Raw genomic sequence first — 231847 nt, forward strand, 5'->3', positions numbered from 1 at the left:
CAGGTAGGATGCATGCAAGAGAGTGGTCCTGTGATAGGACTGTAGCAGGGAGGGGGTCCCTTCCAGGTCTAGTATACCATACTTTTACTCCTCTCCCCATGGGGGTTACTGAAGGGTCTATATATAGTGCTACTGGAGGTGCATGCCCTGGCCATAATCATAAAACAAAACTCCCTGGTAAGATGCTCCTACCTTCTGGCTGTTCAGGATATACTACTGTGACCTTTGGGGGCCACTCTGCTGCTCTTCCAGGAATACACAGGAGGCCAGTTTCCAGGCCTTGTCCCCAAGGTGCCAGGAGAGCCAGCCATCGTTGGTCCATGTGTTGAAAGGTCCAAGGCCACGTCCACTCAATGGAGTCTCTGGAGTTCAGTGCAGTTGGTGCTGGCAGCAAGATGTTATTCTGGTGGCCAAACCTCGGCTTCAGTGATTCTTCCTTGGTTTGTAATTGCAGTTGTACAGGGGAGGCAGCCATATGTGCTAACATGTCTACGGGGCTCAGGGCTCCCTTTTGGGGTCTCTCATTCAAATGCCATAGCACAGTCCATAAGTGGACTGACCATCCCCACAGACTATTGGTATCTGACTTTAGTCTGGATTTTAACAAGCCATTGTGCCTCTCTGTCATGCCTGCTGCGGTAGGATTGTACGGCACATGAAACTTCCACTTGATTCCAAGCTGTCACACCCATTCTTGCAGTATATGTCCAGTAAAATGGGTGCCCTGATCCCTCTCAATTACCTGTGGTTGGCCATAGGCGGCAAAGAGATGCTCCAGGCCTCTTTTGGTCATCTGCTGGTCTGCACAATGGGTAGGAAAAGCAACCACAAGTCCAGTGGCTGTGTCCACACGTCATCGCATACTGATATCCTTCTGACACAGGTAGAGGCCCAGTATAGTCTATCTGCCACCTGATGAGGGGTATAGGCCCTGTAGCTATTGTCCCATGTTCAGTATAGTCTATCTGCCACCTGATGAGGGGTATAGGCCCTGTAGCTATTGTCCCATGTTGCTGTGGAACTCACTGTAAGTCCCTTTTGGAGCACATGACACACTCCTGCCGGGCTCTACTAACTTCTTCGAAGGTCAAAGGCAAGCCCCACCGTCGGGCTACAGCCCACATTGTCTTTTGCCCCGCATGCAACAAATGCTGATGTAACCATTGGGCTACATCAGAGGCAGGCTTTCCTTCTAAACCAATGTATCTGGGCCAATTTATCTGCCTCATAATTTCCTTGGGATGACAGTGCAAATGACCTGTCACATGGTATACTGTAACTGTTTTAGTCTGACCACAGGCCCATAAGTCTTGCCACAATTCTTGCCCCCAAAGGGGTCGGTGACCAACCAGCCAGTTGGTATGGTACAAGCTTGGTATCCACAGGGTCAAGCCCGGATACACAGCCCAGCTGTCAGTGCAGACAACTATAGGGGAGGGCTCCTGGCTGATCACAAGCCACACAGCCCGCAGCTCTGCCCATTGGCTGCTCTTCCCCTCACCATCTTCCATCCATATTATCTCAGTCTTAGGATGGAAAGCTATGGCCCTCCATTTTGGGGGCTGCCCATGGCTGGAGCCATCTGTGTACCATGCATTCTTTGGGTATAGGGGCTCTTCCCTCCCAATAGGGACTCTCTGCTACTAATGGTTCAAAAGCAAGTTCTTTCTGCTTTTCACTAGTATATGTCACCAGCCCCAACAAGCGTTGGAGTTCTTCACTCAAGGGGCTACTAGAGAGGGCACTACACTGCTGCAGGTAAGCACCCCACTTGACTAGTGTGGGCGTTTGTGCCACACCACTCCTTGGCTTTTGGGTCCAGTCTCATACCCACCCCAAGATGGGATAGGTCATTATTACCTTTATCGGGGCCATTCCAGTGATGGGCTCTGTAGCCAGCAAGGCGTGATACACAGCAGCCAGTTGTTTTTCTATCAAAGTGTATTGTACTTCTGCCCCTTTCCAGAGTTGTGACCAGAATCCAATGGGTTGGCAAGTTCATTCAGGCTGCTGCCAGAGACCCCAGCCATAACCGTCTTCAGTCACATGAACGTCAGCTCACAGGGCCTTGATGGGTCTATCACACTCAAGTTCTGCACGGCCTTGACTGCCCGTTTTGCTGTAGTAAAGGCAGATGCACATGTCTCATCCCAGTCCCACATGATGCCCTTTCGTACCACCCAGTATAAGGGCTTCAGAATTTGCACCAAGTGTGGGATAAACACTCTCCAGTAGCCTAGAAGACCCAGAAACTCCTGCAGCAATGCTACAGTTGTGGGGGTAGGAAAGGCCTGGACTTTATCTATAACTGCTTCTGGTATCACTTTGGTCTTATGCAACCATACGACCCCCAAGAATCTGACAGACAAACCAGGTCCCTGAACCTTGGTGCTGTTCACAGCCCATCCTTTCTCCTGTAGATGTTGCAGCAGTCTAGGTGCTGCACCTTCTAGATCTGAAAGAGAATCAGGCATGATCATATCATCAATATAATGGTACAGCCGCACCGTTGGCGGTTTCTCCCATGTAGCCAAGTCCTGGGTACAAGTCCATGACAGATGGTGGGGCTGTGGAGGGATCCCTGTGGAAGGACAGTGAACATCCACCGCCAGCCTTCCCACGTGAAGGCACACTGTTCCTGACTTTCCTGCTCAATGTCAATGGAAAAGAAGGCATTAGCAAGATCTACCACATAATGGTATGTTCCTAGTTCATGGCTGAGGGTATCCATCAGGCCTGCAATAGAGGGGACAGCAGCATGCATAGGGGGTATGACTTTATTCAGTTCTCTGTAATCCACAGTCATACGCCAGGAGCCATCCGACTTTTTCACTGGCTACACTGGGGAATTGAAAGGACTATGGGTGGGCTTTATAATACCCACCTTTTCCAGCTCCTGGAGTTTCTCCAATCTCTTTATGTCCTCCAGGCAGTTTGTATTGTTTGGTATTAGTCACCCGCCGAGGCACAGGCAAAGCTATGGGCGGGTGCCTAGCATGGCCCCTCAGAACTGCCTTCACCACACATATTCTGTCTGAACTCACCTGCAGTGGTCTGCAACCATAGGCCCTGCAGGATATCAATCCCCAAAATATACTCAGGGATAGGAGAGATATACACACTATACTCCTTTGGGGGTAGATGCCCTATTCCCAAAGGGATTTGGGCTTGTTTCACTCTGATAGCCTTACCCCCGTATCCATCTATGATAGTGGGGGTCCTGGGGAACCGCTCAGGGTTACCATGAATCAGTGAACATTCAGCCCATGTCCACCAGAGCCAGGACACGTTGTATGTTCACTGGGGACCAATGGATAGCTATTTCAACATGTGGCCTCTGGTCCCCCCTGGTCCCTCAGGACAGGTACTTTGACCTTTCCCTCAGTCAAACCGTGTTCCCCAATCACCTTCCTCTGTGGGCTCAAGTGAGGTTGGCTCACTCTCCAGCAGGAAGTCTTGTAAACACGCAGGCTGGACTCGTGGCTCTGTCTCTGACCTCTGCCTCTTTGGTCTTAATGGCTGGAACTGCTGCTCTGGTTTCAGTTGTTGCCATAGCTCCAGTAAGATCCTATATGACTTCCCAGCTAATTTCCTTCCATCTGCTCCTGCCTGTATTAAATCAAACCACATCTGGGTCCTCATAACCTTCATGGGGCCCTTTTAAATTCTTCTTGTGAGTCAGCAGACTTTATTTCTTTCTGTATTCTTATTGCTTCTGTACATGAAACCTTGCTTATGGGCTGCTCCAAGTGAGGGGAAAGAATTGCCACTAGAGACCCAAAGAGGGATGTGGGAACCTTTGGAAGCACAGTATGTCTCATCCCAGTACTGAAAGACTCCTCATCTGGGCCATGATTCTCTGGACTATAGATGGCATTTTTATGCCTAGTTCTCCTAACACATGTTGGAGCTCAGCATACATCTGCCATCTAGCAGGAGAGGATGGCAGATCACCCGGATTGGGCCACACAGCACAAAGTGCAGCCATAAGCCAGTCGAGGAGGGGGTGACTCCCTGGGGTCTGATGTGCATTTTGTAATCGCTGCCTCAAGGCAGGCTGCACTGTCAGGGAAGACAGCTTTCCCATCTCTGATCCCAAGAGAACAATTCCATCCACCCCTAAGTCCCACAGTCGCAGGAGCCAAGCTTAATATTGACTCTGAGGGCTTCTGCCTGAAACTGAACCGGGAGCCCAAATCCACCAGCCCAGCCTGAGTACAGGGGCGGACCATAGAGTGCCCCACGGCCTGGGGAGGGGGCTGCTCCTCTCCTGGGGGAACTTTCAGGGGCTGGGTCTTTATTTTCTTTACAACTACTGGGAGTGCTTTCAATAGAGGAGGGGTCAGTGCCCCTGGCACCACCCCTTCATCCTTCCCCAGCTCCTTTATTTTCGGGGTTGATGGCACCTTTCTTTTCACTCCCCCGAGTGCTATAACCTCCGCCTCTTCCTGTGCTTCCCTCAGGAGTATGCCCTTTACCTCTATGGCCTTTTCCTCCTTCAGAGCACCTGGCAGTCCTGCTGTTTCATTCTGTAAGGAATTTTTTACCTTCTTCACTGGACTTCACAGCTCACATTCTCACACTGCCACTTCTTGTGGTTTTTGCAGGGGTCCATCCATCTCCTTCATGGCCTTTATCTCTTCAATGGCACCTCATTGCCGGCATTCTTGTGCTGCCTCCTCTCATATTAATGCCATTTCATTCTTCAATGAATCCACAGCAGTTCACAGTTCACATCTGGTGCCACCATTTCCTCTGTCTCTTTCAGGAGCATGTTCTCATCTGTAGACTTTTTTTTTATATTAAGGTATTACTGATATACAGTCTTATGAATGTTTCACATGAAAAACAATGTGGTTACTACATTCACCCATATTATCAAGTCCCCACCCATACCCCATTGCAGTCACAGTCCATCAGTGTATTAAGATGCCACAGATTCACTATTTGCTTTATCTGTGCTACACTGTCTTCCCCATGACCCCTCACACCATGTGTACTAAACATAATACCCCCCAAACCCTTTCTCCCTTCCTCCCCACCCACCCTCCCCTTTGGTAACCGCTAGTCCTTCTTGGAGTCTGTGAGTCTACTGCTGTTTTGTTCCTTCAGTTTTGCTTCATTGTTATACTCCACAAATAAGGGAAATCATTTGGTACTTGTCTTTCTCCACTGGCTTATTTCACTGAGCATAATATACTCCAGCTCCATCCATGTTGTTGCAATTGGTAGGATTTGTCTTCTCTGTGTTGTACAGCCCTCCCCATGCTCCCCCTACATTATGTCTGCTAATCGTAATTCCCCTTTTTCTCCCTTGTCCCTCCCTTCCCACCCATCCTCCCCAGTCCCTTTCCCTTTGGTAACTGTTAGTCCATTCTTGGGTTCTGTGACTCTGCTGCTGTTTTGTTCCTTCAGTTTTTTTCTTTGTTCTTATACTCCACAGATGAGTGAAATCATTTGATACTTGTCTTTTTCCTCCTGGCTTACTTCACTGAGCATAATACCCTCTAGCTCCATCCATGTTGTTGCAAATGGTAGGGTTTGTTTTCTTCTTATGGCTGAATAATATTCCATTGTGTATATGTACCACATCTTCTTTATCCATTCATCTACTGATGGACACTTAGGTTGCTTCCATATCTTGGCTATTGTAAATAGTGCTGCAATAAACATAGGGGTGCATATGTCTTTTTCAAATGGCTGCTGCATTCTTAGGGTAAATTCCTAGGAGTGGAATTCCTGGGTCAAATGGTACTTCTATTTTTAGTTTTTTGAGGAACCTCCATATTGCTTTCCACAATGGTTGAACTAGCTTACATTCCCACCAGCAATGTAGGAGAGTGCCCCTTTCTCCACATTCTCTCCAGCATTTGTTGTTCCTAGTCTTTTCTATGCTGGCCACCCTAACTGGTGTGAGGTGATATCTCATTGTGGTTTTGATTTGCATTTCCCTGATAATTAGTGAGGTGGGGCATCTTTTCATGTGCCTGTTGGCCATATGAATTTCTTCTTTGGAGAAGTGTCTCTTCATATCCTTTGCCCTTTTAATCAGGCAATTTGGTTTTTGGGTGTTGACATGTGTGAGTTCTTTATATATTTTGGATGTTAACCCCTTGTTGGATACATCATTTACAAATATATTCTCCCATACTGTAGGATGCCTTTTTGTTCTGTTGATGGTGTCCTTTGCCATACAGAAGCTTTTTAGCTTGATGTAGTCCTATGTGTTCATTTTTGCTTTTGTTTCCCTTGCTTGAGGAGATGCATTCAGGAAAAAGTTGCTCCTGTTTATATTCAGGAGATTTTTTGCCTATGTTGTCTTCTAAGAGTTTTATGGTTTCATGACTTACATTCAGGTCTTTGATCCATTTCGAGTTTACTTTTGTGTATGGGGTTAAACAATAAGCCAGTTTCATTCTCTTGCATGTAGCTGTCCAGTTTTGCCAACTCCTGTTGTTGAAAAGGCTGTCTTTTCCCCATTATATGTCCATAGCTCCTTTATTGTACATTAATTGGCCTTATGTGGTTGGGTTTATATGAGGGCTCTCTAGTCTGTTCCATTGGTCTATTGTGCTGTTCTTGTGCCAGTACCAAATTGTCTTGATTACTGTGCCTTTGTACTAGAGCTTGAAGTCAGGGGCATAATTCCCCCAGCTTTATTCTTCCTTCTCTGGATTGCTTTGGCTATTCGGGGTCTTTTGTGGTTCCATATGAATTTTAGAACTATTTGCTCTAGTTCATTGAAGAATGCTGTAGGTATTTTGATAGGAATTGCATTGAATCTGTAGATTGTTTTAGGCAGGATGGCCATTTTAACAATATTAATTCTTCCTATCCATGAGCACAGGATGTGTTTCCATTTATTGGTACCTTATTTTTTCTCTCATGTGTCTTGTAGTTTTCAGGGTGTAGGTCTTTCATTTCCTTGGTCAGGTTTATTCCTAGGTATTTTATTCTTTTTGATGCAATTGTGAATGCAATTGGTTTTCTGATTTCTCTTCCTGCTAGTTCGTTATTGTATAGGAATGTCACAGATTTCTGTGTATTTATTTTGTATCCTGCCTGCAGCTTTGTTGAATTCAGGTATTAGATCTTGTAGTTTTGGAGTGGATTCTTTAGGTTTTTTTAATGTACAATATCATGTCATCTGCAAACCAGAACAGTTTAACTTCTTTCTTACTGATCTGGATGCCCTTTGTTTCTTTGTGTTGTCTAATTGCTGTGGTGAGGACCTCCAGAACTACGTTGAATAAAAGTGGAGAGTGAGCAGCCCTGTCGTTCCCAATCTTAAAGGAAACGCTTTCAGCTTCTTGCTGTTATTTATGTTTGTTGTGAGTTTGTCACATATGGCCTTTATTATGTTGAGGTACTTGCCCTGTATACCTACTTTGTTGAAAGTTTTTATCATGAATATATGTTCAATTTTGTCAAATGCTTTTTTGGCATCTATGGAGATGATCACGTGGTTTTTGTCCTTTTTGATGTGGTGGATGATGTTGATGGATTTTCTAATATTGTACTGTCCTTGCATCCCTGGAATAAATCCTACTTGATCATGGTAGATGATCTTTTTAATATATTTTTGAATTTGGTTTGCTAATACTTTGTTGAATATTTTTGCATCTATGTTCATTTGTAGTGTTTTTTAATACTGTGAGAAGCAGCCAACCCACAGTCTCCACTGCCTCACAGGCTCTGTTTCTCAAAATATTTACTTACTATATCAAGGGCTACCTCTAATGTCTCAGGTATCACCTCCACCTGCCTCCAGTCCTGTGGTGGCTCCCAGCCCTCTAGGAGGCAAGCCACCTCAGACCACATACCCACTGGGGGACAATCTGCTGTCTCCCATTCATAGAGGCAGCCCGCCGAAGCACCCCTCCCTTAACGGCAGCCCTTTTCCTTCATCAACAATGATCCCTGCCAACTATTGCCAATTATCTTGCCAATGGGTTTCAACCCTGAGCAAGTTCACGATAGATTCAATGTGACCAAAGAAATGAGAGAACGTTCTTGGGGCCAAAGAGTTTATTACCCAGCTTGTTTCCTGGTGGTAGGTGGAGCACTAGTTACATCTGCATTCAACAGTCTTCAAGTCTATAATCATCTGATGTCTCTGCCCCTGCCCAGGGCACTGGGCCAAGCTGTTTATATAGTGACTCAGTCAATAATAGCTTATTGCCTATGGGTGTGAATGCAGTAGCCTAGCAGCAGGCCAATTACATCATGAAGTGGTTTAGGATCAGTGAGGATCCTGGCCATAGGAACCCCAACTTTCCCCACAGTGACTGAGAGCCCTTTCCCCTAGAAGGGTAGTTTTCCCTTTACAATGTGTTAAGTCATTTATGGGGTGATGTGTTGGCACTGCAGGAACAGCCCATTACCCCACAACCTTTCACCCAACAGCTTTACCACGCACTCAAGACAAAAGACCCTGCTCCACCACCGTTCCATTGTGGTAACTCCTTTTCTGGCACCCACTGCACAAGACTCCTGTACCGTCTAACAAATGGTGATATTATGCTTATGTTTGGTATCTGGAAAGTATCTGAAGTTGTTGGCACTTAATTTAAAGGGCTTTAAAGGCCTGGTTAGTCACTTGTTAACAGAACTATAATTTCATTAGCACCAGCTTCCAATTCTGTACTTTAATGGTTCTCAACCTTGGCTGCTCACTGGCAACATCTGAGGCCATCCCGATGGTACCAGAGACCAGTGACATCAGTTTCAAGGATGAAGGCCGGGTATCAGTAGTTTGCAAAATGCCACTAGTGATTGCCATGTGTAGGCCAAGATGAGAACTACTGCTCTCAATAATCCTAATAACATTTTTTACTGTTTCAAATTCAGAAAGGTAGATAGTTTGGGCAAGTCAATAAGCTGACTTTAAGTCCAACAGGGAGGGCTCTTACCAAGTGGTGGGTCAGGTTGGGGAGTTGTGGGGAAGTTGGGGTTCCTATGGCCAGGATCCCACTGAACTTAAACCACCTGATGATGTAACTGGCCTGTTGCTAGGCTACCGCTTCCACACCTTTAGGCAGTAAGCTATTATTGTGCTCTATAGAGAGCTCGGCCCAGTGCTTTGGGCGCAGGCAGACGCTAGTGCTCGACCTACCTCTGGAGAACAAGCCGGGTAATAAACCCTTTCACCCCAAAGAACGTTTTGCTGTCAATTTCTTTGGTCACATTGAATCCATAGCAAACTTGCCTGGGGCTGAAACCCATTGGCAAGACAGGAGTCAAAGACCCTCTTGTCTTGATGATTAATGTCCCAAGGCTGAGTGGTCATAGGTTGAAGCACACACCAGAAGCAGAAAGAAGGTAGTGTTAGTATGAAGTTATCATGACAATGACACTCACAACAATGGGTGAGGGTACCCCCCGCTGTGTCAGCAATAAGGATACAGAGTCCAAGGGAGAACATAAACACTGGAGTCTATCTGTTGAGCCTGAATAGGCAGCAGCCAAAATAAAAGTGCGCCTGGATACCTCTTCCCTATACTCTGACACCAGGGTGAACTCTGGGGATAGTGGATGCAAGCATCATCAGTCAGCTGTATTAGGTCAAGTCCCTATCCTATGCAGTCCTACTGCAGGAGTGACCCTGGTCAAAGAATGTCAAAAGGGCACCACGGGGTGCACAGGTGTGGAGTGGCAAAGAGGAGAAAAACGTCGCAGGTGCTCCAGCAACCAGGTGTGGGTGCGTTAAGTACTGGTACAGACAAATCAGTGTCACAGGAGATTCTCCCAGACAGGCCAAGGTACATAGAGGTAGAGAAGCCCTGAGTGTAGTATTACCAAACCCTGCCAGCAGGGGACGCAGAAATCTCGAACATGTTCAAAGGCAAGTTGCTGGGGACCTTATATACATGCTGACAATTGCTCGACGCCTCCATCCGTCAGTCATTCAAAAAAACTCAGCTCTTCAGTTCCCCCACCGCTAAGAAGGAGGCCCAGTAAGTCACTGGACCTTGGGCACTGGACAAAAATATATGCCTTGCTACATAAACGAAAACCCTGCGTGCATGGACGCAGCTCACCAGCCCTGGTTCTTGTTTTGTATGAAAGGGTGGCAGCTGTTCTCTTGGGGAATATCTTGGCCCCACTTCCCCACTGGAAGCAAAGCTGCTGACAATAAAGCCTCATCAGTTAGAGGCTACCCTAAATGCCTGAGCCTACTTTACTGATGGTTCAGCTCAGTGGTAGCTACAATTTCCAAATTCAACGTCTCACTCCCAATATACGTTAAAAAGCAAAGATTTTAAAGGGAAGGTCTTAAAAAACATACACTTTACAAGGGATCATCTGCAAGTTTAAGAATTAAATCCAAGTTTTCTGCATCCTCAGAATGCACGGTCTCAAATAATTCTTTTCATCAGTCTCTTTTCCAGATGCATTTATATGAACTCATTATTCAGCTATTCAACAATTACTGAGTACCTATTAGGTGCTTGGGGTGAAACGTCCATAGGTTTCATGACCATGACAGAAGCCTTGCCCTCCAGAAGCAGAGCTTCTACATGAGGTTGCAGACATGGTAACAGGCCATTATAGCAAAATGTGCTAAGATTCTAAGCATATGTATGTACGTCTATAAACTTTTATTTTAAAAAATAATTCTAAGAGTTGGGGTCACTGTGAGACAGGAGATTACATTTGATAATGGAAATAATTTATTCCACACATGCTACTGCTACTGTTCTCAACTCTGAATGCCAAGAATGCTACCTTTTTAAAATTCTGGTTCAAACTGTTACATGTTTCATGCTAACTGGATAAAGAAATAATGGAATTGGCACAGCAGAGCTACGGTTACCCCTAATGTTTTGCAAAGAATACTTCATATTTCAAAGCTCAAAACCTTTTCTGTGAAATACAAATCCAAGAAATTCTTCCCTCTCTCAACTATAGTCACTTGTTTTGCCATAAATAAACCCTTTGGAAAACAGCCATGAGTTGCATTATCCCGTATGGCAGAAAACATTCCTGGATCATCTTAATGGCTCTAAATGATTCACTAATTTTGACCATCCAATGATGAATCTATTGGTTGGTTTCCCTCAAGACCTTCCCACCAAACACAATACCTTCAGCTCAGTACATATACTGTGATCACAAGTTCATCCCATATTCAGATATTTCAATTACAGTGCTTATGCTGCCATTTCTGTCAGAATAATTATAGCAGGTATAAATAGTATTGTATAATCTAAAACCAACTAAAAATGAAAGTAGACACCAAGATGCCAAAATCTTTCGTGCTTAAAGGCAAATGTATTCAGTTCCTTTCCATGCAGCACATAAGGTATCTATGCTTCTTTCTTTTCCAAATCAAGTTTTGGACAACCTTTGAGGATCTGCTCATCCTCTAAGGTGAGCCATATTGCACCATGTTCTGGTAACATCTTGTATGGGGGAAAGGAACATTCTTGCTGTCCTACAATTAGTCAGGTGGGGAGTACGGTGAGAGAAAAAACTAACGTGGGCTGTCTCTTCCACTGCCATCAAGCTCACAGTGGGGCCCTATCAACTTGTACCAACAGATGCCTATAGAAGCTGGGAGGAAGGCACAGGAGAACTGGAGGAAAGACTCGGTGTCCTATGATGGAGTAAAGAGGCTGCTGGTTGGAAAAACCAGGAATAATGGAAGTGCAGTCATTCTCCTTAGGATGCCATGCCAAGCAGAAAGCCTCCGAAAAACCCACCAGTCACTAGAACATTCTTCTTCACAAATGACACAACCTAGGAACAGAAGATAGCACAATGGATTATTTTGGTAAGGATATTATTATTAGGAATCATCTCTATTACCTATGCGATCTTAACAATGCTAATCCCCTAGTTGCTTGGTACTGTATACTTTACCCACAGGGCAGTGAAAGCCACGAGTCAGCTTACTTGTGAAAATGACAAATGAGGAGAATAAGACTATGAGGAGTCAAACAGGAAGCAGGATACAAATCAGGAGGTGAGACAATGGGTCTTTGGCAACGTGGTGGCAGGGTTGCTAGTGTGTAGTGATCAAATCTAAGAGATGTTTTTGAGATGGGACTTGTGACTAGATGACTGGCCATTTGCAGGATGAGGAGGAGAAATTAATGGCAACTCCTTGGATTGGTTTTAGTAATGTCCTTTAGAGAGCTAAAAAATCTGCCTGAGAGTTCACTCAGAGACAGGCAAGGACAGAGTTCACTGGGGCAGTTACAGGAAAAGGGGCAACTCTCATGGTTTTGCTCCTTCCACTCTCTCTGGTGGTAATGAAGGCTGCTCACTCAGAAGTCTCCCCAAATCTCTCCATCCATTCATCCTGTTTGTCCATCTATCCCCTTTCCCCCTTCTGAGACCTCCTCTCAAGAAGACGCTATGAATTCTCATTCTCACACTTCACCACATCAGAGGATGGTTTAAAATAAGGATATCTTAATCTCCTAAAGCTTCCCACCTCCAGCAGAAGTTCCCCTCATCTGAGGCTCGCAGCGTACACTTGGCATCCTTTGGCTCTCATGTCTGTGCTCTATCATAAGTGGGTCATGGGTCAGGCTCCCTTTCTCCCAAGTACAACCACCACCTTACAAAGTGTTTACTGGGACAACACATGCAGTATCCTAGCCTAATAATTTCTTGAAATAAACCGACTTCACCTCTCAACCATTTAAGCCACTCACACCCTGACTTCCCCCTGACCCTGTCTACTCTCCTGGCCTACCTCCTGGGACCCTCTAGTGTCCTCATTCTGACTGTGCCTATGTCTCCCTGCATCACTTACACTCCTCCCCACTTTTCCCTCTCGGTAAAGGACCACATTTCAGTACTAGAGGCATTGTCTTTTAACATCTCATCATCAGGGGGAATGAAAAAAATCATATAACTTCCTGAAACAATTGTTTTCATTCATTGTCTTTATTTTCTTAACTTGCTACAATCTGCTCTTTAACTCCACCACCCCACTAAAACTGTTCTCTACTGAAATCATCAATGACTCCTTTGTTGTTAAATACCAAACTTACCATCTATTTCTCTGCTTCCCAAATAAGACAATAGGCTCTGAGATGGCGAGCTGGCCACTATCTCTGGGGCCGGTGACAGTGACAGGCCACAAGTGGGAATACAAAAATATTTATGGAATGAACCAATTCCAAATCTTTTGCTTGGTTTAAAACAAGTTGCCTCTGTGAGTCAACACTTGGTTCTAATCAAATATTATTAGTATCACATACTTTTTATTATATATATTTCCTATATCATTAAAAAAGTTTTCAACCATTATTTATTGCTTTTGTAAACTGTCGTAAATAATGAAAAGTTTTGGTGAAATGAAAATAGTGTAACTTTCATTACCCTGAGCTTGAGGAGGAAAAGGGTGGAAGGGAGAGGACTATCTATGCCCCTAGGTCTGACAGATGCCACTTTCCACTCTGGGTAAAGGACCAGTTTAGACTGAGTTGCCACCATCCATGTCATGTTTAACCTAAGTTGTCCTAATATCACCTATTCTATTTGACTATATGACTTTTTCCTGTCACTGCTACTAAAGTGTGAATGCCTCAAGCACAAGGTCCATTTCAATTTATCTTGAAATCCCTCCTCTGCACTCATGCTGTCTCTGTTCTATGTGAATCCTGAACACCATGGCTCCAGGCTACAAATGGAGCAAGGCACCTTCTTGACACCTTTCTCACCAGTTCAGTACACTCATTTCTTTGGGGTATTTGACATATTTCTAACGGTAATAAAGAAGTAGCACAATACGTCCTTATAAAGTGGAAGGGTTTCTCCTGTCCCCAAATCCAGCTGACCACCTGTTTTTAAATAAAGTTTCACTAGCACAGCCACACCTATGGCTATTTTTGCACTATAAGGTATAGTTCAGTAGTTGTGACAGAGACCACATGGCCTACAAGGCTGATAATACTGACTATCTTGCCTGTTACAAAAAAATTTTGCCTACCTCTGGGTTAGACATTCCTTCTAGTTATGTATAGAACAAGTAAAGTATGGACATTTAAGAGATGTGTGTGTACAGAGACAAAATATGACTCAAAATCATACTGGCTGTATTATGATCTACGTCCTTATTATCCTCCCCACTTGTTGTGCTGCCCTTGTCCCTATAAGAGCTAATTCAAGGGATGATCAACCCCCACATATGCCTATGTATCACTCTGCACTCTCACCTACTGATAAAGGTCACCAAACACTTCAACTACCCAGATTTTAAACAATGCCTCTAAGGTGAAGACATTCCATCCAAGGCTGACATACCGGTACGTCTACCCCAGTTTTGTACACACAGAACTGTCTGTACCTCTCACACACTGCATGCGAACAAACAGGCCTCACCTCCTCTGCTTTGCTTTTGACCTCCGTGGGTATCTGGCTGCTCTTCCGGATCTTAAGCTGTTCCTTGGCTTTCTTCATGTCCTTCTCTACTCGCTGCCAGTCCACCTTGATGTACCCAGTATGGTTTGCAAGCTGTAGTTTCAACGATAGCAAGAAATAAAGCAACACAAGCTTGTTATTTGTTTTTGTCAGGATAAATCACTGAAGTACATTATCAAAAACTCTTCTGACTTTCCATGTTTGGAGACATTGCCATCCAGCTTAGTGTATGACAGTGACATTCACTCCATATCTACTCAGCATCTCCCCTACATGTCTGGCACCAGAAATCAGTAGACCAGCCTTCAATGACTGCTGACAACTTGTTTACTTTATAGTCTTACCCCCTCTACGAAGTTTTAAATTAGCTTACAAAATAAAGTGATAAAATGAAAATCAGAATTGGAAGTCAAGATGTAAGGTGAAGAAACAGATCTTACAGCCAACATAAATCTGAGTTTTTTGACAATGTGAACAGAGCAAGGCTGTCAGGTTGTAAGGCTGTTTCTCAGAAAGGAGTCTTCTAGGACATGACCACACAGAGACTTCTTGGGAGCAACTTCATATAAGGGATGTGCTTCTCCCAGTTGGCTGTAAGGTCCGTTTCTGTTTCTTCACCTTACAGTGTGAACAGGATAAAACGGATTCAAATATGTAGTTTCGGATGGACTAGTGTTATCCAAGGAATGAAGAGACTGATTATACAGCCCATCAATCAATCCTCCACCAACATCACCAAACAGTTTGATAAAGCATATCTACCTAGATATCTCAAAATATTTAAAAGTGACATTCTTTTCCCCTCTGGTAGCCTCCTACATTGTTGTTCTTCCTCTACTCTCTATTTTCGTTAATGGCACCACGAACTAAACAGTCACCCAAACCAGGCTGGAGAAAATATTTGCAATATATATTAATAATCAAGACAGTAATATTCATAGAAAGTGAAATTCTTCTAGAGATCAGTGAGAAAAGAAATCCACCTAAAAAATGGGTAAAGGCAACTCACAGAAGTGGCCAAATAAAAGGAAAAAGTTCAACTTCACAAGTAATGAAGGAAATTACAATTAAAATTAATGACCTACTATAACTTTTTTGTCAGATTGGAAACAATTAAGATTGAAAATATCCAGTGATGGTAAGGATGAGAGGAAACAGACACTTTTATCCACTCTTACTGAGTGTTAACTGGTTGCCTTTTAACCGAGCGACTTGGAATTATTTACCAACACTGAAACTGCGCATGACCCAAATGTCCTCCGCATGTGGCTGGATAAACAAATTGGGCCATGTTCACACAACAGGATATTATTGAGCACTAAAAAGAACAAATTTACTTACAGTAGCAACGTAGCTGATTCTCAAAAATTACATACTAAGCGAAGATTCAAAGCTTCACACCCCTTTACTCCACCCTATCTTTCCCACAGAATAGAATACACTGAATAGTTACTTGAGGGCTCTGCCAAGACAAAAAGCAGCTGATTGAAAAAGCCCAGAACTGGACATTTCCCATTTTTCCTCCAGTATTGTTTGACCTACATTTGAGGCAGGACTCAAATACCTCTGAGAGAATTCAACACACATAATATAAAAAGTCTCAGAAAAACAGAAATAGACAGGAAGCTTCAACTTGGTGAAAAGACTGTCACTTTTTGTAGACATGTTTGTCTATACAGTCAAAGAATTCAACAAAAAACCCCAAAAACTCTTAAATCTAAAATGTGAGTTTATCAAGATTGCAGAATACAAGATCAACACAAAAAATCAACTGTATTTCTATATGCTAGCAATTTAAACAACTGGAAATGGAAATAAGTTTTTTTGTTTACAATAGCTACAAAATAGTTAAATGCTAGGCATAAATCTAGACAAAAATCACACAGGATCTGTATGCTGAAAACTACAAAATACTGAAGAAAGAACTCAAAGACCAACCAAATAAATGGAGGCTCAGGCTATGTACATGGAATGGAAGACTCAAAGTAGAAATGATGTGCAATTCTCTCCAAACTAAGCTAGAGTTATTGCCATTCCAGTCCCAGCAGGGCAGTTTATAGATATAAATAAGCTGGTTCTAAAATGTGTATGGAAAGGCAAAGGAAACAGAAGAGCCAGTGATTTAAAAAAATAACAGAACTGGAGGAATCCTACTACCTGATTTTAAGACTTACTACAATCATTGAGTCCAATTGGGGGACAGCCTTAGGGCTTGGGTGAGTGCCCACGGAAAGCCACAAGCTCAGCTAAAGCTATAAGGTACCTAGGAATGAAACTGAACCACAAATGTACAAGATTTATATGGGGAAAAGAAGTAGAAATCTATGCAAAGAAATTAGGGGAGACCTAGATAGATAGAAAGAACATGTTCACAGACAGGTGACTTGCTATCACAAATGGTATTAATTCTTCCCAAATTTATCTGTATGGTTCCCATGCAATTCTAATCATAAATGAATTTTTGAAAGTAATTGACAAACTTGTCCTAAAATTTACATGGACAAGCATAAGTACAAAAGCAATCACAACACTCCTGAAGAGCACACTTACCAAGTATTAAGGCTTAGTAAAGGTAGAAAGTTGACCAGTAGAACAGAATAGAAAAACTAGAATCCAATCCACACACACATGAATTTTGATATATGATAAAGGCAGTGTTATAAACACTGGGAAAAGGAAGACTTCCTCACTAAATGCTGCTGGAACAATTACCAACATGCAGGAAAGGACAATGGATCCTATGTCAAACCATAACCCCTGATCTCCAAACATCATGCCTAACCCCCACCTTCATCCCTCCCTGCACTCCTTGAAAATCTGACCCACGCAATGCCAGAATCCTATTTTGAGGGTCTCTCCTGGAGACACTTCCAATACCAATTGCTTCTGTCAGTCAGGGCCCCAAAAAGAAACAAACGGTACCCTCAGATAAGACATTTTATAATGCATATAAATATCGAATCACTATGTTGTATACCTGAAACTAATATTTTTATGTTAATTATACTTCAATTTAAAAAGTTTGAGGTGAAAAAAAAGATATTTCAAAGCAACTGTCAAGACTCACTGCAGGGTGTAGGGCAGGGGACACTGTACCTCTGCCTGAAGGAGTAAGAGGAAGGAGACAGAAATGTGGGGGGACCCCAACTTGCAGGGACTCAGACCTCCAAGAGACAGAGAGAGGCCCAGCCATCCCAGACCCACCCCAGCCCTCTGCTCATCCAGCTCGTCACCTCCTGCCTGCAATTACGGGAGACTCCCCAGCCACAAGCACCCACCTTAACCCTCCCCAAATTCCCAACCCATGGAAACTGTGAGAGAGAAAAAAAATAATGGTTACTTTCGAGCATTAAGTATTGAGGGAATCTGTTGTGCAGCAATACTATATTCAACCCAGCCCCAGCCAGCCAGTCACCAGCCTTCTTCCACACATTTAATTTTCAGCCAACCCATCTGGGAGACTCACTCCAATTACAGTTCTAATGTAGAACTTATCTTGCTAAAATGAGAACTGCCAACTGTGAGAGGAGACAAATGGCTATGAATTCAGGGACCAGGGCTCCACAAGAGCAGTAGTTCTCAGCTCCGCTGCACATTAAAATCACCTTGAGAATCAACTACACTCCAATGTGTAAACATGCCTACCACCTATGAGATAAGAAAAGGGGGTCAGGCCCCAAGCATCAAGTGTTTTTTTAAAATGCCCAGGTGATTCCAATGTGGAGTCAAGTCTGCAAACCAAGGCTACATTGCAGCCTCAGAGAACCAGTGACTCTGAAATAAAAGCCAGGCCAAACAGACAGCAGAAGACATCTGACTGTACTATCATCAAGCCCTCATTTATTACTGACCACTCTGGGATCGATGTCCTCTATGTAAAAGCTGCCTATATTAGTGTACAAAAATAAATCACAGCACAGGGCACTTGTATTACACTTTGTATTTTTGAATCACATCTGCTTAATATTTCAACTGTCTTAAAAACCCTGAAAGGAGCTTTAATAAGGCATATGTACTTGTGTACCCATGATACAAATAACAAAATAAAATGTGACTAGTAACTGACAAAGTTGGATTCAAATGGTCACTAGCAATTTCAAATACTACATGAAAGCAAATTCCAGTGGAATATAGCCAGGATCTAACAGCTCCTCACACCACATTCCTAATAGGCAAATGGAATTTCCAAACATTTAGGAGTATTTCACATACAGACCTGAAGGAGAAAGAATCCACCTCCCACAGCTGTTGCAGCCAACTTTCCAACCTTCTGGAATATGAAACCTGTGCACCTACAAAAATCAAACCGACATCAGATAGATTGACAAGCTGTCAGATACACATGAACACGCACTTCTAACAGTGTTTAAATCCTCCTTACCTTGGGATGATCAGTTCCTTCCTACTCCATACATAAAGCCAGTCCCCAAGGGGAACATGACATAAGGCAACAGCAGAGGCTCTGAACTCCGGAAGGCCCTGACTCAAATTCTGCCTCTACCATTTACTAATTTTGTGGTCTTGAGAAAATCCCTTAAAACTCCTGGACTGTGTTTTTAAAAGATGACTCTGGCTACATTGTAGACACAGACTAAAGGAGGAAAGGATAAAGGCAGAGGCTCTAGTTTGGAGCAGTCTGGAAGAGAAATGCTGATGGGCCAAAATAAGGTAGTAGGATAGAGATGATGATGAGGGAGCAGCCCTGAGAACTGTGAAGCAAGTAAATAAAATAGGCCTAAGTTTGAGGACACGGTGGTTACAAGGGATAAGGGACAGCAGGAATCTGACCAGAACAACTAGGCAGTGTGGTTGTATTTTTTTACAATACGGAAACAAGGAAGAGCAACAGACGAAAAGGAAGGGAAGGGGATGGAAGGAGATAAAACTATTTTGAATATGTTGAATGTGAAATGTTCATGTGATATCTGACTGGCTACATCTAGTGGCCAATTTAATTAGTTATTTGATTTGTGTCTTTATTATTGTCTATCTCCCTTCCCAAACCCTGTTCCACAGGGCAGAGATTCATTTTCTTCATTGCTATATGGAAATACGCTGTAATTATTAACAATTGTTGAAAATGTCCTTCCCTTTGCTCTGTTCCCCTTCACAGCGAAACTACTTATGGTTTGTCTAGTCGTCTATTTGTCTCCTCTGCCCATTCTCTCAAAGCCACTCTAAGCAGGCTTTTGGTCCCATGACTTAAAGGAAACAAGTGTTTTCAACAAAGTTACCAATGATCTTGACGTTACCACATGCTAATGTTCATTTCTTAGCCTTCATCTCAGTTGTCCTATCAGCAGCTCTGACAGTCAATTGCTCTCCTGGAAATAACTTTTGAAATACCATTCTCTCTTGGTTTTCTTCATATCTCACTAGCCATTCCACTCAGACTCTCTTGCTGACTCCTCATCTTCCTAACCTCTAAATACTGGACTGCTCCAAGGCTCAGTTACCTTTTCTCTACATATACTTCATAGATGTTTTCATCTGGTTCTATGGGTTTAAATGACATCTTCTCTGCCCTAATTTTCTACCTCTCACCCCTTGATACATTTCAGCTCAGTAGAAGAAAGAACTACATATATAACAATTGTGGAGGACATCACAAGGTTTTTAAATGTTTGTGAACAAAAGTTAGGTATATCTCAGAAGGGACTAAAGTGGAAGGGTAGGAGGACTAGTAAATAAACAATAAGGACTTAATTCTTAAATCTGATCATAAGCTGAAGTAAATTGCCTGTACTTTATATACACTGGCCCTAAGTCCCTTATATGAAGTTATTAACTGACATTTTTCAGCTAAGATTGTTTAATCAGTAATATATGCAACCAACTGTGTCATTACCTAGCCATTTTTTCTCCCATCTTTTTTTCAAAAACCAAAAGTCACGGATAAGGGTGTTTTTCTCCTCCAAAGAAATTTGGGGGGAAAATGAAGTATATTTAAACTCTAGTAATTTTTCCCTCAGTCTGTCTTTAAAATTAGGTGCAATTTTCTTTGGTCATCTTGAATTCAGGTTCATTCATGCTGCCTAAGTTGATCCCAAAAAGATCAAGGTCAGATACCTGAGGTGCACTGGTTGGTAAGTTGGTGCCAGGTCTTCCCTGGCCCCCAGGATTGGCTCCCTGGGTCTGTCTCCCCAAAATGTTGGTGATGACATCCAACCGGTGCTTGGAAGGTTCTGAGGATTACAGTGAAACTGACCACTCAGAACAGATAGGCCCAGACTGAGGTGGTGCCTTCTGCCTCTGCCCTGATCATCAGAACCTTCAAGGAGCCACCAAGAGACAAGGAGAAGCAGAAAAACATTAAGCACAGCGGAAGTATCACTTTTGATGAAAAATTGTAAATATTGCCCAACAGATGAGGCACTGATCTTTAGCAAGAGAACATTCTGGAACCATTAAAGAGATCCTGGGGACTGCCCAGTCTGTAGGCTGCAATGTTGATGGCTGTCACTCTCATGGCATCATAGATGACATCAACAGTGGTGCAGTGGAATGCCCACCTAGTTAAGCACTACAAAGGAAAATTTTTCAATAAAGGACCACTTGATAACCAAAAAAAAGTTATTACGACTATATCCCATATGTTCAAGAATCTAGAGGAAAGACTGTACATAATAAGTAGACAAGGAACATATTTTAAAGTATCAAATCAAATGTCTAGAGATGAAAATAACAATGTCTGAGATGAAAACTACACATGATGGAACTAACAACAAAAGTTAGATACTATTGAAGAAAACAGTAGTGAACGTCATGACTAATAATAAAAACTATCAAAAATGAGATTGGAAAAAAGAGTGAAAAGCATGAAAATAAGGTCGTAATACTGAACTATAGTTATGCATTGGGGAAAACTGGAGGAATGGTAGACAGGGTCTCCAGATACTTTTCTAACAAATACTTGTGAATCTAGTTATTTAAAAATATAAAGTTAAAAAAAAATAAACAGTATCAATGAACTATGGGAAAACTTCAAGTGGTATTATATGTGTGACTGAAATTGCTGAAGGAAAAAAAATATATGAAGAAATAATGAGAAAAATATTCCAAATTTGATGAAAACCATAAATCCACACATCTAAAAAGTTCAATGAACTCAAAGCATAAGAAACATGGAAAAAAACCCCTACACCTAGGCACAACATATTCAAACTGCATAAAAGAAATGATAAAGAGAAAAATCTTAAAAGCAGCCTGAAAAGGGGAAAAGGGACATTAGATACAGAGGTATAAAATTGAAATAGCACATTTCTCATAGAAAATAACATGAAAAAAGATAATGGAATAACATTTTAAAGTACTGGGAAGAAAATACCCTGTCAAGCTATAATTCTATACCCAGTGAAAATATCTTTCAAAAACAAAAAAGAAATAAAGACCTTTCTCAGATACACAAATGCTGAAAAATAAATCACCAGCAGACTACCAGCAAAAAAAAAGTTAAAAGAGAAGTCTTTCAGGCATTAGCGAATGATACCAGATGGAAATCTGGATCCACACAAAGGCATGAAGAGCACAAGAAATAAACTGTAAGGGTAAATATGGAAGGTCTCATTCTTATTTAAAAATATAAGAATTCAGTATTTAATGGGAAAATAAGAATATACTATGAATTTCTAACACATGTAAAAGTAAACTATATGACAATGAAAACAAATTGCCCACATCACCAGTCATTAGGGAAATGCAAATCAAAACCACGGTGACATCACTTCACACCAAGATGGCTATAGTAATTAAAAAAAGAAAATATGTGCGTTTGTGAGATGCAGAGAAACTGGAACCCTTGTACATTGCTTATGGAAAAGTAAAATGGTTCAGCTGCTGTGGAAAACAGTTAAGTGATTCCTAAAAAGTTAAACATAGAATTACCATATGACCCAGGATTTCCCCTCCTAAAAAAACAACAGGTACTTAAATACTTGTATACAAATGTTCATAGCAGCACTATTCACAATAGTCAAAAAGTGACAACAATCCAAATGTTCACCAATGGATAAATGAATAAACAAATTGTGTGTATATACACACTCAAACACTACTAAAAGGAATGAAGTCCTGATACATACTACAAAGTGGATGCTCAAAAGCATTATGCTAAGTGAAAGAAGCCAGACACACAAGGTCAAGTATTACATGATTCAATGTAAAATATTGAGAACAGGTATATCCCTAGTGACAGAAAGCAGATGACTGGTGGGTGCCAGGGGCCCAGGAAAGGGGGAAATGGGGAGTGATTGCTCATGAGTATGGGGTTTTATTTTGAGATGATAAAAATATTTTGAACCTAAATAGAGGTGGTGGTCGCACAACACTATGAAGGTACTAAATGCCACTGATTATATACTTAAAATGGTTGCTTTTATGTTATGTGAATTTCACCTCAAATATATATATATATGCATAATGTATGTATTTATATTATACATACATATATCTATGTATACATACACACACACACACATATATTTGATCCAAACGAAACAAAGAACAGATAGAATACCAAGATGGTAAATTTGCACCCAGTAATAGCAAAAATAAAGTTAAATGTGAATAGTCTAAGCACCCTAATTTAAAGGAAGAGATAGTCAAATTGGATTAAAAAAACAAAGACCCACCTAAATGCTGCCTACAAAAAGGTCACTTTAAACACAAAGACTCCACTTTCCTAAACTCTGCCCCATGTACCTCTTCCCTTGGTTGATTTTAATCTGTATCCTTTTGCTGAAAAAAATAGTAACCATGAGTATACCAGCTCTCAGTGAGCTTCGCGAATCCTAGGGAATTATCAAACATGAGGGTGATCCTGGGGACCCCTGAACTCTACAAACTAGTATGTGACTTTGGCAAAGACGGTGGTACACAAGATCAATACACAAAAATCAATTGTTTCTGTATATAAGCAATGAACAATGAGAAACTGAAATTTAAAACTAGCATTTACAATAGCATCAAAAATATGAAATGCTTAGGGATAAATGTGATGTAAGACATACAAGATCTACAAAGCATTGCTGAGAGAAATTAAAAGAAACCTCAACAATGGAGAGACAAACCATGTTTATATATCACTGCAATCCCAGTCAAAATCTCATCAGGCTTTTTGTAGAAACTGGCAACAAGTTGATATTCTAAACTTCATCTGAAAATACTAAGCACCTAGAAAACTCAAATCAAAATCAACTTCAACAAAGAGAAAACAAAGTTGTAATAAAATTTACACTACCTGATTTCATAAATTCTTATAAAGTTACAATAACCAGAAGAGTGTGATATTGGCACCAAGATAGACAAATCAACATGGATCATGGACCTAGATGCAAAATCTAAACCTATACATCATCTACAAGAAAATCTTGGTGACACTGAGTTAGGCAAATACTCTTAGATATGACACCAAAAGGTACAGCTATAAAAGAGAGAGTTGATAAATTACACTTCAAGATTAAGAACTTCTGCTCTTTTGAAGATACTGCCAAGATACTAAAAAGCTAGAAAGTAGAAGAATGTATTTTCAAATCACACATCTAACACCTGTAACCAGAGTATATAAAGAACTCTCACAACTCAGTAATGAGAGAAAAACCAATATCCCAATAAAAATATGGAGAAATGATTTGAACAAATACCTTCTCAAAGATATATGGATAGCAAAAGTAAGCCCATGAAAAGATGCTAACACCATTAGTCATTAGGAAAATGTAAATTAAAACCATAATGAGATATCAGTTCATACCCACCAGGATGGTTGCAATCAAAAAGACATCATGCCAAGTGTGAGGACATGGAGAAACTGGAGCCCTCATACCTTGCTGGTGAGATGTAAAATAGTACAGATGCTTTAGAAAACCGTTTGACAGGTTCTCAAGAAATTAAAGCATACACCTACCTGACCAACCAATACTATTCCTAGGTATTGCCCAAAATAAATGAGAGTGTCTATTTATTCGAAGACTTGTACACAAATGCCCACAGCAGTTTTAGCCCCAAAGTGGAAACAAACCAATATCCATCGAAGGTGAATGGGTAAACGAACTGTCTCATCCATATACTACTGAGCAATAAAAAGGAACAAACTAGTGATACAAAAAACTGCACAGATGAACCTTGAAATTAGTATGCTAAGTGAAAGAAAAGTCAGACAGAAAATAATACACACAAAAACGAATTCCATTTATGTATAATTTTAGAAGACACAAAGTAATCTCTAGCGATAGAAAGCAGATCAGTGGTTGGGATTATAAAGAAGTACAAAGAAACTTTTAGGGTGATGGAAATGTCATCTTGATTGTGGTGATGGTTTATGGGTATGCATGTCAACACTTACCAAATTGTATACTTCAAATAAGTACAGTTTATGACATGCCAATTTATTTATTAAACTGTTAAAAAAATTAGAAATAAAGAAAATAGCCAAAAAGTTCCTGAAGAATATGGCAGTCTCTCTCTCATTCACACACACACTCACACACATACCCTGACATACAGCAGAGGCAGTGCAGCAGGTGGAGAAAGGATAGCTTTTGCAATAAACTGAGCTGGGACAACTGGGTATTTCACATGGAAAAAAAAAATTTACCACACAATAAACACAGAAAACAATTCTGGTTGAATTTATAAATCTCAGCATGAAGATAAAACAATAAAGTTCTAGCACATGGGGTAGGCAAATATTACTTAAGTATGACATAAAAATTACTACCATTAAGGTAAAGATTGATAAAATTGACTATATTAAAAACAAGATCAGTTCAACAAAAGATACCAGAAGGCAAATAAAAAGAGAATTACAGAATGCAGAATAAGTGAAAGTAACTGCAATACATACAACCAAGGACTCATATTCGCAATATATAAAGAGCTCTTATAAAAAGAATAACTAAATAGAAAAATTACAAAACATCAGAATGGACTTCATCAAAGAGGAGATCCAAATGGTGAACATATGTAAAAATTGCTATATTTCACAACTACTCAGGGAAATGTAAATCAAAACCACCTATCACTATCTATTAGACTCGCAAAAATTTAACAGTCTGGCAAAATCAAGTGCTGGCAAGAATGCAGATAAGGAACACTCATTCATCATTGTTGGGAGGGTAAACTGTTAAGACCACTTTTGGAAAGCAGTTTGACATTATCTCCTGACGTTGAAGATAGTTAATACCATGATCTGGCAATTCAACTCCTAAGTATAGACCCTACAGAAATGTGTGTTCATACACAACAGGAAATTTGTACAAGAGTATTCATATCAGCATTGTTTAAATTAGCCAAAAATTGAAACTCAAATGTTTCAGCTTAGATGAATATACTGTAGCATATTCATACAACTGGATTCTAAATACAAATGAAAATGAAGAAAGTACAACTATACACAATGTGGTTAAATATACAAAACAGGCTGAGCAAAATATGAAAGACCTAAAAGAATACACATGACTGTATTTATTTAAAGTTCAAAACTAGGTAAACTACAGTATATTAGTTAGTGACAGAACTGGTACTGTAACTACAAAGAAAAGCAAGGAAATAATTCTGTAACCATCAGGACCTTTATCTGGAGTTTTTGAGGTGCAAGCTACATTTTTTTAACTTAGGTGGCTGTTACAGAGGGGTTTCCTCTATATGTAGTCATTCAAATGTGCATATATTATATGCACTATTCTGTATTTACATTGTATTGTACAATAAAATTTTTCAAATGCAAGAGGTAGGGCTTATGAGATTAATGGATTAGCTATTCACTTACTAAATTTGCTAATAAAACTTCCTGAATTTATTACAAATGAAGCCATAAGCTGTGTCACATTAAGGAAGTTATCATCTAACACAGCTAATAAGTGGCTAGCTCCTTATTCTACCACTTTCTAGCTTTAAGACCCTAGGCAACTGAACCTTTCTGAGCCTTAGTTTCTACAAAATGAGGATAGATAATAACAGTACCAATTTCAGAGTTGTTGTGAGAAGGAAATGAGTTATGTGTATAAATACTTCAAACAGTACTTAGCATGCAGTAAATACAATATGTAGTAAGTGATTAACTTCACAAAAGTCAAGGTGTTTTCATTGGTTAAAGGAGATGGTTCTACAACCATGCAATAAAAAGACCCTGGACATCTTTCCCGTCCTTACCATCCAGTGACACCTCCAATTAACAGCTGCGTTGCCACACTGTACTTTTCGGCTGAGGGCCCAGATTCCTGCCCAAACAGCTTGCGCCACCACGGTTGCCTTTTAGTAAATTCTGCAAGGTCCAGTGACTCAAAATTTCCCTCAAAGTTGCCTATAAGAATTAAGATACTGAGTAAGAAAATAGTTGCTTTGATAATAAATCACCACCATTTCTAATTAGATGAAGAGATTTTTATGAAATCAGAGACAATTGTAGTAAAAATGTCCAATCATTCTATTTTAAATAGTAAATTAACTCTGAAATTCTGACTAGAAATTGAGTGAAATTTCATTCATTGGTGAATGAATAAAAGTGAAAATCAGACTAAAATCAACAAATAATATCTCTATTAGAGAAAAAATCTAGACAATTTAGAATTAGTACTCTAGTTCTTCCTCTCAAATTTAAAAACAACCAAAATGACCTAGTAAAAGATCCTACTAATACTTAATAATGCATCCAAAATAAAATGGACTTTCTTCATTTGCCTCTCCTTTTCAGGAGTAACTCAAAGTATTCAGTAGCCCACAAATTCACAATTCTCACTATATGTGGGTCTTTGGTGATAATAAAGATAAGAGGTAACGTTTAATTGGGCTCTTACTATTTACCATGTACTAGGCAATTAACATGTATATCCAATTAAATCCACAGAATAAGGTACTGTTTATTAACTCCATTTTGTAATTAAGAAATGGAGGCCCAGAGGTTACATGATTTGACCAAGAACAGAAAAAGAGTTAACAAAATGTCTAATCCCTTTCTCTGTAGGGAGATAACATAGGGATAAATTTAGTGAAAAACATACAAGACCTCAACACTGCAGAGAGAAACTGAAGATGACCTAAATTAATGGGAATACATACTATATATTTTGCAAGAGAATATTTTAAAATGTTCATTCTCTCCATATTGACGTATAGACTCAATGCAATCTCAATCAAAAAGTAGGTTTTTACTGAGAAATCGACAAGTTGGTTCTAAAATTTATATGGAGGTGCAAAGGACCTAGAGTAGCGTTCCAGTTACTATGGCTATACAACAACTTACCCGAAAACTTCATGGAGCAATACAATCATTTATTATACTCTCAGACTCTGTGGATCAGGAATTCAGACAGGGTACAGCATTAGAGTTCATCTATGTTACATGATGTCTGAAGCTTCAGCTGAAAGGCTCCCAGGCAGGGGTCTGGAATCATTTACTATAGCCACACATACGTAGGCTAGTCTGGGCTTCCTTACAGAATGGTGGCTAGGTTCAAGGGTGCCTGTCCCAAGGGAAGGAGTGAGAAACTGAGGGAAGGAGGGAGCTCAAGGGCTAGGCAGAGGCTGTATTACCATTTAAGACTTAGCCTGAGAAGCCAGGCAGTGTTACTTCCACGGCATTCTTTGGAGCAGTCACACACTCCCACTGAGATTCAAGAAGAAAGACAGACTCCGTCATTCAGTGAGAGGAATGTCAAAGTCACACTGAAAAAAGAGCATGTGGAATGGGAGACATTGTGGCAATCATTCAGGAAAATACAATGGGCCACAAGTGGCCAAAACAACACTGGGGGAAAAAAATATAAAGTTCAAAGAATTTCAAGACTTCTTATAAAGCCACAGTACAATATGGGCAACTAATTTCAAGACTTATAGAGCTATCACATTTCCCACACTGTAGAACTGACCTAAGGATACACAAATATATCAATGGAAGAGAATACAGTCCAGAAGTAGATCTATGCATTCAGCCATTTGATTTTCAATAACATGGCAACAAGGAAATTCAATGAGGAAACTAAATCTGTTCAACAAATTGTGTTAGAACTATTAGGCATCTGTACTTAAGAAAAATAACCTTAATTCCTACCTTACACCATACACAAAATACAACTCAACATGGATCATAGATTCCAATTTAGCATAACAAAAATATGAATGTCTGAGGAATTGGGCCTTCTATGGCCTCGCAAATAGTTAAATGAAAGTGCTTTTTCTAATGTAACAAGAGAACATTGCTGCTGTGTCAAAGAACTTCTCTCCCTAAAAATAATCACTGAAAACAAGAATGAGTTTTAATATAATTTTACCAAGTCTGTTAGCTCAATAGGGGGGCTCCAGTCTAAAAGGGGATCAAATTAGACACCTTTAGTTCACCCAACTTTAACATTTGGCAATGATAAGTATTATGTAGACAAAAAAGTGTGTCTCATGGGCCCAGGAAATCAATGACAGTATCATGTGATCATCAGTATGATTAAGACTGAAATTCATGAGGTCAATCTCAAAATTTCTCACAGCCATTACCTAGGTGAGAATATCTGATTAACCTGTACATTTTAAGTGAATAAGGGCACTCTGCTCTGCAGGAAAATAATTACTTGGTGCATTCCAACCCTTTACCATCACCAGCATACAGCGATATGCGGGTTAATGTTTAACTGGCTGTGGGGGGTGGTATTTGTAGTGGCTATCAATTTCCACAATATACTCACTAATCCTGAGCGTGACATCACTGAATTGTGACATCACTGAACTCACAGCGGAGAAGAGATGCACAGTAGCGCACCGTATTGTTATTTCTGCAACACAGACATAATAGACCTAAGTAATCTAAAGAGCACAAATAACAGTAAAGCATGGCAAATAGTAAGTGATGGGTTGAATGTTTTCACTGCCTTTGTTTTTAACCTAATTTATGTAATTTCAAATTTATGTAGTTGTATTTTCAACGACGGCTGTTTATGGGATCTTGTGGGCCAGCACTGAACTGAATATATTCTGAAGCTCTCAAATTAGTAGGGTAAGAGGTAGTCGTGCTCCACTGCACATTACATTATGGGGAATCTTCCTTTGACTACTCTAACTAAATAAAAGACTATTTCAAAGTACGGTCACATGTGAACTACTCTTTCAAAACCATCAACAGCACAAGAGGCGCCTGGCACACAGAACGAACCCTCGTCAGGTGCTTGAGACTAACGTCCAAAGGAACAGAGCCAGAAGCGCCACAGGGCTTCCGAGAACAAGGACGGAAGGTCTCCGGGCTCGGGCTGATGGGGGCGGTGCCGGAAGGCTGCGTGAGCCCGACCGGAGGCAACATCCCGGAGCAGCTGGGCCCCAGCCTGGCACCTGACCTTGGCTGAACCCTGGGCGCCACTGAGTTGCTTGGGCTCCCTGGAGAGCTGGTCCGGGACTGGCAGGCGAGGAGCCTTACCCCTCTGGGAACTCGGGAAGGCGGCTCCCCGCGGCGGCGGCGGCGGCGCGCACTCCCGTCCTTACCTTGACTGGACGCAGCCATTTCGGCGAGCTCGTCTCGCGATGACACCCGCAGGGCCGCGGCGCAGTAGGACCCTGAGTGGCGCGCTGTTGTCGCCACAAGCTGGCTTCCGGCACGTGGGGCAGATGTTTCCATTCCCAGGCCGCAGCGGAAGAGGGCGGGCTGGGCTAGCGGCGGTCGCTCCCCTCCCCCGCGCGCAGCTGCGTCACAAGGCCCGGAAGGCGTTGTCCCAAGCCCCGCGGCTCCGCCCCGCAGACGCGCCGAGATGCGCGTGCGCAGAAAGCTGTCCGGTCCACCGAGATGCGCGTGAGCAAAAAGCCTGCCCCGGCGGATCTGTTCTGCTGCCCTGGATAGCAGGTGCGCTCGCTGATCACCTAGGAGAGACTTCTAGGACTCTGCGGTGGTACGGCACTTTCCTAGTAATGATTATTTTACCCATTACTTTGCTAAAAATAAAGTAAGCTTGTGTTTTCGTTCATGTAAACATCCAACAGATACTTACCAGTGCCTGCCATGTGCCCAAAGATGTTCTACTGGAGTTGTTAGGCAGAAAGACGGACATGGGCGGGAAGGAAAGACGGTGGGGCTCACCAAGAACTCCAGGGAGTTAATCGGATGAAGCCCGAGAGCCACAGATAACTCAGAGTTAATTAAATGAAGCCACAAGGGCAGAGAGTAACCTGAAGAGCACAGACAGGCACTCCCCACATGACAAAAATTCCCCAGTTAAAAAGTGTCCGAGTGTTAGGAAGGAAAGGACTCGGCTTGGTGTCGCAGGGATGTCAGATATAGTGAGATAAGAGACCAAAGTCAGGAAAGCAAAGTAAGTTTTAATACACACACTCTGCATAGCGTGACAGGGAGGGCGTGCCTAAGGTGAGACAGGCAGGTGTGGTTGCTCATTCTGAGGCTTCTTTTATGTGGTTTTTGGCAGGGCAGAGGTCCTTGATTGACAGCCGTCAGCTCTTTAGGCTGGTTTTGATTGGTGAAGTGGGGAAGGGGCTGTGCTGTGCCTGTGCCTCTGATGTTTCTTATCTGGTGGCACCTCCACAACCACACAAGTGTAGACACACACCCCTCGGTGCGAGCACCACTTCTCCCCATCATTTCTAAGGGCGGCCCTCCCAAAGGTTGCATCCATTATTACAGATTTCAGGTTCAGAGGAATTCTACGCCAGGTATAAGTCCGGGAAGAGGAAATCCGGGTGTAAAATACCTCTAAAACTGAAATCAGTCAAAGGGAGAAATAAAGTTTAAAATCCGTCTATTGCTTACAAACTGCAGTCTGGGCCCGTCTCTCTTTCCTGCTCCAGCAGAAGCAAAACCGGCCCTCCCCTCAGCTCTCAGGTACAGATAAGCCCTCGGTTGCCCAGGTAATTACCCACCGATATGGAGATGAACTTCTCCACCCCTGAGGAATGAGACAAATGTACTAAAGCCATACTTCTCTCCACCCTTGAGCGCCAGCTGATATGCAGATGTACTAAAGCCAGGCGAGATATTCTGGAAATATTACAATTTTACCCACAGGGCCCCCCCAGAGATGACTCAGGGAGTTGATCAGATGAAGCCAAAGGGTCCAAGAGTGACTCAGTAAATGGCCAGTCACACCATTTAACTGCTCCACACCTCACTTGCTTCTTCTGTACTCTCCTGGCAGTCGTTATCATGTGGGTTAAATCAGATAACATGTAGAGCATCTGGCAGAGAATTTATCACCCTGTATTATAACTATCTGTCTACCTTTCTGTCTCCTCCCCACTGAACTATGAGTCCCAGAAGGCAGGAACTGGATTTCACTTCTCTGAGGCATGGAACTACAGCATAGTGTTTAGGAGCATGACTTCTGGAGCCAAATTAAGTGGGTTTGGATGCTGCCAGTTACAAGCTGCGTGCCCATGGCCAAGGTGCCTCACCTTTTTGTGCTTCAGTTTCATCACCTGTAAAATGAAAACAAGAATAGAAGCTGCATTAAAAAGTACTTAGAAGAGTTCCTGGCATATAGTACATGTTAGCTTTTATTTTTGCATCCTAATACCTGGCAGAGAGAAGGTCTCAGCAAATGTTTACTTTGAGGCTACATTTTGATGTAAAGAGATCCTATACCTGGGCCAATGTAAGCAACTTAAGAAGCATCTAGTAACAGCAATGCTGGGTGGTTATGAGAGCTATGTAGGAAAACAAAGCTGGGAGGGCTATCAGCAGTGCCAGTGGGGGTAGAGAGCTTACTCTGTAAATATGGTGGTCCATATTTGAGTTCATCGGGAAGGAAAGATTTGAGCCAAGACTTGAAGGAGATGTGGGAGTGGAAACACGTGGACATCTGGGGGAAAAGGTGTTTTAGGGAGAGGAAATAGCAAATGCTAAGGTCTAGGTGCAGTAATGTGCTTAATATTTTAAGGAAGAGCAAGAAGGTGTTACTAGAGTGAAATGAGAAAACAGAGGTAGAGGGACAGGACATGCAGATCATGGGAGATGCTCTTGGCCATGGCAAAAACATAGGATTTTACTTGGAGTGAGGTCAGAAGGCAATGAAGTGTTCTGAGCAAAGGAGTGACAGGATCAGCTTTATAGTGTGAAATAAAAATGAAATTTTTATGGCCCCACAGGAAAAGACAGCTATGCCAGTCAGGACAACTCATGCTATGCTGTGAAGATGCCATGCAGCCATTCCTGTCAGAGTCAGCAAGATTGCAGCAGCCCCCACCAATGATTAAGAAGGAAAAAAAACAGTCCTAAATGATCAAAGAAAACAAAGAACAGGAGTCAAGATTCTGTTGTCCTTGATGGAATTCTTTAGGAAAATGAGTTAGATGTCTCTGACACCAAATGTGATTGTCACTCTTCCAACACCAAATGCAATGGTGTATTTCTTCCCTACATATATGTATAACAGTAACATTATACACAGCACTAATAGTAGTGTAACTGAGACAGGGACTGTGGGTGTAGTCAGAGTAGGATGAGGGCCTCTGGAAGAAGACCCCTACCAAAACTCCATATTAAACAATTAAGCAGACAGTTACATTAATTCTCTAAAATAAAATATCAAACTAAGAATATAAGCATTCTTCAGCAAAGATTAGTTAAAACTAAAAAGCCAGGAGTAACTTAGCCTGGAATGTTTGAACATCTCCCAGATAAGAAAATACCTCAGCAGAGCCCATGTCTTGTTTGTGTCAATTAAACGAGGCTATTGTAAAATTTACTTTAGCGGCTAAAAGGCCCAGTTTATCTTTAACTTTACCCAGTTGCTGCTTTTCCTCCTCTAGCCCTAATCAAGTCATATATAACCTGGGCAATTAATATAACAGGCAGGCCCAGCCATAAACAACATAGTGAAGGACAGGAAGGATTCCGTCTTAAAGATAAGAAGTTTATAAGTAAAATTCTTAATTTACTATTTAACAAACAGACAGTAACTCAGCTCACCCTGAAAGCAAGACAAGCAGCCTTGATTGATATGCTCCCAAACCAAGAAACTGCTATTCTAAGAAAGAATCAAAGCAGTATATTTCTTATGTTAACTCTGGAAAATAGTCTGGAAACTTGATAAGAAACTTAGTGTCTCCTTAAAAATAAACATTTAGAGACCATTTGGTGGGTCTGCATCCCTAGCTCTTTTGTCTCTCAAATGCCTATAAATGCCCTAGACAACGCACCACCCCGGGCTCTCCTGTCCCCTCCTGGTGTGAGCCGGAAGCTCTGTCCTCTCACTGTATCTCTCAAAAAAAGCCTCTCCCTGGCTCTTCTACCTTGACTGTTTGCTAAGTTAATTCTTCGACTCCGCAAACAAGAACCCCGGCATCATAACTTCATTCAGGTACCCAGACCCTATTCCGGTGTGTATAAATATGTGGGAGGGGGTCTTCCCACACATACTTATACCAAACAATTCTTGAACACAGCAGGGTGTTGGAGAATGCAGCTCAATTCTGATGCTATCTGCCCAGAGACAGCACCAGATTCCCAGGTTAAGGGCCCGTGCTACAAGACCACCCTCCACCCCCAACTCCAGACTCCAGTAACAAATCCCAGGCAGTTCCCTGTGCTTCTGACCTACCGGCTACAGATTGGAGGTTCCCACAACCTCTCCCTTAGGTTCCATTAATTTGCTAGAGCAGCTCACAGAACTCAGAACACTTACATTTACCAGTTTAATAAGGGATACCATAAAGGATACAAGTTAACAGCCAGATGAAGAGAGACACAGGGGGAGGTCCCAAATAAAGGAGCTTCTATTCTATCCTGGTGGAGCTTGGGGCCTGGCTCAGGGGCACATGGAGGGGCACGTGGAGGCGTTTCTCTCTGACCAAGAAGCAGGAAGCAGGACCCAAGAGAGCGGAGCAGGCTGAGTACAGTGCAGAAAGAGGGCGAGCTCTTCTCCTGGGTTTTGTGAGGCCTTCATTGCCTAGTCATGATTGACTAAACTATTGGCCATTGGCTGATCCAACCTCCAGCCACCCCCCCACCCCCCCACCCCCACCCCACCCCACCCGTCCCACCGCGTGGGGTCCAAAAGTCTCTCATTAACATGACAAAACACCCATTTCACCTTTAAGGCTCTGCAGTGTTTTCAGAAACTGTGAAGACCAAATATACCTGGGAAATACATATTTGGTCATATAGGTGACCAAATATTTATTTCTTATAAGTCATTATATCACAATGAGTATCAGTCCTAACCCTTGCCTCTTTTTGCACACAGATAGCCCCAGAATGTGCACAGTTTGAACTTTTAGGACACTAAACCAAATGTATCCTTGACACACTGCTTTGATGTATTAATTAATGTAACTTTTCCCTGCACATATCCCCTTCTGTAAACTGCATATAAACCATCTTCACACAAAAAGGAATGGAACAGTCTAATCAGAACTCTTTCTCTGATTAACTGTTTTTTTGGGCCATAGTACTCAGTTATGAATAAACTCTATCATATTCTAGCCATGTTGATTTCAGTCGACAATACTTCTAAAATGTTACTGGGTAGTGGCTGTGTGAGAAGCATTGATGCTATTAGAATACAGATTACTCTTGCTTACTATTCAGGTGGATTCCAGAATCTTCAACATCCAGTACTTCTCTTGCTGCTCCTACCAAGGAAGAGGGTTGCAGTAGGCTAGGGATGTGAATGCAAATTTAAAAGTTCCTCTTCACCATGACCTCCCTCCCCCTCTCGTCCTTGCCTTGAAGTTTCTGATTAAAGCAGTATCTTGTGTGCCTACTGCTCTCAGAGGTGAATGGGTTAAGCTTTAGTTCAGCCTCCCTTTTCCTATTCAGTTCTTCCTGTGGCTGCTTCCCACTGCCAAAAAGGAAGCAATCTTCCCTGTTACTGCTTAGTTAGTGCTAATGTGCTGACACATCCAGCAGGTAAAGTTACCTAAAATTCTCTGCAAAAATGTTGGGACTTTTCATTAAATCATAGAAAATTTACAGGTTTTCTCTTGGGAGCCAAAGATATTTTAAAGAAGAATCGGTATTTTGCTTCTCCAGTTGAACATTTTCTAGCAATAAAAGCCATGCAAATAGAGTTCTACACCTGCTTCTTTCTGTGCCTTTTGCCACTCAGCTTTAGTGCCACCAGAAGATACTACCTGGGCACAGTGGAACTGTACTGGGACTATATGCAAAGTGAACTGCTCAGTGAGCTGCACCTGGATACGAGGTAAAGGCATGTTCTATAAGGTTCAATCAGGATTATGGGGATGTGACTCTGGTTGGAGGAAGGTGCAGACATCAGGTTAGGATGGCTGTGATGCTAGTTAAGCCCTGAAAAAGCATTTCCAGGTAAGGCATACGTGCATCTGTGCTATTAGTACAAATGCTAATTGCCAATCTTTTTCCTAGATCTGACCTATTCACTGATATTTCATTCTGTTTTGTCCATTGCTTCTCTTTGTCACCTGCTGCTACTCTGGAAACTAGAGGGTAGAGTAGAGGGAGGATGAAGAGGCAAGGAGCATAGCAGAGAGAACAAAACTTCCCTCAGCCTATCCCCAAGCACAGCAGTAAGATCCCATTGGTATTACACACAAGCATAATCTCTAGTTCTCTTGTTTCTGCATGTGGTGTGTTTAAATCTTTGCCCACTTTTGCTGTAAAGACAGTATTAGCCATGAGTTCAGAAGCTTTTCATTTTTGGGGGTGGGGAGTCCTAGTGTATTTTGGAATAGTAGTGTTAAATATTCTTCTCAATATTATCTGTGGTTGATTTGTTCAGATTTCTCTGCCTTTTCTTCAGACAAATTTGGTTATCTATATTTTACTGGAAAGCAATCTATTATCCCTATATTTGATAACATATTGATATCAAGTAACATAATAGCCTTGTGATATTAATTGTTCTATGACTGTATTTTATCTCCTTTCTCATTCTTATATTGCATATGTTCTCTTTCCCTCCCTTAAAAATAATGTTTCCAGGAAGTTTCTCAAATTTATTATTGGTCTTATCAGGAATCATCTTTTGGTTCTATCAATTTCTGCTTTTACTTTCATTAATTCATTCCCTCTTCCTAATTTCCTTTGGTTCATTTTGTTCATCTATTTTTGCTTGTTGAGTTGAATGCTGAAATCATTTATTTAAAATTTTTTTCTTTCCTTTAAATGTATATTATAAAGATTTAAGCCCAATATATATGTAAGGGCAATATAAATATTAAATGTGGTCACGTCATACATGTTACAGCCTTTTTTCTTCTGTTTGGATCCCCACCCTTCTTCTCCATTAGTCCCCTTCTTCCCTGTCCCCAACCAGATGACCCTAGTATAATAGTATATATTCATGCATACACATATTTACATATATTTACAAATAAGGATTTTTTTTACAAAAATGGGATATTACCAAACTTTTTTCATTTGCTAACACCTAGTAAATTCTGTCCAAGTCAATTGGCATACCTTCAATTCGTACTTTTTAGTGGTTACATAAAATTTCATATTATTCCAGTTTTTTGGCCATTGTATCCAATACCATTATACATTGGTACTTTTATTCCTATGACACAGATTCTCAAGAGGGATATTGCTGAAATGAAGGAACTATTTCCTTTTTAGTTTTAATTTCCAAAATGGCCAAAACTCTTCTAACATTTCTACCATCAGTATATGAGAGTGCCCTTCTCCCTGCATTTGCATCAGCAATAAGTTTTATTTTTAGTTTAAAATTTTTTGCCATTCTGGTAGGTATAAAGTGTTATTGCATCATTACTTTAATTGCATTCCTTTTATTTCCTATTAGGTTCAGCATCTTTTCAAATGCTTGCTGGCTATTGCATTTATATTTTGAGATTTGACTATCGTATGTTTTGCCCATTTTTCTTTGGGCTTTTTCATTTAAAAATATTATGACACCTTTTATACTGCAAGTGATAACCTTTATTGTACTACATTAATATGCTAATGTATATTTCAGTTTCCCCCAAGACCTATTGTTTGTCTATTGACTTTATTTATAACTTTCATCAAAAGAGTTTTTAATTTTTATAGTAAAATATACCCATCTTTTTTTCATATCTTCAAAGTTACCAGTGTTGGTTAAAAATGTTTTCTGCATGAAAACTGAAGGAACAAAACAGCAGTAGACTCAGAGACTTCAAGAAGGGACTAGGGGTTACCAAAGGGGAGGGGTCGGGTAGGATGGGTGGGGAGGGAGCAAGGGAGAAGGGGATTGAGGGGCATTATAATTCGCAATCACAATACAGGTAGGTGACAGGAAGGCAGTACAGTGTGGAGAAGACAAGTAGTAACTCTAGAGCATCTCACTACACTGACGGGCAGTGACTGCAGTGGGGTTGGGGGAGACTTGATAATATGGGTGAATGTTGAAACCACAATGCTGGTCATGTGAAACCTTCATAAGATTATATATCAATGACACCTTAATTAAAAGAAATGTTTTCTGCATGACGATGGGTTGTGGAATTCCTTGGTTCTTGTCTTCTCGAAGGAAAGAATTCAGTTGAGTCATGGCACCAAATATGTTAGGGGCTGAGTTTGTTCTCCTCTGTCATTGTTGCCACTGAAACAAAGAATTGAAAGGCAGAGACACACAGCATAGCCAAGAGAAAGTTTTATTTAAATACATTAGGGTTTAGGAGTATTCTCCCAGATTTTCTTTCAAGATCTTTACTGTTTTGCTTTTTACATTTGTGGCTTTAATTCCTCAGATAATTATTTTTGTAGATGGTATATGGGATCTGTCTAGTTTTATTTCCATCCTTATCAATAGCATATTGTGTTGGCACCATTTATCAAACCATATGTCTATTGCCACTGGTTTTAATAAACATATTCATCATATAAAAAATCTCATATATATTAGTATCTATTTCTGGATTCACTATGCTATTTCACTGATCTCCTTTGTCTTGCTATGCCAATATCGTTTTGATTTGGGTCTATTTTGACTGTGGGTCTATAAGATCTTCTGATATTTGATGAGTGAAATCAATACTCGCTGCTCCTTTCATAACTTCCTTGGCATTTTGTGGGCATTTTATTTTTCCATGTTAAAGTGTTAAAATATTTTTTTCAATTAAAAAGAGCCAAGCCCTGTTATGATTTTAATTAGAATTGCAGTTATTTCATACATTAATTTTATTAATATAATAAATATACGTAATTTATTATTAAATTTATTCCTATGCATTTTATAAATATGTTGCTATTGTTGATAAAATGTTTTCTCCTATTTCCATTTTTTGATGTTTAGTACCAGAATAGAGAAAAGCTATTGGTTTGTGCATATTCATCTTGAATCAAATAAAAAATGAGCAAAATGAGACAGATTTTAGCTCTTTTCCAGAGTTCATAGCTAATTATTTCTTTCTTTATCCCTTTCTTTTCCATCCCCCTTATCCCTCCCTTCCCTCCCATCCTCCCCAGTCCCTTTCCCTTTGGTTACTGTTAGTCCATTCTTGGGGTCTGTGTTTCTGCTGCTGTTTTGTTCCTTCAGTTTTTTCTTTGTTCTTATACTCCACAGATGAGTGAAATCATTTGGTATTTCTCTTTCTCCACCTGGCTTATTTCACTGAGTGTAATACCCTCTAGCTCCATCCATGTTGTTGCAACATTTGCTATTTGTTTTTGATAAATGGTCTTTGTTACTTCTGTTCCCATTTGCCATAAAATTTTTATTAGAAATGACTTTTTAGCATCTAGCAATCATCTGAGTTTTCTTCTTTACTATCTTGGACAAATATAGATTATATTAGTATATTTCCTCACATTTATACCCTTACGTTCTTGGAGTACTATCTACTGTTCTTATGATTTGATTATTGCTGGCTTCTGCATGCTAATATTTCTTTAAACACTGTGTACCTTTATGTGGAGTTGATCTATAGCTTTATTCTTGACTTATTAGATTTACATATTAAAATTTTATTGGCTTTATCAAATGAATTGGTGAGTGCTCCATGTTTTTCCATTGCCTAGAATAGCTCAAATAAATAACATTAGAATGATCTATTGTTTAAAAGTTATATTAAAAAATAAAAGATAAGTCTTACTTCTGAATCCATGTGGTCCAAGAGACATTTGTAATATCTTTAATCATCACTTTAGGCCCTTCTACGATAATTAGTCAAATCAATCTTCAACTTCTTTTTGAGTCAGTTTTAATAATTGTATCTTTCCAGGAAATCACTTCCTTTATTTTTTCAATGTTGTTTCCACAGGGTTGTATATAGCACTCTCTCATGACTCTTTTACTCAACATTATCTGTACTTATGTGTCCTTTCTCATTCTGAAGTTCCTGTATCTTTGTTATTTATCTTTCATCCATGAACAAGTTTGCCAGGGATGTGTCTATTTTGTTGTTGGTGGGGGTCTTCAAAGAGTGTGCTTTTGGGTTTCTTAGTTATTTTTAAAGATTTAATTTATGTTCAGATTTTATCTTTATTGATGGTCTTGTTTCCTTTGGCTTACTGTGCTGTTATTTTTCAACTATCTTAGGGAAAGTAATATAGCTTTTTCTCTTTCTTTTGTCCTTTGGCACTTAAAGCTATATTTTTTCTCAGAAAACAACTTTCCTATATCCCATAGGTTATTGTATGATAGATTTTCTTCTTCTTATTGTCAGTATAGTTTATAATATTCTCTTTGATTTCATTTAGAAGCATGATTTTTAATTGCATTTTTTATTTATGTAGGTTAGGTTATTTTTTAATATTTGGATCAACTTTGAATATCCTACTAGTTTCCTGTTGCTGTGTAACAAATCACCTCAAATTTAGCAGCTTGCAACAACACCCACTTATGATTTCACAATTTCAGTGGGTTAGCAATCCAGATGGGCTCCACTGGTTACTCTGATCAGGATTATACAAGGTCAAAACCAACTGTTGACAGCGCTGTGCTCCTTACTGGAGACTCTGGTGAAGAATCCACTTCCAGGCTCATTTGGAATTCAGTTTCTTCTCTCAGATAACATGTAGTGCCCTCCTTCTTCAAGCTAGCAAGAGTACATCAAGTCTCTCTCCTGCTTTGAATCTGACTTCAATTTCCACGTCCATCTGACCTTCTTTTCTTAAGAACCTTTATGAGTACATTGGGCCCACCCAGATATTTCAGGATAATCTCCGAGCTCAAATTCAGGTAATTAGCAACCTTGATTCCATCTTCAAAATTTCTTTTGAACATAACATATTCATGGGCAAAGGTCATCATGAGGGACAAAATTTTGCCTAGTGCAGGTATAACTTACATACAATGAAACAGATTTTAAATGTGCAATTTGATAAATTGACAAATGCATACAAGTTACATAAGCATCACCCTAATCTACGTATACAAGATTTACCTCAACTCTGCAGCAACTTTTCACGGAGTTGTGCTACCCTTACCTGGCTGCAGGCAACAACCTCCATTCTGGAGTTACAGATGCATTTTTGACTTTTCAAGACTTTTGTATCAGTACGATTATACAATATGCACTCTTCAGTGTCTGGATTTTGATTATTTAGCATCATGATTTGGAAATTCATCCAGGTTGTTGCATGAACTAGTTCTATCCTTTCTCTTACTGATTACTGTTCCATTATAGGAATACCAACCTTTGTATATCCATTCACTGCCACTTGGACCTTCGGATTGTTCTCAGTTTAAGAGCTAATACACCTGTACAAGGTTTTGTGTGTGGACATTTGTTTTGATTTATCATAATTAAATATCTAGGATTGAAATTGCTGGATCATATGGTTAAGTGCATGTTTATAAAAAACTGACAATAGATTTCAAGAATGGTTGACAATTTTATACTCCCTTCAACAATGCATGAGAGTGCCAGTTGCAACACATCCTGGACAACATGTGATGTTGCCAGTATTTAATTTATCATTTTAATGACTATGTGATGCTATCTTGCTGTATGTTTAATTTGCATTTCTTTGATGACTAAAGATGCTGAGCATCTTTGCTTGTGTAATTGGCCACTCCTGTATCTTTGATGAAATGTCTTCAAATTTTTGGTCCACTTTTTAAAATTAAGGTATTATTGATATACAATCTTATGATGGTTTCATATGGGCAATATTGTGGTTAGAGCATTCACACATACGATCAAGTCCCCCCCACCCCACCTCATTGCAGTCGCTGTCCATCAGCACAGTAAAATGCTATACAGCTACTGCTTGTCTTCTCCATGCTATACTGCCTTCCCTGAGACCCCCATACATTATGTGTGCTAATTATAATGTCCCTAATCCCCTTCTCCCTCCCTCCCCTCCCTTCTCCTCCCCAAACCCTTCCCCTTAGTAACTGCTAGGTCCTTCTTGGAGTCTGTGAGTCTACTGCTGTTTTGTTCCTTTGGTTTTTGCTTTGTTGTTATACTCCACAAATGAGGGAAATCATTTTGTACTTGTCCTTCTCCACCTGGCTTGTTTCACTGAGCATAATACCCTCTAGCTCCATCCATGTTGTTGCAAATGGTATGATTTGTTTCTTTCTTATGGCTGAATAGTATTCCATTGTGTATATGTACCACATCTTCTCTATCCATTCATCTACTGATGGACACTTAGGTTGCTTCCATTTCTTGGCTATTGTAAATAGTGCTGTGATAAACATAGGGGTGCATCTGTCTTTTTGAGTCTGAGAAGTTGTATTCTTTGGGTAAATTCCAAGGAGTGGGATTCCCAGGTCAAATATTTTTAGTTTTTTTGGGAACCTCCATATTGCTTTCCGTGATGGTTGAACTAGCTTGCATTCCCACCAGTAGTGTAGGAGGGTTCCCCTTTCTCTGCATCCTCACCAGCATTTGTTGTTCTTAGTCTTTTCCATACTGACCATCCTAACTGGTATGAGGTGATACCTCATTGTGGTTTTTATTTGCATTTCCCTGATAGTTAGTGATGTGGAGCATCTTTTCATGTGCCTGTTGGCCATCTGAATTTCTTCTTCGGAGAAGTGTCTGTTCATACCCTCCACCCATTTTTTAATAGGGTTATTTGATTTTTTGCTTGTTGAGGCATGTGAGTTCTTTATATATTTTGGATGTTAACCCCTTGTCAGATATGTTATTTATGAATATGTTCTTCCATACTGTAGGATGCCTTTTTGTTCTGCTGATGGTGTTCTTTGCTGTACAGAAGCTTTTTGGTTTGATGTAGTCCCATGTGTTCATTTTTGCTTTTGTTTCCCTTGCTTGAGGAGATGCATTCAGGAAAAAGTTGCTTATGTTTATATGCAAGAGATTTTTGCCTATGTTGTCTTCTAAGAGTTTTATGGTTTCATGACATACATTCAGGTCTTCGTTCCATTTCAAGTTCACTTTTGTGTATGCAGTTAGACAATAATCCAGTTTCATTCTCTTGCATGTAGCTGTCCAGTTTTGCCAACACCAGCTGTTGAACAGGCTGTCATTTCCCCACTGTATATCCATGGCTCCTTTATCATATATTAATTGACCATATATGTGTGGGTTTATATTTGGGCTCTCTAGTCTGTTCCATTGGTCTATGGGTCTGTTCTTGATTACTGTGGCTTTGTAGTAGAGCTTGAAGTTGGGGAGCATAATCCCCCCAGCTTTATTCTTCTTTCTCAGGATTGCTTTTATTATTCAGGGTCTTTTGTGGTTCCATGTGAATTTTGGAACTGTTTGTTCTAGTTCGTTGAAGAATGTTGTTGGTATTTTGATAGGGATTGCATTGAATCTGTAGATTGCTTTAGGCAGGATGTCCATTTTGACAATATTAATTCTTCCTATCCATGAGCACAGGATATATTTCCATTTATTGGTATCTTCTTTAATTTCTCTCATGAGTGTCTTGTAGTCTTTCACCTCCTTGGTTAGGTTTATGGCTAGGTATTATACTCTTTTTGATGCAGTTGTAAATGGAGTTGTTTTCCTGATTTTTCTTTCTGCTGGTCTGTTATTAGTATATAGGAATGCCACAGATTTCTATGTATTAATTTTGTATCATACAACTTTGCTGAATTCAGTTATTAGTTCTAGTAGTTTTTGAGTGGGTTCTTCATGGTTTTTTATGTACAATATCATGTCATCTGCAGACAGTGACAGTTTAACTTCTTCATTACCAATCTAGATGCCTTTTATTCCTTTGTGTTGTCTGATTGGCATAGCTAGCACCTCTAGTACTATGTTGAATAAAAGTGGAGAGCATGGGCATCATTGTCTTGTTCCTGATCTTAAAGGAAAAGCTTTCAGCTTCTTGCTGTTCAGTATGATGTTAGCTGTGGGTTTATCATATATGGCCTTTATTATGTTGAGGTACTTGCCCTCTATGCCCATTTTGTTGAGAGTTTTTATCATGAATGGATGTTGAATTTTGTTGAATGCTTTTTCAACATCTATGGAGATGATCGTGTGATTTTTGCCTGTCTTTTCTTGATATAATGGATGATGTTGGTGGATTTTCAAATGTTGTATATGTAATTGTTTTCCTGATTTCTCTCTCTGCTAGATCATCATTAATGTATAGGAATGCAACAGATTTCTGTGTATTAATTTTGTATCCTGCAATTTTTCTGAATTCACATATTCTAGTAGTTTAGGGGTAGATGGTTTAGGGTTTTTTATGTACAATATCATGTCATCTGCAGACAATGACAGTTTGACTTCTTCCTTGCCAATCTGGATGCCTTTTATTTCTTTGTGTTGTCTGATTGCTGTGGCTAGGACCTCCAGAACTATGTTGAATAAAAGTGGGAAGAGTGGGCATCCTTGTCTTTTTTCCGATCTTAAAGGAAAAGCTTTCAGCTTCTTGCTGTTAAGTATGATGTTGGCTGTGGGTTTGTCATATATGGCATTTATTATGTTGAGGTCCTTGCCCTCTATACCCATTTTGTTGAGAGCTTTTATCACGAATGGATGTTGAATTTTGTTGAATGCTTTTTCAGCATCTATGGAGATGATCATGTGTTTTTTGTCCTTTTTGTTGATGTAGTGGATGATGTTGATGGAGTTTTGAATATTGTACCATCCTTGCATCCCTGGAATGAATCCATTTTGGTCATGATGGGCGATCTTTTTGATGTATTTTTAAATTCTGTTTCCTAATATTTTGTTAAGTATTTTTGCATCTATGTTCATCAGGGACATTGGTCTGTAATTTTCTTTGTTTGTGGTGTCTTTGCCTGGTTTTGGTATTAGAGTGATGCTGGCCTTATAGAATGAGTTTGGAAGTATTCCCTCCTGTTCTACTTTTTGGAAAACTTTAAGGAAAATGGGTATTAGGTCTTTACTAAATGTTTCATACAATTCAGCGGTGAAGCCAATTGCTCCAGGAGTTTTGTTCTAAGGTAGTTTTTTGATTACCAATTCAATTTCCTTGCTGGTAATTGGTCTGTTCAGATTTTCTGTTTGTTTCTGGGTCAGCCTTGGAAGGTTATATTTTTCTAGAAAGTTGTCCATTTCTTCTAGGTTGTCCAGTTTGTTAGCATATAATTTTTCATAATATTCTCTTATAATTCTTTGTATTTCTGTGGTGTCTGTAGTGATTTTTGTTTTCTCATTTCTGATTTTGTTTATGTGTGTAGACTCTCTTTTCTTCTTGATGAATCTGGCTAGGTGTTTTGTTTATTTTCTCGAAGAACCAACTCCTCCTTTCATTGATTCTTTGTATTGTTTTATTCTTCTCAATTTTATTTATTTTTGCTCTAATCTTTATTATGTCCATCCTTCTACTGACTTTGGGCCTCATTTGTTCTTCTTTTTCTAGGTTCGTTAATTGTGAGTTTAGACTGCTTATATGGGATTGTTCTTCTTTCCTGAGGTAGGCCTGTATTGCAGTATACTTCCCTCTTAGCATGGCCTTTGCTGTGTTCCACAGATTTTGTGGTGTTGAATTATTGTTGTCATCTGTCTCCATATATTGCTTGCTCTCTGTTTTTATTTGGTCATTGATTCATTGGTTTAGGAGCATGTTTTGAAGCCTCCATGTGTTTGTGGGATTTTTCATTTTCCTTGCATAATTTATTTCTAGTTTCATACCTTTGTGGTCTGAGAAACTGGTTGGTACCATTTCAATCTTTTTGAATTTTTACCCAGGCTCTTTTTGTGGCCTAGTATATGATGTATTCTTGAAAATGTTCCATTTACACTTGAGAAGAATGTGTATCTTGCTGCTTTTGGGTGTAGAGTTCTGTAGATGTCTATTAGGTCCATCTGTTCTAATGTGTTGATTAGTGCCTGTGTGTCCTTACTTATGTTCTACCTGGTTGATCTGTCCTTTGGAGTGAGTGGTGTGTTGAAGTCTCCTAAAATGAATGCATTGCATTCTGTTTCCCCCTTTGATTCTGTTAGTATTCGTTTCACGTATGTAGGTGCTCCTGTGTTGGGTGCATAGATATTTATAATGGTTATATCCTCTTGTTGGACTTTCCACTTTATCATTATGTAATGTCCATCTTTGTCTCTTGTGACTTTCTTTGTTTTGAAGTCTGTTTTGTCTGATACAAGTACTGCAACTTCTGCTTTTTTCTCCCTATTAGTTGCATGAAATATCTTTTTCCATCCCTTCACTTTTAGTCTGTGTATGTCTTTGGGTTTAACGTGAGTCTCTTGTAGGCAGCATAATAATGGGTCTTGTTTTTTTATTCATTCATTGACTCTGTGTCTTTTGATTGGTTCATTCAGACCATTTACATTTAGGGTGATTATTGATAGATATGTACTTATTGCCATTGCAGGCTTTAGATTCATGGTTACCAAATATTCACGGGTAGGTTCTTTAGTATCTAAGAGTCTAACTTAACTCACTTATTATGCTATTTCAAACACAATCTATATGTTATTTTTTTCTCCCTTCTTTTTCTTCCTCCTCCACTTGTTATATATTTGGTGTCATATTCTGTACTCTTTGTGTATCCCTTGACTGACTTTGTGGATAGTTGATTTAATTTTGCATTTCCTTAGTAATTAACTGTTCTACTTACTTAACTGTGATTTTATTTTCTCTGGTGACAGCTATTTATCCTTAGGAGCACTTCCATCTATAGCAATCCCTTTAATATACACTGTAGAGACAGTTTGTGGGAAGTAAATTCCCTCAATTTTTGCTTATCTGGAAATTGCTTAATCCCTCCTTCAAATTTAAATGATAGTCTTGCCTGGTAGAGTATTCTTGGTGGGAGGCCCTTCTGCTTCATTGCCTTAAATATATCATGTCACTCCCTTCTGTCTTTGGCCCATTTTTAATTTGGGTTGTGTTGTAACCCTTTAGTTTTGAGAATTCTTCATATATTCTGGATGGAAGTACATTTTCAGATGTACCTGTTCTGAATATTTTCTATCAGCACAAAGTTTTTCATTTTTAAAAACTCCCATTTATCTATTTTTTTCCTTTGGTTGCTTGTACTTTGGTGTCATATCTAGGAAACCATTGCCAAATCTATGATCACAAAGATTTACACCTACATTTCTTCTAAGAGTTTCATAGTTTTAGCTTTCACATTTAGGTCTTTGATACACTGAGTTAACTTTTGTGTGTGGTGTGAGGAAGGATCCAAGTTCCTTCTATAGTCTATATAGTCTGCAGCTGTGCAGTGTTAAGGATCCAAAATAGAGGTCCAAATGTTCAGTAGCCTGGTATCTAACTGAACAATCAGCCACTTATACACTAATGTTGCTCTTGTTAAAAATTAAAATCGAGCTAATTGTAGTTAATACACTGTACTTATTAACTTCTGTCTAGCATGCAGCATGAGGCATAGTGAATAACAGTGTGAGTATAAAATCAAATTGAGTGGAGAAAATGACTTATTTGGTATCTAGCTTTCTGTTGTTGGGTAGGCAGTCACATGTATTTTTACCAGGAAAAGTTGACATAATTTTTATTTTGATGATACCATTTTATAGTTTAGATTATTTTGATACTGATTAACAGGATAAGCTGACTCTAGACATATCCTGACAACCTTTGCCAAGGTTTGAAATAAACATCTGGGGAAATTCAGTTTTATATTATCTGTTCCTGCAGCTGCTCAGCTTCTTCTAAGCAAAGGTCAGAGAACATAATAGGCTTTCTGATCGGTTTTAGATAAAATGTGAAAGAACAGTTAATGTCAAGACCATTGTTGCCAAGTATATTTGGCAAGATTTATATATCAAGTCCCAAGGGAAAAACACAAACAAAAACCCCATAGAAATTGAGAACATGTAAAACCCATGCAGTCTGGAACATTTTGTCACTTACTGTGCAGAAGAGGAAATCCTATTCTGAACCATGTTCCACTTGAATAGGGCCGTACACAAGCACAGTGCTTTCACTTTTTAATATTTCTGACGGAAATGGCAACATATGACACAGACAAAATGTTTACTAAAGCAAAAGAGCTGGTAAGATCAGAGAGGGGACAGGATCAAAAGCATGCAGAAACAATGTTGCTCTCCCTTAGAGAACAGTGAAGAAACAGAGGCTAAAAGAAACAAGATTGTGACACAAAGACACAGAAGGCCAAGGCTAGTGCTGTGGAAATTTTTAGAGAAAGATGAAAGTAGAGCACATTAAAATATGAAGTACTATCTGGGGTTGGGTTCCCTGGAAGCAGAGTCAGACAGAGATTAATGTACTTAGAGTGCTCTCAGAACCAACACTGGGGAAGGGGAGGGAAGGGCGGAGGAAGCAGGGGTGGGCGGAGGGAGAAGCTGGGCTGCAGTGCAGGCTGAACCTCCAGGGAGCTGCAGAGCTGGAATGACCCTTCTGAGCTGTCCCAAGTTCAGCCAACACGGCCAGCCTATACGTCCTCACACTGATCAGTCGTGACGCGCTGCCAATCCTGGGAAGGGGCGTGCTGGCCGCTTTGGGAAAGGGTGGGGCTTTGGGCCTCCCTGGGCGGGGCTTGACCCCAGGCCAGGTGGCTCTCTGAGGTGTCCCCAGCTGCAAGCTGTGCTCTAGCAGCTGCGTCCCGTGGCTGAGGTGGAGTACTTCCCTGGCCGTCCCATCCCTGTCTCCATGACAGACCCCGACTCACTCATCCTCCACGCCCTCCCCGGTACCCGGGGCAGCTTCTACAGGCCCCGGTGGCCATTGCACTGTGCCCCTCATGCGGCTTGGCTGCCCTCAGATACGGTCCATTTCTGCCCCCTTGCGTGTGACAGTTGTGTGTTGTCACGTGCCCTCTGATCATGCCCTTGGGGGCTCCTCTTCTGGCCTGCTGCTCCTTTGGCATGAGTAGCCCCAGGTGGCCTCCCTAGCTGCACACTTAGTGAGACTGTTGCATTTCTGGTCTGGGGATTTTCTAGACCACGGAGCTCAGACCTGCAGGGAGGGGTGGCACAGACTCCCCAGGTGGGTCACAGGAGTGATGATAAGTAGAGCTTCTTTTGTTGCCACTCTTTGGTTCCAAAACCCATGTGTTCTTATCGGGGACACAGAACCATCTTTAAATCAAAGCATATACAGCACCTTGGAGGTTGAACCTACCTCAAAGCTAGAGCATGTTGGATGCCATGGTCATGGGCCCACTGGATCACCTCCTTTGCTGTATAGTGGATTCCCTGATCTGATATGATGTTATATGGGATCTCACATCAGTGAATCAAATCCTCTGTAAGCCCTCAGATAGTCATCATGTTGGTTGAGGCTCTGAAGGCAGGAAAGGCTAACACATACCTGGAATATGTCTCCCAAGGGGACTGACTGAGTAGGGCGAAAGTGAAGCTGACTTAATTCCCGCATCTCTATTATCGCTCCTTCCTATCAGAATGAAGTGCTATTCTTTCAAGGAAGGATGGAGTCCAATACAGTCAACTTGTCACTGAATAGCTGGCTGGTCTCCATGATGGGCAGTGTCATATTGGGAACTCAGCATTGGTTTCTTCTTGCTGGCAGTTTGAACTTTTGGGAGCAACACTAACTAGGTCAGCCTTAGTCAGTGAAAACCCATGCTTTCAGGTCCATGCATAAATTCTCTCCCCACCACTATAGCCAGTAAACTCACATCTTGCCAGCACCGGGGTGGCCCATGCAGAGGCGAAGCTGGAAGATGTTAATTGCCATTTTGTCTATGTTATTGTTTTGTGCTTCTTCCATGGTAGATGCCCTCTGGTGGTATTAACATATGACATACAGATTTCTCTATTTTGTCCCCACTAATATGCCTTTATCCCTGACATTATTGTCCCTGATCTTCCACTCCTTCTTCTATGACCCTAACCAGACAGCCAAGCCATTTGCTGCTATCCATTAGTCTGTATATATTTGAACCTCAGGTCATCTCTCTTTCTACACAAAGTGTACAACCAACCATTGACCAAAGTTTGGCCTGTTGGTAGATCTTCCTTCACCATTGTCTATTAAAACCACCCCTGAATGAGGCTATAGTAGAACAGCAATTTTTGGCTTGCACCCTACATACCAACCTGACCCATCTGGAATTAAAGCTCAGGCTTTTTCCTCCCTTAGTAACTGGTCATCATGGAAAGCCCACATGGCCATGGGTGCAATTTGAGGTAGGGGTGGCAGTGTAGTATGAGTGGATGACATGGGTCTCTGACAACCTGCTCAAGGAAACTGGTTGTACCCTGTGGTTTATGCAGATCCTCATTCCTTCCTCCATAAATCAACTCGTTTTACTGGAAGAGCTTCCTTATCACTGTGCTGGCCGCTGGCCCTCAGCCAGTACAGAAAGTCAGTTGTCATGGTCTCGGGTTGGCAGAGGTCCTGTTTTTCGGGTGTCCAGGAAACCCTGGAATGGAGTCGAATGCAGGGCTCCGCGGGAGGGGAGCGAGTAGAGAGAGGTGGGAATTACGTCAGCTTCACTTTTGCCCTACTCAGCCAGTGCCCTTGGGAAAGGTATACTCAAAACACTGCACAGTTCCAAGGAGCGTTTTCAGCTAGTCTGCCGCTCCGTCCCTCAGAGGGGGTTAAGGTCTTCCTCTGTGACTGTAGGTAGGTTTGTCCTTGTGCTTACAGCCATCTTTATGTGAATGGGCGCCAGACTGCTAGGTGCAGGCTCACCATTGTAAGGGTCACCCAAACCCTTCTGCTTCCTTAAGAGGAAATCTCCCTCGTTTCCTCAGCCAATCCTTTCTTCGTTGATTTAGACATTGTCTGGGGCTCACAGAGCCTCCTTCTGGGATCTGCTGTCTGGTGTATCTGTCTGTGTCCATCCCTCACCTTTCAACCATTCCATGCAGTTCGTGTTGGCTGCAACTCGGGAAAGTCATGTAGCAGGATCTGCTCTGTCTGTGATCCAGTGTATTTTTATTTGTACTATAATAGTTCAAACCTGCATCTCGGGGTCACACCCCTCATCAGAGCCCCAGCAGCACAAACTTGGGGACCTACCAGACGGTTCCATTCTGCAGTGTACCTGGATGCCTTTCCCCACCTTCCCCACAGCGTTTCCTTGGCTCTGGTGGATGGAGGGTAACTGTGCCCCAAGAAAGAGGTCTCAGGGACTCACAGCTGCCCTTCCACTTAAGGCAATTCGGTACATTGTAACTTGCAGTAGTTCTAAGCAGTTTTCTGCCAATCGTGTCTGCTGAGTTTTTGTGGCTGTGTCTTGACAAATGTATAGCTTTCAGTGAATTGTATGGGACCTAATTGCATGAAAAAGAACGAATATCATTCAAGTAATGGTAACTTTGTTGCTTTCTGGGGTGATTGTTGTAGCCTTTTAAGCATACACATTTTTAAAATTAAAGCATCATTGATGATATACAATCTCATGAAGGACTTACATGAGCAACATTGTGGTTTCAACATTCACCCATACTATCAAGTCTCCCCCACATACCCCATTACAGTCACTGTCCATCAGCGTAGTAAGAAACATTTTTTTAAAAAGGATGTGCACCAACATGGGAGGTTTACTGGGGGGAGTTTGTTGGTTCTTCCTGAGGCTCAACAAGTGTCTGGTTAGTTTGTTTCCTTGAGGAATGGTGACATATCAGGGGATGAGTGTTGCTCTCTGTTGCTGGCAAGTTGGACATTCCCAGCAGCAGTAGCTACATTAGCCTTGCTGAGTCTGTGATTTTGGGCCCAAGCATAGGCTCTGCCATGGCTCCTCAATTCGTAGGTCCATTTTGGGAGCATTAGGGTGCCAACAACTGATGCTGCCTAACATCAACTAGCTAAGTAAGTCATTAGGTCTACTTGATTGGTGCCCTTTGTGTGGTGGATTTTCTCTTCATTTATTCATTCTCTAATGCTCTTCCTTTCTTTATGTAGATCCATGTTTCTGACCCATGTTAATTTCCTTCTTTCTAAAGAATTTGTCTTAATATTTCTTGCAAAGGCAGGTCTACTGGCAACAAATTCCCTCAAATTTTGTTTGTCTGAGAAAGTCTTTTTTCTTTCACTGTTGAAGGATAATTTCACAGGGAACAGAATTCTAGGTTGGTTACGTTTTTTTCCTCTCAATACTTTAAATATTTCTTGCTACTCTCTTCTTGCTTGCATGGTTTCTGAGACAAGTCATATATAATTCTTTAGTGAAGGTGTTTTTTCCTGTGGTTTCTTTCAAGATTTTTTTCTGTATCTGTGATATTTTGAAGTTTGAATATGATATGCCTAGTAATAGTTTTAGGGGGCATTTGTCCTGCTTGGTATTCTCTGAGCTTTGTAGATGTGTTTTGGTTTCTGACATTAATTTGGGGAGATTCTCAGTCATTATTGCTGCAAATATTACTTCTGTTCCTTTCTTTCTTTCTTTCTTCTTCTTCTGGTATTCCCATTATGTGTACATTACACCTTTTGTAGTTGTCCCACAATCCTTGGATATTCTATTCTGTTTCTTTTTCAGTCTCTTTTTTTCTCTTTGCTTTTCAGTTTTGGAAGTTTCTCTTGTCATATCCTCAAGTTCAGAGGTTCTTTAGCCATATTCAGTCTACTAATGAACACATCAAAGGCACTTTTCATTGCTGTTACAGCATTTTTGGATCTCTACTATTTCTTGTTTATTCTTTCTTAGAATTTCCATCTTTCTACTTATATTATCCATCTGTTCTTTCATGTTGTCTACTTTTTTCCATTAAAGTCTTTAGCAGATTGATCATAATAAAAAAAAATCCTGGCCTAATTCTTCCAGCATTCTTGCCATATCTGACTCTAATTATACTGCTTATTCAGTCTCTTCAAACTGTGTTTTTTGCCTTTTAGTATGTCTTATAATTTTTTGTTGAAATATGGACATAGGTAAAAGGAACTGTAGTAAATTAAGCCTTTAGTAATGTAGAGGTGAGGTGTGGTGGGGAAGGGAAACGTTCTATGGTCCTATGATTAGGCCTCAGTCTTTTGGTGAGCCTGTCCCTGGACTCTGAACTTCATCACTGCTTCCCAGTCTTCCCCTTTAGGTGGCACATGATGGCTAGAAGGAGCTAGAATTGGGTATTTCCTTTCTTCCATGTGGAAGGCTAAAGCAGGCTGATGTTAGGCATTTCCCTTTCCCTAGGTAGGTTAGGCTGTAATAAAAAATCCCAGCATGTTAGGCTCTGGTAAGATAGTTTCTCCTAAGGGCAGGCATTGTTAAGAACAGAGTGCTTTAGCATATTTAAAAATGGCTACTTTTCCCCTTCCCCTGCTGGAAGCATGAGGATATGTCTCTCTGATACTCACTGTGAAGACTTAGAAGAGCTCCTCAAGGCAAAAGTCACAAGAATGTGTGAGGGCCTAGTTATCAGGAGTTTTTAATTAGACTTCTCCACACCAAGTCTCCAGCAATTAATCAATTACAGTTCAGGTTTTCCTACTCCAGCACTTGTTCCAATAGACGTTTCTGCTCTGGTAAGTTGTAACTCTCTGTCTATCTCTCCAATTTTGGGGGCAGAAATTTGCCCTGTGACTTTATTTCTCTCATGGATCTAGAAGAATTGTTGATTTTTCAATTTGTCCAGCTTTCTACTTGTTGTTAGGATGGGGTGGTAACTTCTAAGCTCCTTACATGCTGGACTGGAAAAGAGAAGTCTAATTTTAAAAATTAAAAATTCCTAACACTAATCCTTCATAAACTTTTCCAAAATATTGGAGAGATCACCCCCAAACTCATTCTGAGGCCAGCATTACGCTGATACCAAAGCCAGACAAAGACACTACAGGAAAACTACAGACCAATATCCCTTATGAATATTGATGCAAAAAGCTTTAACAAGATACTAGCAAACCAAATCCAGCAGCAAATAAAAATGACCAAGTGGAATTGATTCCTCGAATGTAAGGATGGTTCAACACACAAAAATCAATATAATATACAATATTATCTTGCATTATTTTCCATTTAAAGGAAAAATGCATTATCATTTCAATTGGTGCATAAAAATCATTTGACAAAATTTCATACCATTTCATAATAAAGACACACAATAAATTAGGAGTAGAAGGAAACTACCTCAACATAATTAAAGCCATATGTGAAATACCCACAGTGAAGATCACACTCAATGGCAAGAGAGTTTCAAAAGTTCAAATCTTTCCTTCTAAGATCAAAAATAAGGCAAGGTTGCCTGCTTTTCCCACTTCTATTCAATATAGTACTGGAAGCCCTAGCCAGGCCAGTTAGACAAGAAAAAGAAACAAAAGGCATAAAAATCTAAAAAGAAGAAGTAAAATGATCTCTGTCTGCAGATGATATGATCTTATACATAGAAAACCCTAAAGATTCCATACACAAAAAATGGTTAGAACTAATAAGTTTGGCAAAGTGGCAGGATCAAAGTCAGCACACAAAAATGAGTTGTATTTCTATAAGCTAACAATGAACAATCCAAAAAGGAAATTAAGAAAATAATTCAATTTACAATAGCATCTAAAATAATAAAATACTTAGAAATTAACTTAACAAGGAGGTGAAAGACCTGTGCAATGAGAACTAGGAAAAACTTCTGAAAGAATTTAATGAAAACATAAATAAGTGGGAACACATCCCATGTTCATGGATTGGAAAACTTCATATTATTAAGACCTCAATACTTCCCAAAGCAGTCTACAGATATTTAATGACATCCCTATCAAAATCTCATGTTTTTTGCAGAAACGGAAAAAGCTATCCTAAAATTCAAATGGAATTTCAAGAGACCCTGAGTAGCCAAAACAATCCTGAAACAGAAAAATGTTCAGAGACTCACAACTTCCTGATTTACAGTTGTTACAAAGCTACAGTCATCAGAACAGTGTGGTACTGGCATAAACACAGAGATTTAGACCAATGGAATAGAATAGATAGTCCAGGAATAAATCCTCACATATATAGTCAAATCATTTTCTACAAGGGTTCCAAGACCATTCAGTGGGGAAAAGATAATCTTTCAAAATGGTTCTGGGAAAACTGGATATCCACATGCAAAAGAATGAAACTGAACCCTTACCTGATACCATACATGAAAATTTATGCAAAATGTATCAAAGGCCTAAATATAAAAACTAAAACTATAAAACTCTTAGAAGAAAACATAGAGTAAAATCTTCATGTTATTGGATTTGGCAATGATTTCTTGAATATGACACCAAAGGCACAGGAATAAAAGAAAAAAACACAGATAACTTGGATTTAATGAGAATTAAAATTTTTGTGCATTATAAGGGATTACCAACAAAGTAAAAAAGGAACTCACAGAATGGGAGAAAAAATTTGCAAATCATACATCTGATAAGGGATTAATATCCAGAATACAGGTTTCTCCTGCTATCTGAAAGTTTGTTTTATGCTACTTAGCTTTTACAAAAGACCTATACTAGCACCCATTTTCACTGACAGAAAGAAACCTGAAGAGGATTTTTCATTTTAGAAATGGTAATTGCTTTTTTGCTTTTTTTTTTTTTATTTAAATAATTATTTTTTATTGAAGGGTAGTTGACGCACAGTATTACATTACATTAGTTTCAAGTGTACAACACAGTGGTAGAACATTTATATACATAATTCTAGGTTCCAGCTATCACCCTACCAAGCTGTTACAATATCTTGACTATATTCCTTATGCTATACATTACATCCCGGTTACTTATTTATTTTACCTTTGGAAGTCTGTCCTTTTTTTTTTTTTTTTTGTGAGGGCATCTCTCATATTTATTGATCAAATGGTTGTTAACGACAATAAAATTCTGTATAGGGGAGTCAATGCTCAATGCACAATCATTAATCCACCCCAAGCCTAATTTTCGTCAGTCTCCAATCTTCTGAGGCATAACAAACAAGTTCTTACATGGAGAACAAATTCTTACATAATGAATAAGTTACATAGTGAACAGTACAAGGGCAGTCATCACAGAAACTTTCGGTTTTGCTCATGCATTATGAACTCTAAACAGTCAGTTCAAATATGAATACTCATTTGGTTTTTATACTTGATTTATATGTGGATACCACATTTCTCTCTTTATTATTATTATTTTTAATAAAATGCTGAAGTGGTAGGTAGATACAAGATAAAGGTAGAAAACATAGTTTAGTGTTGTAAGAGAGCAAATGTAGATGATCAGGTGTGTGCCTGTAGACTATGTGTTAATCCAAGCTAGACCAGGGCAATAAAACATCCACGTATGCAGAAGATTTCTCTCAGAATAGGGGGGGTGAGGTTCTAAGCCTCACCTCTGTTGATCCCCAATTTCTCACCTGATGGCCCCCCTGCGACTGTGCCTGTCTTAGGTTGTTCCTCCCTTGAGGAATCTTACCCGTCTCTGGCTAACCAGTCATCTTCCGGGGCCATACAGGGAAATGTGAAGTTGGTAAGTGAGAGGGAAGCCTTATTGTTTGAAAAGGTTAGCTTTTTACTTCTTTGCATATTTATGCCCTGTGGCTTCTATGCCCAGCATTTGTCTTGAGGTATCTTTACCACTTGGAGGAGTTATGATACTCGGTAAATTTGATATGAGGCACGAATTCTATTTAAGGGTTGTAATTAGGAAGGAAGAAGAAAAGCTATAGAAGTAGCAGGCGGAAGAAAACCTGGGAAGATTGATTATTTCTTTGACATATCTTCTTGTAGAGTAACTTCAGCATATATAGGTTTTAAGCTACTACTTAAAATTGCGCACACACATTAACATAATAGGAGTATAGTTACATAACCAAAGCATATCTGTAATTACCAGCCATCTCCAGTGAAACCAAGAAAACCATTAAGGCACCTTAGGCATTTGTGAAAACTTATCTATGATATGGTGGATATTGTCCAACTGAACTTGAACAGTCTGAGAGAAATCAGACAAATTAAAACAACCCATTCCTGGGGACTGTTCACATGCCATATGTTCTTTTAACAGTAAATAGTCTGTAGTTGTAAGAGTTTGGAGCGCTACAATTTGCACTTCTCCAAATTCTTGGTTGAGTTCCAACAGTATAGATCCAGCCAAATTTGTTGTTTTACTGTATGCACAGGCCAGCTTAGATATCTCCTTCCTCATTCCCATGGCAAGTCCAGGAACTGGTGAGATGAGTGCATCTACAGCTGTAGCAGTGTGTGGATCTTTGTTGGGGTTTTTTGATGATCATCTTCTGGCATGAGTCTTCCTGAGAGTGCAGATGTTGGAAGTTCTTTTTCATATCGTATCTTAGTTCATTTTCGGGGTAGCCTAATTAGGCTTTGATCCTCTGTATACACACAAACAGACCCTTTGCCTACACTTTTTTTTTTATTTAATCATTAATCTACACTTACATGATGAATACTTTGTTTACTAGGCTCTCCCCTATACCAGGTCTCCCCTATAAACCCCTTTACAGTCACTGTCCATCAGCATAGCAAAATGTCGTAGAATCACTACTTGCCTTCTCTGTGTTGTACAGCCCTCCCTTTTCTCCTACCCCCCCATGTATGTTAATCTTAATACCCCCCTACTTCTCCCCCCCTTATCCCTCCCTACCCACCCATCCTCCCCAGTCCCTTTCCCTTTGGTACCTGTTAGTCCATTCTTGAGTTCTGTGATTCTGCTGCTGTTTTGTTCCTTCAGTTTTTCCTTTGTTCTTATATTCCACAGATAAGTGAAATCATTTGGTATTTCTCTTTCTCCGCTTGGCTTGTTTCACTGAGCATAATACCCTCCAGCTCCATCCATGTTGCTGCAAATGGTTGGATTTGCCCTTTTCTTATGGCTGAGTGGTATTCCATTGTGTATATGTACCACATCTTCTTTATCCATTCATCTATTGATGGACATTTAGGTTGGTTCCAATTCTTGGCTATTGTAAATAGTGCTGCAATAAACATAGGGGTGCATCTGTCTTTCTCAAACTTGATTGCTGCGTTCTTAGGGTAAATTCCTAGGAGTGCAATTCCTGGGTCAAATGGTAAGTCTGTTTTGAGCATTTTGATATACCTCCATACTGCTTTCCACAATGGTTGAACTAGTTTACATTCCCACCAGCAGGGTAGGAGGGTTCCCCTTTCTCCACAGCCTCGCCAACATTTGTTGTTGTTTGTCTTTTGGATGGCAGCCATCCTTACTGGTGTGAGGTGATACCTCATTGTAGTTTTAATTTGCATTTCTCTGATAATTAGCGACGTGGAGCATCTTTTCATGTGTCTGTTGGCCATCTGTATTTCTTTTTTGGAGAACTGTCTGTTCAGTTCCTCTGCCCATTTTTTAATTGGGTTATTTGTTTTTTGTTTGTTGAGGCGTGTGAGCTCCTTATATATTCTGGACGTCAAGCCTTTATCGGATGTGTCATTTTCAAATATATTCTCCCATACTGTAGGGATCCTTCTTGTTCTATTGATGGTGTCTTTTGCTGTACAGAAGCTTTTCAGCTTAATATAGTCCCACTTACTCATTTTTGCTGTTGTTTTCCTTGCCCGGGGAGATATGTTCAAGAAGAGGTCACTCATGTTTATGTCTAAGAGGTTTTCGCCTATGTTTTCTTCCAAGAGTTTAATGGTTTCATGGCTTACATTCAGGTCTTTGATCCATTTTGAGTTTACTTTTGTATATGGGGTTAGACAATGGTCCAGTTTCATTCTCCTACATGTAGCTGTCCAGTTTTGCCAGCACCACCTGTTGAAGAGACTGTCATTTCGCCATTGTATGTCCATGGCTCCTTTATCAAATATTAATTGACCATATATGTCTGGGTTAATGTCTGGATTCTCTAGTCTGTTCCATTGGTCTGTGGCTCTGCTCTTGTGCCAGTACCAAATTGTCTTGATTACTATGGCTTTATAGTAGAGCTTGAAGTTGGGGAGTGAGATCCCCCCTACTTTATTCTTCTTTCTCAGGATTGCTTTGGCTATTCGGGGTCTTTGCTGTTTCCATATGAATTTTTGAATTATTTGTTCCAGTTCATTGAAGAATGTTGCTGGTAGTTTCATAGGGATTGCATCAAATCTGTATATTGCTTTGGGCAGGATGGCCATTTTGACGATATTAATTCTTCCTAGCCACGAGCATGGGATGAGTTTCCATCTGTTAGTGTCCCCTTTAATTTCTCTTAAGAGTGACTTGTAGTTTTCAGAGTATAAGTCTTTCACTTCTTTGGTTAGGTTTATTCCTAGGTATTTTATTTTTTTTGATGCAATTGTGAATGGAGTTGTTTTCCTGATTTCTCTTTCTGTTGGTTCATTGTTAGTATATAGGAAAGCCACAGATTTCTGTGTGTTCATTTTGTATCCTGCAACTTTGCTGTATTCCGATATCAGTTCTAGTAGTTTTGGGGTGGAGTCTTTAGGGTTTTTTATGTACAGTATCATGTCATCTGCAAATAGTGACAGTTTAACTTCTTCTTTACCAATCTGGATTCCTTGTATTTCTTTATTTTGTCTGATTGCCGTGGCTAGGACCTCCAGTACTATGTTAAATAACAGTGGAGAGAGTGGGCATCCCTGTCTAGTTCCCGATCTCAGAGGAAATGCTTTCAGCTTCTCGCTGCTCAATATAATGTTGGCTGTGGGTTTATCATAGATGGCCTTTATTATGTTGAGGTACTTGCCCTCTATTCCCATTTTGCTGAGAGTTTTTATCATGAATGGATGTTGAACTTTGTCAAATGCTTTTTCAGCATCTATGGAGATGATCATGTGGTTTTTGTCTTTCTTTTTGTTGATGTGGTGGATGATGTTGATGGACTTTCGAATGTTGTACCATCCTTGCATCCCTGGGATGAATCCTACTTGGTCATGATGTATGATCCTTTTGATGTATTTTTGAATTCGGTTTGCTAATATTTTGTTGAGTATTTTTGCATCTACGTTCATCAGGGATATTGGTCTGTAGTTTTCTTTTTTGGTGGGGTCTTTGCCTGGTTTTGGTATTAGGGTGATGTTAGCTTCATAGAATGAGTTTGGGAGTATCCCCTCCTCCTCTATTTTTTGGAAAACTCTAAGGAGAATGGGTATTATGTCTTCCCTGTATGTCTGATAAAATTCCGAGGTAAATCCATCTGGCCCGGGGGTTTTGTTCTTGGGTAGTTTTTTGATTACCGCTTCAATTTCGTTGCTGGTAATTGGTCTGTTTAGATTTTCTGTTTCTTCCTGGGTCAATCTTGGAAGGTTATATTTTTCTAGGAAGTTGTCCATTTCTCCTAGGTTTCCCAGCTTGTTAGCATATAGGTTTTCATAGTATTCTCCAATAATTCTTTGCATTTCCGTGGGGTCCGTCGTGATTTTTCCTTTCTCGTTTCTGATACTGTTGATTTGTGTTGACTCTCTTTTCTTCTTAATAAGTCTGGCTATAGGCTTATCTATTTTGTTTATTTTCTCGAAGAACCAGCTCTTGGTTTCATTGATTTTTGCTATTGTTTTATTCTTCTCAATTTTATTTATTTCTTCTCTGATCTTTATTATGTCCCTCCTTCTGCTGACCTTAGGCCTCATCTGTTCTTCTTTTTCCAATTTCGATAATTGTGACATTAGACCATTCATTTGGGATTGCTCTTCCTTTTTTAAATATGCTTGGATTGCTATATACTTTCCTCTTAAGACTGCTTTTGCTGTGTCCCACAGAAGTTGGGGCTTAGTGTTGTTGTTGTCATTTGTTTCCATATATTGCTGGATCTCCATTTTGATTTGGTCATTGATCCATTGATTATTTAGGAGCGTGTTGTTAAGCCTCCATGTGTTTGTGAGCCTCTTTGCTTTCTTTGTACAGTTTATTTCTAGTTTTATGCCTTTGTGGTCTGAAAAGTTGGTTGGTAGGATTTCAATCTTTTGGAATTTTCTGAGGCTCTTTTTGTGGCCTAGTATGTGGTCTATTCTGGAGGATGTTCCATGTGCACTTGAGAAGAATGTATATCCCGCTGCTTTTGGACGTAGAGTTCTATAGATGTCTATTAGGTCCATCTGCTCTACTGTGTTGTTCAGTGCTTCCGTGTCCTTACTTATTTTCTGCCCAGTGGATCTATCCTTTGGGGTGAGTGGTGTGTTGACGTCTCCTAGAATGAATGCATTGCAGTCTATATCCCCCTTTAGTTCTGTTAGTATTTGTTTCACATATGCTGGTGCTCCTGTGTTGGGTGCATATATATTTAGAATGGTTATATCCTCTTGTTTGACTGAGCCCTTTATCATTATGTAGTGTCCTTCTTTATCTCTTGTTACTTTCTTTGTTTTGAAGTCTATTTTGTCTGATATTAGTACTGCAACCCCTGCTTTCTTCTCACTGTTGTTTGCTTGAAATATGTTTTTCCATCCCTTGACTTTTAGTCTGTACATGTCTTTGGGTTTGAGGTGAGTTTCTTGTAAGCAGCATATAGATGGGTCTTGCTTTTTTATCCATTCTGTTACTCTGTGTCTTTTGATTGGTGCATTCAACCCATTAACATTTAGGGTGACTATTGAAAGATATGTACTTATTGCCATTGCAGGCTTTAAATTCGTGGTTACCAAAGGTTCAAGGTTAGCCTCTTTAGTATCTTACTGCCTAACTTAGCTCGCTTATTGAGCTGTTATATACACTATCTGGAGATTCTTTTCTTCTCTCCCTTGTTCCTCCTCCTCGATTCTTCATATGTTGGGTGTTTTGTGCTGTGCTCTTTCTAGGAGTGCTCCCACCTAGAGCAGTCCCTGTAAGATGTTCTGTAGAGGTGGTTTGTGGAAAGCAAATTCCCTCAGCTTTTGTTTGTCTGGGAATTGTTTAATCCCACCGTCATATTTGAATGATAGTCGTGCTGGATACAGTATCCTTGGTTCAAGGCCCTTCTGTTTCATTGTATTAAATATATCATGCCATTCTCTTCTGGCCTGTAGGGTTTCTGTTGAGAAATCTGACGTTAGCCTGATGGGTTTCCCTTTATAGGTGACCTTTTTCTCTCTAGCTGCCTTTAACACTCTTTCCTTGTCCTTGATCTTTGCCATTTTAATTATTATGTGTCTTGGTGTTGCCCTTCTTGGATCCTTTTTGTTGGGGGTTCTGTGTATTTCCGTGGTCTGTTCGATTACTTCCTCCCCCAGTGTGGGGAAGTTTTCAGCAATTATTTCTTCTAAGATACTTTCCATCTCTTTTCCTCTCTCTTCTTCTTCTGGGACCCGTATAATATGGATATTGTTCCTTTTGGATTGGTCACACAGTTCTCTTAAGATTGTTTCATTCCTGGAGAGCCTTTTGTCTCTCTCTATGTCAGCTTCTATGCGTTCCTGTTCTCTGATTTCAATTCCATCAATGGCCTCTTGCATTCTATCCATTCTGCTTATAAACCCTTCCAGAGTTTGTTTCATTTCTGCGATCTCCTTTCTGGCATCTGTGACCTCCTTCCGGACTTCATCCCATTTCTCTTGCGTATTTCTCTGCATCTCTGTCAGCATGTTTATGATTCTTATTTTGAATTCTTTTTCAGGAAGACTGGTTAGGTCTGTCTCCTTCTCTGGTGTTGTCTCTGTGATCTCTGTCTGCCTGTAGCTTTGCCTTTTCATGGTGATAGGAATAGTTTGCAGAGCTGGGACGAGTGACGGCTGGAAGGACTTCCTTTCTTGTTGGTTTGTGGCCCTCCTCTCCTGGGAGAACAGCGGCCTCTAGTGGCTTGTGCTGCGCAGCTGCGCGCAGACAGGGTTTCTGCTTCCTGCCTGGCTGCTATGGAGTTAATCTCCGCTGTTGCTGTGGGCGTGGCCTGGCTCGGGCAGCTACTCCAAAATGGTGGAGTCGCGTTGGAGCAGGAGCGGCTGGGAGGCTATTTGTCTCCGTAAGGGGCCTCCCTGCTCCCTGCAGCCCAGGGGTTAGGGTGCCAAGAGATCCCGGATTCCCTACCTCTGGATTAAGTGACCCGCCCTGCCCCTTTAAGACTTCCAAAAAGCACCCGCCAAAACAAAACAACGCCCACCAAAAAAAAAAAGAAAAAAAAATTTTTTTAATTAAAAAAAAAAAAAAGTTTTTAATTAAAAAAAAAAAAAAAAAAGGTGGTCGTTCGTTTTTCTTTATTCTCCGGTGCCAGCCTCAGGCCTCTGCTCACCGGTCTTTCTGCCCTGTTTCCCTAGTATTGGGGTCCCTATCCCTTTAAGACTTCCAAAAAGCGCTCGCCAAAACAAAACAGCAAAAAAGCAAAAAAAAATGGTCGCGCGCTTTTCTTATGCCCTCTGTCGCCCAGCCTCCAGTGCCTGCTCACTGTTCTTGCTGCCTTGTTTTCCTAGTATCGAGCGCCCTGCACTCTGGCCCGGATGGCTGGGGCTGGGTGTTCGGCAGCCCTGGGCTCCGTCTCCCTCCCGCTCTGCCTGCTCTTCTCCCTCCGGGAGCTGGGGGGGAGGGGCGCTCGGCTCCCGCGGGGCCGGGGCTTGTATCTTACCCCCTTCAGGAGGCGCTGGGTCCTCTCAGGTGCGGATGTGGTCTGGATATTGTCCTGTGTCCTCTGGTCTTTATTCTAGGAAGGGTTGTCTTTGTTATATTTTCATAGATATATGCTGTTTTGGGAGGAGATTTCCGCTGCTCTACTCACGCCGCCATCTTCTGCCCAGGTCCTGCTTTTTTGCTTTATGCCGTTTTGCTTTACAAAAGATTTCATAGGAATACTCTCTTTTGAATAGTGGGGAAAAGCTGTAGGTAGAGAACACTTAAAACTGAATAATAAGAAAGCAAATAACCTGATTCAACAAAATATAAAGGACATGAATAGACATTTCTTCAAAGAAGATATACAAATAGCCAATAAGCACATGAAAAGATGCTCAGCATCACTAATCATTAGAGAAATGCAAACCAAAACTACAAAAAAATACCACCTCTCACCCATTAAGATGACTAATATTCAAAAAACAACAAAGGAAAATATGTGCTGGTGAGTATGTGGAGAAATTGGAAGCCTTGTGCACTGTCGGTGGGAATGTAAAATGATGTAGCCACTGTGGAAAACAGTATGGTGGTTCCTCAAAAAATTTTTTAAATTACCGTCAATTCCATTTCTGAATATACACTCAAAATAATTGAGACCAGGGTCTTGAAGAGATTATTTGTACACCAATGTACATAGCAGCATTATTCTCAATAGCTAAAACATGGAAGCAACAGTGTCCATCGATGGATGAACAGATAAACAAAACGTGTATATATATATATACACACATACATACACACACACACACACACACACACCATACATACATACATACAGTGGAGTAACATTCAGCCTTAAAAAGGAAAAGAATTCTGACATAGGCTACAAAATGGATGACATATGCTCAGTGAAATAAGCCAGTCACAAAAAACAAATATTGTATGATTCCACTTATATGAGATACTTAGAGTAGTCAGAATCATAGAGACAAAAAATAGAATAGTGATTTCAGGGGCTGGTGGGAGTGCGGAATGGAGAGATATTGTTTAATGTATATGGAGTTTCAGTTTTGCAAGATAAGAGTTATGGAGACGGATGATGGTGATGGTTATACAGCAATGTTAGTATACTTAGTACCACTGAACTGCACACTTAAAATATATGAGGTAGTAATTTTATGTTTTGTGCATATACCACAATAAAAAAACTTGAAAAAAATTTAAATCCCTGTAGATTACTGATTTTCCAATTTTCAGATTGTATTTTCCTTCTGTACCTCAGCATTCCAGCTAAACACTTTATAAGAAAAGGCAAAATTTCTGATAAGAATAAATGCCTGTCTGGTGTTGATGCTCCTGAAGGGAATACTGATATTTTTGTTATTTAGCATAGGATTGAAAAAGAAATAAGTAAACAATAAATGCCAAACGCCTCCTTATGGACTTCACACCCTGGTGACCCCAGGGACGGTGCGGCTTTCACTCCCAGCACCCCGACGCCCACGGTCAGAAGCTGCCTCCCCCTTTCCCCACTTTGTCCTCATTGTCATCGTTTGTAACAAGGGACTACGTATCTTACTGGCTGATGCTTGGAGTTCTTTCTTCAGTGATCCTGCACACCAAGGATGTCCACCATTTATTCGTGCTGTCCTTCAGCTCTCACACCTGCTTTTCAAAAGACCCTGAGGCCAACAAGACGTAAGAAATGACACCCGCTTCACGTCTGATTACATATCTTTAAAAACCTCTCCTTTCCATATTTATTTCTAATGTGTTTTGTGATGGCACAGTGGCATGTAGCATGTGGTTTATAAGTGAATGAACATACATCTTTTGGGGGATGAGTGCTCAATTTGTTTTTTGACTGATCAGAGTTTGGAGACCAGGATCTACACGTGAAGACTTCTTCCAGGCGGGAGCCTTACTTCCTCCACATGAATCTTCATTCCCAATACCCATGCCTTGTGCCTATACCCTCTTGGCTTGTTGAAACAATACCAATTGGTCGAATCTGGGGAGAGATTTAGAGTTAGATATCCTGAAGAATAAGTCGGTAAGAGAGGATCTCTGTAGCACATAGAAAACTACAGAACTACTACATGTGGTACAAAATGATCAGCACATGAAAACCAATGAGTGGAAATAGTCACCTCCAATCACTTTGTAGTTTCTACTAATTCACCTGAGGCTTTCTTCACCAAGATTCACATGGGTCCTTTTAATTCCTTAACCTAGACTGGACCCCAGGACATGACATCCTAACTTCTCAGATAGGGAGAGGGGAAACGGTTGGGAACCAGCCTTCAACCAAAAAAGTTTTAATAACTGAGACAAATAATAAAAATTTGGGAACATTTGTATGATTAATTAAAAAGTTTGGATTCTGTAGCTGATCCATGAATAAATGGATAATTGGAAGTTTCTGACTGGAGACAAAAATAAGCATTAATGGAGGATTGACTCTACATTACAGTTCCTGGCATCAGTAGGTCTCAGTAATTTTCTCTGTGATATTACTGGTCTCCCTCCCTAAGATGGGAAGTATAATTTTAGTTACACACTAACAAATTTTGAACACAACTTACTTAGATGAAAGTTATAATCTGTTTTAGAGATGAAATTGAAGGATGCTGGAGTTATTGCTTTGGCAAAGGATTTTTTGGCTGATGTGGCATGTGAGTATTCCCTTTTGATTTATTTTATCACTTGGCACCTAATGCATAGATGACTTTTGAAAACACTGTTTTGTATTGATAGATTTTAGGCATTGTCTTAGTCCATTTGGGTTGTAAACCAAATACCATGGACTCGGTGGCTTACAAACAAGAGGCATTTATTTCTCATGGTTCTGGAGGCTAGGAAAGAAAGGTGAAGGTACCAACAGACTTGGTGTCTGGTAAGGCCAGTCTTCCTGGCTCATATGTGGCCACGTTTTCACTGTAACTTCACATGGTGGAAGACGTGAGAGATCTCTCTGGGGTCTTTTTTGTAAGGGAAGTAATCCCATTCAGGAGAGTTCTGCACACAAGCATTCAGTCTATAGCAGGAATTCATATACAACTTCCAATCTGCCTTGTCAACAGTACAGAAGAGGACAGAAACATTACTTCCATGTGCTTTTCAAAGTGGGTTCAAAGTCAAATGAATGACTTTTTCCTTTGTTCACACAGGTTTCCTCCTAGAGCACCAAGATCTTCTCCATTCAACACCTCAGTCATGTACAAAAAGACTGTGTTTGTAGAATTCACAGATCACCTTTTCAACATTGCCAAGCCCAGGCCACCATGGATGGGTAATATAAACAATACTGGCTGTTCACTATGAAAGTGATCTTGTTCAGTCTCACAGCTTTGAAATATTATCTATATGCCAATTACTCCCAAGTGTTTACTTTCAGTTCAGTCTGCTTGCTTGATACCTACACTTAGATGTCAAATAAGCATGCAACAAGACATTATGATAAGATATTTCTTACCTTAGAATCATTGCTTAGAGTTATATCCCTGAATTCTAAAGAGTGATATCAGCCCACCTATTCAGGACTTGTTCAGGTAATGATCCAAAATTGGTCCTGAAATCACTACCCCATCATGTACCTCCAGCCTATCCAAAAGAAGGCTAGTCACTTATGAATTTAGATTTGAGGATTTCCTTGGAAAGCATTTTTGGTGTTCTGTATGTCCCCTTCCCCATGGGGGGGAGGGGGTCTCGTTCTCATGTCAAGCTATAGTGAGGGACACTTCAGGAGAACCATGTAGAAGACTTGGCATAGTACCTCTGGAGCTTGGGAGACACTGACTAGTGCCTAGTTTTTATCTGGAAAAACTCTCAAAGCCAGAGTCTTGGGGGAACTTGCCATGATGGCATAACAAGGAGAGCAGGCTATAGCTGAGGCTAACTGCACTGCCACTGTTAGGTATGAGGCCAGGAAGGGCCCAGGACAAGACTTCTCTCAGGAAGACCCTGCCTGAGAGGTCTTCCTGCCAGGACTAGGAGACCCCAGCAGAAAAGGTCTATGTGATTGGGCTGCCAGAAGCAGAAACTGAGAAGAGAGATACAAGTGACAGCTGGAGAGGGCATATCTCATGCCAGAAAGAGGTGGAGTGGAGTGCTCCCATTCTGAGAGGAAGAGAGTGTCGAACGACTCATACACATTCTCCGAGAAAGAGCCATAGTCTTGTTGGGTGCCACAACCAGGGTGTACCAAAGCCACATTACCACTGCTCCTTCCAAGAAAGATCTTGTCATCACGCCTGTTTTTAGACCCCTTTCCCACTAGCTCCAGCCTTAGAGGGCCCAGAGGCAGTGAGGTAGGTAGGAAAGGAGGATTACGAGAGGAAAGTAAGAAAGCAGTGAAGCCACCAACCAAACTCCTGTTCTCCATAAGAGGTTTCTGAGCCTCAGAATTTAGCTGGAGGAGGGAAGGGCCCTTGAATTGCAGGGGACATCAAAAGTTTGTTATTAAACTGGACTGGACTTATTAGTACCTAAAAATAAAGCTATTTCATGTTTTTATCCCATTGAATCCACTTCATTCAATAAACCATTTGTAGGCATCTTATACTTACAATGTCTAAAAGCCAAAAGTCTTGATTCTCCTCTTAATTTTCTGTGTCATGGCCTGACTACCACCTACTTGCACAAATCCAAATCACAGGAGTCATCAGCAAGTCTTGCTGACTCTTCTTCCAACACAAGTCCCTACTCTGCTTACTTCCTTTAAGTTTCAATTAATCCAAACTCTTGTCACCTATGAAGTCCTATGTTATGTTCCCTGCCTACTGGTATAGCCTTACCTTCTATTACTCCCCTGCTCAGTCACTTTGCTTCAACCACATGTTACTCAGCTACACCAAGCTTGTTCCTATCTCAGGACTTTTGCATTTGTTTCACCTCCTTTGAGTGTTTCTGCACTAGATCTTTGCAAAATCTTGCTTCTCCTTCATTAGTCAGATATCTGCTCAAATGCCATCTCCTCAAAGAGGCTCTTCCTGCTACTGTATTTAAAAAGTATCCTCTAGCTCCTGCCTCATCACTTTCCAGCATATAAATAACAACCTGAAATGTTCATGTTTATGTCTTCATGTGCTTAATGTCCCTACAGTGCGGCCTCCATAATCTGTCTTGTTCACATCTACACCTCCAGTACCTAGAATAGTTCCTAGAATATAATTGGAACTCAATTCTTAGTTGAATGAATGAATGAATGCCTTGAATGAATTGCCAGAAATTTGTCCTCAGATCAACCACAAGGCTGAGCTGGTGATAGCAGTTTATGCATTTAATCATTTAACTACTACCTTTTATTGATAATTACAGGGGCATGTTTCTCCACTGTGACTCTGACCATCACTTTCGTACTAACAGGTTTTGTGGAGTGCCACACTCCAAATGACCTTTGGGGGTCCATTTCATTCTTGCAGGTCTGCTGGGTCCTACCATCCAGGCTGAGGTTTATGACACAGTGGTCATTACACTTAAGAACATGGCTTCTCATCCTGTCAGTATTCATGCTGTTGGTGTATCCTACTGGAAAGCTTCTGAAGGTAAGTCAAATGGCCTCCTACTGTCCTCTTATCCTAGGGATAAAAGAGTACTGAGTACAAGGTCACCTTGTACAAGGTCAGCAAGTGAATAGTGGAGTCAGGATTCAAACCTAGGTCCATTTCATGAAGTCAAAAACATTGTCATTTTAGTCTAAACCCTGAAGATGATTAATTCCATCCCCTACTCTCCTTTGGGGAACTAGGTCATGGATCCTAAAAATCCCTCTTGATCAGCCTTCCTATGCCCAGAAAACATCCTAGGGAGGATCAAGACTCATGGTATGGAGGTGAAACATAATTTTTCTCCTTCCTTTGATTCTGACTTTTCAGGTATTTCCTCTCTCCAGTTTCTAAATGTGATGAGAGCCAAGTACCAGAAGTACCAGCTGACCTCGTTAAAACAAACAACTTGTTTATCCACAGTCCCCACTACATCTAGCTTCTCCTTAACCTTCACAATGCAGGGAAGGTGTGAAGGGTGTGCTACAATGGACTGTGATATTGTCCACATAGACTATGGCATATATAGATCAAGAAGATTCAAGCAAATCATTTATATATTATTAGAACACGTGCTGTGTTATATAGCCTAAGTGTGCTTACGTGTTGACTAATTTCTCATCATGAAATCAGAAAGCCTTAATTTTCTGGGTTGCACTCATGAAGCCAGGGAAGATGTAGGTTGGGAGATGTGGCAGGATAGGGTAGGTAATAGAGGGGAAAAGTTGTTCCATGTTCTGGCTAGAGCCTGGCAGGCCATTTCCATGAGGCTTATCCACTTGAGAGCTTCCAGAACTAATCTATGACATTTAAGAGAGGACAGGACTCCCAGAATTCTGCAGCTATGGGCTGAGCATAGAGATGACTCTTTTCTAAGCCTGGTGAGGTCTGAAAAAAGTTAGACTATCTAATCTCTCACATGTGCATCCACAGTGGTTCTGCCCAGGAACAGCATAGTGAGGCAATGGCCTAATGTCCATGTGATTTATGGGCCTATCACGTGCCTGCATATTTATATGTTGTGACCTACAAGCTCCTGGCCTTCTTACATGAGCCTGGGGCCCCAGGGTGTCAGTTAAATTTGTGAGGATGTTGAGTATTACGTCATATGTTCATTGGCCTTTCTGATACCCTTTTGTAAAGGATCTGATCAAGTGTTTGTTTCTCCTGTTGAAAAAAATGAGTTACCTTTTTTAAATTGATCTGTAGAGGTACTTTATATATTCTGAATACAAATCCTTTGACAGACATATAAATATTTGCATGTCTTCTTTCAATATGTGGCTTAAGAGTATTAACTTCTTAAAGTTAGTAAAGCATGAAAGTTCAACCGTTAATGAAGCCCGAAAATTTACCACATTTTTTTTTCTTTTGTGGTTAGACCTGTTAGACCTTTGTGTCCTGTGTAAGACACTTGCCTACCCCAAATTCATAAAGACTTTCTTCTATGCTTTCCTCTAGAAATTGTATTATTTTACCTTTCATCTTTAGGTCTGTGATCCATCTCAAATTGATTTTTGTGTATGGTTTCCCCATAGCTTTTTTTAAATTGAAGGATAGTTGATATGCAATCTTATACTGGTTTCAAGTGTACAACATAGGGGTTCAACAGTTACCCATATCATTAAATCCTCACCCCCATTAGTGTGGTTACTATCTGTCAACATAAGAAGATGCTTCAGAATCATTGACTATATTCTCCATGCTGTGTTACTATCCTTGCAACCAACTTATACTGTGATTGCGACTTTTTGTGCCTCTTTATCCCCCTCACTCTCCCTGCCCACCCACCCCAGCACCTCCCCCATGGTAATCAGCAGACACTTCTCAGTGTCTGTGAGTCTACTGATGTTTTATTCATTCTGTTTTGTTTTTAGATTCCACGATTAAGTGAAATCATATGGTATTTTCTTTCTCTGCCTAGTTTATTTCATGAGCATAATACCCTCTAAGTCTATCCATGTTGCTGCAAATGGCAGGATTTCTTTCTTTTTTATGACTGAATAATATTCCATTGTGTTTATGTACTGCCTCTTCTTTAGTCATTCACCTATTAATGGACACATTGGCTGCTTCCATAACTTTGCTATTGTAAATAATGAGGCAGTAAACATAGGGGTGCATATACCTTTTTGAATCAGGGATTTTGTTTTCTTTGGGTAAATTCCTAGAAGTGGGATTATTGGGTTGTATACTATTTCTATTTTTAGTTTTTTTGAATCTCTATGCTGCTTTCCACACTGGATAGACTAATTTACATTCCCACCAACACTGTAGGAGGGTTCCCTTCTCTCCACACCCTCAACCAACACTTGTTATTTCTTGTCTTTTGGATAGTGGCCATTCTGACTGATGTGAGGTGATATCTCATTGTGGTTTTAATTTCCATTTCCCTGATAATTAGTGATGTAGAGCATCTTTTCATGTGCCTGTTGGCCATCTGTAGTTCTTCCTCCAATAGCATTTTTAAACAGCTTTATTGAGGTATAACTTACATACCACACAATTCATTCAGTTAAACTAGTTTGATGGCAAGGGCAACAAAGGCAAAAATAAACAGGTGGGACTACATCAAATTAAAAAGCTTCTGCACAGCAAAGGACACCATCAACAAAATGAAAAAGCTACCTACTGAATGGGAGAATATATTTTCTAGTGATATATCCAATAAGGAGTTAATACCCAAAATACATACAAAACTCACACAACTCAATATCAAAAAAACATCCAATTTAAAAATGGGCAGAGGACTTGAGTACGCATTTCACCAAAGAAGACATCTAGAGACCAGCAGGCACATGAAAAGATGCTCCATGTCACTAATCATAAAGGAAATGCAAAATCAAAACCACAATGAGCTATTATGTCACACCAGTTAGAATGGCCACTATCTAACAGACAAGAAATAACAAGGATGGGCAAGGATGTGAAGAAAAGGGAGCCCTCCTACACTGTTGGGAAGAATGTAAATTGGCCCACCCAGTGTGGAAAGGAGTAAGGAGGTTACCCAGAAAATTAAAAGTAGAACTATCATACATGATCCAGCAATTCCACTTCTGGGTATCTACCTGAAGAAAATGAAAACACTAATTTGAAAAGATATATGCACCCCTATGTTCATTGCAGCATAATTTACAATAGCCAAGACATGGAAGCCACCTAAGTGTCCACTGATAGGTGAATGAATAAAGAAAATATGGTACATGTACACAAGGTGATATTACTGAGCCACTAAAAAGAATGAAATTTTGCCATTTGCAACAACGTGGAAGGACCTAGAGGGTATTATGCTAAGTGCAATAAGTCAGACAGAGAAAGACAAATGCCATATGATTTCACTTATATATGGAATCTAAAGAACAAAACAAATGAACAAACAAAACAAAACAGAAACAGACTCATAGACACAGAGAACAGATTGGTGATTACTAGAGGATGGGGTAGGGAGATGGGCTAAAATGGGTGAATTGGATTAAAAGATACTAACTTCTAGTATAAAATTAAAAAGTCATGTGGATGTAATATACAACTGAGGGAATAAAGTCAATAATATTGTAACAACTTTACTGGTGGCAGCTGGCCACTATAGTCATCACAGTGATCACTCCACGATGCATGCAAATGTTGAATCACTATGTTGCAGACCTAAAACTAATAAAATAATGTATGTCAACAATACTTCAAAAATAGTTCGACAACTCTTAATAAACTTAGGCAGATATGCAGCTGTCAACACAATCCAGCTTTAAAACACTTCTGTCACTTCAAGAAGTTCTCTCTTTGCAATTCAAGCCCCATTCCCACTCCCCATCTCAGGCAATCATTGATCTGCTTTGATTAAATGCAAGCCTGACATTTCTATCTCCCAAGCCAACTGTGGTAAATTATATTACTGTTCAGTAAATCGTCATCCGTACCCCAGGAACGGGAGGAATACATTTCCACACCATATTAATGTTGAGCTTGGCCTTGTGATTTGCTTTGCCTGGTAGAGTCTGAAAGCATATGATGTAAGCCAAGATAGCTAGTTCACATGAAGTGTCTGTCAAAGGAGCCAGAAAAGGAGTGAAAAGCAGACCCAAGAAATTTCAAGTTTGGTCTTGAGCTGAAAATGGAAGCCCAATTTAATGCTAGAGAAATATTTTTAATTTTTTTTCTGGACAAGTGGGGTTCCGAGAACACCAATCTAGCTGTAAGTAGGTCCGTGAACTGAGGCTTTGGGTAGAATGAGATGTGGTTGTCCATGAACTGCAGAACTTTGAAAGAGATCTGAGAGACAGCAAGGGGGACTACAACCCAAAGCTGAAGTAGGTGATGCCTGGGAAAGAGCATTGTGTACAACCCTTAAAGTTTATATATCTGTTACTGTATATTATCTTTGGAAGGTCTCCACTTCCATCAGAGTCTTAATCTGAGCCTGAATATCAGCCAACTGCAAATATTCTAAGCAGAATGTGTTTTGTGTAATTTTCATCTTTTATTACATAAGAAACAACATGGGAGAGTCATTTGACAGTTCAAGGAGTCTGTCTGCTTCCTGCTTATGGTGCTTCATATGCACAATATTCTAAGGGAGTGTACTGAGTCAACAAAAATCCAATAGTACCTAGTGCCTACTGGAGAGGTGCCCCTATCTCCAGAGAGGCTGACTTTATAGTCAGGGCTACCTACTCATTTGGAAGTGAGAACCACTCATCCACTCATATTTGCATTAGTGGTCCAGAGCTCCTCTGGAATTTATGAAGCTTCTCCCCAAATTAAATTGCAGAATGCTTTTTCTTTATGTAGAACTTACCAGTGACAATAAATTTGCTGTGTTTCCTTGAGTGGACAATGGACATAAAAAGGACAGTTTTCTCCCTTCTTGCCTTAGGTGCTACATATGAGGATCAGACGAGCCAAACGGAGAAGGAAGATGATGAAGTCATTCCTGGTGAAAGTCATACATATGTCTGGCAGGTCATGAAAGAGAATGGTCCAATGGCCTCTGACCCACCATGTCTAACCTACTCATATCTTTCTCATGTGGATCTGGTGAAAGACCTGAATTCAGGCCTCATTGGAGCTCTGCTGGTTTGTAGAGAAGGTATTTTGGAGAGACAGCTATAGATGGAAGTGTTCCTAAGGCTAAATAGCTGTCACCATAGAAGTTAAAACCACTCTAAAAAAAGTAGAACACTTAATAACTAAACAAATGCAAATTAAACCGACCACCCCCAAAGTCAGTCAAAGGATACACAAAGAGTACAGAATATGAGACCTAATATATAAAGAATGGAGGAGGAAGAAAAAGGAGGAGAAAAAAAAGAACCTTTAGATTGTGTTTCTAACAGCATACTAAGTAAGTTAAGTCTGATTCTTACATAGTAAGGAAGTTATCCTTGAAACTTTGGCAACCACAGATCTAAAGCCTGCAATGGCAATAAGTACATACCTATCGATAATCACCCTAAATGTAAATGGTCTGAATGAACCAATCAAAAGACATAGAGTCAATGAATGGATAAAAAAACAAGATTCATCTATATGCTGCCTACAAGAGACTCATGTTAAACCCAAAGACACACACAGACTAATAGTGAAGGGATGGAAAAAGATATTTCATGCAACTAATAGGGAGAAAAAAGCTGTTGTTGCAGTGCTTGCACCAGACAAAATAGACTTGAAAACAAAGAAAGTCACAAGAGACAAAGAAGGACATTACATAATAATAAAGGGGGCAGTACAACAAGAGGATATAACCATTATAAATATCTATGCACCCAACACAGCAGCACCTACATATGTGAAACAAATACTAACAGAATTGAAGGGGGAAATAGAATGCAATACATTCATTCTAGGAGACATCAACACTCCACTCACTCCCAAGGACAGATCAACCAGACAGAAAATAAATAAGGACACAGAGGCACTGAACAACACATTAGAAAAGATGGACCTAACAGACATCTGTAGAACATTCCACCCAAAAGTAGCAGGATACACATTCTTCTCAAGTGCACATGGAACATTTTCCAGAATAGATCACATACTAGGCCACAAAAAGAGAATCAGTAAATTAAAAAAGACTGAAATTGTACCAACCAGCTTCTCAGACCACAAAGGTATGAAACTAGAAATAAATTATGCAAACAAAATGAAAAAGCCTACAAACACATGGAGTCTTAACAGTATGCACCTAAATAATCAATGGATCAATGACAAAATAAAAACAGAGATCAAGCAATACATGGAGACAAATTACAACAATAAGTCAACACTGCAAAATCTGTGGGACCAGCGAAGGCTGTGTTAAGACAGAAGTATATTGCAATACAGGTTTATCTCAGGAAAGAAGATTAATCCCATATGAACTGTCTAAACTCACAATTAATGAAAATAGAAAAAAAAGAACAAATGAGGCTCAAAGTCAGTACAAGGAGGAACATAATAAAGATTAGAGTAGAAGTAAATAAAACTGAGAATAATAAAACAATAGAAAGAACCAATGAAAGCAGGAGCTGGTTCTTCAAGAAAATAAACAAAATAAATAAATCCTCACCCAGACTTATCAAGAAAAAAAGAGAGTCTACACACATAAACAGAATCAAAAATGAGAAAGTAAAAATCACTACAGACACCACAGAAATACAAAGAATTATTAGAGAATACTATGAAAAATTGTATGCTAACAAACTGGATAACCTAAAAGAAATGGACAACTTTCTAGAAAAATACAACCTTCCAAGGCTGACCCAGGAAGAAACAGAAAATCTGAATAGACCAATTACCAGCAAAGAAATTGAATAGGTAATCAGAAAACTACCTAAGAAAAAAGTCCCTGGACCAGATGGTTTCACTGCTGAATTTTATCAAACATTTAGTGAAACCTAATACCCATTCTCCTTAAAGTTTTCCAAAGAGTAGAAGAGGAGGGAATACTCCCAAACTCATTCTATGAGACCAGCAATCACTCTAATACCAAAACCAGGCAAAGACACCATACACACAAAAAAGAAAATTACAGACCAATATCCCTGATGAACATAGATGCAAAAATACTCAACAAAATATTAGCAAACTGAATTCAAAAATACATCAAAAAGATCATCCACTTTGATCAAGTAGGATTTATTCCAGGGATGCAAGGATGGTACAACATTTGAAAATCCATCAATACCATCCATCACGTCAAGACAAAGAGGAACAAAAACCACATGACCATCTCCATAGATGCTGAAAAAGCATTTGACAAAATTCAACATCCATTCATGATAAAAACTCTCAACAAAATGGGTATAGAGGGCAAGTACCTCAACATAATAAAGGTCGCATATGAAAAACCCACAGCCAACATCATACTGAACAGCGAGAAGCTGAAAGCTTGTCACCTAAGATCGGGAACAAGACAAGGATGCCCACTCTCCCCACTGTTATTCAACATAGTACTGGAGATCCTAGCCACGGCAATTAGACAAAACAAAGAAATACAAGGTATTCAGATTGGTAAGGAAGAAGTCAAACTGTCACTATTTGCAGGTGACATGATATTATATATAAAAAACCCTAAAGACTCCACTGAAAAACTACTGGAACTAATATCGGAATTCAGCAAAGTTGGAGGATAAAAAATTAATACACAGAAATCTGTTGCATTCCTATACATAAATGATGATCTATTAGAAAGAGAAATCAGGAAAACAATTCCATTCACAACTGCATCAAAAAGAATAAAATACTTAGAAATAAACTTAACCAAGGAAGTGAAAGGCCTATACTCTGAAAACTACAAGACACTCATGAGAGAAATTAAAGAAGACACCAATAAATGGGAACACATCCCGTGCTCATGAATAGGAAGAATTAATATTGTCAAAATGGCCATCCTGCCTAAAGCAATCTACAGATTCAATGCAATCCCTATCAAAATATCAACAGCATTCTTCAATGAATTACAGCAAATACTTCTGAAATTCATACAGAACCACAAAAGACTCCAAATAGCCAAAGGAATCCTGAGAAGGAAGAATAAAGCTGGGGGGATCTTGCTTCCCAACTTCAAGCTCTACTACAAAGTCATAGTAATCAAGACAATTTGTTACTGGCACAAGAACAGACCCATAGACCAATGGAACAGACTTGAGAACCCAGATATAAACCCAACCATATATGGTCAATTAATATACAACCAAGGAGCCATGGACATACAATGGGGAAATGACAGCCTGTTCAACAGCTGGTGTTGGCAAAACTGGACAGCTACATATAAGATAATGAAACTGGATTATTGTCTATCCCCATATAGAAAAGTAAACTCAAAATGGACCAAAGACCTGAATGTAAGTCATGAAACCATAAAACTCTTAGAAGACAACAAAATCTCCTGAATATAAACATGAGCAACTTCTTCCTGAACGCATCTCCTCGAGCAAGGGAAACAAAAGCAAAAATGAACAAGTGGGACTATATCAAACTAAATAGCTTCTGTACAGCAAAGGACACCATCAACAGAACACAAAGACATCCTACAGTATGGGAGAATATAGTCATAAATGACATATCTGACAAAGGGTTAACAACCAAAATATATAAAGAACTCACACATCTCAACAAGCAAAAAGCAAATAACCCGATTAAAAAATGGGCGGAGGATATGAAGAGACAGTTCTCCAAAGAAGAAATTCAGATGGCCAACAGGAATATGAAAAGATGCACCACATCAGGGAAATGCAAATTAAAACCACGATGAGATATCACCTCACACCAGTTAGGATGGCCAGCATTGAAAAGACTGAGAACAACAAATGCTGGCAAGGCTGCAGAGAAAGGGGAACCCTCCTACACTGCTGGTGGGAATGTAAATTAGTTCAACTATTGTGGAAAGCAGTAAGGAGGTTCCTCAAAATCTAAAAATAGAAATACCATTTGAACCAGGAATTCCACTCCCAGGAATTTACCCTAAGAACACAGGATCCCAGATTCAAAAAGAAATATGCACCCGTATGTTTACTGCAGCACTATTCACAATAGCCAAGAAATGGAAGCAACCTAAGTGTCCATCAGTAGATGAATGGATAAAGAAGATGTGGTACATATACACAATGGAATACTACTCAGCCATAAGAAAAGGGAAAATCCTGCCATTTGCAGCAACATGGATGGAGCTGGAGGACATTATGCTCAGTGAAACAAGCCAGGTGGAGAAAGACAAGTACCAAATGATTTCCCTCATTTGGAGAGTATAATGACAAAGCAAAAGTAAAGGAAGAAAACAGCAGCAGACTCAGAGACTCCAAGAAGGGACTAGGGGTTACCAAAGGGAAGGGGTGTGGGAGGGCGGGTGGGGAGGGAGGGAGAAGGGGATTGAGGGGTAATATGTTTAGTACACATGGTGTGAGGGGATCACGGGGAAAACAGTGTAGCACAGAGAAGGCAAATTGTGAATCGGTGCGTCTTGTGGCACTGATGGACAGTGACTGCATTGGGCTATCAGGGGGACTTGATAATAAGGGTGAATGTAGTAACCACATTGTTTTTCATGTGAAACCTTCATAAGAGTGTTTATCAATAATACCTTAATTAAAAAAAGTCCTGTAGCCCACATAGTTTTAGGGACACTGGTATAGGAGACCTGGCATGAAAAAGAAACAATGTTATGGTCAAGTCAGCCACAGGGCAAGAGACAAAGGAATCCAGTTGTGTTTGCTCTCAAGCGGTTGATGAAGTAATGTGTCCTCCTAGTGTCAGTATGTTATGATAGGATTTTTAATAGAAGACAAATGCTGTCACTTCTTTTACAGGGAGTCTGTCCAAAGAAGGGACACGGACCCTCCATGAATTTGTCCTCCTTTTTGCTGTTTTTGATGAAGGTTAGTGAGGTGAAATGTGAATTTGGGGCTTCTGAAAGAAATGAAATAATATTAATTTAATCTGGTAGTTGAGAGTGAGGGCTGCTATTGTCCAGAGGAAGTGGTTATAGAAGGATCATAAACTACATTACTGTTTCTCCTCCTTCCAGTCTGTGTTAGATGTCTTTATATTTCCACAGTACCTCGAGCTTCCTCCTTACCTGCTCATTTAATATTTATCTTCTTTGAACTTATATCCCTTTCCCTTCTCCTCTCTGCTCCAATAATGCCCTGTTCTCACCTCCGTTACATCACTGTCTCTCTCTTTATTATAATTGTCAGTTCCTCTGTCTATTCAAGGTAAATTGTAAGCAACTTGAAGGCAGACATGGTATTGTCTTTTCTGTCATTAGTAGTGCTCAGGAAATATGTTTGGATGGGTGAAAATGAGTGGATGATCAGATAAATGAAACTATGAGCATTCCCCAAGGGTTGGGTACTGCCAGTTGTTCACCCAGAGGGGCAACGCCAAAGAGCTGATGTGTAATAACAAACTTTACAGGGCTTTTGCTCTCATTAATTTCAGGGAGGAGGTTGGGAAGCTTTCATTACTACAGGACAGGGACAGGGCCCAACAGTCCCTTTCTAGGGGGATTTTCATCTGATTCCTTTTAAATCAGTCAGCCAAAAAGTAGAATGAGATGCTCATGGTGCACATTAACCAATATTCTCCATTCTCCTAGTTACCACCTACTGTCATGAACAAATAAATATAGGGAGATTTAATCAGTTTGAGCAAGAAATGTCTTCCAAGGGAGGGAAAAAAGGGAGGATCAGTCATGAGACAGATACTGAGCTGGTCCTGTATTTGCTTCCTCTCTCTCATCAGGGAAAAGTTGGCACTCAGAAACAAATGAGTCCCTCACACAGGCTATGGATCCTGCGTCTGCTTGGGCCAGCCCTGAAATGCATACAGTCAATGGCTACATAAATAGGTCTCTGCCGGGTAAGTACAGGCCTACTCAAGAATCCTCAAGGTGTTCTGCACTCACCACCAGCTCTCTTCTCCAGTTCTCCTCAAAGGCAGCTCTGCACCCTAGAGGGAAGACCACTGAATTCTGGCCTCTGGGAGTCTTAAAGTTATCTAAGGAAAACCTGGAACATGAAAGGGATCTGCCAGGATAAACAAATAATAAGTTCAGAAGAAAAAGAGATAATGCTTAGAACAGAAAAGAACTTGCCAAAAGGTCCAATTTGTATTTTTGTAAGGATTCAAGAAGATACTGCACTGATGAAGTGATAATAGGATTCTATGTGAAAGAAACAATCAAACCAAGAATATGCTCACAAAAACTAGGAATATGATTGTCAAAATACAAACTGAAGAGGAGATAGGGAGAACAGAGAAAATCTCCCAGATAGTAAAATGAAAAGAGATTGAGAATTTTGAAATCAAAGAAATGATAGAGGAAAGTGTCTGTTAAGAATGAAGACATTTGAGTCTTCATATTAAAATTTCCCAGCAGGATAAATAAATAAAGGTCTGCACACATAATTATGACTGTCAAATTTCAGAGAGGATATTTAAACTTCCCCTGGGAGAAAGAGGGCATATACAAAGGCATGAGAATTAAACTGGCAATGTAATTGTGGAATACCTTAAAAGTTCTAAAAGTTAAAGTTATTTTAAACCTAGAATTAATAACCAAACTATGAATCACCTTTGGGAGAAGAATAAAGGTATTTTCAGAAATGGTAGCCCTTAGAAGGCACTGAAGAAGTACTACAGTCAGTAAAATTAGAGAGTAAACCAAGAAAAAGTTGGGAAATTCAGAAACCCAAGAGAATAATGAAGAATGAGAAAAGATATTTTCTTCTTAACTCTTTTCTGTATTTCCCAATAATTGTATGATTGATATGCATGATTTTAGGAGAAAGGAAATTACCCTTCAAAACATGGAAGTCCCTGTTCTCACATGGCTTATAGCATAAGGAGATGGGTACTGATCAAATAATCATAATAATAACTACAAAATTATAAAGCAAGAATTAGTATGATGGAAAATTATATAATTTATATGAGCATATAATGAAGGAACCTGATCTAGACCGGGGAATCTGAGAAGGCTTCCCTGAGGAAGTGCTACTTGAACTGAACTTTGAAACAAGATTAGGAATAGGGAAATGAGGTTGTAGCTCTCCCGGGAAGCGGGTTCCCGGCCTTTTATTGCTCAACCCTCTGAGTCCCCCGCAGCCACCGCGCACACTGCCCCCCCCCCCCCGCGCCCGCGGGTCCCCTGCGACTGACAGGCGCCAGACGGTCTGTTACACAGCGGCAGGGAAGCGAGAGCAGCCTCTCCCCACCCCTCGCCACGGAACCTGCAAGAAGCTGCAGCGGTATCTGTAACTGGGCTAAGGCCAGGTGAGAGATTCTGGAAATAGCGTGATTTAGCCCACAGAGGTGGTACGGAATGAAACTGGAGAGATACTAGTACCTTGGATTAAGATAGTGAGTGTAGTAATAATGGTGAACAATAAATATATTTGAAAGCTTAAGGAGCCAAAATAGGAGACAGGTATGCCCTAGCAGTTAACAGTGAGATCTAATCATATGGCTGCTCAGGTTCAAAGTCCAGCACATTAGTTAATCTCACTGGGCATCAGTTTCCTCTCCTGATAACAATAGTTTCTACATTCACAGGGTTATTGTGAAAAGTGAATGAGTTGCAACATGTATAATACTCTGGACAGTGCTTGACATAAAACAAGTGCTCAGTAAATACTAGTGTTAGTGCTTATATTGCCGTACTGGGTGTAGACTGGATGTGAGAAGTGACAGTACTGACAAGTATAACTCTGGCTTGCATCATTGAGCGCAGGATGGTGCCATGCACTGAATAAGGAACTCTGGAAGAAGAGGAAGTGGTGAAGATTGCAAATTTGGCTTTGGACATGTAGGTTTTATGAGATATCCAGAGAAAGATAGTGAGAGGGTGATCGACCATGTAAGTCTCGAATTCTGGGAGAGGTCTGAAACAGGAGAGTTATCAGCATGGATGATCATTATCACCATGAGAATGGACAAAATTATTCAGGGAGAAAATAATTATTAACAAGGCAGCTGAGCCCTGAAGTGAGCTATCATTTTGTGCATGGGTAGACAAGGAGGAGTCAGGAAAGGAGACAGAAGAAGGAACAGCCTAAGCAATAGGGGAGTAAAACCCAGAGAGATATTGGCACAGAGGCCAAGGGAGGGGAGAATTTCAAGAAGGAATGAATGGTCAATAGGTGCAGATGACTGAAAAATATCCATTGGGTTTAGCAGCATGATAGTCATTGGTGGCCTTTGCAAGAGCTCTTGCTGGTTTGACAGTACCCAGCATCCTTGCAAAGTTTGCTTCCAAGTCAAGATAATAAAATGCATGAGGTCAATTTGCCCATCCTACCCTAGAAAGTGTTTTCCACTCCAAATTCTTGACTTCTTGACTATAGCTCTTATTCCTACTTTTCAGGTCTGATTGGATGTCACAAGAAGTCAGTCTATTGGCATGTGATTGGAATGGGCACCACTCCTGAAGTGCACTCAATTTTCCTTGAAGGTCACACATTTCTTGTGAGGAACCATCGCCAGGCCTCCTTGGAGATATCACCAATAACTTTCCTTACTGCTCAGACACTCCTGATGGACATTGGCCAGTTTCTACTGTTTTGTCACATCTCTTCCCATCAACATGGTAATATCTGTAGATCTTTTTTTTTATTTTTTTTATTTTGATATCATTAATGTACAATTACTTGAACAAGATTACGGTTACTAGACTCCTCCCATTATCAAGTCCCCACCACATACCCCATTACAGTCACTGTCCATCAGCATAATGAGATCCTACAGCATCACTACTTACCTTCTCTGTGTTATACTGCCTTCCCCATGCCTCCCCCCACATTATGTGTGCTGATCATAATGCCCCTTATTCCCCTTTCTCCCTCACTTCTGCCACCCCCAGTCCGTTTCCCTTTGGCAACTGTTAGTCCATTCTTGGGTTCTGTGAGTCTGCTGCTGTTTTGCTCCTTCAGTTTTTCCTTTGTTCTTATACTCCACAATATCTGTAGATCTTTAAAATGAGTATGATAAATATCCAGCTCTTTTTTTAATAGAATTCACCATCCACTGTCCATCTTAGGATTATGTTCTTTAAATCTTAACTGAGATTCCCTAGTTGCCAGTTTACAGAGTGAAGATTTTGCCTTGAGTATTAGTAGTACTGGTGAATTTTTAGTTAAATACCTGTGATAGAGGGTGGGGAGTTGGGTTAGTGATGAATGAGCCTGATTCCACTAAGTAGGATTACAGGTTATATCTGAAGAGATGTTTTATGAAAAATTTGGGAGATAGAATTAAAGATGGTGGCATGAGAGGAGACACAGAGGCTTCCTCCTAAAACTGGATACAATTAGAAAATATAGTTGGTACAACTAATCCTGAGAGAGCAACAGGAAAGAGGCTGGCACCAGACTGCACACACCTGGAGAAAAGAGCAGACCTCACCAAATGGGGTAACGTGCCAGCTGTGGCTCTGCAGGACCCGAGCCCCTCCCCCACCCCAGCTCACTGGTGGGAGGAAGACAAACGGAGCAGGGAGGGAGTGGAAGGCTTGGGACTGCTGAGTACCTAACTCCGGAGATCTGCTCTGGGAGCACAAACCTACATTTCATGGTGCTTTCATGAGACTCGCATGACTACTGGGTTGGAAAGTTAATACAGGCAGAGTTCCTGGGGAGACTGGAATTCCGGCCACTTGTGGAAACCAGGAATCCATATCCGGCTGCTCTGGGACAAAAACTTATACCTGTGTGCCCGGCCCACTGGCTCAGGCAGTGGAGACAGGCACAGCAGCCGGGAGGCGGGGAACAGCTCTTCCCTCCCCCCAGGCACCAATACCACTCCCCATGACCCCCGACATTGCTTCAGGGGCTGAGCAGCTCTGGAAAAGAGCTTCTGGACACTAGAGGGCGCCATATGCAAACATGAACCGCCAAAGGAACCTTGTCCCGAATAAAATTACTAATACAACTCCCGAGAAAGATTTAAATGATATGGACCTCGTGACCCTTCCTGAAAGGGAGTTCAAAATAAAAATCATTAACATGCTAATGGAGGTACGGAAAGACATCCAAGAACTCAGGAATGAATTCAGGTCAGAGATCCAATCATTGAAGAGCATGATGGAGGGTATTAAAAGCAGGTTGGATATGGTGGAGGAGACAATAAATGAAATAGAAACTAGAGAAAAAGAATACAAAGAAGCTTAGGCACAGAGAGAAAAAAGGATCTCCAAGAATGAAAGAATATTGAGAGAACTGTGTGACCAATCCAAATGGAACAATATTTGCATTATAGGGATACAAGGAGAAGAAGAGAGATAAATGGCTAAAAAGTGTCTTTGAGGAGGTAGTTGCTGAAAACTTCCCCAGTCTGGGGAAGGAGATAGTCTCTTAGGCCGTGGAGATCCACAGATCTCCCAACACAAGGGACCCAAGGAAGACAACATCAAGACACATAGTAATTAAAATGGAAAAGATCAAGGATAAGGGCAGACTGTTAAAAGCAGCCCGAGAGAGAAATAAGATCACATACAACGGAAAGCCCATCAAGATAACATCAGACTTCTCAGCAGAAACCTTACAGGCCAGAAGGGAGTGGCATAATGTATTTAATGCCATGAAGCAGAAGGGGCTGGAACCAAGATTACTTTATCTGGCAAGATTATCATTTAAATTTGAAGGAGGAATTCAACAATTTCCAGATAAGCAAAAGCTGAGAGAATTTACCTCCCAAAAACCATCTCTACAGTCTATTTTGGAGGGACTGCTATAGATGGAAGTGTTCCTAAGGTTGAATAGCTGTCACCAGAAGTAATAAAACCACAGTAAAGAAAGTAGAACAGCTAATTACTAAGCAAATGCAAAATTAAATTAACTATCCCCAAAGTCAATCAAGGTATAGACAAAAAGTACAGACTATGATACCTAATATATAAAGAATGGAGGAGGAAGAAAAAGGAGGAGAAACAGAAAAGAACCTTTAGATTGTGTTTCTAACAGCATACTAAGTGAGTAAAGTTAGACTCTTAGATAGTAAGGAAATTAACCTTGAAGCTTTGGTAACCATGAATCTAAAGCCTGCAATGGCAATAAATATATACCTATCGATAATCACCCTAAATGTAAATGTACTGAATGAACCAATCAAAAGACATAGAGTCACTGTATGGACAAAAAAACAAGACCCATCTATATGCTGCTTACAACAGACTCACCTCAAACCCAAAGACATGCACAGACTAAAAGTTAAGGGATGGAAAGAGATATTTCATGCAAACAATGGGGAGTAAAAGCAGGTGTTGCAGTACTAGTATCAGACAAAATAGACTTCAAAACAAAGAAAGTAACAAGAGATAAAGAAGGACATTACATAATGATAAAGGGCTCAGTCCAACAAGAGGATATAACCATTATAAATATATATGCACCCAACACAGGAGCACCAGCATATGTGAAACAAATACTAACAGAAGTAAAGGAGGAAATAGAATGCAATGCATTCATTTTAGGAGACTTCAACACATCACTCACTCCAAATGATAGATCCATCAGAAAGAAAATAAGTAAGGACACAGAGGCACTGAACAACACACTAGAACAGATGGACCTAATAGACATCTATAGAACTCTACATCCAAAAGCAACAGGATACATATTCTTCTCAAGTGCACATGGAACATTCTCCAAAATAGACCACATACTAGGCCACAAAAAGAGCCTCAGTAAATTCAAAAAGATTGAAATTCTACTAACCAACTTTTCAGACCACAAACGTATAAAACTAGAACTAAATTGTACAAAGAAAGCAAAAAGGCCCACAAACACATGGAGGCTTAACAACATGCTCCTAAATAATCAATGGATCAATGACCAAATTAAAATGGAGATCCAGCAATATATGGAAACAAATGACGACAACAACCCAAAGCCCCAACTTCTGTGGGACGCAGCAAAAGCAGTCTTAAGAGGAAAGTATATAGCAATCCAGGCATATTTAAAGAAGGAAGAACAAACCCAAACGAATAGTCTAATGTCACAATTATCGAAATTGGAAAAAGAAGAACAAATGAGGCCTAAATTCAGCAGAGGGGGGGACATAATAAAGATCAGAGAAGAAATAAATAAAATTGAGAAGAATAAAACAATAGAAAAAAAATCAATGAAACCAAGAGCTGGTTCTTTGAGAAAATAAACAAAATAGATAAGCCTCTAGCCAAACTTATTAAGAGAAAAAGAGAATCAACACACATCAACAGAATCAGAAACGAGAATGGAAAAATCACGACCAACTCCACAGAAATACAAAGAATTATTAGAGAATACTATGAAAAACTATATGCTAACAAGCTGGAAAACCTAGAAGAAATGGACAACTTCCTAGAAAAATACAACCTTCCAAGACTGACCAAGGAAGAAACACAAAAGATAAACACACCAATTACGAGCAAGGAAATTGAAGTGGTAATCAAAAAACTACCCAAGAACAAAACCCCCAGGCCAGATGGATTTACCTCAGAATTTTGTCAGGCATACAGAGAAGATATAAAACCCATTCTCCTTAAAGTTTTCCAAAAAATAGAAGAGGAGGGAATACTCCCAAACTCATTCTATGAAGCCAACATCACCCTAATACCCAAACCAGGCAAAGACCCCACCAAAAAAGAAAATTACAGACCAATATCCCTGATGAACATAGATGCAAAAATACTCAATAAAATGTTAGCAAACCGAATTCAAAAATACATTAAAAGGATCATACACCATGATTAAGTGGGATTCATCCCAGGGATGCAAGGATGGTACAGCATTCGAAAATCCATCAACATCATCCACCACATCCGCAAAACGAAGGGGAAAAATCACATGATCATCTCCATAGATGCTGAAAAAGCATTCAACAAAATTCAACATCCATTCATGATAAAAACTCTCAACAAAATGGGTATAGAGGGCAAGTACCTCAACATAATAAAGGCCATATATGATAAGCCCAAAGCCAGCATCATACAGAACAGTGAGAAGCTGAAAGCTTTTCCTCTGAGATTGGGAACAAGACAGGGATGCCCACTCTCCCCACTGTTATTCAACATAGTACTGGAGGTCCTAGCCACGGCAATTAGACAAAACAAAGAAATACAAGGAATCCAAATTGGTAAAGAAGAAGTTAAACTGTCACTGTCTGCAGATGACATGATATTGTATATAAAAAACCCTAAAGACTCCACTCCAAAACTACTAGAACTGATATCAGAATACAGCAAAGTTGCAGGATACAAAATTAACATACAGAAATCAGTGGCTTTCCTATACACTAACAATGAACTAATAGAAAGAGAAATCAGGAAAACAATTCCATTCACAACTGCATCAAAAAGAATAAAATACTTAGGAATAAACCTAACCAAGGAAGTGAAAGACCTATACCCTGAAAACTATAAGACACTCTTAAGAGAAATTAAAGAGGACACTAACAAATGGAACCTCAGCCCATGCTTTTGGCTAGGAAGAATTAATATCGTCAAAATGGCCATCCTGCCTATAGCAACCTACAGATTTAATGCAATCCCCATCCAAATTACCAACAGCATTCTTCAACGAACTTGAACAAATAGTTCAAAAATTCATATGGAAACACCAAAGACCCCGAATAGCCAAAGCAATCCTGAGAAGGAAGAGTAAAGTGGGAGGGATCTTGCTCCCTAACTTCAAGCTCTACTACAAAGCCACAGTAATCAAGACAGTTGGTACTGGAACAAGAACAGAGCCACAGACCACTGGAACAGAACAGAGACTCCAGACATTAACCCAAACATATGTGGTCAATTAATATATGATAAAGGAGCCATGGACATACAATGGGGAAATTACAGTCTCTTCAACAGATGGTGCTGGCAAAACTGGACAGCTACATGTAGGAGAATGAAACCTGATCACTGTCTAACCCCATCCACAAAAGTAAACTCGAAATGGATCAAAGACTTGAATGTAAGTCATGAACCCATAAAACTCCTAGAAAAAAACTTAGGCAAAAATCTCTTGGACATAAATATGAGTGACTTCTTCATGAACATATCTCCCTGGGCAAGGGAAACAAAACAAAAATGAACAAGTGGGACTATATCAAGGTGAAAAGCTTCTGTTCAGCAAAGGACACCATCAATAAAACAAAAAGGTAGCCTACAGTATGGGAGAATATATTCATAAATGACATATCCGATAAAGGGTTGACATCCAAAATATACAAAGAGCTCACACACCTCAACAAACAAAAAGCAAATAATCCAATTAAAAAATGGGCAGAGGAGCTGAACAGACAGGTCTCTAAAGAAGAAATTCAGATGGCCAACAGACACATGAAAAGATGCTCCACATCACTTGTCTTCAGAGAAATGCAAATCAAAACCACAATGAGATATCACCTCACACCAGTAAGGATCACCACCATCCAAAAGACAAACAACAACAAATGTTGGCGAAGTTGTGGAGAAAGGGGAACCCTCCTACACTGCTGGTGGGAATGTAAATTAGTTCAACCATTGTGGAAAGCAGTATGGAGGTTCCTCAAAATGCTCAAAATAGACTTACCATTTGACCCAGGAATTCCACTTCTAGGAATTTACCCTAAGAATGCAGCAGCCCAGTTTGAAAAGGACAGATGCACCCTTATGTTTATCCCAGCACTATTTACAGTAGCCAAGAAATGGAAGCAACGTAAGTGTCCATTAGTAGTTGAATGGATAAAGAAGAGGTGGTACATATACACAATGGAATATTATTCAGCCATAAGAAGAAAACAGATCCTACCATTTGCAACAACATGGATGGAGCTAGAGGGTATTATGCTCAGTGAAATAAACCAGGCGGAGAAAGACAAGTACCAAATGATTTCACTCATATGTGGAGTATAAGAACAAAGACAAACTGAAGGCACAAAACAGCAGCAGAATCACAGAGCCCAAGAATGGACTAACCATTACCAACGGGAAAGGTACTAGGGAGGATGGGTGGGAAGGGAGGGAGAAGGGTGGGGAAAAAGAAAGGGGGCCTTATGATTAGCAGGTATAATGTGGAGGGGGGCATAGGGAGGGCTGTGCAACACAGAGAAGACAAGTAGTGACTCTACAGCATCTTACTACGCTGATGGGCAGTGACTGTAATGGGGTTTGTGGGGGGGACTTGGTGAAGGGGGAGTCTAGTAAACATAATGTTCTTCATGTAATTGTAGATTAATGATAATAAAATGAATTTTAAAAATTGGGGAAATGAAAAAAAAAACAGCACTGCCTTTGTTGTAACCTTAAGGGCTCCAAGATACCAGCAGTGATATCCAGAGCGATAAATAGCAAAACAAGAGGATATTGCAGCTCTCAGTATGAGACACCATACAACTGGTGTACATGAAGCATTCTGTAGCTACCTGGTAGGAGATGCAAGATGTGTGGGAAACTCAGATCATGTCAGGGGATAGTGGATACTGGAAGAAGCAACATGGGAGTGGAAGTTCATGGGCATATGTGAGGCACCACATGAGATTTTCAAGGACTTCGTGACGTAACTTTGCGAAGGGTCAAAGGTCGTATGTAAGCAAGTGGGACAATAATGCCTACAGTTTCAAATTATTGTTAATATGACTTCATTTGTAGCAACACTCTGACAGAATTCATATTACATGATCATTTCACCCCATTTTCCTTCTTGTGTGTTTACTTGGTTAAGACTTAATCTTGGATCAATCTAACAAATGTCTAATGTCTACTCCTCAGTGGTGGCCATTGAGAACTTTTGGAGAAAAATGTTGAGGAGGCCTAATCTTTCATGTTTAATAGCACTTGTTTGTTCCTGTCACTCTTCTGTTAACCTTCTCTTTGGGTTCTTTGGTTGCCTTGGAAAAGAGATTTGATGTAGCCATGCATCCACCATTTTCCCCTTATGTTCTGTGAGTGACCTTATTTATAGTCCTCTGTAGTGATAAAGAATAAGGACCTCTTTTCCTCAGATGTTATATAATATTTATGGGATTTTTTTTTGACAAGACATTAGGGGACAAAGGGGGTCATACTGGGTGAGTAACAGGAAGTTGATCCATGAACACAGTGGAATAGGTCATTTACTTGTATTCAGATTGGTCATTATCTAGTTTGAGCCTGATTCAGTTTGAGGAGCCTGTTTTATTCTTTTGACAACTTCTTTCCACTTATTTTAAACCTTGTTTTGCAGATAAAATGCTTTGTCTTATTGGACCTCAGACAAAACCCTTCATTTTTAGATCAAGAATGAATTATGTTTAAAGCCACCTGAACCCCAGATTATTTGATTGCTGCTCCTGAAATCTCTCCTATTCCCCATCATTTCCTTAGTATTGCTCTTCAAAATAGCCCTATGGCATAGATACAGTAGGGGTTATTACTATCCAGCTTTTATAAAGCATGAAGATGAGATTGAGATTGTTAAATAGACTTGCCATAGGGCTTACAACTAGTCACAGGCAGATACGTGCTTAAAATATATAACGTATTTCCTTAATTCTCAGTAATATCTTCATGTTTTCATGAACTTGAAATGGGTTTTGAAATTTATATCTACATTAATGTTTTCACTGATAAACTGTTATTAAATCAATGGTTTGTATCATAATTCAATGGAGAAAATAAAGAAATCACTGACTAATTGTGGGGATGAAGAGTTGGTCTGACCTAGGTTTCCAAATCCTGAAAATATGCAAGTTCCTCAAGTCTCCTTGTTTATAATTTAAGAGTTGGGGAGCGATTGGCTGAGAGCCAGTTCTAGAAGAGTAATACTCATGTGTATTATAAGAATAAATGAGTGAGTCTTGAAAAAGGGATAAAACATACACTGGAGAAGGGTCAGGCAGAAGGGAATGGGTGAGTGCAAAGGCCACAAGGAGAAACCAGCAATTCCCAGACATGGGGAAGGTAATCCATGTAGGAGAGTGGCAAGACAGGCCTAATGAGAGAGAAACTTGTAGCAGTCTGACATTGTTTGGTTTGTCTGACTGCAGATGGTATGGAAGCATATGTCAAAGTAGACAGCTGCCCAGAGGAGCCCCAAGTACGGATGAAAAATAAGGAAGAAGACGAAGATTATGATGATCTGTATGACTCTGACATGGATGTAGTCAGTTTTGTTGATGACAGCTCTCCCTTTATCCAAATCCGCTCAGTTGCCAAAAGGCATCCTAAAACTTGGGTCCACTATATTGCTGCTGAAGAGGAGGACTGGGACTATGCACCCTCAGTACTCACCTCCAATGACAGGTAAGTGCTTTTTGACTCTTGATACTATTTCTTTCCCATATACAAAAGGTTCTTCCTAGCTATTCAAAACCACAAATCCTCAAGCCATGTTAAGAGTTGGATACAGGTATGGAATCAATGGTAAGGGCATTAATAAAGCCCTCACTAACACAGCTAGGCATCGAAGGTGCTGGGATTTTTGTCACTCCTTTCATTGATTAAATCATATAAGGGTTTTAGATTTGGATTTTAGCCACCTCTCCTCCACCTAGAATTCTCCATCTCAATCTCTCATCTATTTGTGTCTCATACAGAAGTTATAAAAGTCTCTATTTGAACAATGGTCCTCAGAAGATCGGTAGGAAGTACAAAAAAGTCCGATTTATGGCATACACAGACGAAACATTTAAGACTCGTGAAGCTATTCAGTATGAATCAGGAATCCTGGGGCCTTTACTTTATGGAGAAGTTGGAGACACACTGTTGGTAAGTTGAGGAAAAGATATAAAGTTGGGTAAGAAGAAAAGGTCTGGAGGATTTTCAGTATTTAAAAACTTCATAATTCAGCCTTGTCTCCAATGGGCATGATCTTCCAAAAACTATAAATGTTGCACAAATAAATGTGGATTATAAACTTGTTTCAAAATATAAGTACATAGAATACAAATTTAATTCCAGTCATTAAGGCTGCCATTCTTTCGAAACACTCTTTGCTTAGATTTTTATCCATATCCTTTTCCCATTAATTACATAATACAGGATTCAGCCAAAGTTGGTTCATAGTATGTTTTTGGACAGCCTGTGAACTTATAAAGATTTCACATTTTAAAAGAGTTTAAACGTTTTGTAAAGTAAAGAAGAAGGAGAAGAAAGAGAAGGAGGAGAAGGAGAAGGAAGAGGAGGAGGAGGAAGAGATGAAGAAGAGAATAACAAAGAAGAGACAGACAGATATGGCTCACAAATCCTAAGGCCAAATTTACTATCCAGTTCTGTCCAGAAGATGTTTGCTGATACTTGATATACGGTATTAAGAATGCTTATGGTGCAAAGAACAGAATACTCAATAAACAGTGGTTTTAAAAAATAGGGCTTTTTCAACAGTAAATTTGGAGACAGACGGTTGCTTGCATTGACTCAGCTGCTCAAGAATGTCATGAAGGATGCTGATTATTACACGTGGAGTGTTCAGAACACCATACACTTGTTACCCAATGCCAGAGGAGGACTCCAACTATGTGGAGGACAGCAAAGATCATCACTGAGCCAGCCACCAGGAACAGAAGTCCAAACACATCTGCCCATTGAATCTTGGCATTGGAGTCACCAAGGAAAATACAAGGCTGTCAAGTCCTGGATGGAGCAATGCTTTCATCCACATAGAGAATAGACAGCAAGATCAACTCCAATAGTGTGCATGGGTCAGTCGCTCATGGCTGGCGGGTCTCCCCCTGCAGCCAATGCAGGGCAATTGACCCACATGCACTCTTCTTGTGCTGCAGCACAAGGATCCCAACCCCTCCCTCATGGAGTCTGAAATACCGAAAGCTGAAGGCATGCCAGAGGGCCACTGATGCCGGAGCTTAAGCAGAACAAAGGAGCACCCACTGAGACTGAAGCAGGAAAAGGTATGCCCACACGAGGTGGGAAGCCCAACACAGGCAATGTGAGTCCTTTATCTCTTGGAAAGGAGGTGTTCCAAGCCCAAGGCCCATTCTTCTGTGGCCAGGTGGGGTCTGAAAGACTGCACAGGAGACTGCCTTTCCCAACACAGAGTTTTGTTAGATATTGCCAAACTGACATTCAACAATTCTGTACCAATTTATACCCTCACCAAGAGTGTATGACTACCTTTTTCCCCACATCATTGACAACATATATTAAACTTTCATAAAAATTTCCAGTGTAATGAGCAAAAGATGTACATATTGTCTTCATCTGCATTTCCTTGGTTAGTAATGAAGTTGCATAATATTGTCTTGCATTTGTTAACTACTCATATGACACTTGCTGTGAATTGCCTGCTTATCAATTTTGTCCAGTTTTCTATTAGGATGGTCATCTTTTGCTTTTATATTTGTAAAAGGCTTTATGCATTATGCCACTTGTACTTTACCTCCTTATGGTATCTTTTGTTCTACAAAGATTTTCTGTATAGTCAAGATCTTTTATGAATCTTTTTATTTATTATATTTTTCTGGATATTTTTCATTTATGTTTTCTGCCAAGAAATATCTTCACCACACCCAAGAGATTATAAAAATAGTCTACTATATTTTATTCTTTTACTTTTATACTTTTATTTTTACAATAAGCATTTTAATTGCTCTAGAAGTCACTTTTGGGTATAGCACAGCGTCAAATAGAGATTTCTCCAAATGTCAGCTAATGGGCCCAATCAACCCTTTCTTCACTAATTTAAAAATGCATCCTCTATCATATGTTGAATTGCTAAAACCTGTTCCCCTTAATCTGTTACCATGCTGGTTTAATAACTGCAAACTTATAATATGTTTTGATATCTGCAGGGCAATTCTTCCCTCATTTTACTTCATCAAAATTTCAACTAGCTATTCTTGTGTAATTTTTCTTCATAAATTTTATTTACCTATTTTTTAATTATCCAGTAAAAATTATTCAAAAGGCAAAAAAAATACAGAGTAAAATGCAAATTTTCCTCCCTTCCAGACTTTCAAGCCCATAGGCTGACAGGCAACCATTGCTGCAGAATTTTTATATTCCTGCCTAGAAATAATATATGTACATACACAAGTGTTAAGTGTATGCATTTTAAACAAAGACTGGAGCACTATGTAAATTGTTCTGTACCTTGATTTTAAAAAATTTAACAACATATCTTGGGCACTATTTCATATCAAGATATATAGATTTACCTCATTCTTTGATTTATGTAAGTTATGCCCTGGACACCTTGCTGAATCCTATTAGGCTTTTCTATTACTGTAAGAATTTGAGAGTTATTTTTTCCTTTCTACACGGAAATTTTCAAACATACCCAGAAGTAGAGAGAATAGTGAAATAAACCTCTTTGTACCCATCACTCAGCTTTAACAATTATTGACAAATGGCTAATCTCATTTCATTCATAAACCAACTAGGCTGAACAGACATGGCCCATCCGACTCCAGTAACACACATTCTCCAGGATAGACCAGACATTAGGCCATAAAACAACTCTCAAAATTATATATCTATATCTATATCTATATTTGAATATAGATGCAAAAATCCTCCACAACACATTAGTAAACCAAATACAACATTTAAAAAAATTACACACAATAGTTAAGTGAGATTTATCCCAGAAATGCAAGGGTAGTTCAACATATGAAAATTAATGCAACATACCATATTAACTGAATAAAGAACAAAAGGCATGTGATCATATAATAGGTGGAGAAAAAGGGTTTGACAATATCTATTACCCATTCATGATAGAGAGAACTGTCAATGAACTAACAACAGAAGGCAAGGTCCTTAACTTGATGAAGAACATCTAAGAAAAAGTTATAAATGGTGAAAGACTGAATGTTTCTCACTGAAACTGAGAGCAAGTTAAGAGGTCCGCTCTTGTCACTTCTATTTAATATTATACTAGAAGTAAGTGCAATAAGACAAAAGAAAAGGAATGAGAGGCCTCTGGATTGGAAAGGAAAAATAATATTGTCTTTATTTGAAGATGATATGGTCTTATATATAGAAAATCCTAAGGAATTTTTTAAAAAGCCACTAAGAAGTGATAAAAAACTTCAGCAAGGTTGTAAGATACATGATCAATATTAAAAAATAAGTTGTATTTCTATATACAAGCAATGAATAATCTGCAAATGCAATTAAGAAAATTCATTCACTATAACATCAAAAAAGAATAAAATCATTTGGTATAAATTTCACAAAAATAGGTGCAAGACTTGTACACTATAAACTATGAGTTTCTATGAGTCATTGCTGAGAAAATATAAAGATCTAAATAAATGCAAAGATATATTATGTTCTTGGATTGGAAGAGTCAATTACCATCAAGACCCTCCCAAATATTTCTATAGATTCAGTTCAATCCTTATCAAAATCCCAACTGCCTTTTTTTGCAGAAATTGGCAAGGTGACCTTAAAATACAGTTGGAATTTACAATGACCCCTAATTAAATAATCTTAAAAAAAAGGAACAAAGTTGGAGGAGTCACACTTTTCAATTTCACAACCTACCACAAAGCTACAGTAATCAAGAGTGTGATACTGGCATAAGGATAGGTATACAGATAAGAGGAATACAGCTGAGAGTCTGGAAATAAACCTACATACCTGTGGTCACATGACCTTTCACAAGAGCCCCCAAGACCAATCAATGAGAAAGAATAGTATTTTTTTCTTTTTTCTTTTGTTATCATTAATCTACAATTACATGAAGAACATTATGTTTATTAGCGTCCCTTCACCAAGTCCCCCCCACAAACCCCATTGCAGTCACTGTCCATCAGCCTAGTAAGATGCTGTGGAATAACTACTTGTCTTCTCTGTGTTGCACAGCCCTCCCCGTGCTCCCCCCCACATTATACCTGCTAATCGTGATGCCCCCTTTCTTCTTCCCCACCCTTATCCCTCCCTTCCCTCCCATTCTCCCCAGTCCCTTTCCCTTTGGTAACTGTTAGTCCCTTCTTGGGTTCTGTGAGTCTGCTGCTGTTTTGTTCCTTCAGTTTTTCTTTGTTCTTATACTCCACAGATGAGTGAAATCATTTGGTACTTGTCTTTCTCCACCTGGCTTATTTCACTGAGCATAATACCCTCTAGCTCCATCCATGTCGTTGCAAATGGTAGGATTTGTTTTCTTCTTATGGCTGAATAATATTCCATTGTGTATATGTACCACATCTTCTCTATCCATTCATCTACTGATGAACACTTAGGTTGCTTCCATTTCTTGGCTATTGTAAATAGTGCTGTGATAAACATAGGGGTGCATCTGTCTTTTTCAAACTGGGATGCTGCATTCTTAGGGTAAATTCCTAGAAGTGGAATTTCTGGGTCAAATGGTATGTCTATTTTGAGCATTTTGAGGAACCTCCATACTGCTTTCCACAATGGTTGAACTAATTTACATTCCCACCAGCAGGGTAGGAGGGTTCCCCTTTCTCCACACCTCACCAACATTTGTTGTTGTTTGTCTTTTGGATGGTAGCCATCCTTAGTGCTGTGAGGTGATATCTCATTGTGGTTTTAATTTGCATTTCTCTGACGATTAGCAATGTGGAGCATCTTTTCATGTGTCTGTTGGCCATCTGAATTTCTTCTTTGGAGAACTGTCTGCTCATATCCTCTGCCCATTTTTTAATTGGATTATTTGTTTTTTGTTTGTTGAGATATGTGAGCTCTTTATATATTTTGGATGTCAAGCCTTTGTCAGATCTGTCATTGTGAATATATTCTCCCATACTGTAGGATGTGTTTTTCTTCTACTGATGGTATCCGTTGCTGTACAGAAGCTTTTCAACTTGATATCGTCCCACTTGTTCATTTTTGCTTTTGTTTCCCTTGCCTGTGGAGATAAGTTCATGAAAAAGTTGTTCATGTTTATATTCAAGAGAGTTTTGCCTATGTTTTCTTCTAAGAGTTCTATGGTTTCATGACTTACATTCAGGTCTTTGACCCATTTTGAGTTTACTTTTGTGTATGGGGTTAGACAATAATCCAGTTTCATTCAGCTGTCCAATTTTGCCAACACCAGCTGTTGAAGAGGCTGTCATTTCCCCACTGTATATCCATGGCTCCTTTATTGTATATTAATTGACCATATATGCTTGGTTTAATATCTGGACTCTATCTGTTCCACTGGTCTATGACTCCATTTTTGTGCCAGTACCAAATTGTCTTGATACCTGTCTGAACAATTTTATGAGAAGAATATTTTTAGCTTTATCTAAAGTCAACCCCGTATAATGTGTATACCAGGTAGCTTTTGTTTTCTGGAGGTAGGCAACATTTTCTTGTTGATCCTCATTGTCTTAAGACTTGATCTGATATCTCATTTATATTTTAGATTATATTTAAGAATCAAGCAAGCAGACCATATAACATCTACCCTCATGGAATCAGTGATGTCAGTCCTTTGCATTCAGGGAGGTTGCCAAAAGGTAAGTGCTACCTCAATTTTATAGGTCTTACATGCCTACACATATAGATGAAGTTACAGCCTCAATGACAGCTACAGTTATGCTGGTTCTTGACCCAGCTCTTAGGTACCATATAGGTACATTTATCACCCCACCATCCTTAACACTAGAGCTTCCAAATGTGTTACATCTATATACTTTCAAATACACACAAGAAAATGCTAGAATTTTCTTTAAATTATGAGGAAAACAATGCTTCATATTTATCTGGTTATTTACCATTACCCAGCTTTTTGTGCCTTCCTCTGGTATCACTTCCATTCAAATAACTTCCTTTGAGCATTCTCTGCAGAGAAAATGTGCTAGAGATAAATCTTAGTTTTATTTTATTTGAAATGTCTTTATTTTGCCCTCACTTTTGAAGGATAATTTCACTGGTCATGGAATTCTGGATTGAGAGGGGTTTCTTTTGTATTTTGGCCTTTGTCTGGATTTCACGGAATAATTTTTCCCCTATATCTTATTTTCCTCTGCCTCTGATTTTCTTCCTATTTATCCCACTTGGGGTTCACTGATCTTCCTGGATCTGTTAATTTATGCTTTTCACCAAATTTGGAAGGATTTTGGTAATTATTTCTTCAAATATTTTTCTACCCTGTTCTCTGTCTCCTTTCCTAGGCTTCTGATGGCATGAATGTTTGACCTTTTGTTAATGCCCTGCATACCTTAATGTTTTGATCATATTTTTTCTATGCTCTCTTCATCTCTTCTTCAGGTTGCATAGTTTCTATTCATTTAAATTCAAGTTCACTGACCTCAAACTGGACTTTCTGATCCATTTTTAAAGGATAGCTAGATCTTTGTCCTCAAATGAAGTACTAAATTTCACACCTAGTACTCATATATAAAATGTAATTTCTTATATCCGTGATAGCTAGATAATAATAGTTTTTCAAAATCCTGCCAATCTGGTGGTTGAAAAGTGGTATCTCATTGTTGCTTTAACTTTAATTTCTTTAATATCTTGTCATGTTCACCACCTTTTCACATTTTTATTGGCCATTTGGGTTTCCTCTACTGTGAATTTCCTGTTCCTTTCTCCTTTGATGATTTTTCTGCTGGGTTGTTTACCCTTATTTACCTATCATCCATCTTTTATCTTCTTAGTTTATTTAATTAAAAGCATTTTTTTCCTAGTAAACGCATTTAAGGTCATATTTTTTTTCTCTGAATATAGTTTTTGGCCACATTCCATACTTTTGATATCTACTAATCTATTTACCTTTAATTGCAGAATAATTCACAGCTTCAGTTTTTACTTGCTATATTGTTTGATGTTAAATGATTCAGGGCATATCTTTTTCATGGATTGTACCATTTTTTATCAAAACAAATATTCTTCTTGGTTCTCTTTTATGCTCCTTAACTTGAATTCTATTTTGCTAATTTTAGTATTGCCACATGTGCTTAACTAGTTTATGTTTTCCATGCTGTTATTTTCCCATATTTTTGTTTATTTTGTGTTAGGGCTGGCCCATGTAAACAACATATGTCTGGGCTATGTTTTCTTATCCAATATCCACCTTTCAATAGGGGATCTCAGCCTTGTCACATTTGTGTTACTACTGATATGTTTGTATACATTCCACTAATTTTGCATTTTCATTTACAATTAATCTGTTATTCCTTTTATCGGTAGCTTTATTACTTACATATTTTTCATTTTAGTAGATTGGATTTTATATGTATTCTTTCTATTCTTTAACTTTGGATATTTTTATTTTATCCAAAAAGTACATGCTTAAGACTTCAGAAGGCTGTGAGTCCCATATCTTGCCAATGGGTTTCAGCACTGGGCAAGCTTGCTATGGATTCAGTGTGACCAAAGAAATGACAGTAGAATGTTTCTTTCAGGTGAAAGGGTTTATTACCCGGCTTGTTCTCTGGTGGTAGGTCGAGCACTAGCATCTCTGCCTGTGCCCAGAGCACTGGGCCGACTCTCTATATAGCACAATAATAGCTTATTGCCTAAAGATGTGGAAGCAGCAGTCTAGCAACAGGCCAGTTACATCATTATGTAGTTTAAGTTCAGTGAGGATCCTGGCCATAGGAACCCCAACTTCCCCACATCCCACTCCCTAGAGGAGTCTATTTTTAAGCATTTCTGTTTTAGATTTTTGGTGATTACCTGTATGTCTCAAAATAATTTCATGCTTGAAAACTGCAAGACACTCATGAGAGAAATTAAAGAAGAGACCAATAAATGGAAACACATCCCATGCTCATGAATAGGAAGAATTAATATTGTCAAAATGGCCATCCTACCTAAAGCAATCTACAGATTCAATGCAATCCCTATCAAAATACCAACAGCATTCTTCATTGAACTGGAGAAAATAGTTCTAAAATTCATATGGAACCAGAAAAGACCCCAAATAGCCAAAAGCAATCCTGAGAAGGAAGAACAAAGCTGGGGGGATTATACTCCCTGACTTCAAGGTCTACTACAAAGCCAGAGTAATCAAGAAAATTTGGTACTGGCACAACAACAGACCCATAGACCAGTGGAACGACTAGAGAGCCCAGATATTAACCCAAGCATATATGGTCAATTAATATATGACAAAGGAGCCATGGACATACAATGGGGAAATGACAGCCTCTTCAACAGCTGGTGTTGGCAAAGATGGACAGCTACATGTAAGAGAATGAAACTGTATTACTGTCTAACTCCATACACAAAAGTAAACTCAAAATGGATCAAAGACATGAATGTAAGTCATGAAGCCATAAAACTCCTAGAAGAAAACACAGGCAAAACTCTCTTGGACATAAACATGAGCAAATTCTTCATGAACATATCTCCCTGGGCTAGGTAAGCAAAATAAAAAATGACCAAGTGGGACTACATCAAACTAAAAAGCTTCTGTACAGCAAAGGACACCATCAACAGAACACAAAGACATCCTACGGTATGGGAGAATACATTCATAAATGACATATCCGATAAAGTGTTGACATCCAAAATATATAAAGAACTCAACAAACAAAAAGCAAATAAGCCAATTAAAAAATGGGCAGAGGAGGTAAACAGACAGTTCTCCAAAGAAGAAATTCAGATGGCCAACAGGCACATGAAAAGATGCTCCACATCGCTAATCATCAGAGAAATGCAAATTAAAACCACAATGAGGTATCACCTCACACCAGTAAGGATGGCCACCATCCAAAAGACAAACAACAAATGTTGGCGAGGTTGTGTAGAAAGGGGAACCGTCCTTCACTGCTGGTGAGAATGTAAGGTAGTTCAACCATTGTGGAAAGCAATATGGAGGTTCCTCAAAAAACTAAAAATAGAAATGCCATTTCACCCAGGAATCCCACTCCTTGGAATTTACCCAAAGAATACAACTTCTCAGATTCAAAAAGACATATGCACCCCTATGTTTATCATAGCACTTTTTACAATAGCCAAGATATGGAAGCAACCTAAGTGTCCATTGAATGGATAAGGAAGATGTGGTACATATACAGAACGGAATACTATTCAGCCATAGGAAAGAAAAAAATCTTACCATTTGCAACAAGATGGATGGAGCTTGAGGACATTATACTCAGTGAAATAAGCCAGGCGGACAAAGACAAGTGCCAAAAGATTTCACTCATTTGTGGAGTATAACAATGGGCAGAGCTGCGGGCTGTGTGGCTTGTGATCAGCCAGGAGCCCTCCCCTATAGTTGTCTGCACTGACAGCTGGGTTGTCTATTGGGGATTGACCCTGTGGCTACCAACCTGGTACCATGCCAACTGGCATTTTCTTCCTGTAGGTTCCCTAACCATAGGCCAGGCTTAACTTAGTAGGGATGAAGGAGAGCTTAGAATGGTCTTATAAAGCTGAAATTTTGACTTAATCTGGATCTTCAGGTATCAAACAAACCCAAAATTGAGTTTTAATTACCAAAATCAGACAGTTCTTGTCTTGGGGACCTGTTAGCCTGAAGGCAAGTCTCAATTCTTGCTCCCTTTCCTCCCAGGGGTCAGATACGACACCTCTTGATACCGTATGTAAGTTTAAACTTCAGTGTGTGGTCCTTTGGCATATATTCACATGTGAAATCCTCATAGTCAACTGGACTATCAACTGTAGCTTACCACTCTGGCTTTGATGTCTCTATTTTTTTAAGCCCTTTGGATTTTATTTTTCTTTATACATTTTCAGCTACGTATTTTAAATGTTCAAAAAGCACTATTAGCTATTTTTTCTGTGTATTTGTAATAGTGGGTAGACCTGCCCATTTCAACTCAAACTAACATGCTAGCAAAAATCCCCTGGACCCATTTTTATTATAAAATAATTAGGTATTAAACTTACAGTAAGTGCAAATTTAATTTCCATTTATTGAGAAATTTCATACATACATACAGATTTGTAGAGCCCTTCAAAAACAAAAAGATTACTGTTATGTGGCTTATTACACTCTAATTGAGCTATTTTGGGGTTTGGGTGTGGGCAGGTGTGAAACATTTGAAAGATATGCCAATTCTACCAGGAGAGATATTCAAATATAAATGGACAGTGACTGTAGAAGATGGGCCAACTAAATCAGATCCTCGATGCCTAACCCGATACTACTCAAGCTTCTTTAATCCAGAGAGAGATTTAGCTTCTGGACTCATTGGCCCTCTCCTAATCTGCTACAAAGAATCTGTAGATCAAAGAGGAAACCAGGTGAGTTCTTTTCCCAAGTGCTGGGTTTGAAGCTAAACATGAAATGATGATGCATATGAACTTGCAGGTAACATTTCCCACACTCATTCAGTGTATGTGCCCCTACAGTCTGCAGAAAATACAGTAGTCTGCAATATTGACCAATAAAAGAAATGAGCTGGGTTTCCCACAGCTATTATTGAATTTGGGTTTGGTGTAATGAAATTGCCTGCTGGATGGATAGAGAGCCTAAGCCCTGTATTCCTCTACAATTCTGCTCTCTGTAGGTGATTTACCTATTTTTAGATCCTCAATTATCACCTATTTTTAGATGAGCCACAAATTTATATCACAGCCTAGACTCATCCCTTGCACGTCTCATTCTGGGTAACTCAAAGACACCTCAAAATCAACATATTTGCAGCATCTAGCAGATTGCACAGTATTTAGCAGGAGTGAAAATAAATATCTGTTCAGCAAAATATAGGTGAAAATATAAACTGCTTTAGAATATGATTAGAATTTGGAGCAATTTTGCTGCTTTAAAAAATAAAGTTAAATTCTCTAAATTAGAAAAGCCTGGTTTTTCATAAAAACTCATTGCTTGGCTCCAGAATAATTCATTGCCATATTGCTGAGGCTTGACTACATGTCCATTTGGTTATTAATGATACATAGGATTCCTACTAGTCTGAAAATATTTCATTGGTTTAGAGAATAAAGCCTATGAACATTAGTGCAGGTAAAACATGTAGCACACAAACCCAGAGAGGAAGAAATTTCCCTAAGTACCTCTCCTGGGGAATTTTTCTGAATTATAGTTTTCCCCCCAGTTTTGGGGGTGAGCACTGAAACGTACCTCTGTATTCTCCAATCTCCTCCCCTCAGCAGTTTGGTTTCTGTAGTGGAAGGTTATGCAAAATGTAGTTTAAACATACTAGTGAAGTTTACACATTAAATCTTAGATTCAATTAGCAAGTGACTAACTGGTTCATATGCAATCTGCTCTTCTGAAAAAAATTTCAATCTTTTGAAACAAAACTTAAGGTATTAGTGTTAGTTAATATTTTGTGGTTCATCTTAGCTTTGTTCTTGATTTCTGTTTTCTGGTTTTAATTTTTAATCTTACTCGACTAACTTGTTTAAGAAAGACACTGAATAATCCCTTGGGTCTTTGAAGGGTGAAAACCCTCTAATTTGGTCATGGAGAGAATGAGGCTCCAGGCTACCAAATTATCAGCCAGCATATGGCCTTGGGTCCAGAATAAACCAAGTTTAATGGGTTTGTCCCCCCTCGTGCCCTGAGGACACATTTGCTGTAAACATATGCTCATTGCTCCCAGCACCCACTCCCACTTGCAGGCCCTAGTGTGTGCCATAACAGTGACCCTAGGGAAAAATGGAACTGAACCTAACAAAGGATTATAGACATATCACCTGCATCATAGACTGCTGATTCCTCCCTGACAAAGCTAGTAGCATTTTTTCTTTCTTTCAATGTGTGTAATTAACAGATGATGTCAGACAAGAGAAATGTCATTCTGTTTTCTGTATTTGATGAGAATCAAAGCTGGTACCTCACAGAGAATATGCAGCGCTTCCTCCCCAATGCAGATGGAGTGCAACCCCAGGACCCAGAGTTCCAAGTCTCCAACATTATGCACAGTAAGTAAAGCAGCACTCGAGTCCAGTGGATAATGGATGAAGGGAAACTGAAGTCACTAAATTGATGTCCAGATAATAGATTACTTTACATGCCCTGTAAGAGTTGTATTTCATTAAAAATTGTTACATATTAACATATACAATTTTATATAGATGCATAAATCTGATCATAGAATGCATATTTTTTCTTTTAGAAGACATTAAATATTCCAAGAACTTTATTTTTAAAGGATAAATCAAATAAGACACAGCCTTCCTTTACCTAAACATGCATAATCCATCGTTAATATAAAATGTACTCAATTGGCATATTACTCATGAAATACAAAGGGAATACAATTTTATATATGTAAAATGATTTCCCTCTAGAGCCATCTAACAGTTAAATTAATGAGGACAGTGTATACATTTTTCAAAATCCCAATTTTTTTTCTAGCTTTATTGAGGTATAATTAACAATTAAAAATTGTACGTTTAAGGTGTACAATGTGGTCCTCACATGGTCTTTCCTCTATGTGTGTGCATGTCTGTGTACAAATTTCCTCTTCCGAAGAAGACATCAGTCATACAGTGTTAGGGCCCACCCTAATGACATCATGTTAATGAATTACCTGTTGAAAGATCCTGTCTCTCAATTCAGTCATGTTCTAAGGTACCAGGGGTTAGAACTTCAACATATGAATTTGGCTGGAAGCACAATTCAGCCTATAACATACATATATATGTGTATGTGTTTTATATACACACACAAATTTAAATGGTCAAAAATGTGACAAAAATGTTTCCATCTCACTGCAGGAAAGAGCAAAATGGAATAGCAATGCAATATCAGACTGGCCAAGTTATATGACAAACACTATTAATGAGCTTGTGAGTAAAAGGATATTCTCATACAATGCTAGTGGATAACTAGTACAGTCTTTTTGAAACTAATCTGATTGAAATCATTAAAATAAAAAATATATGCCTTTTGGAGTTTTGGTTCCGGTTCCGATAGAATACCCATGTGTCACTGAATGTGATTAAAAATCCCTAACAGATTGCATGGAGCAGCAGGTAAATTGTGGAAACAAACTAGAAAGATTTAAAGTCACGCAGATTGGAAGTGAAGAACTAAAACTAAATATGTCATGATTATCTGCATAGAAAATCTCAAGAATTCTACAAAAAGTTACTAGAACTAATAACTGAGTTTACCCTGATTGCAAAATACAAGGTCGGCATACAAAAATCAGTCATGTTTCTGTATTCCAACATCAAACTATTGGAAATATAAATTACAAAAATAATACCATTTCTAATAGCTCAAAAAATGAAATACTTGGGCACAAAGTCTAAGAAAACATGCAGAATCTGTACACTGAAAATTACAAAATGCTGATGAAAGAAATTTTAAAAGACCTTAAGTGAGTGGAGAGACATACAATGTTTGGGGATTGGAAGACTCAGTAGAACGAATATGTCAACTATCCCCAAATTGATTATAAATTTAACACAATTCCAATTAAAGCCCCAGCAGGAATTTTTGTTAGGAAAAAGTATATAATAAAATTTATATGGGAAGGTAAAGGAACTAGAATAGCCAGAACAATTTTTTTGGTATCATTAATCTACATTTACATAAAGAACATTATGTTTACTAAGCAACCCCCTTCACCAAGTCCCTCCACAAACCCCATTACAGTCACTGTCCATCAGCATAGTAAGATGCTGTAGAATCACTACTTGTCTTCTCTGTGTTGCACAGCCCTCCCCATGCCCCCCCACATTACACATGCTAATCATAATGCCCCCTTTCTTTTTCCCTGCCCTTATCCCTCCCTTCCCACCCATCCTCCCTAGTACCTTTCCCTTTGGTAATGGTTAGTCCATTCTTGGGTTCTGTGATTCTGTGGCTGTTTTGTTCCTTCAGTTTTTCTTTGTTCTTATACTCCACATATGAGTGAAATCATTTGGTACTTGTCTTTCTCCGCCTGGTTTATTTCAGTGAGCATAATACCCTCTAGCTCCATCCATGTTGTTGCAAATGGTAGGATTTGTTTTCTTCTTATGGCTGAATAATATTCCATTGTGTATATGTACCACCTCTTCTTTATCCATTCAACTACTGATGGACACTTACATTGCTTCCATTTCTTGGCTACTGTAAATAGTGCTGGGATAAACATAGGGGTGCATCTGTCTTTTTCAAACTGGGCTGCTGCATTCTTAGGGTAAATTCCTAGAAGTGGAATTCCTGGGTCAAATGGTAAGTCTATTTTGAACATTTTGAGGAACCTCCATACTGCTTTCCACAATGGTTGAACTAATTTACATTCCCACCAGCAGTGTAGGAGGGTTCCCCTTTCTCCACAACCTTGCCAACATTTGTTGCTGTTTGTCTTTTGGATGGTAGCCATCCTTACTGCTGTGAGGTGATATCTCATTGTGGTTTTAATTTGCATTTCTCTGATAACTAGTGATGTGGAGCATCTTTTCGTGTGTCTGTTGGCCATCTGAATTTCTTCTCTGGAGACCTGTCTGTTCAGCTCCTCTGCCCATTTTTTATTTGGATTATTTGCTTTTTGTTTGTTGAGGTGTGTGAGCTCTTTATATATTTTGGATGTCAAGCCTTTATCAGATCTGTGATTTACTAATATATTCTTCCATACTGTAGGGTACCGTTTTGTTCTATTGATGGTGTCCTTTGCTGTACAGAAGCTTTTCAGCTTGATGTAGTCTCACTTGTTCAATTTTGCTTTTGTTTTCCTTGCCTGGGGAGATATGTTCATGAAGAAGTCGCTAATGTTTATGTCCAAGAGATTTTGGCCTATGTTTTTCTCTAAGAGTTTTATGGTTTCATGACTTACATTCAGGTCTTTGATCCATTTTGAATTTACTTTTGTGTATGGGGTTAGACAGTGATCCAGTTTCATTCTCTTACATGTAGCTGTCCAGTTTTGCCAGCACCATCTGTTGAAGAGACTGTCATTTCCCCACTGTATGTCCATGGCTCCTTTACCAAATATTAATTGGCCATATATGTTTGGGTTAATGTCTGGAGTCTCTAGTCTGTTCCACTGGTCTGTGGCTCTGTTCTTGTGACACTACCAAATTGTCTTGATTACTATGGCTTTATAATAGAGCTTGAACTTGGGGAGTGAGATAACCCCTACTTTATTCTTCTTTCTCAGGATTGCTTTGGATATTCGGGGTCTTTGGTGTTTCCATATGAATTTTTGAACTATTTGTTCCAGTTCATTGAAGAATGCTGTTGGTGATTTGATAGGGATTGCATCGAATTTGTATATTGTTTTGGGCAGGATGGCCATTTTGACGATATTAATTCTTCCTAGCCAGGAGCATGGGATGAGTTTCCATTTGTTAGTGTCCTCTTTAATTTCTCTTAAGAGTGTCTTATAGTTTTCAGGGTATAGGTCTTTCACTTCCCTGGTTAGGTTTATTCCTAGGTATTTTATTCTTTTTGATGCAATTGTGAATGGAATTGTTTCCCTGATTTCTCTTTCTGTTGTTTCATTGTTAGTGTATAGGAAAGCCACAGATTTCTGTTGTTAATTTTGTATCCTGCAACTTTGCTGTATTCTGATATCAGTTCTAGTAGTTTTGGAGCGGAGTCTTTAGGGTTTTTTAATGTGCAATATCATGTCATCTGCAAATAGTGACAGTTTAACTTCTTTACCATTCTGGATTCCTTGTATTTCTTTGTTTTGTCTAATTGCCGTGGCTAGGACCTCCAGTACTATGTTGAATAACAGTGGGGAGAGTGGGCATCCCTGTCTTGTTCCCGATCTCAGAGGAAAAGCTTTCAGCTTCTCGCTGTTCAGTATGATGTTAGCTGTGGGATTATCATATATGGTCTTTATTATGTTGACGTACTTGCCCTCTATACTCATTTTGCTGAGCGGTTTTATCATGAATGGATGTTGAATTTTGTTGAATGCTTTTTCAGCATCTATGGAGATGATCATGTGGTTTTTGTCCTTCTTTTGGATTATGTGGTGGATGATGTTGATGGATTTTAGAATGTTGTACTATTCTTGCATCCCTGGGATGAATCCCACTTGGTCGTGGTGTATGATCCTTTTGAGATATTTTTGAATTCTGTAATATTTTATTGAGTATTTTCGCATCTACATTCATCAGGGATATTGGTTTGTAATTTTCTTTTTTGGTAAGGTCTTTGCCTAGTTTTGGTATTAGGGTGATGTTGGCTTCATAGAATGAGTTTGGGAGTATTCCCTCCTCTTCTATTTTTTGGAAAACTTTAAGGAGAATGGGTATTATGTCTTCTCTGTATGTCTGATAAAATTCTGAGGTAAATCCATCTGGCCCGGGGGTTTTGTTCTTGGGTAGTCTTTTGATTACCGCTTCAATTTCTTTGCTTGTAGTTGGTTTGTTTAACTTTAGTGTTTCTTCTTTGGTCAGTCTTGGAAGGATGTATTTTTCTAGGAAGTTGTCCATTTCTTCTAGGTTTTCCAGCTTGTTAGCATATAGGTTTTCATAGTAGTCTTTAATAATTCTTTGTATTTCTGTGGAGTTGGTCATGATTTTTCCATTCTCGTTTCTGATTCTATTGATATGTGTTGATTCTCTTTTTCTCTTAATAAGTTTGGCTAGAGGCTTATCTATTTTGTTTATTTTCTCAAAGAACCAGCTCTTGGTTTCATTGATTTTTTCTATTGTTTTATTTTTCTCAATTTTATTTATTTCTTCTCTGATCTTTATTTTGTCCCTCCGTCTGCTGGCCTTAGGCCTCATTTGTTCTTCTTTTTCCAGTTTCGATAATTGTGACATTAGACCATTCATTTGGAATTGTTCTTCCTTCTTTAAATATGTCTGGATTGCTATATACTTTCCTCTTAAGACTGCTTTTGCTGCGTCCCACAGAAGTTGGGGCTTTCTGTTGTTGTTGTCATTTGTTTCCATATATTCCTTGATCTCTATTTTAATTTGTTCTTTGATCCATTGACTATTTAGGAGCATGTTGTTAAGCCTCCACGTGTTTGTGAATGTTTTTGTTTTCTTCAATTTATTTCTAGTTTTATAGCTTTGTGGTCTGAAAAGTTGGTTGGTAGAATTTCAAACTTTTTGAATTTACTGAGGCTCTTTTTGTGGCCTAGTATGTGGTCTATTCTGGAGTGTTCCACGTGCACTTGAGAAGAATGTGTATCCTGCTGCTTTTGGATGTAGAGTTCTATAGATGTCTACTAGGTCCATCTGTTCTAGTGTGTTGTTCAGTGCCTCTGTGTCCTTACTTATTTTCTGTCTGGTGGATCTATCCTTTGGGGTGAATGGCATGTTGAAGTCTCCTAAAATGAATGCATTGCATTCTGTTTCCTCCTTTACTTCTGTTAGTATTTGTTTCACATATGCTGGTGCTCCTGTGTTGGGTGCATATATATTTATAATGGTTATATCCTCTTGTTGGACTGAGCCCTTTATCATTATGTAATGTCCTTCTTTATCTCTTGTTACTTTCTTTGTTTTGAAGTCTATTTTGTCTGATTCTAGTACTGCAACACCTGCTTTTTTATCCCTGTTGTTTGCATGAAATATCTTTTTCCATCCCTTGACTTTTAGTCTGTGTATGTCTTTGGGTTTGAGGTGAGTCTCTTGTAAGCAGCATATAGATGGGCCTTGCTTTTTTTTTTATCTATTCTGTTACTCTATGTTTTTTGATTGGTGCATTCAGTCCATTTACATTTAGGGTGACTATTGAAAGATATGTACTTATTGCCATTGTGGGCTTTAGACTCGTGGTTACCAAAGGTTCAAGGTTAGCTTCTTTAGTACCTTACTTTCTAACTTAAGTTGCTTATTGAGCTGTTATAAACACTGTCTCATGATTCTTAATTTCTCTCCCTTCTTATTCCTCCTCCTCCATTCTTTATATGTTGTTTGTTTTATTCTGTGCTCTTTTGTGTTTCCTTTAACTGCTTTTGTGGGTAGTTGATTTTATTTTTTGCCTTTAGTTAGTATTTGGTTGGTCTGCTTTCTTTGCTGTGATTTTATTTTCTCTGGTGACATCTATTTAGCCTTAGGAGTGCTCCCATCTAGAACAGTCCCTCTAAAATACCCTGTAGAGGTGGTTTGTGGGAGGCAAATTCACTCAACTTTTGCTTGTCTGGGAATTGTTTAATTCCTCCTTCATATTTAAATTATAATCGTGCTGGATACAGTATTCTTGGTTTGAGGCCCTTCTGTTTCATTAAATATATCATGCCATTCTGTTCTGGCCTGTAAGGTTTCTGTTGAGAAGTCTGATGTTAGCCTGATGGGTTTTCCTTTGTAGGTGACCTTTTTCCTCTCTCTAGCTGCCTTTAAAACTCTGTACTTGTCCTTGATCTTTGCCATTTTAATTATTATGTGTCTTGGTGTTGTCCTCCTTGGCTCCCTTCTGTTGGGAGTTCTGTGCACTTCTGTGGTCTGATCGATTATTTCCTCCCCCAGTTTCGGGAAGTTTTCAGCAATTATTTCTTCAAAGACACTTTCTATCCCTTTTTCTCTCTCTCTCTTCTTCTGGTACCCCTATAATGCAGATATTGTTCCTTTTGGATTGGTCACCCAGTTCTCTTAATATTGTTTCATTCCTGGAGATCCTTTTATCTCTCTCTGTGGCAGCTTCTATGTGTTCCTGTTCTCTGGTTTCTATTCCATCAATGGCCTCTTGCATCTTATCCATTCTGCTTATAAATCCTTCAAGAGATTGTTTCATTTCTGTAATCTCCCTCTGGACGTCATCCCTTAGCTTTTGCATATTTCTCTGCAGCTCCGTCAGCATGTTTATGAACTTACTTTTAAATTCTTTTTCAGGAAGACTAGTTAGGTCTATCTCCTTCTCAGGGGTTGACTCTGTGATTTTGGTCTGTATCAAATTCTTCTGCCTTTTCATGGTGATAGAGATAGTTTGTGGAGCTGGTGCTTGTGATGGCTGGGAGAATGTCCCCTCTTGCTGGTTTGTGGCCCTCCTCTCCTGGGAGAACAGCAACCCCTAGCAGCTTGTGCTGGGCAGCTGTACGCAGACGGGGTCTCTGATTCATGCCTGGGCTGCTGTGGAGCTGTGCACGGCTGCTGTGGTTGTGGCCGGCCTCAGGCCGCGACTCCATTATGGCGGGGCTGCGCTGGAGGGGGAATGGGCGGAGGCTGTTTGTCACCGTGAGGGGCCTCCAAGTCGTGCTGCTCCCAGGGGGTTAGGGTGCCCGGAGTTCCCCCGGATTCCCAGCTGCTGAGCTGAGTGCGCCGGGATGCTTCTGTCCAGCTGTGGGGTCTCTGTCCCTTTAAGACTTTCAAAAAGCACTCACTTTTCTTTGTCTTGGGTGCGCCAGCCTCGGGGACCCACTCACAGGTCTTACTGTCCTGCTTCCCTAGTTTCCAGCACCCCACGCATGCACTGTGTCTGCGCTCCGGTGCGGATGGCTGGGGCTGGGTGTTTAGCAGTCCTGGGCTTCCTCTCCCTCCCCGATATGACTCCTCTCCTCCCACCCGGAGCTGGGGTGTGGGGCGCTCAGGTCCCACCGGGCCGCGGCTTGTATCTTACCCCCTTTGCAAGGTGCTGGGTTCTCGCAAGTGTGGATGTGGCCTGGATGTTGTCCTGTGTTTTCTGGTCTCTCTTTTAGGGATAGTTGTATTTGTTGTATTTTTAAAAATATATATGGTTTGAGAGGAGATTTCCACTGCTCTACTCATGCTGCCATCTTCGCTCCTCCCTCACCAGAGCAATTTTGGAAAAAGAAAAATTAAGTTGGAGAACTCATATTACCTGAGTTAAAGACTTTCTTTAAAGCTACCCAAATCAATCAGCATTGTATTGACAAAGATCAATTGACAAAAATCAATAGGGCAGAAAGAGTCCCACTCACATATGGCTAATTGATTTTTGACAAAGATGGAAATGCAACTCAATGGAGAAAGGATAATCTTTTCGACAAATTGTTTTGGAACAATTGGTCATCCATATACAAAAATATGAACCTTGACCAAAATCTCACACTTAAAGATTAATTCAAAATGGATCATAGGTATAAATGTATAATGTAAAACTATAACCTGGATTTAGGTGAAGCGTTCTCATAAATGACACCAAGATCAAAATCCATAGAAGGAAAACATGGATATATTGGATTTTATCAAAATTAAAAACATTTACTCTACCAGTGATACTGTTAAGGAGAATGGAAAGACAAGCCACAGATGGGTAGAAAATATTTGCAAACTATATATTTGAACTCTCAGACTCAGCAGTAAGAAAACAAACAAACCCTTAGAGGCAAAAGATTTAAACAGACACACCTCACCAAAGAAGATGTATGGAAGGCAAATGAGTATGTGAAAAAATGCTCACCATCACTAGCCATTAAGGAAATGGATGTTAAAACCACACTGAGATATGTCTAATGCCTATTTTAATAGCTGAAATAAAACAAAATGGACAATATTTCGCCAGTAAGAGTTCAGAGCCTCAATCTGGTAGGCAGTTTGGCAGTCTCATACAAAGTTAAACATATATTTACCATATGACCCAGCAATCCCACTCCTGGACATAAATACACATATATGTAGAGAGTGATAATGTTTTTCAAGACAGTATAATATGTTGTAATCATTCTGGTTTAGGGGTCCTTCCTCAGTGTTTCTATCACTTTATTCTCACTTTGTTTCCAGAACAAAAGAATGTAAGCTGTATCACAAAAGAATGCTGCAATATGAGGCTAGAGAAGAAGCATTAAATGTTCTATCTTTTTCAAATCCATCTGGGTCATCTCTCTCAGGAATGGAGAGTTTAGCCCACCTGCATGGGATTTATTTGTACTATCTTGTATTTCCTATTTTTTTTGTCAGTTTTTCATTTTTTTCTCCCTTGCTGCTTTTTAAAAATTCCACCTTTTTTCCTTACTATTTCTTACATAGTCTGTTGTTGTTTGGTTGGTTTTGTTTCCAGCATTAAGATATAATTGACATATAGCATTGTGTAAGTTTAGGTAGGTATACTTATATATTGCAAAATGTTCACTACCATAGTGTTAGATAACAGCTCTGCATCAGGTCATATAATTACCATTTCTTTTCTGTGGTGAGGACATTTCAGATCTATTCTCTTATCAACTTTCAAGTATATTATACAGTAGTGTTAACTGTAGTCACCATGCTATACATTAGATTCCCAGAACTTATTCACCTTATAACTGGAAGTTTGTATGTACAATTTGATCAACATGTTGCCATTTCCCCCTCTCCCCCAGTCCCTGGTAACCATCATTCTACTCTGATGGTTTCTATGAGCTCACCTCTTTTAGATTACATATAAGTGGAATCATATAGTATTTTCTCTGACTTCTTTTACCGATGATCACATTTCCCTAATGATTAGTGACGTTGAGTCAATTTTCATGTAACTATCGACCATTTGTATGTCTTCTTTGGAAAAATGTCTATCACTTCCTCTGCTTATTTTTTAAATCAGGTGTTTTTTTTTTGTTATTGACTTGCATGAGTTTTTTATGTTTTGTGGTTTCATATGAATAGTCACGTTTTCCATCAGCATTTACCAAACAGTTAATTCTTCCTGCTACTGGTATGAAATGCTGCCTTTATCATATATTAAATTTGCATTTATGCCTGTGTCTGTTTCTGGACTCTATACCCTACTGGACATACTCATCTATACCTGCATTAAGATCACACTTGTAATTACAATAGCCTTATAATATCTTTTAATACTTTGTAGGACAAGATACTTTGATTCTCGATTAGTTGCACTAAGCTGGTGTCTGAACATTGCCTAGTGAATTTGTGGACCACCATCTCACAGAGCAGACAAATGTTATTGAGTGGATGGATGGATAGATGTATGGGAGAGGCTTTCAGAAACAATTCCCTTAGTAGACTGAAGTCAATGTTACTTTTACTTAGCTTTTTATTTATAAATAATTTCAAACTTACAGAAATGCCACAAGAATAGTACCAAGAACTCCCATATGCCCTTTACCCAGATTCACTAATTTTTAACATTTTGCAACATTTGCTGTATCATTCTCTCTTCTCTTACATACTTTGATTACTTATTCTCCATTTAAGAATAGGTTGTAGACATCATACCCCTTTATCTCTTAATACTTCATTGTGTATTTCCTATGAATAAAAATATTCTTACATAACCAAAGTGGAGTTATGAAATCAAAGAATTAATATTGCTACAATACATTTATCTAATTGGCAGCCAATATTCCAATTATATCAATCAATGCTATATTTTGTAGCATTTTATCCCTCCAGTTGAGGGTCCAGTCTGAGATCCTGCACTGGGTCTAGTTGTCCTGCTTCTTTATAATCTGTTTCCTTGAATGTAGAACATTAGTAGCTGTTGGTTAAGGGCCTTTTTTTCTGGTTTCTCCTCTGTGTAGTTACTATTTTTCCTCTTGCAACTAACAAGCATTTACAGAGAGATATTTTGGGAACATGCAAATGCCCTGCTTGTCATTAAACTGTATAGCATCCAAATCCATTCTTTACCATGATATTTCATGACTCTCCTCACTTTGGGACTGGGACCTAACTGATCAAGTATTAACAATCTACTTTGGAAGGTATAATGCTGTCTCTTCTTGGGAATAATGTAATGTGTATAACAATCATTTCTAATCATATTATGACAATCCAAAATAATATATCTGGGTGCTGCTAAAACCTCTTGTTTCCCATTTCTTTTGCAGGCATCAATGGCTATGTTTTTGATAGCTTGCAGCTGTCAGTTTGTTTGCATGAGGTGGCCTACTGGTACATTCTAAGTGCTGGGGCACAAACTGACTTCCTCTCTGTCTTCTTCTCTGGATATACCTTCAAACACAAAATGGTCTATGAAGACACACTTACCCTATTCCCTTTCTCAGGAGAAACTGTCTTCATGTCAATGGAAAACCCAGGTTAGGTATTTGTATTTTTCTTTTACTAACAACAGTTATTATTTCAGTAGGCATTCATATGCTCTTTTGCCCACTAGCTCACAATTGGGCAGATACTAAATGGTTCAAGTGATTTTTGTAATTGCAAAGTATTTTAATGGCAGTACTACATCATATATTTAACTTAAAAGTCTTTGCTTTAAAAAGTGCCTTCATTTGCCATGGGCCACATGTAGTAATCTCCCTTTGCACACATACCTTCGGGCTGAATGTGATGAGTGCCAGTTTCTCATCTTCCCATTCCTTTGATAAGCACTGCAAGGCTTTTGGGAGTACCAGCCCTGTGATGAGGAGGAACACTGACCTGGCCGAAATCCAACGCAGGTTGTTGCTCCATTCGTACAGCTTAGTAACAACTATGGGCCACTCCATGCTCCTGGTCCAGGCCACCCCCACCAGCTGCAGGGAGAAGCATATAAAACAACCCTCAGATTGCAGTTCTCATTTTACATTTATGGGTTTTCTGGAGAAAAATACCCATCGGGAAATTTCTGGGGAATGAAAATCAATCCCATCATATATGAACATATATTCACCTTCATACCCAGGAACTTACCTTACTACAAGGGATGTGTTTTTGTGGGGAGTGAAAAAGAACTTCATAGAACTCCAGTAGCACCTCTGAAAGTATCTTATTTATTTATGTTTATGCCTTTGTTTTTCTGTTTTCCAACTAAGTTGCAAGCTGTCTGAGGACAGAGACCTTGTTTATCTTGTTTGTCACTGTATCTCCAATGTTTACAGTGCCTGACTTATAATAGGTACTTAGTAAATATTTTTTCAACAAATGAATGAACTAAATGTGTGCAAAACTGATTATAAAATGATAGGTATAATATGGTTGTAATTGCCTAAACCAAAGAGAGAAAATTGTGTGCGTGTGTATGTGCACAGAAAAAAATATTTAAAATACAAATATTTTGAGAAGCTTTTAAATGGCTTTGGTGCCCACTTAAATTCTAAAGACAAATTAAAACTCTGCTTTTTGTGTTTTGAGGGAAAAAATTTTAATGTAATATCATTTATTACAAAGCCGAAGCTAAATAAACCCTTTGAGATTTCCTGTGTTTGCTGTGATAAAGTGATCCCTTTTACTTGTTCATTTTATTCAGGTTAAATTCACATAACATAAAATTTATCATTTTGAACATTTAAAGTATACAATTCAATGGCAACCATCGCTACTATCTAATTCCAGAATATTTTCATCAGCCCAGAAAGAAACCATTTACCATTAAGAAGTCCCTCCCTATTCCCCACTCCCCTAACCCCTGGCAAACACTATGGATTTGCATCTGTGGGCTATTCCATATAAATAGAACAACATTTGCCCTTTTGTGTCTGGCATGCTTTCAAGGCCCATCCATTGAAGTTTGTTGTCAGTACATGATTCTTTTTAGACTATACGGTTCACTTTACACTCTGCTTTAGCCACATACCACCACAAAAGAAAACACTACGGTGGTACTCACATTGCAATATATAAATATATTGAGCCAACACATTGTACATTTAAAGCTAGAAAATGATATCTGTCAATCAAATCACAATTAAGGAGAAGAAACTGTAGTCAGCAGGTCACCCTTTTTTAGTAAATAAAATTTATTTGAACACACACAAAAGAATATAGTTAATTTTGGGGAACCAGCCCAGACTGGAATAGGAGGAAACATGGGTCCAGGAAGTCAGTCTCTAAGCAGAAAAGAATATGTTTTATGATGGAACTCTTGAAAAAGATAGGATAACTAAAGGGAAAATATTATAAGAAGAATAGGAGAACAATTACAAGGTCCAGTTAAACAATTTATAAAAATAAGAACTGTAATCCTATTTGGTTGCACAGTGAACATTATATAGTCCTAATAATGTGATTTCACTAAAAGTAGGGACATGGCTATATCATAAATTTGGGGATTGGAAGCCCAATTATATAGGGGTTGAAAAAAACCTGAAACTTAGTATTTGCAGACAATTTGATTGCATGCATAGAAAATCTTATGGGAATGTATAAAATAACTGTCAAATCTTATAAGTGAATTTAGCAAGATTGTAAGATACAAGGTCCAGTTATCAACTTGGGACTTTTCTTCACCCTCCTTCAGGATAAGTACCTGGCTCCTGGTTCCCATGTTGTAGAAAGCATTATCTAATTATTTTCCAGGAATGGCTGCATTAGAGGTAGATTTTCTGAATCCTTTATGTTAGAAAATGTCTTTATTCTAATTTCCCATTTGGCTGATTATTTGGTTGCACATAGAGTACAGTGTGCATCAATTCCAAAATGGAAAGGAAATAGCAACCTTTCCATGGGCATAGAAACCATTATCTGACAGGGCTCTGTGGAAATATACTTTGGGGAAAGTTTTCCCTTTGAAGAAAGGGAAAATTAAGATTTTGCTTGCAAATATTGTGTGAGATAATGAGGCTCTTGAGGTACCTTATGGGTAGCTTGGTAAAGGTGTCGTTTTTTCACATATGCTTATGAATCTACTTTACTGCTATGAAATTCCTTCATTTGAATAATCCTGTCCATAGTAGAACTTAATATTGCTAGCACTATGATGAAATTTTACATTATGAGTATCCTTAACCTAAGTCCTGCTCCTCTGTGCTTACTCATCTTGCAAATTGATGACAGTGGGTGCTGGGCATTGTGTTATATGATTTGAATGCATTATATGATGGGGTAGATACTATTAACCTCATTTACTAATTAGAAAACTGGAGCTCAGAGAGCTCAATCAACTTGCTCAAAGTCACACAGCTGGTAAATGGTAGAGCTAGGATTTGAACCCAGGTAATCTAACTCTACAACCTGTGCCATTAGGTTATTTAGCAATAACAGTTAACCTATATAAACTGCCCTGAATTAAGTTACTGTCATCATCAAAGAGTTCTGTGTGACTAGTAAGACTCTCTGCTATTGTGCATGTTAATTGCATTTCTCCCTTTTTATCCCATTATCTGTTTAATTTTAATCACAGCCCTTTATTGTGGTTATAAACAGATATACCATAACAGCAGCAATTCAAAACTCACTTTTACTCCCATTGCTGGGCTACTATTACAGGTGTCAGGGATTTGGCCCAATAACCTGCCTAGTATTTTTTCATTTACCTGGGAATGGAAGAGAGCCTCTAACACAGAACTTGCCTGGGACCTGGGTCATGAGTAACCAGAGTCTTATTCTTCCTCATCTCCAGGTCTGTGGGTTCTGGGGTGCCACAACTCGGACTTTCGGAACAGAGGCATGACAGCTTTACTGAAGGTTTCTAGTTGTAACAGGAACACTGGTGATTATTATGAGGACACATATGAAGATATTCCAACCTCTCTGCTGGATGAAGACAATGCCATTGAACCCAGAAGCTTCTCTCAGAATTTAAAACACCCTGACACTAGGCAAAAGCAATTAAAAGCCACCACGACTCCAGAAAATGACATACAGAAGATTGACCCTCAGTCTGGAGAGAAAACACAACTGCTTAAAGTACAAAGTGTCTCCTCTAGTGGTTTGCTGATGCTCTTGGGACAGAATTCTACTCCACATGGATTATCCTTATCTGATCTGCAAGCCACATATAAGGCTGACAATCCTTTACCTGGAGCAATAGAACGAAGCAAGACCCCATCTGAAGTGGCACACTTCAGACCAGAGCTCCGTCATGGTGAGGACAGAGTATTTACTCCTGAGCCAGAGGTGCAACTAAGATTAAATGAGAATCTGGGGACAACTACAACAGTAGAGTTGAATAAACTTGATTTAAAATTTTCTAGTTCATCAAACAATCTGACAATTCCATCAGACAAGATTGCAGCAGGTACTGAAAAGATGATAGGTTCCTTAGGATCCTCAAATATGGCAGCTCATTTTAGTAGTCAGTCAGGCATCACTGTATTTGACAAGAATTCATCTAATCTTATTGGGTCTGGTGTACCTTTGGGTTCAAGTAAAGGGGATAATGATTCCAAGTTGTTAGATGCAGCTTTAATGAATAGTCAGGAAATCTCACTGGGAGAAAATGTGTTATCAGTGAAGAGTGATAGGTTATTTAAAGAGGAAAGAGTTCATGGGTCTGTTTCATCTACCAAAGATAATGCTTTATTCAAAGTTAATATCTCTTTGGTAAAGACAAACAAGGCACCAATTCACTCAACAACTAATAGGAAGACTTACACTGATGGCCCAACATTATTGATTGAGACCAGTACATCAGTCTGGCAAGATTTTGTATTAGAAAGTAATACTGAGATTGAAGAAGTGACTTCTTTGATTTCCAATGAAACATTTCTGGACAGTACTACAGCTTTGGGGCTTAATTATGTGTCAAATAAAACTACTTCATCAAAAAATATGGAAATGGTCCGCCAAAAAAAAATGGGTGCAGAAAATCCAGATATATCATTCTTCAAGATGCTATTCTTGCCAGATTCAGAAAAATGGATAAAAAAGACCTATGACAAAAACTCCTTAAGCTCTGGGCAAAGGTCCAATCCAAAGCAATTAACACCTTTAGGATCAGAAAAATCTGTGAAAAATGAGAATTTCTTGTCAGAGATGAGTAAGGTGGTAGTAGGAGAGGATGAATTTACAAAGGGCACAGGACTCAAAAAGATGATTTTTCCAAACAGCAAGGGCATATTTCTTACTGATTTGGCTAATGTCCAAGAAAATCACACACACAGTCAAGAAAAAATATCCCAGGAAGAAATAGAAAGGAAGGAAAAATTAATCCGAGAGACTGTAGTTTTGCCTCAGGTGTATACAGTGACTGGCACTAAGAACTTCCTGAAAAACCTTTTCTTACTAACCACTAAGCAATATGTAGAAGGTTTAGATGAAGGAACATATACTCCGATACTTCAAGATACCAGATCATTAAATAATTCAGCAAACCAAAAAGGGGCTGGAAGTTTGTACTCTCAAAAGCTATCAAAACTGATCTCAAAACGCCACCAGAGGGACATAACCCTTCCTACTCTTCAGCCAGAGGAAGACAAAATTGACTATGATGATATTTTCTCAAATGAAACAAAGAGAGAAGATTTTGACATTTATGGTGAGGATGAAAATCAGGAACCCCGCAGTTTTCAAAAGAGAACACGACACTATTTTATTGCTGCCGTGGAGCGGCTCTGGGACTATGGGCGGAGTAGCCCCCCTCCCGCACTGAGAAACAGGTATGGGTACATTGTTTATTCTGTGATCTTTGACTTTACCAGGTCCCCAAACAAGAGAAAAGGCACAGCCAATCTGCAGGCAGATGGCAAAGATGTTTCCAGGCAGAAGGAACAGGAAATGCAAAAGCTCTGAAAATGGAACACGTTTAGCATATTTGAGGAACAAAAAAGGACCAGCATGACTGGAGTACAGGGAAGAACAGGGTCGGGGTGGGTTGTGGCACATGAGGTGGTAGAGATAATATAGGTCCTAGAGGAAGGGGACTGACAATTACTCATTGTCACTTTCCAACCTTGCTTTCTACCTCAAGTGAGCCCTTATTCCTGCATGACAACCACAGGATATTTCTCCAGTCCAGCTTTCCCACTCTCCTAGACCTCTGTCTTCCATTCTCTGCTTGCTCCTTAAATCTCTAACACATTTTGCTCATTCACCCACACCCCTTCTCACTCTTAGCTGATGCTGTACAGTGAACCTCCACAGACTACCAGTCCTACATTTATCAACATCTGTACCCATATACTGTCTTCATGCTTATGACAATAAATGGACTGTCTGTGCTCCTAAGGCCAGTCTCTCTAGTTTTACAGTTGATCCCATCCTTTCTCCCCCTCATAAAGAATGTTGCTTCAGAAATTTCCTCCTCGTCAGTTTCTCCCTCTCCACTGTTAATCTCACCAGCATCAATGCTGTTGTTTCTCCTCTTAAAACATTTTCAGAAAATATTTTCAAATTATTTTCTGTACTTACTGTCTTTACTTCTTTTTATTCTTTCTTTAAGACACTCCAGAGAGGCTTTTATTTCCATTATTCCATAAACATTACATTTTCAAGGTCACTGATGATCTTTACTAATTCTCAATCCTCATCTTAGTTGAACTCTCAGTAGTATTTGATAGTTGGTTACCCCATCCTTCATACATTTTCTCACGTGGTCTCTGATGCCATTTTCTCTTCATTTTTCTACTAAACTCGCTGTCAGTCTTTCTCTTTCAACTTTGCTGATTCTTCATCTCTCTAGCCTTTAAATGTTAGAGCGCTCTGGGTATGAATCCTCAGCAATCTCCTCTTTTCTGTTTATGCTCACTCTTGTGATGATCTCATCTACTTCATGGTTTTAGGTATTATCTATGCAGACAATTTCCAGCTATGTATCTCTGTCTCAAATCTCTCCCTTGAACTTGAGGCTCACATATCAACTCCCTACCTTAACATGTACAAAAGTAAACTATTAATTTCTACCCCTTCTCAAAAGCTGCTGTTTTACCACCTTCTCCATGGCAGCCAATGACCATTCCTTCCTTTCAGCTATTCTGACTCCAAACCTTGAAGTTATTCCTAACTCCCCTTTTTTCCTGACAGCCACATCTCATCCATGCAAGAATCCTGTTGGCTATAACTTCAAAAGGTAGTCAGAATTTGATTATAGACAGAGTATTAGATAAGATGAAAATGTACTGAAATGGGAAATTGGAGATGGTTGACTAGGAAGAAATGACAGGTTACAAAACAAGAGAAGACATTTAATAAAACGTTACTCTATATGCTGCAAAGTTTTTAATTTTTTTTTTTAATAATTATTTTTATTGAAGGGTAGTTGACGCACAGTATTACATTACATTAGTTTCAAGTGTACAACACAGTGATAAAACATTTATATACATAATTCTAGGTTCCAGCTATCACCCTACCAAGCTGTTACAATATCTTGACTATATTCCTTCTGCTATACATTACATCCCGGTTACTTATTTACTTTACCATTGGAAGTCTGTCCTTTTTTATTTATTTATTATTTATTTATTTATTTATTTTTGTGAGGGCATCTCTCATATTTATTGATCAAATGGTTGTTAACGACAATAAAATTCTGTATAGGGGAGTCAATGCTCAATGCACAATCATTAATACACCCCAAGCCTAATTTTCGTCAGTCTCCAATCTTCTAAGGCATAACAAACAAGTTCTTACATGTAGAACAAATTCTTACATATTGAATAAGTTACATAGTGAACAGTACAAGGGCCGTCATCACAGAAACTTTCGGTTTTGCTCATGCATTATGAACTATAAACAGTCAGTTCAAATATGAATACTCATTTGGTTTTTATACTTGATTTATATGTGGATACCACATTTCTCTCTTTATCATTATTATTTTTAATAAAATGCTGAAGTGGTAGGTAGATACCAGATAAAGGTAGAAAACATAGTTTAGTGTTGTAAGAGAGCAAATGTAGATGATCAGGTGTGTGCCTGTAGACTATGTGTTAATCCAAGCTAGACCAGGGCAATAAACATCCACGTATGCAGAAGATTTCTCTCAGAACAGGGGGGGTGAGGTTCTAAGCCTCACCTCTGTTGATCCCCAATTTCTCACCTGATGGCCCCCCTGCGACTGTGCCTGTCTTAGGTTGTTCCTCCCTTGAGGAATCTTACCCGTCTCTGGCTAACCAGTCATCTTCCGGGGCCATACAGGGAAATGTGAAGTTGGTAAGTGAGAGAGAAGCCTTATTGTTTGAAAAGGTTAGCTTTTTACTTCTTTGCATATTTATGCCCTGTGGCTTCTATGCCCAGCATTTGTCTTGAGGTATCTTTACCACTTGGAAGAATTATGATACTCGGTAAATTTGATATGAGGCACGAATTCTATTTAAGGGTTGTAATTAGGAAGGAAGAAGAAAAGCTATAGAAGTAGCAGGCGGAAGAAAACATGGGAAGATTGATGATTTCTTTGACATATCTTCTTGTAGAGTAACTTCAGCATGTATAGGTTTTAAGCTACTACTTAAATTGTGCACACACATTAACATAATAGGAGTATAGTTACATAACCAAAGCATACCTGTAATTACCAGCCATTTCCAGTGAAACCAAGAAAACCAGTTAGGCACCTTAGGCATTTGTGAAAACTTATCTACGATATGGTGGATATTGTCCAACTGAACTTGAACAGTCTGAGAGAAATCAGACAAATTAAAACAACCCATTCCTGGGGAATGTTCACATCCCTTATGTTCTTTTAACAGTAAATAGTCTGTAGTTGTAAGATTTTGGAGCGCTACAATTTGCACTTCTCCTAATTCTTGGTTGAGTTCCAACAGTATAGATCCAGTCCAATTTGTTGTTTTACTGTATGCACAGGCCAGCTTAGATATCTCCTTCCTCATTCCCATGGCAAGTCCAGGAGCTGGTGGGATGAGTGCATCTACAGCTGTAGCAGTGCATGGATCTTTGTTGGGGTTTTTTGATGATCATCTTCTGTCATGAGTCTTCCCGAGAGTGCTGATGTTGGAAGTTCTCTTTCATATCGTATCTTAGTTCATTTTCGGGGTAGCCCAATTAGGCTTTGATCTTCTGTATAGACGCAAAAAGTTTTTAATTTTTAAAAGTGTTTTTTGTTTATATTTTCAAACTTTCTACAATGCATAGATACTGCTTCTATAATAACAAAAACGTATTAAAATAATAAAATCAAGTCTATACATACACACACAGACATACACAATCCAGCTACTTCTCTCTACTTCAGTGGCTACCATCCTGATCTAAACCATCATCACGTCTCAGCCAAATTACTGTAACAGCTTCTTAACCAGCCTTCCAGCTTCTAGCCTCGCCCTCATGCAGTTTTTTCCCAACATAACAGCTAAAATAATATTTCAAATTGAAATTCTGATTATTGTTCTCAGCTCCAAACCCTCCAATGGATTTTCATCTCACTCTGAGTGAATTTCAAAGCTATCACCATGGCCTTCAAGTCTCTATCAGATTTGACCCTCCGAAACCTCTCTTCCCTCATCTCCAGCATCATTTCCCAGTCACTCTGCTTTAGCCATGCTGGCATCATTGCTCTTCCTCAAATGGAACAAGTCTTCACTATGTCTACGCCTCCTGCACTTTCTGTTCTCTGCTTGGAATTCTCTTCCCTTGATATCCTAATGTTAGTTCTCTGACTTCCTTCAGGTTACTTCTCAAATTTGATTTTATCACTGATGCTTTCCCTAGCACCTGAAATATTATTCATTTTTGTTTATCATCTATCTTCTCCAACAAGAAGGTAAGCTCACTGAGAGCATGAAATGTGAAGGTGTGTTCGGTGGTTTATCTCCAGAACCCTGAACAGTTCTTGGCATGTGATAGAAGCAAAAATATCTGTTGTATGAATTAGTAAATGATGGATGTAGGGAGGTGAGGTCTTTCATGTATGTCCAAACTCCAGGGATTACCAATTAAAAGGAGTTGTGTAACACAGTTTCCACGAGCAAGAGTGGAGACCACGAGACCAGTTAGGATGGGTGGGAAGGGAGGGACAAGGGGGAAAACGGGGCATTACGATTAGCACACATAATGTAGGGGGACATGGGGAGGGCTGTACAACAAAGAGAAGACAAATCCTACCAATTGCAACAACATGGATGGAGCTGGAGTATATTATGCTCAGTGAACTAAGCCAGGTGGAGGACAAGTACCAAATGACTTCCCTCATTTGTGGAGTATAACAATGAAGCAAAACTGAAGGAACAAAACAGCAGCAGAGGCACAGACTCCAAGAAGGGACAAGCGGTTACCAAAGGGGGTGGGTGGGGAGGGAGGGAGAAGGGGATTGAAGGGCATTATGATTGGCACACATGGTGTGGGAGTGTCACAGGGAACACACTGTAGCACAGAGAAGACAAGTAGTGACTCTGTGGCATTTTACTATGCTGATGGACAATGACTTCAATGGGGTAATGGGCAGAGACTTGATAATATGGGTGAATGTAGTAACCACAATGTTTTTCATGTGAAACCTTCATAAGAATGTATATCAATGATAACTTAATTAAAAATAAAAGAAATTTAGCTGCAATCTCAGCACAGCAGCATTCATGCCAATTTCTGGTTGGAAAGGTGACAACATGCTGGAACTGAGTACTAATATGTCTTGGTTCAAAGGATGAAAACTCACCCATAAAGATGGCAATGCCAGTGGAACCACATTACCTGAAGCTCTGGATTGCATCCTGCCACCAATTTATCCATCTATAAATCCTTGAGTCTGCTCCTTCAAGGTGTTTAAATCGATAGTATTGTTACTCTCCTGGGCTGCATGGAGATTGTTGTTCTCAAACTTGGCATGGTGGTCATATCTTTGCTCCAATTAACATTACAACTGAAGTCAATACTTTCTTGGTGGCCATTGCTGAAATGTCTTAAGGGCTGAGGGAACAAAAACTTTCTAAGTTCTCTGTCAAAAGTCTGGGAGGGCCATGCCTGAGAGACCAGACCAGCTGAGTGGCACCAAAATTGCAAACAGCCCTGACAAAGTGTAAAACGATTGAATTGAGGTGGTCAACCCTTCACCCTTTCTGCCTAACAGAAGGGGCCATGAACTCTGTAAGAAAATAACATCAAAAACCAACATAGCTTTTTTAAAAATCATTAATCTACAATTACATGAAGAACATTATGTTTACTAGGCTCACCCCTTCACCAAGTCCCCCCCACAAACCCCATTACAGTCACTGTCCATCTTCATAGTAAGATGCTGTAGAGCCACTACTTGTCTTCTCTGTGTTGCACAGCTCTCCCTGTGCCCCCGCCCCCACTATATGTGCTAATCGTAATGCCCCCTTTCTCTTTTCCTGCCCTTATCCCTCCCTTCCACCCATCCTCCCCAGTCCCTTTCCCTTTGGTAACTGTTAGTCCATTCTTGGGTTCTGCGATTCTGCTGCTGTTTTGTTCCTTCAGTTTTTCTTTGTTCTTATACTCCACATATGAGTGAAATCATTTGGTATTTGATTTTCTCCACCTGGCTTATTTCACTGAGCATAATATCCTCTAGCTCCATCCATGTTGTTGCAAATGATACGATTTGTTTTCTTCTTATGGCTGAATAATATTCCATTGTGTATATGTACCACATCTTCTTTATCCATTCATCTACTGATGGACACTTAGGTTGCTTCCATTTCTTGGCTACTGTAAATAGTGCTGCGATAAACATAGGGGTGCATCTGTCTTTTTCAAACTAGGCTGCCGCATTCTTAGGGTAAATTCCTAAAAGTGGAATTTCTGGGTCAAATGGTATTTCTATTTTGAGCTTTTTGAGGAACCTCCATACTGCTTTCCATAGTGGTTGAACTACTTTACATTCCCACCAGCAGTGTAGGAGGGTTCCCCTGTCTCCACAACCTCGCCAACATGTGTTGTCATTTGTCTTTTGGATGGTAGCCATCCTTACTGGTGTGAGGTGATATCTCATTGTGGTTTTGATTTGCATTTCTCTGAAGACAAGTGATGTGGAGCATCTTTTCATGTGTCTGTTGGCCATCTGAATTTCTTCTTTAGAGACCTGTCTGTTCAGCTCCTCTGCCCATTTTTTAATTGTATTATTTGCTTTTTGTTTGTTGAGGTGTGTGAGCTCTTTGTATATTTTGGATGTCAACCCTTTATCGGATATGTCATTTATGAATATATTCTCCCATACTGTAGGCTACCTTTTTGTTTTATTGATGGTGTCCTTTGCTGAACAGAAGCTTTTCACCTTGATATAGTCCCACTTGTTCATTTTTGTTTTGTTTCCCTTGCCCAGGGAGATATGTTCATGAAGAAGTCACTCATATTTATGTCCAAGAGATTTTTGCCTAAGTTTTTTTCTAGGAGTTTTATGGGTTCATGACTTACATTCAAGTCTTTGATCCATTTCGAGTTTACTTTTGTGGATGGGGTTAGACAGTGATCAGGTTTCATTCTCCTACATGTAGCTGTCCAGTTTTGCCAGCACCATCTGTTGAAGAGACTGTCATTTCCCCATTGTATGTTCATGGCTCCTGTATCATATATTACTTGACCATATATGTTTGGGTTAATGTGTGGAGTCTATTCTGTTCCACTGGTCTCTGGCTCTGTTCTTGTGCCAGTACCAAATTGTCTTGATTACTGTGGCTTTGTAGTAGAGCTTGAAGTTGGGGAGTGAGATCCCCCCCACTTTATTCTTCCTTCTCAGGATTGCTTTGGCTATTCGGGGTCTTTGGTGTTTCCACATGAATTTGGTAAAAAACCACATGATCATCTCTATAGATGCTGAAAAAGCATTCAACAAAATTCAACATCCATTCATGATAAAACCTCTCAGAAAAATGGGTACAGAGGGCAACTACCTCAACATAATAAAGGCCATATGTGATAAACCCACAGCTAACATCATAATGAACAGCAAGAAGCTGAAAGCTTTTCCTCTGAGATTGGGAACAAGACAGGGATGCCCACTCTCCCCACTGTTATTTAACATAGTACTGGAGGTTCTAGCCATGGCAATTAGACAAAACAAAGAAATACAAGGAATCCAGATTGGTAAAGAAGAAGTTAAAATGTCACTATTTGCAGATGACATGATATTGTACATTAAAAAATCCTAAAGACTCCACTCCAAAACCACTAGAACTGATATTGTAATACAGCAAAGTTGCAGGATACAAAATTAACAGACACCATAGCTTTTTATACACAATAACCAGCATACAGTAAAGAATTACAAGACTGAGAAGAGTCAGGAAAATGTAATTGATAATCATGAAAAAGCATATATTAGAATCAAACCACAGATTATCCAGCTATGGGAATTAGCATACAGGGATGTTAATATAATTTTTATAAATATTTAAAGAAAATAGAGAAAAGATTGACAGTATTGATGAAAAAGTGGAGAATTTCAATTGGAAATTGCAATCTATTTTTAAAAATCAAATGGTTATTCTAGAATTGGACAATACATTAAAATTCAAAACTTGTTGGATGAGTATAATTTCAGACTAAACATCAAAGAAGGCAGGATTAGGGTCAAGAATATATATATAACCTAAGCACAGAAACAGAAAAGAACACAAAGAAGAGAATAGAGCATAAGAGACAGGTGAAATACTCTTAAATGATATGGCATAAGTATAATTGGAGTCTTTGGAGCAGAGCATACAGAAAATAGGATAGAAAAAGAATTGAAGAAGCTGGTCTGGAGGTAGTGAGTTAATTCAATTGATTGTTCACAGTCACTTACAGATCGAACTACTTGTTCTACTCTTTCCCCCTTTCTCACTACTGTACTTGACTAGAAAAAAAAAGAATTGAAGAGATAATGTCTAAGCATTTTCCAAAATTGATGAAACCTGCCAAGTTACAGATTCAAGAAGCTAAGTATACCCAAAGCAAGATAAATATAAAGAAAATGGTACATAGGCAAATAAAAATAAAACTTAAGAAAACCAAGGATAAAGAGAAAATATCAAACACCAGAGAGAGAAAATATTCATTACCTCCAAAGGAACAACAATAAGATTGATAGCTAACTTTTTAATGGAAACTATTAAAACAACACTGTCCAAAGAGCTCTCTGTGATGATGAATATGTTCTAGATCTTCACTGTCTTATATTGTTGCCACTAGTAATATGTAACTGTTGAGTACTTGAAATGTAGCTGGAATGATTGAAGCACTACAGTTAATTTAAATTTATATAGTCATACATGGTTAGTGGCTACTGTATTGGATAACACAATACTAGAAGACAATGGAATGATATCTTTAAAATGAGAAATATTGGAAGATAAAAATGCTAACCTAGAATTCTAAACCCAGAGAAAATGTTTCAAAATGAAGCTGAAATAAAGATGTTTTCAGAAAAGTAAAAGCTGAGAGGCTTTGTCACAACAGACCATTGCTACAAGAAATACTGAAGGCAGTTCTTCAGTATAAAGGGAAAAAAATTACACAATCACAGGAAGGAATGAAGAACAACAGAAGGAATAAATATGTGGATATATGAAAAACAATATTTACTATTTAAATCAACAATAGTGACACCATCTTATGGGAATTTACAACATAGTATAAGTAAAATATGGGACAATAATAATACAAAGGGGGTTCTCAAGATGGCAGCATGAGTAGGGTGGTGGAAATCTCCTCCCAAAACCATATATACTTTGAAAATACAGCAAATACAACTATTCCTAAAAGTGTGACCAGAAGATACAGTACACCAGCCAGGCTACGTCTACATCTGTGAGTACTGAACGTCTCATGGAAAAGGGTAAGATACAAAGCCATGACCTGGTGGGACCCGGACAGTCCCCCAACCCCAGCTCACCGGCAGGAGGAAAAGAATCAGAGTGGGGAGGGAGTGGAAGCACAGGACTGCTAAATAACCAGAACTTCAGGTGCCCTAACCCCTGGGTGGCAATGCAGCACTGAAGATCTTCACGGTGATAAGCAGCCTGCCATTCCTTCCCCCTGCCGGCACTGCAAGCAAACCGCTGACCCGCCACAGCTGTGGAGCAGCCCCGCCCACAGGAACCACACAGAGGCTTCTCCCAGTGTGCGGCTTACTGGGCCAGACTCAGAGGCTGCCCCCTGCCCGCAGTCAACTAACACAGACAGCAGAGACTGGTGCAGAGTCCAGAAGGCACAAAGGGACTTTATTTTCTCAGTGAACACGTGCTGCTGGCCTGCAAACCCTGCCAGTGCCCTAGGCCATACCGAGGGCTGCCCTGCCCATGGCAGCTCAGGGGATCAACCCAGAGGCTTCCCCCTGAGTGTGGCTGACTGGCACAGGCAGAGGAAGCTGGCGTGGAGTCTGGAAAGCACATAGGAGTTCTATTCTCACAGTGAACACATGCTGGTCACCTGCAACCACCGACAGAGACCTAGGCCAACCCAAGGGCCACCCCATCCACGGCAGCTCAGAGGATCAACCCAGAGGCTGCTTCCTGTGTGTGGCTGCCTGGCACAGGCAGCAGAGTCTGGCACAGAGTCCCCAAAACACAAAGGGGCACTGTTCTTGTGGGAGAACACACACCGCTCGCCTGCAACACCTGCCAGTGCCCTAGGCCATCCCGAGGGCCACTCCACTCACAGCAGCTCAGGGGATTAAACCAGAGGCTGCTCCCTGTGTGCGGGGGACCAGTACAGGCAGCGGGGAAGGGCAAGGCAACCAGCAAGCAAGAAGGGACTTTGTTCTCCCAGCTGACACATGCGTCACTCACTGGCGATCACTTCCATCGCCATGAAAAGGCTGAAGAACCTTGTTCAGTACAAAATCCCTCAAACACCAGAGAGAGGGCCTGGTGAGAAAGAAATCACCAATCTTCCTGAAAAAGAATTCAAAATAAAGGTCATAACCATGCTGATGGACCTGCAGAGAAATGTTCAAGAGCTAAGGGATGAACTCCAGAGGGAGATAACAGAAATGAAACAAACAATGGAAGGATTTAAGAGCAGACTGGATAATGTGGAAGAGACTGTTAATGGAATACAAATCAGAGAACAGGAATACAGAGAAGTTGAGGCAGAGAGAGAGAAACAGATCTCTATGAATGAAAGAATATTAAGAGAACTGTGTGACCAATCCAAACTGAACAATATTCACATATATGGGTACCAGAAGAAGAAGAAGAGAGAAAAAGGATAGAAAGTGTCTTTGAAGAAATAATTGCTGAAAACTTCCCCAAGTTGGGGAAGGAAATAGTCTCTCAGACCATGGAAGCACACAGATCTCCCAACACAAGGGACCCAAGGAGGATAACACCAAAACATATAATAATTAAAATGGCAAAGATCAAAGACAAGGACAGGGTATTAAAAGCAGCCAGAGAGAGAAAAAAGTTCACCTACAAAGGAAAACTCATCAGCTATCATCAGACTTTTCAGCAGAAACCTTACAGGCCAGAAGAGAATGGCATGATATATTTAATGAAATGAAACAGAAGGGCCTTAAACCAAGAATACTTTTTCCAGCAAGATGATCATTTAAATTTGAAGGAGAGCTTAAACAATTCCCAGATAAGCAAAAGTTGATGGAATTTACCTCCCACAAACCATCTGTACAGTGAATTATAAAGGGACTGCTCTTGATGGAAGTGTTCCTAAGGCTAAACAGATATCACCAGAGAAAATAAAACCACAGCAAAGAAAGTAGACCAACCAAATAATAACTAAACACAAAATAAAATCAGCTATCCACAAAATCAGTCAAGCGAAACACAAGAGTACAGAATAAAACATCTAATATATTAAGAGTGAAGGAGGTAGAGAAAGAACATAGATAAATAAAGAATCATCAGACTGTGTTTATAATAGCATAATAAGTGAGTTAAGTTACACAGTTAGACAGTAAAGAAGCTACCCTTGAACGTTTGGTAACCATGAATTGAAAGCCTGCAATGGCAATAAGTACATATCTATCGATAATCACCCTAAATGTAAATGGACTGACTGCACCAATCAAATGACACAGAGTAATAGAATGGATATAAAAGCAAGACCCATCTATATGCTGCTTACAAGAGACTCACCTCAAACCCAAAGACATATAAAGACTAAAAGTGAAGGGATAGAAAAAGATATTTCATGCAACTAATAGGGAGAAAAAAGCAGTTGTTGTAGTACTTGCATCAGAGAAAATAGACTTTCAAGCAAAGAAAGTCACAAGAGACAAAGATGAACATTACATAATGATAAAGTGGTCAGTCCAACAAGAGGATATAACCATTATAAATATCTATGCACCCAACACAGGAGCACTTACATATGTGAAACAAATACTAACAGAATTAAAGGGTGAAATACAATGCAGTGCATTCATTTTAGGAGACTTCTACACACCACTCACTCCAAAGGACACATCAACCAGACAGAAAATAAGTAAGGACACAGAGGCACTGAACAACACACTAGAACAGATGGACCTAATAGACATCTACAGAACTCTACACACAAAAGTAGCAGGATACACATTCTTCTCAAGTGCACATGGAACATTTTCCAGACTAGACCACATACTAGGCCACAAAAAAAGCCTCAGTAAATTCAAAAAGACTGAAATTGTACCAACCAACTTCTCAGATCACAAAGGTATAAAACTAGAAATAAATTTTACAAAGAAAACAAAAAGGCTCATGGACACATGGAGGCTTAACAACATGCTCCTAAATAATCAATGGATCAATGACCAAATTAAAATAGAGATCAAGTAATGGAGACAAATGACAACAACAATACAAAGCCTCAACTTCTGTGGGATGCAGTGAAGGCAGTTCTAAGAGGAAAGTATATAGCAATTTGGGCCTATTTAAAGAAGGAAAAACAATCCCAAATGAATAGTTTAAAATCACAGTTATTGAACCTGGAAAAAGAAGAACACATGAGGCCCAAAGTCAGCAGAAGGAGGGATATAATAAAGATTAGAGCATAAATAAATAAAATTGAGAAGAATAAAACAATAGAAAAAAATCAATGAAACCAAGAGCTGGTTCTTTGAGAAAATAAATAAAATAGATCACCTCCCTAGTCAGACTTATTAAGAGAAAAAGAGAGTCTACACACATAAACAGAATCAGAAATGAGAAAGGAAAAATCACACTGGACACCACAGAAATACAAAGAATTATAAGAGAATACTATGAGAATCTATATGCTAACAAGCTGGATAACCTAGAAGAAATGGACAACTTTCTAGAAAAACACAACCTTCCAAGACTGACCAAGGAAGAAACAGAAAATCAAAACAGACCAATTACCAGCAATGAAATTGAATCAGTAATCAAAAAACTACCCAAGAACAAAATCCCCGGGCCAGATAGATTCACCACTGAATTTTATCAGACATATAGAGAAGACATAATACCCATTCTCCTTAAAGTTTTCCAAAAAATAGAAGAGGAGGGAATACTCCCAAACTCATTCTATGAGGTCAGCATCACTGTAATACCAAAACGAGGCAAAGACCCCACACAAAAAAAGAAAACTACAGAGCAATATCCCTGAAGAACAGAGATGCAAAAAGGCTCAACAAAATATTAGCAAGCTCAATTCAAAAATACATCAAGAGGATCATACTCCATGATCAAGTGGGATTCATCTCCGGGATGCAAGGATGGTACCACATTCAAAAATCCATCAACAACATCCACCACATCAACAAAAAGAAGGACAAAAACCACATGATCATCTCCATAGATGCTGAAAAAGCATTTGACAAAATTCAACATCCATTCATGATAAAAACTCTCAACAAAATGGGTATAGAGGGCAAGTACCTCAACATAATAAAGGTCACATATGAAAAACCCACAGCCAACATCATACTGAACAGCAAGAAGCTGAAAGCTTGTCACCTAAGATTGGGAACAAGACAAGGATGCCCACTCTCCCCACTGTTATTCAACGTAGTTCTGGAGGTCCTAGCCACAGCAATCAAACAACACAAAGAAATAAAAGGCATCCATATTGGCAAGGAAGAAGTCAAACTGTCACTGTTTACAGATGACATAATGTTGTACATAACAAACCATAAAGAATCTACTCCAAAACTACTAGAACTAATATCTGAATTCAGGAAAGTTGTGGGATGCAAAATTAATACACAGAAATCTGTTGCATTCCTATACACTAATGATGAACTAGCAGAAAGAGAAATCAGAAAAACAACTGCATTCACAATTGCATCAAAAAGAATAAAATACCTAGGAATAAACCTAACCGAGGAAGTGAAAGACCTATACTCTGAAAGCTACAAGACACTCTTAAGAGAAATTAAAGAAGACACTAATAAATGGAAACACATTCCATTCTCTTGTGTAGGAAGAATTAATATTGTCAAAATGGCCATCCTGCCTAAAGCAATCTACAGATTCAATGCAATCCCTATCAAAATACCTACAGCATTCTTCAACGAACTGGAACAAATAGTTCTAAAATTCATATGGAACCACAAGAGATCCAGAATAGCTAAAGCAATCCTTAGAAGGAAGAATAAAGCTGGGGAAATTATGCTCCCTGACTTCAAGCTCTACTACAAAGCCACAGTAATCAAGACAATTTGGTACTGGCACAAGAACAGATCCATAGACCAGTGGAACAGAATAGAGAGCCCAGATATTAACCCAAGCATATATGGTCAATTAATATATGACAAAGGAGCCATGGATATACAATGGGGAAATGACAGCCTCTTCAACAGCTAGTGTTGGCAAAACTGGACAGCTACATGTAAGAAAATGAAACTGGATTATTGTCTAACCCCATACACAAAAGTAAATTTGAAATGGATCAAAGACCTGAATGTAAGTCATGAAACCATTAAACTCTTAGAAGAAAACATAAGCAAAACTCTCTTGGACATAAACATGAGCAACTTCTTCATGAACATATCTCCCCAGGCAAGGGAAACAAAAGCAAAAATGAATAAGTGGGACTACATCAAACTAAAAAGCATCTGTACAGCAAAGGACACCATCAGCAGAACAAAAAAGGGAGAATATATTCATAAATGACAGATCCGATAATGAGTTGACATCCAAATTATATAAAGAGCTCACATACCTCAACACCCCAAAAGCAAATAACCCTATTAAAAAACGTGCAGTGGATCTGAACAGACACTTCTCCAAAGAAGAAATTCAGATGGCAAACAGGGACATGAAAAGATGCTCCACATCACTAATTATCAGGGAAACAAATTAAAACCACAATGAACTATCACCTCACACCAGTCAGGTTGGCCAACATCGAAAAGACAAGGAACAACAAATGTTGGTGAGGATGCGGAGAAAGGGGAACCCTCCTACACTGCTGGTGGGAATGTAAGCTAGTTCAACCATGTGGAACACAATATGGAGGTTCCTTAAAAAACTAAAAATAGAAATACTATTTGACCCAGGAATTCCACTCCTAGGAATTTACCCAAAGAATACAAGTTCTCAGATTCAAAAAGACATATGCACCCCTATGTTTATTGCAGCACTGTTTACAATAACCAAGAAATGAAAGCAACCCAAGTGTCCATCAGTAGATGAATGGATAAAGAAGAGGTGGTGCATATACACAACGGAATACTATTCAGCCATAAGAAAGAAACAAATCCTACCATTTGCAACAACATGGACGGTGCTAGAGGGTTTTATGCTCAGTGAAATAAGCGAGGTGGAGAAAGACAAGTGCCAAATGATTTCCCTCATCTGTGGAGTATAACAACCAAGCAAAACGGAAGGAACAAAATAGCAGCAGACTCACAGAACCCAAGAATGGGCTAGTGGTTACCAAAGGGGAGGGATGGGGGAGGGTGGGTGGGGAGGGAGGGAGAAGGGGATTGAAGGGCATTATGATTAGTTCACATGGTGTGGTGGCGGGGTTACAGGGAAGACAGTGCAGCACAGAGAAGACAAGTAGTGACTCTGTGGCATCCTACTACACTGATGGACAGTGACTGCATTGGGGTATGGGGGGGACTCGAGCATATGGGTGAATGTAGTAACCACATTGTTTATCTTGTGAAACCTTCATAAGAGTGTATATCAATGATACCTTAATAAAAAAAAGATGTACTTTAAGGAAGAGGAAAAAGGTACAGAGGATGGTCTGAAATTCAAGAAGAAATAGTGAGCAAGTAAAATGTTAGACACGTATAAATTCAATAAAATAATGGTCTGTATAGAACAATATAAGCATCTCATGCAGGGCATTACAAAAGATAGATATAGAATATTATAGAGTAGTATATGAGTAAGGAATCTTCCCAGATAATTTCTTAATTACAAGCTGTAGTAACTATAATATGAAAGCCCAGTAGACACCACCTTTGTCAAGTGATTACAGTCAGCATCACTTTATTATGTATTCCCAGAAATGGAGGACTGAGAGGGCACATTACTCTATGGTATTCTTGCTAAAAATACATAACCTTATTATAATCAGGAAAAAGCATCAGACAAACCCAAATTGAGGGACATTCTGCAAAATAACTGGCCAGTCCTTTTCAAAAGTGTAGAAGTCATGAGAGACAGGAAAAGGCTCAGAAACTGCCCCAGATTCGAGGAGACTAAGGAGACATGACTTGATAATGTGGGGAATCTAGTAACCACAATGCTGTCATGTGAGTGTATATTAATGATACCAAAATAAAAAATACTAATAATTTAAAAAATCAATTATATTTCCATATAATAGCAGCAGACAGTTATGGAAAGTAAAATTAAAAGAACATGACATTTTCAGTGGAATAAAATAATAACATGTACCTAGAAGTAAGTATAGCAAAAGTTTTATAAGACCTCTATGGAAAAAAGTATGGAAATGTATTAGGAAACTTTAAAGAAGAACTAAATAAATGCCAACATATACCATGTACATGGACGTGAAAATGAAAAATTGTGAAAATGTAAGTTAACCCCAAACTGACCTTAGGTTCAGTACAACCCCAAATGAAAATCTCAGCAAGTGTTTTCTCTTGTAGAACTCAACAAGCTGATTTTAAAGTTACTATGAAAACACAATAGGCCAAGAGTAGCCAAGACCTTCTTGAAGAAAGAGATGGGAGGAATTACTGTATAACATATTACTTACTTTAAAGCTATAGCAATTAAAACAGTGTGGTTATTGGCATGGGGTAAACAAATAGGTCAATGAAACAGAACAGAAAATCCAAAACTAGATACACATATATAGACACTTGATTTATGACAAAGGTATCATAGAAGAGCAGTTTTCAGTAAAAGATGCTGAGAAATTTTTTATGTCCATATGGAAAAACATTAAATTGAATCGTTAGGTCATCATTCACTAAAATCAAGTCTAAATGTGAACATAAAACCATAAATCTCTCAGAGAAAATAAGTGCATACTTAATAACCCCAAGGTAGGGAACGAAAGATAACTGACATCAAGATACAAAAAGCACTGACCATGAAGGATTTGTAGATAAATTTCACTACATTAAAATTATGAACTTATGCTCATCAAAAGATAGCGAAAAGAGAATGAAAAGATTAGCTACAGAATGGGAGATGTTTGCAGCACAAAAGGCCAACAAAAGACTCATATAAATCAGTAAGAAAAAGCAGATTATCCAATAGAAAAATTGGCAAAAAACAAAAACCCCAATATGGTTCCATTTACATACTTCAAAAACAGACAAAACTAAAAATATTCTTTAGGGAAGTTCACATAAGTGGTACAATCATGAAAAATAGCAAAATAAATAATTATCATAAACACCAGAGTAGGGGTTATTGTTAGTGGGGGTTGGTGGGAGAAGATGTGATTGGAAAGGCAATACAGTGAGTCTTCTGGGTTTCTGGCAATGTTCTTGATCTGGACGGTGGTTGCATTTTTGTGCCAAAAGCATTTATGTTTTATGCACTTTATTGTATAGTTTTAGTTCACAGTTTTAACAGATTTCTTTAAAGTAAATAAAAGAGGCCCAAGGACTGAACCCTGAGAATATATATTCTATTACATTTAGAATATTTTTTAAACCCTACATCCATTCAATATCCAACAAACATTTTTTGAGCACTTATGTGCCAGTCACTTGTTCCAGCTGTTGGGAATACAGCAGTAAACAAAACAGACAAAACCCCTTGCTTTCATGGAACTTACATACTAGCAAAGCCTGGAGAGAGTATATGAAGGTGGATGGAGTGGTTAACTATGCCAAACGTTGGTTAGATGTCAAGTAAGATAAGGACATAACAAAATTGACTATTGGCTTTGATAAGTCACTCACATGATTTGGATACCATCTAAATATGAATGATATTCATCGTGACCTCTTTTGTGAACTCCCAACTTCTGTGAATTTGCCAATTTAATTCACATAGATGTTCCGTGTCCAAAATTGTATACCCCAACCTACTTCTCTAGGGTTCCCCATCTCAATGAATTACATCACCACCCATCCATTTACCTAAATCAGAAGCCTAGAAGTTATCTCATAACTCTGTTTCTCGCCTCCCTGCCCATTACACTTCCAATTAATCATCAATTCTGCTAAATGTATCTCAAACACAGGGAAGGCAAGAATGTGAGACATTTTTAGCCACCTGGCCCATGATGATATTGCTTTTCCTCTGATTTTTTCTCCAGGGCTCAGAGTGGAGGTGTCCCTCAGTTCAAGAAGGTGGTTTTCCAGGAATTTACTGATGGCTCCTTTACTCAGCCCCTATACCGTGGAGAACTAAATGAACATTTGGGACTCTTGGGGCCATACATAAGAGCAGAAGTTGAGGACAATATTATGGTGAGTTGAGGACAATGGAATTGCAAGAATATTAATTCTATATATATTTTAGTTGTTTCTGATTATAAAAATAATGTATTCTCACTTTTAAAGTGCAGAAAGTAAAGTTGAAAAATAATCCCATAGTTTTCATTTTGGTATATGTTCTTATCTTTTTCCTATGTGTTCTCTTTATTCAAAATTATACAATGCAAATTCTACTTTTTTGACTAAATGTCATATCACAAACATCTCTTATATCATTGAAAACATTTCCTAGGTATTTTTTTAAATGATAGCATAATAATGTACTATATCAATTTATGGTTTAGTTAACCATTTACGAGGAACAAACTTTTAGACAGTTAATTTTTTCAGTGTTTAAATAATGCTGTAATCACAAACCCTATTCCTAGGATGAAATTCGAGAAGTGCAATGTACATGAACATTAAGTCTTTCTCTAATGTCCTTTGCACATTTGACATTTTTTGGAGGGAGTGCTTTTCTTAATTTATATTACTATATATATTATAGATCATTAATGTATTAATGATCATTGATCATTTTAGTGAAGAGTATTTTTCCAAGTTTGTTGTATCTTAATTTTATATATAGTGTTTTTTAAAATAAAACATGTTTGAATTTTTGGGTAGTAGCCTATAAACCCTTATGACACTTTCATAGCTTTTATGTTTATAAAAATCCTTCCCTATACCAAGACTTTTTTCTTAAAATCACCTATACTTTGTTCAGATTTCCTTTACAGTTTAATTTCTTAACATTCAGCTTTTTAATCCACCAGTAATTCCTGTATACTATAAGTTATTTTGGTGTGTGGTGTGAGCCAGAGATCAAAGTAGTTTTATTATTTTCTAAAAATAGTCATTCATTGTCCCAATTGATTGTTTACATTCAGGGTCATGTATAAGTATCTAAAATTATGGTACTGGGGGTGACTATCTTTTGTCTTGAATTTTATTTTGCTTTCCATATGTCCTATGAAACATGTATAATTTTTTAAATCTGAAAAACAAGTATTTTCTAAAGATCACATGCATTCATCCTAGAATTTGTCATGAAGAACCTTAAGTATCAACTCATGGAGTCATGGTCTCCTAAAAACCCCATGACGACATTTTCCCTTTTACTTTGGAGTTGCTTTTATATATTTCTGAATTTTCTCCTTTGCAACTTTGAATTCATGCCTTAAAGATTTTAGAATTTAGAAATTCCTCAGAGTTTCTTTGGTAGGTCTTTAGGTTTGGGTTCTAACAACATCCATCTTCTGTACCACTTCCTCTGCATATTAAAGTTTAAAATCCTAAGACATGATACTTACATTCTTTATTTTTTTTTTGGCTCTGCAGGTAACTTTCAAAAACCAGGCCTCTCGTCCTTATTCCTTTTATTCTAGCCTTATTTCCTATGAGGATGATCAGCAGCAAGGACCCCAACCTAGAAAAAAGCTTGTCAAGCCTAATGAAACTGAAATTTACTTTTGGAAAGTGCAACATCACATGGCGCCCACTAAAGAAGAGTTTGACTGCAAAGCTTGGGCTTATTTTTCTGATGTCGATCTGGTAAGCAAGTCTACCTTGTGCTGGCCACTTTTTGGTTTAGAAGACATACCCTGTGTATTATCTGCTAAGAATTTTGGTATTCATCCTAAGCATAATGAGAAGCTTTAAATAGGGGAGATGCCATCATATTTGTGTTATATTCCTGTTAGAAGATGGGGAGTGGGTTGGAGTAGCATAAAAGTTGATGAGAAATGTACTCCGGTTCATAGGTGAGAGTGCTCATGCTCATAGGATTGATGTCTTCCCTCTCAGGAAAAGGATGTGCACTCAGGCTTGATTGGGCCCATTCTGATCTGCCGCAGTAACACGCTGAACCCTGCTCATGGGAGACAAGTGACAGTGCAAGAATTCGCTCTGTTTTTCACTATTTTTGATGAGACCAAGAGCTGGTACTCCACTGAAAACATGGAAAGGAACTGCAGAGCTCCCTGCAATATCCAGATGGAGGACCGCACTTTTCAAGAAGATTATCGCTTCCATGGTAAGATATCCCACACCCAAGTATTAATCACTGTGAAATCAGCATGCACTATGAAAACTGAGCCTTGAGCCTGAGGCTTGGACATTGTACAAACTAGAGAGTATATGTATGGGAGTGGAATCCTCATAGGAGTCAATCTTTTTTTTTTTTTTTTTTTACTAAAGTGGAGGGGAAGAAACTCTCACTGAAGATTTTAACAACCTTCTCTGTGTTCTTCTCCAGCAATCAATGGCTATGTGATGGATACACTGCCTGGCTTAGTAATGGCTCAGGATCAAAGGATTCGATGGTATCTGCTCAGCATGGGCAGCAATGAAAACATCCATTCTATTCATTTCAGTGGACATGTGTTCACTGTACGGAAAAAAGAGGAGTATAAAATGGCAGTGTACAATCTTTATCCAGGTATAAGCTAGTTTGTGCTCTTTCTCCTACTGTACTTATTGAGTACTTAGTTTCAAGGGTCTAGGCACTGGGGATATGCTCAGTGAGTGAAACAAACTCCTTGCTTTTTTAAGTAACTTTACAGAGAGCTAATAAATAAATTAGTGAAGGAACATGATAATTTCAAATACAGATAATATGCTATAAAGGAAATAGAACAGAATAAATGGACAATAAATGTCACAACACTTTCCTAGGAAAAAGAGATTTTTTTCCATCACAAACCCCACATGGCACCAGTAGTCATTCAAAGAGTGATTTGTGTATGTAACCAATATATTCATGTTATTTATCCACTGTCCCTTTAAAACAGGTTTAATAGTGGGAGTAAACTTCCTCTGCTTCTGCATATAAATTCTGATGAGCCCAGTGACTTTTCTGCTCACCTTCAAGTAATAAACAGTCCTGCGGTCACTTTACATCACAAAAAATGTTCAAATCAGAAATTACAATGTCCACTCCAAGATATTAATCAAAATTTTGAACTTGATTTAACTTCGATCTTTCCTCCCTTGCTGGATGCTGCTTTGAGCTCCAGCATGGAGAGGGGAAAGTTCTTACCTACTTAAAACTGGAGCCATTGCTGTAAACCAGTTTCATACTGTCTGCCCCTGGTAGATATTTAAAGCTGACTTTCTTGCAAGGCACTTTCAGGGGCTGTTCAGAGACTCTCTTTTAGGACCCTCTTTCATCAAGTCCCTTGACATGGTTGGTTCCACCTTTATTCTGGGTGGTCACATGGTGACTCATTCCTTAGCCTCTCCGCATTCATCTCCAGCTTCTTGCTGCTGGGGTCACTTTAGCCCTCAAAGCACCCTAGTGGGCTAGGTCCATGAGGACCTCACCCTGACTTCCTTCTCCCAGGAAGCGCACATCTGCTCAAGGGGAAATACACCTTTGGCTCTGAATAACCCTGGGAGTGCAGTAGCCTTCTCCTGTCTCCCCCACCAAAGCAGTCTGTCACCCTGTCTCTCCCATTGTGGGAAGCAGTCTCTTCCCAGGGTGGGGAGCTGTTGGAACTCAATCTCCAGGGCCTCTGACAGGATTTTGGGTTTGAGGGGTCCAAGAGTGGTGCAACTGACTTAGGTAGATCTCCTTTGACATACTAAGTGAGCCAATGTGTCTCATGCTCATTTTTTCTGTGAAAAATCATTTTTTTCCTTTCATTTTTGATAGGTGTTTTTGAGACGGTGGAAATGTTACCATCCAAAGTTGGAATTTGGCGGATAGAATGCCTTATCGGCGAGCACCTACAAGCTGGGATGAGCAGTCTTTTTCTAGTGTACAGCAAGAGTGAGTAGCACTGTGGGCAGAGGCTTCCGGCCTGCCAGCCTCCTTCTATACAGCTTTTCTCCTTTGTAGAAGGTTGCCTTTGTCAAGAAATAAACACAAGCTCATAGTTATTGCCAAATCCAAAATGAAAACTGCTGGTAGAAATCATCAGTCCTCAGAGGACAGATATGCTTGAAGTTTTGAACACATTGAACCTGAAGCTCTAAATAATTAAAAAACTGGCACTCAAAATATTTTTTCATTTTCACAACTTTGTGAAGATCCAGGATCTCCAAGGGCAAATTTTGAGACTTAATTTTAGTTCAATTACCAAAGATAACTCACAAATATCACTTGGAAGAGTTTGAGATTTAGCCCTAAAGAAGTAAGAGAACAACTGGTCTGCTTATGCATGGACCCTAGTTTCCTCAGCTGCCAAAAGTGAATTGTTCTAGCATTGCCTGTTGGGGTAAATTAAATGAGTTCTTGTACAGTTGACATAGTAAACACTAATAAATAGGAACATTTATTGCTGTTCTCCCATTTTCATTGATTTGCATTTGTGAAGCTGCATTTTCTGAAGTTCTAGCTATTATGTCCCCCTCTTTTGATTTCAGAGTGTCAGACTCCACTGGGAATGGCTTCTGGACACATTAGAGATTCTCAGATTACAGCTTCAGGACAATATGGTAAATACTATTATTTTCTATCCACAAACTGGACTGATTATATCTTATTTCTATTGGAGCAATTCAGGTAACCAATCCATCTCCATGCTTTTATTCATTCTACTCCATAGGTGTCTCTCAAATCCATCTTTTCTCCTTCATTACCCACTGTGACCATCTTAATTCAGGCCACTGTCACTTCTCACCTGGGCAATGCCTTCAATATTGCTCTCCCTTGAATCCATCTCTTCTCTGTAGCAGGAAATTACATTTTTCTATGAGCAGTGATACTTAAAGATGAATGGGATCTCCTGACATGTGCAAATTACATGAAATTAAAATTTCAGTGTCCATAAATAAACTCTTGTATTGGTGTGCAGTCACGTCCATTCATTGACAATCATCTGTGGCTGCTCTCACTCTACAACAGCAGTTAAGTAGCTGCAGCAGAGAACAGAGGATCTACAATCTTAAATTATTTACTTTTTGGCCCTTTACAGAAAAAGTTTGCCCACCCTTGTTTAGAGGGAAAAAAAATTCCCTTTGAGAAGGAGGCTGGAGAGTTATATACCAAAATAGTATTATTTTTCTCTGGGTAAAAGGATGATGTTTCTTATTTCTTTTATTATTGTTTTTACTTATGCTTTATTCTTATTTTTTAATTTTCTAACTTTTCTACAATAAACATACATTGTGTAATAAAGAAATATTATTATTTGGTAGTCCTAGTAATGCATTTCAGTATCATGTAATTAGAGGTGCTAGCAATCAACAAAATTATTAAATTTTAGAAAATAAAATGGACAAGGGCAAGGAAAACACAAAACACCTAGGTAGTCATTGATACTACTATGCATTAAGCCTTTATCTTCTCCACAGTTAGGATTAACCTTTTTCAAGAGAAAAATTTTGTTCCCAAGGATCTAGGACCAACCCACCTGAATCTAACCTCTCTCCCTTTTCTTGGGCAAAGGACAGTGGGCCCCAGAGCTGGCCAGACTTCATTATTCTGGATCAATCAATGCCTGGAGCACCAAGGATCCCTTTTCCTGGATCAAGGTTAGAAATGCATCACGTTCAATTACATCATGTATTCCTGTTAGAAGCTCAAAGTTTTATACCAAACTTATTTTCATCGAACTCCAGGTAACAGATGAGAAGAGAACTGAAGAGTAGAATGGCTTATGATTTGTACAAAAACAGCCAAAAATAGAAGACCAGGAATACAATTATTTAATCTTTCTATTGGGATTAGAACATCTGAATACTTTCTATAGCATTGAACTCATCATCTCCTAAGACTGTGTATTCTATTATTAGATGCATGCAATTGCATAGGTGGCCTGGTGTCCTTCAATCCCTTTATTTTAGCATGAAAACAAATGACTCAATCCTCCATCCCATAAACCAAGAAAATGTGGCTTCTTTAGGGAGGGGAGTTGGGGTTGGCATCTATTCTGGTGAGAAGGCCTGAGGAGTGACAGCAGCCAGGCCACCAGGCATGAAAGCACTGGGCTGGCTTGAGGGGCATCGGGTGACCAAGAGCAGGCAGGCTGCACGGAGATGTCCAGCTGCAATGTTTGTATTTATACACTGAGTCACTCATCACCACCTTGCTTACTTCCTCATAGAGAGACGTGTCTTACTGTCACATTCAAGTACCTGGCTGGATACCTAGGTGAAAGTATTGAATCTGTAATTGCCAAATTGCTCCAAGATCCCAATCATAATGTAGAAGATGCACAACAAAGATTAAGTAGATAAGATAGGCAGTTTGCCAAGAATTCGTCAGTTACAGAGTGTAGGTGGAAAAGGTAGTTGTCAAGGCTTTATTAGAACTGCTAAAGGCTTCCTTAAAATTGCTAGAAGATACAACAGTCAGTGGTCCAAAAAAGACCTCTCGTACACTATATGAAGAAACAGTACAAATCAGTTCAACAAAAGTCATGATTTTTGCACCTAGTATTTTCATTTTTTTATGCCATAACGTCAAGAGGAAAAATGAATTTTCTCTGATTGGGAGTATCACCTAATCTGGGAAAACACAGCACTGTAGCTTCTGCAGACCTTGCCATTCTCTATCCTGTTACCTTGCCTCAATTTATCACTACTTGCTCCTGTAAACAAATAAAAACATAAATATGATAGTCTGTTTTCCCAACTCAAATGTAAGTCTCATGAGGGCAAGCCTTTTTTTTCTCTTGCTCACTACTGTATTCCCAGTACCTAGAACAGTGCTTGGCATGTAACAAGTGCTAAAAATATATTCTTTCCGTTAATGGATGGATGGATGGAAGTTACAGTCAACTGAAGGACAGACAGTCATTAAAGTGCAAGAGTCATGACCAGTCCGATTTGAGTGGGCCAGGCATCTGTGGGAAGTTAAGTTTGACTTCCTTGTTAGGGCAGTAACTGAGGCCAAAATTCTTGTAGTAGATACCCTCTTGTAATGCCTCCATGGTCCATGCCCTCTTAAGAACCAGCCATACCACTCTGTCATTATTCACTCATTCATTACAAAACATTTGCTAAACATCAGTATTATACCAGATTCCATGTTAGTTACTGGTGCTAGAGAGAATATAAAAGCTAACATTTATTAAGTGTTTAGTATGTGCCAGGCACTGAACTCAGCACACTACCTTTACTAACTTTTTGATCCTCCCAGAAACACCTTGAGATACACACCATTATTATCTCCATTTTACAGATAAAGAAATTGAGACACAGAGAGGTTAGGTGATTCAAACAGGTTCACTGCCAGTCTAACAAGGAAGGCAGATAAGCAAAGAAACTTTTATAACATGATGTTATAATTTGCTATAATAAAGTTATATGTAAAGGGAAGGGGAAGCATGAAAGAAACAGCATGAAATTTGGTTGAGTCAGGAAAGGCTAACCAGGAGAAATAGTTTCTGATTTAACACTTGAAGGAAGGATAGCAGCTTCTCACAGGTGGTGATGTTGGGATGAGGGGCGGTCTGGGGAGAGGGGAGGAAATTGGCTTTGGCTAGGCTGAGCCTGAGGTATGGGCAAAGCACTAGGTTATGTGCAGCAAAGAGATTATGTGCCTCTCTATACACAAAGGATGTGTATAGAGGCAGTGGGGCCCAGTGATGTGGAAGTGGTCTGGTTTGACAGGAAGTAGGCTGGGGACCCAATAACACCTTTCCTTCTCATTCTCATCATTTACCCCACACCTTCACACACATCCACATTTCAACATTGGTATTTCCTTCACCTGCACCTCCAAGGTAATACTAGGTGTATCTGTATCAATGTAACTTCTCCTTTACTAATTAATATCAGAAGGTGATACATACATTCAAAGTGTCGTTTTAATTGGTAGGTGGATCTGTTGGCACCAATGATTATTCACAGCATCATGACCCAGGGTGCCCGTCAGAAGTTCTCCAGCCTCTACATCTCTCAGTTTATCATCATGTATAGTCTGGATGGAAAGAAGTGGCAGAGTTATCGAGGGAATTCCACTGGGACCTTAATGGTATGTAATTAGTCCTTTCAAGAGAATGCATGAGTATTTTAAAGAGTGTTTGACAGATTTCAGATATGAGTCAAACATTCCTAGCTTCTACAAACTTAACTTCAAAAAGAATTTGCCACTTATAGACAATTATAGTGATTATGAATATATGGACTAAAAAGTGGGAGCACCAAGGATCTTACAGATAATAGAAATGAAAAGATGCTCTCTTGGCAGAAATATACGATTCAGGACTGGGTGGATTGATAAAATTGTGAGTTTCCTTATGGATTTCCAGTAATAGGCAATCAGGTTGAATGTCTAGCAGGCAGAAGGTAAAAACTTGAGTTTAGGAGGTAAAACCATGAATGGAAGTGAAGTTTTGCATCTTCCACGTAAAGAGATGGGTGAAACGTTGGGAAATGATGAATTCTCTAGGGGTGAGCTCAAGACCTTTACTTATAGTCAACTTATCATTTGCAATGCTTCTTACATCTCCTCTATTTCATTTATACTACAGCCCAAGGCCCCAGCACCTCATACTGGACCTATTATGTTGCATTCCTAGCTAGTCTTTTCCTGTTTCTAGTCTCTTCTTCTCTAATAACAGCTGCACATCATTTTGGGGATGATCATCTTATCAGTCCCCTGCCTAAAGCCTTGTCAGTGTCTCCCTCCTGTCTTCAGAATAAATCTCAAAGTCCTCAAATGGCCCTGTGCAAGACGAGTTGTTTGCCTCTTTAGATCAATTTTCCCCCTTCTCTACCCTCCTTCTTGTTTCATGAACTTGGTCTGTGTGGAATACATCAACAAACTACCTTATCCTCTAGTTTTGTGTTGGGTTTCACCAACAAAAAGCACTGGCAAGAGATCAGAGGAAGAGAAAAGAGTAAGATCAGGATATTTATTCTCCTGGCTGTCACTTATCTCTCCACTGACTGTCACTGTTCCCCTCAAAGTGGCTTTCTTCACCTGCTCCAGTTACTATTGCTGAGTACCAAACCACCCCAAAACTTAATATCATAAAAACAATCATTTTGTTCACTGATTCTGTGAGTCAGGACTTGAATAGGGCACAGCAGAGATGGCTTGCCTCTGCTCCACAATATGGGGGGGGGGCTCAGCTGGGGGCTGGAATCATCTGAAAGCACCTTCACTTACGCAAGTGGTGGTTGGTGCTGAGTAACCTAGCTAGGACAGCATATGGGGCTATTGAGTAAAGTAACTTTGCATGGCCTTTCAATGAGGCCTGGACTTCTGACAGCATTGACAGTCTCAAGGCAATAGGACTTCTTACATGGTATCTTAGGGACTCTAACTGTGAGTATTCCAGCTAATAAGGTCGAAGCTACATCACCTCTTCTGATCTAGTCACATAGCGTCACTTTCAATACATTCTTGGAATATAAGCAAGTTGGGTATAAGCAAGTCAGATTCAAGGGGCTGGGATATAGACCCCACTTCTTAATGGGAGGAATGTAAAGTGTTTGTGATCATTTTTGTAAGCCACTACAAGAATCTACCTAATTCTCTCCTTTAGTATTCTGCTCCCTCTCCTCATCCCTCTAGGCCTAGAGATGGTAATACCCTGCTACTAGATTCCTAGCTAGTACCTTTATTAAACTTTCCTCAAAATATCCTAATTTGAGTATTCCCTGTTTCTTGTTCAAATAATTACTGTCTCATACAGTTATTGCTGCCAAAAGTAGCCCCAAGAAGTAGACCCTCAAAATGGAATTTTAGGATTATATTGATAATATATTAGAGGAACATAGGTATAATTTTCTTGCTTGGGGAGAAGAGTTACAGAAGGAAGACACTGGGAGACAAAATTGACATTTCTGCTAGTGTCCTTATATTAGCATAATAGACTGGGTGGGTTGAGGATTAACTGTCACTACAACTCTGCAATTCATATGCTCAGGTCCTAGTCTTGTTCTTAAGTCTAAGTTATCTGTATACAACCACAGGATATGTAAGACTCTTCCAGAGTTCCATGGATGTGTCCTGATTCTCCATGTATGTTCATGTGTATTCTTCTTTGTACATATTCATAATATTTTTTTTCCCTACATATGCTGTAAAAATAAGGGCCACAGAAAGATAGATCACTCTACAATCAGATGATGCTACAGGTGTTGCCACAGTGACTATTATACTCAAGAGATTTTTGCCTATGTTGTCTTCTAAGAGTTTTATGGTTTCATGACTTACATTCAGTCTTTGGTCCATTTTGAGTGTACTTTTGTGTATGGGGTTAGACAATAATCCAGTTTCAACACCAGCTGTTGAAGAGGCTGTCATTTCCCCATTGTATATCCATGGCTCCTTTATCATATATTAATTGACCATATATGCTTGGATTAATATCTGGACTCTCTAGTTTGTTCCATTGGTCTATGGGTCTGTTCTTGTGCCAGTACCAAATTGTCTTGATTACTGTGGCTTTGTAGTAGAGCTTGAAGTTGGGGAGCATAATCCCCCCAGCTTTATTCTTCCTTCTCAGGATTGCTTTGGCTATTTGGGGTCTTTTGTGGTTCCATATGAATTTTAGAACGATTTTCTCTAGTTCATTGAAGAATGCTGTTGGTATTTTGATAGGAATTGCATTGAATCTGTAGATTGCTTTAGGCAGGATGGCCATTTTGACAATATTAATTCTTCCTATCCATGAGCACAGGATGTATTTCCATTTATTGGTATCTTCTTTAAGGTGAACTCCTTTAACTTTGAATATATCATGCCACTTCTTCCAGCCTGTAGTTTCTGTTGAAATACCAGTAGAGTCTTATGGGGTTTCCCTTGTACATAACTCATTGTTTTTCTCTTGCTGCTTTTAAGATTCCTTAATCTTTGACATTTTAATTACATGTTTTGGTATGGGCCTCCTTGGGTTCATCTTGTTTAAGGTATCTGTACTTCCTGAACCTGGATGTTTGTTTCCTTCCCTAGGTTAGGGAACTTTACAGCTATTATTTCTTCAAATAAGTTTCCCACCCCTTTCTCTCTCTCTCCTCCTTCTAAGACTCCTATAATGCAAATGTTAGTATGTTTGATGTTGTCACAGAGATCTCTGAACCTATCCTCATTTTTTTAGTTTTTTTCTTTTTGCCGCTCAGCTTGAGTGGTTTCCATACCCTGTATTCCACATTGCTGATTCACTAATCTGCATTCTCTAATCTGTTGTTGATTGTCTTTAGTGTGTTTTCCATTTCATTTTTTATATTATTTGACTCTGATTATTTTTATATCTTCTCTGTTGAAATCCTCCTTGGGTTCAGCCACTCTCCTTTCAAGTCTGGCAAGTAACTTTATAACCATTACTTTGAACTCTTTATCGGATGGATTGCTTAACTCCATTTCAGTTATCTTTCTGAGGTTGTGTCTTGTTCTTTTGTTTGTAGCATATTCCTCTGTCTCCTGTTCTTATTATTTTTTATTATTTCCATCTGTTTCAATGAATTAGGTGAAGCAGCTACCTCTCCTACTCCTGAGGGAGTGACCTTGGGTAGGACGTCCCCTAGGTAGACTTGTGTATGCCTGGTGGCTTTGGGTAGCTGGCTGGGGCTATGTGAGTACAGGTGAGGGGGGGTACCCTTACATGCCTGGGCTGGGGAACCCTGGTGGTGGGGTTGGGGGCCCGAGTTGCAGTCCAGAGGAGTCCCACTATGCACAGTGCTGGTGCATTTGGGCTCAGGCAGTGGTAGGAGGCCATCTTGGGAGATGTCTGAAGCTGATGGGGACTTTGGGACTCTGAACCATGCTACCATACCTTCTATCAATATGCAGCAGTCAATAAACAAGGGCATGCACCAGCACCTCTGATCCCATAGAGTTCTAGCAGCTCCCCAACCATTTGACGGATTCTATAGTAAGTAAAGCAGCTTACTTTACCTATACTCTCATTGTCCTTTAAACTTTGGGGTTTTTTTTCTGTTCACTAGAGCAGGTGAATCTGTGTGCAGGTCCCTCATTGATACCCTCCCTGCTGCAGGCCACTGTATTGTGGTGGGGGGAGGTTCTCACTATTGCCATGTCTCTCTCTCCTTCCATTTTTTTATGTGGCCTCTCTTACCTGGTCATGTAGAAGCCACCCACTGAGCCCTCAGTTCTTTCTTAGGAGGAATTGCTGTGTATCTAGGGGTAGATTTGGTACATACACGAGAAGAGGTGAGCTCAGCTTCTTCCAACTCTGCCATCTTGGGTTTCCTTCCCCTAAATTCTCTTTCGCTTTTTTTGGTTTATTTTCTTTTCCTAGAATCTGGATCTGAAGGACTAGTTCATTTATTTTCAGTGTTTCTTGTTCAATGATAATGATAAAATAGTTAACTACTCTCATGATGGTCATTCATTTAAAAGTTACTGAGTAACTACTATGTTCTAAATACTAGTAAAGGGGCAGGCAAGCTAGAGCCCATGGATTTGGACCAAAACCTGCCTCTGTATGGACTGTGAGTTAAGACTGGTTTTAACATTTAAAGTGGCAAAAACAAACAAGACCATGAAACAGAGAGCACTTATGGCCTGAAAAGACTAAAGAATTTCCACCTAGTCCTTTGCATAAAAACTTTGCAGAGTGGTGGTCTAGTCCCATGGCAGTAGAGATGCCCAAACAGTTAATATTAACCGGAACTCTTCCATCCCAGAGCTTGCCTTATTTACAAAATCCACTCTTAGTCATCCTCTAGCATGGTGGTTTATATGCCACTGTATTATTCACATACAAAATATTTTTTCATAAGGACTATTTTTCATCAAAGAAGTCCCTCATAGTAAAACAACGAAGCAAAACTGAAGGAACAAAATAGCAGCAGACTCAGAGACTCCAAGAAGGGACTGGTGGTTACCAAAGGGGAGGGGTGGGGGAAGGCGGGTGGGGAGGGAGGGAGAAGGGGATTGAGGGGTATTATGTTTAGTACACATGGTGTGTGGGATCACGGGGAAAAGTGTTGCACAGAGAAGACAAAGAGTGACTCTGTGGCATCTTGCTGCACTGATGGACAGTGACTGTATTGGGGTGTGGGTGGGGACTTGATAATAGCGGTAAATGTAGTAACCACATTGTTTTTTCATGTGAAACCTTCATAAGAGTGTATATAGATAATACCTTAATAAAAATTAAAAAAAAAAGAAGTCCCTCATAAATGGGGCTTCAGGTTGGGACGTCCCAACCTGAACATTCTTTAAGGATCACTGTTTCACTGTCACCATTTTCATCAGTTCATATTTTAAATATTAGTCTTGAATTGTCAATCAACATTTCAGTGATGTAGAGCTTTCCTTCTGGTTTTCAAGTTAAAGACTAAAGCTGTCCTTTTAAAAGTATTTAGCTTTTGGTCATGTTAGAAATCAGTGTTAATTTTGATATTAAGCTGACATACAGCAAGAGAGCTGTCAAAATCACTGAAATTTGGCTTGAGCCCAGTTATCTGCGTTAGGAAGTTTCTGAGGGTGATATATAAATTAGCCAATGGAAAATGGAGAAGCTTCAGTATTTCCTGAATTATACTGTATACCCAATATACCAAAATACCAAGCTCTCTGGTAATCCCTCCCACCATCTCATCAGTGCAAGGAGTTAAGACCACAGGCCAAAGGAGGCTTTTCCTTAAGCCCAAATCCAAATACCATCACCAGTCACATTCCACAACTCCTAAGCATTAGTCATAAGACATTAAGGCAGTTGTCCAGGCCTGCAGCCAGGGTTGGGAGGAACATACCAGAAAGAGCAAAAGCACAAAAGAGAACGCACCCTTGCCCCTTTTGCAAAAAGTTGGACTAGGCTTTCAGGGTTCTGAAGGACCCTTCCTGACTGCCCAGTGACAGCATGGAATGGGCCTCTCCTGTATGTCCTTTTTCAGTTACCTATTACTTGCACATAGTCTAAACAGAAGTAGAATGCCCTAAAAGACTCCCCCCCCCGCACATTTTGAGGCACTTAACTCATTCTGATAATGGTCCACACACCTACCCCCAAACTGTCCTTAAATGTCACCCGAAAAGATTAGTACTGTGTAAATTTGGACAAAAAAAATACCTTGAAACTTGAGTGTTTTATAATGGCCTGCCATGCTGCTTTTGGGAAACAAGGACACTTGTTTTGCATACACATGACAATACCAAAGAACCATACTGATCTCATGTATATTCAGGTAAGTGGGAGTTTCAGATAAAAGCTGTCCTGTGGATTATGCGTACCTCTCAGAACTGAAACTGTGAATTCCAATGCACAACTGACACACCCTGGCCTCCCCAGCCACAACTGCATAGCAGCTGATTAAGGACCACTTTGCAAATAATCTCTGCAGGTTCACTGCCTAGCATAGGCCTCATACTAGGTGCACTGTCAGCATCAAATGACTGACTACATCTTATAGCTGAGAGAACTTGGCCATTTTTGCTCTCTGCTTCCTGATACGCAGATAAACGATTCCCATTTTATAGATGAAGTGAATCTAAACCACAAGTTAGGAGTATTAGAATGGCTTTATCATGGATTTAGGGCTGTAGCAACAATGATGTATGTAATCAAATGACTCCCAGGAATATGTATGGGGTAGATAGCCATAGAAAAACGCTAAGGAATCAGAGTGATGTTTAAAAAACAAACTCATATAGCTTAAGTATTTAGACAGAGCTGTGCAAAATAAAGTCCTTACTATGAAACAAAGATGCAGGGGGCGGGGTGGGGGCGGAATGAGTTGGGTGGAAATAGAGGAAGGGGACAAAACGGATTCTCATTTTTATGTTGCAATTTTGGGGCAGAGAGTCATGTTCTCTACTCCAATTATATCATATTGGTTTTTACCTCCCACTATTATGGAAGTAAGTCTTTGGGATACAGGTAACTTTCAGTCAACTAAATTCCTACGGTGGCAAAAGGGATAAGATAAAGGTAGGACTGCCAAGATCAGTGTCTTTTCTTCCCCGCCTGCTACCCCACGCCAAACGCAAAGGGCACGTGAGGTTTGGTAAAAAGCCAAAAGTCACTTGGTTAGCATGATGCATCAGATCCCCTGTCCTGAGGGCGAGATGGTTTCTTGCACAACGAGGTGAAGGAGGTGGTTCTGCTCCGCACTCAACAGCGGCCACATCTCCACCTGCAGTGACTTGACGGCCTCCGTGTCCTTTTCCTGGGTAGCCATGACCAGGGACTGCAGCAGCAGGAAGAGCTCCTCGGGAAGCTGGCCGCTGCTCTCCTGCCCGTGGCTGTCGAAAGCTTCCCAGGAGTACTTCTCCAGGGTGCGGGCATGCTCTGGCAGGAGCTTGGCAGGTGGTGGTTGCAGGAGCAGCAGCAGCAGCACGCGGGACACCTCGCAGCGGACCAGCACGTCCGAGAAGGCGCCCAGCGCGGCGGGAGAAGGCGCAGCCGCAGGGCCGGCACTCGGGGGGAGCAGAGCGGCGGGCAGCGCGGGGGCCGCGCCGGGTCCCGGGTGGGGCCCTGGCGGCGGCGGCGGCGGCGGCGGCAGGGGCAGAGGCTGCCGCGCCGGGTGGCTGCCGTGCTCGCGCGCCAGGCGCTGCATGCGCGTGAAGATCGCCAAGGCGCCATTGTAGTCGCGCGCCAGCAGCTGGCAGGAGGCGGCGTCGCCGAGCGCCTGCAGCGCGGCCAGGGGCAGCTGCGGTAGCTGCAGGTGGGCGGCGCGCTGGAAGTGGCCGGCGGCGGCGGCCGGCTGACCCAGGTCGCGCAGCGAGGCGGCCAGCTCAAGGCAGAGGGCGGCCGCGGCGGCCGGCTGGCCCAGCTCGAGGTGCAGGCGCACGGCGGCGCCCAGGGCGCTGGCGGCGGCCTGCAGCGGCTCCCCGTAGGCGGCGGGGCAGGCGAGGCGCTGGCGCGCGTCGCATTCCTGCCGCAGGAAGAGGCGGGCGGCCTCGGTGAGCGCCACCGCCTCCCCGGGCCCGTGGAAGAGCGCCTGCTGGCAGCGCGCCACGGCCAGCTGGCACCAGGCCGCGTAGGGCAGGCACTCTTGGGCGCGCAGTTCCCGGCCCAGCTGTCCGAACTGCTCACCAGCCTCCGCCACGTTCGGCTTCCTCAGGAACCGCTTCTTCAGCTTGTTCGACACCTGGCGGTACCGGGCCAGGAAGTCCCCGGCCTCGAGCCCTGGGCCCGCACCGCCGCCCAGGCCCGCCGCGGATGCCGCCATGTTCGCCGACCCAGCGCTGACGCAGCTGGGCGGACGTGCCTGCGCCGGTGCGGGCTGCGACCAGCCTTGCGTCCCGCCCGGGCGTCCCCGCGCGCCCCGTTGCCCTGGTGATATGCAAACCGTCAGGCTCGGAGGCGGGGCCTCATGGCGAGCTGCGAGAGCACCCTTCTGGGGTCCTGGGGCGAGGCCATGCCGGAAGCCAGCTGTTGCTAGGTGACAGCTTGTTTGCCCAGGTTGCTACAAGGCGTCTCCTAGCATCTTTACCGTACCACTATCAAAACTCAGCTCCTGACGCCGCGCGACCCTAAATTCGACTTTGCACGTGTCTTGCCAATGGGTTTCAGCCCCCGGCAAGTTCACTATGGATTCAATGTGACCAAAGAAATGACAGTAGAATGTTTCTTTGGGGTGAAAGGGTTTCTTACCCGGTTTGTTCTCGGGCGGTAGGTCGAGCACTAGCGTCTCTGCTTCCGCCCAGAGCACTGGGCCGAGCTCTCTATACAGTGCAATAATAGCTTACTGCCTAAAGGTGTGGAAGCGGTAACCTAGCAACAGGCCAGTATCATAATCAGGTGGTTAAAGTTCAGTGGGATCCTGGCCATAGGAACCCCAATTTACCCACACTCCACCCCTCCAGGATTCTCACCTTACAATCTACATGCTCTAAATCTTCTGCAATGGTCCCTGTGGGAGAAACTGGAGCACTGTAACCAGATTCCACAACAGCAACAGAGAATAACAACAACTTAGAGATAATAACGTGGTTTCCCCCTCCTTTATTTTTATTAATGTATTGATTAATCAGATTTCTTATGTTGAAACATTTTTGCATCCCTGGAATAATTGCTATTGGGCATGGAATGTAATATTTATAATATGTTGTTGGATTCAATTTGGTAAAATTCTTTCGAGGATTTTTGCATCTATATTTGTAAAGGATATTGGTCTGTAATGTTTTTCTTGTGAAGTATGACTGGCTTTGGTATTGAGTAAATGCCAGGTTTGTAGTATGAATTAGGAAGTTTTCACTCCTTTTCTGTTTTGGAAGAGTTTGGGAAGGATTGGTGTTAGTCCTTCTTTAAACATTTAATAGACTTCACCAGTGAAGCCACCTAGTATAGTTCCTGTCACATAATAGATGGAATCTAGGATTTATGTAGTCATTAACTATTTGTTCAATTAATACATTTTCTCCCTAAGAAGGGTCCTAATCAAGACACAGGACTGACTAAAAATCAAAGCAAATATATTCATCAAAAAAGGCTGTGATTTCTGGAACAATGCTAAAAATGTATTAATTTTTATCTTGTAAAAGGAAAAGTTTGTTACATGGCAAAACAATTTTTTAAGTGCCCTATAATACTACAGCTCTGATGGGTAATTGTGTAACAGACATATTGATTCCTATTTTAGTGTATTCAAGCAGGTAAAGAATCCCAGTGTTTTATGAGAATCCCAGTGTTTTATGAGATATGATTTTCAACTTTCCTTATACTATATGTCACAGTTTAAATCTAGAACTTTTGAATTGGCACTTCCACCATATTTCTCAAACTGTGTTTCTTTTCTCTTCAGTATGTCATGTACTTTTCCCTAGAACCTAGACATGTCAAGGTCCTAAACCTTACATGTTCAATATTAACATATGTCTCATAAATTCATACACAAGGAATCATTACTTAATGCTGCACAGCTCACACATACACACAGAGCCCACATTCGTGGAAGATCATTCTGAGACCAGTGTGGTAGGCTGCCTGCTCTCAGTGCTCCCCCACAGCTGACTCTGCCCTAAGCTAGTGCTTCTCAAACTTCATGTTCTGATTCAGTAGGTGTAGCATAAGCATGTCAACAACAACAGAATCTGATACTGCATTTCTAATTGCTCCCAGGATACGCTCATGTTGCTGGTCTGTGGCCCATACTGGATTAGCAAAGCCCTAGATGGCTTCCTTCAACTTTGATAAGCATTTTACAGGACCCAAAGTAGAAGACTATTTCAACTGCCCAGACCTAATCACCCTTATTCCATTCTTCCTCCTGGTTCTCCTCACATATTCCATCCTAACATCTGTATAGTTTTACTTGAGTGTTGGGTGTTGCTGAGAAATCCACAAAGCAAAAGTAGAAGGAAGAAAAGATTGGGAAGAATTGCTTTTTACTCTTATCTTCACTTTTTCTGTATCTGTCCTTATCCCTCCCTGAAGGTCTTCTTTGGCAATGTGGATTCATCTGGAATAAAACACAATATTTTTAACCCTCCAATTATTGCTCAATACATCCGTTTGCACCCAACGCATTACAGCATCCGCAGCACTCTTCGCATGGAATTGATGGGCTGTGATTTAAACAGTAAGTGCCAAGTTACCATATTCCTCCCTCTCCCAATCATGGGTAGGGTGACTAACAGTCTGATTTTCCTGACACTAGTGGGTACTTCCGAGGACAGCACAGTACTGGGCAAGCCAGGATTTGGTCATTCTAATTGTGTGGATTTCCCTGGGGGCAGCCACGTCCTACACTGCTGTTAACAAGGCAAATCAAAGTCAAACAGAGCTGAGCAGAGCTGAGCAGAAAACAGGAAGCATGTTAACAATAACAGAATCTGTGCAAAAGTTAATGCCTGGGAAATGGTGTCATAATGACAATAGCCCTGGAGTGTCAGTGGAGGCGGGCCAGTAGAACCTAGACTGCATCTTGCCTGTGTGATCATCTTCTTTTCTTTTATCTCTTTGAGGTTGCAGCATGCCGCTGGGAATGGAGAATAAAGCAATCTCAGATGCACAGATTACTGCCTCATCCTACTTAAACAATATGTTTGCCACCTGGTCTCCTTCACAAGCACGACTTCATCTCCAGGGGAGGACTAATGCGTGGAGACCCCAGGTAAGAGGCAACAAAATTGCCATTAAACTGATGGAGAAGACGGAGTAGTGGGAAGAATATGGAAAGCCCTTGACTGTTTCTTCAGTGGTACTTCTGTCACCTGATTGTTCCCAAAAGAGTGTCAAGGAGAGTTGACTATGGGCTGAAAACCCCACAGATATTTAGTGGATGTGCCATGTGATTTCAGACAGCATTCACTGGGGGAGATGATCCCTAATTGAACCTCCTGGAAACAGAATCTCTATATACAATTCTGTGCTAATCTTTGTCAAAGAATTAGAGTAGCCAAAGTCCAATTTTACAGAGAACTATCAATAATTAGCCCTCTTTGCATGTTTTTCAAAGGAAAGGTTCACAGTCATGTACAGTTCATTGGGCACAGTTCTATTCCAGAAGCACTCAGTCTTATGATTTTCAATCACTGAGTAGCTTTGGGGATTAATGGAGTAAATGGCTTCTGCTCCTCCAGGGGCTTATTTTAAACAAAACAGGTTGTATAATACATTGCCAAACTTTTAACACTCTAGGCCATCTATATATGGCTCATAGATTCATTCAGTAAGCATTTACTGGGCAACTGTTAAATGGCTGACCGTGGGGATACAGAGGTGGTTCATGAAAACTTTTGGCCTTCAAGTTGCTTAGAGTCTAATAAGGCAGACTGAACAAACAGACCATTAAAATGCAGAGTGATAAGTGGTGTGATATGGTTATAAAGAAGGGATTTGGTGATTTGTGGGAGCAATTAGTGTCCAACAGGATACTAGTCTAATTAACTTCCTCAGGTGAATAATCCAAAAGAGTGGCTGCAAGTGGACTTCCAGAAGACAATGAAAGTCACAGGAATAACCACACAGGGGGTGAAGTCTCTTCTTACCAGCATGTATGTGAAGGAGTTCCTCATCTCCAGTAGTCAAGATGGCCATAACTGGACTCCATTTCTCCAGAATGGCAAAGTAAAGGTATGCCAGTCTCATAGGAAATGCATGAAACCTCTATAAGAACTTGACATTTCAAAACATAACAAGGTGGATATATGACCAAACTTTAAAGATAAACTTTACTGAGTATCTATAGTAATAGGATACCATGAAAGCATTCTGGAAGGGCACAGCAACTTTAAGAAAGGACAGATAATCCCAGGAAAGGGCAGGGTAGATCCGAGTTGATTATCCTCATGGATGTTGGTGTCACCCAGGATGACGGCAAGAATCATAGGGGTGAAGAAGAATTTGTTATTTGCCAAATCCTTAATAATGTCTGTATCCTCATCAGCAACTTAGATTCCCAAGCCTCATTGACCTTTAACTTTAGTGACCCAGTCTCTTCCTTCTTGATATGAGTTTGTTGGTTGGGTCAACAAACTGTGCTAATTAGAGGACATGACATCAAGTCTTACTATGAGTAATGGGAGAATGAATAGTTCATCTCTATGGTCTCTCGTCTTCTTTTTCACTAAGAATTAGCCATTGTATGGCCCTTACCAATCTCTCTAGTACAGTCTCTTGCCACTTGCTCCTTTGCTTTCTAAACTCATAATAAGAAACTCTGAGGTCCCTAAAAACAGCGTATTCTTTCTCACACCAGGCTTTTATATGTACTGTTTCTTCTACCTAGAACACTTTTTCTAGGTACTTCCCACTTTCACCTGGCTCATCTTCAAGTCTCAGATAAACATCATCTCCTCCAAGAAGAATTTCCTGGTCCTTCAAGCCTGGATTAAAGACTTCTGCTTCTGGCAGTTTAATGGACTAGAGTATCGATAATATATATTCAAGAGGACATTCCCATTTTAAAAAGGGTATATCTCTGATATGTGCTACAATAAGGATGCCCCTTAAAAACATTATGCTAAATGTAATAGACCAGACACCAAAGGAAAATACTGTATGATTTCACTTATATGAATGTATTAGTCAGGATTCTCCAGAGAAACAGAACCAATAGAATGCTCATGTGCATGTATGTGTGTGTGTGCATAAAGAGATTTATTATAAGGAATTGACTCACATGAATATGGAGGTCCCAAGATCTGCAGGTCGCTGACAAGGCCCAAGATCTGCAGGGTAAGTCAGCAAGCTGGAGACCCAGGAGAGCCAATGGTATAGTCCCAATCCAAGTGTGAAGTCCAGTCCAATCACCAGGAGAGCTGATGGTATAAGTTACAGGCTGAAGGCCAACAGGCTCAAGACGTAGGAAGACCTGGTATTTCATTTTCAGCCCAAAGGCTGGAAAAGACTATGTCCCAGTTCACAGGCAGTCAGGCAGAAAGAATTCTCTTACTCAGAGGAGGGTCAGCCTTTTTGTACTATTCAGGTCTTCTACTGATTGCATGATAAACTCACCCACATTAGGAAGGGCAATCTGCTTTACTTGCTCTGTCATTTGAATGTTAATCTCATCCAAAAACATCTTCACAGACACACCTAGAAAAATGTTTGACCAAATATTTGGGCACTCCATGGCCTAGTCAAGTTGACACATAAAATTAACAATTATAATGGGGTACCTAGAATAGGCAAATCCATGGAGACTGAAAGTAGAATAGAGGTTAACAGAGGCTAGTAGGAGGGGAGAATGGGGAGTTAGTGTTTAATGGGGACAGAGTTTCAGTTTGGGAAGATGAAAAAGTTCGGGAGATGGATGGTGGTGATGGCTGCACATTATAAATGTACTTAATGTCACTGAATTGTACACTTAAAAATCGTTAAAATGGTAAAGTACATTTACATATGTGTTGACACAATTAAAAAGGCTGTAGCACTAACAGTACATAACTTAATGCACTGCTACACTCAGTGAAGGGGAATCTCCAGTCTACTCACTAACAACAATGAAAAACCATGAGCTTTTACTTTAAAATAATGATTTTAAATCAGAGCAAAGAGAGGTGGAAAATGAGAAAATATAAAATGGAGTACCTTTCCTAACGGAAAATGCTTATATTAGTGTTCTTATTAGGAGACTAAGCTTTGAGAAAAATGCAAAGAGAACTGAATGTGAAACTTCTGCATTAAGTAATGAACCCCAGAAAGGACCTAAGGGAGTTGCAGGTAAATAGTACCTCCTGGCATCTGGAAGAGCCAATATCAAGTCTTCTAGGAGAAAGCATTCCCACTTTAGTTCTCCAGGATTCCCACATATTAAAATTATAAGATCATAAACATAGATCAAACATGCAAGACAAGTCAACTTTTCTGTTAGCAAGCAGAGACATCAATACAGATTTAGAACCTGAAGAATATCAGATACTGACATTATCAGATGTATAGCATGACATAATTATGCATAAAATATTTAAAGCAATGAATTGTGGAAACACAAAAATAAATTTAAAATTATCCAAAATTATTAGTCAGTTTTGGTAAAGAAACAATACCATTAGAAATAAAAAAATAATCGTTCAAGTTTTATTTGTTTATTCATTCATTCATTCATTCACTTATTTATTTATTTATTTATAGGTTGTAAAGTGGTGGCCAGGTTTTTTTTTTTTTAGGGTATTATAGATATGCACTCTTACGAAGATTTCACATGAAAAACCAATGTGGTTACTACATTTACCCTTTTTATCAAGTCCCCACCCATACCCCAATGCAGTCACTGTCCATCAGTGCCGCAAGACGCACAGATTCACTATTTGCCTTCTCTGTGCCACACTGTTTTCCCCATGATCCGCCACACCATGTGTACTAAACATAATACCCCTCAATCCCCTTCTCCCTCCCTCTCCACTGCCCTCCCCCACCCCTCCCCTTTGGTAACCACTAGTCCCTTCTTGGAGTCTGTGAGTCTGCTGCTATTTTGTTCCTTTAGTTTTGCTTCGTTGTTATACTCCACAAATGAGGGAAATCATTTGGCACTTGTCTTTCTCCACCTGGCTTATTTCACTGAGCATAATACCCTCTAGCTCCATCCATGTTGTTGCAAATGGTAGGATTTGTTTTCTTCTTATGGCTGGATAATATCCCATTGTGTATATGTACCACATCTTCTTTATCCATTCATCTACTGATGGACACTTCGGTTGCTTCCATTTCTTGGCTATTGTAAATAGTGCTGTGATAAACATAGGGTGCATATGTCTTTTTGAGTCTGAGAAGTTGTATTTTTTGGGTAAATTCCAAGGAGTGGGATTCCTGGGTCAAATATTTTTAGTTTTTTTGGGAACCTCCATATTGCTTTCCATGATTGTTGAACTAGCTTGCATTCCCACCAGCAGTGTAGGAGGGTTCCCCTTTCTCCGCATCCTCACCAGCATTTGTTGTTCTTAGTCTTTTTGATGCTGGCCATCCTTACTGGTATGAGGTGATACCTCATTGTGGCTTTAATTTGCATTTCTCTGGTGATTATCAATATGGAGCATCTTTTCATGTGTCTGTTGGCCATCTGAATTTCTTCTTTGGAGAACTGTCTCTTCATATCCTCTGCCCATTTTTTGATCAGATTATTTGCTTTTTGGGTGTTGAGGCATGTGAGTTGTTTATATATTTTGGATGTTATTCCCTTATCGCATATGTCATTTACAAATATATTCTCCCATACTGTAGTATGCCTTTTTGTTCTGTTGATGGTGTTCTTTGCCATACAGAAACTTTTTAGTTTGATGTAGTCCCATGAGTTCATTTTTGCTTTTGTTTCCCTTGCTCGAGGAGATGTGTTCAGGAAGAAGTTGCTCATGCTTATATTCAGGAGATGTTTGCCTATGTTGTCTTGTAAGAGTTTTATGGATTCATGACTTACATTCACGTCTTTGATTCATTTTGAGTTTATTTTTGTGTATGGAGTTAGACCATAATCCAGCTTCATTCTCTTGCATGTAGCTGTCCAGTTTTGCTAACACCAGCTGTTGAAGAGGCTTTCATTTTCCGCTTGTATGTCCATGGCTCCTTTATTGTATATTAATTGACCATATATGCTTGGGTTTGTATCAGGGCTCTCTAGTGTGTTCCATTGGTCTATGGGTCTGTTCTTGTGCCAGTACCAAATTGTCTTGATTACTATGGCTTTGTAGTGGGAATTGAAGTTGGGGAGAATAATCCCCCTAGCTTTATTCTTCCTTCTCATGATTGCTTTGGCTCTTCAGGGTCTTTTGTGGTTCCATATGAATTTTAGAATGATTTCCCCTAGTTCATTGAAGAATGCTGTTGGTATTTTGATAGGAATTGCATTGAATCTGTAACTTGCTTTAGGCAGGATGGCCATTTTGACAATATTAATTCTTCCTATCCATGAGCACAGGATATGTGTTTCCTTTTATTGGTATCTTCTTTAATTTCTCTCATGACTGTCTTGTAGTTTTCAGAGTATAGGTCTTTCACTTCCTTAGTTAGGTTTATTCCTAGGTATTTTATTCTTTTTGATGCAACTGTTAATGGAATTGTTTTCCTGGTTTCTCTCTCTAGTTCATTGTTAGTGTATAGGAATGCCACAGATTTCTGTGTATTAATTTTCTATCCTACAACTGCTGAATTCAGATATCAGATCCAATAGTTTTGGAGTGGATTATTTACGGTTTTTTATGTACAATATCATGTTATCTGCAAACAGGGACAGTTTCACTTCTTCCTTGCCAATCTGGATGCCTTTTATTTCTTTGTGTTGTCTCATTGCTGTGGCTAGGACCTCTAGTACTATGTTGAATAACAGTAGGGAAAGTCGGTATCCTTGTCTTGTTCCTGATCTTAAAGGAAAAGCTTTCAGCTTCTCGCTGTTAAGTATAATGTTGGCTGTGGGTTTGTCATATATGGCCTTTATTATGTTGAGGTACTTGCTCTTTATACCCATTTTGTTGAGAGTTTTTATCATGAATGGATGTTGAATTTTTGTCGAATGCTTTTTCAGCATCTATGGAGATGATGATAACGTGGTTTTTATCCTTCTTTTTGTTGATGTGGTGGATGATGTTGATGGATTTTTGAATGTTGTACCATCCTTGCATCCCTGAGTTGATGTATGATGGATCATGCTGGATCATGATGGATGATCTTTTTGATGTATTTTGAATTCAGTTTGCTAATATTTTGTTGAGTATTTTTGCATCTCTGTTCATCAGGGATGTTGGTCTGTAGTTTTCTTTTTTTGTGGGGTCTTTGCCTGGTTTTGGTATTAGAGTGATGCTGGCCTCATAGAATGAGTTTGGAAGATTTCCCTCTTCTTCTACTATTTGGAAAACTTTTAGGAGGATGGGTATTAGGTCTTCACTAAATGTTTCATAAAACTCAGCGGTGAAGCCATCTGGTCCAGGAGTTTTGTTCTTAAATAGGTTTTTGATTACCAGTTCAATTCCATTGCTGGTAATTGGTCTGTTCAGATTTTCTTTTTCTTTCTGGATAAGCCTTGGAAGGTTGTATTTTTCAAGAAAGTTGTTCATTTCTTCTAGGTTATCCAGTTTGTTACCATAGACTTTTTCACAGTATTCTCTATTTTTTCTTTTCTCTTTTCTGATTCTGTTTATGTGAGTAGACTCTCTTTTTTTCTTGATAAGTCAGGCTAGGGGTTTATCTATTTTGTTTATTTTCTCAAAAAACCAGCTCTTGCTTTCATTGATTCTGTCTATTGTTTTATTCTTGTTGGTTTTATTTCTGCTCTAATCTTTTTTATGTTCCTCCTTCTACTGACTGTGGGCCTCATTTGTTCTTCTTTTTCTAGTTTCGTTAATTGTGAGTTTAGACTGCTCATTTGGAATTGTTCTTCTTTCCTGAGGTAGGCCTGTATAGCAACATACTTTCCTCTTAGCACGGCCTTCTCTGTATCCCACAGATTTTGTGGTGTTGAATTATTGTTGTCATTTGTCTCCATATATTGCTTGACCTCTGTTTTTACTTGGTCATTGAACCTTTGGTTATTTAGGAGAATGTTGTGATGCCTCCATGTGTTTATGAGATTTTTCATTTTCTTTGCGTAATTTATTTCTAGTTTCATACCTTTGTGGTCTGATAATCTGGTTGGTACAATTTCAATCTTTTTGAATTTACTGAGGATCTTTTTGTGGCCTAGTATATGATCTATTTTTGAGAATGTTCCATGTACACTTGAGAAGAATGTGTATTCTGCTGCTTTTGAGTATAGAGTTCTGTAGATATCTGTTAGGTACATCTGTTCTAATGTGTTGTTCAGTGCCTCTGTCACCTTTCTGTCTGGTTGATCTGTCCTTCAGAGTGAGTGGAGTGTTGAAGTCTCCTAGAATGAATGCATTGCATTCTATTTCCCCTTTTAATTCAGTTAGTATTTCTTTCACATACGTAGGTGCTTTTGTGTTGGGTGCATAGATATTTATAATGGTTATATCTTCTTGTTGGTTTGACCCCTTTATCATTTTGTCCTTCTTTGTCTCTTGTGACTTTCTTTGTTTTGAAGTCTATTTTGTCTGATACAAGTACTGCAACACCTGCTTTTTCCTCCCTATTAGTTGTATGAAATATCTTTTTCCATCCCTTCACTTTTAGTCTCTGTATGTCTTTGGGTTTAAAGTGATTCTCTTGTATGCAGCATTTAGATGGGTCTTGTTTTTTTATCCATTCAGTGACTCTATGTCTTTTGATTGGTTCATTCAGACCATTTACATTTAGGGTGATTATCGATAGGTATGTACTTATTGCCATTGCAGGCTTTAGATTTGTGGTTAACACCTGTTCAAGGTTAACTTCCTTACTATCTAAGAGTCTAACTTAACTCACTTAGTATGGTATTACAAACACAATCTAAGGGTTCTATTCTTAAAGGTTATTTTCTTTTTCTCCTCCTTTTTCTTCCTCTTCCATTCTTTATATATTAGGTATCATATTCTCTACTCTTTGTCTATCTCTTGATTGACTTTGGGGACAGTTAATTTAATTTTGCATTTGCTTAGTAATTAGCTGTTCTACTTTCTTTACTGTGGTTTTATTATGTCTGGTGACAGCTTTTAAACCTTGGAACACTTCCATCTATAGCAGTCCCTCCAAAATACACAGTAGAGATGGTTGGTGGGAGGTAAATTATCTCAACTTTTGCTCATCTGGAAATTGTTTAATCCCTCCTTCAAACTTAAATGATAATCTTCCTGGATAAAGTAATCTTGGTTGCAGGCCCTTCTGCTTCATTGCATTAAATACATCATGCCACTCCCTTCTGGCTTGTAAGGTTTCTGCTTAGAAGTCTGATGATAGCCTGGTGGTATTTCCTTTGTATGTGATCTTATTTCTCTCTCTGGCTTCTTTTAGTAGTCTGTCCTTATCCTTGATCTTTGCCATTTTAATTACTATATGTCTTGGTGTTGTCTTCCTTGGGTCCCTTGTGTTGGGAGATCTGTGCACTTCTGTGGCCTGAGAGACTATCTCCTTCCCCAGACTGGGGACGTTTTCAGCAATCACCTCCTCAAAGACACTTTCTAAAAGACACTTTCTATAGATTTTTCTTTCTCTTCTTCTTCTGGTACCCCTATAATGCGAATATTTTCCATTTGGATTGGTCACAGAGTTCTCTCAATATTCTTTCATTTGTAGAGATCCTTTTTTCTCTCTGTGCCTCAGCTTCTTTGTATTCCTCTTCTCTAGTTTCTACTTCATTTATCATCTCCTCCACCATATCTAATCTGCTTTTAGTACCCTCCATTGTGCTCTTCAACAATTGGATCTCTGACCGGAATTCATTCCTGAGTTCTTGAATATTTTTCTGTACCTCTGTTAATGATTTTTATTTTGAACTCCCTTTCAGGAAGATTCATGGGGTCGATATCATCTTTCTTAGGAGTTGCATTATTAATTTTACTTTGAACCAGGTTCCTCTGGCATTTCATATCTGTATATGGCACCCTCCAGTGCCCAGAAGCTCTACTCTCTGGAGCTGCTTAGCCCCTGAAGCAATGTCGGGGGTCACAGGGGAGTGCTGTTGGTGCCTGGGGGGAGGGAAGAGCTGTTTCCTGCTTCCCGGCTGCTATGCCTGTCTCCAGTGCCTAAACCAGTGGGCTGAGCACACAGGTATAAGCCTCTATGCTTTGCGTTTGTAGTTGCTGTGGACAGATCTTCCCTCTAGCTGGCCTAATGCCAGGGTAGGGTTTGTCAGTTTGCGAGCCAGGTGGGGCTGGCTGGGAGAATGGCTCAGTAGACTGCCTGTCACAGAGGGGTTCCTTGGAGCTGTGTAGCCAGCCAGGGAGCTGGAGCATCTGGAAATTGTGAAAGCTCCCAGTCTGCTGGGCAGAGTGCACCCGGACAATTTTGTTTACCTGTCCTTTCTCCTGAGCAGTAAGCTCTGTGAAATCCTTGCCCCTTTTGCAGCCATCTTGCTAAGGGCTTCCTTGTTAGGAAGTCTCTCAGACTGCACGCCTTTGTTTTGTCCCAGAGCAGCCGGATATGGATCCCTGCTTTCTACAAGCAGCTGGAATCTCAGTCTCTCCAGGAATTCTGCCTGTCTTCACTTTCCAACCCCCTAATCACGAGAGTACCATGTAAGCACCATGAAATGTTTGTGCTCCCAGACAGATCTCCAGAGTTAGGTATTCAGCAGTCCCAGCCCTCCACTCCCTCCCCACTCCATTTCTCTTCCTCCCGCCATTGAGCTGCGGTGGGGGAAGGGCTTGGGTCCTGCCAAGCCACGGCTTTGGTATGTTACCCTGTTCCGTGAGGTCTGCTCTTTTCTCCAGGTTAATGCAGTTTGGCACAGTCCTCTTTCCTGTTGCTTTTTCAGGATTAGCTGTATTAATTATATTTTCATATTACATGTGGTTTTAGGAGGAGTCCTGTGTCTCACCTCTCATGCCATAATCTTTAATTCTCTAATTGTTCAAGTTTTAAAATCAAAGAAATACTAAATTAAAAAGAAAAGAAAGACTAAATAGCGGATTAGGCACAGCCAAAGAGAATTCAGTCAATTGAAAGATATATCTGAAGAAATTACCCAGAATGGAACATAGAAGATGAAACCAGAAAATGAAAGTAAGAGACATGGGGTATATAGAGAAAGCTTAGCATAAGTATAATCGGAATCCCAGAATGAAAAGAAAGAAATAGTGGAGAACTGACAAACACTTTTGCCACTCCTATTCAACATTGTACTGGAAGTTATAGCTAGAGAAATTGTGCAAGAAAAAGAAATAAAAGTCATCTAAATTGGAAAGAAAGAAGGGAAACTATCTCTCTATCTTAATGATATGATTTTATATGTAGAAAATCCTAAAGAATCCATGAAAAAAAATTAGAGCTAATAAATGAATTCAGCAAAGCTGCAGGACACATGATGAGCACATAAAAGTCAGTTGTATTTATATACTAGCAATGAAAATAATCTGAAAAGGAGATTAAGAAAGCAATTTAATTTACAATAGCTTCAAAAAGCATAAAATAGGAATAAATTTAACTGAGGGGGTGCAAGGCTTGTACACTGAAAACTATAAAACATTGTTGAAAAAGATTAAAGACCTAAATGGAAAGATATCCTGTGTTCATTGATTGAAAGACTTAATATTGTTAAAATAGCCATACTGCTCAAAGCTCTCTACAAATTTGATGCAACCACTATCAAAATCCCAATGTCCGATTTTGCAGAAATGGGCAAGCTGATCTTGAAATTCATCTAGAATTGCAAGGACCCCAAATAGCCAAAACAATCTTCAAAAAGAACAAACTTGGAGGACTTACACTTCCTGATTTCAAAACTTACTACAAAGCTACAGTAATTAAAACAGCATGGTACTGACATAAAGACAGACTGATCAGTGGAATATAATTGAAGTCCAATAATAATCCTCTACATCTATGGTAAATTAATTTTCAGTAATAGTGCCAAAACCATTCAATGTGAAAGGAATAGTCTCTTCAACAAATAGTGTGGGAAAACTGGATATCTACATGCAAAAGAATCAAGTTACCATACACCATATACAAAAATCATGTCAAAATGGATCAAATGCCTAAATTGAAGAGCTAACACTATGAAACTTTTAAGAGAAAATATAGGGGTAAATCTTCATGACCTTGAATTTAACAATGGTTTCTTAAATGTGACACCATAATTATAAGCAACAAAGGAAAAATAGATATAGTGGAGTTCGTCAAAATTAAAAACTTTTGTACATCAAAGGACACTGTCAAGAAATTGAAAGGACAACCCACAGCATGGGAAGATAAAAAAACACAATGAGATATCACTTCACACCCACTAGGATGGCTGTAATTTTTTAATACAGAAAATTAAAAGTTTTAACAAGAATGTAGAAGAATTGGAACCCACATTTGAATGTGAAATGGGGAATGTGAGATAGGGCAGACACTGTAGAAAACATTTTGGCAGTTCTTAATAAAGTAAACATGGAATTACCATATAACACAGCAATTAATTTCCCTACTGGTGTGTACTCAAAAGACTTAAAAATAGACAGTTAACAAAACCATGTATGTGAATACTCATAACAGCACTATTCACAATAGCTAACAGGTGAGAATGACCCAAATGTCCATCAACTGATGGACAACAAAATGTAGTCTGTCCATACAATGGAATATTATTCAGCCATAAAAAGGAATGAAGTACTGATATGTGCTATAACATGGATGAACCTTGAAAACATGCTAAGTGAAAGAAGCCAGACACAAAAGGTCACATATTGTATGATTCCATTTATATGAATATCCAGAATGGACAAATATACAGAAACAGAAAACAGATTAGTAATTGCCAGAGATTGGAGGCAAAGGGGAAGGGGGAGTGACTTCTTAATGGGTACTGGATTTCCTTTTGGAATGCTTGAAATATTCTGGAGCTAGATAATAATGAATGTACTAAATGCCATGGAATTTTACATTTTAAAATGGTTAAATGGTAAATTTTATGTTACATACATTTTAACAAAATAAAAAGCCAGAAGATACATATATTACCATAATGACTGACAAACTGATAGCTGATTTCTAAACAATAATAAAAATCATAAGACAATTAATGATACCTATCTACATGATGCCAAGAGGAGAAATCTGAAACCTCACCCAAAAAAGGAATATTTAGTGAAAATTACTTTAACGTATTAAAATGTAAAGATTTTCCAACATACACGAGTGATTTACCACCATGTAAAATCCTGCCAACACAAAAAAATAAGAGGATATTTATTAACTTAATGACAGTAAATTTGGAAATCAGGTAAAATGGATTAACTCCTAGTTAACGTAATTTATTCAAGAAGGAATAGAAACCCTTGAAACTCCTGTAACCTTTGAGAAATTGAATTGGTGTTTGAAAATCTTCCTACAAAGAAAATTCCAGATCCAGATGGCTACATTAAATACTCTACCAAATTTTCAAGGAGAAATAATACTAATATTACAAAGATTCTTCCAGAAAATGGAAAAAGATTGTACATTATCCAACTCTCTTCATGATAACAACAAAACCCAACAAGGACAATTTTATTAGAAAGGAAATAACAGGCCAATTTCTTTCATGAACATAGATCTGAAACAAAATATTAGCAATATGTATCCAAGCTGGACTTATCTAAGGAATTGTTCATCTTAAAAATAAACTGACAGTTATTTTACCAGCAAAAGTGGGCTTATACAGGAGCAGCAGAGAATTGCAATTCGGGACAAGAAAGCTGTGGCAAAGCCATAGGCAACTCTGGAAAACAAAGGTGAGGCCAGCTCTTTCATGGAGGAAAGGGCAGAGTAGGTAGGGCTGTTCTAAGCAAATAGGCATTGGAGGAACTGGGAGTCTGAAGTATTCTACTTTCTAGAAAATAGGTCCATCCATCCATCTTCACTGACAACACATGGAGCACAGAGACAAGCCAGCCAGCCAGCCAGAATAACCTAGATTCTTGATCCACAAAATCAGCCAGTGAGAAATCACAATACTTTGGACTCACATGTCTGGTACCTTTGTTTTCCCTGACTGTTCCACTTGGTGTCTCCTCAGGGACTCTCCACATGTAATGGGCTTCTCACAGCCTGGTGGTCTTAGGAAAATCACCCTTCTTGTGTTAGAGTTAGAGAGTCCAAGAAACCAAGGAGGGAACTGCCATTCCTCTTGCAAAGGCCAGGCCTAGAACTGGCACAGCATCACTTCTGCCTAACAGTCTAAAGAATCAATGGCCAACCCAGGTTTAAAACAAAGCAAATACTTCTCCATGGGAGGAATGTCAAAAAATTCAAAGCCATCTTTAATCTTCCACATCCAATTTTATTAAAAACTGTATTGGATGTCCTAAGCAGTGCAGTAAGATACAAAAAATAAATAAAATGTAAGGATTGGAAAAGATGAAACAAACCCTCATAATATGTGGAAGATGTATGATGATGTACATAGAAAATCCAAAAGAATCTCTCTCTTAATTACTAGAATTAATAATATAATTTTGCAAGTTTGCTGAAAACAAAATCAATACAAAATTTACTTATATTTCTATATGTCAGAAACAGTTGAAAAAAACGTTTAAAATAGCATTTAAAAATTCCAAGTACTGAGCTTCACATTCTCATTAGATAATAGCAGCTGCCTAAATCTCTCTGTACAGCCTTCAAAAACCATGCATTTAAAAATTTCACTCTTGACTCACCTAGAATAAGTAGAAGACAAGAATACTGTAAGTTTCAACTTTCAAGTAAATAGGAAATAACCGTGCAAAGGTAGCTTAGCTGATCAGGTAGGTCAGTGTGAGAACTAGCGGTGGTATAAAACAGATCGAATCACTTCTGGGAAGAGGAAGTCCTACACTAAGTAATGAGGTACTGATTGAAAGTATGTGCGACTAGAAGTAGTACGTTGGCAGGGCACTGTTTCTGTTAAACTGGGACACATCTGGACGCTTGGTGCTGAATGAAACCAGAAATCAAATGGTGGAAATTAAGTGTCCGGTAAAAGCACTTTATGAACAGTAGAGGGTGCTCCTGGACTAAGAAACCTAATGAGCCAGCCCTCTTATCCCAGGCTACATAAAAGGAAGTAGTGAAAAATGAAGACCAATGATACCCTTTACTTCACCTGCCATTTTCTGTTAATTTAGAAATTCCTTATATGCTATTGTTCCAGCACTCATTTTGACCAGTAGAGTGTAAGTAGATGTGACATAAACCAATTCATGAGGGAAAAAAATGGCCAAACCTGAGAGGAGCAGAACATCACCAACTCCAAGCACTGTTGATCTATAAATGCCGTGGCCACCATGGCCCAGGAAAAAGGACCTGAGCTCCTTGAGAAATGACTGAATCCGACCAAGGCTGGAGTAAGGAAACTGCCAGGTGATCTTGGAACATCTTGGTGTGCACGACGATGTTCTGGGGTCATATGAAAAGACCACAGGAGTTGGATTGAAGGGCTTCCTACTGGCCAAATTTGAGACAATTTGAACATCAAAAAGAATAATGTTGGTAATGGACTATAGTACATAATAAAGAATCCAGGAGTCCATAATCACAGTTGAAAATATAAAGGGGAAAGAGGATCTTTTCTCCACAGAAGAATTCCAGCTAATAAATGTAGAAGAAATGATAAAATTAGGAAACCAATTTGCAACCATCAATACACTATTTAATAGTTGTAAGGAATTTAATGGATGCTAAAACCACTGGAAGAAAATTTGATGGGGAGCAGAATATTTTCACAATCTCAAAGTATGACCCCACAGATTGTTGGGAAAAAGAAATGGTAACCTTTATAACAGAGAGATCTGGTGGACACCACTTTAACCAAGCTCTCACCCACCCCGGGGCTCTCTTGTCCCCTCCTGGCCTGAGCCAGGAGCTCTGTCTTCTCACTTTATCTCTAAATAAAAGCCTCTGCCTTGCTCTCCTAAAAAAAATGTCAATGTCATGAAGGACAAAGAAAACCAGACTAGGAGTCTGTTCTAGTTTGAAGGAGATTTTAAGAGAGATGATAAATAAATGTAATCTGTGAGTTTTTAATTAGATTCTGGATTGGAAAAACCATTATCACAAAATAATATTGTGATAACTGGAAATTTTTGAAAATTTTATTATATTGTATCAATTTTATATTTGTTGGGGATATTTTGTGGTTATGTAGAAAAATGACTTAATTTTTACATTTGGTATGCTAAACTATTTGGAAGTAAAATGCCATGATGTTTACAACTTCCTTTCAAGTAATTCAGAAAATGTGTGTGTGTGTGTGTGTGTGTGTGTGTGTGTGTCACCAGAGGGTTTCAGCTCTGGACAAATTCACTCTGGATTTGGTGAGACCAAATAACAAGAACAGAATGTTAGGGGTAAAGGGTTTATACAAGCTTTATTCTCATGGTGGCAGGTTGAGCACTAGAGTCACATCTGCATCCAGAAAGTCTGCAGTCCACCTCAGCCTACATCTCCACCTCTGTGCAGAACACCGGGCGGAGGTCTTTATATAGCAAGACAGACAATAATGGCTCATTGCCAACATGTGTGCAATGCCTACCAGTAGGCCAATTCCATCCTTGCACGTGCACGGTGGGCAAGTAGATTAGGGTCAGTAGAGCATCCTGGCCATGGGAACTTCCACTTTCCCTACAGTGTGTGTATGTAGAAAGTAAATATCTTAATATGTGAACAATTGGTGAATCTAGGTGAAGGATTTCAGTGTTCTTTGTATTATTCTTTCAATTTCTTGGGGTTGGTGACATGTCAAAATAAAAAGTTGAGAGGTAATCCTAGGGAATAAGCCTAACAGAAGATGTACACACCTCCAAATATACCATAAACATTTGTCAAAGAATCTCAGAACAGGGACCTTAATGTTTCTCAAAAGTTTTATCAAACAAACTTTAACAAATGTTTATGGTATATTTGCCATGTGTATACATTATGCTATGTGTTCTCTGTGTGGAAGATAAATTGGTGACCAAGGTTTCTGCTCTCATGAAGCTGACATTTGGTGGTGAAAATGGAGGGAATGGTCAGTAAGCAGGTAAACAGATAAATGAGAATATATTGAATGCTATGAAGGGAATGAACCGGTTGACATTATTTTAGATGGTATAGAGCTCTCTAAAGAGATGCCATTTAAACTGAGACTCAAAAGATAAAAAGGATGAGTAAAAAGGGGATACCAAAAGGGGTAAGTTTATCTGCAATGCAGCAAAATGAGGAGAAGGTAATGGGAGATGAGATCAGAGACTGGCAGGGGCCATATCTGGCAGGGCTCAGAAACCTGAATAAGGAGTTTGGATTTTATTCTAAGTGACATGGAAGGTTTTAATTGAGAGTGTGGCATCACTAGGTTTATATATTAAGTTGCTTTGAATTGCACTTTTTGAATAGTTGACTTAATTTCCCCAAACCTCCACCTGGTTCATAGGTGGCTTTATGTCTTGCCAATGGGTTTCAGCCCCAGGCAAGTTCACTGTGAATTCAGTGTGACCAAAGAAAATGACGGCAAAATGTTCTTGGGGTGAAAGGGTTATACCCAACTTTATTTCCAGGTGGCAGGTCAGTCACTAGAATCCCATTCACTCAGAGAAAGTCTGCAGGCAGCAAGCCAGTCTCTGCCTCTGGGCCCCTCTGTCCGCACAGCTGTCCTCTGGGCTTCTCTGCACAGCCGTCCCGCACAGCCATCCTGTGGGCCTCTGTCTTCGGTGCTGCCACCACTCCAGCCTCTGCTCTGCTCTTCTCCAGCCTTGCAGCCCTGCTACCGTGTCATGTCCAGAGCACTGGGCAGAGCTTTTATATAGAGTCAGCAGCCATGTATTGCCCACAGGTGTGCAGTGACCTAGTCAACCAGGGCCAGCTGAGAATTCTGGCCACAGGAACTCTCATTTTATCCACACTTTACCTCCAAAGTCCCAGAATAGACAGATGCCTTGGGTCTTAGACCCTCTTCCCTATTCCTTCTCCCCTCTGTACCCATGCCTGCCAAAGCAGCCAGGCCACACTAAATTGCATGCCTTGCAATGTTGCTTTTGCTATCATCCTAAAATTGCTACGAGCACGTGTAAAATCAGTTTATCTAACTTGTGACTGTAGCTTCCATTTACTGACCATTTACTGTGTACTCTTCTTGCTTCCATCTCCAGATGGCTCAACACAGGGATGCTGTGTGTAATGTAGGACAAAACACTCAATTTCACTAAGATTTTGCCAAGTGGGTAAGACACATTCCAGCTATAAGGCCAGCAGGGCGTTTGTAATTCTAGATGTCACACCTATTTTCCCAGGCCCAGAGGTGTGTGACACAGAGTCATCCAGTCAGCTCCCAGGGTTCAATCCTCAATCACTGGAAGCATGGACATTGTAATTTTTTCCCTGTCAAACAACTACTAAATGCTTTCTTTCCTCTTTCAGGTTTTTCAGGGAAATCAAGACTCTTTCACATCTGTGGTGAACCCTCTCGACCCGCCGCTACTGACCCGCTATCTTAGAATTCACCCCCAGAGCTGGGCCCACCAGATTGCCTTGAGGCTGGAAGTAATGGGCTGCGAGGCGCAGCAGCTGTACTGATTACCCGTCACTCCCCAATTCACCTCCCCCTCAACTCTGGGCCCAGGCCATTCCCGAACTCCAGTCCAGCATCCTTCTCAGTCTCGCCTTCTACCTGAGTCTGGCCTCCAGGTGCCTTCCAGCTCCACATTTTCCTATGTATTTTAACTGTACAATCCTAGCAGACATTGCCCTGAAGCCTTCCAAATGAACTGTCATTAACCCTCCTTTCCTGGGCGTGTTGCACCCTATTGAATGCTTGCCGATTTGCTGCAGCTGCTCCCAGACGGGTCCTTTCTTCCAAAGAAATTAGGCGAAAAGAAATGAGGAAACCCATCTGGAAAGCGTTCTCCTCCTGACAAGTCAGATCTCACACAGCTACCACTTCCTCCTCTATGGAAAAACTGTGTTTAAAGTTGGCTGAAGATGTTTATGATGTAAGCATTTCAGATTACGCTCCATATACTTAAAATGAAACTCTCACCTATTCATTATCCTGGTCAAGCATGTAACAAAACATGTTTGGTGATCATATCACCATAGCCTTGAAATTAAAAGGCAAGTCATTTTAACAGTCTGCAAAATACAGATAATATAAAAACTACTACATTGAAGTCTATTTTTGCCTTCTTATAGATAGATATATTTATCTTATTCAGTCATCTCAGAGCATTGTTAGTGGTACATTCTTACCTTAAAAACTAGTGTTCCTAATAATTAATTTAAAAAATTATATATATATATATATTTAAAAGACTAGTGTTCCTAAACTGAGGCTCATAGATGAGGTTCAAGAGCCCCCAAATTCCCTGGAGTTATATACATCATGTATGATTGCACATGGGTATTTTTCTGACAGGAGTGTCCAAAGATTTAATCAGATTTTTAAAGGGATGAATGGCTTTAAAAGAGTTCCGTTTAATCTCAGAAGGATGTAAAATGAAAGCCATTTGATATTAATTCGAATCAACAAAACACTAATAAGTTAGGACTGCAGACATACTGGGAACCTTGAAATAAAATGACACATGAGGACCCACCCCTTTGTCCCACAGCCTCTTCACTCTGACTACACAAACATCTCCTGGACTGCGAAGGGGACATAATCCTGCTGCACACTGATCATCTGACCTTTTTGGGGACTGTTTTTAATGTATCAACTAGGAAATATTTAGCACCTAATTTACCAAGACCAACTTAATAAAACTGTAAAAAAGAAGTGGTAAGAATAGATCACCTACAGAGAAGAAAGAATTAGAGGGATATTGGTGGTGGCCATCTCTTTGTCTGCCTCTCACGTTCCACAGTATTCTTACTCGGTCCTTGTTTTGTGAACCAAGATTCATAACTCTCAATTGCAATTTCGACAAAACAGTGAGGAAACATTTTCAAAGATGTGAAGGAAACATTTCCTCAATGGAATCCAAGAAATTTTCCAGCCAGAGTACATACATTCACATATCTTTATTTTTCTGCCCATCTTTCTCCTCTGTGCAGTGAGAGAGGGGCTGCGGCCGGGGCCCGCGAGCGGCGACGAGGCGGGAGGGGCCCGCGGGGCCGGTGGGCAGCCACACGGACGGGGTCCGGGGTCCTCCTCCTGCTGGGAAAAGAACACACGGTGTGCGCCCCTTGGTACCACCCACCTCCCGTCGGCCTTTCTTCAGTCTCACCAAATTCATGGCGAACTGGCTCCAAGCCGGGAAACCCCTCCTCCCGGGGCAACATTGAGCAAATTAGTTAAATTCAACTTAAAGGGTTAAATTTAAAAGACCTTTGCTGAGGCCTGAGTTGGGTATCTGATGCCTGCTGCTCCTGGAGCCAAATTTTAAGAGTTCCCTATGGTCGTCAGAGGCACACTTAGCAATAGGCGGCTGTCCTTTCATTTTCTGAGGAGTTTATCCAAAGCATATAAAAATTCTGGGCACAAAGGAAGCCGTTTGAGGTGAATTGTCCCAAAAGTTATAACCGGACTGATCTGTACCACTTTGATTGCTTTACTGGCAAAGTCTTATAGGTTGAAAGACTGCCCTTTGGGAATGTAGACGGATTGCCTGATTATTTGGGCCCTGGTGTCTAATAGGACCTACTTTTTGGTTTGAATTGACCAATCTGGCTTTTAGCCAAGGAACACCCAAGCACTCTACAACAGACCCTAATAAAAGTGTGTGCCCCCGGGGTCCTGCCTCTCTGTCTACACTCTGCCTTGACCTCCCCATGCAGCTTTTTGAGGTGTGTCCCCTTGAGGTCCCTGGAGGCCATGTACTTCTCTCCAAGACTTGTGCAAGTAGTAAGTATCTCTATTTCAATTTCTCTATGGTCCCTTGTGAAACCTTTGCTCACCATATGGCACCCAGTGTTCCACTTGACAAATATTAATTTAGCAAAGCGATAACAGGTATACAGCTTGATTAGATATTTGGGTTAGCACTAGGGAAAAAGGCATCAAGAAGCCTGTTTTTGTTTTATGCTTTCAATGTGTGCATGTTTCCAGGCAAATTTGTCTTTGAATTCCTGGGGTAAATCCAGTCTTCCCCTGAAAATACCACATCTTAACAAAGTATTTTTTCCTATTGATGTATCTGTAAACATAAAATGGTACAGCTGAATACTGTTATATGGGGATACATATTTGGAAATTGTATTAATAATTTTATACTCGATATCAACAATACTTAACTTACTGCTCTATGTTTTTCTCTGATAACTAGAAAAATTTTGAGATATTTATAAAGGAATTATTTTTCCTTCTGTAGGTTCTTCTAATGGTTCTCTTCATGTGATTATCCTTCAGTTTATTTTTATTTACTATTGAATAAAATGCAGAATGGTAATGAAGGCAGGTAAGATAGAATGAGGGGCTTTTTAATTTGGCTAGTAGTTCTTTTCCCCTGGGAATTACAAAAATTCTTCCCATTTGGTTTGAGCTACTTTGAAGTGTTTTACTTCTTTTTCCAGCTTCATTGAAGTATAATTGACAATTTAAAATTGTGCATATTTAAGGTGTATGACTGCATGACTTGATACACATGCATGTTGTGAAATATCCACAACTAAGTGAATAAACATAACTTTGTTAACATAACTCTGTTTACTCTGTGTGTCAGCTCCTCTTTTGTGTCATTGCACATTATCATGGCTGTACCTGTCTCTTATTCGCACTAGTGCTAAAATAAATATTGTGAGAACACCAGCTAGGAACATGGAGTTGTGATATGACAGTATATTCACTCACATACATTCTCAGAACTAGTAGCCAGAAGAGACTGAGCTGCATTTCTGCCACTTAACTTCCACTTTCCAGGAGAAAAAACCTCTCTGGCTGGGGTCAGGGGTCTCATCTGTTTCAGCCGGTTGTAGACTGCGTTCTATACTATAAACAGAACTTTGGAGGCTTCCGCACTTGGAAGCAGTAGGGTGGGAGATGGGGGCAGTAGGCTTCTCAGAAAGTAAGGAATATTTAGCTGAGAAGTCACCTGAGAATAAGCCCTTAATGCCCCAGGATGTTAGAAATGTTATAACATTTTATTCTGATAAGCATGAAAATATTATGTTTATGAATCAAATATTGAAACATAGTCTGGTCCTAAATAAGTGAATACTGACTAGAAGATATAAAGACTCTTAATTATTTTAAGGATAAATAAATAAAACCTAATTTAGGACACTTAACTATGTAAGATTCTACTTATTTGAAAAAAAAACATTTCCCATACCTACAATTAAAAACAAAATCTATTATGTATATTAGCAATGGTACCAGAATACAGGTAATAGAATATTTTTTTAATCCAAAAAGAATTAAGTGCCATACTTTTCAGCTATAAGAAAAAACTAATGATGAACGCTACCAATTTTCAGGACAAATGGATCAGTGCAAAAACAGGATAGTTTTTATAAGCTGGGTCTCTGGCACTCTTTCTCATCACTTTTATTTGTATCATTTTATGTTCATACTTAAGTCAATAATTCATAAATAGCTCTGACACCAGATATTTTTTTCAGTTTTCATAAAACTGTGCATGTTGATAACAAAATTTTAGAATCATTCACCAATAATTTGCTTTCATATGTCCTGGTTACAGAAATAAAAGTTGACAAAGGTTTTAGTTTCAATGTACCAAACTGATTCTAGCTTGCAAGAGTTAATTTTCACATTGCATTGCTTCATCCAGAATTTTTTTGAACTGCTAATACTGAGTTCTCGTTTTGTTGCTGTACACTTGTTACTGTTCCTTAAGTGAATTTTGTTTTAAGCATAACACTGGATACCTTTCAATTTTATAAACATTAAAAAAAAGCAGGAAAAATCAATCAAGGATGAGTTTCCTTCTCAACTGAACTCAAAGATTAAGCCCAAGAGAAAAGATCACGGGAGTCAAGGCAGAAGAAAGGATGTATATACACCTTTCTGTTTCATAAACTGGAATAAACGGCAAAGTTCTCTGTGATTTCAGTGATATTATGATTCATAAACATGCATACCTAAGTAGGCCAGGTGTGCATCAATCATATTGCCAAAATTGGAAAATATACATATGAGGCGGGAATTGTTAAAGCTTCTATGGAGTCATGCATGAAGGCCCCGCCAGCTGTTTCTTTGCCTCTTCCACTTGCTGCTGATCTTGGCATGCCAGTTGTTTCAGTGTTTTCGAGAAGCCAGGAATATAAAAGTTCATGTGACATTTCTGATCCTAAATGCTGGCAAGTCATTTCCCTTCCCATCCGTTCCCTTCCCTCGCCCTTCTCTTTCCCTCTTTTTCCCCTTCCTTCCTTTTACCTTCCTTCTTTTGTCTTCCCTTCTGTTCCCTTTTCTTCCTTCCTCACTCTCTCTCTTTCTCTCTCCCTCTTTTTGTCTTATCATGTATGCTAAGGCTGTCCAGGGCAGACATAATGTAGACCAGAAAAGTAGAAGGACTAAATACCCTTTTCCTTACGTTCTGAATTTCTTAAACATCATGATAAAATAGAACCAACAAGCATAGGTTTTGAGACTCATGTGGCTCTGAATCATAGATAAACTTATGTGACCTTGGATCTGCCACTCACATGCTGAGACTTGTATATTCTCTATTTGTGTACTTTGAAGATTCATGAGAAATAGTGATTGTGTTTAAAATGTCTAACACAGGGTTGGACTTGTTAGACAGATACGAGCCAAGAGCAGGTGGAAATGGAAGCCCCCCACACGAACAGCCTGGTGTGCTCAGAGCACCCTGCCCTGCGCCACACTAGCCAGACATGTGCAGATGAAGGTACGGCGGTTGAGTTGACCACTATATGGCCTTCCTTTTGGGGCGCTTGGCCCCTCGAGGACAGAACATCCACATTGGGCATGCACATGACCTCAGAACTCCAACGGCGCGTGCGCAGCTGCCCGCTTACTGCCGAGGAACAGTGGATGCCGCCATTAAACTGTCACGAGCCCTGGGCGGAGTCTTGGGAGAGTCAGGGGTGGAGCTGCCTAGAGAGCGGTAGTTACAGCCCTGTACAAATCCTGGATCTAGACCCAAGCAGAGCGCTCAGACCCTCGGGAGTTGCCCACTTGGGCCACTTTCCAGGCGTACTTTCATTTTTCTTATTAAACTCCCCGATGATTCTACTTATTACTTGGTCTCTAGACTGAATTCTTTCCTCTGGGAGGATGAAAACTGAGGACAAGCAGGAAACCAGTAACCTGAGCCCCTGGCCACAGGCCGGCCTTGAATAAATGGTAGCTGGAGGTTGGAATGAAGATGTCCGTGGTGGCAGTGGGGATGAAGGTGATGGTTGTTACTTGACTTGCCTACAGGGGTTTTAAAACCTTTTGATGACAAATTCAAAGTCAGGGTCTTTTGTGGTTCCATATGAATTTCAGAACTATTTTATGTAGTTCGTTGAAGAATGCTGTTGGCATTTTGATAGGGATTGCATTGATCTGTAGACTGCTTCAGGCAGGATGGCCATTTTGACAATATTAATTCTTCCTACCCAAGAGCATGGGATGAATTTCCATTTATTAGTGTCCTCTTTAGTTTCTCTCATGAGTGTGTTGTAGTTTTCAGAGTATAGGTCTTTCACTTCCTTGGTTAGGTTTATTCCTAGGTATTCTATTATTTCTGATGCGATTGTGAATGGAATTGTTTTCCCTGATTTCTCTTTCTGTTAGTTCATCGTTAGTGTATAGGAATGCAACAGATTTCTGTGTATTAATTTTGTATCCTGCAACATTGCTGAATTCAGATATTAGATCTAGTCATTTATAATGGTTATATCCTCTTGTTGGATTGACCACTTTTATCATTATGGTAATGTCCCTCTTTGTTTCATGACTTTCTGTGTTTTAAAGTCTATTTTGTCTGATACAAGTACTGCAATGCCTGCTTTTCTCTCCCTATTAGTTGCTTGAAATATCTTTTTCCATCCCTTCACTTTTAGTCTGTGTATGTCTTTGGGCTAGAAGTGAGTCTCTTGTAGGCAGCATATAGTTGGGTCTTGTCTTTTTATCCATTCAGCGACTCTATGTCTTTAGATTGGTGCATTCAGACCATTTACATTTAAGGTGATTATCGGTAGGTATGTCCTTATTGCCATTGCAGGCTTTAGATTTGCGGTTACCAAAGGTTCAAGGGTAACTTCCTTACTATGTAAGAGTCTAACTTAACTCACTTACTATGTTATTACAAACACAAGCTAAAGGGTTTTTTTTTCCCCTCCTCCATTCTTTATATATTAGGTATCACATTCTGGACTCTGGCGCTTTTTATAACCTCTGGTGAAAGTTATTTAACCTTGGGAACACTTCCATGTATAGGAGTCCCTCCAAAATACACTGTGGAGATAGTTTGTGGGAGCTAAATGCTCTCAGCTTTTACTTATCTGGAAATTGTTTAATCCCTCCTTCAAATTTAAATGATAATCTTGCTAGATAAAGTATTCTTGGTTCAAGGCCCTGATGCTTCATTGAATTAAATATATCATGCCACTCCCTTCTGGCCTGTAAGGTTTCTGCTGAGAAATCTGATGATAGCCTGATGGGTTTTCTTTTGTATGTGATCTAATTTCTCTCTTTGGGTGCTTTTAATAGTCTGTCCTTATCCTTGATCTTTGCCATTTTAATTATTATATTTCTTGGTGTTATCCTACTTGGGTCCCTTGTGTTGGAAGATCTGTGCACTACCAAGGCCTGAGAGACTATCTCCTTCCCCAGATTGGGGAAGTTTTCAGCAATTACTTCCTCAAAGACACTTTCTATCCCTTTTTCTCTCTCCTTCTTCTTCTGCTACCCCTATAATATGAATATTGTTCTGTTTAGATTGGTCACACATTTCTCTCAGTATTCTTTCATTCCTAGAGATCCTTTTTTCTCTCTGTTACTCAGCTTCTTCGTCTTCCCTATTTCCTTTTTCATGTCCTCCACTCTATCTATCCTGCTTTTAATACCCTCCATTTTGCTCTTCAATGATTGGACCTCTGTCCCAAATTCGTTCCTGAGTTCTTGAATATTTTTCTGTACCTCCATGAGTATGTTTCTGATTTTTATTTTACAATCTCTTTAAGGAAGGGTAATTCAGTCTCACTTGATCCCTTCTCTGGTGTTGAGTTTTGGCTTTGTACCAGGTTCCTTTGACATTTCGTATTTGTATGTGGTGCCCTCTAGTGCCCAGAAGCTCTACTCTGTGGAGCTGCTCAGCCGCTGGAGTGATGTGGGGCGTCAAAAGGGAGTGGTGCTGGTGCCGGAGGGGGCGGGGGTGGCAGCAGGAAGCAGCGAGAGGAGGGCGGCGAGAGGAGGGCGGCGGGAGGGCAGTGGCGGCAGGGAGCGGGGAGCGGAGGGCGGCGGGGGCGGAGGGCGGCGGCGGCAGGGGGCTGCGGCGAGCGGGGAACGGGGGCGGGGAGTGGAGGACGGCGGCGGTGGCAGGAGGCGGCCGTGTCGGGCGAGCGGAGGGCGGCGGGCGGTGGCGGGGAGCGGAAGGCAGGGGGAGGAGGGCGGTGGCGGCAGGAAGCGGGGGGCGGGGGGAGCAGCGGCAGTGGGCGGGGTCGGCGGGGGGTGGTGGCGGAGGGCTGTGTGGGCAGGGGGCGGCGGGAAGCGACGAGCGGACGGCGGGGGTGGGTGCGAGAGTGGCGCCAGGAAGTGGCGAACGGATGGCGGCGGCCGGGGGCGACAGGCAGTGGGTGGAGGGCGGCGGCTGCAGGAAGTGGCGAGCTGAGGGCCGCGGTGTGGAGCGACGGCGGCTGCGGTGGCGGCGGCAGGGGGCGGGGAGCGGAAGGCAGGGGGCGGGGCGGGGGACGGTGGCTGCGGGAAGCGGCAAGTGGAGGGCGGTGGCAGGGGGCGGGGTTGGAGGCAGGAAGCTGCGAGCGGAGGCGGGGCAAGCGGAGGGCGGTTGCGGGGAGCGGAAGGCAGGGGGCGGAGGGCGGCGGCGGGGTTGGCGGCAGGGGGCGGAGGGCGGCGGCGGGGTTGGCGGCAGGGGGCGGAGGGCGGTGGCAGGGGGCGGAGGGCGGCGGCAGGGGGCGGAGGGCGGCGGCGGGGTTGGCGGCAGGGGGCGGGGTTGGCGGCAGGAAGAGGTTAGCGGAGGGCGGTGGAGCGGAAGACTTGGCGGCGGCTGGGGGCGGAGGACGGTGTCGGCGGCGCCAGGGTGCGGGGGCGGGGTTGGCGGCAGGAAGCTGCGAGCGGAGGCGGGGCAAGCGGAGGGCGGTTGCGGGGAGCGGAAGGCAGGGGGCGGAAGGCGGCGGCGGCGGCGGCGGCGGCGGGGAGCTGCGCGCGGAATGCGGTGGCGTGGGGGAGCGGAGGGCAGCTCTCCCAATTCTCAGAAGAAAGCTCTCGTCTCCTTATCTGGCACTTTAAAGAGAAACACGGGGTCCTTCATTTTCTAGTTTATTTCAAATGGGGCATTTGTTTTGTGTGTGTTAGTCAAGGGGTAGAGAGCTCTGATGTGAATACTTTTCTCTCCCTCACAGAGGTTTCTTATTGCTGGTCCCAACCCTTTTCCTTTGCTTGTGTAATAAAAACAGCACTACCTGCCCCCACCCCTCAAAATATGAAATTTGAATGACTATATTCTCAACGTGTTTCTTTAACACTTTGTTTTCTACTCAATCGAGTAGCAGCAAAAATGGAAAGCTTTGATTTTTAGAGTGCCATCTTCAAAAGCCAATTTCTGACATTAAATGGAAATGGTATTCAACACAATGCCTGACTTAATACAGTCTATTATGTTTACAGAAATCTCTACTTTTATTTCAGCAGATTATTCCAGTGCTGTGTGAGTGAAATATACACATAGTATTGGAAACAAATTTTAAATTCCAAGTTAGTGCTCATTCTTGAAAGTGCTCATTCTGCTTTCTCTGATTTACTCACTTTTTCCTTTCAAAATACAGTTTTGAGCACATATTGAGTTGTTAACATCTTCTTCATACTATGATTCGATTTGAATACCAGTATCAGAAAGGCAATGTTTTAGAATGAATCATAATCATGTACATAATCACATTAAGTCAGTGGCTTTTTTCCTTCTGTTTTCATCCTTTACATTATAAAATAATTGGAATTTCAGTTTCGATTTGCTTTGGATGATTTAATATTTTATTAATATTAGCTATTTTAATTAGGCTCTCTGAAATAAAATACACAATCCAATTCAACACATATTTAATAAAAATAATATTTAGACTTCAAAAATGTGTTGTAGATGAAGACATTTAAATAAGACTGTTTTCTGCCTTTAAAGTATTTTACCCTTGTGGAGACATAATGACATAGACATACGTATGTGCCAGTAAACTGGTAGGTCCCTTGGATGTCAGCAGTATAAACTGACTTGGAGTAACATGAGCACATATAGTAACAATTTCGGGATAACTTTCATTACCGATTAAGAAGATAAACCACAACCAAAAGACCTTAGAATTCACAAGAATGGGTTGGCTATTTGAGTAACAGGAATGAAGCAGTCATCTTTCCATGTGGCTGCACAGTTGAAGCTTTCCTTAAACTCTTTAATATCCTGATCATATTTATATTTCTTGGACTTGATGTGTTTCACTTGCTTTCTTTGGTCTTATTATCCAAGAAAGCCAGGGACCCATATTGGTAGTCTCCACAGCTATGCACACTTGACTTCTGCTTTTGACAACTGTGTTATATCCATGGAAAACTCCCATTCCCAGTAAGACAGAAGCTATGCATATAAAATAAAAAGAGCCAAACAACAAACCAAAATTTTGAAAGCCTCATAGAGATCTGTTGAGGAAGTAAGACTTGAGGGCCCACACAGTCGAAAGCTGGTCCTACTATACTCTCTTTGGAACTTTCAGTGAGGGGCTCTGACTTTGCTTGACCAATCAAGGGCATGAAAGTCAAGTGAAACTCATTAATCCCCAGAAATAGGAATTTTGACCAGAGTATTGGACACATATAAGCCTGCATTCTTAGAGCCATGTTGCCCTTGAGGGCATTTGTCGATTTTTGGTGGAGATGCAAGTAGCTGGAAATCAAAAGTTAAAGACTACCTGAATACTGTGAAGGAATACTGAGAGCCAGCAGTATTTTTGACCACATCAAGGAGATAGAAAGATGGACTTGATTGTCAAGACAGCTAGGACTTGAGACACTGAGTCCTGATAAGAAAGCAAGTACAAACACGTGAATTCTATACATGATAGATTTTTGCACAAGAAAGTTGCTGTATTCATAAAATACACAGAAGCTAAAGAAGAAGATGCTACACATCAGGTTACAGATTTTCATAGTTTCATAGTATAAAACAAACAAGAGTATTGAGTTTAGTACCTGCTGTTAAGATGTGGATAAGAAAATAGCGGTCACTTCAGGCTCTCATTTGAGATTCCTGGAGAGCTATACTCCACACTGAAGTTGAACTAGAGCCTTCCAAAACTATAATCTGGTCCTGATGTATTAAAGTGGTATATCCTGAGTCTACATTCCATCACACGATTAAATAAACTCTTTTCAGAGAAAGGTAAAATCATCCCAACCTACAATTTATCAAATATACCTCTCACAAAATTGGAAATGACCTGATGTACAAAGAACCAGGAACAAAAGAAAGACCAGTTGAGGAAAGCAAACCCACAGAATATCCAAATACAAAAATTGCACGATGGATGATTTCTCCAGAGAATTAGAGTGCCAGTTAGTTAATGTAAAACAACAAAATAAATTATAAATGCAACATATATAAAAACTAAATACATTATTTATTTATATATTTATTTTTTGAGAGGGCATCTCATATTTATTGATCAAATGGTTGTTTACAACAATAAAATTCTGTATAGGGGACTCAATGCACAATCATTAATCAACCCCAAGCCTAACTCTCAACAGTCTCCAATCTTCTTAAGCATAACAAAAAAATACATTATTTTAAAGCAGATAAGTACCAGGAGAGAATTAGTATACTGAAGATAGATCAATAAAAGTTGTTTAAGGTGAGGCACCAAGCACACAAGAAGGAAAATATAGAAAAGAAAAACACTTCTTTGCAAATTTTAGTAAAGCTAATGACCAAACACAAAGAGAAATCTTAAGAACAAGTGGAGTAAAAGGGACACATTGCTTTCAGAGGAACAATATTTAAACGGACATCTGACTACTCAACCAGAAGAATGAAACCCAGAAAACAATGGAATATCTTTAAAGCACTAAAAGAAAATGACTGCTGCCTTCTAATTCTATGCCCAGCAAAAATATCCTTTAATAGTGAGGACAAAACAAAACAAAACAAAAAATTTTTAAAACCAATCTTGGTCAAATTAAAACAATAACAATCACCACTACATGTTTTGAAAAAAATACTAAAATTTGTTTTTTAGGTATAAGGCATATCTCTTAGAGAGGAAAAAATAATACAAGAAAAATAACTAAAATGGGAAGGATCAGTATGTGGTTACATATAAATAAATATTGACTGTGTAAGCAATAGTTTTAAAACTATGGTAATGGAGAATGTAATGTAAATTTCAGACAGTTCAGAGGAAGGCATAACAAAAGGATAGCTTAAGGAAGATTTTTGTGGTACAGAATGGTTCTTTATCTGTTTTCTTGAACATAGAAATTTGGGATTTTGAGAAACACCTAATTGTATAGATAAATAGGGGGGATGTTCTGAGCAAGGAACAAATAGAAGATTGGCTCCTTTTATATTTAGCTCATGTGAGGGACACAAGTTTTAGAGAACGGTTTGGCCACATGTACCCCTTTTTGGGCTAGGATTTGCCTACCTCTTCAGCTCAGAACTCACACGAGTCACAATGAGCTACTTTTAGATGTATGAAAGGTCCATGCCATGGCTTTATTTAATACTGTGTACCATTCTTTATGTAATGTGTAATGCCCATGTTCTCAGTTCACATGTTTTGAACATGTCTTGCTTCCCTAAATATACAGTGTAATTGGATTATTTTTTGAAAAAGAATATCTTCTGATGAGATGCAGTCAGTACAGCAGACAAAAAACTAACTGTATCTCCAAGTACAATTCTTAAAAGAAATGTTAAGCTTTAAGCTAAAAGTATGTCAGATGCAGGATATAGGAAAGAACTTTAAATATTATCATATGGAACCAGTGGCAAAATAATTCCAAGAAAACATTCCTCTAGCAGAAAATACCTGATGGGATTTAGTGGTTGTGACAGGTGGGGAGAGATTCTGTAGTTATGACAGAGTTTTAGGAGGCATCTATCTATTAAAGGGAGCTTCTCTACAACTTTCTAAAGAAGTCTTTGGTGTCTGATCTGATATGTTGACAAACAGGGGCCCCATAAAGCTAGGGCTGCTAGGCAGTGACTCCAGGGCAGGAATGCTATTTAACACTTTTAAATAGTGAGACCCTATAGGTCTCAGACAAACCCCTACCTTATCATATCATCTCTAAGTGTCTTATTTTGCTCTTGTTTTTAATTTTTTAGAAACTCCCTTTCCATTAGTTCTTTCATGTTATTTAGATGGAACAAGTAACTTGTGTGATATATAAATTAAATTAATTTTCTAGGAGCAAATTGATACTAGTAATTCAAATAAAAACTATCAGATTAAAAAGATCTATCTCCCTTATAATGGTAAAACATGAAGAAAATTTGAAAGAGGAAATTAACCAGAAGTTTCAGAGATTTCCACTGAATTTTATCACATTCAGCCTCTTAGAAATCTTATCACTTATTAAAAGTGGAGAAACTTCATCTGAAGAAAGAAAATATGAGTGATGACAATAAATTGCTTCACTCCAAGCTGAACATGCTGATCTCCCTCTGTTTTCTAGTACTGTTGATGACAGAACAAGAAAGAAAAAGATGTATGTGGCAAAAGGAAGGTTCAGCATAGACACAAAGAACATTATGATAAACATTTTTTAAATATCAAATTCCACCAGTACCCCAAATCCCTTAGATCTCCCTTCTAGCTCTAAAGAATGATAATATCCATCAAAAATTTTGATCTAGCATACCATATTTTTAAAAGAATTCAGTTTAGTTTATGCCTTGCCTAAAATTACAAGCATTCCACTCTCATCTTTTGTAATTATATTCCCACCTTTAAGGAAAAAAAGGCTACTTTTCCAAGTTCCATTTGATTAATGAGTCATTTTCTTGTTAATGACAGATGACTAGTAAGAATAAAGCCATTCATTTGACTTATAATTAATAAATGCATTTCAATAAGCTCCTATACTCTATACACACAAGATCAAGCTGAAGAAATTTTAATATTGACAGTGCTATTTATGAATACTAAATATTGTTGATAATGATGTTAGAGAAACACATCATCATTAGCCTCATAGGAGTTTATAAGCTAATGCTGCTGACAATCAAGAGTCTAATTCTTTATTTATATTTTATTTTTATTAATCAATGAATCAATTTAGTATTAGAAACACTTTCATTGACCTTTAAGACATACATGAGGAAACCTCATATTAATCATCTATAATGAGTAGATACTATTTTCTTACCTAGATTTCTAAATCATTGTGATTAAAGGACTAATTAAAATATTATTTTTAAATTCTGCCATTTGAAAAAATTGCATCTATCAGTCTCCCATAAAACATGTGTCTTTTTGAAATCTACCCTCAAATATTTTTTTAAAGTTCTATCAACAGCATGTAGTTTTAATTACCATTTATAGGCTTGCATTTAAATTGCATTTTAAACTAATTTGGTTTGTTCTTAAAGTTAGTTAACTAATTGGGAGAATGTTTCTTGGTACAATTGAGATAATAAGGCAGATGTGGTAATTTATTGGCATCTCTTGGAAGTATCCCAAAACCAAACTCAGACATTTTCTTTTGTTCTGCCTAGCTAACCCTTAAAACCATGTGCTTCAAGGCAAGAGATGTCCCTCGTGTGTGACTATAGTGGACACTGAGAAAATGTCAGGGTAGACAATTGCAAGTTTAATACCTTCAAACATTTATGTTTAAGTTAATATTATTAGTGTTTCTACATAAATTCTACATAATTTCTGCTTTCTATATAAATTCTGTTGGATGCTACCATTATACAAGTAAACAATGTATGTGGGTCATAGTCTCCTTTTAATGACTTGAATTAACTCTTTCTTTTGCTGAGATTTATTATCCCTTTCAATTATGCAATCCTGTTTCCTTCAAGTAATACTGACCTGTGAAAGAAGGTTCCTGAGTATAGGCAATGAGGTCTGCTAGGCGGCTGACAACACGCACACATTCGACAATATCCCTGCATACTATTCAAGCTTTCTTTTTTTCCTTTTTATTTCCTTTCATGGTATCTCAGTGAGGCTCAGGAGAGCCACTCTTCTGCTGTACATGCCCCTCATCATTGAAAAGGTAGTAAGTACATATTTATTGTATGTTGGCTGTATGATAGTTACTCCACCAGGTGCTTTGCAGGCATCACCTTATTTAACCCTTATAATAACATGTGGCTCTAGTCAGTGCTAGCTTCGTCATGCACCCGAAGAAACTGGAGCATGGGGAGTATAGGTGATTAGTCCAAGATGCCACAGGGAGTAAATTTACAACCCAGGATTCATGTCTAAGTAACATGAATTTGGAGCCATGTTTTAAAGAAAAATGGGCATTTTTGCATCAGAATTATGCATAACATTGCACATCCTGCTGTTGTTACTTAAAATGGCACAAATATTCTTCAGTTTTTTATAGTCTTAATAAGAATAATTTTAATGGATGTTTATAGTTTGCCTGGTTTATACACCTTAACAGAATACATAAATTCCCTTATATTAGACATAAATATATACATACACCTGTAATCTTCACTGTATATGTATTTAAGTATTTCTATACAAATGAGATCTTCCTTAGTCTGACTTACGTTCTCAAACTCTCAGAAGTGGACCCCCAGCCGGACAGCGTGGGCCTGGCCGGGTGGGGGCGCTGAGTGGCGGCTGCGAGGAGCTGGGCGGGTGTGTTGGAGCCGCTCCTCAGGGGGGCCTGCGAGGGCCTGAGTGCAGCTTCCCAGCGGGGCCAGGGCGAGGGGATCAGGCGCGCGCAGAGGCCACCGTCCAGGGCTGTGCTGTGGGCCAGCAGGCAGGAGATCTGCCCGACCTTATTGGCACAGGCAGCAGCTTGCACCCCAGATACCACGGACAGCAGTAGCACGGGCCTCAGACGCCCTGTCCCGGGCGCACCGTGCGAGCTGCGGCTGAAGCCCTGGGAGGACATGGCTGGCAGGGGCCCTGCTTGCGGGCGTGGCCCTGGTCGTCCTCTCCACCTTGGACCTTTCCTTATGGGGCCCAGCTGCTGGCAGGCGGCAGGAGACGCGGGGTGGGTCCGCGCACCGTCCTGCTCTGCTCAGCCTGTTCCTGGGCTGCCCTGCAGCCGCCTTCCTGCTGGGAACCCTGTTACCCCAGGTCTTCCAGAGCCAGTGAGCCCCAATGCTGGACTTGGCTGCCACCTGGGGATGGCTGGCCGCAGCCACCTGCAGCTGACTGGGGAGTCCTGTGTATGGGAACTGACATGAAACAGTTCAGTCTGGAAGGGTGGTGATTTCTCATAACAGGCACAAAGCCCTGAAAGTAGTGTTTGCCTGCAGTTACCAGACAACATTCAGTCCTGGTAGGGAAACTGCAGCAGAGGGGAGGGGGCTTCGTCAGCGGCTCTTGGAAGACCTGTGGGGGAGGGCCGGGCAGGGGCGCCCCAGACCGAGCCACGTGAACGTGTTAAAATCTCAGCAATGATGTAAGATCTTTACCCACTCACGTCTGTGACCTGAAAGCTGCGAACGAGACACAGAGAACAGCCGAGGCCTTTTGTGTTGCACGCATGCTGAGGAGCTCAGAATAGGAAGATTTCTACACACATGTTCTCAGGTTCTGGTCTGCTGTCTTCTCCCCCAAAGGACTCCCCGGCTCTCAGCGTAGGTGTAATGCTTGCAGAAATTCTCGGGACCAAAGTCCTCAGCCAGTAGTGGAGTTCCCTAGTGATCCAGATGATATTAACCAGGTTCTGCCTGCCCAGCTGGGACACAGGGAATAGGTGAAGGAACATCTCCGAGAGCCTACACCTCTGCTCCTGCTTATGAAGACTTTAGGTTTATTAACAGCAACTCTGATGTTGAGTTCTTGAAGCAGCTAAGGTACTTGGTCTTCAGTTATAGCAGGATACTAGCTATGAATTATCATCCTCTGCCTAAGTAAGAAATGTGGTTGTCAGGGAAGCAAGCATAAAGCAAGTCCGTAAATCTTACGATTCAGTGACAACTAAATTTACCCAGCTTCTCCTCTAGCATTGGAGTTAGTTTTTCCAAAGTGTCTTGTTTTTCAATCAACTAGGCTATAATAGATTGAAAGCTGTTCCATTGTTACAGGTACCTGCTTAGCTGCTTACCTTAGGAAAGCATGTGTTTTTGAAATTACACGGTGCAGATTTTCATTTCTCTTAGAAAACGCAGAGGCCTAGGTTTGGGGATAAGGGCTTTTTGACTGATTATCTTGAGAAAATCCACTTGAAATATACCTCAGGAGTCTCTTTTGTAGGGAAGTTCAGTGTCTCTTATCATATTTGAGGTATTTGAGGGGTGAATGTGTGTTTATGTATTTTTCTTTTTCTTTTCACAATATATGCATTTGCAGTATGATTTTCTGCTATTGTGTAGTTTGGGGATTTTCTAAGCTTCTGTTTCTCCAAAGCTCCTTCTGTTTCTTCATCCCCAAATGATAATACATGGGGAAGAAAGGAAATTCTGGTATGTCAGTTTTGCTTCTGATAAAGAATAAAAAATCACAGAATGAAAAAAATCTCAAATTGGTTGAAATTGGGTCTTTGGACTATTTGAGAATTTTAGACTTGTCACATTTGCCTCTGAACTAGGGTCAACATTAAGGTGAGTTATGCTGCTTAATTTTCTAAACAGAATAATACACCATATCTGAGGTACACATTGTAGATGGCACTGTGTTGAGTGTTAATCTAGGTCCCGCAAATGTATAGTGATGGGTTCAGTTCTATGATTTTTATTTACAAGTAATTTAATTCCTAGGGGATATAATCAATGGAGACTTTGTTATGCCCCTCTTCCCACACATAATCTTGAATAAGCTATATGGCACTCATTCATTATAGACGTGATTATTTATGTCTGAATCTGGAAATTCCTTTTTGATAATTATGACACCTAAGCTGATAGAAAACCCAAAGTTAAATATTCTAGGTTTGTTGTCTGAGGCTTACAGGTCACAGCCACTCAAGGGTCATACTTCTGAAGTGTCATTCCACAGAAAGTAAAGGAGCTCACAATAACAGGACACCCTTGGTGCCTAAAATCTAATTTCGGAAAAAAGGAAAATATAGTAGCCTTTTCGGTTATTCAGTCCAAACATCTCGCAGCTGTCTTTGACTTGTCTTTTTATTTTACACCACATCCAGTCCTTGACAACATTTGTTTAACTCTACCATCACAATACATGCATAATCTGTCCCCCTCTCAATATTTCCAGTGCTAACACACACTAAATGGGCACTTATTTCCTTTGTTTGAGTTGAACAATTTCTCTATATATCTGTCGGGGTCCAGGGGTTGCTGTTGAGGTTTTGGGGCAATGGGAAGGGCAAAGAAGGCAGGGGAGTCGTCATGGAGGGTGCTCAAAAGAGGCCACGTTACATTATGATTAGCACACATAATGTTGGGGGGGACACAGGAAAGGCAGTATATACAGAGAAGACAAGTAATGATTCTATAGCATCTTACTACACTGATGATCGACAGTGACTAATGGGGTATGTGGGGGGGACTTGATAATAGGGGGAGTATAGTAACCATAATGTTGTTCAAGTAATTGTACATTCACAATATCAAAAAAAATAAAAAAAAGAAATACCTTCTTCTTATTAGTAGACCCATATTACCAAAAAATATTGCACTCAATTATTAGTATTATATTTTCAATTTTGTCAATAAAAATTTTGTGAAAATTAAAAAAAAAGAGGCCACTTTATTCTGCATACAGCTGTGCTTCTTAAACTGTTACAGTGCTAATTCACGGTTGCATAAATATTGAAAATGCACATGCATGTGACCTTCATGGCCAGGTGTCTGGCCTTCAAGGCCTTTATCTAGCTCCTTTCTCATGGGTACAACATGCTGTGTTTTCAGGTTTCTCAAGGCTAGACATATCCGGCTCCATACAAGGCCAGACGTATTTGGGGTGAAGCAGCAGACAGCTGTCCTCACAGAACAGTAGGAAAGGTGGGGGCGGCTTCCCTACAATATCTTATGCAATAACAATTCTTTATCTAATCTGTTTTAAGCAAAGATTTTATCTATCTATATAATTTTAAGGGAATCAAATGTGTCTGTATTTTCCTTTAAACTTTGACTTTTGTGGCTTATTCAAGAAATATCCTTTAATATGATTTAATAAAAGATATTTTTCTGTGTTATTCTTCATACCTTGTTTTTTCATTATTATGTGTTTAAACAATTTAAAACTTTTTTTGTTTGTTGTTAACTACCACTGTGAAAAGGTCCCACTTTTCCCCCAAACACATTTATCGAATTGTTTATTCTTTTTTTTTTTTTTGTAGATAATTATTTTTTATTGAAGGGTAGTTGACACACAGTATTACATTACATTAGTTTCAGGTGTACAACACAGTGATTCAACATTTATATACATGATAATTCTAGGTACCAGCTATCACCATACCAAGTTGTTACAATATTTTGACTATATTCCTTATGCTATACATTACATATCGGTTACTTATTTATTTTACAATTGGAAGTGTGTACTTTTTTTTGGTTGTTGTTGTTAGGGCATCTCTCATATTTATTGATCAAATGTTTGTTAACAACAATAAAATTCTGTATAGGGGAGTCAATGCTCAATGCACAATCATTAATCCACACCAAGCCTAATTTTCGTCAGTCTCCAATCTTCTGAAGCTTAACGAACAAGTTCTTACATGGAGAACAAATTCTTACATAGTGAATAAGTTACATGGTGAACAGTACAAGGGCAGTCATCACAGAAACTTTTGATTTTGCTCATGCATTATGAACTATAAACAGTTCAAATATGAATACTCATTTGATTTTTATACTTGATTTATATGTGGATACCACATTTCTCTCTTTATTATTATTATTTTTAATAAAATGCTGAAGTGGTAGGTAGATACCAGATAAAGGTAGAAAACATAGTTTAGTGTTGTAAGAGAGCACATGTAGATGATCAGGTGTGTGCCTGTAGACTATGTGTTAATCCAAGCTAGACAAGGGCAATAAAACATCCACGTATGCAGAAGATTTCTCTCAGAACAGGGGGAGGGAGGTTCTAAGCCTCACCTCTGTTGATCTCCAATTTCTCACCTGCTGACCCCCCTGCGACTGTGCCTGTCTTAGGTTGTTCCTCCCTTGAGGAATCTTACCCGTCTCTGGCTAACCAGTCATCTTCCGGGGCCATACAGGGAAATGTGAAGTTGGTAAGTGAGAGAGAAGCCTTATTGTTTGAAAAGGTTAGCTTTTTACTTCTTTGCATATTTATGCCCTGTGGCTTCTATGCCCAGCATTTGTCTTGAGGTATCTTTACCACTTGGAAGAATTATGATACTCGGTAAATTCGATATGAGGCACGAATTCTATTTAAGGGTTGTAATTAGGAAGGAAGAAGAAAAGCTATAGAAGTAGCAGGCGGAAGAAAACTTGGGACGATTGATTATTTCTTTGACATATCTTCTTGTAGAGTAACTTCAGCATGTATAGGTTTTAAGCTACTACTTAAATTGTGCACACACATTAACATAATAGGAGTATAGTTACATAACCAAAGCATACCTGTAATTACCAGCCATCTCCAGTGAAACCAAGAAAACCAGTTAGGCACCTTAGGCATTTGTGAAAACTTATCTATGACATGGTGGATATTGTCCAACTGAACTTGAACAGTCTGAGAGAAATCAGACAAATTAAAACAACCCATTCCTTGGGACTGTTCATATCCCATATGTTCTTTTAACAGTAAATAGTCTGTAGTTGTAAGACTTTGGAGCGCTACAATTTGCACTTCTCCAAATTCTTGTTTGAGTTCCAACTGTATAGATCCAGTCAAATTTGTTGTTTTACTGTATGCACAGGCCAGCTTAGATATTTCCTTCTTCATTCCCATGGCAAGTCCAGGAACTGGTGGGATGAGTGCATCTACAGCTGTAGCAGTGCGTGGATCTTTGTTGGGGTTTTTTGATGATCATCTTCTGGCATGAGTCTTCCAGAGAGTGCTGATGTTGGAAGTTCTTTTTCATATCGTATCTTAATTCATTTTCGGGGTAGCCCATTTAGGTTTTGATCCTCTGTATAAACACAAACAGACCCTTTGCCTACACTTTAATATGCCCTTTATACCCTTGTGTAGGACTCATTGGAGGTCTCCACACAGGAACTGCCTTTTTTTTTTTTTTGGTATCATTAATCTACACTTACATGATGAATATTATGTTTACTAGGCTCTCCCCTATACCAGGTCCCCCCTATAAACCCCTTTAGAGTCACTGTCCATCAGCACAGCAAATGTTGTAGAATCACTACTTGCCTTTTCTGTGTTGTACAGCCCTCCCCTTTCTCCCAGCCCCCCATGCATGCTAATCTTAATACCCCCCTTCTTCTCCCCCCGCCTTATCCCTCCCTACCCACCCATCCTCCCCAGTCCCTTTCCCTTTGGTACCTGTTAGTCCATTCTTGAGTTCTGTGATTCTGCTGCTGTTTTGTTCCTTCAGTTTTTCCTTTGTTCTTATATTCCACAGATGAGTGAAATCATTTGGTATTTCTCTTTCTCCGCTTGGCTTGTTTCACTGAGCATAATACCCTCCAGCTCCATCCATGTTGCTGCAAATGGTAGGATTTTCCCTTTTCTTAGGGCTGAGTAGTATTCCATTGCATATATGTACCACATCTTCTTTATCCATTCATCTATCGATGGACATTTAGGTTGCTTCCAATTCTTGGCTATTGTAAATAGTGCTGCGATAAACATAGGGGTGCACTGATCTTTCTCATACTTGATTGCTGCATTCTTAGGGTAAATTCCTAGGAGTGCAATTCCAGTCTGTTTTGAGCATTTTGATGTACCTCCATACTGCTTTCCACAATGGTTGAACTAACTTACATTCCCACCAGCAGTGTAGGAGGGTTCCCCTTTCTCCACAGCCTCGCCAACATTTGTTGTTGTTTGTCTTTTGGATGGCAGCCATCCTTACTGGTGTGAGGTGATACCTCATTGTAGTTTTAATTTGCATTTCTCTGATAATTAGCGATGTGGAGCATCTTTTCATGTGTCTGTTGGCCATCTGTTGGCCATCTGTATTTCTGTTTTGGAGAACCGTCTGTTCAGTTCCTCTGCCCATTTTTTAATTGGGTTATTTGTTTTTTGTTTGTTGAGGCGTGTGAGCTCTTTATTTATTCTGGACGTCAAGCCTTTATCGGATGTGTCATTTTCAAATATATTCTCCCATACTGTAGGGTTCCTTTTTGTTCTATTGATGGTGTCTTTTGCTGTACAGAAGCTTTTCAGCTTAATATAGTCCCACTTATTCATTTTTGCTGTTGTTTTCCTTGCCCAGGGAGATATGTTCAAGAAGAGGCCACTCATGTTTATGTCTAAGAGGTTTTTGCCTATGTTTTCTTCCAAGAGTTTAACGGTTTCATGACTTCCATTCAGGTCTTTGATCCATTTTGAGTTTACTTTTGTATATGGGGTTAGACAATGGTCCAGTTTCATTCTCCTACATGTAGCTGTCCAGTTTTGCCAGCACCATCTGTTGAAGAGACTGTCATTTCACCATTGTATGTCCATGGCTCCTTTATCAAATATTAATTGACCATATATGTCTGGGTTAATGTCTGGATTCTCTAGTCTGTTCCATTGGTCTGTGGCTCTGCTCTTGTGCCAGTACCAAATTGTCTTGATTACTATGGCTTTATAGTAGAGCTTGAAGTTGGGGAGTGAGATCCCCCCTACTTTATTCTTCTTTCTCAGGATTGCTTTGGCTATTCGGAGTCTTTGGTGTTTCCATATGAATTTTTGAATTATTTGTTCCAGTTCATTGAAGAATGTTGCTAGTAGTTTCATAGGGATTGCATCAAATCTGTATATTGCTTTGGGCAGGATGGCCATTTTGACGATATTAATTCTTCCTAGCCACGAGCATGGGATGAGTTTCCATCTGTTAGTGTCCCCTTTAATTTCTCTTAAGAGTGACTTGTAGTTTTCAGAGTATAAGTCTTTCACTTCTTTGGTTAGGTTTATTCCTAGGTATTTTTTTTTTTGATGCAATTGTGAATGGAGTTGTTTTCCTGATTTCTCTTTCTGTTGGTTCATTGTTAGTGTATAGGAAAGCCACAGATTTCTGTGTGTTGATTTTGTATCCTGCAACTTTGCTGTATTCCGATATCAGTTCTAGTAGTTTTGGGGTGGAGTCTTTAGGGTTTTTTATGTACAGTATCATGTCATCTGCAAATAGTGAGAGTTTAACTTCTTCTTTACCAATCTGGATTCCTTGTATTTCTTTGTTTTGTCTGATTGCCGTGGCTAGGACCTCCAGTACTACGTTAAATAACAGTGGAGAGAGTGGGCATCCCTGTCTAGTTCCCGATCTCAGAGGAAATGCCATCAGCTTCTCGCTGTTCAATATAATGTTGGCCGTGGGTTTATTATAGATGGCCTTTATTATGTTGAGGTAATTGCCCTCTATTCCCATTTTGCTGAGAGTTTTTATCATGAATGGATGTTGAACTTTGTCAAATGCTTTTTCAGCATCTATGGAGATGATCATGTGGTTTTTGTCTTCCTTTTTGTTGATGTGGTGGATGATGTTGATGGACTTTCGAATGTTGTACCATCCTTGCATCCCTGGGATGAATCCCACTTGGTCATGGTGTATGATCCTTTTGATGTATTTTTATATTCGGTTTGCTAATATTTTGTTGAGTATTTTTGCATCTACGTTCATCAGGGATATTGGTCTGTAGTTTTCTTTTTTGGTGGAGTCTTTGCCTGGTTTCGGTATTAGGGTGATGTTAGCTTCATAGAATGAGTTTGGGAGTATCCTCTCCTCCTCTATTTTTTGGAAAACTTTAAGGAAAATGGGTATTATGTCTTCCCTGTATGTCTGATAAAATTCCGAGGTAAATCCATCTGGCCCGGGGGTTTTGTTCTTTGGTAGTTTTTTGATTACTGCTTCAATTTCGTTGCTGGTAATTGGTCTGTTTAGATTTTCTGTTTCTTTCTGGGTCAGTCTTGGAAGGTTGTATTTTTCTAGGAAGTTGTCCATTTCTCCTAGGTTTCCCAGCTTGTTAGCATATAGGTTTTCATAGTATTCTCTAATAATTCTTTGTATTTCTGTGGGGTCCGTCGTGATTTTTCCTTTCTCATTTCTGTTACTGTTGATTTGTGTTGACTCTCTTTTCCTCTTAATAAGTCTGGCTAGAAGATTATCTATTTTGTTTATTTTCTTGAAGAACCAGCTCTTGGTTTCATTGATTTTTGCTATTGTTTTATTCTTCTCAATTTTATTTATTTCTTCTCTGATCTTTATTATGTCCCTCCTTCTGCTGACCTTAGGCCTCATCTGTTCTTCTTTTTCCAATTTCAATAATTGTGACATTAGACCATTCATTTGGGATTGTTCTTCCTTTTTTAAATATGCTTGGATTGCTATATACTTTCCTCTTAAGACTGCTTTTGCTGTGTCCCACAGAAGTTGGGGCTTAGTGTTGTTGTTGTCATTTGTTTCCATATATTGCTGGATCTCCATTTTGATTTGGTCGTTGATCCATTGGTTATTTAGGAGCGTGTTGTTAAGCCTCCATGTGTTTGTGAGCCTCTTTGCTTTCTTTGTAGAGTTTATTTCTAGTTTTATGCCTTTGTGTTCTGAAAAGTTGGTTGGTAGGATTTCAATCTTTTGGAATTTTCTGAGGCTCTTTTTGTGGCCTAGTATGTGGTCTATTCTGGAGAATGTTCCATGTGCACTTGAGAAGAATGTATATTCTGTTGCTTTTGGATGTAGAGTTCTATAGATGTCTATTAGGTCCGTCTGCTCTACTGTGTTGTTCAGTGCTTCCGTGTCCTTACTTATTTTCTGTCTGGTGAATCTGTCCTTTGGAGTGAGTTGTGTGTTGAAGTCTCTTAGAATGAATGCATTGCAGTCTATTTACCCCTTTAGTTCTGTTAGTATTTGTTTCACATATGCTGGTGCTCCTGTGTTGGGTGCATATACATTTAGAATGGTTATATCCTCTTGTTGGACTGAGCCCTTTATCATTATGTAGTGTCCTTCTTTATCTCTTGTTGCTTTCTTTGTTTTGAAGTCTATTTTGTCTGATATTAGTACTGCAACCCCTGCTTTCTTCTAGCTATTGTTTGCCTGAAATATGTTTTTCCACCCCTTGACTTTTAGTCTGTACATGTCTTTGGGTTTGAGGTGAGTTTCTTGTAAGCAGCATATAGATGGGTCTTGCTTTTTTATCCATTCTATTACTCTGTGTCTTTTGACTGGTGCATTCAGTCCATTAACATTTAGGGTGACTATTGAAAGATATGTACTTATTGCCATTGCAGGCTTTCAATTCGTGGTTACCAAAGGTTCAAGGTTAGCCTCTTTAGTATCTTACTGCCTAACTTAGCTCACTTATTGAGCTGTTATATACACTGTCTGGAGATTCTTTTCTTCTCTCCCTTCTTATTCCTCCTCCTCGATTCTTCATATGTTGGGTGTTTTGTGCTGTGCTCTTTCTAGGAGTGCTCCCATCTAGAGCAGTCCCTGTAAGATGTCCTGTAGAGGTGGTTTGTGGGAAGCAAATTCCCTCAGCTTTTGTTTGTCTGGGAATTGTTTAATCCCACCATCATATTTGAATGATAGTCGTGCTGGATACAGTATCCTTGGTTCAAGGCCCTTCTGTTTCATTGCATTGAGTATATCATGCCATTTTCTTCTGGCCTGTAGGGTTTCTGTCGAGAAGTCTGATGTTAGCCTGATGGGTTTTCCTTTATAGGTGACCTTTTTCTTTCTAGCTGCCTTTAAAAACTCTTTCCTTGTCCTTGATCTTTGCCATTTTAATTATTATGTGTCTTGGTGTTGTCCTCCTTGGATCCTTTCTGTTGGGAGTTCTGTGTATTTCCGTGGTCTGTTCGATTATTTCCTCCCCCAGATTGGGTAAGTTTTCAGCAATTATTTCTTCCAAGATACTTTCCATCCCTTTTCCTCTCTCTTCTTCTTCTGGTACCCCTATAATACAGATATTGTTCCTTTTGGATTGGTCACACAGTTCTCTTAACATTGTTTCATTCCTGTAGATCCTTTTATCTCTCTCTATGTCAGCTTCTATGCGTTCCTGTTCTCTGGTTTCAATTCCATCAATGGCCTCTTGCATCCTATCCATTCTGCTTATAAACCCTTCCAGAGTTTGTTTCATTTCTGCAATCTCCTTTCTGGCATCTGTGATCTCTCTCCGGACTTCATCCCATTTCTCTTGCATGTTTCTCTGCATCTCTGTCAGCATGTTTATGATTCTTATTTTGAATTCTTTTTCAGGAAGACTGGTTGGGTCTGTCTCCTCTGGTGTTGTGTCTGTGATCTTTGTCTGCCTGTAGCTTTGCCTTTTCATGGTGATAGGAATAGTTTGCAGAACTGGGACGAGTGACGGCTGGAAGGACTTCCCTTCTTGTTGGTTTGTGGCCCTCCTCTCCTGTGAGAACAGTGACATCTAGTGGCTTGTGCTGCACAGACAGGGCTTCTGCTTCCTGCCCGGCTGCTATGGAGTTTATCTCCGCTGTTGCTGTGGGCGTGGCCTGGCTTGGGCAGCTGCTCCAAAGTGGTGGAGTCGCGTTGGAGCAGGAGCGGCTGGGAGGCTATTTATCTCCGTAAGGGGCCTCCCTGCTCCCTGCAGCCCAGGGGTTAGGGTGCCCAGAGATCCCCGGATTCCCTACCTCTGGATTAAGAGTCCCTCCCTGCCCCTTTAAGACTTCCAAAAAACACCCGCCAAAACAAAACAATGACCACACACACAAAAAATTTTTTTTAATTAAAAGAATAAAAAAATAAATTAAAAAATGGCCACTCGTTTTTCTTTATTCTCCGGTGCCAGCCTCAGGCCTCTGCTCACTGGTCTTGCTGCCCTGTTTCCCTAGTATTGGGGTCCCTATCCCTTTAAGACTTCCAAAAAGCGCTCACCAAAAAAAACAGAAAAAAAAAAAGGTCACTCGCTTTTCTTATGTCCTCCGGCACCAGGCCTCCGGTGCCCGCTCACCGTTCTTGCTGCCCTGTTTCCCTAGCATCCAGGGCCCCCTGGGCACGCACTGTGTCTGCGCTCTGGCCCGGATGGCTGGGGCTGGGTGCTCGGCAGTCCTGTGCTCCGTCTCCCTCCCGCTCTGCCTATTCTTCTCCCGCCGGGAGCTGGGGGGAGGGGTGCTTGGGTCCCACCGGGCCGGGGCTTGTATTTTACCCCCTTTACGAGGCACTAGGTTCTCGCAGGTGTGGATGTGGTCTGGATGTTGTCCTGTGTCCTCTGGTCTTTATTCTAGGAAGAGTTGTCTTTGTTATATTTTCATAGGTATATGTGGTTTTGGGAGGAGATTTCCGCTGCTCTACTCATGCCGCCATCTTGGCTCCAATCCTCGAATTGTTTATTCTTAAACTGCTATATTGTAATACCACCCTTAACTTCTTAGGAGAGAGCCTCTAGCAAGCAAATCCAGGGCCAGGATTAATGCCAACACTTTGCAAAATACGAGCTGAGGTGATAGGGGATGTGGGAAAGATGAAAGGTATGGGAACCAGTGAGACAAGGCAATGTAATACATCGCTGCTCCAGCTAATGCTGCTCCCACGTGCACTGCCAAGAGACATGGCCCTCTCCAGGCCCTTCTGTAGTTTGCTGTGTGATGACCTTAGAGTTGTCCACAGGAGAGGGGACAGAGAGGAAATATGTCTGCCTGTCCACTTCCCTTCTCCTGTTGGTCCATTGGTCAGTGCCCACACCCCAGCGAGCTCAGTCCCCCTGCGTATCTGGGTCATGTCTCCGAGGCCTCAGCCACTTCTCAGGAAGCCATGTTCCGTGCTGCACAGCAGGTGCATTACCCCAGTTCTGAAAAGGCAAACTGGTGGAGAAAGGGTGTCAATCAGCCTCTGAGAGAAACTGAGAGAAGAAACAGAAAGGCCAAAGGGTTCCACGAAGGCCAACAAGGTTTCTGTGTAATGCAGCAATGTTTCAAGGGACCCTATAGGGATCATCTGTTTCTGAATCCACCATTCTCTCATTTATCTATTTACCTATCCCTAGAGCAACACTGGACTGTTTTAAATATGATAGCTTTACAATAAAATCATGTCTGGTACATAATAAACCTTACTGTGGGCGTGTGCGTGCACTAATCTTTCACATACATTTTAATTAGTTTGTCAAGTTTCAGAAAAGTAGAACTAATACTAATTGATATTGCATCATACTTATAAATTTGAAAAGAATCAACATCTTTATGATATAAAATCTCCCAATCCTTGAAACATAGCGTTTTGGGTATTTTTTACATAAACACATGGAATATTGAGGTTAGGTTTTTACTCTATGGGTTTGTTATTGGAAGGGATTTCTTAACCTCCATTTTAAATGTGCTGAAATGAACACTTGGTTTCTGCAGACTGGTCTTTATCCAGCAAGCTCGTTGACCTTATTGCCCCTATACTTTAGGATGTTCCTTCGAATTTCCCATCTAGACAATCCTCTGTGAACAGCAGCTCAGAGGCGCCCCCCACGGAGGTACGTGGGGAGCATATACCCTGCGCGGAGCCCCTCCGCTCCCGCCCCGCGGAGCTGGTCCCCGGGCTCCCCCGATGGAGCTGGGGCCGCTGCCCTCCAGGCAGGGGGTGAGGTTCTCAGGGTAGTTCACGCGGTGTCACCGGGGGAAAGTGTGTTTGTGGCCAAGATCCAAGTGGGAGCCAGGGAACCCCAGCAAAACCCTGGCCCAGGAAGCCAGCCCGCCTCCCAGCGGGCTCCTCCGCCTGCGGGAGTCCCTCCGCATCCGCTCGCACCGGACAGGGACTCGCTGGGTCCATGGTGACTAAGGAAGGGGAGGAAACCACGCCAGGAGAGACCTTGGAAAAGCTGCCCTGCGACACTGACCAGCCGAGGAATGTTGGCTCAATTAAACATCAGGGAAATAAATTCAACCCCGTCTAAAAATGACTGCAAGACGAAGTTTTTGGTGCCATGTCGCCTGGGAGGCGAAGAGACTGTCCCTACTAGTGATGATTCTCATCGCAGTTTCGAGCACGTTCTCAGAGAGATTTTTGCTTTTGACAAAACTTTTAAGGAGCTCCATTTAGGTGCTAATCATTGAAGAGCTTCCAGAGCAACTTTTTAACTGTCAGCCCCTATACAAGCTGAGTTTGCCAGACACTGATTTAACATTACCAGCGTCTATTGCAAGTCCCACTAATCTCAGAGAACTGGATGTCAGCAAGGATGGCATACAGGAGTTCCCAGAAAACATAAAAATCTGTCACGTTTTGACAGTGTGGAGGCCAGTTCTTCAATAGAAGAACTGGATTGTAGCTTCAATGAAGTTGAATTTTTGCCTTCATCTGTTGGGCATCTTACTAATATAAGAACCTTTGCTGCTGATCATAATTACTTACAACAGTTCCTCCCAGAGATTGGAAGCTGGGAAAGTATAACTGTACTGTTTCTCCATTCCAATGAACTTGAGACACTTCCAGAGAAGTGATATGCAAAAATTAAGTCATTAATTTAAGTGACTGTAGATTAAAGAATTTGCCCTTTAGCTTTACAAAGTTACATCAATCAGTCTCTTAGATAACCAGTCCAAACCTCTGATAGCTCTTCAAAAAGACACTGATTCAGAGACCCAGAAAATGGTGCTTACTAACTACATATTCCCTCAGCAGCCAAGGACTAAGGGTGTTATGTTCATAATGTGATAATTGAGGTTTTATTCCTTCACTGTGGGAGGAACAGAGGAAACAGGCTCAAGTGGCATTTGAATGTGATGAAGACAAAGATGAAAAGGAAGCATCTCCAGGAAGGAAAATTTTATCTAACACCATACCCAGTAGATCTTAAGAATCTGGTCAAAACTGTTCACACCATTGTACATAGATTAAAAGATGAAGAGACTAATGAAGACTCTGGAAAATATTTGAAGCCACGTGAAGATCAGCAAGTTGTAAATAATGATGTGGGCATGGAGACTTCAGGAAGGACCACTCCAGAAAGAAGCAATGCTGATGAAAGGAAAGTTTAAGATAGGAAACTACATACAGAAGATCAGTGAGCCTGGAGCTGCGGTCAGTCCCAGGAATCTACCAGACACTGCAAGTATGAAAGTATGAAAACCTCTCAGAGCTTGAAGCACATTGTTAATTCTAATGAAGCCCAAGTGCAAAGTGTGAGGCCCTGGATCCCCACACCACGAAATTGGGCAGGGCCCCGGGTACCCAGCAGGAACCAGCACAAACCTTCTCGACATGCATGCACTCACACCTTGTGCCGTGAGAAATGCCACAGATGATTTTTCCTGGTCAAGAACCAGCACAGAGTCAGAGGCAACCAGGCACACACCAAACAAAACAAAACAAAAACCAGGGCACTGAGTGAGAACCAGCATCTGATGAAACCACCACATAGGAGTGATGACATAGTACGCTTCCTCTGCTAAAATAAATAAATAACAAACTTGAAACTATCTTCAAGGACCAGGAAAATATGAAGCACAACACGCAAAATTTGAAAAAAGACCAAGTGAAATGGCTAGCAATGAAAACAAAAAACAGCACCCCAACAAGAACTGAAATGAAAAGCTAAATGGATGGTCTTAGCAGCAGACTGTACATGGCAAAAGAGACAATGACTGAAGTGGAAGACAGATCAGAAGAAACATAGCAGCAGAGTGAGACCAATAATGGGAACTCTGAAAAAGAGGTAAAAAGAGCTGGTGATTTCAGTGAGAAGGTACAATATACTTTCAATTAAAATTCCGGAAGGCAGGAAGAGAATAGGAGAAAGGCATCCTTTTCAAAGAAATCTGATGAATCTGCACAGGATAAATACAAAAGGAACCTATACCAAAGTACATCATAGTGAAACTGGAAAAGAAAAACAGACAAAATCTTAAAAGCAGCCAGAGCAGAACAGCAGATTACCTTCAAGGGAGTGCAGTTAGACTGACAACTGACTTCTCAACAGTTCTGGATTGATTAAAGTGTGCTGACAACTAGCTGCCCCTTGGTTTTAGACCCAACTATATGTTTTATCTAATACCATAATTGCATGCTGACTAAGACCTTTCTCTGAACTCACCCTCAAGGTAATGGGAATGAAGAGGATGTAAATTTCTGAAAATAATTCTGAAATATTTGGCAGCTTTTAGCTTTATTACCCAATAATGTGGTATAGCCACTGTACTAGAAATAATGGTGCTTGGCTTCTAAGTTTTGTCTCTGTTAAAAATCTTCCCATGAATCAATTAAAATACCTTCCTGGAGCTGTGCCACAAAGAAATGAGAATAAGTTGAATTGATTCTTTCCTGGTAATAAGTGGACCTCTAGATGATAGACTTAAATATATCTCTAGGTCCCCAATGAAGTATTTTTTCTTCTACATTGTTTTTGGGAAGTAAAGCTTTCTTTCATATACTCCTCAGGTTTTTATTTGTCCTCTATATCTTATCAATAAATCTTTAATTTTGATTGTGAAATGCCAGAAAGTATTTTACATTTCTATGTATGGGACTCAGTGATTCTGATGTTAAAAAGACAATCAAAATGACTTATCACACATGTTCCCAGTCACAGCTGCTTAATCCACTTCACTTAAAATGCAGCTGGTGGCTTTTCTAATAAAATACTTGCTTTATCAAGAGGAGAAAAGATAAATGGGAATCTTAGTAATGGAACATTTAAAAGGTATCCTTTCAGTTAATAGCTTGCTGAAGATTCAGACTTTCCACAGAGAAAAAATATGGTGTCATAAATTAACAATATTCTAATTCTTAAGATGATCAACAGAGGTAAGAAATAGTTCTTGAGAATTTCAATGTAGGAGATTGTCTCTGGAAAATAGAGTTTGTTCCAAAAGTTAAAGGATGTAGCTTCTATAGACAGTTAAGGATGGTGAAGGACCAAGACTAAATTAGAAAAACAAACCACTGATAAAAATATTACATAATTTCTAATTTCTCAGAGCCTCTTTCTAGTTTGCATTTTTTACTACTTCACATACACTTCTGGTCCTCAGTAAGGGTTACATCCCATAACTCTGCATCATATGCTTTTAAGGAATGACTAAGTTAAGAGTATCTGAGAGATCACCCAGTGTTTTAGGTGTTATTGGGAATTTCATATAAAAGCCCTCTGTGCTAGCGATTTATAATTATATTTATTTTCATGTTCTATATTTTCATTAAGTAATCACATACCTAAACAAATCTCTGTTCGCTAAGATGAACTAACCACATCACCAGTGTACACATCAAAAATTGTTCTATAGAAGATAAACTCTCCTATATAAAGCCAATTTGTTATTTATCTATACATTATAGGACTATTATTTTTTCAAACATCTTAGGCTTTCTGAAACGGTATTCACTACTAAAGCCTCTGAGTGAAAATGTACCAGCAAAAAAGTAGTATGCACAATTTTGCAGGATAGCCTTGCAGAGACCACTGACTTATAAAATACAGACTCCGCATTACAGTTTTCTTTTTCACACTCCATTGAAATAAAGCTTCTTAATTATTGATAAAGATATAAAGCCCAGACATTGTAAGTGATGGCCAAAACCTTATGAATTTAGTGCTCCTCTCTCTTGACTGCCTGCCTGAACAGGGTCCTTTCCACATCACCACCCTGGTTCTCCTTTACCATGGTTCCTGTTTTCCTTCTCCTCCTAAAAGATGGCTCTGATTATGCACTAGTATAGGCTTAAACACACACACACACTCACGCACCCATGAAGCCAGGTGTTCGTTCACCCTCCAGCCCTCCTAGCCCTGGCCTAGCAGTGCTTCCCGGTTATGACCGGAAGAACCTTTCGATCCATGACACGCTGGCAACCAACAGTGGTCTGTCCTCCCACATCCTTGGGTGGGCTCCAAAGGAACTCTTCAGTTCCTTTGTAGCCACTACTAAAGCCCCTTTTTAATGTGGCCAGCTGAATATGAACCAGAGAACTTTATGAGTTTCTACCACCCTCAAAGGATCTGTGTTTTCCTCAAGGCAAAGCTCCTCCCTGCTACAACCTGTAGAGTGCCACTCTTCTGTGAAGCTCGGGTTGGATGACAGTTCCTGGTAACCTTTAGGACATTCCATGAGTGGCCCAGACAAAACCACAGTGTGCTGAGTCCTGGGGCATTCCTGTCTTTTAGGATGCTACCCAGATCCTACAAATAAAGGGTTGGGCTAAATAAGAATCCTACAAGGGGGGAAGAATAACAACTGCATCTCTCCTTCCTCCTATTTCCCAATCCTCCCCAAAAGCTAAATAAACAAACATAAATAAATGTCCTAATGCAAACTGAACTTCCACTCCGGTAATTAAATAGTGGAGTAAGAGGCCTTTGACCCCTAGGTCTCTGGGTCAAAGAGAATTCAGGTTGTGAGCAATAAAATGTCGCTGTGATCAGTGGCTGGTCAGTGGCTCACACATGCAAGTGAGTGACTCAGTGGTCTCAGAGTAGCTGTCAAGGCGCAAGTGTTCACAATTCTTTTTTGCACGGCCATCATTTCTACAAAGAATATCCAGAGAGCCCACAGAAATCTTTCTTGTTGTAGAGCCTCTTGTATTAACGTATCAGTGCTAACAAACTTTAGAGTACTGAGACACCTCAGACCCATACCACACATAATTTACAAACACACACACACCCATTACCTTCCTCTTCCAGTTATGACATTAGGACCACTTACTTTACCAGTCAGCTTATCAGTCAATATTCACTGAACATGCTTGGCTACAAGATACTGTAACAAGGAACAAATAGATATAAAGGTTTGACTGATTTAAATTCACTGCCACCCTCAAAATAATTACAATACTATCAGTGATATACCCACAGCTGCTATTTGATGGTACAGATATACATCTTTCTTACCTGGAAGCCTAATAATACCAAAAGTATTACAGAAGTGAAGTTGAATCACATACAGGTCCAATATATATTTGAAGGTATAGCATCATACTAATTTAAATTCTTACCCTGAAATGCCTGGATTCAAATGCTAGGACTGATGCTCTGTATATAATAAACTATTAACATACCAAACATTAGGTTCCAGGCAATGGTCCAAGTATTTACAAATATTAACTCCTTAAACTGCATCAGCTTAATTCCTCTCTTAACTGCCTCTATGTACTTAAGAGAAAATGTAACAAAAACATTTTAGGATAGCAAAAACTGTAGACTGAACAAACCTGTAATTCCTATTCATTATTCTGAATATTTAAGCACTGGTTATTACTCACTGAGAGCTTTAAAATAGATTGTGCAAATTTAAATAAAAAAGTAATGGTCAATTTAGGAACATATCCACGAATCACTGGTAACGGTGACTCATGATAGTAACTAATAGTAACATAATAACTGATGGTAAAATAATAACTAAACTGCTACCTATAAACTCCCACCACTCATTGTTTTAACAAATTAGCAATACCCCCTCATTCATTCAATCATTGCATAAATGCTTAAGAGCAATGACAATGTTCTTAGCACTGTGCTGGCCCCTGGTGATACAATAATGTACAAGACAGACATGACCTCGGGAGTTAACAGTCTACAGGTGTGAAATGCTCTAATGTGCATCCATGACCACTCAATTTAAAGTTCCTCTGGGTGAGGGCAATGGTTTATTTTCTAAAAACTAAAATACACAAATAACAAAATAAAACGCTCAAAATAGATTTGAGACTGCTTTGAACTCTGTCCTACAAACAGAAAAAGGGGTAAATTGAAAATCAATAAAATATCCAACTTAACAAAATATTCAGAGAAATAAAATACTCCAAGTATATTTTCTGTGTTATAGAAAGTAAAGAATATAAAAAGTTACATATTTACATACATTTTCAATGGCCTTATAGTTTAATGACTCAGCATTTATGCCAACTCCTGAAATATCATTTATAGAACTAGAAATCACAAAAGTGATCTTATAAAAAGTAAACCTCTCTGACCGTTTAGAAGGTAGCTTTAGTCAATTTTAAGTATAATTATTTAATACTTTTTGAAAGTAACTGGAAAGTCTGTACCCATAGAAAGCATACAACCACATATTGAGGCAACGTGCAAGTTTAGTACGTAGAACATTGCATATGTATATCCAGCTGGTCATTTCCCATTTCTAACTTCCTCCAGTGACCAGGAGCTGAATTTTCCCATGAAACCATTAGTCATTACTTAAATAAGAGGCTTTTAGTTACAAATATACCATGGATCATGACAATTCAAAGGATGCCCGTTATTTGCTTAATTTGTCAAGGGAGTTTTCAACAAAGAACTGCTGTATTCACCATCAAAAACTAGATTCTTCTAAGTTCTGAATAGGGAATATTTTTTATGTATTTCACAGTGAGCTGACACTCTAACACTAGCAAAATCACTGTGAATCTTCCAAAGGTTTGTTTCTCTCTGTGAGTTCATGGGAGAATTCTAAGACCATTCTTGGATGAATAAATTGTTCTTCTGAAAACAGTTGTAACTTACCTTGCTCATGAGCAACAGCAGCATTCAGAAGCCGTGCCATCCAGATACTGATGAGTTTCAGGGAAACAAACCCCAAGAGGGCATTCTGCAGTAAGGTCAGCAGTAAGTTTCAAATCACATAACTAAAATGACAAAAAGAGCATCCAGATCCTCTACGGTTGCCTCTCTCAAGGAATCCTACGATGTCAGAAGGCACAGGCGCCTTGAACTTTCCCAAACAGACATGTCGAGGTGCAGGTCCCTAGACAGCTGCTACCACCCCTCTGGCTACAGGGGGTTTTATTCTCTGGCGCGCTCAGGGCAGAGCATGAACATGGCTGTGCCCTGCCTTTTCATCATGATTTCAAGAGGTAGAATGAAATTAAGCCTACATGCTACGGAGGGAAACACTGAAACACGTCTTCACCTTAAACAGTGTGACCGCAGTCACCAAATTCAAATGGAGGACTTTCACTGAGCTTTGCAAAGTTTTTTTTCCTGTCATCAGTAGCATATTGTAAGTGGTGACACATTTTCCCTGTGCACAGTCCAATTTAAAGGCTCTCTTAGTAGAAGGAGTCTGGTGGAGACATGATCCGAGAGGACAATGACTCCACAGAGGTCTTCAGACTGTACTCACTGCTCCTTAGTTTCTGTTAATTCCTGAGGGATGGGAAAGAATGGCCTTTTTCTTACCTGCCTTCCTGAAGGGAACTGGGGTCCTTTCTGATGGGGTGTAAGTAATGTATACAACATCTAAAACACCAATGCTGCTTTCCAAATATCAAAATATATAAAGTAACTATTTCTATGAACGTTTTTCCTTCCCATCAGGTTAAGGGCAACAGAAAATGCACAATATAGATGATATGTACAAAATTTAAAAAACCCAAAAAACAAAGAACCCATAAGAGCTAAGTTTCCCATTTCTATGCAATTTAATGTATGGAAAATTATGTATTCCATTCAACTCAGTATTCAAAATGATTGGTTTTTCTCTTGAGAAACCCACCAGTTCATTTCCATAATTCCTGTATGTATAACTCTTTTCCAAAATGGATAAGCCATCAGCAGTTCCCTCCCATCACCCTCCAAGGGAAAATTCCGAGTATATAGCAAGGTGACCTCAATAAAACAAATTATAATCACAGTCTATTTCTCTCAATTCAAACTAATCCTTCTGGGGGTAATGGACCAACCTTCAATATTTTTCTCAGAAATAGATTACAATTATATTGAACATTACTGCTTTTATAACTGTTTATCAAAATCTACCATTCCATGGGCTGTAAGGCAGGCTCCCCTTTCTATTCATTTAAAAACAACCTAAAAGTGGAGAATGTAGAGAATACTACAGTTTTAAACAATGGAATATTGTGCTTAACACAAATACTGTCACTCTGTTGGCAGAGAAGAGAGAAATGCCAAAAGAATATATATACACAATATTAATGTCTACTTAATATACAACTGAAAAATTTTGTCAGACAATGAACTTGTTATACCTCACAACACAATATGCTGCAATTAGATCAATTCACAAACTACAATTATCTGTGCTTGTAGCTCAGGAAAGAAAACAGTCAACAAATACATAAAGAAAAGTCACATAGTGGATCTGTGGCATCTTACTACACTGATGGACAGTGACTGCACTGGGGTATGGGTGGGGACTTGATAATATGGGTAATTGTAGTAAGCACATTGTTTTTCCATGTGAAACCTTCATAAGAGTGTATATCAATCATACCTTAATAAAAAATAATAAAAAATACACAAAGAAAAGTGATCCTCATTCATTTATTCTATAAATAACTATATGTAAAGTACTCAATGAGGCACTATGAGCAAGACTGTCTATATCATCACTTAGATACCCTTGGCCATCAAGACATGGGGGATAAGGAATGGGAAAGATACATCAAAAGAACTAACTGGCATATGTATTAAATGATTAAAGGTGTGTGTGTGTATTATTTAAAATAATGTAGAAGTACAAATAACCTATTATTGGACCAAACTGTTAAAATATCACCACATTCCTCCACTTCCTCCATTCTCCAGAATGAGTTTATCTATAGGCTGAAGTTCAAGCTAACCCTCAGGATAAGAATATCCAGCTCATCCTTTCATAAATAAATGTGTTACATATTTGGCATCCAGTTCTCACCAATGGTCCAAAGCTATAGAATCGATGTCAAATAAGTATTTGGCATGTATTACGAACAACATAATAATTATTTACAAAAAACCTCTGTGTATAAGACCCTGTGAAAAGGTGTACAGTATCCATAATGTTATCTTCTAAGGGCTTAAAATTCAGACACATTGATATAGATACACACAGCAAGAAGCTACCACTAGATGAACAAACACTGAAAAAATGCCTAGATTTTATCAATATTTAAACCCAATAAAACCAATCATTTAGTCCTTACTCTGTATACCCAGCACAATACTGAACAGTACTCCTTAGGTTGACCACATGAACTGCATAATATCATTTCCCACAATGTCTACACATGGAAACTGAGGCTTAGGAGGTTCAAGTCACTGTCAGAGTTATGTTAGCGGGAGGCGGTGCAGCCAGGGCTCACATCCGTGCAATCAGACCACGGTCAGAGCCGAGCCTTATGTCTCCACCACTACTCTGATCAACTAAAACCAGTGACTCTTCAAACCTGGAAGGAACGCAGCAGATGCAAAGCCAGATCACCATTCGAGTGTCACAGAAACCTCTACTTGGTGCAGCTCAAAATCAAATTTTCATGTTGAGATGTTCTGAATTGCACAATGTTCAAATACTAGAATTCTCTTGTGACCTGCTAGAAAGGAAAAAACAGAGCTGATTGTCCTCTCTAGTGGCCACATTCAGAAAAGGGATTTTTAATTCATTTTTTTAAGGAAAATAGATCAGATAATTTGGGAGAAGGCAAAATACTGCTCAGTTCTAGAGTGTTGCCAGAAGTCAGGGTATTGCTGGCTCGAAGATGGCTGGATTGAAGTGTCATGAGTAGGGCCACACCAAGGATGGTTTGAGACCAGTTTTCTTCTTTTTAGGGGGATTTTGCTTCATCCCATCCCCTGTAGGATACATAAATGCAAATTCAAGATGTCATGCATGCTTTGTACTTCCTTTACCCAAGGGGGTTAGGAGAGAAGATATAAGAATCATCACGATGATGAGTTGAAATGCTTGTTTGCAGCACTATTTACAGTAGCCCAGAAATGGAAGCAACCTAAGTGTCCATCAGTAGATGAATGGATAAAGAAGAGGTGGTACATATACACAATGGAATATCATTCAGCCATAAGAAGAAAACAAATCCTACCATTTGCAACAACATGGATGGAGCTAGAGGGTGTTATGCTCAGTGAAATAAGCCAGGCGGAGAAAGACAAGTACCAAATGATTTCACTTATCTGTGGAGTATAAGAACAAAGCAAAAACTGAAGGAACAAAACAGCAGCAGACTCACAGAACCCAAGAATGGACTAACAGTTACCAAAGGGAAAGGGACTGGGGAGGATGGGTGGGAAGGGAGGGAGAAGGGGGAAAAAGGGACATTACTATTAGCACACATAATGTGAGGGGGGTGCATGGAAAAGGCAGTATAACACAGACAAGTAATGATTCTATAGCATCTTACTACTCTGATGGACAGTGACTGTAATGGGGTATGTGGGGGGGACTTGATAATGGGGGGAGTCTGGTAACCATAATGTTGCTCATGTAGGTTAATGATATCAAAATAAAAATAATAATAAAATAGAATGTTCGTTTGGGTTCCATTGAGCTGCTCACCACACAGGTTCGTGTTTTAGTCTCAGCTCAACCCTGACTGAGGCTACAGATGGATATGACATTGGCCTCCATCCAAAAAAACCTTCCTACTTTACATTCACATAGGACATGAAAATACAAAATTACCCTTTTGTTTAGCTGTCTGTAACCCTTCATAGAGTACAGACTCATAACTGGAAAGTAAACTTTCCAAGTTTGGAGTGGGGCTGTGGGGGAGGGAAATAGGAAAGTCCACAAAAACATTTTTTTATGCATACATATTTTTTCAAATCATGTGAAACAGAATGCAAAGGTCCACATTGTAGGCACAGAACTCTAGTGTGCTGTGTCCAAAACCATTTCCTTTATCTGGCAGCTGACTCCACATCAACTACTATTAGCAAAGTTACCGATCCTCTTCTAACTGATCTTCTGCTAACTGTCCTCCCATGTAACAGTCCAAGGAATAAGACAAAAGGGGGGAGAAGAGATACACTCAGGGACAACCCAGAAACTCTGCCAAGTCCTCATAAACTTAAGAAAAGAAACAACATTCCATTCACAAAATACCTATTTTGAAACATAAAATAGCAATATATGTATTTATCTCTATAGAAGAATGAGCATTAATTTTCTTTTAAATACCTGTTGACTATCTCTATTTTTTTCTCCTCTGATTTCTGGATGCATTTCTTAACAGCTCACATGTAAGTGTGATTTCCCATTGTTGTATACAAAAGAAAACTCCTAAATAATTGACATTGAACAGCTTAGAAAAAAACTCTAAGTTGTAAAACTTAAGGGCCTTAATAGAGAAATATTTCTATTCAAAATTAATATTCAAACTTTGCATTATATAAGGTTGAAATATATTTTTTGAAGTAATCATAAAACAGGCAGAAATTTCAACCTTTAATTTCAGAGTCCTTAAGTAGAAGGCATTCAGTGTTCAAAATATTTTACTATATTTATAAAATATATTTGTTCTGGAGAAAAAAAATCACTCCAAGTTGGAATTTAGACATTCCTTTTAAAGAATGATTTTAGATTCACTGTGGAATAGCTAGAGAGACTCTCATACCCTTGAAAAATGCCAATTTGTCTCTACAATTATGAGACTATATATAACGAACAGATGAGTTACAATCACAAACACAAACTAAAAACACTGGCCTTATCCAAACTTAACTTTAACGTAGTAGTAATACAGGCCACTCATAATAAGATGTACTTTCACTTCACAAAAAAAGAGAACACGTTTAAACTACTAGAAAAATTGAGTTGATATAGTGCTGTGAAATTGAGTTTATATTTTTTTCATATTATTTCATAAAATAAAACCAGAGTTATTCACCATTCACTATTATTTCCTACTCACAACTCTGTAATCTCTGTAGAAATATGATGGCTAAGATAAACATGAGAACAGTTGCTAACAGTTCAAGTAAAAATTTAAGTTCTATGTCGTGGTAGAAATGTACTTCTTAATTCTCCAAGGGAACATTTCTAGTTGCCCTGGCATTCTCACCTTATGCTGAATTCATTGTATATGGGTATCATATGACCTGATCTATTTATTAGAGAAAAGCCACTGTTCGATGATATCTTAGCCCAGATCCTTTTATAAGTTACTTCGACCTCATTAACTACCACAATCTACCAGAACTTTTTCAGTTGCTATTGCTACATTATTTAAAATAACATGAAAACATAGTCAAACTACCAAAGAGAGTTCAAATATTAGGCTAAACTGTATGACACTGACAATAGTCAGTCACGTATGACCTACCAAATTGACAATTTCTTATGGCTCCACCTAGGAAAACATTCCCTGACTCTCACGTCATTGAAACCAAAACAACAGCTGCCTGGGGGCGCCAGCTGCCCGCCTGACAGGAAGCTATGGAAGGAAAGGTTTGCCACACTGCGTCAAAACAAAAGCGACTTCCCACAATAATACCTTTCTTGTCCAAGAGACAATGTGAACAATATTGTACTTAAGAAGAGGAAAGGAGGACTATAATGGGAGTCCCTCATGTGGGAGATGACAAAGGCAGGGGGAATCAATCACGAGCCAGTAACAGGGACGACGTGACAGTATCACAATATTAGCCCATGATCCAGAAATCATGTTTATCAAAATCCCTGAAATTTTATAAGCTAAAAAAAAATGCTTATCAACTCAATGCCTATTCACAGTAAATTCATGACAAGTGAAATGCAGTGAGGGTATATATTGCCTTCATTTTGTTTTGCCTCAGTAAAAATAAAACATCAGAGTATCAGGCTCTAAGATTACATCTAAGATTTTTCCTTCAGGAAAACAGAAAACTGACTAGTTTTGACCAGTTATAAGTAAAAGCTCAAAATGAACTTTAATAGCACATGTAGTATGAAGCATTGCTTTGCTATATCTGTACCATTCCCTAAAATCATTGAAATAAAAAGGAAAGTGCCACATATACATATGCACATACATATATGTACATATACACAAATATACGATTAGAGAGTTACAGAATGTTTTCAAAATCCCACCATGTTCTAAACTACATGCCCTATTTGTCTAAGAAAATCATTACTTGAATCAACACAACCAATATAACAGAAGGTTTTTTTTTTTAAAGGAAAACATGATTCACATCCCAAAAGGTGAGATGGTCTTATTTAGGTTGTTTCTTGGGTCAGTAGCCTCAGTTCCCAGTCCATCTTCTCACAACAGGCCATCCTAATGTTAAAGCACCAGGCAGGATATCTGAAGGGTGTAACAAGAGCAGTAGGTGTGTTTTCTTATCTCTGCCTTACTGATGGCAAACAGACTCGTGTAGGGTGGGGGCACTATCCCAAACGTGCGTCTACTCAAGAACTCCAGGTGGACATTAATGAATAGCAGACTCATTAACCTGCAGGCTATGCGTGACTACCACTTTGTTAGTTCCTTGATTTTTGTTTTGTGAGAACCCTACCTCAGAAAATGTAGTGATGTTAATGTTGGTGGGCAATCCGAGAGACAAAGCTGGACGTGCACCTGCTGAAATTTCTATGCGTCCTCTGTCACTATGGATTTGGCTTAGCCGCTTCGTCTTTCTAATCCTTGCAGCATTTGGCCTTAGGCAGCGCTGTAGGGCTTGAACAGAAAAAGAAAATAAAGGTGGAAAACATTCTCCGGTTAGAAGCCAAAAAGAGAGGAAGAAGGAGATGGACAGAGGAAGGAAGTGCCTTGCCCGGGTCCTTGGCAGTGAGAGAGAGAGACTGTCTGACACGGGCTAAGGCTGAACATCTCGGCCTGGGTGACTCGCAAATCCCTCTAGTCTCGGTGTGGGTTTGTAGTAACGAATCCTCCGGGAGCCACAGCGCCCGCCCTGCGGGGAGAGGACGCGACGGGGCTGCCGCAGCTCCACGGCTCACGGATGCGGAAGGAAACAGCCTCCCACGGCCTCCCTGGGCCTCCAGGAGGTTTCTATTGTCTTTCTTGAAACGGGAAACCTAACTATGCTACTAAAACAAGAAAAGGCTTCATAATTACAATGCTTTTTTCCAAACATTTCACGGTCATCCGACCTCACTTACCCTCACAGCTTTTCATTGTAAGTTGTCTCTTTCCATTTACTTGGTACGGATTTTTAAAAGAAAAAAAAAACTGAAATTTTCAAAAAGTGAATCGGGAATGGCTTTTACTTCCAACAGTCCTGATATTCTTTTTTTTTTTTTTTGCTGAGACATGCAGATAATTTTTATTTATCACTTATGTTGATACTTATATTTACTTGTACAACAAATTCACGGAAGTGCAGGCAAGTTGTTAGTAGGGCTCAAGGGTTTTTAGCAGAGCATCTAGCACACAGTAGGTTGTTCAATAAGGACTTGTCATATTTCTTAAATGCCCCCTTTTGGTACAGTAAGCTGTCAATCACGCTACAAAGATGGCTGTTTTGGTTCGGTACACTACATTTTTGCCAGTTACGGATTTCACTTTTGGGGTTTTTTGCGTGTGTGTGTTTTATAAGGTTTTTTTTTTCAGTTATCTTTAGAAGTTAGGTGGCAGGGCTCTATCCCTCGCCGCCCACAACAGAATAGTATTCTTATTATAAGTTTCTAAGACGGGGTAATTCCAGCATGCAAGGTGTGACAGGACATAGCCGGGAAGATGGTAAACTGCAGCCATCATCTGGGGTAATATATTCCTTTGCGGTTGCTCCTTGCAGCCTGCGGGTCCTCTGCGCCGCCGTCTCCATTAACCCCATTAACAGGCAGGATCCTCATTTGCTTCCCAGTGGTGCTTTTGCTAGATTCTCCAGCACCTAGCAGCGGCAGGCGGCGCGGCGCCCAGGAGACCTGCTCGTCCTTCTGCAGCTGCTTCTCCATCTTTCCGTGGGCCTCGCGCTGCGCCCTCTCCCCTGGCGCCGGGCCTCGGTCTCACTGTGTCCGAGGGAGCCCACGGCGGCGGCGGCGGGGCGCGGGCTCAGGCGCGGGGCGGGCGGGGCCGCTCGGACCGAGGGCATCGCGCAGCTGCTCCCGCCCGTCGCGCTGAGGCCGAGTGGGGGGTGGGGGTGCCCGCCGCCGGGCCGAGGCGGAGCAGAGCAGGAGCCGCGGGAGCCGCCGCCGCTGGCGCTCTTATTGCCGCGGCCCGGGCCCCGCGGCGGCGGGCAGGGCGGGCGCGGGCGGAGGGGGCGCCCCCTGCGCGGGCCCCAGCCCGGCCGGCTGCGGGAGGAGAGGGGCCCTGATACTTCTTTATCTCAGTGATTTTCTACATAAAAAAATATTTTTGAAGCAGAGGAGAAATATATTTTTGCACAGAAAATAAAATTCATTGTGGGATAGAATTAACATTGTCTTGTAAATATTTTACATTAATTAGGTATATAATTATAAGAATTTTGTAGTTACCTAGAAAATGACCCTTCTCCTCCAAGACAACACAGGAGGGAAGAGAAGGGATTGTGGAAAGTATGTGTGGGTGTGTCTGTGTGTGAAAGACAGGGAAGAGGGCGAGCTTCTAGATCGCATCCCTGAGAACTAGCGGAAGGCCAAGTACAAGAAATTCATGAACGGCTCTTCCTTGGCTCTAGCTTGCCCTATTCCTCCTCCTAGTTTTCTGTGTATGACGGTCTCTGCTCACTATCAGAACTCATGTCATTACTATTTATCAAAGACCGTGCCTACCTCCACCATCTAATAATGCCTAAAACATCATGCTATCTAACCTCAGCTGATCTTTGATGCCTGACTTCATACAGAACAGAATTGGGTGATACGGAAATAAAAGTCTACACTAAATAGTAGCTGTTTCATGCTACATAGTGGTACGTTTAATACATTTAGACTCATTAGAACAAATTTTTCTGTGAGCACATTTTTTACTGACAATTAAGGTTATTTATAATGTCCCAGTATGTTATTCAGAATAAGTGCCTTGTAAACAACTAATATTCTGTTGTCAGGTTTTTTTTCTCAGTTATAAATAGGAATATGTATTTGTTTGTTGGTACTCTTTATAATACAGTTTTATCTAACAATGGAATTAATTTTTCCATTTGTATGTTCACAAGGTGTTAAAATACTTTGAAGAATCAGTTATAAATAAGTAGCTGTGACTTCACGCAAGATCAGGTATATGTCATGCACAGTAAAAGGTTAAGGTAAGACTAGGTCAACATCACTGCTAAAAGCACACCTCTTTTATATAAAGTTCAGTGCTATACACTGCATCCTAAGGAAGTGAATAACTTAAATTCAGGTCCTTCTTTTGAGAAGGAGACTTGGGAAAACTTAGCAGAGCTGTGTAAGGTTTTAATTCACTTATCAAACAAATATTTATTGAGCTCCTGAAAAATGCCAGACACTGTCCTGTACACCAAAAAATGATAGTGGAAAAAAAAACTGCAGAGATATTTACAAAGAGTAGAGATACAGGAAACTATGTAATAATAGTAGTAGTAATAATAATAAATGGATATTGTGTAATAGAGGATGAACAAAGTACATATACAGTACAAGACAGCGCAGTGAATTTACAGAAGTTTTATAGAGGAGATGCTTATATGAGCTGAGTCTGAAAGTACGAAGGGCCACTAGCAGGAGTCGTCAAGCTGGAGTGTAGAAACCTGCTTAGGCAGCTATGGATAGAATATAGGGGATCTATGCACTTGGATGTGAAAAAAATGTCCACGCGCTTATTTTCCTTGAACTCTAACTGAAAATTACTATTTCTATCAATTTGGAATGTTGGCAACAAAGCACAGTAATATTAATGGCACCTATGATTTTCCTCACCAGTAAAAATCAAATATCCTGAAATAATAACAGCTATTAGCCCTGCTGATAGATCTTATTACCTAATACACCAATAAAGAAGCTCATTTATTACTACATCACAATTAAAAAATATTTGCCTTTCAGTTTCATTGGCTGTCTTTGTCATCTGATGTATTTTACATATCCACTTAAAGACAGTCTCCTCAGAAAGGGTCCCCGAGCATCACTAGAATGCCAAGGGGTCTAACGGCACCAAAACATTTAGTACCACAATGAGAGGATATGACTGACTGGAGTAGAATAGGACAGTTAATATGCGCACAAACAGAATGTATCATCTGCAAAAGCCCGTGGCAGGAGATGTATAAGAGAATTCCTTTAGAAAGGACTGTAGACCCCAAACCCAAAAATGCAGGAACAGGGTATCAAAAAGAACTGAGGAGGAAATCAGGCAGTGCTTGGACCAGGCATAACACAGATTTACCTGACAAGACCCTTTTACACTGTATTAACAAAGAGAAGGGTAAAAAAGGCTCAAAATGAACATGTGTTCCCAGATTTAAAAAGATAGAACTTCAGAATGAGAATGGCCTTAGAATGGAGGCAAATCTGTGTGGGGTTGTATACTTCTCTAGTCTCACACTGGTCTTCAAAGTGTCATATGTACCCCTTGGAAAAAAGAATAAAGGAATTATGAATTATAAAGATGCTGTGGTTAAATGCAAAAAAGAAAAATAGGGCCTAAAATAATATATCAACACAAGGGATCACTAATAGAGAAAAGCCAAGGGATAGAAGGCATTTGTGCTTGAAGGGAAGGAGAACCAAGGACCACTGTCAGCGTCACTGGTCAGACTGGACAGCCTGGGCTAATGGGCCCCAAACACAGTCTGAATATGAAAAGCAGTCTGTTCGGTTGAGCTTTGGAAACAGAGTAACTACATGCTGTAACACAGTCGAATGTTGAAAGGTTCACCCAGGATGTAAAGGGCCAGTAAGGAGTGTACAGAAAATGGAAGCAAGGAGCTTAAAGCTTCAAGATATTTTTCTAAGCTACTCAATACAATAAATATTATGAAATTTTAATGCATTTGTAGCACTTCTTATTTCCCAGAACTGTTCTAATCCTTTTAAATATAAAGTCAGGTAATTTGCCCATAATCTCACAGCTGAGAGGAAGAGGGCAGGGCAGGCACACTGCTGGCGCTGACGCGGGAAGAGGGACCTCTGCAGGGGTGTAGTCAGTTTGCAGAGCAGCATCCTGGTAAAAGTTCCCAAGCTTCTTAGCTAGGTAAATAATTCTCTGTAGCACTTACTGTCTGAGAAAGTTCCTCATTCTTCTCAAATAAAGGGACATAAGAAAACCTCTCAGCGGTGTTAACAAAAGGTGATTTTCCAAGAGATATTTACCTTCTAGTGTTGTTCTAGGGGTAAATCCTCTCAGGCTGAAGTGTGCTGATAAACCCAGAGGGTGAGTTATCAGGGTGCGAAGGTGCTTTCTCTTTCCAGTTGGGTATCAGGAGCAGCTGTCCCTGTACTGTTCCCCAACTCAGCGGGAGGGAGTGCTTGCCCTCCCTTAATCCAGTGAGAACTTGGGAACCCTGAGTGTGAGGCTGTGGGTGACACCACCTTCCAGAGCAGCTCATGCCTCCAGCCGCCATCTGTGCCCTTTCCCCGCACCTAAACCCTCCCTCTTCTCCACTTCCAAACTTAAAAAATCACCAAGTACTATCTACCCTATCTCTGAATGTGTCTTTACCTCATATATATCTCCATTCCTACATCCAGTGCTACTGCCACCTAGGGCTCACCTCTGGTACTGCAGCACCTTCCGGCTTGGCTTGGCCGCCGCTGACTTTGTCCAGGACAGCCACTTCTCCACGTGAAAGTCAGAGTGAGTTTCCTTAATCACTGCCCTGCTTCTTAGCCCTCCACGGCCTTCAGAATGAAATGGGAATTCCTTACTAAAGCACAAGACCTTTAACATGACCTCTGATTATTTTTCTTCATCTCACTACCCCTTCCCTCTCAAACTAAGAAACTGTTCAACCAAATTACTTTTGGTTCCTTTGGCCTGCAGGCTCCTGCAACGGCAGCCTTTTTAAGCTTGTATGGTCCTTGTAAGGCTGCAGGAGAGCAGAGCAGAGGCTGGAGTACTGGCAGCACTGAGGACAGAGGCCCAGAGGATGGCTGTACAGACAGAGGGGCCCAGAGGCAGAGACCGGCTTGCTGCACGCAGACTCGCTCTGAGTGAATGGGATCCTAGTGACTGACCTGCCACCTGGAAATAAAGTTGGGTATGACCCTTTCACCCCAAGAACGTTTTGCTGTCATTTTCTTTGGTCACATTGAATCCATAGCGAACTTGCCCAGGGCTGAAACCCATTGGCAAGACATCAGGAGTTCATCAATTCATATTTAGTGATGATGCAAATAGCAAAAATATGACATTTAATTTGACATTCTTAAAGAAACATGTAGAAATATTGTCTGGAAAGATTATTAGTCTATCAATATTATTTATTTTAAAGAGCAAATCTTATTACAAGACTATCTTAGTCATCTATCCACTTAAAAATATTTACTGTCTACCAGGTGCTGTGATAGAAGCTGGAAATGCAATGAGAACAAGAAGGTCACCATCCCTGGTCTCCTGGCCTTATCAGTGGGGGTACAGACACACAAATAGGTGGGACAAGACTGTCTTCCTCAGAATATCTGCAAGAGGAGGGCTCTCTGGAATTGTGATCTGAAGAGTCAAGGGTATTTGTCAGGATAACAGGGCAGGGGAAAGGGAGGAGAAAGGTCTAAGAAAAGAAATAGTACCTTAATAGATACTGTCTGGACAGCTGTACAGACAGAGGGACCCAGAGGCATAGACCGGCTTGCTGCATGCAGACTCATTCTGAGTGAATGGGATTCTAGTGACTGACCTGCCACCTGGAAATAAAGTTGGGTATAACCCTTTCACCCCAAGAATGTTTTGTGTCATTTTCTTTGGTCACATTGAATACATAGCAAACTTGCCCAGGGCTGAAACCCATTGGCAAGACAATTGGCGTAGTCGGCAGGGTTCACTGTTGACCAAGGGAAAAGACAGGCTGCCCTTGTGGCAGGGGTGCTTCAGCGGGCTGCCCTTGTGAATGGGGAGACAGTGGATCATCCCCCAATGGGTATGTGGTCTGAGGTGGCTTGCCTCCTAGAGGACTGGGCCCCATCCCAGGACTGGAGGCAAGTGGAGGTGACACCTGAGGCAGTAGGAGTGGCCCTTGGTATAATAAGCAGATCCTTTGAGAAGCAGAGTGCCTGGGAGGCAGCAGGGACTGTGGGTTGGCTGCTTCCCACAGTATTAAAAAAGTCTACAGAGGAGACCCAAGAAATGGCGGCATGAGAACACGAACTGCAGACTTCTGTGGATGCCCTGAGGAGGGAAATGGTATTGATGTGGGAGGAGGTGGCACTAGAACACGAGGTGCAAACCTCTGTGGATGCCCTGAGGAAGGAGATGGCCTGGATGTGGAAGGAGGCAGCATGAGAGTGCCAGAAGCAAGGAGCAGCGCTGCCAGGTGTTCTGAAGGAGGAAGAGGCCATCACGGAAAACAACGAGCCCCTGAGGGAAGCACGACGGAGATGGCATGAGAAGGTCAGCTGCGAAGCATTGAGCTGAAGGTAAGAGACCTTCTGAAGACTGAGGTAGCATTGCTGCGAGGCACAGTAGAAAAGGTAAAGGTTGTAGCAGAGCAGGCACTCGGGGGAGGGGAGAGAAAGGGGCCATCAGCCCCAGAAATGGAGGCGCTGGAGAAGGATGAAGGGGTGGTGCTGGAGGCACTGGCCCCTCCTGTATTGAAAGCATGCCCAGTGGTTGTAAAGAAAATAAAGACCCAGCAGCTGAAAGTTCCCCCAGGAGAGGAGCAGCCCCCTCCCCAGGTCGTGGAGCACTCTATGGTCTGCCCCTATACTCAGGCTGGGCTGGTGGATTTGGGCTCCCGGTTTAGGCAGAAGCCCTCGGAGTCAAAATCAGCTTGGCTCCTGCGTCTGTGGGACTTAGGGGTGGATGGAATTGTTCTGTCGGGATCAGAGATGGAAAAGCTGTCTTTCCTGACAGTGCAGCCTGCCTTGAGGCAGCAATTACAAAATGCACATCAGACCCCAGGAAGTCACTCCCTCCTCGATTGGCTTATGGCTGCACTTCATACTGTGTGGCCCAATCCGGGTGATCTGCCATCCTCTCCTGTTAGATGGCAGACATATGCTGAGCTCCAACAGGTGCTACGAGAGCTAGGTATAAGAAATGCCATCTATAGTCCAGACAATTATGGCCCAGATGAAGAGATTTTCACTACTGGGATGAGAAATACTGTACTTCAAACGGCTCCTATATCCCTCTTTGGGTCTCTAGTGGCCATTCTTTCCCCTCACTTAGGGCAGCCCATAAGCGAGGTGACACGTACAGTAGCAGACTTAGGAGAGGCAGAAGCAATGAGAATCCAGAAAGAAATAAGACCTGTTACTCACAAGAAGAATTTATATGGCCCCGTGAGGGTTACGAGGACCCAGATGTGGGTTGATTTGATACAGGTAGGAGCAAATGGAAGGAAATTAGACAGGAAGCCCAATAGGATCTTACTGGAGCTATGGCAACAACTGAAACCAGAGCAGCAGTTCCAGCCATTAAGACCAAAGAGGCATTGTCACGACAGAGACAGAGCCACGAGTCCGGCCTGTGTGTCTACAAGACTTTTTGCTGGAGAGGTTGGAGAACAGTAATCGAGCTTCCTTGCACAGGGACCATTGTAGAGGACTAAGGGCACATAGATTGAGAGGACAGAATCCTGGAGGGGTGGAGTGTGGATAAAATGAGAGTTCCTGTGGCCAGGATTCTCACCTGCTGTGGTTGCCTAGCTCACTGCACACCTGTGGGCAATACATGGCTGTTGACTCTATAAAAAGAGCTCCACCCAGTGCTCTGGGCACAACATGGTGGCAGGGCTGCAAGGCTGCAGGAGAGCAGAGCAGAGGCTGGAGTAGTGGCAGCACCAAGGACAGAGGCCCAGAGAACAGCTGTGCGGGACGGCTGTGAGGACAGATGGGCCAGGAGGACGGCTATGCAGACAGAGGGACCCAGAGGCAGAGACTGGCTTGCTGCATGCCGACTCACTCTGAGTGAATGGGATTCTAGTGACTGACCAGCCACCTGGAAATAAAGTTGGGTATAACCCTTTCACCCCAAGAACGTTTTGCTGTCATTTTCTTTTCTTTGGTCACAATGAATCCATAGCGAACTTGCCTGGGGCTGAAACCCATTGGCAAGACAATCATACTTGAAAAATAAGAGAGTGATTAGCTTTAATCAGTGCATTTTAAACTAATTTTGGGATCCGATTTGCCAGCTTTTGTAGAGTCAGGACTAATCCCAATTGTCATCAAAAAGTCAGTCTTCATCTGGGCAGCCAGAAGCAAGAGCACAGACACCTGGGTTTGGCTGCTGATATTTCACCTGCTGAGACTCTCTGGCTATTTCTCCGCTCACTAGACTAGACAGAGGACCATACAAGCATCCAGAAAATGCAAACTCTCTGCTCTGCCATCTGCATACACATTTCACCTCCAGTGGTGAGAAGCTATAGCCTTTTATTTATTTTTTGACCAGGGGTTCCCCCTTATCCTCCTCACCTAAGTCTAGGGAGGTGAATTCCCACTAATTACCACCAGGCGACTCATCACAAAACCATCATCTTCCCAGCAACTCAGTCCCAGAAGTCTTGGCCCTAGTGAATCCCTGACAATTTGTTATTAACATGAGAACATCTTTTCTTTTGTCCAGTTGGACCCTGCTCTCAAATTGTTATGTTCACCCTTACAAATCTCAAATGCCTAAATGTTTCCTCACCACAAACTTTCAAAATTCCTTCACTGATCATTGCAGGAAGCAGAATTAGAGAATCAGTTTTATGAAAACCAATTGTGCCATGACTTAGTACCTGGAGAAGAGACCACCCATTTAGCAGAGAAAGCAGAGTATCTTGTAACAGTTACATATCACTTGGTCTTGTGACTTGGAGAGTGAGTCTATCAAGTTTCAAAAGCAATCTGAGATTCTCCCTTACAGGGGGATATGCAATGTTTTAATCAACTGTAACATCTTGCTCACTGCCTTAGAAACCTAAAGATACCTGTGACAATGACACTAGCACAGGGAATCTTAAACTGTGTAGTGATAGGGATAATGGCAGGAAAGTGCCAGGGATTACAGATCCAGTAAGGGCTACTCTCAGCCTTAGATGGGAGCTCCCTAACACACCACCTGGGACAACTGTGAAAACACCCTTGCCCCAAAATGTCCATGTCCCAATCCCCAGAACCAGTGGATGTCACCTTAAATGGCTAACAGGATTTCACAGGTGGGATTACACTGAGGATCTTACGATGGGGATCTCATCCTGGATTGTCTGGATGGATCCTAAATGTAACCACAAGTGTTCTTATCAAACAAAGAAAGGCAGAGAATGATTTTACTGCAGACAAAGGCAATGTGAGGATGAAGCAGGGGTTGGGCTGATGTGGTGCAAAGCTGAGGAATGCCAGCAGCCACCGGAATCTAGAAAAGGCAAGTGTCTTGCCAATGGGCTGCAGCCCCCAGCAAGTTTGCTATGGATTCAGTGTGACCAAAGAAAATGACAGTAGAACGTTCTTGGGGTGAAAAGGGATATACCCAACTTTATTACCATGGTGGCAGGTCAATCACTAGAATCCCATTCACTCAGAGCGATTCTGCACACAGCAAGCCGGTCTCTGCTGCTGGGCCTCTCTGTCCACACAGCTGTCCTCTGGGCCTCTCTGTCTGCACAGCCGTCCCACACAGTCGTCCCGCACAGCCGTCCTCTAGGCCTCTGTCCTCGGTGCTGCCACCACTCCAGCCTCTGCTCTGCTCACCTGCAGCCTTGCAGCCCTGCCACCATGTCGTTCCCAGAGCACTGGGTGGAGCTCTTTATATAGAGTCAATAGCAATGTATTGCTCCCACGTGTGCAGTGAGCTAGCCAACCAGGGCCAGGTGAGAATCCTGGCCACAGGAACTCTCATTTTATCCACAGCAAGGAAGTGGAGTTTCCCCTCGAGCCTCCAGGAGGGAGCACAGTCTTGCCAATTCCTGATATGAGCCCAGTGAAACTGGCATTAGAATCCCTGACCTTGAGAACTGTGAGAGCATAAGAGTGTTTTGTTTTAAGTCATGGAGTTTGTGATGATTTGTCCCAGCAGCTGTAGGAAACTAAGACATACCTCGTGGGAACTGTTACTCTCATGAAAATATGTGACTGGAAACACACTTGGTAATGTGTCTAACACACAGTACTTACACTGCACACATACCCCACTCCTAGGAGGTGAAGTTTTGGTTTTGAGGGATCATGGAAACCGGTACAATGGTCACCATTTCTTCCCATGTTCATCCTGGTAACAAATGCCTAACACATGAAGTTCTTTCTCCACAGGCCCTTCTCCTATTCCTTAAAGATAAAGTAATTTCTCCTCACTTAAGTCACGTTATTCTTTTCCTTTCTACTTTTTTTCCCCTAACACTTCATGCAAGCAGTCTTTCTGAAGTTTAAATATATCACTTCTCAGTGAATCAGACACTACTCCAAGCAACTGACTGAGCTTGTGTTTTGAACCCTTTACCCCAACACCCCACTTTCCTCCACCAACTGCCATTTCTTTGCCCATAAACTTTCATTTATCCTCCACCTTATGAAAATCAGCTTCTAAGAAAGTCTCTAATAACAAACTTAGTGTGGATTTAAAACAAAGGTACTATTTCTCTCAGGGAGAGCATTTTTCAGGAGTGGTTTTGTGTTATTTTTCTCCCCTCACCCCACACCCCAAACTTGGGCCAACCCAGATCCATATCATGGCTCAAACACTTAGCTTGATTCTCTGAGCCTCGGTTTTTCTCAGAGGCATCTGAGGGCAGCCCTCCTCTCCTGGGGCTGCTGAGAAGACCATTCATTGCCAGCTCTATCTCAGGTAAGGCGCGAATTGCTGCCAGGAAGCCCTGTTACCTCCCATCCCCCTGGGATCATAAAGGCGATTGGTTCAGGGAGGGTCTGGGCAGGTCTATCACAGCCAGGGGCAGTTTCTAGGTCTCTAAAATGAATATATTTAGGGCAAGAAAGACATGCATCCATGAATCTGAAATTCTCAAATTTTCCACAAGCTACCTTCTAGCTTTTGAGAAATACATGCAGGGAAAATACTGTTTATTAACAGAGTTTTGACCCAGAATCCCATATAAAATTGTTAATCTTTTGACATATGTGGGGCCTTTGGTGAGCTGTCACTTAGGGCCTAGGTCAGTACCTGGCTCAATCTGGAACATGGACTATCTGCATCATCATTACTTGGAGTGCTGGTTGAAATCCAGATTGCTGGCTTTCCCACAAAGCTAGGAAACAAGGATGACAGGGCCCTGATCACACATTTTTGATGATTAGCAAATAGCACTCTGGTTAGCCTAAAAGCAATTTGAGTAGCACCTTTGGCACCTTTCCTCCAGGTCCACGTCCTTACTTTATTTAGTCTTATAGCTTCCAGACTGAGTAAAGGAAGGGCAAGTGTTCTAGAAAGGGAAGGGACCCAGCACAGGAAAAACTACTGAGTTCACAAATTTAAAAATAACAACAAACTTTATTATGGCAAATAGTTCAAGGGGGGGAAAGCGAAATTAAATAAATATGAAGTATTAGGAAGAGGGTGGAGAAGCAGTGGAGCGGAGCTTACCTTCCTTCCTCAGCTAAGGCGGCACAAATGCTGTCTACACTTGGTATATCATGATACGGCGTGATGAGCATAATGTGTACAGTTCTGGGGGTCACATCAAAGTGCCACAAACTGTCCCCCCCAGACGGATTCTGCAGGGAGAAGGGCTGTGTTTCACTATTATTCAAATAGCCATCAAGTTCATGTATTATTTTCATAAACAAAAGATTTCTATTTATTTAGAAATAGCTTCAACTGTGTGAGCGCATCCAAACATGAAATTCAGAATCATCCTTACATCTCTCACACATTTGATAAGTGCTTGCTATATCAGGATCATTATCTTTACCTTGAAGGCCTTAAGAAAAAAAACAAAACAGCCCAAGAAGTATGAATTTTAAAGACTGTCCCTGGTACTATCGCCGGGCATGGCAGAGAGTAGTGTGGAACTATTAGAAGCAAACTGGATCTCAACCCTGCTTCTCAGAGGCAGGTTTGGCTACAAAGGGCAGGAGATTCTCTGCATCCAGGGAGCAGGGCTTTGATCCTCTGGAACTGTAATCAACAACTGAGAGCAAATGAATCAGGCAGCAGGGGGCCTGGCGGAGTCCAGCAGCCTCTCTGTGACGGTGTCCTTTGTTTTTACTCAGCTGATCTCATAAATGTTGCACTAGGCTCAACATTGTGCATTTTTAGGTTCAGTTATCATATTTTTCCATGTGTTTACTCCATAAATGTAAGCATTTTATGCTCCCGTTAAAATGCGTCCTCCTGTTTGAATTGCCCAGTGAAGGCAGCCAAAGCCCTATTGCCATGGAGCTCATTAAGCACACAGATCCCCGTACAGGCTCCAGCTCCCCCGATCACCCAGGCACCCGTGGACCTACTTACCTAAGCTACCCATCAGTCTACTCAAGCTGATGACAAAATATCATAGACTGGGGGGCTTCATCCATAGACATTTATTTCTCACTGTTCTGGAGTCGAGGAAGTCCAAGATCAAGGCAGATTCAGTTTCTGGTGAGGTCCCATCATCCGGCTTGCAAATGGCCACGTCTTTGTTGTGTCTTCCCAGGGTAGAGGGAGTGAGATCTGTGGTCTCTCCCTCTCCTCATGATGGCACTGATCCGAGTGTGGCAGCTCCGCCCTCATGACTTCTTCTAAATCTGATTGCCTCCCACAGGCCCCGCCTCCAAATGCCCTCTCATTGTGGGGGAGGGCTTCAACCCTAACTCAATCCAAATATCAATTTTTGGGGGGGCTCTAAAAGTCAGCCCATAACTCTACCTATCCATCCACTGATCTTTATGTATAGAATAATAATATGGCTTATAAGTTACTTGCCTAGATTATCTTTTGAACCTCTTGCAAGTTAAATAGGCCATAGAGAAAGCACTGAGTTCACTGAGACACTTAGGGCTGAGTCAGCTGTGTGTGATCATAAAACCAGCAGGTGCAGGGGCTTCAGCCCAAGGCCCTGTCCTCATCTCCCTCCCTGCCACTAGCCACAGTAGCTCACTAACTGTTCCCTGAAGATCACAGGAATCCTCCTTCTTGGCTTTTACAGCAATTACTCCCATTCCCTGGGATGCTTCTCCCTCAGATATCTGATTCAGTCACCTCCTTCTACACTGTTCAAATCCTGCCTCCCCAGACAGGCTTATCCTGTCCTGTTTAAATCGAAAGCCCTGCTTTTCTCTGCCTGCAATCCCAGTCCCCAGTGCGCTGCTTTATTCTTCATAGCATTTGTTACTACCTAGCCTACCAGAAAACTTATGTGTTCATTGTTTCTTTTCTCCCCTCCAGCTAGAATGCAGGTACACAAAGTCAGGAGATCTGCCCTTATTAAGTCTAGTGAAGACCCTGCAGAACTCCAGGGTCAACCAGAGAGGACAAATTTGAACTCATGTGATTTGATATTTTAGCAGTTGAAGTGAGAGTCAGGTCAGTTATTAAAGAGGATCTTTTCTGATATTTTTAAACTGCATGGTAAATTTCCTAAGTAAACTTAAATTTTCAATAATTACATAGCAGGCAGGAGCTCCTTCTTTCATTGTTCCTCCAGACTCGAGAACCTGGATGCCAAATCCACACTCTCAGGATGAAGTGCAAATGTGTGAGGATGATTGGACAAGGTCTAAATTATATAAGACACACGTACAAAATTGAAACATTAAAAAAATAAAATTATAAAGTGGTTTCCTGTGCCACAGCAAGGATTCCCTAGTCTCCAGTGAGCTCAGAGCAGTGGGAGAGAAGAGGGAAGGGGCAGCCCTTTCTCCCTGCTCCAGACTTCCCTTCCCCCTGGACTGTCAGCCCACACACCCAGCACGCAGATCTCAGGAGTCGGCATGTGCCGTCATGACATGTGGCTGCTTAAATGTGTGCTTTGCATATTTAAGTCTGGCTCAAAACACCACCCTTCACATATGTCTATTCTTCCTCTGTAGCTGAGTCAGAGAGTAAAGACAGAGCAGCGGCAGATTAACAAGAACAAGTTTTAAAATGAATATATAAGGTATATACATAATCTTGGAAAGATTAGGGCCCATTTTGGTAAATGGACAGGAGGAAATGAAGCACCTATAAACAGCTGTGGGCATCTTGTTAGTTCCAGGACTAGAGAAAACTGTCCTTAGAACATACTCACTCTGGAGGTGTGGGCATCTGGCTTGCTGTAGGATGAGAGCAGGTGGAGTTTCCATAAACAGCAGATCGTCTTTTTGGGTGATTTGTTAGTTATTTGAGATGCTGGTGGATGAGTGGGGCCTGGGGCAGGCACACTGAGCCCTGGTGTCCCCCTATCCATAGGGGCTGCAGGGGCTGCCAGCATGAGTGGGCCTGGTGTGGCACCTGTAAGCAGTGAGCTGCCACCCCAAATGTTAGGCTTGCTGCTAGGAACTCTAGGTCCACTGGTGGTGGTGGGGCCACTGGGAAGACCAAAGGCTGGTTGGGTGTTGACAGTGGTGCCAAATGCTGGAACTGGCAATGTGAAACCTGCAAGGTTTGCTTGCATTTTGCTGCCTCTGGGTGACTGGGTGGCAAGGGAGCCTGGGGCCACCCATTTTCCCAGAGATTGTTTAGGCTTCTTTCCATCAGAGTTCCAAGAAGTGCTTGCAACAGGGATTATTGGGTTAGAGAGATGGGTGGAAATCGATTTTTTTCTGCCAGCTACTTTGGAAGGTAAAGACGTCGAGACATGGGCTTAAGCAATACTGCCACTGCCTGGTTTGTCCTGACATCCCGGAGGTCCCATGGAAGCCGGGAAGTGAGTTGTCCCAGAGACGGGGGAGGATGGAAAATGACAGCCTGTGAACGCGGTGTTGTATCTATGCATCATCATGACAATTAGGATTTGCACAGGTGCCGCCGGCAGCATTGTGGCAGACTGAAGGAGCCATGAGGAATGGGCCGGAGAGTGCGAGGACCTTGGGAAGAAGGGCTTTCTGGGGCTGCCCATTAAGAATCCCAGTTGTGGGTTGAGGGGTGGCTTGAGGGCCAGTGGGGTGTTTAAAAATGGGGGTGTCCCTGGGGATCAATAAAAGTGGGTTGGTGGAGACACGTTCCTTTGCAGGGTTCCTGTGGTTCAGTCTCCCCGTGGCATCTCAGCTGTAAGTGAGGATGACAGCACGGGAAGGGGGAGGCGTGTCCATGTCCACATCAGCATCTGAAGTAGGTGGAAGCGCCAGCTTGCAGGTGCTGGGGCGGCCGTGTTGGACGGCCTGCAGCAGAAGTGACTGATGGGCCGGTGAGAACAGAGTCATTGAGGGATGGCACTGAAGGACGGTGGGTAAGAAGCCGTGGCCAGGAGCCCCAGCACTGTGCTGGAGAAAAGTGGGGAGAGTGGGCATCCCTGTATTGTTCTGATCTTAGAGGAAAGACTTTTAGCTTTTTGCTGTTCAGTATGATGTTGGCTGTGGGTTTGCTGTATATGGCCTTTATCATGTTGAGGTACTTGCCCTCTATACCCATTTTGTTGAGAGTTTTTATCATGAGTGGATGTTGAATTTTATCGAATGCTTTTTCAGCATGTATGGAGATGATCGTGTGATTTTTGTCCTGGAGTAGAGAAGGCCGAGGCCTCCGGCAGCTTCTGGCCAGCCGCGGACTGGCGGGGTGGTGGTAGAGGCTCTTGGGTAGGCAGAGGCCCTGCACCCCTACCTGCCTGCCGCTCTCTCCAGTCTCCGCAGTTTCTT

At 40.2% G+C, this 231847-nt stretch overlaps 3 protein-coding genes and 1 pseudogene across 6 annotated transcripts; 2 read left to right on the forward strand and 2 right to left on the reverse strand.

Annotated features, from left to right (window-relative positions):
- Window positions 1–10582: 10582 nt before the first annotated feature.
- On the reverse strand, window positions 10583–30063 carry FUNDC2 (FUN14 domain containing 2). Its single transcript, XM_036923554.2, has 5 exons — window positions 29836–30063; window positions 26527–26677; window positions 18596–18671; window positions 14341–14472; window positions 10583–11742 (listed from the first exon to the last, which is right to left on the reverse strand). Exons 1-5 carry the CDS (start codon window positions 29966–29968, stop codon window positions 11665–11667), a joined length of 570 nt encoding a protein of 189 aa, XP_036779449.1. The 5' UTR covers window positions 29969–30063; the 3' UTR covers window positions 10583–11664.
- On the forward strand, window positions 19424–21488 carry LOC118931296 (60S ribosomal protein L12-like; annotated as a pseudogene).
- Window positions 30064–35156: 5093 nt separating the features above from the next.
- On the forward strand, window positions 35157–176750 carry F8 (coagulation factor VIII). 4 transcript variants are annotated; one of them, XM_036923550.2, is made up of 26 exons: window positions 35157–35501; window positions 66100–66221; window positions 68353–68475; window positions 73349–73561; window positions 78258–78326; window positions 79195–79311; window positions 81818–82039; window positions 90430–90685; window positions 90979–91150; window positions 96717–96810; window positions 101304–101518; window positions 103012–103162; window positions 113872–114081; window positions 117324–119301; window positions 137201–137354; window positions 138702–138914; window positions 139167–139395; window positions 139618–139800; window positions 141016–141132; window positions 141729–141800; window positions 142753–142838; window positions 145129–145284; window positions 155609–155753; window positions 156139–156287; window positions 157073–157249; window positions 173534–176750. In XM_036923550.2, exons 1-26 carry the CDS (start codon window positions 35356–35358, stop codon window positions 173687–173689), a joined length of 5925 nt encoding a protein of 1974 aa, XP_036779445.2. In that variant the 5' UTR covers window positions 35157–35355; the 3' UTR covers window positions 173690–176750. The 4 variants fall into 4 exon arrangements, with proteins under 4 accessions (XP_036779445.2, XP_036779447.2, XP_057351961.1 ...); XM_036923552.2 differs by lacking the exon at window positions 113872–114081; XM_057495978.1 differs by lacking the exon at window positions 73349–73561.
- Window positions 151735–153972, reverse strand: F8A1 (coagulation factor VIII associated 1). The gene has a single exon (XM_036923553.2). The coding sequence runs from the start codon at window positions 153399–153401 to the stop codon at window positions 152271–152273; it is 1131 nt and encodes a 376-aa protein (XP_036779448.1). The 5' UTR covers window positions 153402–153972; the 3' UTR covers window positions 151735–152270.
- Window positions 176751–231847: the final 55097 nt, after the last annotated feature.

Source organism: Manis pentadactyla, chromosome X (assembly GCF_030020395.1).
Source record: "Manis pentadactyla isolate mManPen7 chromosome X, mManPen7.hap1, whole genome shotgun sequence".
Taxonomy (NCBI): Eukaryota; Metazoa; Chordata; class Mammalia; order Pholidota; family Manidae; genus Manis; species Manis pentadactyla.

Bases quoted from the DNA above. Each gene is read 5' to 3' on its own strand.
- FUNDC2 (XM_036923554.2), bottom strand. From the start codon at position 29,968: ATGGAAACATCTGCCCCACGTGCCGGAAGCCAGCTTGTGGCGACAACA. The intron at 14,473-18,595 runs GTCTGTATGTGA...TTGAAACTACAG, and splicing joins GTGGATTCTTTCTCCTTCAG to CTTGCAAACCATACTGGGTA. The intron at 11,743-14,340 runs GTGAGGCCTGTT...TTCTGTTCCTAG, and splicing joins TCAAAAGCAAAGCAGAGGAG to GTTGTGTCATTTGTGAAGAA.
- F8 (XM_036923550.2), top strand. From the start codon at position 35,356: ATGCAAATAGAGTTCTACACCTGCTTCTTTCTGTGCCTTTTGCCACTC. The intron at 82,040-90,429 runs GTAATATCTGTA...GTCTGACTGCAG, and splicing joins CATCTCTTCCCATCAACATG to ATGGTATGGAAGCATATGTC. The intron at 114,082-117,323 runs GTTAGGTATTTG...CCTCATCTCCAG, and splicing joins CATGTCAATGGAAAACCCAG to GTCTGTGGGTTCTGGGGTGC.
- F8A1 (XM_036923553.2), bottom strand. From the start codon at position 153,401: ATGGCGGCATCCGCGGCGGGCCTGGGCGGCGGTGCGGGCCCAGGGCTC.